At 44.5% G+C, this 286,048-nt stretch overlaps 5 protein-coding genes and 3 long non-coding RNA genes across 15 annotated transcripts; 4 read left to right on the forward strand and 4 right to left on the reverse strand.

The window, feature by feature from the left end:
* Positions 1-5,592: 5,592 nt before the first annotated feature.
* LOC138417325 (uncharacterized) lies at positions 5,593-7,312 on the reverse strand. The gene is made up of 2 exons (XR_011248075.1): positions 6,835-7,312; positions 5,593-6,665 (listed from the first exon to the last, which is right to left on the reverse strand). It is a non-coding gene; the product is annotated as an uncharacterized lncRNA (long non-coding RNA).
* Positions 6,085-39,039, forward strand: ITIH2 (inter-alpha-trypsin inhibitor heavy chain 2). Of its 2 annotated transcripts, none has more exons than XM_069547186.1 (22): positions 6,085-6,455; positions 7,417-7,603; positions 9,906-9,980; positions 11,839-11,871; positions 14,169-14,338; positions 16,113-16,217; positions 17,096-17,258; positions 18,637-18,744; positions 19,382-19,510; positions 19,816-19,932; positions 22,559-22,727; positions 23,693-23,818; positions 24,488-24,669; positions 25,643-25,828; positions 26,187-26,326; positions 28,720-28,889; positions 29,342-29,479; positions 34,267-34,380; positions 34,990-35,188; positions 36,175-36,347; positions 37,778-37,889; positions 38,833-39,039. In XM_069547186.1, exons 1-22 carry the CDS (start codon positions 6,388-6,390, stop codon positions 38,978-38,980), a joined length of 3,012 nt encoding a protein of 1,003 aa, XP_069403287.1. In that variant the 5' UTR covers positions 6,085-6,387; the 3' UTR covers positions 38,981-39,039. The 2 variants fall into 2 exon arrangements, with proteins under 2 accessions (XP_069403287.1, XP_069403288.1); XM_069547187.1 differs by lacking the exon at positions 6,085-6,455 and adding an exon at positions 6,808-6,967.
* Positions 29,596-34,295, reverse strand: LOC138417324 (uncharacterized). Of its 2 annotated transcripts, none has more exons than XR_011248074.1 (3): positions 34,143-34,295; positions 32,005-32,160; positions 29,596-30,476 (listed from the first exon to the last, which is right to left on the reverse strand). It is a non-coding gene; the product is annotated as an uncharacterized lncRNA (long non-coding RNA). The 2 variants fall into 2 exon arrangements; XR_011248073.1 differs by lacking the exon at positions 34,143-34,295 and adding an exon at positions 32,397-33,387 and having other exon boundaries at positions 29,611-30,476.
* Positions 39,040-43,344: 4,305 nt separating the features above from the next.
* On the reverse strand, positions 43,345-68,309 carry KIN (Kin17 DNA and RNA binding protein). Of its 2 annotated transcripts, none has more exons than XM_069547190.1 (13): positions 68,080-68,309; positions 64,438-64,532; positions 62,379-62,422; positions 62,171-62,293; positions 59,233-59,414; positions 57,830-57,878; positions 56,865-56,922; positions 53,750-53,879; positions 51,811-51,861; positions 50,728-50,796; positions 49,868-49,967; positions 48,294-48,394; positions 43,345-45,400 (listed from the first exon to the last, which is right to left on the reverse strand). In XM_069547190.1, the coding sequence occupies exons 1-13, from the start codon at positions 68,191-68,193 to the stop codon at positions 45,338-45,340; spliced, it is 1,179 nt and encodes a 392-aa protein (XP_069403291.1). In that variant the 5' UTR covers positions 68,194-68,309; the 3' UTR covers positions 43,345-45,337. The 2 variants fall into 2 exon arrangements, with proteins under 2 accessions (XP_069403291.1, XP_069403293.1); XM_069547192.1 differs by having other exon boundaries at positions 43,345-44,001; positions 68,080-68,307.
* Positions 67,525-78,722, forward strand: ATP5F1C (ATP synthase F1 subunit gamma). Its single transcript, XM_069547193.1, has 9 exons — positions 67,525-67,580; positions 67,852-68,520; positions 73,237-73,271; positions 73,779-73,910; positions 75,952-76,156; positions 76,746-76,889; positions 77,009-77,073; positions 78,069-78,224; positions 78,622-78,722. The coding sequence occupies exons 2-9, from the start codon at positions 68,465-68,467 to the stop codon at positions 78,720-78,722; spliced, it is 894 nt and encodes a 297-aa protein (XP_069403294.1). The 5' UTR covers positions 67,525-67,580; positions 67,852-68,464.
* On the reverse strand, positions 77,681-88,442 carry LOC138417323 (uncharacterized). The gene is made up of 3 exons (XR_011248072.1): positions 88,363-88,442; positions 87,421-87,532; positions 77,681-78,357 (listed from the first exon to the last, which is right to left on the reverse strand). It is a non-coding gene; the product is annotated as an uncharacterized lncRNA (long non-coding RNA).
* A 45-nt stretch (positions 88,443-88,487) lies between these two features.
* Positions 88,488-208,104, forward strand: TAF3 (TATA-box binding protein associated factor 3). 2 transcript variants are annotated; one of them, XM_069547189.1, is made up of 8 exons: positions 88,502-88,876; positions 93,482-93,724; positions 99,858-99,996; positions 173,455-175,277; positions 182,732-182,814; positions 201,934-202,189; positions 205,154-205,260; positions 206,199-208,104. In XM_069547189.1, the coding sequence occupies exons 4-8, from the start codon at positions 173,505-173,507 to the stop codon at positions 206,311-206,313; spliced, it is 2,334 nt and encodes a 777-aa protein (XP_069403290.1). In that variant the 5' UTR covers positions 88,502-88,876; positions 93,482-93,724; positions 99,858-99,996; positions 173,455-173,504; the 3' UTR covers positions 206,314-208,104. The 2 variants fall into 2 exon arrangements, with proteins under 2 accessions (XP_069403289.1, XP_069403290.1); XM_069547188.1 differs by lacking the exon at positions 99,858-99,996 and having other exon boundaries at positions 88,488-88,876.
* Positions 208,105-236,437: 28,333 nt separating this feature from the next.
* GATA3 (GATA binding protein 3) lies at positions 236,438-266,329 on the forward strand. Of its 4 annotated transcripts, none has more exons than XM_069546399.1 (6): positions 236,438-236,780; positions 246,537-247,152; positions 249,467-250,003; positions 255,000-255,145; positions 259,419-259,544; positions 264,179-266,329. In XM_069546399.1, exons 2-6 carry the CDS (start codon positions 246,912-246,914, stop codon positions 264,461-264,463), a joined length of 1,335 nt encoding a protein of 444 aa, XP_069402500.1. In that variant the 5' UTR covers positions 236,438-236,780; positions 246,537-246,911; the 3' UTR covers positions 264,464-266,329. The 4 variants fall into 4 exon arrangements, with proteins under 4 accessions (XP_069402500.1, XP_069402502.1, XP_069402499.1 ...); XM_069546401.1 differs by having other exon boundaries at positions 236,458-236,780; positions 255,003-255,145; XM_069546398.1 differs by lacking the exon at positions 236,438-236,780 and adding an exon at positions 245,840-246,116.
* Positions 266,330-286,048: the final 19,719 nt, after the last annotated feature.

Consider the following 286,048-nt stretch of genomic DNA (forward strand, 5'->3'; position numbering starts at 1 on the left):
CTGATGCTGAGAAAGATTGAAGGCAGGAGGAGAAGGGGATGATGGAGGATGAGATGGTTGGATGGCATCACTGACTCAATGGACGTGAGTTTAAGCAAACTCCAGGAGATGGTGAAGGATAGGGAAGCAAGGCGTGTTGCAGTCCTTGGGGTTGCAAAGAGCTGGACATGACTGAGCAACTGAACAACACAACATTGTAAATCAACTGCTGCTGCTGCTGCTGCGTCGCTTCAGTCGTGTCTGACTCTGTGCGACCCCATAGACGGCAGCCCACCGGGCTCCCCCGTCCCTGGGCTTCTCCAGGCAAGAACACTGGAGTGGGTTGCCATTTCCTTCTCCAATGCATGAAAGTAAATCAACTATACTCCAATATAAAATTAAAAAAAATTTTTAAAGTATGATGCATCACACACTCTAACTTTGTATTTTTGGCTCATGCAAGCTCTATCCAATTTCTAACATTTTTCTTCTGAAATTTATGTAATTTACAGTAGCCCACACTCTTGCTTGTTGTTGTTCAGTCGCTCAGTCGTGTATGACTATTTGCGACCCCAGGGACTGCAGCAATCTTGATTCCGGCTTGTGCTTCATTCAGCCTGGCATTTCGCACGATGTACTCTTCATATAAGTTAAATAAGCAGGGTGACAGTATTCAGCCTTGACATACTCCTTTCTCAATTTAGAACCAGTCTGTTATTCCAAGCCCAGTTCTAACTGTTGCTTCTTGACCTGGATACAGGTTTCTCAGGAGGCAGGTAAGGAGGTCTGGTATTCCCATCTCTTTAAGAATTTTTCACAGTTGTTGTGATCCACACAGTCCAAGGCTTTAGCATAGTCAATAAAGAAGCAATAGATGTTCTGGAATTCTCTTGCTTTTTTCTATGATCCAGTGGATGTTGGCAATTTGATCTCTGGTTTCTCTGCCTTTTCTAAACCCAGGTTGAACATCCGAAAGTTCTCAGTTCACGTACTGTTGAAGCCTTGCTTGGAGAATTTTGAGCATTATTTTGCTAGTGTGTGAGATGAGTGCAATTGTGTGGTAGTTTGAACATTCCTTGGCATTGCCTTTCCTTTGGGATTGGAATGGAAACTGGCCTTTCCCAGTCCTGTGACCACTGCTGAGTTTTCCAAATTTGCTGGCATATTGAGTGCAGCACTTTCCAAGCATCATCTTTTAGGATTTTAAAAAGCTCAACTGGAATTCCATCACCTCCACTTAGCTTTGTTATGCTTAGTGATGCTTCTTAAGGCCAACCTGACTTCGCACTCCAGGATGTCTGGCTCTAGGTGAGTGTTCACACCATAGTGGTTATCTGGGCCATTAAGATCTTTTTTGTATAGTTCTTCTGTGTATTCTTGCCACCTCTTCTTAATATCTTCTGCTTCTGTCCTTTATTGTGCCCATCTTTGCATAAAATGTTCCCTTGGTATCTCTAATTTTCTTGAAGAGATCTCTAGGCTTTCCCATTCTATTGTTTTCCTCTATTTCTTTGCATTATTCACTTAGGAAGGCTTTCTTATCTCTCCTTGATGTTCTTTGAACTCTGCATTCAGATGGGTGTATATTTTGAGAAGAAAAAAGACATGACAGAATGATAGAGTAGCATCTTGAGAAATTAAAAAAAAATAATCCTTGAAGAACCTAATGCAAAATATCTTAACCTGACTATGATAAAGAAGGCATCTAAGTTCAAATACGTGTAGAAAGCAGGCCTGGTCCATATCACACCCATCTGAACCAGCAGGTAAGGGTCAGATACAGCTATTTGTAAGTTATATCACCTTTTGACTTTAGACTTTTAAAAGTATTCTCTTTCACAACAGTAAAACTAAAACTGGATTTTGTAACTGTGTGATATTATCATGACACCGTTATCTAAGCCGCCAAAACTTACACTCAGAGCCACAAACCCAAGTGTATTGATATTCCTGAGAATTCTCATTGGGCAATAAATGAGTTATTCTTTTATTTAAACATTATGAAATGTACTGAAATTTTTTCCTCTTAGATTTCCTACCGACTCTCACATCTATGGAAGTGAATATTCCTGCAGCGTTTGTGGTAGCGATTTCCATGCTATAAATCCAGACTGTGTAAATACCAACGGAAGGTACCGATGGATACCTTCCATTCACCAGTGACAGCCACCCAGCCTCAAGGCTAGTGGAAGGAGCCCAGGTGCAGGACCCCATGACCTGCGTACACAGCTGCCGTGGTAGGGAACCTGGCACTTCTGGATGGCAAGAGAGATCAGACGTGGTGGGTTTTTTTTAATGACCTTGGAATCTGGAGATAGGTCATCAGCATAAAAAGAGAAGCCTGGCTCAGGCTGCTCTTAGCTTGACTTGTCCTAAGGTTGTTCCAAATACCAGATTACAGTCATCAAGAGGAACTGATCCATGGAAGGGGCCAGAATTTTGGAACTCATACTTATGTTTGCAAAACACGCAGTAAGGCCTGAACAGTCATTATCTCAGCGAAGGATGCAAAGCTGTCATGGCACTTTTCCGTGAGGGCCGGGTTGAGGCACCCACTTGGCTGGGAGCTCCCCCAGCCCAGCCTGCACACAAGGGAGGGAAGGAGTGGGTTTCTCACTTCCAGCGCCCAGAAGATACATCTTCCCAGAAAGTATAGCACCGTGCAATTTCTAAGGCCAAGGGGAAAACCTGGGTAGAAAAACACAGGCAACTCTCAGTAACATGCTCTGTGATTGTATTCTATGTTCCAGGCGGGTTATCTTTTGCTGTTTAGAACAGTAGCAGTGGTGACGCAAGCACAGGACAGCCGCTCGCTCTGTGCCAGCAGCTAACCTCGTCCGCTTGGTGCACTCTCCCTCCCTGCTGCACTATGACATGATGGTATAGCCCCATTTTACCTGCGAAGAAACTGATCCATTTTACCGGTGAAGAAACTGATTTACAGAGAGAGGAAATCTCCTGCTACAGTCACTAATCTAGTAAGAGTCACTAATCTAGTAAGAGATAGACTCTGGATGTTGAAGATGGTGTCATGTCCCACTGGGGCTTCCCACGTGGCTCAGCTTAAGAATCTGATGCAGGACACTTGGATTCGAGACCTGAGTCGGGAAAAATCCCCTCGAAGAGGAAATGGCAACCCACTCCAGTATTCCTGCCTGGGAAATCTCATGGACAGAGGAGCCTGGTGGGCTACAGTCCTTGGTGTCACCAAGAGTCGGACACGACTGAGCACATCATGTTCCATTATTGGAAACTAAATAGCTTGATGCAAGAATATTTTGAAAAGGACAACGTATGAAAGGAAAGAGTTATTACTTTTGGGGCAGATCACCTTCCAAGAGTGGTTCAAGTCAGTGTTGATACTTTAGGGTCAGTTATGTTCAAAGGCACGGTGGTGACTGTTGTATACAGTGCCAGGCACATAGTAGGCTATCTATAAAGACTGGATTTTTTAGTTTAGTTTATTGAAATATAGTTGATTTACCGTGTTGGGTTAGTTTCTGCTGTATAGCAGGGTGATTCAGTTATACATATATATATATTATTTTTCCTATTCTTCTCCATTATGACTTATCACAGGGTATTGGATATAGCTCCCTGTGCTCTACATGGGACCTTGATGTTTATCCATTCCATCGGCAATAGTTTGCATCTGCTGATCCCAAGCTCCCAGCCCATCCCTCCCCCTCCTTTCCCCCTTGGCAACCACAGGTCTGTTTTCTATGTCTCTGAGTCAGTTCCTGTTTCGTAGACGAGTTCATCTGCGTCACAGTTTAGATTCCACATGTGAGGGATATCGCATGGTATCTGTCTTTCTCCGTAAAGAGCAGTGGATGAAGGTGTGTGCTCTGCGCTTGAGGACATGTGGCAGGGCGTGGAGCTGTGTGCCGCAGATATGCCCCAGTGACACGAGTGCTGGGTGTCAGCCAGAGGAATCCTGTTGGAGACAGAGCCGCAGTGGAGACGGCCTTTGAAAGGGGATGTGATGCTGATAGATGGACACTGGAGGAGAAGCTGGGAATGGCAGGCAAGGGAGCTGTGTCGGGGAAGCCCTTGGATGAACGGTTTGGAGCTGAGCAAATCATCTGGCTTTGGTGGCTGTAGGGCTTCCCTGGTAGCTCAGCTGGTAAAGAATCCACCTGCAGTGCAGGAGACCCCAGTTTGATTCCTGGGTCGGGAAGATCTGCTGGAGAAAGGATAGGCTACCCACGCCAGTATTCCTGGGCTTCCGTTGTGGCTCAGCTGGTAAAGAATCCGCCTGCACTGCTGGAGATCTGGGTTCAGTCCCTGGGTTGGGGAAATCCCCTGGAGAAGGGAACAGCTACCCACTCCACTATTCTGGCCCGGAGAATTCCATGGGGTCGACAAGCGTCGAACACGACTGAGTGACTTTCACTTTGTGGTGTGCAGGTCACCTGGAGATCAGGCTGAAGGTAGTGCGTTGACCACTGTGAAATCACTCTTGGCTGGATCTTCTATAGGAAGAGAGTGGAGACTCTGGAGCAGGGAGTAACTGCCTCAGAGCGGCACCTGGGTGCTGCATTCAGCCATGGTGTGAGGGTGATGGATTCAGAAACTGTAGCCAAGACATCCTCTAGAAAACACTGCTAGCATTCCAGAAACTTAATGAATATAATGACAGTGGAAACGGAGAGGAAGTGGAACCCAGACCAACTGGTATGTTCCCAGAAATGCTTACCGCATTCACTCTTAGCTGAGACCAAGCATTTGGGGGGGTGGGGGAGCGGGGTGTGTGTGTAAATTCACTACTGAAGTCATGCAGTACACGCTTAACCAAACCAAATCAGTACTATCCGGGGTCTGACCCCACGTCATCTTCACTCATCGCAAATGCTGCTCTGTCTTCAACTAATAGATTTATCTGGTTAGCTTAGACCTCTATTTTACTTAAACAAAATTAGGCGGTGTGTAAAACAAGTGATTTTCTTTGTTCTGCCAAGGTTACCTATAATCCTTGCTGAAAATATTTTTAACTGATTTGGAATCAGTTTTCTTTGCTCTTTAAATTGTTTTTTAAATGTTTAATTGTGAAATATTACAGAGGAAAATTTAAAACATACTTGTTTAATGGAAGCAAGCAAGTGTTCATGGCAGGATGAATGGATAAAGAAAATGTGATATATTCATACAGTAGATGATTATATTCAGCCTTTTCTTATGTGGACCATTTTTTAAATGTCTTTATTGAATTTGTTACAATATTGCTTCTGTTTGATGTTTTGTCTTTTTTTTGGATCTTAGCTCCCTGACCGGAGATCGAACCAACTTTGGAAGGCAAAGTCTTAACCACTTGGACTGCCAGGGATGTCTGATAAATAAAGAAGGAAATCCTGACGTAAATGACAATATGAATACATCTTGAGGACGTTATGCTAAGTTAAATAAGCCAGTCACGAAAGGACAAATATTGGATGATTCCACTTACACGAGGTATGTAAGGTAATCGTACTCACAGAAAAGACAAGTTGAATGGTGGTTTCCAGGAGCTGGGGGAAGGCGGAATGGAGAATTATTGTTTACTGGGGACAGGGTTTTAGTTTTGCTAGATGAACAATTTCTAGAGAGGCACTTCACAACGATGTGTACAGTTACTAATCTTAGATTTAATTCTCCTCTTTCTTTTATTATTATTTGCTATAATGTCTGTCTTAACCCGATACCATCTTTGTAACCCCCATTTTCAAGTATTTAGAAAAAATAAGATAGATTTTAATGCAATCTCAACTTTCAGTCTGCATTTGTCCCTTGGAAATAAAATGTAAATCTTAGAGACAGCATACAGTTGAACATTAAAAAAAAAAAATCAGTAACCCTTCATAATCTTCCAGATAAATGTAATCCATTTGCATTTATAGTACATTTGAAGCAACACTCCCAGTTATTTTGGGCACGTGCTTGGATTTCACAAATTTGTAGTTTTTTAAAGGTCATCTTGCATTATTTGAATGTCAATTTATCTTCTTTGGTATGGTTATTTTCTCTTTCCACTTGCCTTGTTTTTGAAATAAACTTTAAGCCATGTCCCTTTAAAATAAACCAGAAGACAATCTCAAAAAAGTGATCTGTTTGTCCTGGGTTCACTGCAATCCACAAGGTGAGTGTCAGGTCCATGGAAAGCAGCCGAGTCTGGTCGGTACCGATCTAGTAGAAACAGCCCTATATCGCAGGTCACACGGGTCATCACAGGCTTCCTGTTTTCATGGGGTGCAAGTTCCCTTGTGTTAGTGAACTTTTAGAGAAATTATTTCAGTAGCAGCTCTCTGACCAGGTGCTGGATCAAACAACTTTGGACAGAAAGGCGGTAGTTCCATCCTGGTAAAGGAAACTGCCAGAAAAGACATGGGAGCTGGGCAGACTGACGTCCACAGCCTGGCTGTGTGAAAGCAGATGTCTGGAGTAGAGGCTCAAGAAAAAGTTTCATCAAATAGACTGGTCACCCAGCTTGGGGACCACAGGTAAATTTTAGTCTAAATTCACACCCGGAACCCCGATCCGAGGGAGGGAACCCAGGGTGCCTCTCCTGGGACCTGCTGAACTTTGATTCTCAACCTTGAATCAAGTCCCCACTTGCTGACTGTGAGATGGGGAATCAATTACCGAATCTTCTTTGCCTCCATTGTGAATGGAGATAAATGTAGTACGCACCTGATATGGCTCTTTCATAGCTGAAAAGTAAAGGGCTAAAGTTAATGCAAGTAAAAGAGACCGATACCACAGAGAACTTCATGAACCCTAGTCATCAGTGTTACTAGGATTCCTGACTGTGAGCAGGAAGGGATTCCAGGCTGGGCTGTCCCTGGTTCTGGGACTAGGGGGAGCTGATTTTCCACCGACCTGAGTGAGGCTGACCGGAAGCAGTGGGAACAGACCCTGTTCTCTTCATCAAAGATGTTCCGGAAGCTTCCTCGCAGCAGGGCGTGCCTCCCACACTGCTTCTCGCCCAGTTCTTTCAAGAAATAGGTTCTCGGTAATCAAAGGGAGAGGGAAAAAAGCACTGCTCATGAATGCTTTGCTCAGAAACTCTGGGGTTTCTTCTTCTCCTTTCCCTAAATTCCTCCTGCTTTCACTTAAACCAAAGGATTTTGTTTCCAGAAACTTTTTAACTTTAGGTTTTTCCCATCTGACTCAGTTTCTCGGGAAAGTTCCTCACCTGGTCTTTCAAAGAGGATGGCACTGACCTTTAGATCTCTTTGATTTTAAGATGAACAGAAATCAGCAGAAAGGGAAAAAAAAATACCACACATTCATCTGACCCTGACATACTCTCACAGCCCAGGGACTGCCTCTGGCTTAGCTGTTTGAATAACCTCTGGGTATCTGATCCACCCCTAGAGCTTAAGTTTGAACTCCAGAACAAATATTTGTCCTGTTTGGAGCAAAGTTTGAGAGCTCTCTTCTCTTTTCTTCTTTTTAAAGTCCAACTGTACTGCTCTGCCGTCCCTGTCTGATCGTGGTTCAGGGGACCCTGGGCTCCTCCCCAGAGCCCCCGCCTGAGAGCTGGGCAGAGGCACCCGGCGCGATGAAGGGGCTCACGTGCTTTTTCCTCTGCTTCTTCCTTTCTGAATCGAGAGGCTTTGAAATCCCCACCAATGGACTTTCAGAAGTAAGTACTTCCAGAAGACTCCTTGCTGTAGGCCCCCTGTGTTAGTTTGGTAAATACAGTGTCGCTCAGTCGTGTCTGACTCTTTGTGACCCCATGGACCGTGGCCCACCAGCCTCCTGTGTCCATGGGATTCTCCAGGCAAGAATCCTGGAGTGGGTAGCCATTCCCTTCTCCAGGGGATTTTCCCGACCCAGGGATTGAACCTGGGTCTCCTGCATTGCAGGTGAATTCTTTACCATCTGAGCCACCAGGGAAGCCTGTTACCTGTTGCTGTTCAAGGACTGTTTCCTGAGAGGGTTAGAAATTTATGATAAAGTTCATCTGAGTAGAAGTGTTCGCTGTTGAAATTACTCAAATGTGTATTTACCCTTTAAAGCATTAATGGGCTTTTCATGAGAACTGAGTTCATGGGCTGGCCCCATAGTGTAGCATTTATGGAGTACAGCTGCCCCTCCCTATCTTAGAAACTGGGGATATTAATTGATCCGATCCAAAGGATGGTTATAAGGTTTAAGTGACATTTGTAAACTACCCAGCACAGTGCAAACCTGAGCAAGAACTTGATAATTATTAGCTCTCATAACTATTATTATAAAATACCATTGTTATTCTTTTATGTAAGAGTATAAGAAAAGTCATTTTCAAAGCACTCTGGTTGAGGGACTTCCCCGACTCACTGGAAAAGAGCCTGATTCTGGGAAAGATTGAAGGCAAAAGGAGAGACGGGCAGCAGAGGTTGAGATGGTTGGATGGCACGACTGACTCAATGGCCATAAATCTGAGCAAACTCCAGGAGATAGTAAAAGACAGGGAAGCCTCGTGTGCTGCAGTCCATGCAGTTGCAGAGTCGGACATGACTTAGTGACTGAACAACAAACAGCTGATGACCCAGTGGCTGGGATTCCAAGCTCCCAACGCACGGGCCCTGGGTTCAATCCCTGGTCAGGGAACTAGATCTTGCATGCTGCAACTAAGACCCAGAACAGCCAACTGTTGTTTGTCATACCTAAGTGAACAGTGATTTCCAAGTTAAGGGCATTTAATGTTCCTGTTAAAGGGGAAGATGGATGACGCAGCAGGCAGAGTATAGGAATTATTTCCAAGGAGCTTAAGGTATTCCCTTCAGACACTTGATCATCCTCAGCATGATGAAAGTCTTGGACTGAAAGGCACAGAAGAGCTATTCTGATACTAGAAAAGCTACATGTATTCTGGGAATATCCTGGAAGATGCAGCGGCTTGTGATACTTACAGGGTGGATTATGTACACAAATGCCAAAGAACAAGATGGCATATGTGCAAGAAAAAAAAAATCACTGTCTGCCTAGAAATTATCATATTTTCCAACACTTTAGAAACCACCAGAGTGTGTTGGAAGCCTCAGTGATGGAGCCAGGAATTGGAGGCAAGATTTCCAAAGGTGCTTGTGCTTTTTCAGTCACTTACTGGTATTCCTTTCATATCGACGTTTCTAACATCTTATTAGACACTTCTGGCTATGCAACTCTTCCCCCAGGTATCTCCCTGTCATCTTCAGGCAAAGCAGAAAATGAATTCCTGGATCCACCAAGCTTGGAGATGTTAACTCCTAGTTACTCACCTCCGAGATATAACCAGCAAACAAATAGATTAAAGAAATCATTGTACCAGACAGAGAAAACAACTTTTGGTTACCAAAGGGAAAAGGGGAGAGGGATAAATTAGGGGTTGGGGATTAACAGATACACACTATGTATAAAATACACAACAAGGACGTACTGTATAGCATAAGAACTATATTCAATACATTGTAATATTCAACCTATAATTGGAGAAGGCAATGGCACCCCACTCCAGTACTCTTGCCTAGAAGATCTCATGGATGGAGGAGCCTGGTAGGCTGCAGTCCATGGGATTGCGAAGAGTCGGACACGACTGAGCGACTTCACGTTCACTTTTCACTTTGATGCATTGGAGAAGGAAATGGCAACCCTCTCCAGTGTTCTTGCCTGGAGAATCTCAGGGACGGGGGAGTCTGGTGGGCTGCCGTCTCTGGGGTTGCACAGAGTCGGACATGACTGAACCAACTTAGCAGCAGCAGAAACTTATAATGGAAAAGAATCTGTATATGTGTGGATATATAACTGAATCACTGTTACACACCGGAAACATTGCAAATCAGCTATTAATTTTTTTAAAAAAGACATATTAAAAATGAGATTGCGCAGAAATATAGAAAACAAGAAAAAATAATATATTAAATACTTTTTGCCTGTCACCAGCTGCCTTTTTTCACTGATGGAAATACACATCCTGATTTAAGTTTGCAGGCTATGGAGACCTTGCGGAGTCGGCTCCAGGCAAATTCCAGTTTGTGCCAGAGAATCGGAGGTATCAGGTACAGTAGACCTCAGTTCCGAAAGGGAAAATAAGTGCAAGAGATCATGAATGAAAAAATAGGAAAAGGACTGAGACGCTTTTTGCTACATTTTCTCAGGAGCTTGTTTTTCTTAGCAGCAAAGAGTCCAGTAGTATTATACTCGGGAGAAACACAGTTCAGCTGAAATGAAAGGAAACCTCCACACGACTGTCCATCTCTGAATGCAGTGGTCATGTTGTTCACTTAAACTATACGTGGCTACGTGTTTTCTTCAAAGCTTAAGATTATGGGATGGTTTTACTGTCATATATGGAAGGATTTCCTCCTAGGAGGACATTTTTTGTGGCCTCCTCGTGGGGCCACACATGCTACCCCACTGGTCACGGTCACTACTGTCTTGGGGAGCCGCTCAGAGAGCACAGGGAACCCGTCCACTCTGAAGGCCGTCTCCAGTTGTTAAGATTGCACCTTCCAGCGCAGGGAGCGTGGGCTCAATCCCTGGCCCAGGAGCTAAGACCACACATGGCTTGTGGCCAAAAAACCAAAACACAATACAGAAGAATATTATAACAAATTCAATAAAGACTTTAAAAGTGGTCCACATCAAAAAGATTTAAGAGAATAAAAAAGAAACCCCATAGGTAAATCCTCATGTCAGGGTCTTCATCTAAAAGACAAAACTTAAAGAGCTATTGAGAATTGCATTCAAAGATCTGAAAAAGACCCATGGACATAGAAAACAAACTCATAGTTACCAAAGAGAAAAGGGGGAGAGGGATAAGTTAGGAGGTTGGGATTGACAGATACACACTACTGTATAGAAAATAGATGGCCAGGAATTCCCTGGCTGTCTGCTGGTTAGCACTCTGTTCTTCCACTGCAGAGGGCACGGGTTCAATCCCTTGTTGGGGAACTAAGATCCTGGAAGCCGAGCAGCATGGCCAAAAAAGAAAATAGATAACCAGCAAAGACTTATATAGCACAGAGAAATATACTCAGTGTTTTGTAATAACCTATAAGGGAAAATAATCTGACAAAAAATAGACACGTAGAAATGACTGAATCACTTTGCTGTACATCTGAAACTAACACAACGCTGTAAATCAACCTTGCTTCAGTTAAAAAAATAAAGTCTAGAAAGAAGGCAACCATTGGCCTTACTATGTCATATTACACTCCTGAAAATTTCAGCTCACCCCAAAGCAGGCAAGCTAAGCTCTACTAACCCACACCTGAATTATTACTTTAAATCTATCTGACATTAAATGCTCACCCATCACTCTAAAGCCAGCCCGCTTTCCATGCCACAGGACAGTCATTCATGTGGATAAATCTGTAGCACGGCAGTTAGAATACAGGATTTTCCATCTGCCAATTACCATGTTTAACTCAGGGGCTACACCAAGGAGAAGACGCATGCATTTCAGCTCCCGTGTTGCTGCGTCTAATGGAAGAGACAAACATGCTTTCCCATCTGGGTTTGAAGGAAGGAATTTTGCTGCTATGAAAACACTCAGACAAACAGGTGTTTTTATTTGAATTAATGAGGTGGTTTTTACAGGATAAAGGTGCTCTGTGCTACTCAACATGAGCTCAGTTGAATATTTTCATTTAAAAACATTGGTTTTAACATTGTATCAGAGAATGATGGGCATACCACCAAAAGACAGCCGAGACACTGAGACACTTATGGTAGTACCCCAGGGGGAAACTAGCATTTAAGAATATTTGATAGTTATGTCTCGGTTCCAGTGAATCAATCAGAGTTCAGTATGGAAGGATAAAATATTTCTTGACTGGGAGAAAACAGTTTTTGCCGTCAAGGTAGTAAGCAACACGCTTCTGAAGAATGATTTTATCCAACTTCCTTTCACAGAGAAGTATTTCTGGAGAATCTGGAGAAAGGATGGTAAGTGTACCTTGATTTTGTTAAAAATTGATGTCTGAATGACTTTTCTGTTACCTATTATCGAGAAATCAATACGGCTGCCTTTTTTCTTCTGCACCAAGAGCGTTTACCTGACTTTCGAAATACCTGTTTGCCCAATTCTGTTTGGAAGTGTGTCTAAAATTCAGTATGAGAGGGTGGAGTGCGTAAGCAACCAGGAGAGATGTCCCCAGGAGCTGAAAACGTCCCTTCTCTTTACTTTGGCAAGTTTTGCCCACAGCACAGGTTTTTGTTTTTTTTTAAGAATATAAACTGTATATTGATTCCAATATAATGGCTTTGATTTAAAATAGGACACCTAACAGCTTTAGTGAGTGTGGAAAAGGCACTCTTAAACACGAAATGGCCCGATTCCCTGAGCCGTCTGGTGTATTGTTAAGTCCCCTACATACAAACAAGTCCCATTCCAAGAGTGAGTACGTCCAACAAAGTTAACCTAAGCACACAACCAACACAATCGGCTATATGTGGCTGTACTGTCGTAGGTTTAGAATACCTTTCATACAAAGAATACATAAAAAGACTGACACAAAAACATAAAGACCATTTTTAATCGGACAGTACAGTACCTTGAGAAGTACAGTAGTCCAGCGCAACTGCTGGCATACAGGGACTGGCATGGAGTGAACAGGACCGAGGAGTTACTGATGGAGGAGGGAGAGGGGGTGGCAGACGGTGGGGCTGAAGGGCCGTCAGCAGTAAGAGACAGAGGGCAAGCTGCGGTTTCACTCATGTCTGATGTTGATGGTGCACGTTCCAGTTCCTTGCTGGAACCAGATGCTCTTTCGCATCTTTGAAAATTTGCAGCTGCACCTTGAAGGTCCGTATGTATGTAGGGGCTTACTGTAGCTCCTCCTGTGGCAGGAAGACATCAAAAGGAAAGTTGTTTCCTTGGCTTCATGGTCTGAACGGACAGCAGCTGTGAGAAGCTCTGGGTTAAGGGGGAGGAAGGACAAACAGCTTAGCCTGGGTTTTATCTTTGCTTGAGGTGAGCTGGATGTTAACAAGTTGAAAGATTTAATCTTGGATGACGATGTTTGGGGAAAATGACACCTAGTATGGGCTTCCCTGGTGGTGCAGAGGCTAAAGCATCTGCCTGCAATGTGGGAGACCTGGGTTTGATCCCTGGGTCGGGAAGATCCGCTGGAGAAGGAAATGGCAACCCATTCCAGTATTCTTGCCTGGAGAATCCCATGGACAGAGGAGCTTGGTGGGCTATAGTCCACAGGTCGCAAAGAGTCAGACACAACTGAGTGACTTCAATTCATTGAAATAAGTAAAATGCTTTGAAAAACAAAGCAGAAACCAGTGGGTCCCATCACTGCCACAATCCTGGCAGTTTAGAGGCACCTCTTAAGAGATGCATGTTTTCAGTGCTTTATCTTTGAGCATATGGATACTGGAACTGCCTTAAATCAATAGAGAAGGGTTGGGAACCAGGTCCAGAGTGCTGGACGAGTCACCGCATCAAAATGCTCCTTGCAAGATGTTCTGTTCTTCACTCATACCCATCAGCACTCTCACGCGTGCGTGCTAAGTTGCTTCAGTTGTGTCCAACTCTTTGTGACCCCATGGACTGTAGCCCGTCAGGCTCCCCTGTCCACAGGATTCTCAGGCAAGAATACTGGAGTGGGTAGCCATTCTCTTCTCCAGGAGATTTTCCCGATCCAGATTGAACCCGAGTCTCCCACATTGCAGGCAGGTTCTTTACTGTCTGAGCCACCAGGGAAGCCTAGCTCTCCTGTCAAACTATATCTCATAGTTTGTTTTGATTGGGGAAACAACAGGAGGACTGGGAAAAGGTGAAATTGCAATAGATGAGGTTCAAGAAGGTAGGTAGCAGTGTGGGGCTTTGGGGACCGCCTGTGTGTTCCACCCCACTGTACCCCAGGAAGAGCCTGGGTCCCCTTTCTACACTGCACACCCACATCCTTTCCTGCCCTCTGGCCCTGTATTCAGAGTTATTTCCTGCACTTTCATAATCCAATCTTGCTTCCCCACAACCATTTCCTCCTCATAGTCTAACTTTCAGAATCAGTGTTAATAGACTCACAGCGCTGGAGAGGCATCTCAAGATTTCTTAAAACAAGAGCGAGCTTCTGCCTGCAGGATATCCCAAGAATTTAGGAGAACGCTTAGTAAAAGCTGAGTTATATACTTAATGATGCCTTAGAATTTTTTGCACTATTATCATCAAATATGCACTGAAGTTCTCTCATGTTTGTCCGAGTACAGTTGTCTTTTCTTGCCGATTTCAGGAAGATGTTGATCAAGTGACTCTTTATAGTTATAAAGTCCAGTCTACTATTACTTCTCGAGTGGCCAACACTGTTATCCAGACCAAAGTGGTGAACCACTCTCCACAGCCTCAAAATGTTGTGTTTGATGTGCAGATTCCCAAAGGAGCCTTCATCTCCAACTTCTCCATGTGAGTAACTCCCACTCAGAACCGGAAACTGGATATGCTCTGCTCACAGGATCAAACCCCTCTCAGAGTGGACCTTTAGTGCCTCAACTCTTCATGGCTCTGTACCCAGCATCTTTGTTGTTGTTGTTTAATTGCTAAGTTTTATCTGACTCTCTGCTACCCTATGGACTGTAGCCCACCAGGCTTCTTTGTCCATGGGATTTCCCAGGCAAGAATACTGGAACAGGTCTGCCATCTCCTCCTCCAGGGGATCTTCCTGAACTAAGGACTGAACTCAAGTCTCCTGCATTGGCAGGTGAATTCTTCACCACGTAATTTACCAGGGAAGCCCAGAGTGGACGCTGGTGGTCAGCAATTCCAGGAGTTCTAGCTTTCAGAGTTGTGGACCCACTGGACATTGAGTCATCTTGGGGTGGGACCCAATAATTTGCTTCTGTTCAGAGTAACAGAATTTGCAAAGGATTTGTTTTTGTTTTCTAATGAGTGAAAACATCCTTAAGCCTGTCTCTATGGCAGTAATCTCCCACTTCCTTAGGGAGAGGCCATATGTTCTATTTTGCTTCAAAAACTCTAATCAGACTGTTCTGACTAATCATTGTTAGGACAGATTAGGTGACAGCAAGTGAAAAGGAAGGTAGGTAGAGACAGAGATGACAAGAGAGGACAGAGTTCTCCCCGGGAGATGTTAGAAAGAGAAACACAAACTTGGCAGGGATCGAGCAGCACTTTTCTCCATCTTTCTTTGCTCTTTTCCCCATCTTTCTTTGCTCTTTTCCACCCTTGAAGGGTGGAAGGATCTTGAAGGATCCTTAATACATGGAAGAATGATCCTATAAACCACATGTCAGTCAGAGAGCTAGTTTACCAGTCACAGCCCTAGGCACATTTGTCATTCCAAAGGGATGCACAGGAGAACCACCCTTAATCCAAAGGGTGAACCTGGAAAATGAAGAAACATTTTTTGAAATTTTGCCTTGGAGTATAGTTGACCCACGATGTGTTAGTTTCAGGTGTACAGCAAAGTGACCCAGTTATCCAGCTGTACATGCCCATCCTTTTGCGGATCCTTTCCCCATGTAGGTTATTACAGAATATTGAGTCAAGTTCCCTGTGCTGTGCAGTAGCTCACTGTCACTTATTGTACACATAGTGGTGTGTGTGTGTTAACCCCAGACTCCTAATTTATCACTTCCCCTTCACATTTCCCCTTTGGTAACCATATGTTTGTTTGCAAAGTTTGTTTCTGTTTTGTAAATAAGTTCGTTTGTATCAATTTTGGGGGGCATTCCACATCTAAGTAATATTATGTGATGTTTGTGTTTCTCTGACTAACTTCACTTAGTCTGATGATTTCTGAGTCCATCCATATTACTGCAAATGGCATTATTTCATTCTTTTTTATGGCTGAGCACTATTCCAGTGTGTATCTGTACCGCATCTTTATCCAGTCCTCTGCTGGTGGACACTTAGGTTGCTTCCATGTCTTGGCTGTTGTAAATAGTGCTGCTTTGAATGCTGGGGAAGAAGCATCTTAAACACAAGTAACAACATGGGAGAGAAAGCTTCTAGTACAGGAGGCTACCTCATCTATCTTAAATCACACTACCAGATAAAGAAACTCCTTTTATGAAACCTGCAAATGTCTCTCTACTTGAAGTTTCCTTCCAGGTGCAAAATGATAAATAATTCATTAAGTCCACCCGGTTGGGTTGTTGGCTTGTTTGTTCATTGTGCTTCTGTTCAGACCAACTGTGGGCCTTCTGTCATTTTTTAGGACTGTGGATGGCACAACTTTTACTAGTTCTATTAAGGAGAAAACCGTGGGCCGAGCCCTCTACGCACAGGCGAGAGCGAAAGGCAAGACGGCAGGACTGGTGAGGTAAGGGCAGGGTCCCCATCCATTGCTGCCTGTGCTCAAGCCCATTCCCTGCACAGCAAGCCAGCCCCCAGGAAGGCAGAGAAGCTCGTCCTCTGCTAGGTCGCTTCTTTGTGGTACTTCCTTGATCCCACACGATCTGATTACCCACAATCTCACCTTGCTTGTTTACCATTTAAATTTTTTTTTGAAATTGCTGACTGTTTCTCCTAAGGCTCAAATCAGCCTCATTTGACAACTCTGCTGTTTTCTCTTTAAAACCATAAACACTTCAAGATGAGTGATCACACTGGACTTGGTGCGTACGGGAGTAAGTAAGGCATTAGTGCTGGAAATACATATTCAATTTGAAATAACAGATGTCTTCTTTATGAAGGCTTTTAAAAATGTAAAGAATCCCCCTAGAATGAGTCTCACCAGCAGTAGGGGAAAGGTGTGCTGTCCTTTGGATCATCTAAACTGGGACTGCGTTCCGACCCTACAACTGACTCGCATGTGATCTCAAGAGGGTTACTTACCCTTTATGAACCTCATTTGTCATCACTTGCTAAATGAAGGTCTTGGTGTCCATCTTTTAGAGCGGCTATAATAGCAGTGATATGTGTCAAGTTCCTGGCAGGTAACAGGGGATCAATAACCAGTGGCTCTTTGCAGCTGACACTCAGATCTATAAGAAGCTCTGCAAGAAAAAGATCAGGTAGGAGAAGGGAGGGGAATCCCAGGCTAGTGGAAGGAAATCCATCTAGAAGTTGCCGTTCTCTCTACTGGACCTACCGTTCGTTCTCCTAAGCAATGAGCAGGCGGCTAGCCCAGGGCAGCCTGGACGCCCTCTGTGTAGATTCGACATGTGATGACTTATGGGGGCGGGCTCACATCTTTAGGAGCAGAGCTCTGGATATGGAGGACTTCAAAACCGAAGTGAGCATTGCCCCTGGAGCAAAGGTGCAGTTTGAACTTCATTACCAGGAAGTGAAGTGGAGGAAGCTGGGGTCCTACGAGCACAGAGTCCACCTGAAGCCAGGACGACTGGCCAAGCACCTGGAGGTGAGCCCTCCCTCCTCGAGCTGGGTCCCCATCTGTGCTTTCCATTCATCTTCTCTCCGTGGTGTTCCATGCCACTTGACACTGCAGGACAGGGTGGTGTATGGCAATTGACTCTGGGTTTGGAGGAAGGAAGTGCCACTTCCTAACACATCTCAAGGCTAGCTCATCTCCTTATTTGCTGTGTCAATTTCCTGTGGCTGCTGTAGCAAATGATTGCACACAGGGGGCTTATGACAACAGAGATGTCTTCTTACACAGTTCTGGGGGTGCGGACTGAAGTCAAGGTGTTGGCAGGGCTCTTGGGGAGGGTCTGTCCCTTGCTGCTTCCGTGGTCTGGAAGCAGGTGGCATTCCTTGACTTGTGGCCTCATGGCCCGTCATTCTGACCCATGTCTCCCTACTTATGTCGCCTCCTCCTCTGAGTGTCTCAAATGTCCCTCTGCTCTCGTAAGAATATTTGTCATGGATTTCTGGCCCACCGGGTAGTTCAGGATGATCACATCTCAAGATCCTTTACTGTATCCGCAAAGATCCTTTTTCCAAATCAGGTAGCAGTTTCAGCTTCCAAAGATTTAATGTAGACATGCCTTTGGTGGGGGGTGGGGGTGGGGGGACCATTCAACCCTCTACACTGACCTTCCAACTAATGCTGATCCTCAACTTTCTCATCTGTGAAGAGTACCATCTTAGATTCCTTGGTTCTAAGTGCGATGAACTTCTGGAAATAGGTGGCTAATACCAGGAGGTCAGCGAAGGTTGAGTTTGTTGTCTTTGCTCCACGTTCCCCCCGTTGCACCCCAACTCTCATCACCTAGAGAGCAGTGCCTGTGCAGGGCCACTTGAGCTCACTTCTGCTGTAGTCTTCACCTCTTGCCTTGAGAACTGAGCTGCTCTTTTCTTGGCTCTAAACTTGTTAACATCATGTGAATGTTTGTGTAAGAGGCAGAGGAGGGCTGGCTGGAAGAAACCCAGGGAAGAACACAATGCACCTGGTCTCTGTTTGACACAGATGATGGTGAAGCAGACAGATTGAAAATTGTCCGTAGATGGAGAAGATTCAAAGGGATGAATGGATCACGTAAAATTTTCTTATAAATAAGAATGGGATGGAGAAGAAGGAGAATTAAATTCCAGAGGAATGGAGCAATAGAAAGGGAGCACCGAGTTGCCCAGAGGGTCTTTCAGCCTCCCTGGTGAGATGCATCATATCACACAGGATCTAAAGAACTTGCCGAAGGGATGGTGGAGCCATGCTAGGTCATCTTTGGGAGATCTGGAGAGGAAGGGAGCAGCAGAGGACTTAGAATTGATAATCATACTTCTTGCTCAAAAAGTCTTGAAAGATGTTTTAATGTTTTAAGTAACTTTCCCACTTCTAGGTAGATGTGTGGATTATTGAACCTCAAGGACTAAGATCTCTTCATGTTCTGGACACATTTGATGGGCATTTTGATGGCGTTCCCGTTATATCTAAAGGACACCAGAAGGTACCACAAGCAGTGACGTGACAGAGTCTGAGTGGCCACTGGTTTGCAGGTTTTCCTCTCCCTCTCTGCTCTAGGGGATGGAAGAGTTGTCAGGTGCTGAGCTCAGGGAACTTAGGAACTGTGATCCCTGAGCAAAGTCTTGGGCCTCCCACAGGACATACAGAATGAAACCAATTGTTTCATTGCATTGTGACCAGTGTCTGTCCATTTTGAAGCCCATCCCCCCAAGTCACCCACTGGACTGGTAGCTAAAAGACAGTCTTCACATAATATATAGAGAATTTTCCTTAATCACTGCGAGAGATACTCAGCTTAATTCTCTCTGCCTCAATGGCCAATAGTAACCACCTTTGGAGGGGTCAAAGTCCTCTAAGAGCTTTTTGCCAACTCTTTCTAGAGCTGGTGGCCATTTCTTCCGTGGGGTGGGGGTAAGGGGGAGGGAGGGATTCTTCGAGTCTCTTATAAAGGGCCGAAGCCTGGCCAGCAGCGCCGCAGGCTGCTAGATGCGCCTCTGGTAGGACCACTGGCGCTGCCTGGGTGCAGAGTGGCCCTGGACCTCCCCTGTGTGCATGAAAAGGTATTCCCCCCGGACAGGGAGGGGGAAGAGACCGGGGTCTGACACCATTGCTCTTTCCAGGCACATGTTGCCTTCAAGCCCACGGTGGCACAACAGAGAAAATGCCTCAACTGCTCAGAGACGATGGTGGACGGCGAGCTGGTGGTGATGTATGATGTGAACAGAGAGGAGAAGGTTGGGGAACTTCAGGTGGGTACAAACAATTCTCAGAGGCCAGCACTGCCTGAGCCAAAGATCTGTTTCTTGTTGAATAAAGCCCCAGGGAACTTCCCTGGGAGGTAAACTGCAGAGAGGCTGGGCCCTTTCAGGAAAGGACGGAGCGGGCGCAGGAAGAAGGGAGAGATGGACGTAGCCAAGCCTCTGTTCTCTTCTTTACGACCATCATGCCTCCTGCCCCCCGTGGTCTCCTCTCCCCTCTCAGTCCCCAGACCCTTATCCTCCTCCATGCCAAACACTGGTAATGGTTTGGCTCACAAATATGTCCTGTTTTTCAGGTATTTAATGGATATTTTGTCCACTTCTTTGCTCCTGAGAACATGGATCCAATTCCCAAAAACATCCTGTTTGTCATCGACGTTAGTGGCTCAATGTGGGGAATTAAAATGAAACAGGTGAGTAGCCCTGGGTTGCAGTGGTACCCAGGACTCCATGCCTTCTCTGATCCCCTCGTGACGGTGCAGGGGTTTGAGACCCCTTCCCCCTAGAGCTAGTCTTAGTTCAGGCTGCTCACAAAGGAACAGAGGCTGGGTGACTTCTGAACAGGAGAAATTTATCTCAAAACTCGCCTTTTTGAAAAATTTCGCCTCCATCTAACCTCTTCTCACTCTGCTCAGGCTTCTGCCTCATATCCCTTTTGTTCTCCTGCATGACATTTTAGACGGATATCTTGCCATTGTGCATGAATAACTTTGAAAATGCTTAATGCACAGTTTTTCTAATTATGTTGTAATTCCTTGAGGGTGCTCATTCCGTCTCATGTCTTCCCAGTTTGGAGTTCCACCTGGCCCCTTCAGTGTTAATGGTGTAGGTGCAGTTGCGAACAAGGACATTCCTAGTCCACCCATTCATCTAGTGTGAACCAACCAGTGAATCTCTGTTCATTCAACAACCACTTATGACCACCCGAGTGTTCACTACTGTTCTAGGATCCAAAAGACGGCAAAGACTTGGCCCTGCCTACCTCTATCACCAGGTTCTCAGCAGTGCACTTGGGACATTTGGGGCTGATGAACCCGTGTCGTGGGGACCACACTGTACGCTCTAGGATGTTTAGCAACATCTATTCACTAGATGCCATGGGACTCACCCTCCTGGTCATGACAGTCAAAGATGGCCACAGAGGGCTTCCCTGGTGGTCCAGTGGCTAAGAATGGCTAAGAATCGGCCTTGCAGTGCAGGAGACATGGGTTCGATCCCTGATCTGGGAAGATCCCACGTGCTGCGAGGCAACTAAGCCTGCGAACTGCAACTAGAGAAAGCCTGCGCACAGCAACAAAGGCACAGCATGGCTAAAATAAATAAATAAAATTCAAAGTGAAAAAAAAGGAATGAGAAAGAAGGTGGTCTTCTCCCCCTCCACATTTACAAAAGTGTCTTCAGACATTGTCAAATGTCCCCTGGGGAGAAAATTATCATTTGAGAACCACTGCCCTAATACAACAGTTTATTTCTTCCTTCCTTCCCTCATTTAACAAGTATTTATTAAGCACCTGCCTTGTGTCAGGCACTCAGCTCAGCACTGAAGTTTGAGATAACTGTTACACACCCAGTGGACATGAAACATCAGGCAGGCTATTGGCTCTCCAGGTCTGGAGTTCAGAAGTGAGGTGTTGAGTGAGATATGCACTTAGGAGCCACCAGTGTGTAGAAGATACTCGTAACAATGAGACCAGGTGAGAACACCAAGGAGGAAGTCTAGATAAGAGAAGAAAACAGAGAGTGAACCTTACACTACCCAGTAACTAGAATACTTTGGGGAGACGAGGAGGAATCAGCCAAGAAGACCACGCCAGCAACTCTCCTTGTGGCCCAGGGGCTAAGATTCCGTGCTCCCACTGCAGGTGGCTGGGCTTCAATCTCTGGTTAGGGAACTGTATCCTGCACGCTGCAACTGAAGATCCCACATGCCGCAGTGAAGACCTAAGGTCCCATGCGCTGCAACTAATACTCAGTGCAGCCGCAACAAATACATACAGTTAAAAAGAAAAGAAAAGAAAAAGCAGCCAATGAGAGGAGGAGAAAACCAAGAGCAGCTGAGGCTCTGGAAGAAGATGAGGAAGTTTTATGAGGACAGCGATGTGACCGGTTGGTCCAAATGCTGCTCAGATTGGGTCTGATGAGATGAGAAGAGTCCATTGGATTTAGCAACAGCCTTGATGAGCATAGTTTCAGTGGAGGGATGATGGTGAAAACCTGAACAGAGCAGGCTTCAGAGAGAACAGGAAAAGAAGATTTGGAGACAGTGTGCTTACAATTCTTTTGAGGAATTTTAATGCAAAGGGAAACTGAGAAATGGGGGAAACGGATACGTTCAAGGTTTCTAAAGGCATGAGAAATGACAGTGTTATTATATGGAGATGTACCAATAGAGTGAAATGTATGATGCAGGAGAGGCAGAGGGCAGACACCAGTAGCCGAGACAGAGCCCAACCTAGGTCACCAGTGGATGGATTTGCATTAGGCAGAAATGCTTCTCCTAGCTCTGCATTACCAGGCATCAGGGAAAAGTGTATGGGCACAAATCCTGGCAGGGGGGAGGTTTATGGTGGCAGGGGTTGTAGAAATCTTCTTCTGATGACTTCCATTTCTCAGTGAAGTAGGATTCCAGGTCATCAGCTGAGACAGGAAGAGGGAGGTGTTGGTGGTTTGAGGATGAGAAGCAGGAATTAATGCATGAGAAGGCTGAGTAGAGGGACTTGAGAAATACATTTGATTTTCAGGCACCACAAATGGGACATCTGAGGCTCAGGATTCTCAGTGTAAAGTCAGGTTGGTGAGACTGGTCATGCATGACAAAACAAGACAGTAAAACTTTCAGTATCAAAATGCAGACAATTCTGTCCATTCGGACGGAATAGGAGAGTGTTAGATCCGTGTCGACAGAGGTGGATTTATGAGGTTTGTGGGAGAACTATAGCTTGAGACAGTGCTTAAAGTGATGAATGATTGAGCTTCCTCATTTCTTCTTAGGTTTAGAGAGTATGTAGTAAGACCCTTGTCCATTCTCTCTCGAAATAGACGGTGGAAGCAATGAAGACCATTTTGGATGACCTGAGAACTGAAGATCATTTCTCCGTGGTTGATTTCAACCACAATGTTCGAACCTGGAGAAACGATTTAGTCTCAGCTACTAAAACACAGGTTGCGGATGCCAAGAATTACATTGAGAAAATCCAGCCTAGTGGAGGTGAGTGGGTTTAGCCTAAAGCCCAGTGAGAAACTCCCACAGGATTCAGCGGAGTCCTGAGAAATATGAGAATCACTTGAGAAATATGATTCCTTACCCCAGTGGTCTTTGCCTTAATAATACATTTATTATTAAACAGTGCATACTAAGTTCGTGGTGAAAGCATCATGCATACCCCATCCCACACACATTTTTAACCATTCTGTCCTCAGGAAACGGTGTCAGTAAGTGACACTAGCTTTCTTATGACTCACACAGTAAGAGAAAGACAAATACCCTGTGATGTCACTAAAATACGACGTAAATGAACTTATCTACGAAACGGACTCAGACACAGAGAAGAGACTTGTGATTGCCAAGGGGAAGCAGGGGCGGGGGGCAGGGATGGATTGAGAGTTTGGCATTAACAGATGCAAACTGTTATCTACAGAATGGATAAACAACAAGGCCTGTTGTATAGCACAGGGGACTATATTCAATATCCTGTGATAAGCCGTAATGGAAAAGAACACAAAAAAGAATGTATATTTTATATATATATATAAAACTGAATTACTTTGCTCTACAGCAGAAATTAACACAACATTCTATGTCAACTAAACTTCAATTTGAAAAAGGAGAAAAAACACATAGAATAACACACAATTGTCTGCAGAACAGTATCCAAGTATATCAGCAAGGCTGAATAGGCAACTTCAAGTTGGTGGTTAACAAAATGACTAGTGCTTTGAAAGGGTTACTTCATCTCTAAGGGAACTATTCACTCTTAATACAAAGTGAATATTTTACTCCACTGGGGGATCTGGACCAGCCTGGGTAAAATTTACAAAACAGTCGAATAATTTGGATACTGAATGAACTACATGTCAGTCATCACCAGACAGATGAACCTGGGCTCAAGACGTGGTTGTTTCTATGGAAAATCGGAGTATATAACAGAACAGCATGTTCTCTGGCTTTCCCAGGCACAAATATCAACGAAGCCCTGCTGCGAGCCATCTTTATTTTGAATGAAGCCAATAACTTGGGAATGTTGGACCCCAACTCTGTCTCGCTGATCATCTTGGTATCTGATGGGGATCCAACAGTAGGTAAGCACCCCTTCCATTTTCAGTGATACATATTTTTCCTGTTGTTTCTTGGGAACGTGATTGGCTTAAAATGGGAATTTGAATGGCATTTGCTTGAGTGTCTAAGCCAGCTTGGACTTCCCAAGTGGCACAGTGGTATAGAATCCGCCTGTCAATTCAGTAGATGCAAGAGACACAAGTTCAATCCCTGGGTAGGGAAGATCCCCTGGACCAGGAAATGGCAAACCCACTCTGCTATTCTTGCCTGGGAAATCCCATGGGCAGAGGAGGCTGGCGGGCTACAGTCCGGGGGCTTGCAAGGAGTCAGACGCAACTTAGCAACTGAGCATACAGACAGCACTACACCAGTTTAAATCCATGCTTCCTAAAAGAAGAGTTTGACCCTGAAACACTCACTGCACTTAAAACAGCCTCTAGATGTTTGGGAGGGGGATGCTGAATGCCTCAGCTTCACCTCCACAATTTGCGGAAGCTTGCATTTGAATTTGAGTCTATGCTATGAGGATTGCTGATACATACCAGTGCAGTGTCTTATCTCCTCAATGTAACTACGTTGAAGCATAAGTGCATTTTTAATTGGGACGAATTTTGCCAAAACACCTTCCGGATGTTCCCAAAACTTTGTGCCATTGCCTCCTCATTCCTTTCCTTCCTGGACATCAACTTTAGGTGAACTGAAATTGTCAAAAATCCAGAAGAATGTGAGGCAGAACATACGAGACAACATCTCCTTGTTCAGTTTGGGGATAGGATTTGATGTGGACTATGACTTTTTGAAGAGACTCTCCAATGACAACCGTGGGATTGCACAACGGATTTACGGAAACCAGGACACTTCTGTCCAACTCAAGGTGACTTTGTTTTCTGTGCCTTTTTTGGTCATTGTTCACTTGAAATCATTCAGCTAGCAATATCTGATGCCTAAAAGAAGATGGTTGAATTCCAGTAAAAATTGTCATTGTTTCAGCTCTGTTAGTGTTCAGTCCCTTTCTCATGCACCCCACCCCCACTTGTATATCTGCAGTAACCGTGAGATGAGAGGCAGTAGTTGATGGGTACAAAGGTCCCTAGTCCCTGAACAGGTCTTGGGAAGCACCATCAAAGTTTCTTGAATCTCTCCAGTCCCACTACTTGTCATGGGAACTGTTCTTCCTTGAAAGTACATCGGCATTGGGACTTCCCTGGTAGTCCAGGGCTTAAGATTCTGTGCTTTCAATGAAAGGGGTGCAAGTTCAATCCCTAGTTGGGGAAATAACCTACATGCCAAGAAAAAAAAAATTTTTTTTAAAGGAAAAGCATATTGGCCTTTTGAAAATCAAATTTTTTTAATGTAACACAAAGCAGACTATGGCCTGTTCGTTTCCTTAAATATAAAGGATATGTATGCATCACTTGTTTGACTAAATGGACCAAGAAAAGATTAAGGAGAAGAAGAATATATTTTACCCCACCCTCTGTTGGTACCAAGTACCATGTATCAATAGGAGCTACTGTATATAAACCTGGGGACAGGTAAGAGACAGGTTCTAATTTAGGGATATCCACCCAGATGACTTATTATGAGTGTCCATGAGCTTTTCATGCTCGTCATAACAGAAAGAAAAAGTGCTCTTGAACTTGAGCTCTTGAACTCTTGTAATCTTCTTCACAAGCCCTGGTTGTCTCTATTTCAGTTCATGTAATAACTATGAGAATTTTCCATAGCTTTCCAGAGATCTTGAAAGAATACTAAGCACTGAAGAATCTCAGAGAAAAATGCTTCGGAATGAAATGTGGTGTGAAAGTAATGATTTCTCTGTTTCTTTTTTTTTTAATGAATTGTAGAAATTCTACAACCAGGTCTCAACTCCCTTGCTCCGGAATGTTCAGTTTAACTATCCCCAAACGTCAGTCACAGATGTCACTCAGAACAGTTTCCCTAACTATTTTGGAGGCTCAGAGATCGTGGTGGCTGGAAAAGTGGACCCTGAGAAATTGGGGCAGTTACAGAGCATTATCACTGCAACTTCGGTACTTTTGCTTTAATTCTAAAAATATTAATTGTCTCCTGGGTACATCTTGTATATTAACAGGCTGATAGCAGAATTCCGAGAATCACATAGGTAGAATAAAAGCAAAAAGTGAAAGGGAAGTTCCTGAGAACACCTGTGCCATCTTCCTAACTATGGTGTAAATCCTTACCTCTTTCTTCAGAAACCCAAGCCCAGACCCCAGAGGTTGGCACTTACTTCCTCTTGTGTGTTCTTTTGGATTATTTTGCATCCCCCTGCAAGTTGCCTGCTACCCTGACTCACTCACAGTAGGTTCTTTAGAAAATGTGAACTGCTTAACTACAAGTCCACCCCCCTGATGTCCTTCCATCATCCAGGCCAACGCAGAGTTAGTCTTGGAAACCCTGGCCGAGATGGATGGTTTGGAGGATTTTCTATCCAAGGACAAGCATGCAGACCCTGATTTCACCAAGAAATTGTGGGCCTATTTGACCATCAACCAACTTCTAGCTGAACGGTAAGAAGACCATACGCCACAGGGATTTGCAAAAGGTTTGCTGAGGTTACTTGATGTCACAGACAGAAAGAGACTGGAACCAAGAAAGGCAGCAAATTATTTCAGGGTTTGCAGTATTCACTTCCACTGGTTTCAAGCACTTTTGGGTCTTCCCAGATGGTACTAGTGGTAAAGAACTCACGTGCAAATGCAGGAGACATAAGAGACGTGGGTTCGATCTCTGGGTTGGCAGCCCACTCCAGTATTTTCGCCTGGAGAATCCCATGGACAGAGGAGCCTGGCAGGCTACAGGGTCACAAAGAGTTGGACATGGCTAAAGTAACTTGGCATGCGTGTGTGCGAGCACTTTTAACTAAAGCTAGGTTCACTCTTTTTTTCTTGATGGAAAGCAAGCATACAGTAAAGCGCATGATGTGCATGCATTTAAAATGTACAGTTTAATAAATTTTAACTACGTCACCCATGTCATCAGTACTGCATCCAGCTCCAGAGCACTTCTTTCATCTCTGAAGTCTCCTTCATTCTTCTTCACACTTAACACCTACCTCTTGCCTTGAGTAGAAATCACTCTTCTGGCATGTCACTATTAGTTGTCTATGACAAAATTTCTTACAATGAGACAAACTGTATTCTTTTGTTTCTGGCTTCTTGCACTCCATATGATGTCTGTGAGGTTCATCCATCTCATTGCAGTGGGTATCATGAATTCATTTGCATTCACTCCTGAAAATAGTTAATGTCCAAAGAGAAATTTAAGGTTATACAATTCTGATATCACCTAAGGACTTCCTATAGATACTGTTTCATCTCTGTCTTCTCAGCTGACTGGTGTTTAAATGCCCAATACAAAAACTATGTTTCTAGAGCAATATATGGTTCTTTGACCACCATCAGGATTATGGGGTGGGGGTGGGGCCGGTCTTTGGAGAGGAACGTGACTGCTCCTTAGTCCCCCCCACCTATTTGATCAGATTCTTGGGAAGGGGGAGCAGACTGGTCTGAATGGAGTTGGGAAAAATGAAACATAGTCGTATAACTATACTCAGAAAATCCGTGATGTCAGTAAGATTATAAAACAGACAACAGATTGTAAGCTGTGGCTTTAGACTGAGTGAGCAATGTCTCCTCCCCTTTACAAAGGCAACTGGGTAATTTAAAGATATATAGCAAATTGGTGCTGAAGTTAAATATTGATTTTTTTAAAGAACAATCCCTTAAACAAATCAGTGGTTGTCAGCACGTGGGGAACAGGAAGGTTGCATGGGGGTTGGGAGGGTTAGGACAGTGAAACTACTCTGCTTGACACCGTAATGATGGATACCTGTCGTTATACACTTGTCCAAACCCACAGAATGCACAGCACAAGCATGAACCCTAATGTCCCCAGGGGACTTTGGGTGATGATGACGCGCAGATGTAGACGTATCAATCTGACACATGGACCACTTCTAATGGGAGGTGCTGAGAAGGGGGAGGCTGTCGGGCGGGGGAGGGGCAGGGAGTAAACATAGAATCTCTACATTCCGCTCAATTCCACTGTGACTATAAAACTGCTCTGAAAAAGTCTGTTTGGATGTGTAGTTACCAAGAGGGGTTAGAGGGGATGGGGACGGAGGAGGAGTTTGGGAGGTGGGGGCTAGCAGATGTAACCTGTCCCATATAGAATGGATAAGCAACAAGGTCCTACTGTATGGTACAGAGAACTATACTCAAGATCCTATAATAAGCCATCATGGAAAAGAATATTAAAGAAATATATGTATACATATATATGTATATTTGTATGTATAACTGAATCACGTTGCTGTACAGCAGAAACTAATACAACATTGTAAAGCAATTATGCACCAGTTAAAAACATTAAAAAAGAATAAAAATAAATAATTTCCAGGAAACTTAAAAAAAAATGACTGTCATAAGGACAAGTCTTGTTAATTAAAAAAAACATGTATTTTTGTTGTAATTGCTAATTTAATGAGGAACACTCTTAAAAATAAATTTGAGATCCATCAAACAAAAGAAATAACAATGTAAATCAACTGTACTTCAGTAAAAAATATAATAATCATCATAATCTGTTTAAAAAATTCCAAGAGGCAGGCTCAAAAGGGAAGGGATATATATATTTATATATATAAATATTATTATGACTCATTCTCATTGCTGTACGAAGTAACAAACACAGCATAGTAAAGCAATTTTTCACCAATTAAAAAATAAAAGAAGAATTAAAAAGTAAAATTCCTTTAGGCTACATAACTAGGTAAAATACTAAGCTTCATGAAGCCAGCTTGTTCTGTTTTCCCTCGTGGCCCCCAGAGTCCTGGTTGACCCCAGAAGTGGCAGAGTTCGGTCTTGTGATGCTGTCCAATGTCTCTGTTTCCTGAACACAGGAGCCTGGCTCCTACAGCTGCCGAGAAAAGGAAAATTACAAAGACGATCCTGCAGATGTCTCTGGATCACCACATCGTGACCCCCCTCACGGCGATGGTGATTGAGAATGAGGCTGGGGACGAACGCATGCTGGCCGACTCCCCTCCGCAGGACCATTCCTGCTGTTCAGGTGAGTCTCCCTACCTGGAGAAGAAGTATTCCGGCCGGTTTTCTTATCCTGCAGCAAGGTCCTCCATCCCCTCCTCTCTCCATGGCTAGCCCGTCTCCTCTTCCCAGTCTTGTGTCCCCAGCTGACCTTCCTGCCAGCTGACCTTCGCTGCCATCATCGAACATGTTTGCTCACTTGTCTTCCAAAGGAATTCTGAAAATCTGTGTACTCCCCTCACACATTGTTTAAATCAACATTAAAAAATTCTCACCTTCTTTAAATAGTTACAACAAATTTCACTCATGATGACACATGGGGCTGAAAGAGAGAGAACTCAGGAATAAAGATAATTCTAGAAAAACCTACCTGAGAACCACTGGCGTTGGTCTGCATAAACCCGATTCTTAAAATTATAAGCAGCTTCTATGGAAAAGTAAACCCAGAAACTAACGGATACAGTGTTCTCCACGCAGGCGCCCTGTATCACGGCAGCAAAGTGAGCCCAGGTTCAGTCCCATCCTGGGTCAACCCTTCGCCAACGCCAGTGCCCCCACTGCCTGCTGTTGGTGCTCAGGTGCTTGAGTCAACCCCTCCTCCACATGTGATGAGAGGTAAGAGGATGAGCCCTCTGGGATGGAAGAGATGCACCTCTCGTGTGGGGAGGACCGACGGGTATCTGTGGAAAGGACATTCTCTTTGGAGATTGTTCACAACACTCACGTGAACGTGCATTACTTAACAGTCTGCGTTTCACTTCCTTTATTGTAAAAACAGGCATCATGATTCTGTACATGACTGGGCTGTTGGTGAAATGTGAAACCATCTTTAAAGAGCTAGCATGTAATAGCCACTCAATAAGCAGGTATTATCAAAGACGAGAAGCTATCCATCTTAGGGATCAAAAATACTTGAATGTTATTTCCTGTAGAATTGCACTGTTGTTATTGCTTAGTGGCTAAATCATGTCCCACTGTTTGCAACCCCATGGAGTATAGCCCGCCAGGCCCCTCTGTCTATGGGAATCCCCAGGCAAGAATACTGGAGTGGGTTGCTTTTTCCTTCTCCAGGGGATCTTCTTGCCTGTGAGATGGAACCTGCATCTCCTGCCTCTCCTCCATTGGCAGGCACATTCTTTACCACTGAGCCACCTGTTCAGTTCAGTTCAGTCGCTCAGTCATGTCCGACTCTTTCTGACCCCATGGACCACAGCACGCCAGGCCTCCCTGTCCATCATCAACTCCCGGAGTTTACCCAAACTCATGTCCATCGAGTTGGTGATGCCATCCAACCATCTCATCCTCTGTCGTCCCCTTCTCCTCCTGCCTTCAATCTTTCCCAGCATCAGAGTCTTTTCAAATGAGTCAGCTCTTCGCATCAGGTGGCCAAAGTATTGGAGTTTCAGCTTCACCATTCACATCCTTCCAGTGAATATTCAGGATTGATCTCCTTTAGGATTGACTGGTTTGATCTTGCAGTCCAAGGGACTCGCAAGAGTCTTCTCCAACACCACAGTTCAAAAGCATCAATTCTTCGGTGCTCAGCTTTCTTTATGGTCCAACTCTCACATCCATACATGGCTACTGGAAGCCACCTGAGGAGCCTGTAAAACTACATTATCATCACATTATTTGTAGGACTGTTTGTTAATTTGCTTGCTTGATTTTAGGTGTATTTGAAAATCCTAGTTTTGCTCAGTGTTTAAAAATCTAGAGCTGGGGACCTTGCTTTTGTGTTTTAATGATGCCCTCTTGTGCCCAGCTCCTACACAAAATAAATTAACCAAGTATTTACTGATGACAGCGCAAGGGCTTGATGGTGTGAGGAGTGCAGAGCAGGCCAAGACTCTGTGCTCTGCTTGAGTGGACCCTGCACGTCTTGCTCCCACACACACTTGAAGGAGCACATCAGGACGGCTGGGAGAATCAGTGCGTAATCAGACAGTGCGGCTTTAAGTCATAGCTGTGCCACTTACTAACTCTGTGATGTGACCTTGGGCAAGTCACTTGTCCTCTGCAGGACCACAGTGAGACTTAGTTAATATTTGCAGAGAGCTTTGTGACAGTATCTGGAAAACAGTGGCCTTTCGCTGGATGCTACCCTGCTCTTTCAATTTTATTCTGGAGAACACAAACAATGCTACTGCTGCTGCTGCTGTTGCTGCTGCTGCTAAGTCACTTCAGTCGTGTCCGACTCTGTGCCACCCCATAGACGGCAGCCCACCAGGCTCCCCCGTCCCTGGGATTCTCCAGGCAAGAGTACTGGAGTGGGTTGCCATTGCCTTCTCCGAACACAACCGCTGCAGCTCCTAATTCAGACCTTCCTCTTCAATCCCTTCAGTTCTGAGGCTCAAAGCCTGACAGTGTGAAATTACTCCTCTCCACTTGATCACCAGACACTGTGGCTTCTACCAGATGTCTCTTGAATTTCTTCCCCCACCCCTCCCCAAACCAATTCACCATGTTAGTTCCTGCATTTAACATTTCTTGCTCGAATGACTGCTGTCTTAGCTAGTAAATGACCTTCCTGTGTGTACTTTCTGATACTTAATTCATACTGAGACCAGGAATTGTAATATTGGGTCGGCCAAAAAGTTCGTTTGGGTTTTCCTGTAATATCGTACAAAAAACCTGAATGAATGTTTTGGCCAACCCACTGAAATGGGGTCAAATCATATTACATTTATTCTCCAAAACCTTTAAAAGCTCCCCAGCAGAATAAAGGTCTGTTCTGCAGCATGGCGGTTCATGGTCTCTATGACCTACATTCTTGGTCTTATCAAAAACCCATTCTCCCGGTACCTTGAGTTACTATCCAAACAAATCATCAACTTCTCTCCCTTCATACCTTTCCCCATTCTGTCCACTCAAGGATAAAATCTCTCTCTCTTTTGTGTCTTTTACCTACCTGTCTTCCCGTACCTTCAAGACTTAGCTCAAAAGCCAACTCTTTCAATTGTTTTCTCTTTTTGGCCACACCATGGCCAAAAAGAGGATCTTAGTACCAAATGCCGGATCCTGCCAAATGCAGGATCTTAGTACCCTCCGCCCCCTGCCACCAACCAGGGATCAAACCCATGCCCCCTGCAGTGGAAGCGCAGACTCTCGACCACTCACCCACCAGGGAAGTCTCTGCTCACCCTTTCATAAGGTCCTTCTCCACTTGCCTGAGTGGAATTGATCATCCTTTCATCTTCATTCCCAGAGCGCTGTGCTTGGGTCATTTTTCTATCATTTACTTTATTCCATCTCATATGAGTGCTTGGTTCTGCCTTCATGAAAGGAAAACTGATATTCTGTTAAAGGAAAGATATTATGAATGACATTTTGAAAGCACGGTAAGGAAGATTTTATTCAAGGGGATGTAGGTACCACTACATTGGGGTATTGCAGTGGGGTACGGAGATTTGACTCAACTCTGAACACACTGTGGGAAACTGGGCATTTATAGACAAAAACAGGCTAGGGTCAGAGGATGGAAGATTACTAAGAGGAAGCATCAGTGGGAAAGGGGAGGTCTGGTTAAACTGACCTAACAGGGCTTCCCTGACAGCTCAGCTGGTAAAGAATCCGCTTGCAATGTGGAAGATGCCGGTTCAATTTCCTGGGTCGGGAAGATCCACTGGAGAAGGGATAGGCTATCCACTCCAGTATTCTTGGGCTTCCCTTGTGGCTCAGCTGGTAAAGAATCTGCCTGCAATACAGGAGACCTGGGTTCGATCCCTGGGTTGGGAAGATACCCTGGAGAAGGGAAAGGCTACCCACTCCAGTATTCTGGCCTAGAGAATTCCATGGACTGTATAGTTCATGGGGTTGCAAAGAGTCGGACATGACTGAGCAACTTTCACTTCACTTCAACAGGATTCTTGCTGAAGGTAGGCCGAGTGATCGGACCTCACCTAGGTGGGGGACAGAGGAGGGGAGGAACCTGATTAAGATACAAAGGTGATCAGATTTGGAGGGTGGAGGATTCTAGCTAAACCTCCTTAGTAGGATTTTTGCTAAAATTGGACAATGCAGAGATGAACACAGAGGTCCAGAATCTGAGGTTGAACTTGAAGAGTTCAGGGAAACCTGAGTTTATTCAAAGAGAGAATCTTTGTCACGCCATTAAATTGTCCCTCTCTTGAAGGTAGGGACCACGACTTTTATAGCTACACCAAACATTGCCTAATTCAAAGCTTTGCACATAATTTGTTTTTTTCTCACTAAATATTTGTTGAGTGGTTAAACAAACAAACAAAAAAGATCAGCTAAAATAATGGTGTCTGGTAACAAAGGATTACTTTCTTGGAAACAGCTTGATCCTTGATTGCTCTTGGAATTGATCGACACTAATTTGTATGCCAACAGGTAATATGTCTTTTTTATTTTATGCACTATGTGTTGCTGCTACTGATGCTAAGTCGCTTCAGTCGTGTCCGACTCTGTGCGACCTCATAGACGGCAGCCCACCAGGCTCCCCCGTCCCTGGGATTCTCCAGGCAAGGACACTGGGGTGCGTTGCCATTTCCTTCTCCAATGCATGAAAGTGAAAAGTGAAAGTGAAGTCACTCAGTCGTGTCCTACTCTTAGCGACCCCATGGACTGGAGCCCACCAGGCTCCTCCATCCATGGGATTTTCCAGGCAAGAGTACTGGAGTGGGTGCCATTGCCTTCTCCGTATGCACTGTGTATAACTATTTAAAAATACAGGCACTTTAGCTATATAAACATTCACTCTATACACACATATGTTGCTCTTCAGTTGCTAAGTCATGTCCAACTCTTTGTGGCCCCATGGACTATAGCCTGCCAGGCTCCTCTGTCCTTCACTATCTCCTGGAGTTTGCTCAAATTCATGTCTGTTGAGTCGGTGATGCTATCTAACCATCTCATCCTCTGCCGCCTCCTTCTATGCATATGTATGTAGTATATATATAGTGTATATATGGTATATGTGTGTGTGCTTGTGTTTCTTCTTCCTTATGTCTTTCTTTTTAAAATGTTTTATTTATTATTTATTTGGCTGTAAGGGTCTCAGTTGCAGCAGGTAGAATCTAGTTTCCTTACCAAGGATACAAACCGGGTCCCCTGCATTGGGAGGGCAGAGTCTTAGTCACTGGATCACCAGGAAAGTCCCCCTTATGTCTTTCTTATTCATTTTTCTCTCTAGCCAGAAACATATGGCGTGGCTACAGAATGAGCATCCACTCTGTACATAACCTAAAACTTGATGGCAGCTCCATGAGGAGGGGACAGTGCTTGGACCCTGGGTCCCTGGTGCCTGGAAGAGTACCTGGCATATAATAGGAGCCCAATACACATTTGTTCTTGTGAGATGTTCGGCAATAAAATACTGTCCAAAATAATCTTCTTTTCTATGATTTTGCTTAGTTTCATTTTCTTTGTATATTTTCCAGTTGAAAATGACCCACACTTCATCATCTACCTGCCAAAAAGCCAAAAGAATATTTGTTTCAATATCGACTCAGAACCTGGAAAAATCCTCAACCTTGTTTCTGATCCAGAATTAGGTAAGATGAAAATATACTATATTTGAATTCAACTACTAGGTCATAGTCATTCTTCCCTATTGTTTTTATCTGGATTTCTTTCTTTTCCACCTTAAAAAAAGTGTTTTATATTATATATAGGACTTCCTAGGTGGTGCAGTGGTAAAGAACCCCCTGCTAATGCAGGAGACTTGGGTTTGATCCCTGGGTCAGGGAGATCCCCTGGAGGAGGAAATGGCAACCCACTCCAGTATTCTTGCCTGGAAAATTCCATGGACAGAGGATCCTGGAGTGCTATAATCCATAGGGTTGCAGAGAGTTGGACATGACTGAGAACAGCACAGCATATTTTTCAAGCTCTGATAGTAAGAAATTATATTTTTTGAACTATTACAGAGATAATACTCTGAGTATAAACTAGCAGAACTTGTTGCGATATAATTCAAACCATAAAAAATTATAAAATGAAAATTACAAAGGAAAAAATGGTGTGTAAATCCTGAAGCAAAATAAAACAATAATTTCCCATGTTGTCACGTTTTATAAGTTTGAGTTATCGTGCCCACATGCCAAAAACAAAACAAAAAAATAGCACATGGGACAGAAAAACACTTGTTTCTTTTCCTGCAGGGATTTTGGTCAATGGACAGCTCATTGGTGCCAAGAAGCCCAAGAATAAAAAACTCAGCACCTATTTTGGGAAACTGGGATTTTATTTCCAACATGAAGATGTGAAGGTAGAAATCAGCACAGAGACCATCTCCCTGAGCGGGGGCTCCCGAACATCTGTCTTATCCTGGTCTGACACGGTCCACGTGCTTAGTCAGAGGCAAGTACTTTTACATCTGGACCCAGATGTGACCTCGACCCATGATCCCATCAACAAACCCAGACGTCCGTGATACAGAGAACTCAAAATCATCATTTTAAATGTGAGGAAGTCGAGGTTCAGAAAAAATTGTGTTCCTTCCTGCCCCTGCTCTTGGCAGTAGAGTCTGGGTGTTTTGGTCACGGTATGTCTCAGTACTAGCCTAGCACCTGGCACACAGTAAGGACTCAATAAGGACGTGTTGGACAAGTGAATGAAGCCATCAGCTAAAAGCCAGTGAGCCATGTCAGAGCGTGCTCAGAAACACTGGGACGCTGTCTTAGAGTAATATCTTCCCATGAGTATCTGTTCATTGTTGATACAGAAACGTATGCACTGACAGAATTCCAGGGCTAGGAGATACATCAACATTCTGTGAAGAAAACGTTTTAAGGCTCTTAGAAAACTGTGGTGGGGTTGAGGGGGGTTGTACTGACAGAATAAAGTCATGTTAGGGGTGGGAGAGGGATGATTTGCTAAATGAGTCCGTTCTAGGGACTTCACACTCCCAACGCAGGGGGCGTGAGTTCGACCCCTGGTCTGGGAACTAGAGGCTACGTGCTGCAACTGAGAGATTCCACACACTGCAGTGGAGATCTCAGATCCTGCAAGCTATAACTTAAGACCCAGTGCAGCCAAATAAATATTAAATTAGTGTTTTAAAAAAAAAACAATAAAAAATAAAGCAAGTCAGTTCTAGAAACATTCATTCCTTTTTTAAAATTTTTGAGTGAAGTGAAAGTCGCTCAGTTGTGTCTGACTCTTTGTGACCGCATGGACTGTAGCCCACCAGGGTCCTCTGTCTACGGAATTCCCCAGGCAAGAATACTGGAGTGGGTGGCCATTTCCTTTTCCAGGGGATCATCCGGACCCAGGATGGAACCAGGGATTGGAGGCTAATTGTTTTACAATGTTGTGTCATTAATTCCTTTCTGCCTTCCCACTAGGGTGCTTGTCTCTGTGAAGAAAGAGAAAACTGTGACTATCAGCCTGGATAAAGAGATGTTCTTCTCTGTTTTACTTCATCGCGTTTGGAAGAAGCACCCGATCAATGTCGACTTTTTGGGAATCTACATCCCCCCTACAAACAAGTTTTCTCCTAATGTGCATGGGCTGATAGGTAAAGTGTCCTTGGACCGTCTGGCTGGCGTGGGACCGACCATCCTAGGTCTTAAGCAACTTTGCCTCAGGGTTAGAACGTTTGGGTAGAATGTGGAAAGGTGACAGGTGTGGAGTGGAGGCTTCGGGAGGACCCACACTCTGCACCTGGGTCTTAATTTATGAAGGTGCCTGAGCGACACAGAAAGAGTTCAGTGTCATTGAGAGAGAGATATTTGTCACTGTTCACAGTTTCCATAGAAACACGAAGTGCATCTTGCCATGCAGGGCCGTGGGGAGAAAGCCAGGTTTGGGTCAGGAATCAGAAGCAGAAACAAGGTCTGGGCTAGGACCTTTACTCTGTGGCAGAGATAAGAGAGAGCAGGTGGTGTGGGGTTGGTTGGCTTGGTAATTGCAGCAGGCGTTAAGCTACAGGATGTCTTTCCTTGCATGGTACCTTGCCCAGGAATGATTCCTCCGGGTCTCACAGGCCAGAGAGAAGAGGTCTGGCTCGGTTCATTTGAAGATTCCAGCTGGGCTCCTGGCTGAGTCCTTTGTTATCTTTCATAGTTGGCTTTCCCGGGGGGGGGGGTAGATGGAGTGTTTAAGATATCAAACATCATAAGATACAGAGAATGAAACACATGATTCCTCTAACAAAGCAGTGCAGGGCGACTGCTATGCAGTCATGCTATAGCCAGGACTGTTTGCTGCTCCAGACAAGATTTTACCAGGGCTGGGCTTTCATCACCAACTGGGCAGATAAAGAGAACAGATGAACACACTTTAAATTTTATGCTGAAGATTTTTTTCTCACTAAAGAGAAGTGAACTGGCTTAGGAAGTCTGTGATAATGAACAGGGCGTCCAGGTAAACCTTCCCTACTTTGCAAAGAACTATGGAAATTTAAGCGTATAGTAGCATCGCTGCTTTGGCCACCTGATGCTAGCTGACTCATTGGAAAAGACCCTGATGCTGGGAAGGACTGAAGGCAAGAGGAGGAGAGCGTCAGAGGAGGAGACGGTTGGATGGCATCACCAGCTCCACGGACATGAGCAAACTCCAGGAGATAGTGAGGGACAGGGAGGCCTGGCGTGCTGCAGTCCACGGGGTCGCAGAGACACGACTGAGCAACTGAACAACAAACAGCATCCCTAACCAACTTTGTTTTTTCGGTTTGAGCAGTGCTCTCAGGTGCTGACCTTCAGGGCATTCACATTTACTAGGGTCCGGGTGATCAGCCTCATTGTCTAATGACAGCAAGTTGAGCGGCATGGGCCTGCCCTCAGGAAGGACCCACCCCTTTCCATCCGAATCTTTTTCCTCTCAACACGTCTTTCTATCCCAGAAAGTCTGAGAGGGACCCAAATTCAGCTGGGATCACGTGACCAGCTTGGCCTTTTGTCGCCCCTTGAGTTGCATGTAAATAAACATCTAGACCTTGTCTCACAGGCCAGTTCATGAATGAGCCAAAGATCCATGTCTTCAACGAGCGACCGGGAAAGGACCCTGAGAAGCCAGAAGCAAGCATGGAGGTGAAGGGACAAAAGCTGGTCGTCACCAGGTAGGTCTCAGATGCGTAAGACGGGATCAGAAGGGGCTTCTGTGAGGATTGGACTCACAGGGCAAAGTAGAAGAGGTAAACACATTAGTTGTGTTTATCTGAAGTTCAAATTTAACTGGCATCCTGTTTTTATTTATACCCCTTTTATTTGGCCACGCCCCATGGCAGGTGGGGTCTTAGTTCCCTCACCAGGGATGGAAACTGCGCCCCCTGCATGAGGGCGTGAGGGAAGTCCCTGACATCCTGGGTTCTTATTTGCTAAATCTGGCAGCTTCTTCCTTGCTTTGAGCTACTCTGGAGACTATACCAGCCATAACTGACCTTGAGAACACAGCCACCAGCCAGTTCTCACTGCTTCCTTGCCCTTTGTGTGCCCCATGACCAGAAAGAAGACTGGCCCTGAATCCTTGGGCCTCCCCTCTGCAGAGGTAGAAGGTGAAAAGCAAGGGAAAAAAGTGAATTTGCCCTCCTTACCTTCCTGGGACTATTCTGGTCAATCTCTATACAGGCTATTTGAATTTCTAGGGACACACTGCTTATTCTCTTTCTAAACCAAGTCCCAGACTCTTGTTTTGTGCGACTTGGGGAACGGGGATGGGACGGGTGTTATCAGACACAGTGCTGCAAGTGTATTCAGGTGTGTCCGACGCTCTGCGACCTCACAGACGTAGCGAGCCAGGCTCCTCTGTTCATGGAATTCTCCAGGCATGGATACTGGAGTGGTTGCCATTTCCTTGGGATCTTCCCGACCCAGGGATGGAACTTGAGTCTCCAGTGTCTCCTGCATTGGCAGGTGGGTTCTTTACCACCAAGCCAACTGGGAAGCCCAGAGATGGTGCTAGAAGGGGGCAGAAAACAGAGAGGGAGAGCGTGTCTCTTTTCTGGACGTGCAGGCTGGCCCCACCCTGGTCTGTTTCCTAACCATGCTCACGCTCTCTTGTAGGGGCCTGCAAAAGGATTACCGGACAGACAGAGTGTTTGGAACGGATGTTCCCTGTTGGTTTGTGCACAACAGCGGGAAAGGCTTCATCGACGGGGATTACAAGGATTACTTTGTGCCTCAACTCTATAGCTTCCTCAGACGGCCTTAAAAAGTTTATAGCTGGGGAAATTCTCGGTAAAAAAAATAAAGTTTTTTTTTCCCCTGCCACCTTTGTAGTCATTCTTGAGTTTGAATAATCAAAACCTAACCAGACACCAAGGTGGTTGATAAAACCTATTAACACAGCTGAAGAAAATAAGTAACTTTGCCAAGAAGTTTTAGGATGTTGTTGTCTGCAGATGTTAAGTTGTGTTAATTGAGGCACAGAGGAAAGCTGCTTTGGTGAGTCAAGCCACCATCTGGACAGAGTCCTGGGTTCGGCATTTACTGGGAGGATGTCACGATGGTTGAATGTCAGGTCCTCGGCTTTACAACTGAATGTATTTTTAGGCGGTCAGTTACACAGGAAGTTCAATTATGAGGTTATCTGGGGAATTTTGAACAAGAAGTCACTCACCTTAATTGTTTTGTAGTTATAAATTAAATAAATAAATAAATAAATATATATATATATCTGTCACCCAACCTTGCTAAGATATCTATGATGGTCCATCATGCTTAATCAAAATTCCCTCCTTAGTACTGGCCTCAGAGACCCTTTTTAGTCCAGGAAGACTGTATTAGGGTTCTGCTGAGAAAGAGAACTGGTGGGATGGCTGTATCATATATACATATATATACCACTATACACACACATACATATACAGTTGGCTGCCAAAATCCCAGCCAAAAACCTACAAACTTTTATCTCTGTCTCAAAAACAAAGGAATTGACATCCGATGACTTACCCAAGGGCAGGAGATGGAAACAGTCTGGAATGAACCAGGACTCAAACACTAGTTCTTTTGATTCCATGTAGTGTGATCTCTAATCTGACACAAACTTCTCCCCACACTTAGTTCATTTAAAGATCTGTAAGTTGAAAATGTAAGTACTATATTTGGTTTTTAAAAATCCATGCAGTTCATACCCGTGTTGCTCAAGGCTCAACTTGAAGAGCTCTGTTATTAGGAATTGGCTCATGTGATTATGGAGGCTGGTCCAAGTCTGATCTATTGTCATTCTGTACTTTCCTTTGCTTATAATCTTCCTTTAAATCTATTCTGAAAATGGGTATGTGTTCAAAGGCCACAGTGATAAAACTGCACTTCAGAAAAAAATTTAAATCTACATTTTCATGAAGCTTTCTCTGCATAATTTGACAAAAACCAGTTTTCATTTTAGAAAGCAGACAAAGCTACCTTTTTGGAGATACTCAACCAGTATTTGAGAAAGCAGGTGATTATCTTTGGACATAACTGCAAACTGTGAAACGTATGTGATTGTTTCTGTAACCTAAAGATAACCTCAGTGCTAAAGAGGTAAATAGCACTGCCGTTTAGTTTCACTCATCTATAAAAACTGGACACCTATGCCATCTATGATTTTTTAAAAAAAAATCTACTACCTCTTTTCCATTCCACTTCAAAAATACGAATCTTAAAATGCTAATATTCAACACAAACTTCAAAAGTGGGTTCTTACCATGGCTACTCTGTGAAGAACTTTTGCTCTAAAACCGCTGCTTTGGCTGTGTGAGATTACTTCTAGTCCTAGTATTTTACATGTGCTTAGTAGTTTACAAATAATTCTGAAAATCTTGGGGTGTAAATTTACATGCAGTGTATTTAGCAACACAGTCCTAGCAAAAGAAACTAGATTTAAAATTGAACCCATGTTATTAAAACCTTAAAAGTTTTCAAAACCTCTATTAATAGCTGCTATTTTAAAATTAACTGCCTATAATCTTATTAATACTATTCATGTGACCCTCTTGAGACTAGAAAAATGCCTTCTCTATATAATTAACTTCGAATTATAATAATCAGTTTTGAATTTCAAATGAAGAAACCAAATAAATGAGAATTGTTGGAAAGAAAGGAACTATGCCATTACCTCTTGACTAGTCTCTGAAAGTATACTGTGCTCTCAGTGATGAAGAAAAACAACTTGGTAATGACTATGTTTGTTTATTTGCGGAAGCACCTTGGAACCCATTGGTAACTGGTCAATATTTAATTTTGTATGTGGCTTGGTGGTAAAGAATCTTCCTGCCAATGCAGGTGATCCAGAAGATGCAGGTTTGATCCCTAGGCCAGGAAGATCCCCTGGAAGAGAGCATGGCAGCCTGCTCCACAATTCTTGCCTGGGAAATCCCGTGGACAGAGGAGCCTGGCGGGCTACAGCCCATGGGGTCACAAAAGTCGGACACAACTTAGCAACTAAACAACAACCACAACAGAGCTAGGGTATGACAGGGCTCTGTGTGTGCATGCTAAGTTGCTTGTCATGTCCACCTCTTTGTGACCTCATGAACTGCAGCCCACCAGGCTCCTCTGTCCATGAGATTCTCCAGACAATACTGGAGTGGGTTGTCATGCTCTCCTCCAGGGGATCTTCCCAACCCAGGGATTGAACCTGTGTCTCTTGCATCTCCTGCATCGGCAGGCAGGTTCTTTACCACTAGTGCCACCCAAGAAGCCCAATACAGGGATAGTATTTGTCAGACATATTCATCTTTCAGACAAAGGTTAGCCTGTCTTCAATGCTTTTCCTACATATCAACCTAGTTACCATTAAACCAATTAGATACCTATGTCTTATTGTCAGAACTGAAACCCTTTGAGAAAAAGTGGACACTGGGTTCATATCATACCTGTCATAAATCTGCATTGTTCAATTACTGAAAATTAAACAAGGTTTCTTAAAGAGTTGGAATATGAATAATCCAAAGAAACAACTTTTTAAAAGGGGGGAGGGGAATTAAAGTGTCTCATTGTATAGTAAAAATGAACAATGAATCAAAAGTTATTTTAGTACCTAAGGGTATGAAGTCTTATGCAAATCCTTCTATTTCCTTTAAAGGATCACTTAATGCCATAAGAGGCATCTTCTCTTCAGCCTTATCCCAACTGAAAGACATATAAATGACCCCAAAGACCCCCGTAAGAGCGAAGTAGAAGTTTACCTGGCTGCCTAGATACATAAAAATGCCTATATGCTGTAACAGTATTTTTTATTCTTTCCTTAACACTTTTTCAGGGAATTCCATGGTGGTCCAGTGGTTTAGACTTGGCTCCTGGGGCCTGGGTTTGATTCCTGGTCAGGGAAACAAAAGAACACCAAAAACAAACAAACATTTTTTCACACTGGCAAAGTCTATATGGGTGACTGTTTCTGAAATAACCACTGTAAGAGGAAGGAAAATCAGGGATGCTTCCTTTAATGGCATAATGATTCAATTACTCAGTTAACATTTCAGGGGCACTTCAGTCTACTGAATGGTGACCTTGCTATGAAAGCTGCCCCATATTTGAATCCTGGGACCCCATTTTACCAGAGTAGGAACCGAGGTGTATGCTGGCAGGGGTTATAGGTTTCTCACTGAGGGACAGCAAAGTCAGGGTAGGTTTTTAAGCAGCTATTCCAGATGAGCTCATTCTATCAGCCAATCATTTCATTTGAGTATCAACTCATTGAACGTGGTCAGTTCCTACACCCACCTTGGGCCTATACCTGCTTCTCATCCTTTTATCTCCAGCACTTATGGCAATGGTATACTTCTAGAGACACTTAGTAAATGTTTGTTGAATAAATTTACTCAAAGATATCAGCAAAAACTGATAGGCAGTTAGAAGCACATAAGGGGAGGAAACTTCCTTAGCAGTTAGGACTCAGCTCTTCCAATGCAGGGGCCCTGGTTCCATCTCTGGTTGGGGAACTAAGATCCCACAAGCCACGGGGCACAGCCAAAAAAGCAAAGTAAATAAGTAATAAAATAAAAGAAGTACGTAAGGGGAAAATGAGCAAATAGAGCGATGGGACCCAATGGCATTCCTAATGAAGAAACCTCAAGGAATTAGGTTTCCTAAGATACCAATGCCAATAATTTTATCTGACCTCAAGTAAGATTGTGAAAAAGAATAGCTTTCCAAAAACTGAGAGAAAGTACTTTCAAAAGACATATCTGGTATAAGACTATCATCCAAAATATACAAAGAACTCTTGAAATTCAACAGTAAGGAAGTGAATGACCCAATTTAAAAATGGCAAAAGACTTGACTAGACAACTCACCAAAGGAGACATACAGATGGAAAATAAACACACAGAAAGATGCTCAACATCCTATGTCATTAGGGATTGCAAATTAAAACAATGACATACTACACACCTATTAGAATGGCCAAAATCAAGACAATACCAAATGCGGGTGAGGCTGTGGAGCAACAGGAACTCTCATTCATTGCCTGTAGGAATGCAGACTGGAACAGAGGCTTTGGAATTCACTCTTACCATTCAATCCAGTAACCACGCTCCTTGGTATTTACCCAAATGAGCTGAAACCTTGTGTTTACACAAAAATCTACACGTGGAAGTTTACAGCATCTTTATTCATAGTTGACAAAACTTGGAAGCAACCTAGATGTCCTTCAGACTAAGTAAATGAATGGCTAAGTAAACTGTGGTGCATCCAGATAATGTGATATTATTCAGCACTAAAAAGAAATGAGCCGTCATGTCGTGAGAAGATGCGAAGAGGAAACTTAAACACATGCTACTAAGTAAAAGAAGCCAGCCTGCAAAGCCTTACACACTGTATGAGCCCAACCATGGCATGAACTATGCAGACAGTGAAAAGATCAGTGACTGAAGGAGGGAGGGGAGGGAGGGAAGCGAGGAGGTGGATTTGTAGACAATGAAACCATTTCGTAAGATCCAATAATGGTGGATACATGTCATCACAAACTTGTCCAAGCCGACAGAACGTACACCACCAAGAGGGAACCCTAATGGAAACCACGGACTTTCAGTGTTGATGACTGGTCAGTGGAGGTTCATCAATTCTGCTGCGAACCTGAAACTGCTCTAAAAAATAAAGTCTGTTTTTTAAAAAGGATAATAGCTTACAGTGTTTTAAAAAGAGAAGTCAGGGAATTCCCTGGTGGTCCAGTGGTCAGGACTCTGTACTTCCACTGCAGGGGGGCTGGGGATCGATTTCTGGTCAGGGAACTAAGATTCTGCAAGCTGTCTGGTGCAGCCAAAAAAAAAAAAGAAAGAAAAAAGGTCAATATAAGACTTGATTTTAGGTGTCTGCAGTTACTCTGCTTAGTATAACCATATTGGCCTCTAAAACGTTATAGGGAAAACAATTCTATAGCATAGAATCATATTTTTATGCTTGATTTTTTAAAAATTAAATGTGACCTCAATAACACTACTTTATTTTGCGATAATTTCAGGAAGATGTTGGAGAAAAGAATGTTGAGAGGAAGGGATGAAACTTTTCTGTGAAGAAAACTACTGAGCTGATTCCAAACTTACAGATTTGGGGGAGGCCTGTGGAAAGCATCATGTTTTATTCCTGCACCATAATCAGGGAGAGCCATGCCTTATGGAAATGGCTCTTCAAACGTTAGACAGAGTATAACGTGAGTGAGCTGCAGTGTGACGCAGGGGCTCCAATCCCAGAACCGGAAAAGGCATGGCCACAGAAAGTCTCGGGCATGCATGCGCACTGCAGCACTTATTCATCACAGCCTCAAAGCGGAAGCAATCCAGTTCCAGCAACTCATGAACAGTTTTTTAAAACTGTGTTATATAGCCATACAAAAGATTACCGTTGAACAAAAATGAGGTAGTAACCTATGCTACAACATGGATAACCCTTGAAAACACTACGCTTGGTCTAAGAAGCTGGTCATAAAAGACCATATACCGTATGATTCCACTTCTATGAAATGTTCACAACAGGCAAATTCACAGAGATGGGAAGCAGATTAGCAGTTGCCAATAGTTTGGAGTGACTACAGATCCAGGGTTACTTTTGGGGAGATGAAAATTCTCAAATTAGACAATGGTGATTTTCAAACAACTTTGTAAATATTCTAAAAACCACTGAAATGTCCACTTTAAATGGGTGAAATTGTATGGTGTGTGAATTACATCTCAATAAAGCTATTCTATTTATAGTTTGACTCTTAAAAATGTAATTATATTACATCCAACTTTACTACTTTACTGATGGAAATATAAATTTAGGGTATATGAAGGATTTGCTCTACAATAGTTCTACATTGTCCTATATACAACACTTCACAATAATATTCTTTTAATGTAGATTAAAAAATCAAGGAAGTATTACAAAGGCAACAAAAACAACAAGGACAAAATTACATAATTTTGATACTTCGCGAGACATAATTAGATTTTTCTATAAGTTAGACTAAACAACTACGGTAATATTTAAATAAATCCATTTGTTTTATACAAAAGAAACACCCTAACACAGTAGAGTCTTGTAATGTCTTGGTGAACACCAATTTGATGCTTTAAGATTTTAATGTGATGCTAACAAATTTTCAAACTCAGGCAAGTTTAGAAATGTCTTCATATTGAATTCCTTCAACTCTGCGTCCTTTTAAAGGGCCCTACAAATTAAAATAATTGAAGAAGTGGTTAAAAACACACATGCACTTACAAGACAAGAAAAGGACAGATGCTGCTGGATGCCAGCGTGCCTCCTTCACATCTGTAAGACACCATAAAGGTAGCTGACAGTTCTTCATGACTCTGAATTTTTAAAAAATACCCTATAGCGTCCTTGTCAGGAACTGATCGTGTTTTCTTCATGCTGGGTGGGATGCGTTACCACTAGATGCTGTGCCGGAGACCTGCTGGCTGGTCAGTACCTCCTGTCCCCCTCCCGCTCCCCCTGGTCAGGCGTGGTGTGAGACGGCGCTCCAGCCCACGGAATGGACAGGGGCGGCATGGGGCTCGCCCAGGCCATGCACCCTCCACACGCACCCTCCACACACAGCCCATGGACAGGGGTGGCGTGGGGCTTGCCCAGGCCATGCACCCTCCACAGGCAGCCCTCCACATGCAGCCTACGGATAGGGGTTGCGTGGGGCTTGCCCAGGCCAGGCACCCTCCACACACACCCTCCACACGCACCCTCCACACGCACCCTCCACACGCAGCCCATGGACAGGGGTGGCACAGGGTTCGCCCAGGCCATGCACCCTCCACAGGCAGCCCTCCACACGCAGCCCACGGATAGGGGTGGTGTGGGGCTTGCCCAGGCCATGCACCCTCCACACACACCCTCCACACGCAGCCCATGGACATGGGTGACATGGAGCTCACCCAGGCCATGCACCCTCCACATGCACCCTCTACATGCAGCCCACGGGACAGGAGTGGCTCGAAGCTCGCCCAGGCCACATACCCCCATGACAGGGGTGACACGGGGCTCGCTGAGGCCCAGGCCATGCACCTGCCACACACAGCCCGTCACGCTGCCCGTGATAACGATGACACAGTGCAGCAGTGCGAGGATCTGAACCCCATCTCAGATCCTTCCTTTGAAGACAGGTCAGGTCTCACTCTTGTGAGCAAAACTGTCAGTGGCCAACTCTAAACGAATCAGCAATTTTACTTAAATGTCAGATTCCTGTAAATGAATTACTTTATTGATCTCGCCTGCCTTAAATTCTTTATGAAAGAAGGAAGAACACTGAAAAATTATTGATTTCTGTGGCTTTCCTCCATTAATCATGACTATACATTCCTCACTAGTTACACTCTGGCAGATTAAGTCTATATTAGATATGAGGGGGAAAAAACTGGGATACAAAACTATACATATTATATACAACTGTATAAAATACAAAGATGGGGGAAAACAGACTAAAATATTAATGGAGATTACCATTTGCCTGAAGGCTTATGGGCAATTTTTTTAAAGTATTTATATTAAATTGTAATTTTCAGCTTTTATACAAGAGTATTGCTCCAGACTGAATGTTTGTGTCCTGCCCAAAACTGATTCAATACATTAAAATGTGATGGTGTTAGGAGGTGATGAGGTCACAAGGGCAGAGCCCTTGAGGATGGGATTAGTGCCCCTAAAAAGGGACCCTAGAGAGCTCCCTGCCCCTTCCAGCACGTGAGAGAACACAAACCAGGACACAGACCCTCAGCAGACACCCAGCTCTCTCTGCGCCTTGGTGTTAAACTTCTGGCCTCCAGAATGTGAGCAATAAATTTCTGTTGTTTCTAAAGTCACCCTGGTCTATGGTATTTTGTTATAGGAGCGTGAACACATAAAGAGAAGTATGTATGGTATTTCTTTTGTAATCAGAAGATAAACTGCTTCAGCAATGCCAGTTATTAAAGAAAACAGGCTTATACAGGGACTTCCCTGGTGGCCCAGTGGTTTAGAAACCCTCTTCCAAGGCAGCAGCTGTGGGTTCGATCCCTGGTTCAGGAGCTAAGACCCCACATGAAGTGAAATTCATTCACTTCTGACTCTTTGAGACCCCATAGACTAGTCCATGGAATTCTCCAGACCAGAATACTGGAATGGCTAACCTTTCCCTTCTCCAGGGGATCTTCTCAACTCAGGGATCGAACTCAGGTCTCTGACACTGCAGGCGGATTCTTTACCAGCTGAGCCACAAGGGAAGCCCAAGAATACTGGAGTGAATACTGGAGTGAATACTGGAGTGAATACTGGAGTGGGTAGTGTTGGTTGCTCAGTCATGTCTGACTCTTTGCAATCCCATGGACTGTAGCCCAACAGGCTCCTCTGTCCATGGAATTCTCCAGGAAAGAATACTGGAGTGGATTGCCACTCCCTTCTAAAGAGGATCTTCCCGGCCCAGGGATCAAACCCAGGTCTCCTGCATTGCAGGCAGATTCTTTACCATTTGAGCTGGAGTGGGTAGCCTATCCCTTCTCTAGGGGATCTTCCCAACCCAGGAATTGAACTGGGGTCTCTTGCACTGCCACCAGGACTTCCCTGGTGGCTCAGACGGTACAGTGTCTGCCTACAATGTGGGAGGCCTGGGTTCAATCCCTGGGTCGGGAAGATCTTCTGCAGAAGGAAATGGCGACCCACTCCAATATTCTTGCCTGGAAAATCCCATGGACAAAGGAGCCTGGTAGGCTACTGTCCATGGGGTTGCAAAGAGTCAGACATGACTGAGCGACTTCACTTTCACTCCTGCATTGCAGGTGGATTCTTTACCAACTGAGCTATTGGGGAAGCCCAGATCCCACATGCCTTGTAGCCAAAAAAACCAAAACATAAAACGGAAGCAATAGTGCAACAAGTTAAGTAAACATTTTTAAAAATGTTCCACTTCAAACAAACTCTTAAAAATAAGGGGCGGGGCAGCGGGGGTGGAACCTTACAGATTTCCAAATAGGAGAGAATACAAACAGAACACCCAAACTCATAAAACACCAAATCAATGACAGAAACCATGGCACATTTTAAAAGCATTTTGAAATCTGTCTTTCTGTAAACATACTTACAGTTTCAATGACTATAGTAGCAGAAAAAGTCTTCTCATTGATGGATTCTAGGGTGCCTTCATTTCCTCTGTAGCCTCCATTTAAAACAAGGATTCTTTTTCCTGCAACAGAAAAAGAGTTAACACTTAATACAAAGAAAATGCCACGTTCTTCTACTTTCTTACAGCCAAATATAACTGCTCTGCATCAACACAATGCAAGTTCTTGATCATTTATTATCTGTATGGTTCTAAAGTACAGTTTGTAGATACTTTGATCACCATCACATTATAAGACTCCTCATTTTTCCCACTTATTTGTTAAAGGATGTCTTAATTTAAGACCAAAGAGCATAAGGTTCTTGGAGGGAATGCCCAGAGCCCATAAGTAACCAGAAAAAATTCAGCTTGTTTCTTTTTAAAATCACAAGATGGTTGTTAGTTTCATAAAAATGTAAACATATGCCTATTGAACCATTCTATCTCTAAGAATTTTCTCAGAAAAGAAATCTTAAATTTATATAAAGATCTGTACATAAATGTTCATATAACAGTTTTATTTATAATGGCCAAGAACTTTAAACAACCCCAGTGTCCATCGGTAGGTGACTGGATAGAGGCTGGCATGTCCACATAATGAAATACTCAGCAGTAAAAAGGAATGGAGTACAGATGCACACAACATTTTTCTGGATTCATTACTCCAGAATAATGTGGGTGAATCCAGAATAATGGATGAATGTGCTTAGTAAGAGAAGCCAGACAGAAACACAGGACACATGATATGATTTTATTTACATAAAATTCTAGAAAAATAGGAGCTAATCTATATGATGGAATGCACACTAGTGGCTGCCTGGGGGAGAGGGGAGACAGAGCAGGGAGCAAAGGGTTAGAAAGGAAATAGGGAAACTTTGCGGGGAGGTGATGGTAGCGCTGGTTTTCATGGGAGTAGGTACGTGCTCTAACTTATCAAATTATATACCTTATACACGGATGCAGTTTATGTCAATTACACCTCACTAAAGCTTCTGAAAAGAGTCCACAATTCCTAATCCATAAAATGAATTTTGTTTTAGGGAGGAAAGAATAACAGGATCTGATCTGATGAACCCAAGTTTGAGAGACTAACATTATCACTGTGCCAGCAATGATAATGCCATGCAGGGTTTTGGGTCAGAGGCGGACAACCTCACCACAGCGGCACTGACACCAGAAATGTGTAAGATGGTTAAGGAACAGAAAAAGCAAAATGCTAACTTTTACTATGCTACCTCAGATGGCTGAACGAAGGCATTAATAATCATCCTAACACGACTGATTTTATCCAGATATGTCTATGATTTGCTTCTTGGGGAGGAAAAAAAAACCCAAATAGATTCTAGGAAGGGAAAATTTATTCATGCCACAAAACAGCTTCCTCAAAGGACTGGTAAACATCCACATCAGCAAGTCAAACAGGAGCTGGTTATAATAGGCGATTACATTTTTCTAAAGAGGAAACTCATATCTGGAACTATTGAGTAATGTCCAGTAGGAATGGAATCACTTATTTCCATGGTGTATATGTATTAAAGGGTCTGCAGAGTGATTTACCTGGTGCTGGAATGACTGTCTCTAAATGAGTCTGGTCAAGTTTCAGCTTGTCTCCAGAGTCAATCATCTTTACGACAGCTGTATATTTGTCAATTACTTCCTGTCATGTAAAACCAACACTTTTATAACAGAAAAGAGATGCCAATATGAAGTCCAGGGACAGAAATAAATAAATGAAAACAAGTGAAATTCTAATCAAAGAGTAAGAGCAACTTGTTTTAAGAGTAACTCCTTCTATTAATATCAATGGAGTTTATTTTCTAGAAGCCATATTTGATCAGGCTGTGGTCCTTAAACAGTTCAATTCAAAGTTTAGTTGAGGTTTTCACTTGGAAGGAAAAGGCTGGCCATCTTAGCATGAGTCTTTAAGATATATAGCGAGAGGAACAATTCTGCCTTGTTTAAATACATTAGGAGGGCAATTTATGTAGGCACAAGGGCTGGCTGCTAGCATGAACCTATACTTAGGAAAATCAGAAGAAAGAAAAAGACTAGAGAGCTGATTTTTAAATTTTAAAATTCTAGGGCAATCAAGATAAGCCTCTCAGGTTAAACACAAGAAAGTCCTCCTTAGAACTCTGAGGCATCATTTCATTGCCTGTCAACAACAATGGGAATGCATACGGTGTACTCACTGAAGTTTTTAAAGACATGGACATGGGCATCTATATTATTTGCTCCAGTAAGACAGCAAACCACAGTTTATACTATGGGTGGAAACATTGTGCAGTCAGCCATCAAAAACCTCAGACATACTGCTTCTGCTGCTAGGACTTGGTTTTTGAGGAGTATCAAAATGGCTTTACTCAGCCCCCCAGCAGCTCCTTTCCCAAATTTTATCCCTAACTTCACAGTCCTACCTTTACGATCCCCTTCTTCTTATGATACTTCTCTCCAAGTTTTTTAGTTATAATTTTCACTATGATTTCCTATGAGGAAAAAAAAAAAAGATGGAAGGAACAATATAAATTACCTTTCCTCCTTTGATCCTACATTTTCAACCATTTTCACCAAAAAATCATAGCAAAATGTTAAGTGAAAGTGAAGTGAAGTCACTCAGTCATGTCCGACTCTTTTCGACCCCGTGGACTGTAGCCCACCAGGCTCCTCCGTCCACGGGATTCTCTAGGCAAGAATCCTGGAGTGGGTTGCCATTTCCTTCTCCAGGGGATCTTCCCAACCCAGGGATCGAACCCAGGTCTCCCACATTGCAGGCAGATGCTTTAACCTCTGAGCCACCAGGGAAGTTAAGACCCTTTGGAGTTGGAAGCTTTCCCAGCACAATGGCAAGACATTTTCTTAGTAATCTTTCATTTCTTCTTTCTCTTTTTAACTCAACACAATTGGTTACCAAGAGAAAAAATGCATATATCATGGCTGATTTCCACAGGGAAGGTTCCCTGAAATCTAGCACTTCTACCTACTAATCTCAATTAGTCTAGGTCTTTCAGATAGCAAAAACAGAAAATAATTCTAGGCTTAAATTCAAGGGGTCCTTACAAAAATTTGGCATTAAATTCAAGGCACATTACTGGTAAAAGAACAGGAAGCCACCCTCCAACAAAGGTACAACCAGGACTTTACAGGGCAGATGCACAGACGAGTCATTAAACCTATAAATGTATCTCCAGGAGGGACAGATATTTAAGACATTTAGCCACTTATATCAAAGACCATTTAAATCATTCACGTAACAGCACTAGGCTCAGTGGTAAAGAATCCACCTGCAATTCAGGAGACACGGGTTTGATCCCTGGATCAGGAAGATCCCCTGGAGGAGGGCATGGCAGCCCACTCCAGTATTCTTGCCTAGAGAATCCCACGGGCAGAGGAGCCTGGCAGGCTACCATCCATGGGGTCGCAAAGAGTTGGACACAACTGTATCAACTTAGCACACACGCAAGCGCACACTTAGATGTAAGAAGGCTCAGTGGGAAACGTACAGGCTGCAGCCAGTAATCTGTCCGTGCAGTTCTCTTCTTCTCCTCTTCAATCTGAAGGACACATGAGACATTCAAACAATTACCTCTTTAAAGTATCCAGTTTATTTCTAATAATATTCTATTTAGCAAAAGAATTCCATAAAACACACTTCACAGAAGACTGATATAATGTGCAAACTCTGATAAACATTTTCTGCAATTAATTTTTGATTGAAAAAAAGCAACTCTAAGAAAATAAGGACCAGGCAAATCAACTGACCAAGAAGATAAGCAGCCTCTATCAAGTCAAACTGCGAGGCTGCCGGCCAACATCACACAGTCCCACCCCTCCTTCCTTCCCCAGACTGTCATGAGGCGGAAAACAGGTAATGTGTTCAGGGGTAAAAATGTAGCTCTTATGGACCAGTCTAGCACAGTGTGCTTGGGTATACAGTTTGATGGCAAAAAGGAGCTTCCCTGTTTGACAAGGATAATAAAGCTGTCAAATGAAGGAGAAGGAAAATACATCCGGGAGAGAAGTAAACAAAAGGGTGACCAAAAGGAAACATGCTGACCAGGAGCACAACTGCATCTCACACCTTCTTCTTTCTCAACTGCTTAGTTAACCCTAAGTACCAACTCTCAAAGGGAATGAACAATGCCATCCTTTGGTTGATCTGAAATTTTATTTTAATTCTGCTGACTTCCCAATGTGAACAAAGAATACTCTATAAACTTGGCATGTTATATTCTAAGCAGGTAGATCCAGCTTTCTGTTTCACTTAATTAAATTCAAAATGGGCTCTAAGACTTCTGCGGGGCTGCCCCTTTTCTCTCTAACGTCAGATGCCACCACTCCAGTGCTCACTGGGCTCCAGCCACGTGGATCTTCCCTTCAGAGGCTGAAGTAGTGATCTTCCCAGCCTCAGCTAGGGAACAAACTATTTCCCCACTCCCTGCCTTCACACCTCCTCAGGGCTTCACCTTATGTGATTCCTCGTCCACTGGTTCACTTTGTCTGGGATATCTCCTTTGCTAGAGCAAAAGCTCCATGACACGCAGGGTCCATGTTTTTCTCCCTACTCCACACACGCAGGACCTTGCATGATGCCCAGCACATAAGAGCAACTCTGCATGGGTTGAATGCTAGAATGAACACATCTCACAGTGTACACGAAATATGTTATACTTTAGGCTGTTCTGACTGCCCTGCATTTTCTGTTTTTCCAATAATAGGGAAGACCAGTTTCATCCTATCCCTTCGCAAATGAAGGAAAAAGGTTGAGGAGCCCAGGGGAAATGAGGTTAAGAGGGAAAATAATCAGTCTCTTGTACCCATTTATTCTTTCTCTCCATAAATAACTTGAAAATTTCATAAATTTATTGATCAGGGAAGGTGGTGGGGTGAAAGGGAGAAATGTGTATTTAAGGATATATTAAGAACCTTCTGCAGAATGACTCCAGGATTTCAGGTAAATTTAAAGCAGAAGTATAGCTCTAAGTCAGATAATCACAGGTTTTCAATGATGTCACATAAATTTGGCTATCTGGTTTAATAAAATTAAAAATATGTCTAAATGTTCTCTTCCAGCTAGGAGGTGTTAAGTGGAAGTTAAGAGGCCATGGAAGAGATCCCTGGAGGATGCCAATTTTCTGAGCCACCAAAGGTGAGCAGAGCTTTTATTTCTGGCGTCAGTCACCATGATGGTCCTTCCAAACGAAATCTACTGACCACAATTTCAGGAAGAGTTCTGCAGACAGCAGTTGAGGCAACTATCTAGGGAGGTTCCAGCTCCACTCAGATGGAACTGCATCTGGGCTCTTTGCCCCTAATCTGGCCTGAGCACATTTTCCTCCCTTTGTATTAATCTCATAATTGGTGAAACTGTTTAACTCTCCTCGGTTGGAATCACATCATTCACCGAATAGCTAGAGTGGACAAGCAGTTCATAAAGCTCACCTCCATGATTTCATCGAGGGCAGACTTCTTCTTCTTCTTTTCCTTTGATGGAGCCGAGCTCTGGGAGGACTCCTTCCGCTTTACTGATGCTGCGGTCCCAATCGTTTTCAGGGCACTTGGTCCCAAAGAACTGAGGGGAAGAGGAATGCGCTGTTAAAAACTGTGCAAACGTGCAGGCTTTATAATGGGTGAAAGGAACAACACAGATCCTTCTGCTACAGATTAGTCAAAACAATTATGGGCATGCCCCTCACGAATAGGACTGGGAGCACGGAGCCCTTCCTGTCCCCACCCCAAGTCAGCGCCACTCTACCCGTGTGACCCAACCATGGACAACAGCATCAGCCTCAGGGCTGGGGCCACGAGGGTTTCTTTCCACTTCTGCTAGGACCCTCAGCAATTTCCCCTACGCCCCAGGTCCCCAGCTATAAACGGGGATTGTAATATGGCCCAACTCTAGTTGGACCTCAAGGATCAGCCAGGTGAGAGGTTTGTAAAACAGCCAGTGGAAGTCCAGCACAGTGCTGTTGGTTCCACTTCCGTAAAACAAAGATTTCAACATTCAGTATGAATTTTTTTATTACTCCTAATTGCCTGAGGTCTTCACAGCACACATTCTCAACTTTTGAGGGCTACTATACAACCATCACCACTGGCCCCAGAATACCATTCCGATTTACTATGTATACTTGTCATTCTGAACAATTTGCTATTGATTGAGCCATGCCTGTCCAAGCCTCTGTAATTCTGCACGTGTCTCTTTGTACCTAAAATAGTCTCTCCATTTATTTCCATTTGTCGAAATTCTTTAAGATCCATTCTTCATGAGACTTCATGGATCGTGTCCTTTTTTGAACTGCCAGAGCACTTTGGGGCAGGCACCCCACTCCACCTCATACAAAACCCTTTGTATATATGATTCCTCTCTCACAGGAGGGGAGAGACTACATATATCCATATATATATATATATATTCCCCCCCACCGTAAAGTAGCAGTAACTATCTTGTGACTCAAATACATGCTCCACTAATATTTGCTGACTCACTGAACTCTACCAGTCTAATTAATTATTTTGTCATATTTACAAAATATGAAACTGAGTTGTACTAAAGCTGCTACTTTTTCTTAAGACTAAGCTGAATAGTAAACAAACCCAGTTTAAAAATGGGCAACAAGTGATTCTCCAAAGATTATAGATGGCCAAAAGCACATGAGAAGGCCCTCACCACCACCAGCCATCAGGGAAATGCAGACCAAAACCAAAGTGAGACACACCCATTAGGCTGCCACTGCTGAACACAGAGATGACGAATGTTCGCACGGGTGCGGAGAGACTCGAGCCCCTGGTGCAAATGCTGGCGGGGTGTGAAATGGTGCAGCTGCTGTGGAAACCCTTTTAGAAACTAAACACAGAATGACCATACAATCCAGCAAATCCACTTCTGGATCAACAGCCAAAGGAACTGAAAGCAGGAATGTGAACAGATATTTGTGCACTGATGCTCAGAAGAGCATTAACCACAAGCACCAAAAGGCGAAAACAACTCAAACGCTCACGATGGATGACTGGATAAACAAAATGTGGTCTACATGTACAAGGGGACATTCCCATCGAGACTAAAGAAGAAAGAAGTGCTGATCCAAGCCAAGACATGGATATACCTTGAAGATGTTGTGCTAAGTGAAAGAAGCCAGACACAAATGGACAAATACTGTATGATTCTGCTCAGATTCACAAAGACAGATAAGCAGAACAAAGGTAACCAGGGACTGAGGGGAGGGAGTTACTTTTTAGAGTGCAGAGTTTCAGTTTGGGGTGATGGAAAGTCATGGAGATGGATGGTGGTGATGGCTGTACCACAGTGTGAATCTACTTAATGCCACTGAATTATATACCATTGTGATTAACCAAAAAAACAAACAAACAACAACAACAAAAAACCCTCTTCCCAAACAAAAAATTGAGTTAGGTTAAACAAGCATTGGGCTTCCCTGGTGATTCAGCTGGGAAAGAATCTGCCTGCTATGAGGGAAACCTGGGTTTGATCCCTGGGTTGGGAAGATCTCCTGGAGAAGGAAATGGCAACCCACTGCGTTATTCTTATCTGGAGAATCCCCATGGACAGAGGAGCCTGGGGGCTACAGTCAATGGGGTCGCAAAGAGTCAGACACGATTGAGTGACTAAGCACAGCACAGAAATAAGCATCATGTAGAATATGAGGAAAACAGCAAACATGACCCAGCTCGAAAGATAAATTCCACCAGATACCGGTGTCCTCCTGAATACCTATCCATGTTTAGACCTCCATGACTAAAACTGAGCGCACCGCACACGACAAGCAGCACGTGCGTATCTGATGGAAGAAGACGAGGCCCTCGAGAAAGAGAACACGAAGGGTAGACGCAAGTGCCCGGCACGGGCCAGCCCAGGGCTTGACACCCTGCAGCCTGAGGGCCAGACCCGGTCTAGTGCCCGCCCTCATGAGTGAGCTGGGACTGGAACACAGCCGGGCTCGCTCGCTTACGCGTTGTCTGTGGCTGCTTCCTCAGTCCGACAGCACAAGTAAAGTGGAGTGGTGACCGGCACACGGCCAACAAAGTCTAGAACACTTACTATGTGGCCCTTTGCAGAAAAGGCTGGTCAGCTCCGGCTCAGTACCACACCCTTTAGAAGGGAAGGCAATCGCTACTGAGTGTCTACTAACGCATTTATACTGTACCGGGTGCTAAGGAGATAGCTGGAGAAGTTAAGTCTCTATTCTCAGAAAATCATAATAGAGCAGGTAAAACAAAAAGGGGCTATGAGAGAAAAATAAATACTGCCATAGCATAGAAAGAACCATTGAGTGAAGAAAGAGTCAGGGAGTAGTAAATGTTTACCATGTGAAGCATTTTAATAAAAAATGAGCTTTCCTCAAAAAACAGAATCAGCTCATCACAGACAGATAAGAAAAAAAGTTTCTAAGAAAAAAGTGAATCAACCATTAAACGAAACAAAAAGAGATGAAAATGACAACTAGACAAAATAACTCACAATCCTGCACCTTTTAAGACAGTCATCTACATTCCACCCAAACTCTTTAGTTCTAAGATACCTGTCCACGTGGCTCACCTTGATTTGGAAGATGCTGCTCCTGAACTACAGGCTCCTTTATTCAGATTAAATGTAACTGGAAGAAAAGAACTGGTATTCGATATATATTTGGGGAAATTCTAGCAAAACATCAGGTAAATACCACAAAGAAGCCACACAGAAATTCACGGGCATTTTGGATAAATGAGACTGGAATGCTGCTACCCAGAGATCATAAACTCCTGTAAAATATACTGAAGTGGTGCTTACAGAGCAGGGAGAGACCTTCACTGGATAGAGCATGTGGCCTTGACCCTCCCCACTCCGCCTCCCCTCTCCCTTTGGTAACAGGAATCCCATTTTGTTTGGGTGTCTGTAGGCCTCACACATGGCTTGCAGGATGCTATGGTCTGAAGGGGTGTGTCCCCTCCCAAATCCAAACACCCAAGGGGATGGGACTAGGAGGCGGGACCTGTGGGAGGGGATAAGTATGGTTCTCTGGTCTAAACCAATCAAAATCATTCCATTTCCTTTCCCAGTGACTGTTTATGAGGGGGACATGAGATACAGTCTGACCAATGACATTCAAACGGAAGTCTGCTGTGAGGAAGGTCTTCTAGGAAAAGCTTACTTGCCCACAGGGGACTCCAGAAGAGAAACAGGCTCTCTGTTTTCCTCTGGACAGGCTGGGTCTGCATATGATGGCTGGAGTGCTGGCAGCCACCTCGTGTCCAGCTGCTGACAGTGTGACATCCGGAACCACCCTATCTCTGGGAGTCGGAGTCTTGGTATGGCAAAGTATTTCCTTACCGTTTAGGCTAATTTTACTCAGTCTGGTTATTTGTTGCTGAAGGCATTCCATCTAATTCATTGTTATCACCTTTTCATTTTACTAATGAGAATAAACCAGTCCAGGTAGCTAATATGTCCTGTTCCCAAACATGTTGCTAGTTTTGGGCAAGGCCAATATAAAAGCATCCATTTTCAAACATGAAGAAAAGTACCTTTTTCTTCATCATTTTCTCTGCTTAATTCCGTAAAAACAGGGACTTCCTTAAAAAAAAAAAAAGAGTTTGAAGGTTTGGTTCACAGTGCATTTACTAACAATATTCAAGAGCTCTAAATTATAATTCATTATCTAAAACAGTTAAGGTATTAAATAAGAGATTACATGTATTATAAACATCTTCCAATAAGACATCCTATTGGGGGTGTGGAAGGAGTTGGAAACAAGCCACATGGTTCTCAACAGGAGAATGGATAAACACTGTTATAGTCATAAAATGAAAGGTTATACATCAATCAAAGAGAGAAAGAAGCCCTAGTGGGAATGGACATGGTGAACGACACACACAGAACATTATGTTGAGCTAAGGGAGCCAGACACAAAGAGAACATACCATCAATACAAATAAATGAATGCGTGAACACACACATCAAAAAGACAGCATACTGGATGATTCCATTCTTGCAGAGTTCAAAGACAGGTTAAACTAACCAATAATTAATAATAGCGTGTTGGAACAGTGCTTCCTTCTCTGGGGACAAGGGGTACTGGTTAGGAATGGGCATGAGGGAACCTTCTAGGATACTGGAAATGTTTAATATGTTCATCTGGGTGGGAGCCACATGGACTACCTACTTATCTGTAGTTTGGTCAACCCATCTAAAGACACATACATATGAAAAGTTGATGGAAGTGTAGCTGTAAGACTCGCGCCTGCCATACACTTTACGCATCACAATAAGCAGCTTTTAACAATACTCGCCGGCTAGTAGTTTCACATACACACTAGGCTGTATTTTCCTGCTCTCACACACGTCTAGTATACAAGCTCCTCGAAGGCAGGGATCTTCATCTTCTCTCCACTACTGGATCCCCAGTGCCTATAAGAATGCCTGGCACACAGAGGTGACCAATAACCATCTGCTGAAATAAGTGCCTTGATCTAGTTATTCTGATGGCTGAAACAATTTTATCATGCCTCCCTCCCCATTCACCTGGGTTTGGCCCAGTGACTCCTCAGGACTCCTCAGCCTGGGGGCTGTATCTGCCTTTAAATATTCTTGCGCCACCCCAGGCTGGAGCAGGCGCTGGCCCTCTGTGTTCCCACACCCTGCGGTCTTCCCCAGCACTGCATTAGCTACAGCTAGTTGAACTGACCTGTTCACGTCTTCACCTTTAGGTACTGACTCTACTTTAGGGATGAGGAAACAGGTTTATAAGAGTACACAGTTACATAAGCATGTGAAGTCAGGAAGTGACCCAGCTTTGTCTCCACTCCACAACCTGGGCTTTTATACCAGGCCACGGGCTTTCTCCTACAAAATGCGGTTCAAGAAGTAAACAAATAAGTGATTGTGCTTCTTCAGACCTTTGTCTGTTGCATCTCTGGATGATGCCCACCTGCTCTTTTCCTTCCAGACCTCTTCTCACTTGTTCTTGAATAAATTTGGCTGTTTTTTCTTCATCATCGAGGTCCTGCTTCTTCTTTTTCTCTAGTTCCAGCTGCCTGCGGATTGTTTCAGGGTCTCTATCTATATACTGAATATACCAGCCTTTTGGTGTCTCATCCACTTTGCACAAACCTTTAAGAAAGTAACCGATATTATTAATTTTGTACACAATCAAAGCTGAAAGCAAATATAGATGTGATCTGTCTGCAGTAATTACTCATTCATTCAAGTACACTCATTCAAACATGTTCAAATACGCAAATTCACACAGCTACTGACATTTAGATTTTAATTAGAATACTTTCTCTCTAATATTTTTGACTAGGTTGCGCCAACACATTTAAACAAGGGAAACATTAAAAAATGGATTATCCTGCTTAGTAATTATTCAACTGTCTCTAAGCACTTAACATCCACTGAGTACATGATTATACAGTGGAAGTGAGAAATAGATTTAAGGGACTAGATCTGATAGATGGAGTGCCTGATGAACTATGGACGGAGGTTCGTGACATTGTACAGGAGACAGGGATCTAGACCATCCATGGGAAAGAAATGCAAAAAAAGCAAAATGGCTGTCTGGGGAGGCCTTACAAATAGCTATCAAAAGAAAAGAAGTGAATAGCAAAGGAGAAAAGGAAAGATATAAGTATCTGAATGCAGAGTTCCAAAAAATAGCAAGAAGAGATAAGAAAGGCTTCCTCAGCAATCAATGCAAAGAAATAGAGGAAAACAACAGAATGGGAAAGACTAGAGATCTCTTCAAGAAAATCAGAGATACCAAGGGAACATTTCATGCAAAGATGGGCTCGATAAAGGACAGAAATGGTATGGACCTAACAGAAGCAGAAGATATTAAGAAGAGGTGGCAAGAATACACAGAACGGTACAAAAAAGATCATCATGACTCAGATAATCACAATGGTGTGACCACTCACCTAGAGCCAGAAATCCTGGAATGTGAAGTCAAGCGGGCCTTAGAAAGCATCACTACGAACAAAGCTAGTGGAGGTGATGGAATTCTCAAACTATCGCACAATTGCACTCATCTCAAATGCTAGTAAAGTAAAGCTCAAAATTCTCCAAGCCAGGCTTCAGCAATACGTGAACCGTGAACTTCCAGATGTTTGAGCTCGTTTTAGAAAAGGCAGGGGAATTAAAGATCAAATTGCCAACATCCGCTGGATCATGGAAAAATAAAGGGAGTTCCAGAAAAACATCTATTTCTGCTTTATTGACTACACTAAAGCCTTTGACTGTGTGGATCACAATAAACTGTGGAAAATTCTGAAAGAGACGGGCATACCAGACCACCTGATCTGCCTCTTGAGAAACCTATACGCAGGTCAGGAAGCAACAGTTAGAACTGGACATGGAACAACAGACTGGTTCCAAATAGGAAAAGGAGTATGTCAAGGCTGTATACTCTCACCCTGCTTATTTAACTTCTATGGGGAGTACATCATGAGAAACGCTGGGCTGGATAAAGCACAAGCTGGAATCAAGATTGCTGGGAGAAATATCAATCACCTCAGATATGCCGATGACATCACCCTTATGACAGAAAGTGAAGAGGAACTAAAAAGCCTCTTGTTGAAAGTGAAAGAGGAGAGTGAAAGGTTGGCTTAAAGCTCAACATTCAGAAAACGAAGATCATGGCATTTGATCCCATCACTTCATGGGAAATAGATGGGGAAACAGTGGAAAGTGTCAGACTTTATTTTGGGGGGCTCTAAAATCACTGCAGATGGTGACCGAAGCCATGAAATTAAAAGACGCTTACTCCTTGGGAGGAAAGTTATGACCAACCTAGACAGCATATTGAAAAGCAGAGACATTACTTTGCCAACAAAGATCTATCTAGTCAAGGCTATGGTTTTTCCATTGTTCATTTATGGATGTGAGAGTTGGACTGTGAAGAAAGCTGAGTGCCGAAGAATTGATGCTTTTGAACTGTGGTGTTGGAGAAGACTTTTGAGAGTCCCTTGGACTGCAAGGAGATCCAACCAGTCCATTCTAAAGGAAATCAGCCCTGGGTGTTCTTTGGAAGGAATGATGCTAAAGCTGAAACTCCAGTACTTTGTCCACCTTAAGTGAAGAGTTGACTCATTGGAAAAGACTCTGATGCTGGGAGGGATTGGGGGCAGGAGGAGAAGGGGACGACTGAGGATGAGATGGCTGGATGGCATCACCGACTCGATGGACCTTGGACCTAAGTTTGAGTGAACTCCGGGAGTTGGTGATGGACAGGGAGGCCTGGCGTGCTGTGATTCATGGGGTCGCAACAAGTCGGATATGACTGAGCGACTGAACTGAACTGAACTGAGTACATGACATTCCTGCTGAATTCACTAGCAGAAAACTTCCCCCCAAAATGGAATAAAGAAACACACTGAATAAGTAATACAACAATAAAAAAAATTTCTTCATCTTTTTTTTCCCTGAACTTTTTATCCCATTTGAAATGGGAAAAGAGGCAGCAAATGTAAAAATTGCGTTAACAAGAGTTTGTGAAAGTGAAATGAATGTGGGGGAAAAAAACTGGAAGAGGACAGGTACCTCTTAGTTGATATTCAACCTAACAATTGGATGCCTCAGTGACAAACCTTGGCATCATCAAGAGAATGGCTGCAGACGCCCTTACACACCCTCAGTACGCAAAAGCAACCCTGCAGCAGGCACTCCTCTCTACCAGTTTCTAACTGTCCTACTCAACCTCTTTTCCATAAATTTACACAGAAAGTGGACAGAGGAGTCTGGCGGGCTACCATTCACAGGGTCACAAGAGTCAGACACAACCGAACAACTGGCACGTAGAATACAGGACCGTCTTCTCCCCGCCCACACGCAGCCATGGAGCAGCCGCTCACATCACGTCTTGTTCCCACCTTCTCTGCCCAGCCACTTGGTGAAATCTGTCAGTGTCTCCCACTGTGTGGCGTTCATGTGGATGTGCTCCCGGTGGCTGATGTACTCATTGTAAACAATGTTGTTGTGAACCCTCTTGGTGCCTGAGAACAAAATACAACAAATGCAGACTCTGAGCAGATTATAAGATTACAAAGTCACTGTGTGCACAAGACTTAAGGTGCTTACCAAAGCGTCTCCTGAGAAGTTCTAGGAAGTCATTTCGGAATTCCCTAATAAAGCAAGAAGGGAAAGCATTAAGGTAATTTCTACAAATATACAGCATCATCTGCCTGAAATTTAAGCCATCATACAGTTTGCATGAGCAAATGATACATGAAATATCTACGTGAACATCTGTTGTGAACTTTTAAACATTGAAAAAGGGAAGAATCCTGAGATTATAGCCTTCAACAATTAAAGTTAAAAGTTGGTTTGGAGTTGAAACTTTGTCTTGGTGAAGTAGGCACAAGGTGACCATGGGTCTCTGGAGAGGGTTCTTCATGAAGTTTCACGCTTCATGAAGTCTCAGTAAACGTGGTGTAATAACACCTTTCTATCTATAACAAAACTGCCTTTTCCATGTGAAGCTGGCACTTAATGTGTTCCTCTGAGCTAAGCACAATGTTAAGTGCCAGATAAACATAGGTGAAGGCAATGGTACCCCACTCCAGTACTCTTGCCTGGAGAATCCCATGGGCAGAGGAGCCTGGTAGGCTGCAGTCCATGGGGTCGCTAGGAGTCGGACACGACTTCACTTTCACGCGTTGGAGAAGGAAATGGCAACCCACTCCAGTGTTCTTGCCTGGAGAATCCCAGGGACAGGGGAGCCTGGTGGGCTGCCATCTCTGGGGTCACACAGAGTCAGACACGACTGAAGTGACTTAGCAGCAACAAACAGAGGTGATTAAGATATAAATCCCCACCAAGGTCACAACCTAGCAGAACCATTATAACCATAATAGTAGCTGAACTGTTGCTTGGCTAAGCTAACCTGAAAAAGAGATGTAATAAGATATCATGTGAAGCCTTGGGGGAGATGCCAGGAGGCAGAGGCAACCTTTAATCTGGGTGGTGAAGTACAAATAGAATTTTTACAGATGAAAAGGAAAAGAAGGCTGCTCCCAACCGCAACCAGCACAGAAGCATGGAAGCATCACCTGGTATTTGAAAAATGACAGACACGTAGACAACAGTTATTTCAAATTAAATATTCAGTACATACTCTTCTCAAAAATAAACAAATGAGCCTGTTATATCAAGGAAAACAACTGACAATATTTGTTGCCAATATAAATCTGAGCTTTCATGCGAAAATGGAAATTTTGGTAAACTAGTATCCACCACCATGATTTGAGACACTTCCTAATACTTAAAGGTGTTTCTGAAGCACTGACTGGCATTAATGAGTATGACGTAATGACATTGTATAGTAAAACGTATCACTGTTCAGAATTTCAGAATACCTCTGTACTGAAATAATAATAATAATTAACAGATAATATTAATCAAGTACTGGGCACTCTTCTAAACACTTACAAAATATTAACTCATTTAATCTTCACGTGTGCCAGAGTTGGACCATAAAGAAAGCTGAGCACTGAAGAATTAATGCTTTTGAAAAAGACCCTGATGCTGGAAAGATTGAAGGCAGGAGGAGAAGGGGACGACAGAGGATGAGATGGTTGGATGGTACCACCGACTTGATGGACATGAGTTTGAGCAGGCTTCGGGAGTTGGTGAAGGACAGGGAAGCCTGGCATGCTGCAGTCCATGGGGTCACAAAGAGTTGGACACGGTTGAGCAACTGACCTGAACTGAATCTTCACATAAACCCTATGAAGGAAAGGCAATACTTGAGAAGATATAATATCTATAGATAAACTCTCGAAGTTCAGCCAAAGTCACTCAGCTCCTGAGTGGAGAGCCCAGGTTTGAAGGACTTAAAAGTCAGGCAGTCTGACTCCAGAGCTGTGCTCTCAGCCGCAGCTGTTTTAGAATGAAAGACAGTTTTTCATTATGTTTGATGTGGAAAGAAGGGAAGACTGAATCATGATAAATACTTTTTTAACAATTCCACACAATGATAAGTTGTGAAAAGAAGACAAAAATGGAGCACAAAGTTAATGCAGCTATCACATTAATTTGTAAGGAATAAACAGAGCCTCCAATATATAAAATACTACACATCTCTTAAATGTCCAACTGAATAAAGCTTATGAGATAAAGATGGTGTTGAGTTACTTACTCTGAAAAATAATCCATGAACTGCTGAGGATTTTCTGAAGCCAGCAACAGCTGTCTCTGATGAGATTCAGACATACAATGACACTTAAAGCCATTCTATAAAAATGCAAAGGCAGTAGTTAAATTCTGATTTAGGTCATTAAAAGTATTTAATTAAATTAATAATAAAGAACAATAATAAGTAGAAAACAATAATCTAATAAGTAACATGACACTTATTAACAAATTAATAAGCAATTAAACCATAAATAACTGCTCTTTGATTTGAACCTAACTCTTCACTAGTAAGAGACATGAGAAAGTGCCTCTCCTCTGTCTCCCCATCTTGGGAATGGCGCCGTCCTGACCCTGCACCCAGTCCAGGAGGCAGGACGCTGCGCCCCAGAGGCCTCCACCTCCACAGCACTCTGTCTGCTCAGCCCTCCTAATGACTCACCCAGTCCCTCTGCTGAACCTCCTTCCCACAGTCCTGAGTCCAACCTCAATCTTGCTTAGGGCAGCTTCCTAATCTTTAGTCATCCACAGATGCCTACACAATTTTTGCCAGGACCCAGTTTACAGAAACTACAAGGGTTAGAGAATGAGGACAAAAGACAACCACAAGCAAAAGTAATGGTTTAAGGGAATCCTCCAGGATCACTACTGGCCTAGTCTCTTCAAGCCAATGTCAAGAAAAACAAACAGGGGGAAGGAAAGCTGCTCCATCTCAAATTTAAAACTGAGAGAGAATTAAAAGTCCTAGTATACCACACCACTGGGACTTTTAGGGCAGTGAAACTATTCTGCCACTAGTATGACACTATAATGGTGGATATTAGTCACTATACATTTGTCCAAACCCACAGAATGCTCAACACCAAGAGTGAACTCTAATACAAACTATGCACTTCGGTGCTCATGATGCACAAATCGCCTCACTGATTGTCACAAAAGTACTATCCTGTTGCACCACGCTGATGGTCTGGAAGGCTGTACCTACTGAGGTCAGGGTGGGTAAGACAGATCTTTGTATCTTTCAAAAAATGGACTTCATTTTTGCTGTGAACCTGAAACTGCTCTAAAAAATAGTCTTTTTTAAAAAAGTTCTAATAACTAAATCCAATGTACTACTTTTGACTGGATCTTGGTTTAAAAAATAACTGGGGGTTTTTTTTGCTTGTATTTTTATTTTACTGAGGTATAGCTGATTTACAACGTGTTAACTGCCACTGTGTAGCAAAGTGATTCAATTATACATATACTTACATTCTTTTCCATTATGGTTTGTCACAGGACACTGAATATAGTTCCTTATGCCAAAAAAAAAAAAAAGCTTTATACAGCATTCATGGGAATAATTGAGAAAATGTGACTATGCAGTATATACCAGGTGATAAAAACAAATTATTATTTGACTGCACTGGGTCTTAGAGTTGCAGCACATGGGATATATTTTTCCATGTGGCTCATGGACTCTCTAATCACAGGCATGTGGACTCCAGGGCTTGGGGGCTCAGTGATTGTGGTGCGTGGGTTTAGCTGCTCCGTGGCACGTGGGATGTTAGTCCCCCAACCAGGGACTGAACCTGTGTCCCCTGCATTGAAAGGAGGATTCCCTACCACTGGCCTACCAAAGAAGTCTCTAAGAAATTTTTATTAATTTGGTTGTATGTCATGACATATATTTTGACTATGTAGAAAAATATCCTAATATTTTAGAGGAGCATATTTAAACATTTTTGGAGTTTAAATGGATGAAGCACAAACTGGAATCAAGACTGTCGGGAGAAATATCAATAACCTCAGACATGCAGATGACACCACCCTTATGCAGATGACATCACCCTTCGCACAAAGCGAAGAACTAAAGAGCCCTTTGATGAAAGTGAAAGAGAGTGAAAAAGCTGACTTAAAAACTCAACATTGAAAAAACGAAGATCATGGCATCTGGTCCCTTCACTTCATGGCAAATAGATGGGCAAACAGTGGAAACAGTGGCTGACTTTATTTTGGGGGGCTCCAAAATCACTGCAGATGGTGACTGCAGCCATGAAATTAAAAGATGCTTACTCCTTGGAAGAAAAGTTATGACCAACCTAGACAGCATATTAAAAAGCAGACCTTGCCAACAAAGGTCTGTCTAGTCAAAGCTATTCTTTTTCCAGTAGTCGTGTATGGATGTGAGAGGTGGACTATAAAGAAAGCCAAAGAATTGATGCTTTTGAACTGTGGAGTTGGAGAAGAGTCTTGAGAGTCCCTTGGACTGCAAGGAGATCCAACCAGTCCATCCTAAAGGAAATCAGTTTTGAATATTCATTGGAAGGACTGATGCTGAAACTGAAACGCCAATACTTTGGCCACCTGATGGGAAGATCTGACTCGTTGGTAAAGACCCTGATGCTGGGAAAGATTGAAGGCAGAAGGGGACGAGGACGACACAGGATGTGATGGTTGGATGGCATCACCGACTCAATGGACATGAGTTTGAGTAAAGTTTGGGAGTTGGCGATGGACAAGGAGGCCTGGCGTGCTGCAGCCCATGGGGCCGCAAAGAGTTGGACATGACTAAGTGACTGAACTGAACTGATTTAAACATTTAGAAGTGAAATATCCTGATGTTTGTAATTTACTTTAAAATATTTCAGGGAAAAGGACACAGCAAAATACTTCAAATGTTAAATCTGGGTAAAGGGTATACAGATTTCCCTGTAAAATGACATCAGTGTCATTCAACGTGAGTCCCATCTAAGTATCTCATCCCTCACTCGCAGAAACACTGGATTACATTATTCCAAGTGTCCACTGTTCTTCCTTTACTACCCAATTCAACATCCAGAGAAAAATAGGATCCCGTCACTAGCCTGGTGTCAATTTTTCCAGGTGCCTTTATCATCCACCTAAATAATGGGAAAAAAGTGCTCCACAGCACAGTCTACAAAGCTTTAGTATCTGCCCCTTAGCCACTTTGCACATAATTTACTCACTTAAAACTCAGTCTCACAAGAACGGACAATTACTAGTCTCACTTTTCAGATAAGTAAACAGGTGGAGAGAAAGCAAGTAACTTGTAAGGGAACACAGCTCCGCCTCCTGGTTCTGACTCGAGTCCATATCTCAGCCGCAGAACACATCCCAGACCTGGCACGTCGCAGGCGCTCGACAAAGGTTTGTTAAGTGACTAGCTTGCAAGGGCTTAGTTCTGGTCTGTACCCTGATTATGTCTAAGAGCCAAGCAAAGTCTGAGACGGGTGTTATTCCAGGGCGTCCAGCGCCTCACGGCTCATCCCGCATTTCGTGACAGCTTGACTGACGTCGCTTCTCAAGGGGGCTGCAAAACCTTTTCATTCTTTATTCCTTTTGGGGTCATAACCTTTTCATTCTTTATTCCTTTGAGGGTTATAACCTTTTCATTCTTTATTCCTTTGAGGGTGATCAGACTGGGGAGGAAGGAGGTGTCCAAAGCCGGCTTCTCCGCCAGGACGGGGGCTGAAGGGAAGGACAGCCCTACTGAGTGGAGTCTCGGGCTCGCCCTGCGCAGCCCCCACGCCTCGGGGCGGGAGACCCAGGCGGTCGCCGCGGCGTCTGGCACCTCAGCCTGCATCCCCAGTGGGGTCCCGCCGGAGAGGCGCGGGGGTGCGCGCGGGGCCACCCCGCGCCCGCTTACCTCGTCCCGGCACTGCTTCTGGCACATCTGGCAATACCAGCGCAACTTCTGAAGCCCCTTGGACTTGATCCTGTTGGCGATAGCCTTCGGGGTGAGAAAATCTGACTTTCCCATCGCGACCACCACAACAACCTTCGGGGACCAGCGCCTAGACGACCGGAAGCGGAACAGGGCAAGCGGGAGTGGGAGGGACAAACACCACCAGCCAGTCGGAAGGAGGCGGGGCCTCGGGAAGCTGGGCGCCGGACGCTCGCGAGGCTTCCTTCAGTCCGGCGGGAAGAAGCGAGACTCAGGGAGACGGGGGTGTGGGCGGGGCACATAACGCAGTTTCCGCGCATGCGCAGTGAGGCCTGTCTGACCGACCTTCAGCGGGGCCGGCGCCACCATGTTCTCTCGGGCGGGCGTCGCTGGCCTCTCGGCCTGGACCGTGCAGCCGCAATGGTAATGGCTGGTCGCAGCGGGGACGAGAGGGAGGGGAGAGCTCGGGTAGGGGAAGCGAGTGGGGAGGCGAGTGGGACGGAACCGGGGTCTCAGGGCTGGCCAGGCCCCGGTCCCGCGGAGGCCCGGGCAGCCCGGCTGCAAGAGGCGCTCGGAACAGAGAAGGGCGCGCGAGGGCAGCGGAGACGGCGACGTCGCGCCTCTTCTCCTGAGACGGGCTGGGGCAGGGTGAGGGCCGAGAGGAGTGGTCGTCAGGGACCTCGGTAGTGGACCTTGGGCCCAGTCAATTGTAGAGCGGCCTTGGATCTCCTCAGCGACTGAGACGCTTCGGAAGCCTCTGCTGCTCGCCAGGCGACCGGCTTCGGGGAGGCCTTTTGGAGGGCGGGGGCTGGGAAGGGCCCCAGCGAAGGTCCAGTGGAAGGTTATAAGGTGTGCTTTTGTCCTTGACGCCGTTTGAAACCCTGCGGTGCAGAGGGCATTGACTCCCAGCCCGTGTTGAGCACCGATTCTGCAGCAGGCGCCTTGCTGGGCCCTGGTGAATGAAATAAGTGCCCTCGTGGGCTGCAAAAGGGACCTTAAAAATATTAAGGCGAGGAAGGGAAAGATACCTTAACTATCTCGAAACCGTTGTGCTGAAACAGTAGCCCTGCAAGGTCATGACATCATCATAAGGTTCCGAGGAGGAGGAGATAGACGGACTTAGCGTTATTTGTTCATTGCTATGCAAGTTTTAAGGATTTTAATAAACACTGGTTTCTCCTCCATCCCCAGAAGAAGGCATGTTAGAAGGCCTGGCAATAGGGAGATATATGTTGGTTTGTAGTGGTGCTCTGTAATAGGATGGAATGTTTTGAAGCTAGGCAGTCTGGAAGGATTGCAGATAGGGTGCTAAGGGAATTGTTAGCTGTCGACTGTGTGTTTTAGCAATTACTTGGTTTTACAGTATAGGAGAATTCTAAGAAGCCACAGCACTAGATGTGTGTATCCTAATTTATGAGGAGGGACTCTAATGCATGAATTAAAATAGGTATGTTTTCATTAAGCAAATAACTGATAATTTCAGGGTAATGAAGTAATTAAATTTGATGTGAAAAACCTACACACAGATGTTAGTGGGTTTGCCCTGGAAGTCAAATTTTCTTTCCCCTAATGTTGAAAAGAGTATTGATGGGGATGAAGGAGTCAGCTCAGTTGGAATCTCACTCATAGGTTGCCCCATTTCTTCATCACTTGGCACACATTTGTTGGGTGCTTGCCCGGCACCAAGTTGACACGGGGCAAAGTGCTAAGATGTGAAGAACAGACAGACGTGGTCCTGATGGAATTTGTAGGACAGTGTGTCTGACACGCAGCAGTAGTCTGCAAATGTCAACTCTCCTTCCTTCCTTCCCATCTTGCTGTGCATGAATGTAACCTGTAAATATTTTTAGAACTTTAAGTCAGCCAAGTTGATCTTTTAAAAATGGACAGTTTCTGAAATGAGTACAAAATATTTTACCTTTAACTGTACAAAATCACTTTTAAAAACATGTTAAGATCATTTGAGGATCCTTTAGTAAAGGATCATTTGAGTGTGCTCTCTGAGATGGAGAAGGAAATGGCAACCCACTCCAGTATTCTTGCCTGGAAAATCCCATGGATGGAGGAGGGTGGTAGGTCCATGGGGTCCCAAAGAGTCGGTTGTGACTTCGCTTTCACTTTCTGTCTAAGATAACTACTGTGGGGGGCAGGGAGCTTAAACTGGAACCCCAGTCAGCAAATACATGTGGAAGTCCTGACCTTCATCAAATAGATAGGTTGTGAATATTCATCAGACATCAGTGTTCCACCTTGGAGAGCAGACTCTGTCCTCTTCTTTTTTCTGGATAGACATATTCCAACAGCCTGGTGTCTGTTTTGCTCCTGCCATTTCCTAGTCACTGTAATCGCCTTTTGAATTCAGCAATTAAAGCCTTCCTAATGTTTCGTACTCCACAGAATTAATCTGAAAAGGAAGTACACCTTTGCCTTTATAGAACCAGGAAGAGGCATGTCCTTGGTTCTGTTTTGGTTAATGTGCAGTTTGTCATTGTTCCAGAGACGTTAGCATACTAATATTAACTGAATGGTAAGTTAAAATTATTTTAATTGTTTAGGGTGTCAGTAAAATAACAACTACATTTTTGAAAATTAGACCTTTTTAAAAAAGCTCATTTAAGAAAATGGAAATAAGAAATTTGGTTGGGGAGGGAGTTTCTGATTTTTCTGTGTCTGAGGGAAGATGTTTCTATTTCTCAATGTTCCGCCTTCTCTAAGATGGAGGAACTATTTTATATTAGGAAACCAATGGCCATAAGTGGAAATGTAGATGTTGAAAAGGGAGGGAGAAGGCGTTTCAGGGAAGAGAAGGCAGGTCTTCATCTGAAACTGAGATAGCAGATACTTACTTTTAAATGTAAGAAGGATGAAGCAGCAGTGTGTAGTGTGCCAGATGGAGTGGTGCCAGACTGCCCGGGTTGGGATCTTGACTCCCCTCAGGTCTGAGTCCTGACTGCCTCGCTGGGTGGCCTTGTGCAGGTGACTCGGTGTCTCCCACTCCCTCATCTGTTAGATGGGGGTAATGTAGTGCCCCATTAATTGGGTTGGTGTGAGGATTAAATGAGTATTTGTAAAGAAGTGAGGGTAGGGGGAGAAATGCTTGTGAGGACCCAGATGTATCCACTGAAAAATGAAAATGAATCTGTACATGCGTGTTTTATCTATATAAACTAATGTGAGAAGGTAGAAGCCTAATGACAATGGATCACGGATGGTGGTAAAGTTCTGGAAGTCATTTGGTGGAGAGCCAGGGGTTGGACTTTTTCACCCAGGCATTCAGTATTCAAATCGCAGATACTTCATAATTTTCTTTTCCTTAGGAATTAGTAGATGCTGCTGCTTCCTTAATTTTTAGTTAGTCAGCGTTATACGCTCCTTAAAATTCTTTCAAGCTGTCTGCAGTGAGTCTCGCAGACCCCATCCTGTACTGGCTCCTTCGGTTTTTCTCACACTGCCATCTGATCATAGGAGATCATGGCAGTCCACTCTCTGTGCAGTTTGCCCTCCATTGTACTAGATAAGTTTGCGGTTTCTTGGATAATCTCCTGATGATTTCTCAGGACATGAGACAATTTTCTGGGACACACAGCTGATTCAGAACTTCCTTTATCTTTTCATTTGCAAAAACTATATTCAGTAGAGCAAGCTCTCCCTAAAGAGAGCTCAGATCAGCTCTTTTTTATTTCGTTTTTCTATTAAATTTTTTTTTTTGGCATCAACCATCATGTCTGTTGATAGTTACAAATCTGTCTCTAATCTCAAAATACCTCATATTTTCCACAGACCCGGAGCACATTTCCACCTGGTCCCATAGTATTTTCACAATATCACATTCAAAACTCATTATCACAAGTGAGAATCCCCCCTACCTAGCTTTTCTGTCTTGGTTAAATGACAACACTGTGCACTCTGGTCATTAAGTTAGAAACCTTTAGGTCCGCTTGCTCTCAGATCTAGGCTCCCATTGCTTTGCCAGCCTCTCAGTCCAGGTTCTTGCCTCCTCTTGTCTGGAAACTGCAAGCAGCTGCCCCTATGGCCTCTGTGTCTTCAAGATTCATTATCATTCTGTGCTTTTCCTTGCCATCTGAGGACTTTAGTGAACAATTAAAGTTTCATCAGGTGGGAGGGGGGTTCATGTTTGGGAACGCGTGTAAGAATTAAAGATTTTAAAATTAAAAAAATAAATAAATAAAGTTTCATCATTTCCCCACTACTGATAAAATAATATTTAAACTTAGTAACGCAAGCCGTGTCTCCAGCCTTGAAACTGCATACAGTTCCCAGGAATGCCCCAGGGCCCTCCTTTGTGCAGTGTATAGATCCCTCAGTCCTTTGGCGCTTTCCAGGCCAACAGGTGCTTGGTGGATTGAAGAGCTGAAAGATGGTGTATGTTCGATAACATGTTGTCTTCACCAGCAAGGGGAAGAGCCTCTCATATTTATCTTTAACTCACTATTTTTGACTTTTATGTGTTAGCTCTTTAAAGACTAGAAAAATATTTAGTGTAAAATTTATGTAGATCTTAAGTTTGCATGGATCTTGTCTATGAGATAATAGTGTGCTTCTTGTGGTCAGAGACCAAGTCCTGGAGCAGAGGATCTGCTCCATAAAAGCTCACTGGATTGAGTTGGAACAGTTAAGAACTGGTTTTTAAATTCTACTTTGACACTTGTGGTCATGTTAGAATGTATGATTGATCCTAAAGTGTTATGTTGTTTATTGGTGAAATGAGAAAGTCAGGAGCTTCCTTGGGAACTGAGCAATCATTTTTAGAAGTGGCTGACCTTGAGTTTAAGAATAACTGGATAGCCTGACAAGGGGAAGGACTTGTCTGTCATGGAAACAATATAGGCTAAGACATGGAGTGGGAAATAGAGCCTCTGTGAATGCCATGTGACCTCAGTGGAAGCTTTATGTTAGGGCAGCTCGAATGAGACCTTTGAAACAGGGCTTGATATCCGTATTAGGGGGTTTATGCTGCGGCTTAGTCGCTTCAGTCATATATCCATATATAGTCAGACTCTTATATTTGATAGATTGTTTCTTTATGGGCCACTCTTTAAGTCCATATATTAACTTTGGAAGTTTCTGGAGCTTTTTCCCAAAAAACTAAAAAAAACTTTTTGCCACCTTTATTTTCAGGATCCAAGTTCGAAATATGGCAACTTTGAAAGATAGTAAGTACTTTTATCTCAATATGTGAATTAAGAAAAACTAAATTTTGCCAAATAAAAATACTTTTGAAAGTGTGCTGCTTTAGCCCATTTACGTACTTGTTTAAAACGGACAGTGAATCTATGTCGTGTGTCTCTGGCGTTGAAAAACCGCTGTGGGGGAACACGTGGTGGCTGTGCTGCTGTTGTGTGTAGAATGATGATAATTAGAAAAAACTGCACTCTGTGTGGTGTGTAAGATGGTATGGGACTTGTTCTCGGTTGAAAGCCGTTTTCAGTACCATTTAATGCTTTACATGCATAATTTACTGTTACATTGCTGGTTTTGCTTGCTGTCCAGATAGCGCGAGGTCTGACTTACTGGTGCTACTGTTAACTCTAATATTAAGCCTCGTTTGCCAGATGGTCTAACTGCTAGTTATTCTGCCTTGCAGTTTAGGAAAATATTTCCATAAATTCACAAGTGAAGTCACAATTCCTTTATATTAACACAGCACTTCTGTTTTTCAGTTACCAGGCGACTAAAATCAATCAAAAACATCCAGAAAATTACCAAGTCTATGAAAATGGTAGCAGCAGCGAAATACGCCCGAGCTGAGAGGGAGCTGAAACCCGCCCGAGTGTATGGAGTGGGGTCCTTGGGTAAGAGGGGTGTGCAGTCAGATTACAAAGACCTTTTAAGCTAGAGATCGCGGTCCTGAGCACCTACAAGCACTCACGATCATGGCAGCCCTGTGTGGGCGGGCACTGTTGGAGCCCCAGCTTTGCAGAGGAGAAAACCCAAGTCCAGTACAGTCGTGACTTTACCTGCGTGGCTTGGCCTCCGAGCCTGTCTCTATTCATCACTGTATGTGTTTACCTCCCTTTTAAAGTACTCTGAAATCAGATTGTTCCTAGATTATTAAATATGCCATCAAAAGAACGTGGGGTTTAGTGCATCAGACTCAGATGCTTGATTTTATCCTGTTACAATGTGATGTGATCTTTTAGGACTGCAGGTTGGGGTGGGGGTTTCCTGCAGTGGAATTTGAACAGTCAAGGGTATGACTGAGTATATGGACAGAGTGTTGAAAGATCAGCTGTAAAGGAAGAAAACAGATACATCTGTATTATCTGTATTAATCTGTTAGATAGAAATTACTTTCTGCAGGAGTTTTCTCGTGTTCATATTTCTTCAGCATGCATTCATACTGCTAACGAAAGTTTTGTATGAGAAAATGATAGTGTTCCATGCTTCAGTTGAAATGACTCCTTGCTTTGAAAATGCCATACTGGGACCTCCCTGGCAGTCCAGTGGTTAAGACTTCACCTTCTGTGCAAGGGGTGTATGTTCAGTCCCTGGTCAGAGAGCTTAGATCCCAATGCCTCATGGCCAAGAAACCAAAACATTGGACAGAAACAATATTGTAACAAAATCAGTAAAGACTTTTTAAAAAATAAAGATACTGTGTTTAGTTTCACTTAGCAGTATAGCAGAGACTTGTTCCGTTAGGTTTTAGCCATTTTTAAGGACACCAGCTGTTTGCTCTTATGAGTCTTGTTCTCTGCCGGGCTTAATGAAGAAATTGACTTGAATATCTGATTAGAATATTTGTGGTATAATATTAAACATTCAAGTCAAGGCTGCCAGTCAACTTCTAAGTCCTTCAAACTGAAAAAATACTGTCTGCTGGATATTAAATGGCTAATCTTTAAAATATTTAAGAACTTTAAATAGGAATTTTATTTTTATGCTGTACAATATAAAAGATAAAAAGAGACTTAAAAGGAGTATTCTCTTCACTTCCCTGAACTTTAGGGTTGAGTATGTACCTGTCTCCGCCTTTTATGGAGGGTTCTCAGGTATTGACATTTGAGAGTCCTGCTCTAACTGAAGAAGGGTAGTAGGAATTTGGTTGAAGTGGGGGCATGTGGCACCCATGAGGATGCAGTTTGCAACTAGAGAGAGCGCTGCTGAAACCATCCTGTGTTTGCACCGGAGACATGCTTCCCACGAGCTCCTCCTGACAGGTGGGCTGCTCACGCTGCATGTTCTGTGGAGGCCTGGGGCCCTCTGGCAGCCTTGCTGAGCTTGCCTTCAACTGCTCTGCAGGCCAGGAAGCTGCCGCCTCACCTTTCTTCCCACTAGTCAGACAGGCATCGCGATGTGATGGCTCTTCTGACCTTCCCGTGTCTTCTCTCAGGCGTTTTCCCAGTAAAATCCACGTGTATTGAACCCTATTTGAATCCCTGTTGGCTTCTGCTGCTTTGAAGATCAGGCCAACAAAGTGAGGCTGTTAAAAGTAACACCCAAAATAAAATGGCATCCATTATTTTAATGTCAGTAGTTTTCATAAAAGCTCGCTGTGCAGATTATATGAACAGTTCAGTAAATATTTACTCTTTGCTTTCTTGGTTGTACTCTGAAGATTTTAATTATTTAAAAATTTGGTAAGTCTAGATAAGTTGTCACTTCTCAAAGTCTGGCCTCTTTACAAGCTGTTTGATTGTACTAGTGAATTCTTTTAGTCAGTACTTAAGAAAACTTGCTGTTTAGAGACCTCTTAACAGAGATTTAGACCGTTATGGTTTTCAGCCTCTTTCTAAATAAGTGCAAAGATACTTGATAAGTAAAGGCATCATTTTGTGAATTAGGGGTTATTGCTGTATTTAGTGTAATTACACCTTTTTTTTTTTTTTGAAGCTCTGTATGAAAAGGCTGATATTAAGACTCCTGAAGACAAGAAGAAGCACCTCATCATCGGTGTGTCCTCGGACCGAGGGCTCTGTGGTGCTATTCACTCCTCGGTTGCTAAACAGATGAAAAGCGAGGCGGCCAACCTTGCAGCAGCCGGGAAGGAAGTTAAGATTATTGGAGTTGGTGACAAAATCAGGAGTATACTTCACAGGTGATATTTATACATTGTTTATGTAGAAGGCTGCAGGCACGAGTAAAGGGCAGTTTCTTTGATAGTTTATTGAAGCAAGGTGTCTTTTTGGTTGCCATTTTATAGACATGGAGAAGCTTTGTTTTGTTTCAAGTTTTATTCCAGGATATCTTAGAATGTGTAGATTTCCCTTGTTTTTCACTTGTCATTTGCTTCTCCTTCTTCCAAACCATAAATGGAATACAGTAGGAGTGTCAGAAGCTCAGGGCTTTTTTTTTTTTTTTTAATGAGGACTCTGGGGAGTTGTCATGGTCTGGAAATGCCAGAAATGAATAACAGTTAATTAGAATTGTCAGGAGAGGAGTAAAGGCAGAGAGAGAGATAAGGCGAAAAAGGCTGATTGTGAGTCCTCAGCTTTGGGCAGGCGCTGAAGGACGGGTGACCATAATAAGGTAGGGGGCACCTTAAGTCAGTGAACACCGCTGAAAAAACACTCAAAAATAAATATCTCCACTCAAAAAACACTTGATTCATAGAGTATTTTTGCCTTGTTCCCGTTGCAGAAGTATTCCTCTCAGCTGTTTCATGTGATCTCTTCGTTTTCTCATAGGACTCATTCTGACCAGTTTCTGGTGACATTCAAAGAAGTGGGGAGGAGACCCCCTACCTTTGGGGATGCATCAGTCATTGCCCTTGAGCTGTTAAATTCTGGATATGAATTTGATGAAGGGTCTATCATCTTTAACCGATTCAGGCAAGAAAAATAGTGAAATCCAGGCTTTTTTATGTTCAGATTTTTTTCAGTTGAGTGAATGTCTCCTTAATAGTGTGAAATTATAAGCTTGAATTTACATTAGTTTTTGCCATTTCTAGGTCTGTCATCTCCTACAAGACAGAAGAAAAGCCCATCTTTTCCCTTGACACCATTTCAAGTGCTGGTGAGTTTATTTTGTATGACAAGTATTTTTCCTGTGAACGAGAGATTTGCAGATGGAGGAAAACAGTATTTGTCAGGGTGGGTTTTTTCAGCAGTAACAAAAATGTTGAGCTGTTTCTATCACCATCTATTAGCAGCTTCCATGAAACCGTAAAACATTCATTGTATAAATAAATATCCATTGGGGGCCAACATTATATATGAAAGTCATCATTGCTCAGTGAAGCATTCTAGAAATAATACTCAGGAACCAATTTCATTTTCCTCTCCTATATATTATATTTCTTCTATTCTAAGAGGTACACTCTATAATGTCTCTAAAATTGAGGTGCTTCTACCAGTCAGTAGCACATCATTTTAAATTGGCTGTGTTACTTTATTTCTTCAAGGTATATAAAATAGGAATTACACGATCCTCTGCATCTTAAGTCAACGGAATACAGCCCTGTCTCACTTTACCCTAATGAAGACTTTTTGAATGCGCTGCTAAATTTCTGCTGCCTAATTGCTGAAATGCAGAGCAGACTCTAACTCTTCTACTCATATTCTCAGAAAAACTTTCCCTCTCTCGTTGTCCTGACAGTCAGATTTCTCCGATAACCACATGGTTGAGTTGGGATTTTTATATCACACTATACAAGTCTCATTTTTCTCATTAATTTCTCTATTGAAAAACACGGTCCCGGGCTGTCTGCTGGCTTAGTCCAGGGCACTCTGCTAGATGCTCTACAGAGGCTTTATACCCGTGAAATGTAGGGCTGTTACTTTAAATGTCGGCCTCTTGGGTTTTATGAAGTTAAGCATTTCAAGTAGAATACCAAGTGCTTTGTTTATACATCATGTTTTACTGAAAATCTGCTATAATCTATATTATGAAAATAGATGAAGCTTTTAGAACTGTGTCTTTTAACCAGTCTTACATTGACTTCTCTGTGATTATAAAGGATTTTTGCACCAGGAAGCTTCTTGATTAAATCAGTCTTTGCATTTCAACAGAGAGCATGAGTATCTACGATGACATTGATGCTGATGTGCTGCGGAATTACCAGGAATACAGCCTGGCTAACATCATCTACTACTCCCTGAAGGAGTCCACCACGAGTGAGCAGAGCGCCAGGATGACGGCCATGGACAACGCCAGCAAGAATGCTTGTAAGTGCCCGGCAGGCTGAGCGCATTCCTTTGCTGAGGCTGCGTGGAGGCCCTCGCTCATGTCAAAGGGTGTTAGCAATTCTGGAAGAGGAGCAGGAAAGCTGGGGTCTGGTCCTGGGCTCTGCCACTGGTCCTGTGAGGATAGAAAAATTATATTCTCCTTAAAGGAAGTAACGTCTTACTTGGTAGGAAGGAAGTGTGCAAGTACTTTAATTCTTGGAAGATACAAAAAAAAACCTATCTCTATAACGTTTTTCAAGAGGCCAGTTCTAGTACCTCAAAGGAGACAGAATCTTATTTTTGAATTAAACAACTTAGATCTCATGAATGAGTTAGTAAGCAAGGTATTCTTTTCTGGTTTTAGATCTTGTTGTCTAATCTTCTGTTTTGTTTGTAGCCGAAATGATTGACAAATTGACTCTGACATTCAATCGCACCCGCCAAGCTGTCATCACCAAGGAGCTGATAGAAATCATCTCTGGTGCTGCGGCTCTGTAAGTAACTGAGCGTTGCCTTCAGCATTCTCGTCTCACAGAGCCTGCTCGTTTATCCTTGGCACGTTTATGTCCCCTTCTCCCCTCCCATTTTTGGTCTGTTACAGAAAAAAAATGATCCATTGCTTAATCTTGTTTCCTTGATCTTAGAGTATAAAGATTTGGTGAAAATGAGATCTCTGGAGTATTTTTGATTGTTTCAGCCAAAACATTCAGGCTTAGTTTATCAGTTACTTACTGGTTTTCAGTTTGGTTTTTTATAAATCTATAAATTATTGAATGGTGGTAGGGTCAGGAAGTTTTTAACTAAGTTTTCTGTATCAGTACTGTCCTTTGATAGTTCTTAAAATACTGCTTTTCTTAAGAAAATGTCTTGGTTGTTTAGCTAGATATGTTAATGTTTATAACCAGGGTTATAGTAATGGGAAATCTATTAAAATGATTACATTGAACACCCATTACATGCCTCATATAGTGCTAAAGGGTGGGATCCTTTGTCCCAAGGCGTTTACATCCGAATAGGATAAGAAAACGTAGACAGTTGTGCAGAAAGATAAAATGTGTATTAAGTTATCTTTGACTCATTCTCTCACCTCCTGCTAGTTGGTCACCAAATTCTCTAAATCTTACCTTCTAAATATCCCTTGACTTTCTCCCCTTTATGCCCTCAGAACGCATCTTTGTCATTTCTCTCCCAAATTAGAAAATATATATTTTTTAAGTGGCACATGCTTTTTCCTGAAATGTCATTCTTTTTTTCCCCTGCACCCTTAATCCTCCACCTGACTGACTCTGTTTGTCCTTCATAACGGAGCTGGGGGACTCCTTTCCCCCAGAAAACCCTCCTTTGTGGTGTGAGTGGGGCTATTTCCCGCGTTTCCCTCCATCACAGCACTTACACCATGTTATTAGGAACTGCCCCTAGGTTTGTCTGTGTCCTGTGGCTGGAGAGGGGCCATGTCTCGTTCACTTGTAGCTTCATCACCTGGCATGCACTTCCTTAGTAAATATTTGTGGTCTGAATGAATGATGAGCCATCAGTGTATTAAGAACTGGAATTTTAGAAGAGACAGAAATAACACTTTGCTGAATATATGAATACCTGGGTCCAGGTTTAAGACTCGGGGAAAGGTTCATCGCTAAGGTGACATAGAGATTGGTCCTTTTTGTCTCTGGAGGATGGAAATGGGCAGGATTCTAGAGACACACACAATCTGGTTGAGACCATTCTGTCAGTGTTGGTTGGCTCCATCAGCTCTGCTGTCCTAAACAGCCTTCCTTCTCTTATTTTGCTTTCAAGCCTGCGTATAAGCTATCTGCCCTCCTGGCCACTACTGCTCTGTTAGCATCAGCGTCCAGGCAGTGATGAGTGGTCCTGCCACTTAGCAGCTTGACAGACATGGTTAAGATGCTCTCCCTGCAACACAGTTGTTTTCTATGACATGCGAGCTGGGATGGGGTTGAGCAGGTGTATTATTCGTGTCCTCCTTGCTGTGCATCTGCTGCTTCTCCAGTGGCAAGTGTGCTGAGGCCTGGGGGAAAGAACTGCACTCTGAAGGTCTGGGGGCTGTGAGACGCAGAGAGCCAGGGGAAAGAGCAGTGGATGCTCAGAATAAATGGAGGCTACAGGCTCTGCAGAGTGGAGGACCCGGCTCTTGGTTAGGAATGTGGGGACCTGACTGAAAGTAGCAAATGCAGAGAAATGAGAAGGACATTGGGACACAAAGAATGAGAATTTTAATAATAGTTCAAATAACTGGAAATTGCCTGTTCAGTTTTCACTTTCTAGAAAGGCAGGCTAAATCCTTTATTAAAAGTTAGCTGTGCAAACCTTAATAGTCCTCATGATGGATTATTTATATGAAATGAACTTGCATGCTCTGTAACCTATCAGCTCTTCTGCTTAAAGACTAGTATTTAATACAAACACATTTGGCTATTTGGTAATAAAAGGCATGAGTAAACCATATTTGAGGTGCCAAGTGTTAGTTGCTAGCTTAAATTAAAATATATATATATACTACTTATAGCAAAATTGTGGTTTAAAGTGTGCTTTCATAGTCCTGCCTACTTGCATGAACATGGTTTTATTACTTTAGCCAGATTCAGGTCTGTAATGTTTCGTAACAATTAGTGACTCTGTTTTAAGGAACTCTTTTGGTAAGTATTTATGTGATACAAGGTAGTGAATGAGGAAATGGGCTTTCCTAGTTGGAAACTGTACACGATTAACCCGCATGGATTGCTTCCTGACCTGCTTGTTTTCTGTTTGTGTTTTTCTTCTAACATAATAACCCAGGGAGTAATGGAAATCAAGCTTCATCCTCAGACAAGAGGTAAAGTGGTAATATTCCACACCCTCCCCCCATCCCATTAGAAAAGAAACCCAGTCAGAGAGAATTGAAACTAATTCAGCAACAGGGAAACTGATTTCTTGGGAGATGAGACTGGCTGGCCATTAGGGCAGCAGTCAGATCGTGGGATCACATGGCTGATGCTAGGGGTCTTTTTTTTTTCCTTCTTCAAATATATTAAATAAACTACAAGGATAAAGAATCAGCATTCCTTTGCAGTACTAAAAACAGGCTGGTGAAGAACAGTGGTTCTCAGACTTCCTGGTCTCAGAACCCCTTGATGTCTGACTCCACAGAAGACAGATCAGTCCTCTCCATTTCTCTATTCATTCTGTTCTGACATTGCACATCACGTAGGTTCTGGAAAACTCCACCATGTACTCTTGAGAATGAGAATAAAACAGGCAAGCAGCATTGTTACAGAAATTAGTTTTGCCCTCACAGACCCCGTGAAAAGGTCCCTAGACCAAAATTTGAGAACCACTAGTGCAGAGTAACAGTTTATTATGTAGAGTCAGTTCAAGTCCCACTTAGATACATATTATCTCTTGATATGTTTAATTTCCAAAAAAAAAAATTGTTTGATTTTTATTTGTTGTATACTTTTATTTTTCAGGTAAAGAAGAATTCAGCAAGCTGATTTTGTTGTTAGCTTACTGCTGTCCTTGTCAGAAGAATTTGTTGGTCCATTGTTCAGATTACTAAAGACAGCAAGATATTTGTAAATTATCTTACAATAAATGACTCAACATAAAATCACTGCTTTTTTTATTATTATAGAACAACCATTTTCAAAATGAGATCTTACAACACTTCAAAATATTAACATACTTGTATTAAAATTTCTTAGTAAGAAGCCAGTTGAAGAGGCTCTTGTGATTTTTTGGTTTCCTAACAGACATGGAAAGCCTGGCTTCTGAGGGGTCACAGAGTGGAAGGAAGAGGTGCCAGCCACATCCCCAACCCAGGCCTCCCTGCCTGTCACCCTCAGAGGACCACCAGCGCAAGGCAACATTGCCATGTCTGAGTCATTCACTATTTCTTGTATAGAGAGTGGAGAATTCCAGGGACATACTGACTCTAAATAAATGTTTAAATCTTTTCCAAGGACTGAGAAACATTTCAGTAGGATATTCACTTCACATTCACATTTAGATAGCCATTAACTTTGGGCACCTGAGCTATTCTACAGAACGAGCTGGCCCTGCCAAAATGTTGGGATTTTTTTTTCCTATTTAAGAGGATTTAGGGCTACAGTCCATGGGGTTGCAAAGAGTCAGACATGACTGAGCGACTAACACTTTAACTTTTTTCGGGTTTTTTAATTGCAAAAGTAATACAGGAATTACAAGAGACGACATAACTATAAAAAATATACATAAAGCCCATCGACAACACTTTATATTACTCTTTTAAAACCATTAAGGTTAGAAGGGAAAGATAAACTGAACAGAATCTCAGTGTCATTTTCTAGCTTCCCTGAAATGATATAAGAGCCATTTTGATTTCTGAGTTTTTGTGATACTTGTTTTCCTCTGAAAACTTAGGTCTCTACCTGTGTTGCTTTGAAATGTTGCCACAATGATTGTTAATAAGCATCTTTGGGCAAGTCTCTGCACATTTGGATTAGTACTTAATTGGAAGTGGGATGATCAATGACTCAGACTGTGTATTGGGTTGCCAAAAAAGTTCATTTGGGTTTTTCCATAAGCTTTTCCATGTTAAGCATGGAGCATAAACTTTGGGGCAAATTGGGTTAGAATCTTAGTTCAGCCCTTACCAGCTGTGTGACCTTGGGTGAGTTAATCTTTCAGTTTTATCATCTGTAAAATAATTAAAATAGGACTTACCTTATAGGGTTATGAGGACTACATGAATCAGTATTTGCAAAATACTTAGAATCTGACATGGGATGAGTGCTGTAACTGTTTAAATGTTACCTGATACAGTTAAGTGATCATGTTTACTGATCTGTGTGTTAGCACTCTTAAATTCTGAAGATACGATAATATACTCCTCTATAGGAGCTTACAGTCTGGTGCAAAGACATAATGAAAAAAAAATAAGGCTTTTGGGTATAGTGAAAGTGTTTGTCGCTCAGTCATGTCCAACTCTCTGGCTCCTCTGTCCATGGAATTCTCCAGGCAGGAATACTGGAGTGGGTTGCCATTCCCTTCTCCAGGGGATCTTCCTGACCTAGGGATCGAACCCAGGTCTTCTTCATTGCAGGCAGATTCTTTACCATCTAAGGCACCAGGTAAAAAAATCCCCCGAGGAGGACTTGTCTGGTGATCCAGAAGTTAAGACCTACATGGTTCCACTGCAGGGGACCAGGGTTCCACCACTGGTTGGGGAACTAAGATCCCATATGTCCCGTGGCCAAACAATCGGGCTTTATTAACAATTATAAAAATATTGAGGAAAGACATTTGCAATACAAATTTGAATATAGTATTTTTTTAAACATCCATAAATCAGACAAAACCCATTTTAAGAAAAATGAGTTGAAAAAAGCTCAGTTTACAATAACTTAGATGAATGTCCAGGGAATTATGGTGAGAATTCTGAAAGATTATATGACAAAACTTTAGAAGAGGAGAATAGTTGTTGTCAGAGATTAGAGATGGGAGCAATAGGAAGGCTGGGATGGGTATCAAAGGACAGTGAGGAAGATCCTTGTATTAGACAAAAGACTGGGACATCCTATTAAGACACCTGTCCTGGACTTTGCAAAAAAGTAAATGTCATGAAAGACCAAAAAACCAACAAGCAAAAGACAAAACAACTGGTGGGATTGGCCTTACCAAGAGAGGAAAACAAATTTGCTGGTGGTCCAGTGGTTAGGACTCCAGTGGCGTTCACTGCCTTGGAGCTGGGTTTGATCCCTGGTTGGGACTGACTAACCTGTAAGGCGCTTGGCATGACCGAGAAAAAAAACAACCAAGTGCAATGAATGAGTCTTGAATAGGTCAGAGATTTAAAAAAAGGCTATAAAAGACTTGGGAACAATGGTAAAATTTAAGTATGCTACTTCACATTGGGTCAGGTTACTGTATCAATCTTGTGTTTGTTTTATGTGATAGTTTGGATGGTGGGGTAATGGAAGTTGAGATACACTTCAAGGATCCTCCCTTCAGCTGGGCTGAAGGAAGTATTCCCTTAGCTTCCGAGAATTCTGGCAGCACACAGCCCTCAGCTGTCAAAGCTCATTGGAACTGCCTCAGCTGGAGACCACCTTGCCCACGGTCATGGCCCCACTCCTGGGCAGCCCACACCCATGGCCTGATCACCGTGGGAGTAAAGCCATGCCCCCTTGCCTGAGCTCTGGACAGTTTTAAAACTCTCTGTGGGGTTTGCTGAGGTCTTCCCTGAGGATGGGCTGCAGCTCAGCGTCTCCCTCCCCAGCTGGACTCCTTCCCTTCATCCAGGCAGTGATCTCAAGAGCATCCCTACGCTAGTCTCCATCTCAGACCCTGCTTCTGAGATCTGTCTCAGAACACACTTCGGGAGTGGGAGCGGGTCTGACTTGGGACCGTGCTCACAGGAAGGGTTTGAAGGAGCGGATGCTAGGACAGAACTTGGGAGTTGGCTCAGCCCCTCGGCCACCACAAAGACTGCCTTGGGAGTGGTAGATGGAACACAAAGAGCCCCAGGCACGAGGTGGATCCCGAACGTGCAAGTTGGTACAACCCCCACGCTGGTTCCCTGGCTTCTGGGTAAGAACTATGGCAGTGGGAAGGCGGAGGGCAAATTTTTCAGACTGGTTAAACTGATGTAACAGGGCTTCCCTGATAGCTCAGTTGGTAAAGAATCTGCCTGCATTGCGGGAGACTCCAGTTTGATTCCTGGGTTGAGAAGATCTGCTGGAGAAGGGATAGGCTACCCACTCCAGTATTCTTGGGCTTCCCTTGTGGTTCAGCTGGTAAAAGAATCAGGCTGCAATGCGGGAGACCTGGGTTTGATCCCTGGGTTGGGAAGATCCCCTGGAGAAGGGAAATGCTCCCCTCTCCAGTATTCTGGCTTGGAGAATTCCATGGACTATACAGCCCATGGGGTTGCTAAGAGTCAGACATGACTGAACTTTCCCTTCCATTGGGGGTCGGGGGAGGCAGAAGTCAGTGGTACACTTAAAGACTTGAAGAAGTTGGTGTGTGCACACTCAGTCCCTCAGTAGCTCAGTTGCGTCCAACTCTGCCATCGCTCGGACAGTAAGTAGCCTGCCAGGTTCCTCTGTCCATGGCATTTCCTAGGCAAGAATACAGGAGTGGGTTGCCATTTCCTTCTCCAGGAAGGAAATTCAGTCCCAACCCAGGGATTGAATCTGTGTCTCCTTTATCGGCAGGTGGGTTCTTTATCCCTGAGCCACCCGGGAAGCCCAGGGGTTGGGAGAGGGGCAAAATCAGGGAAAGGGATTCAGGGGGACAAACTGCCAAGTATGAAATAAAACACAAAAATGTAATACAAAGCACAGAGAATGCAGCCAATATTTTACAATAACTGATGCCCAATGTGGTGGTGTTATAAGGTGGGGACTTTGGGAAGGTCAGGAGAGTGTAGCCCTCATTAATGAGATTAATGCTGTAATGAAAGAGATCCAACAGAGCTCCCCGGCTCCTCCCACCTTGTGAGGATACAAGCTGAGAATTCTGTGCCCCAGGAGAGGGCCCTCACCCGACAATGCTGCACCCTGGTCTCAGATTTCCAGCCTCCAGAACTGTGAGAAATAATGTGGATAAATGACCCAGTCTGAGTTATGGCAGCCAGAAGGGACTAATACAGTACAGGCTAGCTTAACGCACTGCCCACTCCCCTGCAGGACTGAAGGCTTCCGTGTTCCCTGGAATTGTCTCATATCATATGCTCTCCTCAGGTAACGACTTGCCAAAATGGGAATATAAAGGTCCAGCCCCTTTGTTCCAACTCAGGACAGAGGTGAAGGGTCAATCCCAAGTTAGAGCTCCCTGTGGGATTGCCTGAGGTCCCTCTGAAAAGTGCATTGGAAACCCCTTTGCTTGTACAGATGTAGACTCTAGGAGCACTGGGTAAACCTGCAGGTCAATCTCCACCTCAGAACTGGAGAACTGAATCCATGATACACGGTTACGGAGGGGAATGTCCTTCTCTGAGGAGATACATGCTGGAGTATTTCTGGGTTAAATGTCAAGATGTTTGCAATTTATTTTCAAACTATTCTGAAAAAAACGAGTCCTGTATGTATGGATGTATATAGTAAGTGTGGCAAGATATTTACAATTGGTGAATCTAGGTGATGTGTGTTCCTGTGTTTGTACTTCTGTTTCAATGTTTCTGTAGGTTTGAAAATCTCCAAAATAAAATATTAAGAGGTTGAAACACACAGAAAGGCGATATAAGAGGTGTAAAAGGAATTTCGAGAAGTATTAACAGAACAGAAGAGAGTAGGGTGTCATGAGGTCCAAGAGTTTCAAAATTAAGATAGTGCCAACATTATCAAATTGCTACAAAATGGTCAAGCAAGGATAGGACTGAAGTGTCCCAGAGATTTAGCATCCAGAAGGTCCTTGATAATCTTTGGGACAGGGCTGTCAGTGGAGAAAAACAAAGGCACACTGCCGCCTACTAAACTGCTCATTGTCTGCAGGTTGTCGTTTAGCTGCAGTATCATATTTTCCATTCTGTTGGTTTCAGTTCAGTTCAGGTTTACTGGGACTTAAAAAAATTGAATATTATGTTCAAAGTTCTGGAATGGTCCCTAAAAGGAGAAGGTAGAGTCATGGAGCAACTCACAATTTATTGAAGAGGCACATTAACTCAAATACTAAATGCACTGTGATAGGTTCAAGAACAGAGGAACACAGCATAGAGGAGGGGAGGAAGGAACACTCCAGAAGCTTTTAGAAGAAAAAAGCAAAAACGGGTAAAGACTGAGTAGGTGAGTCAATACAGCCTGGCTTCCTATAGGCTGAATCTAGCTTAAATGTGGGATTAGTTTGGCTTGCAAATGTATTCCCAGGACTTCCCTGGTGGCATGTACAGTGAATAAGAATTTGCCTGCCAATGCAGGGGACAGGGGTTTGATCCCTGGTTCAGGAAGATTCCAGGTGCCAAAAAGCAACTGAGCCCATGAGCACAACTACTGAGCCCACTCTCTGGAGCCCTAGAGTCACAACTACTGAAGCCTAGAGCCTGTGCTCTGCACCAAGAGGAGCCGCCTCAACGAGAAGCCCACACACCACAATCAAGACCCAGCTCAGCCAAATAAATAGAATAAAAATTTTTTAATGTATCTCAATAGTTAAAAATATTGATCGAGCTACTGATCACAAAACCCCGACTTCCTGCAGCTCCCTAAGATCTGGTAGCCCTTACCTGGAGTGGGGAATCTAGGGCAGGCAACAGTTCTTCATACACCCAGCTGGATTTAAGGACTTTGACCTCCGTAGGCAACTGAGTCCTCTCTTCCTTTGCCAGATCCTAGACGCTGGTGAGAAGGCAAAGGCACCCCACTTCAATACTCTTGCCTGGAAAATCCCATGGACGGAGGAGCCTGGTGGGCTGCAGTCCACGGGGTCGCGAAGAGTCGGACACAACTGAGCGACTTCCCTTTCACTTTTCACTTTCATGCATTGGAGAAGGAAATGGCAACCCACTCCAGTGTTCTTGCCTGGAGAATCCCAGGGATGGGGGAGCCTGGTGGGCTGCCGTCTATGAGGTCGCATAGAATCGGACACGACTGAAGCGACTTAGCAGCAGCAGCAGCAGCAGCAGACGCTGGTGAAGGGAACACTGGCAAACTCTTGCCCACCAGCATGCCACCCGTTTCGGTAAATAAAATTTTATCGGAACCAGGGCTGCGATTTGAAAGAGGTGCCCCGAGACAGGAAAGGGGCAGGGTAGTAGCTCGGATTTTTAAATAATTGTGTTAAAATACTAGTAATTTTCATTGTTTTCTGCTGTCCCCTTAAACTGTGGTGGTCAGCGCCAAACAGGCCACATCTTACACCCTGCCCTACTGTGAAGGGTTTCGAATGACATGATTAACCGCTTGGACCTGATTTAATCTATACAATGGTAAACAGATCTTTTTTTTTTTTTTTTTAGCAGAGGCGTGATTAGATTCGCGACTGTACGTTTCCACGCCCCTAAATCCCACCCTTACATTTACAGCCTCTCGGGTTCTCACTTCTCTCTAACACCCACATCCTGGCTCCTTCTTCGGGCCCTGAACCACTGACGGTGCCCTCCCCAGTCCCCTCCGAGAGAGTACCCCAGGAGGCCCCAGGAACCTGCCTCCTCTGGCGCATCCCTCACCTGCGCCCCGCGCCGCCGTTTCCTGCATCCTTCCAGGCCCGAGAGTCAACACCGGGACCATCGCTCTGCTACAACGGGGCGGAGCTTCCGCATCGGCCCGCTCCTCACTCGGCTAGTGCTGCCTCGCCCCGGCGACCATCCAGCGGGAGGCGGAGCAAGTCCAAAATGGCGGCTCTCAGGCTGGCGCGCTCCGTGCTGCTGAGGCTTTGAGGTGGTCGCCGGGGGTCGGAGGGGGACGATTTCCCCGCCGCGGAGGCCTTGGAGAATGAATCGGGGGCCCTGCTAAGGCTAGGCGGCGGAGGTGGAGAGAAGTGGCGGCACGGACTGCGGTGGAGTCCACGGAGCGGGATGTGCGAGAGTTACTCCAGGTCGTTGTTGAGGGTCTCGGTGGCGCAGATCTGCCAGGCGCTGGGCTGGGACTCGGTGCAACTGAGCGCCTGCCACCTTCTCACGGACGTGCTGCAACGCTACCTGCAGCAGCTGGGACGGGGCTGCCACCGGTACTCGGAGCTGTGTGAGTACGGGGCTGGGGACGGGAGGCTGCCTGGCCGGTCACGAGTGACACCTCCGCGCTCCCGTGTGCTCTCCCGGCGTCCGGGAGGTGTTGGTCCTTCGCCCTCACCCCGCGATCGGGTGTCTTCTCGCCCCCTGACGCTCCTCCGCTCCCACTGCCCGTGGAAACTCGAGTCATCCCTCTGCTGCCTCTTCGCCAGCCGCTAACTTATCCCGCGTGCAGCAGGAGCCGGGTCCCCGCTCCCAGCTCCACACCCTCTGCCCTCCTCTCTGATCTGGACATCGGCCTTAATCATCGTCTCCTTTGGCAGCGTGCAGAACCCCCTCCAGAACGCCTTACAGCCTCTGTTAGTTTGGTCCTTTCCCTCCCCTTGCCCGCAAACTACTACAACTAGTTGTCACAGGCGCTCCGTCTACCGGCCGTTTCTTACAAGCCTGGCCGTTCTTCAGCTCCTGACAACACAGACTCGTTGACAGCTCTGCTCCGTTAGGGACACTGCCTCTTCTTTCTGTTTCTGTTCGTTTCACGGGCAGCATCTCTACCAACTTGGTCAGTTTCACTTATGTTCACTTTCATTTACGTCTCAATTGATTTCCTCCTCGTCTGTATTTTTATGTCAGTGGTTATCAGAGTGTGGTAGAGAGATCATAGGCAGTTTACAAGCTTCCCCAGGTAGTCTGGGCTACAGCAGATGGTTTTTAAGTGAATATCTGGTAGTACCTGTTCTTTAGTGGCTAAGTCATGTCTGACTCTTTTGTGACTCCCTGGGCTGGATCCCGCCAAACTCCCGTGTCCATGGGGTTTCCCAGGCAAGAAGACTGAAGTGGATTGCCTTTTCCTCCTCCAGGGGGTCTTCCCCAGCCCAGTGACCAAACTGGCAGTCTCCTGCCTTAGCTGGTGGATTCTTTACCACGGGACCACCAGGGAAGCCCCAGGAGTATCTATAGCTGGTGGCATTTACAAAATTGGAATCTTTAATAGGTGCAACACATCATCTCATTGATAAGAAGTTTGCGTGTGGAGAGGGAACTGACTGACCCTCACTGAAGTTTCAGGGCATTATTTTTGAGGTGGTAAGCTGGAGAACCTGGTGAAGTGTTTCATGCAACATTTTGTTTTGTTAAGGTGGTTACTCCACTGAAAAATTGACACCCTTAGATACACTTTACTTCTTAGGTCCCAATTTCCATACCAACTTCCATCGTCCTATCAGAATAACCTGTCAGTCACGCCATAACACAAACCTGACTGTGTCATTCTTAAAAATATTCCAGTTAGTTACAGGCTGGGAATCCGAGCTCTCTAGCAGCACGCGCTTGCCTTTGTGAGCTCACATTTTCTTACTTTCTGCTGGCCTATCATCCACGGATAGCATGACTTCTGTTTTGAGATTCACTTATCATTTTGCTTTAGGAAACTCATCATATCTCTTCTCATAATTCTGTGTATATTTCTGCCATGTTAACTGAACATCTTGTTTGTTTTTTAAATGTATTTATTTGGCTGTGCTGAGTCTTGGTGGCGGCACGCGGGATCTTGGGTCTTCATTGAGGCTTTTGGGACCTAGTTCCCTAATCAAGGATGGAACCTGGGCCCCCTGCATTAGGAGCTCGGAGTCTTAGTCACTGAACCACCAGGGAAGTCCCTGAATACCTTATTTTGTAATCATCTGTGTATATCTCTCACCCTCTCCTCTTCCCTCCCCAGGAGACAAATTTATTATATTGGTGTTCAGTAGCCTAGTACAGTGCCATAATAGAATAGGCAGCCAGGAGATACTTGTTGAATAACTGAACTGATAAGCCACTACCATAATAATTATTTAGTCCTTTGACTTTTTGAGTTTTAAAAATGTGTAGTTTTGGACCCCTTGATTTCACAGCTGTGTCAAATCTGAACTTGAAGCTGCCGAGTGGCTCTCACTGACTGTTGTCTTGCTCGCGTACCACCAGCACACTGCTCTTTGCTTTTGCTTCATTTTCCTCCCTCCTCCCTTCCTGGCCCTTGTGTGAGTTTACTGTTATGGTATGCATGGGCCTGGTTATATTTTTTGCTCCCAAATTCCCTAAATGAGGATGGCTGTTCTGTACCTTTAGGTCAAAATATCTGCAGAATACATAGTTACCTTTCCTGACTCACAGAACCAGATGGGTGCTGGCACTGCAAGCAGCCAGGTATTCTAGAGTCATGGGGTGACCCTTGTTTTGCCTGCATGTGAACCTCGTGGATAATTGCCCAGTCTCTGTAATGATTATCTTACTTTTAGTTGAGAATAGGATGATCCGGTTCATTACTCCTCATTGTGATCTGGTGACTTTTCAAAAATGCTACTTCCTGGTATACTTAACCGGTTACAGACTTTTTAAGGTTCTTTTTTCTCCACTATTCTTATTTCAGACTGGAATTAAGTCCCCACTATGCAATCTTGTCTTCTGTTTCTTCATTTCTTTTGTCTTTCTAACACAACGTGTTTTGAGCACCACTTATATATTTGCTACCTGATGGAGACGTAGGATTACTTAGGCAAAATCCCTGCCCATAAGGTGTGTACAAGGGTGTTGAAATGTCAGTAAAAACAGAATGATGGCATTTGTTCCTTTTTAAAAAGATGCTTTTTCAGTAAAGCAGGTATCAGAAGTTACTATTAATTCAACAAATATTACATTTAAAAGTTTCCCAAAGGTAACGATTTACCAAAGCACTCAGGAGCAGAAGTTTCCGTATGCGCTCTATTATACATTATACTGAAAGCAGTGCACGGTATCGATAGTACCTGCAGAGGAAATAGAGAGACGGAGAGACGCGTGCGCACTCTGGGTTCCTGGGCCGGCTTCACAGGGAAGACGAGATTTGAGTTGAAGCGTGACGCACAGTGGTGCGAGGTGGGGAGCACGCCAGGTAGAAGAAAAACATGACCTGAGATGACAAAGTGGGATTCAGTGAGACAGCCAACGTGGAATATGTAACCAGTTCATTTGGAAGGTGCTAGAGAGAAGTGTTGGAGAAGGCAATGGCACCCCACTCCAGTACTCTTGCCTGGAAAATCCCACAGACGGAGGAGCCTGGTAGGCTGCAGTCCATGGGGTCGCTAAGAGTCGGGCACGACTGAAACGACTTAGCAGCAGCAGCAGCAGAGAGAAGTGTTAAATGGAGAAAAATCAGGTGAGGGAGGGACTTCACAGATAGAGGCAGGAAACACTGCACGCTTCTGTGCAGGGGAGAGGGTGCTGAAAGTGATTCTTGAAGACAGTTGCGCTGTCGGTGAAACGCACTAGAGATGCACTGGGGAGGGCCTGAAGCTGTGATGAGACGGGGAGAGGGAATGGAGCAAAAGGAGAAGTGCTGAGAGCCAGGGCCAGCAAGGATGGTGCGGGGGGGGGGGGGGGGGGGGGGGGGGAGGACTGGAAGGTCTTGGGCTGAAACTGCTCAGATGCGGAGGAATTCAAGAGGATCACATTTTTTTAGAGTGAGAAAAGAATAATGCTTTTAATAAGGATCAAAGAGTTGAAAATGCCTGCCTGTAATTAAGGGGAAGAGCAGGTATTCATTTTATGTATTCTTTCTCTTTTATACATTGTAGAAGTAACCTGTACTTGTGCGGAAATTCAGACTACAACGTTCTTGAAGTTAGATGCGAGTCTCATGGTTCAGTTCTTCCCTTCCCTGTCTGCTGCGATCAGCCCTGTAACCTGTTACAGTTGAATGTGTATCTTTCCAGAAGTTTTCTGAATAGGTGTTAGCAAGCAGGTCTAGTTTTTGCAAACTGTGTATTATTATTTTCCATTTTACATCATGATTTAATTTTAGGCAAACTGAATTTGATATGATTATAGGAGATTGCAGTAAAAAAAAAGAAAGAAAGAAGACTATTTTATGGAAATCTGGAACTGGAGTTTTCATAGAAGTTTTAAAAGATGCAGAGACCTTAAGTTCTATTAAGGGCAGGCAGAGAAGGAACCTCCTTTTCTAAAGAGAATCTCACTATATCTAATGCTTTATTGGTTTATCTCTACCCATTTTATATAGTATCTTCTAAATACATTTAAAATGTATATTTAAATTGCCTGTATGATCTAAGTCCTGTCAACACATTTTCTTAGATTTAAAAAAATTTGATTTAGTGGTATAATCATTTAGCAGATGTTTATGGAGTACCAGCTGTATGCCAACCACTGTTGTACTTTCCAGCATTGTATCACTGACAGAAAATGGAATGGACATTTACCTAGCTTGGCATTCTACATATTTGATAAAAAAATAATAACAAACATTTACTTTGTGTCAGCCAATGTCCCAGGTGCCCTTGACCATCCTTGAGTTACTTTTGACATTAGTTCTGTACTGGCTGGTTGTTAGCATGAATTGTCCCTGGTGTTCTGGCTGGTCATCAGGTTGTATTTAAATGGCCTTTCAGAGTCAGCTTTCTAATATTTAAACAATATGATGTTCTGTTGAAACTTTATTCAACTCTTTCCAATAACTGAGTCCTAAGTATATATTTGTTTCTGAGCTGCATATTTACCTAATACTTTTTATCTTAAAGCCTTAAAAGATATTCATGGAATTTTCTTAGAATAATTTGCTCTGCTTTTGACTCTGTTTCAGATGGCCGGACAGACCCAATTTTGGATGATGTTAGTGAAGCTTTCCAACTCATGGGGGTTAGTCTTCACGAACTGGAAGACTATATCCACAATATTGAACCCGTCACCTTCCCACATCAGATCCCTTCATTTCCTGTCAGCAAGAACAACGTTCTTCAGTTTCCTCAACCCGGAAGTAAAGATGCAGAGGAAAGAAAAGAGTACATCCCCGATTACATGCCACCCATTGTGTCTTCTCAAGAAGGTTTGTGGGGGTTTTTGTTTCTTGCTCATGTATTTGTAACTATTTTAATGGCTTTTTAGTCTGCTTAGGTTTTCTAACTGAAATATATAAAATGTTATGCTAACATATAAATTCTGGAAATGCAACAAAAATATTTTAATATTACTTACAAATTGTTCTAACCCTTAAGGCAACAAACTTGCAGCCAGCCTCAGCAGGCAGAGCCCTGGAATCATCAAGGCATTAATTTCCTTTGTAAATTTTAAGTAGGGGAGAACCGAAGGTGACCTCAGAGAGAAGCCTGTCAGGAGACATAGTAAATGAAAATGGGATATTCAGTAAATGAGAAAAGCTTTGAAGCATAAAATTGGGGTGGTTCTCCCCATTTACTGTAGACGTGAGTTAGATGATACTGGAAACAGTGGGTGAACATTCACTAATATTATGTAGATTTATCTGTATGATAAGTAGAAATATTTATGTTTGGTCATACAGAATTTTTATTGCAAAATAATACCTACTCAGGCATAGTCAATCCTTGAAGAGTTCCTTTTTTCCTGCATAATTTTACATATTGATCTTCTAGGTTCACTAAGATTTTAAAGAGATACATATGTAATTTGTGGTCTGTAATGCAGGTACAAAACATTTTTTCTTGTTAAAAAATGGGAAAGTTGCAATTTTTTTTAAAAAATTCTAAAACCATAGATGTGCTTCAGGATAATGCAAATGATGGCAGAAATGGCTTTATCGCTTTGTTTGTTCATGTGCAGTTCAGTGGCTTTACGCACATCGACACTGTCATGCTACCAGCGCCACTGTTCATCTCCAGCACATTTTCGTCTCTAACTCCGTAACCATTGAACAGTAACTCCTCACTGCCCCTTCCCCTCAGCCCCTGGCAGCCATCATTCTGTTTCCTGTCTACAAATTTGACTGCTCTAGGTATTTCATGTAAGTGGAATCTCACATATCTGTTTACCTGCCTTGCTTCACTTGGCATAATGTCTTCAAGATTCATCCATGTTGTAGGAAGTGTCAAAATTTGTCTCCTTTTGAGGGCTGAACTATACCTCATTGTGCATATTAAGCCACATTTTGTTTTCCATCCATTTTTGGATGGCTGCTTGGGTTGTTTCTACCTTTTGGCTGTTGTGAATCTGCTGTGAACATTGCGAATAGCTTTTCAGTTCTTTGGGGTCTATACTCAGAAGAGGAATTGCTGGATCATATGGCAATTCTATATTGTTTGAGGAACAGTTTAAACATGGAAAACTATCATAGCTTTCTGGTTTGAGTCCCTTGGATAAAGACTCTACCTGACAGCTTAGCACTTTTCTAAAGTTCTTAGAGATTTGATCCTGACTGAAGGCAGCAGTCAGTTTTCACCAGTAAATGTAATACAAAGTGTGCCTTCAGTAGGCGTTCTTGCTGCTGAGTCGCTTCCGTCGTGTCCGACTCTGTGCGACCCCATAGACGGCAGCCCACCAGGCTCCGCCGTCCCTGGGATTCTCCAGGCAAGAACACTGGAGTGGGTTGCCATTTCCTTCTCCAACGCATGAAAGTGAAAAGTGAAAGTGAAGTTGCTCAGTCATGTCCGACTCAGCGACCCCATGGACTGCAGCCTACCAGGCTCCTCCGTCCATGGGATTCTCCAGGCAAGAGTACTGGAGTGGGGTGCCATTGCCTTCTCCAAGGTGTTCTTGAACTGAGTTCAATTAAGTGTTGTTTGTAGGGTCTTGCCTGTAAAAGTTCCCTGTTTGTCCTCCTTTCCTGACTAATGGTACATTAACAGCACGGCTTGGAAATCTTCACACTTGCAAATCAGTCATTCCCAGTGTTCCTCAGTAGCTGCTAAGAATCTGTCTCCTCCACACCTTTGAGTTGATTTGTATTTGTAACCTTTATTACCTTGGAGGATGTCTTACTGTTTGTAACCCTCTGTGTAAAGGCGTTCTGTTTAAACCCCTCACTCCCTAATGTCTGTGTTCTTGATCTTAGAAACTTACATTTGTTACAGCTTCTCTAAACACATATTACTTTAATAACAGATGAATTTCAGTATTAACATCATCAAAGGAGGGTTTCTTGGGCCGAGGCCTGGTACTAACGGTTGAAAAGAACTCCTCTTGATGAAAGTAGCATCAAGTTAGTCTGTGATGTGTCCTCTTGTACTTTAAGAATAGCCTTTGTATGGCTCTGAAATATTTTTTAGATGAAATGCCACTTAGAAGTATACAAGTATGCTTAAAATGTTACTTAGAAGTACACAAAATTTGAAATTGTGCTAAGAAAACATGAATGGTCATCAAATGCTGGGAGGAAACAGAAGGCATTACATGGGAGGAAACTGAAGGGAAGACACTGGTGTGAGTACCTGGCACATTAGTGATTCTCAGAGTGATACAAGTATCATTTCAGCGAGTTAGACACTGGTAAAGTGTAACAGAAAGACTATGTGTGTTACCAATTGGCATGTGTTTGAGCTGGAACTACTGTCTTCTCCATATAAACAGTTGTATAGTCCATTTTCTCTGTGTATTTTGGAGCTTTCTAAATCTATTTTCATATCATTTTGCCTCCCGTTCAGCCTCCTATTTAGTAGTTAGATTGTTTAAATTTTTTTCTGTTTTTTTTTTTTTTTAATTTGAATTCAGGTTCAATTAATCTCACTTCCTGGTTCATACACAGGTTCCTCTCTGGTCATTGAATGGCCTGCATTTATTAATTTGGAGAGTTAATTATTTTTAATATTGTAATAAACCCTGATGAGCTCACTACTCAGAACCAAAGCTAGGACTTTGATTATAGTCTATGCTTACCTTCTTGTTATGTTTTTATGGCACACAAATTATATACAATGAAGTTCTCTCAAAGTGATATGGTTATCATGTTTAAATATTGTCAAGGAAATGTAGCTAAGATAGCAGATTTGTACTGGGTAGTGAAGGAGAGTGAAAAATTATTCAGTGATTTTAGCTACTGACTGCTCTCTGAAATTATGATAGTAAATTTTTGAGTTTCTCTTCTGGATTATTTGAAGCAAAAGAAGAATCTTATGTTATTTGAAGTTTCTGCAATAGAAATTATAAACATTCTAGGAGGAAAATAATGTAAGCCTTGACCACTTCTTTTTCCAGCTAACACTTGTGGATTTTCTAAGGAGCAGAAATATTGCTGATTCATATAATGTGCATATTGTTCATAAGGATATAGTAATGATAGGCAGTACAATAAGATATTTTTTAAAACCTTTTATTCAGGGAAAAGAACATAAAATACAGTCCTGTGGTTACCCAGTTTTTAATACAGCCACACAAGTCAACTTAGTAAGTCATTTACAACCTGAAGTCTTGGGTACCTAGCATTCTGGTTAGTGGTGCACAGTGTGGTACAGATGTGAAGAACTTTGATAATAGCATCTGTTCACCAAGTTTTTTGTTTTATTTTCCTAAGAGCCACAGGCATGGTCAGACTTTGGTCATAAAATTGTACTAGCAAAGTTCTGTCATGGGGCTACCCTCTTATCAATCTTTCAACCTGGTTTACGTCAAAAAAAGCGTGTGGGGACTCCCTCTGGCGGTCCAGTGGTTAAGACTTTGCCTTCCAGTGCAGAGGGTGTGGGTTCGGTCCCTGGTTGAGGACCTGTAGAAGCAGCCTGGGCTCCATGGAGCCATTCGGCTGAGACTCAGTTAGTTACTGAGTTCACAGTCTCACAAAGCCAGTGTCATTTCCACTGTCTGTAAGGCACATATACGAGCCTGCCACGAGAGGGATGGTGAGGACTGAGATTCCGTAGACATTTATGTGAAACAGGACCGTGCGCAACGCAAAACAACGCATGTTGGTCCCCTTCCTATCTTGCTGCTTCACTCTTGAGGAACTTCCTTTTCCCTTGAAGGACAATATACATTTGAGGAAGTGACTCAACAATAAGAATAATCTAAAACAGTGTTCATCACATGCTTAGGGGCTAAGGAGACACAGACTTAATACCTGGGTTGGGCGTGTGCTTGATGGAGGAGCTCTCTGACTGCCAGCTGTGTGAAGACGGGGTGGGAGAAGATGAGAGACGAATTCCTACCTGTTATAACTGAGTATGTGTTTACAAGTGAAACCTCTTTGAAAGGATGTTATAAATGCACATCCTGCACAGACTGTCACAGTTCTGATGGCCAGTACCCAGTGTGTTTTACCCAAGAACACTACCCACCTGCCAGCCCACCATATGTATTTTCAGATTCACAACAGTCACATATTTTTCTTTCCTGTTTTGTTTGCCAAGGAATGCATGAAAAATAGCGTTCTCTTCCAGAGTCATTGTTCGGTTCTCAGAAGTATGGTCAGTAGATCACTGGTCTTCTAGGTGATCTGTTGATCGGTCCGTAATATTTGAGAAGGAAAAAAGAAATAGAAACCATTTACTCTGTTTTACTTACTGCAGGAAACTGAACAACCTCAAACTAGGAAACTTGGTCAAGATACTGTGATGTTGCTACTTTTAGGGCTTTAAAATTTTTTTAAGTTAACTTTCTTTGAATAGATTAAGATTTATAGGAAAATCCTGTACCCAGTTTCATGTAATATTACTATATTACTATGGAATGCTTGTTGTGGTTAATGAACCAGCGTCGATATATTACTGTCATGCATTATTAATGTCCACTATCTTTAGTTTTTACCTAATGCCCTTCTTCTGATCCATCCGTATCGTATGCCCTTGACTTTAGTTGTCGTGTCTTCTTGGGCTCTCGTTGACCCTGACAGTTTCCAAACTTTCCGTCTCTGACGACCGTGAGTTTTGAGGAGCGTTGGTCAGAGGCATATAGATGCCCCTCTGTTGGAACTTGTCAGGCTTTTCTCCTGATTGCACTGGAGTGACAGGTTTTGGGGGAGGAAGACCACAGTTGTGAAGTGCCATTTCCATCGTGTCTTATTAAAGGTACATCCTGTCAATGCGATTGATCACTGTTGATGCTGACCTTGGTCATGGGGCAGAGTAGTGTTTCTCGGTATGTCCATTCTGAAGGTACCCTCCTTTCCCTCTTCCCACACTGTCACCTTTGGAAAGAATCCCCTATGCATAGACCACTGTTAAGGAGTGGGGAGTTGTACTGCCCCCCCCCCTTTAAAGGTGGAGTATTTCCACAAATTAGACTCTTCTGCAGAGATTATTTGAAATTCTTCTCCATTTGTCTCTTCTCTCCCAGGGCTTATTTTATGAAGCGCTTTCAAAAATAAACATTTATAGGTTCAAAATAATTTTTAAAAGTAACACAAGCATGTTGGGGGGAAAAAAAAATACTGTCCAAGTATATTCAGTATGAAACGAGAGGCCTTCCTCGTTTTCCTCATACTTTCATTCGCCAAGAGTAACGTGTTTAAGGTGTGAATCCTTCTAGGTCTCTTAATAGGGAATGTTTTGACTCAAGGATGTGTGTCCACTTCAGTTCCTACCATTTGTCTCTCAAGCTGCTGCTGTCTGACTTCCTCCATCCTTCCCTTGAAGTCACTTTCATTGAGATCACCAAGTACCACCTGACTGGTTGACTTAAAGGTAGTGTTTATCCTTATTTACTGATCTATTTTTTTGGAGGAGTCGGTATAGCTTAGTGAATTATTACAAAGGAATTACCTTTATAAAGGGCTTCCCTGGTGGCTCAGTGGTAAAGAATCTGCCTGCCAATTCAGGAGATGCAGGTTCGATTGCTGGGTTGGAAAGATCCCCTGGAGAAGGGAGTGGCTACCCACTCTAGTATTCTTGCCTGGAGAATCCCATGGACAGAGGAGCCTGGTGGGCTACAGTCCTTGAGGTTGCAAAGAGTCGGCTTAGTCAGCTTAGCAACTAAACAACAAGCAAATACCTTTTAACCACCTCCCATTTCAGTACCCAGAACTTTACCAACCACTCCAGAGCCCCGCCGTGTGCCCACCCCTCTCTTTTCCACTCTTCTCGCTTTATTGTAGGGAATACCGCTTTGTTTTTCTTAATAGTTTTATCAGTCAAATGTGCATCCCTAGATACTTTAATTTCTTTTGACATCCACCATGTTGGGTTTTTTTCCCCTACTTCTTGTAACTTTTAAGTTTCTTTTAGTCTACAGGCCCCGCTTCTAATTCCTTGCCCCCGCCTTCTCCCTTCTCCCCCGTACAGTGCACTGTATTTGCTGAGGAGCCTGGAGTGTTGGACTTTCAGGATTGCCCACAGTCTAGACTGGCTATGTACTCTGTACTGTCAGTGGTGCAGGGCAGTGTGCTTCTTTGAAATTGGCAACAAGGATCTATAAGGACTGGTAAGACTTTCTTTCCCTGCCTCTGGCAAGACAGATGTGGGTTTGAACCTATAGTGTAAGTTTTTGAGTTACAGTTTAAAAATATATGGGTGTCCCCAGCTTTGCATTCAGCCCTTAAGTAGAGGTGCATATATTTCCCATTGGAGATAGAGGTTCCAGCACACACAGCTATGATGGACTCCACTTTATAGTGGACCAGGCCAGAATTCTCTTCCTGGTTGAAATGGTTTTCCTTTAATCTTTCTGGAATTATGAAAATAAGAGCACAGTTGCAATGCTGAAATAGTTTGTATGCTTCTAAATAAGCAAAGTATCTAATGCCTTAGAAAAGTTAAGCATGTGGTATTTTACATACCTTAACCACCACATTTGTCTGTTTCTCCCTTCCATGATAGAAAAAATATTTTGTTGGTTTTAATAGAATTTTAGAGATTTCAGAAGCTTCTAGGATCCACGGTGAGAGCTCTTGGGAAATTCCTGCACGTAGCAGAGGAAGAGATTGAGAGGTGCACAGGGCAATAGATGTCACATGGCCGGCTTGGGCTGAGACCCCAGCGTGAGTGCCTTTGTCGTAAATTAGGATTTGGTCTCTCTTGCTTTGTTGAGTTTGAATCTTATCTGGGACAGTGCAGTAATTGCATTTTATTTAGCTAATTAGCTGCTATGGCTGCATGGAGCTTTTCTGTTTCAGATAGAATAATACCAAGTTATTTGCTTCACTTACAGTGGTGGTCAAACGATCTTGTACCGTTGGTGCTAAAGAAAATTCAGAATCGTATTTTCATTTGTTTATCAAATAGCTATGAAGAGCCTACTGTCTGCCAGGCACACTGGTTATTTCGGGAGATACAGGGATGTACCTCCAGAAAGGGCCAACTTTGCCTTCCTAGAGTTTTCTAATCTAAGAGGGGGTGGGAGAAAGACTAGACTAATATTTATGTATGATTTCAAATTACCAAGGAATGAAGGACTTGATGACTGTTTTCAGTGGCCAGGATACGGTGATGGTGAAGGCGGAGGATGTCTTTGAGAGAGAAGAGTCTGGGTGGAACTTGGTCATCCAAGGGGGAGGTGATGGGGCCTGGATTCTGACTGGTGACACCATCAGAGGAAGGACCATTTTATTTTTGGTGGAGACTTTAAACTCTGCAGTCTAAATAAGAATATTGATTTCTTTTTTCCTGTGAAAGGGATTACCGTTCAGTAGGTGGCACTCTTTCCTTTTCTGTAAGTGTTTGATATCCAATTAAATGCCCCCCCCCCCCGAAGGTTTTAAAGTCTTAAGAAAAAGCATATAACTTAAACCATAGGTGGCTTGCTTTAGAAAGAAAGACAATAGCATTGTTAATAATTTATTGTCTCTGGAGCTTTGTTAGAGTAGTTACACATGAATATATTTACTATTTGTTTTCTTTAAGGAAACTTTTGTATTTGGCCAAGATTCCTTTTTATCATTTAGCAAAGACCTATATTATCCTTCCTGAAGCTCCAGCTTTTCTTTTCAAAAATTTTAAATTATCTGTATCTACCTTTCCCTCTGTTTTGATTTTTAAACATCCTCAAAGTCCCATTAGAAGATACTTTTAATGTGGGCATACTTTCCCCATTTTCACTTTCCCCTTATGTGTCCACCCATTTTTCATTTATGAAGAGAAGTTTTGGTTAATTGACACAGTTAATATAATTTGTATCCTACTGGTTTGAAAATTGTATGAATCTTAATTATGTTGAATTGGTTCACAGTGCTTTTCAGGTTTACTGTATCCTTCTACTTCTCTATATATTCATTCTGTTAATTTTTGAAAGTTTGATATTAAAACTCCAACTAAAAATCTTAATTTATCTACTTAAAAATAATAGTAATATAGAGTGGAACTATATGTAACCTTGTTCTGTATGGCATACTATATGCCCACATTAAAACGATGGATTCAGAGGATTTGGTGTGGGTTTGCCATTCTGTCATGTGTTAGTAGATGAGGGTGGGGAGATGCTGCAGGTTTGTTAGAGATTTTGATTTGTGGTGCTTACTTAGTGAATATCTTTGACTATCTGCCCCATAGCAGTTAGCTGTTCAGCTATAGGAGTGATGGTTGAGAGGTCTCGTCTGAGATGAAAGATTAAGAGTATTACTTATTCCATGTTGCTGGCTAGTCTTTATAACCATCATTTTATTTTATTTATAATTTTTTTTGGCTGCACCACAGGCTTGTGGGATTTTTAGTTCCCCAACCAGAGATCGAACCCAGGCCCTGCTCGGTGAGGGCGTGAAGCCCTAATCACTGGACCACCCGAGAATTCCCTTTAACTGTCATTTTAAGTGACTGTGTGATGGGACACCCCTTAGTCTTGAAGATTTAGGCCTCTTCTAAGTTTTAACTTACATCATGAATATCACTGTAATACATGCATTTATCCATACAGTTTTCTCAGGATTTCAGATTATTTCTGATTGGCTTTTGAAAATTTGATTACTGAGTTAAGACTATGAAGTTAAAAGATTTTGATGAAATTCCTCTAAAAATATTGTATTAATTTACAGTACTACTAGTAATATGAAATATCCATTTTATTCCATATTTCATTTAAAACAGTGTTTCTAACTTAATAGGTGATATTATTTACATTTAAATTTTTAAATTCTGGTATTAACATTTAACACAATCTGAGAAAAAGTGTTCTTAACCTTCGGGGTATTGTTAGAATTGATTAGCTCCAGTTTTTGGTTTTGAGTTTTGAGCAGTTCTTTTTATTTGGAAGGATTGGCATTTCATGGTTTTTATTCTTTCTTAGAGGTTGTCAAAAGCACAAAGTTAAAATATATTTAATTTTTTAGTTGAATAAAACTCCTTCTGCCTTGCCATTACCATATGGGTCCATTGCACCCTTATATAAATTTAAGTTACAATATGGGATCTTATGGATCATGTTTTCTGTATCTTGAAACATCTTGCTATTTAATCATCATAGGTATTATTTTATTATGACTCATTGTTACTCATCAGTTGTTCCCAAATATACTTAAAAATGGAAGAATATGAAATGCAAATATGAGAGTAAAATGGAAGAATGATGAAATCATCTAGATAAGGATGATCCAATAGTGAAATAAATTGTCGCCTTTCATTTTTCTAATTTTGGGGCCATTTTCTAATTCTGTATTCTGTTTCAAGAATGTAATTAAGAAGACTGGAAGCATTGTTCTAGCCGACTTTTAGGTTTAATTGAACACAGTTGAAAGTGCAAAATTTTTCATTTTCTACTTGGAAAAGGGAAAAAACTAACATTTCATAATTATTAGACAAATCAGAAATAAACGCAGAGCTAGCAACATTTTTTGCCTTGTTTTCCCTCTCCTTTTACTTATATTCCTGCAAATTATGTATCAAATGGCTTAAAAATATGAAGGTTCCACTGAGCCAAGATGTCAAATGGTAATAGTTATTTTTCCTGCTATCCTGAGGGTGAAAGTAAGAAACATTTGTCGGATTTAATGGCGCTATTACATTTGAACACTTCTCTTTAGTGTGCAGCCCTAATTATGTCTTGACAGACACAATTGGGAATAGTTAGAAGGAAGCAGTAGGTCTGGGCCAATCAGCAGTGGAAAGGAAAGCTCAGGAAGTCCCAGGGCCACTGTAGAGGAGAAAAACTCACTTTTCATTTCCTCTCCTGTACAGCGTGTTCAGATTAACTTTAAAGGGGCCTGAGCTGTAGGTGGGAAGATTCTGTCCGCGGTCAAGTGTTACCTGTGTGTTGGGGCCCCTCTCAGCAGGCATCGAGTCGTCAGTGCACAGACCTTGCCAGGTCCCCTGAGAACTTCTTCATATCCTATTGCCCATTCAGTAGGAAACAGGGATACACTTAGTTTTGCATTTAAAGGGTTTCTGAAAGTTCAGCCTCCAGTGAAGGTTGGCAATGAATTCATTATTATTAAAGCTGCTTTGTTGGGAAGAAAGGGATTGTTTAGAACTGTCCTCTTTGGTGTTACCAAAAATGCTCTGGGAAATTTTTTTTTTTTAATGGCAAAGAATTCTGTGTCTTTACATGTCTATATGGTACACATCGTACGTCTTCTTACAAATATCGTGCAACTGTTGCGCCCGCCAAAGTGGTGTTTAACCCACATGGCCGCGGAACCTATCAGTATACACGTGTTTATAGTTTAACAAGTGTTCAAGGTTTCCAGAGGCGTTCATGGCACGGTTTGTTTTTTCTTGAGACCTTTTTTTTCAACCTTGTCTTTCTCAATTTTAGTAGCAAAAAGGTGACTTAAACAGATGGTGAGTTTATGTCACACTTTGAGGGACAAGGGCCTGAATGCTGGATTTGATGGAACTTGGCGAGAAACAGCAGCACTTAGATGCCCTGAGTGAGGGGCCACACACTCTTCTGAGGGTCTTCCACATACTGCCTTACTTCATCCTCATCATAGCCCTGCCTGAGGGTTAAGAGCTGGTGTTGGTCCTTCTGTAGACGAGCAAACTGAGGTGTAGGGGTGGTAGGGAACTTCAAGATCACACACTAGTAACTGGGGGATCCAAAGTCTGACTCCAAAGGACTAGGTTTTTTGTTTGTTTCTAAGTTACTTGAGCTCATTTTTTTATGCTTAAATTGTGTTACTGTGATGCTCCCATTTATAAGGTTCAAGTATCCATAATGAAGCTTTTGGTTACTTTATGCCACTGATTTAACCCTGTTGATTGTGGACTTCTGGGAAGACTTGAGGTTATTGCCTGAGTTGCCTGAAGCGTCCTATGTAGACTAAGTAAAAGAACTTTTATGAACATATAATGTAACTCTATTTTTAGTGTGTAGAACAGTTGTGGTTAATAACATACAATTTCATTTAGTTCATAGTCTTTTGTTATTGCATATTTCCCTAAGTGGGCTCTCCAGGTGGCTCAGTGGTTTAGAATCTACCTGCAGTGCAGGAGATACAGGAGATGTAAGTTCAAACCCTCAATTGGGAAGATGCCCTGGAATAGGAATGGCAACCCGCTCCAGTATTCCTTCCTGGAGAATCCCATGGACAGAGGAGCCTGGCGGGCTACAATCCACAGGGTCGCAGAGAGGCAGACACGACTGAGCATGAATGCACGCATTTCCCTAATTAGTGTATGCTAACATTCCAGCTATGTTGCTGTGGGCATTCATGATACCTTTTGTTGTTAAAAAGGAGGGCATTATTTAGAAATGATTGGGAACCATCAAGTGATTGCCTTCAGGATCCGCATCTCCTGATGAGTCCTGTCTGGGCCAGGGTGAATTGCTCAGCCGACAGTGAAACCCGGTGTTATTTTCTGTTTGCAGGGATGTACCTGTAGATTAAATCTTTACAATGTTTTAGTTGAGAAGCACACTTGATGGTTACTACTCCTTTCATTGATTTGCTCTCATGAATAAGAGCATTCATTATGTTTGGGAATTGTAGGCCAACTCATGCTGTTAATTTAAGGAAGTCACATTGGAGGCAGTATCCATACCAGACATTAATTTAAAGTTAAAAATGGGTACTATTTAAAATATTGACCTTGTAATACGTATTCACGTATTGAATTCATTCAGCATGTACTTAGTGATTGTGTGTGCCAGTGAACACAGAAGATACATATGAGCAGAACAGACAGTAGTTTTTGTCCTTGTGGATTTTATACTTTCAGTTCAGTTCAGTCGCTCAGTCGTGTCTGACTCTGAGACCCCATGGACTGCAGCACGCCAGGCCTCCCTGTCCATCACCAACTCCCAGAGTTCACCCAAACTCATGTGCATTGAGTCGGTGATGGCCATCCAGCCATCTCATCCTCTGTCATCCCCTTCTCCCACCTTCACTCTTTCCCAGCATCAGGGTATTTTCAAATGAGTCAGTTCTTTGCATCAGGTTTCAGCTTCAACATCAGTCCTTCCAATGAACACCCAGGACTGATTTCCTTTAGGATTGACTGCTTTGATCTTCTTGCATTCCAAGGGACTCTCAAGAGTCTTCTCCAACACCACAGTTCAAAAGCATCAATTCTTCAGCATTCAGCCTTCTTCGTAGTCCAACTCTCACATCCATACATGACTACTGGAAAAACCATAGCCTTGACTAGATGGACCTTTGTTGGCAAAGTAATGTCTCTTCTTTTCAATATGCTATCTAGGTTGGTCATAACTTTCCTTCCAAGGAGTAAGCGTCTTTTAATTTCATGGCTGCAGTCACCATCAGCAGTGATTTTGGAGCCCCAAAAATTAAGTCTGTCACTGTTTCCACTGTTTCCCCATTTATTTGCCATGAAGTGATGGGACCAGATACCATGATCTTAGTTTTCTAAATGTTGAGCTTTAAGCCAACTTTTTCACTCTTCCTCTTTTACTTGCATCAAGAGGCTCTTTAGTTCTTTGCTTTCTGCCATAAGGGTGGTGTCATCTGCACATCTGAGGTTATTGATATTTCTTCCAGCAATCTTGATTCCAGCTTGTGCTTCTTCCAGCCCAGCATTTCTCATGATGTACTCTGTATATAAGTTAAATAAGCATGGTGACCATATACAGCCTTGATGTACTCCTTTGCCGATTTGGAGCCAGTCTGTTGTTCCATGTCTTGTTCTAACTGTTGCTTCCTGACCTGCATACAGATTTCTCAGGAGGCAGGTCAGGTGGTCTGGTATTCCCATCTCTTGAAGAATTTTCCAGTTTGCTGTGATCCACACTGTCAGAGTCTTTGGCGTAGTCAATAAAGCAGAAATAGATGTTTTTCTGGAACCCTCTTGGATTTTCAGTGATCCAGTGGATGCTGGCAATTTGATCCCTAGTTCCTTAGCCTTTTCTAAATCCAGCTTGAACATTGAGAAGTTCACAGTTCACAGATTGTTGAAGCTTGGCTTGGAGAATTTTGAGCTTTACTTTACTAGCATTTGAGATGAGTGCAATTGTGCGGTAGTTTGGGCATTCTTTGGCATTGCCTTTTTTTGGGATTGGAATGAAAACTGACCTTTTCCAGTCCTGTGGCCACTGCTGAGTTTTCCAAATTTGCTGGCATATTGAGTGCAGCACTTTCACAGAATCATCTTTTAGGATTTGAAATAGCTCAACTGGAATTCCATCACCTCCACTAGCTTTGTTCGTAGTGATACTTCCAAAGGCCCACTTGACTTCGCATTCCAGGATGTCTGGCTCTAGGTGAGTGATCACACCATCATGATTATCTGGATCATGAAGGTCTGTTTTGTATAGTTCTTTGGTGTATTCTTGCCATCTCTTCTTGATAGCTTCTGCTTCTGTTAAGTCCATACCATTTCTGTCCTTTATTGAGCCCATTTTTGCATGAAGTATTTCCTTGGTATCTCTAATTTTTTTGAAGAGGTCTCTAGTCTTTCCCATTCTATTGTTTTCCTCTATTTCTTTGTACTGATCACTGAGGAAGGCTTTCTTATCTCTCCTTGCTATTCTTTGGAACCCTGCATTCAAATGGGTATATCTTTCCTTTTCTTCTTTGCCTTTTGCTTGTCTTCTATTCACAGCTATTTATAAGGCCTCCTCAGACAGCCATTTTGCTTTTTTGCATTTCTTTTTCTTGGGGATGGTCTAGATCCCTGTCTCCTGTACAATGTCACGAACCTCAGTCCATAGTTCATCAGGCACTCTATCAGAGCTAATCCCTTGAATCTATTTCTCACTTCCACGGTATAATCATAAGGGATTTGATTTTATACTTTAGTGGGTAGAATATAGAGGAAATAAGAAAAACAAATTATATAGTATTCTTGAAAGGGGATAAGTACTATGAGAAAAAAATAGGGCTTTATAAGGAGTAATGAAAATGCCAGGGCTGGAAAGACAGTTGCAATTAACACTATGGTAGCCAGGTAGACATCACTGAGAAAGGGACATCAGAGCAAAGATGTTAAGGAAGTGAGGGAGGTTGCTGTGTAGGACATCTGGGGAAAGAGCCTTCGCAGAGAAATAGTGCAAAGCCCTCCAAGGGGTGCATATCTGGTGGGTTTGCCCTGGTGGTGAGTATGACTGGTACAGAGTGGTGATGGAGGGGTGGAGGCAGGGAGAGAAGGTTGGGTAGGGAACTCTGGAAAGGAGCATCCTGGGAGTCTTCTGGTAGAGTCTCTGAAAGCCAGGGTGCTTCAGACAAATGGGTATTTCCGAGTCTGGGGCAGTAAGTCTACAGAGCAGCCTGGAACATTATACAGTTGGCAACAAGTTCTCAAAGATGGCTAGAATCAGAAGGGCTCAGAGGCCAGCTTAGAGACGGTCCCACTCACTGGTGTTCTGGTAGATGTTTCATAACCTCTTCCAAAAAAAGACAGGAATGAAGGAAGAGGAAAAGAAGAGAAAAGAATGCATACATATGCATTCACAGATTTATCATACGTTTTCCTAACATGAAAATGTGTAGTACACCATTTGCAAATAATAATAAAAAATAAGACTCTTAGTTGTAAGTTGTATATAGTCATCTAGTTTTACAGAGTGCTCTTGATTTTTGCTTAACTTTCATATCCATAACCAAACTATAGGTGCACATGCCCAGTGGTTATGGTTCCAACATGCATGGTTGATGTTTTCCCTTATATTAACAAGGAAGACAAAAGTGAAGCAAATAATATGTGTTGAAACTTGGCTCATTTGTTAGTAACAAGAAAGACTCCTTTGCTGAGTTGGATACTGGTTTTTAAATGCTGGAAGAATATTTTCCCATTTGTTTGTGCTAATCTGCATTTTCGGCACTTTCTCCATCATCTTCCTAAGTCTAGACAGTTAACAGAAATCCTTCTGTGTTTTATGATGTTTACCCATTTCCATGATGGAGACCTGGGTTTGATCCCTGGTTTAGAAAGATCCCCTGGAGAAGGGAACAGCTACCCACTCCAGTATTCTTGCCAGGAGAGTTCCATGGACAGAGGAGGGTTGCAAAGAGTCAGACACGACTGAGCAACTTTCATTTTCACACCTGATGTAACTACTCCCACCTGGTTGAGTGGGTAGCACTCATTGGTTTCAAGCACTAAAGTGATGTGATGCTGGGGAAGAGAGCTAGTGACTAATGTTATTGATAATGTTTTCGTCATGCAGGCGCAGTAGATGTGAATAACTCAGAACAGTGTGACTTGGAGTGATGAATTTTAAGTCATTTGATCACTTCTGTTTTTATATAATTTATATGATCTGATTTTAATTTAATTAATTTAATTGTCTCCCTTTTTCCAAGAGGTGTATATCTGGAAAATAATGTCGCTCAAATTTTTAAAAATAGAATTTAAAATAAAGCCAGAATGTTCCCTACTTAAAGGATACTTGTCCCTAATCCTTTGTAAAGTGATAAATCCTTCTGAAAACCAAGTGGCCATCTCACTTTCAGACTGAGGGACATTGATCTATATGTATATATATGCTGATGCTGCTACTGCTGCTGCTAAGTCGCTTCAGTCGTGTCTGACTCTGTGTGACCCCATAGACGGCAGCTCACCAGGCTCCCCCGTCCCTGGGATTCTCCAGGCAAGAACACTGGAGTGGGTTGCCATTTCCTTCTCTAATACATGAAAGTGAAAAGTGAGAGAAAAGTTGCTCAGCCGTGTCCGACTCTTCGCGACCCCATGGACTGCAGCCCACCAGGGTCCTCTGTCCATGGGATTTTCCAGGCAAGAGTATTGGAGTGGGGTGCCATCGCCTTCTCTGTATATATGTGTGTGTGTGTGTATACATATATACATATAATTAAGGCCCTAAAACCCCAAAGAACTCTTTTGAACTTTTAGCTCCCTGGAAAGAAGATAGATCCTGCTTTGTATTTAGCATATTATGGTAACGATAGTACAGTTCCATCCCACAAGGACTATGAGAACTAGAAATTCCCCTGTTAATGTTCTAAAATTTCTTTTGAATTTACTTCTTAATGGAATCAGATCCGCTTCTCTTTCTGTTTGAGTAACAATCAGAGCAAGTAGGCACTTTGTTTCTAAGGTGGTATTATTTGAGTGGTCATGCTGGTGTCTAAAATAAGTAAATGTGGAAGAAAGTAAGGAAGATAAAGGAAAAAAATGAAACAAGGATTAATGAAAATGCAGGCTCTTCAGCGCGCCGCCTAAACTCCCTTCTGAAATGGTGTCTCTCCTATCATGGGTACATCGTTTTATCCCATTAGCAGACTTGAGCTGCTTCTCACCACTGCTCTCACAGGCAGTGTATCAGGGAGCAAGTTCTGTGGAATCAGAGGAGAAGCTGGCAGGGTGCCTGCGGGGCAGCGCCGAGTACTCCCAGAGAGTCAGCGCCTTGGTGCCGGCGAGTCTTCGGGACGTCGAAGTGGGCACTGGATAGGGTATCATTTGGGGGACTGTCACAGGACTCCACTCAGACTAGTTCTAGAGTTTTAAAAGGTGTTTTGATTTTATGTTGCTTAAATTCTTCATCCGATTTGTGAGTTATTTCATGAAAGGGGAATTGTATTTTGATTTGAGGAGAATAATGACTTTTTTTTCTTTCACACGGGTATAAATATCATCCAAGGAAAGCTCTGAGCTTTCTCATAGCTCTTTTACACGACTTTTAATCTCAGCACCTTAAGCCATGTTTTGTTAAGGTTAAGAAAGAAAACCTAGGTGAAAATGAGAGAAATTATGAAACTACTATTAGTTTTCTAAATTCATTAGGGGAATACTCTGATTTTAGGCATACTACACCCCCATGGCCTTTTCAGCATTTCTGACATATGTGGGTTTTTTTTCCCTACCAACCTTAGGAATTTTTCAGAAACTTTATCTACTTGTCAGCTGAATTATCTGGGGAGGGAGGCGGGAGTAGGGAAGAGTGGAATTTGAGGATTTATGGGGTTGACATGTTACGAATAGGTTTAAATGGCTTCAGTAGCATATTAACTGTTGAGCTCTATTTTATTACAAATGGGGATGTGAGATTATATAACTGCCTTATATCCTGTCGCCTCATAGAAGAACTCCTCTTTCAATAGTAACTGACCTGGCTGTTAAAAACAGTCTTTCCCTCAAAGAATTTTAATGGTAGAATCACGAACTCTTTATCCTAAAGGTGTTGGTTTACAAATCATCAAAAGAAATGAGCGATATTACTAGAGATTTCCAGTAATTTTGTATAATTTGGACTTGGATTCTAGTTCTTTCACTGAATTTACATTCAGTTTTTCTTCCTGGCACTTGGTACCTTAGAACCTCCCACATGACCTAATCATTTATGTCAGATTTTCTGAGGACTTAAACGCAGAAAACAGCTTCTCAGGTTGCTCTGAGCAACCTTTTCTAAGAGGTAAGGGAGAATCTAAGATATGTAGGTAGTGCGAACATCAAAAGATGTCGATTAAAACCAGACATCTCGAGTTAATGCATTTAGTGCTTTTCTGCGTATGGGAAGATGCGAGAGCCTGGGCTCCTTGAAATCATTCCTTTGAAGGTGCGCCTTGACTATCTAGGGCCAGCATCCTGCTTTTCTCCATCCTGAAGGATCACCTCAAGGTGCACGGTCAGGCCGCCACAGTAGCTGATGCCTTGACAGCTGCAGCGTCTTTGTTTTGCTGATATGGCAGGTGACATTTTTCCTCCCACATCAGCTGGGCTACAGTTAATATCATTAACAACATTGATTTATTCTTGGATTTATACTTAACTAGTTTTTCACAAGCTCTGGTAGTTCCTGACTATTTAGGAAGACTCCAGACTTTCCTTTTCCAGTGTCTTGCAGACTGGAACATGGAACTAGGAGTCGGAAGGTTCTCACATGGGCGCCTGAATTCCTCACTGCGTTATGCTGAAAAGTCTTAGCTAATTAACTGAGTTCTGTCTTTTTGTTTCTTTTGACCCTAGATACATCTTTTGTTAATAGAAGTTACTGTAGGGTTACTGTGAGTTTAATGCACATAACATAATAAGAATAGCGCCTAGAACCTAGTCAAGTACCCAGCTCTTTAGTTGTTTTAATATCAACAGCATCATCCTCCTCCTCCTCCTCAGATGCGCTGATACATTACAGCATTTCTTCTTCATTTCTGTTTGTCTGTTGGCTTGATTAGATCATCCAAGATACAGCTTTGCTTGTAGGACAGAAAGCGGGAAAGCGCATGCAGAGTTACGGCCCTGGCTCTGCTGCTTGTCTGGAAGCAGGTCTCTTCAGGATGGAGAGAGGTGGAAAGCTGGGTGTCCTCAGATAGAAAGAGGTGAGCCCTGAGCAGCCTCTTCTCTGCCTCCGCAAACAACGAAAATAGGCTGCAGTTACTGACTTCACAGAGAAGCAGATTTACGCCCTCCCTTCCTTGTGTCTTCTACTGAAAATACTGTCTGAGCGACAGTGGCCGAAGCCTTCCAGCGTGCTTGTTTCAAGAAGGACGACAGCAGAGCGCCAGCCCCTACGCGGACCTCACGCAGTCGCTTGTGGTTTGCTGTAGTAAGTCTCTTTCCTGCTGGGCCTTCAGGCCCTTGATCGTGAGGTGTGGTCTCTTGGGTTTCCCACCGAGGCAGCATCACCTTATTGCCGCAGCACTTTGTGTGTCTGCTTTGTGAGCGGAGCCGGAAGTCGAGTTTCTGTTGGACAGTTAGGAACCAGCCAGCTTGTTCTGAGCATCCGCCGTGTGTTCAGGGCGCTCATCCCCTCAAATACAGCATCTATTTAATCCTCAGAGCCTCACTCTAAGGTAGGTCTTCAGTCCTCATTTTAGATGCAAAACTGAGGCCCAGGGAAGTTAGATCCTTTCTCAAGTGACAGAGCCAAGTCAGGGCTTATGGGACTCACCATGTATCTGTTTTTAATCATCTCTTAATTAATCTCGTATCAAACAAGTGTGCATGATTAGTCAGGGATGCATAGGGATTCTGAAAGTCTGAAATTTGCCGTGCTTTCGCTCCTGTTTAAGGTCAGTGACCTGAGGCTTGTCGGTGGGGATGATGCCAGAGCCTTTGCTATGTGTGTGTATGTGAGTGTGTGTGACTGTGTGTGTATAAGCGACTGTGTGTGTGTGTCCCACTTGCGTCCTCACCTTCTTCGGGTCTTCATTCACATGTCACCTCCTCTAAACTTTCTAGAACACCTCGTTGAAAGTCAGAGCCCTTTTCCATCCACACACATCCTGTCTTCAGGTCCTGCCGCGTGGTTTCTGGGTTCCGGGAGGGCAGCCGTGACTGTGGGCTTTTCCTGCAGCCCATCCCAGATTGGGCTGTGAGAATAACAGGACCCATGTTCTGACTTCCCCACTTCCTGATCCCACGTCCGTGGTGAGACTGCCTGCTGTTCACCTCGTTCATTCACTCATTCATTCCTCCTGCCATGCCTTTGCCCTTGCGAGAGACAGGAACTTGAGGCCATCCTCAGTTGAGAATGAGGTAAGGAGACAGAAGGAAGTTCATTTGCCACTTGTGTTTCATTCCATTTTAAAAATTTTTCTTGGTTGAAAGTAGAGTAACATTTCAGATGCTTTATAGTACTTGACACTAGATGTTTTTGCTTTCCCATATGAAATTTAGGACCAACCTATAAATTTCTACATGAAACACTGCTGGAATTTGTGTTGGGACTGCATCAGATCTGTAGACCAGTTTGGAGACAATTGAACCCTTAACCCTGTTGAGCTTTCTGATCAGTGGACATGGGTTAGCTTTCCTTTTATGTAGACCTTCTTTAGTTTCTCTCAGTGGTGTTTTGTAGTTTTCAGTGTACAGCTGTTATACATATTTTGTAAACTTGTGTTTATAAAAGTGAATAAGTATTTCACATATTTGATGCTGTTTTACACGGCATTAAAAAATAAAAAGGCTTTGTTTTTTAAAACAGTTTTAGTTTCACAGTGAAATTGAGCAGAAAATAGAGTCCCCAGTTGTTACCTGGGGAAGTCTTGTCTGGCTCATGCTGTTCTGCCATTCCTGGAAGTTGAACTCCAATCAGGAGTTTTTCTCTTTGGAAATGATATTTCAGAACCGCAGTCTGTGCTCTGGAGTGCTCCTTGCTCTTGGGTTAGCCTGTCAATTCTGGTCTTGTATTTTCCTTTTTAAAAATATTTTGTTCTTTTTACCTAGACACTCCAAGGATTTTTTTTTTTTTTTCATTTTTCTAAGAAGTCTCCCCATGTTATCAGAGTATCTTGGCATTGGTTGTTCTGGTTGGTGTTCTCAGGTACATCTTGTCCTCTTTAAATATGTAGTTAAAATCTTCAGGAAATTTTTCTTTCCTTTAGTTGGGGCTTTTTTGCCTTTCACCATTATTTGTTTTTTCTTCTTAATTCTTCCTAACCTTTTAACTACTTGATTTTAGAATTTTCCTTTTCACTTTCTATTTCTCTTCAGACATTAGAGTTTATTTGCTCTTTTTTTTTTTTGGTCTTTATTTCTAAAAATTTTTTTAAATTTTGAAATATCTTGCTTCTATCATCTGTTTCTGAATTTTTCTAATTCTCCTTTATGTTTTTATTTTCATACCTTATATAATTTTCCAAAGATTCCTTAGCTTGTTTTTAAATAGTATGTTTCAGTGCTGACCCGGAGAAGGCAATGGCACCCCACTCCAGTACTCTTGCCTGGAAGATCCCATGAGTGGAGGAGCCTGGTAGGCTGCAGTTCATGGGGTCGCTAAGAGTAGGACACGACTGAGCGACTTCACTTTCACTTTTTACCTTCATGCATTGGAGAAGGAAATGGCAACCCACTCCAGTGTTCTTGCCTGGAGAATCCCAGGGACGGGAAAGCCTGGTGGGCTGCCGTCTATGGGGTTGCACAGATTCGGACACGACTGAAGCGACTTAGCAGCAGCAGCAGTGCTGAACTGTTTGTCTTTTTTCCATATGTTTTCCAGTTTTTCTTTCATTTTCAGTGGAGTGTTAATCTGTTTCTCCCTTTTCTGCCATAGTAGCTTTGCGTGGGTTTTGACCTTGGTACTTCTTGGATGCTCATTTTTGTTGAGGTTCGTTTTCTTAGGAGAGGGCTTGGTTCAGATGGCTTTTCTATCTTCCCCGGGCGCCCTCTTTTGGTCTCTGCGTGTAGTGCTCAGAAATACTGCAGCTGGACTTCTGAGCTCCCCTTGGCTGCTTCTCCTTGTCCACTTTGTCTGACTTCGTCTTTCTTTCATCTCTGTTGTCCCCGTTCTGTTCCAGTTCTGGTACCAGCCCCAGGAGGTTCTCCTGATTTCAGGGCCCTGTGCTGGGAGGGTGCCCTGGCCTTCGCCAGCCCCCGGGGCTTCGCTGCCGGGCTCGGGGACTGGTCTGGTCTGAGTGGCCAGCAGCCCTGCGGTTGTAGCCGCTGTTCTCAGCGTGGCCGCTGCGCTTTCCCCTGAGTGTGTGCTGGTTATCTCTCAGGTCAAGCCCAAGGCTCTGTTGCTTGCTTCTACTTTTTCCATAACATGCTGATGATAAATAGGTCTTATGTTTCTTGTATTCTTGTCCACATCTGCTTGTATTTTGGAATTGTTAGGGATGCCCCTTAGTTTTCTTGTAAATATTACTCATGGGTTTCTGATTTTGCTATCTCATGGTTCTGCTGTTTTCATGTGGAGGTTCAGAGAGATCCCAAAATTATGCTGCCACTGCGTACGACCATTTTCCCAGAATTTTCAAGATAATTTTTTAAAAAAATGCAAATCATCCCAGTAAGTTTCTCGTATCGCTTTGTAATTTCCTCCCTTCCTTCCAGACCCCACCCTGGCATCCCTCCCTACCATCACTGCCCTGTGTTCTAGTCTTGTGATTTTTCCTTTTCTAGAACATGGTATAGTGCACTGTGTAGCCTTTCGGGTCTGTCTTCTTTTACTTGGCATAATGCTGTTGTGATTCATCCCTTTGACATTTACCAGTAGGCATATTTTTATTGCTGAGTTGTATTCCTTATAATGAATATGCTACCATTTATTTATCCATTCACCAATTGACGACCCTTTAGAAAAGGTTTTGGTAAGTATGAATAGAGCTGTTATGAACATCCATGTGTAGGTTTTTGTATAGGGACATGAACATTTTGGAGGGCAAATATTTTCTCTCAGCCTCTGTTTTGTCTTCATTTTATTAACCACGGCTGTCAGGGAGCAGGCATTTCAAATTTTGATGAAGTCCATCTTATCTCTTTTTGAAAAACGATTTGTACTTTTTCTGTCTTGTGAAGTCCTTGCGTATCTCAAGATCTCAAAACACTTTTTCGTGTTTCCTTCTACAGGTTTTATAGATTTAGGTTTTACTTTTAGGTTTATGATCCATTTTGAGTTAATTTTTGTGTGTAGAGTGAAAATAGGTTGAGATAGTTTGGTTTTGTTTCGTGGGGTTTTTTCCCCTGGGGCATATGGATACCCTATTTTATTGCATCAGTTGTTGAAAAGTAACCCATTCTTTATTGAATTGCCTCGAGTGCTTTGTTGAAAATCAGCTGACCATGGGTGTTTGTAGATAAGACCTTTGATAAGACTTCCCTCCCCTGTTACAGGAGGGTCTGGTAGAAATGCAGGGAGATTCCTAGGTTTGGAGAGGGGTTGGGGGGGAGTCCCCAGTCATGAGCTTCCGCATGATGAGCAGAGACTGGAAGGTCGGGCGCGAGAGTCGGAAGGCAGAGCAGGGTGGAGGAGTGTGACCAGTGGCTCAGAGAGGAGAGCGGGCCGGCCAGAAGGCACGGCTGGGCGGCTGAGCTGGTGCCAGGCCTGGTTGGAGACTGGCGGTGGGGCGGGCCTGCCTGCGCTGCCTCGCTTTCGCTGTGCCTCACAGTTCGGTTGCAAGCCTGTGGAAAGTGGCCACGCGGTTCACCTGGACTGGGGGCTTTTCACAGGCAAGAGTGAAAAACGAATAGAAAGGTTAACAAAGGTGTTTGTCTTGACCAGGCGAGCCTTTAGGTTAGCTCAAAAATCAGAGCAACGTAAGACAGCCCACCCTGAGTGGGGCTCTCGCTGGCTTTCTCTCTCCATTTCATTCCCTTCTGCTCGCCGTAGGGCCTCACCTGTATGTCTCTCTTCACAGCGCTCGTTTATGCAGATAAAAGCAACTGTGACACTATTTTACCATCCCCCCCATTTCCTGCACAGGTGCTGCATTCAGCGCCCACCACCCCGCGCCCTGCCTTGACTTTGCCTCTCAGCACAGCCCCTCGCTCCTTCCCAGTTACTAGCTCAGAACTCCCGAGGCCGCCTGGTGAAGGACATGCCGAAATAGCAGTAGCAGCTGTGCTTGGAGCCATTCTTAAAATGTCCCCCCGTGTTGTCTGAGTTCCTGCAGTGTGCATGCTGCTGCTGCTCAGTCACTCAGTCGTGCCCAACTCCGTGCCACCCTGTGGACTGCAGCCTGCCAGGCTCCTCTGTCCACGGGATCCTCAGGCAAGAGAGCTTCCAGGGGATCTTCCCAACCCGGGGACCGAGCCCCAGTCTCCTGCACCGCAGGCAGATTATCACTGAGCCACCAGGGAAGCCCGCAGTGTGTATGACACGTTTATGATTAGTGAACTTGGAAAACTAAACATAGTTTTTCACCAGACATCTCCTCCACGCCATCACCATGCTGAACACTGGGCATGTGGCAGCAAATAGAACAGGCGGAGGGTCCCACGTCCTGGCGCCGGGGTTCCACCTCGTGTGTGCTGACAGCACAGGAAAAAAGAGGTGCAACGCACATGTTCCCTGTGCAGATATTTAAAGGAAGAGGTGTGACCGAGGCGCCCGGGGGTGTCGGGCAGCTTCCTCCGTGGGGTGTGGCTCGGCTGATGGCTCCCTGCTGATGGTTAGGGAAGAGGGTGCAGGTAGGAGCCAGCTGCTGCCAGAGGGCGGAAGTAAGACTGGGGTTGTTTTCCAGACCCAGGAATGAGGCCAATGCCTCTGAGGGAACAGGCTAGAACATGCGGCCAGGGTCAGTCCCGATGTGGTATGCGTGGAGAAGAAACAGGACTTTAAGTGCAGTGGGAACCCATCGAAGAGTTTCAAATTATTAGAAAGAAAGCAGAGCTGTAGAGAAGGCTGGAGTTGACAGATGAGTCGGAGGAGAACCTGGAAAGCCCATTTGGAAGTGATTTTGAAGAAAACCCTGCAGCGTTCAAGGCAGCAGGCTGATGCCGAGGAGGAGGGCCAGAAAGAGTTATTAATTGTGCACTCTAAGATGTAATCTGCGCAAGATGGGAACTCCAGATTTCAGAGATAAATTCAGGTTTAGATCAATATGCAGTCTAAATCCCAAAGACAGGAATGCAGTTTAGAGATATGATTTCAAGTGTGCATTTAAAAGCTATTTTATATTTTAGAGTAAGGAACTAGTTCTTAGTCCCTTCTTCGAGAATTACTCTGCTGATGCTAAGGCTGAAATCCAGTGTTTAAATTTGAGCTTAAAAAAACAAGTATTTCCTGACTCATTTAAAAATCACACCCTTGTTCTGAATCAGCCGAGAAATGGGTTTACCGTTACCAGGTCCATGGTGTTGGAGAATATATAGAGAATTTGAAGGACATGCTCATTCCGCTTGGAGGAGGAGGGGTGGCTACTGAAGTTTAAAGGTCAGGGGAGCGGCCTTGCACAGCCTTGCACAGCCTTGCACAGCGGGGAAGTTTGGTGTGTCAGTCACAACAAAGAGCTGGATTTTTATTATACTGTTTGACAAGTGAAATATTGTGAAATAAAATGATAGAAAAGGTCGGTTCGGCAGAAGGAGTAGAAACGACAGCCGCACAGCCAGCGTGACCGGCGAGGAGTGGCGGCGCGCAGCACGGTGGTTGCGACCACGAGCTCCGTAGGCACAGCCTTGCGCTCAGACTCTAGAGCAGGTCTCCACAGCCATTGCGCTGGGTGAGTTGCTTTAATGCTCCAGGTCTCATTTCCTCATGTGTGAAATACACATCACAAATAGCGGAGAAGATGAAAAGATGTAGTCTGTGTAAAGGTCTTAGTTGCCCCGTCTTCTGGGCCCTAGACTGTACTGAGTAATCAACAATAATGTAGTAAAGAATCATTATAATTTTGTTATCTGTTTACTCATAATCCATAGTGTTAGTTGCTCAGTCGTGTCCAGCTCTATGTGATCCCATGGACTATAGTCCACTAGGCTCCTCTGTCCATGGAATTCTCTAGGCGAGGATACTGGAGCGGGTAGCCATTCCCTTCTCCTGGGGATCTTCCCAACTCAGGGGTCAAACCCAGGTCTCCTGCATCTCAGGCAGATTCTTTACGTTTTGAACTAGCAGGGAAGCTGTAATAATAAAATCCATAAGGCAAGTATTAATATTCTTATTTTTCAGATGAAAAATCAACTTTGAGAACCTTAAGAAATTGTCCTAAGATCACATAGTTAGGAAATGCAGAGGTAGAATTTAAATCGAAGAAGATCTGACTTCAGAATTCATGCGTTTCAATCTTAACCCCGTATCATCTTCTATAAAGATCTTTCCAAGATTAGAATTCAGAGCATTGGTTTTAGAGTTCAGAGTATAAACCAGCACATCGTGGAATGACTGCCCTATTTTGTTTGTTAATCTGAAGATTTCACACACTACTCTAATGTCCTACTTGTATTTTAAAAATAAAAACTGTATTATATAAGAAAGACACCAATTTTAGAAAAAATTTAAAATCCATATAAGAAACAGAGGCATCACTTATAATCACATTTCTTGATGAGACCTGCCTACCTTTTCCCCCTGGGTGTGTGTATATGTGTACAGTCCTTCCTGGTTCCTTTTTTCCCAGAGTAAGATCACACCATGTGTCCTGAGTTCTGATTTGGTTTCCCTCCGACTCTCTCACTTTATTAAGCATGTCTCCGTGTCTGTAGCTGTATTCTGGTGGCAGCTGGCATTATTGCAGTATTGCCCTATATAGGTGTGCCATCAGTCCTTGTGGTAACCCTTAGATTGTTTAGGATTTTTCACCATCTTAACAGTGCTTTCAAGAACATCTTTGGTCACATATCTTATCTGTACTTTCTAATAACTTCCTGAAGAGAAATTTCTAAAGCAGCATCACTGGATCAATTAAAGGACTGCCACACTTTTAAGGATACATGTTCCAAATTGCCCTCCAGCGAGGTAACCCCAGTGTCTTCTCTTAGCATGGGTCCACTTCCTCCCTGTCACTTGGCCTCCGTTGTGGGAGTTTCTTTTGCTCTTTGCCAGAGTGGTGAAAAATGGCTATATCTTACATGCCTTTGATTAACAGTGGCTGTGTTTATGACCTGTTTGTCTTCATCATAAATTGCCTCTTCTTATCCATGCCTGACTTCTGAGTTTTGGTCAGCCCAAATAAATAATTTTCAGGAATTTAAATTCTTGGGTAGATGGTATTTGACTCCACTTTACAAATGTGTAAATTTAGGGATTTCATACGCACATCCTTTTTTCTTTTTTAAAGATCACGGGGGAAAATGGTCGATGGTCTGTAGTATTATACACATAGTGATACAGGTATCAGAAAAGGGCAACTTGCTCTTTTCTCCTGCATGTTAAATGAGGCATAACTTTGAACTCAGGAGTAGGAACTATAAAACTCTGATCCCAAGAATGATCAACTGGGCCCTTTCCTTTTTGTAACCCGTAACTCTTTCTTTAATTGTGAAGGTCTTAATAGTCATCATTGTACTGCTGTGCTTTAAGGACATACCAGTTCTGACTCTTTCAGGAAGTATATCCTTTAAAAAAAGCCTCAGATCCTTCAGGATATACTCCCTCTATTTTCACATCTAATGTAAGTCTCTGCTGCTTTCATAATTATTTCTGTTTCTTCTTTTCCAGTGGTCAGTTTGAATACAATTTCTTTCCTAATTGAACATACTTTCTGGTAGTTGATTATAAAAGCGATGCTTATAAAGTAAGTTGTGTTTTTTCTGTTGATGACCATTATAAAATTCAAAATTCACTGCTGCTGAGACATGCGGGTCTTTTGTTGAAGAAGAGTCAGGATGGTAACTGGTTAAACCACCAACCAAACCCTTTTTGCTTGCGAGTTTTAACCCCTGTCCGGCAGCAGAACTTGACACATTTCTGCCTTTTCCTCCTTTCCTCCAAGTCTGTTTTACGGACTTCTCAACAGCCCTCCCTGCTGCCCCCACCAAAAGCTTTACCCGCCACCTGCCAGTTTCCTGAGTGTAGCTGCCTCATTCTGACCCTTCCTGTGTCCCGTCCCCACTGTTGAGCGACTTTAAGTTGCTGAAAGACTGTATCCTGGCCATCACCTTTCTTGAAGCTCAGAGTTTCATGTTATGTAAAACAAGTCAGTTTCCTATACAGTTAGAAGTTCTTGAACTGCTTTTTAAAGTACAGTTTCCACAACTTAGATTGTATGTGTCTGTGATGGAAATAGCTGTTTAAAAGGAAAGACAACAGGAAAGCTTCTTCAGTTCTAGGCACAAGGGATAGTTTATTTCTGCTAGAGATTAAAGTTGTAATATTAATACACTGAGGCAAGTTGAATGTGCTTGTCCTTAAACTTTATTTTTTAAGGTTTTCTATCTTCCAAATGTAAGATTTGTAAAATCTTACGTCTTGTAAAATCTAAGATTCAAAAATTTTAAAGAACCGTGTAACTTTAAGTCTCATAATGTGGTTTCTTGGGAATCAGATTTCATACATGGCTGAGTTTTCACTTCAAACACAAGAACTGTAATAGCAACGATACTTTGTTACTGAGAGCCATGGGCTGAGTAAGCATAGATTGTTGCTGAGACCAAGGGTGTTCTTACAGAAACAGTAGCTGGTTAAAAGAAATAAGCACAAGAAATAAATATTCTCTGACTATAAGTTTATTACAAATAACTTATAAGTTTATTACAAATAAGTATTACAAATAACTCCTGCTATCTTGATATTTTGACATTTTATGCTTGATGGACAGTTAGGTAAAATTTATGCAGTTAATGAGTGAAAATTTAGTTTCTTTTACTAAATATACAAGTTTTACATTACGAAATATTATTTATGAATGATCCAAATATTTTGTTTTGTTTTTTACTTTTATTTGGCTGGGTCTCACTTCCCCGGCGTATGGAATCTAGTTCCCTGACCAGGGGTTGAACCCAGGCCTCCTACACTGGGAGAGCAGTCTTAACCGCTGGATCAACAGGGAAGGCCCCACATATTTTTAATATTTATTCATCATTTTAAAAAATACCTGTCTTTTACGGTATCGTTGTAAACCATACTTCTTAAATTTAATTATTTTAAAACTCTAAATTTCATTAAGAAGCTTTTAAAATATAAAGTCAAATATTGATGTGGCACAAATAGAACTTATTTATGTTCAAGCAGCAAAATTTTCAGGAATCACGGCTTTAGTTTCTGAGTAAAATGTTTTTTTCTTTGCAAAGTTCAGCAAGTACCAGTAGAGGGCACTGTTGTACTGCAGTAGAGGTGTTCTAGTGATTCACTAACTCCCCCATCTGCTTTTGCAGTTTGGAAAGTGTTTTTAAAAGCAATGTTCTCTGTGTAATTAAAATCAGTTCCCTGTATAATTAGCAATGGAACCTTATTCTTTGTGGCAGAATTTGTGGATGGTGGGTTTTTTTTTTTTTTTTTTTTTAAGTCTGTGCTGTTCTATAAGCCAGTGCCAAAAACTGTCACCTATTAAAACACACAAAGTTGTATTGTGGTTTATCAGCACCAAGCAATATTGTAGATGGAAATATATAAAATCACAGTGTTGTGTTTAGGTGCTCGGAGCAAACTGTTCGATAGGGAACGTTTAAAATTCCTGGTTCTGTCTCGAGAAATAGCAGAGTTAATGTGCCATAGTAATGATGTCTTAGGTTCAGGTGCTCTGAATAATAATAGAGGATAAGGAATTCTTGCAGGGTTTTAAAAAATGTATCAGCGTTCCTGTGTTGCTTTAAGAAACCACTGATCTACTTAGCCAATTCTCTGTGTAATTTCTTTTTCGTTCCTCCTTAAAATTAACCACTATTGATGTAGATATTTAGCTGGTAAAATAGTGACTATTAAAGCACAATTAAAGTTACTCCTGTCTTTCTTAAAGGAACATAAATGTTACATAAAATGACAGTAAGTGTGTACCTGCTGCCTGGCTGCCTATGGGGGCAGAGAGGTTAGAGGAAACCCAAGACTGAATTTGCAATTGTGTCAGGGAGAAGGAAATGGCAACCCACTCCAGTGTTCTTGCCTGGAGAATCCCAGGGACGGGGGAGCCTGGTGGGCTGCTGTCTCTGGGGTCGCACAGAGTCGGACACGACTAAAGTGACTTAGCAGCAGCAGGGCTGTGATTCATAAAATCATAATTTATCCATAAATCCTAAAGTTGCTTAAAACAAACAGGGACCTTATTTGAAATCAAATTGTAGATTACTAGTGGTATATTTTTCAGGAACTTAAAAAAGTAGTAAAAATCTCATGTGCTTGAAATTAATTTCATTCTATACTTTAATGTTTGTAAAAGGAAAGTATTTGAGAATTAGAAATCTTAACGGTTTAGTTTATTTTTAAGTCTCTTAATTGGCAGCCATGTGATATTCTGGAATTAACTAGCATTTTCTTTAAGAAGTTTTTTTGTATTTTTTAGAACTTTATGTAGTACTCTAGTTAAGGGTGTAATCGACTGTTGAAATTGTGTTTAATCTCAAAACAGGCCTCTATTTTAAAAGGCGAAAAAGGACTTGCATTGGCTTACTTTGTGTATCACAGACTTTGAAAATCTGAATAGGTGATTTAGTGTTGACTTAGCCATTCACCCTGACAGTAAAATTGCAAGGGTAAAATTTGAGAGAGGAGGAAGATGGTTGAGGGGAGCTACCATGTAATTAAAGAAAAATTAGAAATATGTTTTATTCATTGGTCACTGCATTAGAATTTTAGAATATTTTGGTGGAATTGGAGTCAAGTGTGAGCTGAAAATTGAAATGCACCTTGAGCAGGCTCTCGGCCATTTCCCCTAAATTTCCCTAAGTTATAGAAGTCGGCAGAGGAGGACTTTGTAGTTTTCCCCCTCCCTCCCATCAGTCCCAAGCTCTGTGCTTCAGGTGCGTCCTGAGGCAGACTGGACCAGGCATTTTGAAAAAGCAGTCACATGACAGAAGAATATGTAGAAACTGTACTAGATTCTTGCTAGGAAACTAAAACATGTCACATCAGGCAAAGAAAGTAACTCAGTGCCCAGTTATTCGTAGATACAGAGCTATTGTTTCCTCATTTCTTATGACTACAGTGAGAGTAAAGCAAGTTTGCATTTTGTGGAAGCGTTTGTATGGCGTGCTCGCGGTTCCTGTATCCTCTCGGTAATGATTATCGCTGTGTTTTCCCCCAGAGAGGCCATCACAGGTTTTAGTTGAGGCTGTTTGTATTCAGCAAGGTCAAGATAAGTTTTATCTCTCCAGATAAGTCAAGTGCATTAGGATCGATATGTAATAGTAAAATGCTCTGAAAATATTATTGCCAAGCTCTTAATGAATTTTTAAAGCTTGTGAGCCTGTCGTATAAAATATACCTCTTACTATTTTTATTTAGTTGTATGGAGCTCAGGAGTGCAATTAATTTTATAGGCATTTTAAAGAAAGGAATCTGAGAACAGGCTAATGTTTTTAGAAATCCTTAATTGCCCTACATTTAAACCTGTACTGATGAAGTTTTAGAAGCTAATTTTAAGAAATGCAAAAGAATAAATATTATAATCCATTTATAAATTATGAGTATTAATTGGGTTTACCTGTTAAGATAATCATTTTTATGAAGTTATGTGTTACCCCTGGGCTTTCCTATATACATCAGATGTCTGGTTGCTTGGTGGTAGGAAAAAAAAAACACCTTACCTTATCAAGAGGTGATGGTATTTCATGATTTTGACACTTCTTTTCCCACCTAGATATGAGCTTATATGTTGAGAAATAAAAACTATTTTTTTGTTTTCTGTGTTACTCAAAGGAATAGTTTTATGACATGTGTTCATGAATATATTAGAAAATGTAGGCTCTAAAAGGATACGTTTTGTCTTGATGCTTTTTTCAAGTAATTGTCTGTGGAAACAGCACCACAGTGTTAGGAGAAATGCTGATTGAGGTAATTTTCTCCCAAGGTGCAGATTTCTCAAAAATTTTCCCCAGATTGCTTGCCTACAAATGCCCGATAACCGCTGAGGCCACGCACGCCGACTAGACCGGAGTCGAGTTCCTCTTCCTCTTCAGTAACTGCTTGGGTTTCATAGGCTGGAATTACGCCATCCCTGCTCGTGTTTACATTTCTTAATTCTCCAAAATGCACTGTTTTTCCTTTAGCCCTCAATTAAAGGTACTGATTTGTAAGTATTCCTTGTTTTAAATGACGCTTGCTTATCTGAGCCGTTAATTGAAATAAGGAGACTGAAAACAGTCTTCCCGCTGGTTTTAGGTATTATTTATCCATTGGTATTTACACGGTAGTAAATAAAACACGCTACTGCTGTCATAATCAGCCCCTCTTACCTTTTCCCCCTTCTCCGTACTTCACACACTGTTTATTTATTTAACCATTTAAATTGAAGGTAATGTAAACATCTGGCACCGTTTCTGGAAACTGTAACCGTTTTCTTTGAAAGTTCCTATAAATGATGGTCTTACAGCTTCACATGTATTAATCTTTCTAATATGGGTCTACATTTCCACCTACTTAGCCATTTCTCTTTCTGGCTGAAGAATGACACGCTTCCATCAACGGTAAATCGATTTATTTTATGGCTGGCTGATGCAGATGGTGTTATAACAGAGAGAAGACCCAGCCGAGTGGAGGAAGCTTTGGCCATCTCCACCGAGGGCAGACGGGCTCGGTTGGAGGCTCAGTGGAACCAGGACACTGCCGGTGTTCGGGGTGGGGGTGGGGGTGGGGGCAGCCGTGTGAAATAGAAGTTGCCGGTCTCTTCAACAGTTACCTTTGTAGGGTGGTCCGAATGCATTATTAACAAAGTCAGAGCCTTAAGAAACAGAACAATGGTCCTTTTAAAATATATCTAATTTAGTGAATTTGCCCACTCTCCCCCCACCTCTGGTGTCTAATTACTCCAAACAGAAGAGAGAAAAGAAGAAATCCTTATCTACCGGCAGAAAAGTGCACTGCAAAAAGCGCAGGTTTTTACTCCTCTTCGTGGAGAACCCTGTGTGAATTCCGCTTTAGTCAGGAGGCAGTAAAAGCAAACTTGGTTTCAAAAGCAAATAAATTCCCCTCCCCCATATTCCTGTTTTATGGACAGAATATAATCAAACTCCAAACAAGCAATAGCAGTCTCGTATTCCTCCTAAACTTTCAAATCTGTATTTACAAAAAGAAAGTGCTCTTTCTTTTCCTTCCTTCTTGTTTATGGTTTGTGTCTTCCGTATCACAAGGGAGACCCCTAATGACTAAAAGGTAAATGTTATACACGTGTATAAGTTAGTTGGTGAAATGACTGATAGTTTTCTTTTCTTTGTTCCCTTATAGTCAAAACATAGAAAATTTCAACAAAAGAAAGAGAAGACTGTTGCTCAGGGTTAATTTTCCAAAATAATGTAAAGTGCTTTATTTCTAATTCAAAAAGATTGTTGCCAAAAAAATGTGCCTCACCTGAAGTGTTCAGGGGTCTGCATATTCCTCACCGTGGACTTTGTCGTTTCTAAATTTAATCATGAACTGTCATCTGGAGATATTTTACTTTTGAATGAAATGGGTATTTTAAAGTGCAGATCACTTTGGGAAAGTTTTCCTGTTGGTTTCGTAAGGATTGTGTTTGAAGGAACAGCTTGCTTATGGTCACGGTAGCTTCTGAAATGCTGTTGGCAGAAGTGCGTTAATTGTGCCCGTGGGGGAGAGAAGCCAGCGAGGTCTCACACATCCCTGGTGTGGGGGCTGAGCACGAGGTCATGGGCATTATTACCTGTTACTTCACGTTCTGTGCAGTTTTAATTAGCTCATTTGTAAATATCAATGTATTGTCTTGAAAGTCATAGAGCCTGTTGGTTACTTTCTTTACATTTGAAATATAGAGCCAAAATCAGTTATTTTATTGAAATCTTTATCTGCGTTTTAAATTTTCTGCCACCTATTAAAACTATTTTTCTCGCCTCCCTCATAGATGCTTAAACTTCAGAGTGTAGGTACCCAGTTCTTCCTCCAGACTTTCTCTGGTGCTAGAAATAGGACAGTGTGGCTCACCTATCACTTCTGCTTTGGCTTGCTTCCTTTATCTTTAGCAAATCTAAATAAAACTGCCACCCTGATTTTCAAATCTCTTTGAACTCCCTTTACCCAAATTGCTCACTTTCCTATCTGCTCACTATGTTTTTGTTTTTTTTTTTAATGGAGACTCCACATCTGATGTTTATTTTCTCCTCTTTTGCTGTTTTTTTTCTTTTTTACAGTTTACTGCTTGTTATTCCCTTTTTGTAACTGCAAACTTTGTTGAGAATCTTGTAGAAAAATGAGAAAATTGTCAATCTTTAAGAGTCTTTAGGAGTAATTAATACTGAATTTATAAATTTTTTAAAGATACCTAAATTTGTAACTTTAGAATTCATCAGTAGAGATTGAGCGGGGAGTAAGGGTATAGATACCTAGGAGGTCTTTTTCTTTTTTTTTCCACCTTGGAATGTTCTTTACATGATTGATTTTTTGGTTTAAAAAACTTTCAGTACAGTCGGTAGACACACTTACTAGCCCAGAATTGTCAGCAAAAGTTTTTAGGTTGGAATTTCTTGCTCCGTTCTTTAGACACATAGAAAAAAATTTAACTACTTGTTTACTTAATTCCTAAATATTCAGAATATGAATGAGAATACAATATTATACCATAATGTGTTATTCAGTTCAGTTCAGTCACTCAGTCGTATTCGACTCTTTGCGACCCCATGAACCGCAGCACGCCAGGCCCCTCCCTGTCCATCACCAACTCCCGGTTGAGTCGGTGATGCCATCCAACCATCTCATCCTCTGTCGTCCCCTTCTCCTCAATCTTTATTAGAATTTTCAAATACAAATATATTTCATTTATTCTTACTATCGTACAGGGAGAGTGTCTAAGAATCATAGAGCTGAAGAGACTCTGAGATTATAGTCCTTCAGTGTAAAAAAAATAAGGTGGTTCAGGCCCATAGTAATGAAGTCTTAAAAGCTAGTGACAAATAGAGATGATAGAATTAGGTTTCTTGGTTCTTATTTCACTTTTTAAAACTATGTGATAAAATCAGTGTCCCTCTCTCCCCTTCAGATGCCTCTTATACACCGGGTATGCTGTTTGAGAAGGGGCTGGCTAGAGAGGTAGTTCCCACAGTGTGAAGACAATTCAGATATGAAATGTATCTGAGCTGGTGTTTCTGTCGTATTGTCACAGTTCCCCTGCAGCGACTTTTACTGTGCTTTCCAGTGTGGCGTTTTCTCAGTGGACATGAGTGCACACTGCGTGCCACTGGACTGCGGAACGGCAGGTCCCAGGTATCGCGCTTCCGACTTTCCCAGGCTATCTGTTATGCTAAGACATTCCTTTTAAAAGGAACGTAAGACATTTCATCATGTGGATGTACCCAGGGGCAGATCTTGGTTTTGTGAAGCATAGGGCTTCTACAACTCTAGGAGTCTTCTATAAGAAAGTGATATAAAATAACGAATAACAGAAAGCAGATTCGAGGTCCTACTGGCAGTGGAATGGACAAATATAGTGTGGAATATTACACAGCAGTGAAACGGTCTCTAACTACACACAGTGTAGAAAGTGCTCTCAAACAGCGAGGCAGTGAAAGAAGCCAGACCAAACACAGCGCTGTTTCAGCTCTTAGAAGAGTGTGTGGTGGTGCCTCGTGGAGGCTGGGAGGAACTGAAGCATAGGACGCTGGTGATGCCCTTCTCTTGATCTGAGTATTGTGAAAATCCATCAAGCCATATGCTATAATATATATTTTGTGTATACTTATTATATTTTAATAAAAAGTTTTAAAAATTAGATATAGAAGCCTTAAAGTGAAAGTGAAGTCTGACTCTTGGTGACCCCATGGACTGTAGCCTGCTGGGGTCCTCTGTCCATGGGATTTTCCAGGCAAGAATACTGGAGTGGGCTGCCATTTCCTTCTCCAGGGGATCTTCCCGACCCAGGGATCGAACCCAGGTCTCCCGCATTGAGGGCAGATCCTTTACCATCTGAGCCACCAGGGAAGCCCATAGAAGCCTTAGAGGAACCCCAAATATTTTTATATACAGATCGATTAGAAAATACTTATTTAGCGATAAAGCATCTTTTATATCAGGTATTTGTTGATACATTTTATAAATAAAAAGAGCAAGACAACAGCCAGTTTCTAGAGAGGTCCTTCAAAGCATTATAGACCGACAACTGGGTGTTTAAATGTAAATGGAAAACTTATCCTCGAGGAAGCATTCCAGGGTCAAGTTGGCAGAGAGATGAGACATGGATGAGATACGGCAGAAGGAACCCTGACGTGGGCGCCTTAGCCTTGAGTTCTAGTTCTGGCTTTAAATTCACTGTGTAACTCCTCTGCCCTCGTTGACTATTTTTTTTTGTTGCTGTTTTTAATTACAGAACAGCATTTTGTGATTCTTAAGCAGAAATACCATCACTAGGGACTGTATATATTAGATGTTGATCCTCTTTTCTATGGGCTGTTCCTGTAACTTAACAGGTGTGCCATAGGTTGAGTAATGGAAAGAAATAGTGAGGTCAGTTGAACAGCCATCGATTGGGTAATTACACTGTGCTCAAAACTGGAAATCAAGCAGGTTGATTAATCCACAAGTTTTCACAGACACAGCTGTTTCCTAAAGCGGTTGTTTTTCAGTGGCTAAGTCGTGTCCAACTGTTGTGACCCCATGGACTGCAGCGCACCAGGCTTTCCCGTCCTTCACCGTCTCCTGGAGTTTGCTCAAACTCATTAAGTCGGTCCACTGAGTTGGTGATGCTGTCCAACCATCTCATCCTTTGTTGCCCCCTTCTCTTGCCCTCAGTTTCTCCCAGCAGATCCTGAAGTGGTGGGTGCATTATATATTTTACTGGGTTTCAGGGAAACAATTAAACATTTAAAGGTGTTTTTGTATTCAGCTTTTGAAAAATTAGGTACAGTTGGCATTGTGCAGAGATTTACTTACTGGAGCTTGTCAACCAACCACTGGTCTCAGCGTGTTGGGTTTGATGGTTTGCCTGGTCCAACACGTATGTCACACTTACCACATGTCAGTGCCAGGCACACTGCACAGCCCTTGCTCTAAGAAGTTCACAGTCTTGTGATAGGATCTGACTGGCCATCTAGTCCATCTGCTTCGTTTTGTAGTAGAAGAAATAATATTATTAAGAGACTGAGGAAAAAATCTTCAGAAGCAAGAAAATGAGAGCAAGAAGTTTGGTCTTTAAAAAAGAACATGGTACCATTAAAGATGGTGCCTGAAGATGGTAGAAAGCCTTTGAAATGATTTAGGGGAAAAAGATTGTAAGCACAGGGAAAGGCACGTAGGTTTGAGGGGTGAAAAATAGCCGGGGCATAGACTGTGCCTCAGTGTAAGGAGGAATTGTCTAACAGGTACAGTTGTCTGAAGAGGCAGTGGTTCATATCCCAGGCTGGTAGGAGGAGCAGGGGGCCACTGGTGGTTCCAGGAACTGCCCAAGAGAGGACCTGAGGTTCTTGCAAAAATATTAAGCAGCAGCTGGTTCAATATGCGAGATGATTTTGTTTTACTTTCTACTTGTAGATCATTTCAGACTTACAGAAACTTGTAAGAACAGCACAAAGAACCCCCTGTGTTCTTCATTCATATTCCTGAAACATTAACATCTTAGCTCATTTACTTTATCATTCTATTTGTTTATACACACACATACACACACACGTTTTCTTTTGTCTTTTCCTGAACTGTTTGAAAGTAAGGTGCCAACAAGATCCCCTTTTACCATTAAATATTTTGGTGTGTATTTCCTAAAAAAAGAGGGGGTTTCTGATATGTAACCACAATACAGTCATCAGAATCAGGAAATTAACATTGATATAATGATATCATCTGATTTATAGGCCATATTCAAATTATATCACTTGTCCCAACAGTATCCTTTGTAGCAAAAGGAAAGGAGAATGTCTGGTCCAGCATCCAGTCAGGAATCACTGTTTCCTTATGAGGCTCCAGTGATGTGTTTTTGTCCGGAATCCCATGGAAGTGGTGCTGTGTTCTTGTGGGCCGTGTGAAGAGCCCAGCAGTGTTGATTCCATTTTGATTTTCCTTGATTTTCCAGGGCTCTCCACTGTCAGGTTATTAATTTTTTTCTCTGTTGTTGCTAACACTCTTGTGGGAGATGCTCTGAGATGATGCAGATATTCTGTCCACCACTTTTAGTGCCCACTGATGATTTTCACCCTGACCAGTTATTGCTGTCAGAGTTGCTAGATGGTAAATCCTCTACATGCCAACGCGTTCTATGCTAAGGGAGATTTTTCCTTCTTTCCCATTTATTTATTCATGTATTTATATCAGTGTACACTTGTGACTTTTTATTGTAGTCAGTGGTTATTTATTTTGGTGCTTAAATCTTCCCTGGTTTGGTCCATGCAAGCCCCTCAAGCTGCCTTGGTGTTCTTTAATATGTTCCCATCATTCTCGGAGGACTTTCCTCATAGCTTAGTTGGTAAAGGATCTGCCTGCAATGCAGGAGACCTGGGTTCAATTCTTGGGTTGGGAAATCCCCTGGAGGAGGAAATGGCAACCCTCTCCAGTATTCTTGCATGGAAAATCCCATGGACAGAGGAGCCTGGCGGGCTAAAGTCCATAGGATCGCAAGAGTCAGACACAACTTAGCGACTAAACCAACACCATCACCATCATTCTCGGAGCACGCACTTACTCTCTGGCCATCTCTGTCCATGATCCATCTCTTCTTGTACGTCCCAGCTCTAGCTCAGGAGCCAGCTGTTTCTCTAGAGTCCTGCACACACATCTGTATCTGGTTCCTATAATTCTCTCTTCATAGCTAGTAGGAGCAAAAGTTTATACTCCCAACTCCAAGTCAGCTCCAAAACCGAGTTTATTCTTATTTGCTTAACTCTGGAGTATGCAATATGGGCCTCCCAGGTGGCTCAGTGGAAGAATCCACCTGCCAATGCAGGAGACAAGACTTCGATCCCTGGCTCAGGAACATCCTCTGGAGGAGGAAGTGGCCACCCATTCCAGTATTCTTGCCTGGAAAATCCCATGGACAGAGGAGCCTGGCAGGCTACAGTCCGTGGGGTGGTGAAGAGTCAGATGCAACTGAGCAACTTAGCACAGCTGTATGGAAAACAGTCCTCCTAACTAGATTTCAGTCTTTATTCACAATTACTTCACTTGTTTAATATTTTGTTTGAAGGTATATAGTCAAGAGTTTGTGTTCAGAAGTTCTTTGGGGGGCTGGAGGGTTGTTGCTTAACAGCCATGGGGAGGCTCTTTGAGCTGAGCACCTTCATGGGCGCTGCCCCTGGTGGTTCTATTTGATGACCTGTCATCGGGGTTTTAGCTTTGAAGAATCCCTTCTAGGCCAGATCTTCTCTGTGTTGGGTGCTTTGGGACAAGTCGGCCACTGTCCATGTGACCAACCATCCTTCCCACCCAACGCTGTCCGCTTCCCTCCCCGGATCCTGGGGTCTCGCGTCACCTGGAGCTCTGTTTCTCAACTGGATTCTTTTCTTTCTCCTGCTTCTTTCCTTTATCACATCCTTCCATAGAATCCTGTTCATTTTTTTTACCTTGAAAATAAATATTTCCTCATCATATGTCATAACCAAAGAAAAGTGTGGGCTTGGCACTTGGAGAGGTCTACGAGAGTCCTGACCTGGCCCCTCAGTAGCTGGATGACTCTCTCAACCCCTGTGAACTCGTTTCCTTATCAGCAAGATGAGGGTCATCGGGTCTCACGGGGTGGTCATAAAAGTGAAGCAAGGCCTCACGTGTCCACCAGAACACACAGCAGACAGCCAGTAAGTGTTCATCCCCATCTCACCCCCGGTATTCTCTACTTCCAACACTCACAGCCTGCGCTCTGCTCTCGGGTAACTTGTGTCGATCTTAATCAGGAAAATAATGTACAGACCGGAGTCATCTCACACTAAAATTATTTTCAATACCTTCTTCAGGAGTATCTTTAAATTTTGCCTGAAACGTTCTCTTTCGTGTCAGGAAGATAAGCTGGTGGAGGAAATGGTTAGGGGAACAGGATCTAAAGCCGTTTCTGGACAGCTCCCGCTGTGAAGGGGGTGCTGGAAAAATGAAGGTCCCCTGGGACGTGCCGTCCTGTGTCAGGCAGTGCCACTCCGAGGCTGGCGTGGAACTGCGCTTACAACTGGCGAGTGTGGAGAGAACTTTTTGTGATCGCGCAGTGTCAAGAAAGGCTTTCTCCTCCCGGTGAAAAGGCTGCGTGTATCGCTCTTCTTCCCCTTCCTGTCTCTCTCTTCTCTTTCTTCTTTCCCCACTCCTGCTGCTCACAGGGAAAGGGAGCAGGAGGATCAGAGGGCAGAGCGGATGGAAATGCAGCCTAAGACTTCTCCCGGCGATGACTGCGAGCTGTTCAGGGAGATGGCTCGACTGCCTGGGACTGGAACAGAGGAGAACCCCGGGGGTATTTTGATGCTGAATCATCTGAGGTCTGAGAACAAACCTCAAGAAAGGCTTTTCAGTCCACGCTAGAATTGGGGGTGATAAACACAGAGTTAAGGATTTGAGAGGAAGATACCTGATTGTACCTTTAGGTTATTAAGATTCTTTATAATTTTAATTGGCCATTTAAAACAGAACGCCAGAGGAAATGATTGAGTTGAAAACAGAGCGTTGAGTCTTTCATGCAAGCTCTCGGCCAGTGGTTCCAGCTCCATTCCACAGAGCGACAGTAGAGTAACTTGGGGAGCTTTTTAAACTAGAGGTTTCTAGGCACCCGAGTCCATGTTGTAGAATGCCCCTGCCGCCGCGGTGAACTGGCCCACCCGGCCAGCGTTGGGTCCACTGCTCTGCGTCTCGTCACCTCGTGTTTCCAGCTCCTTCTCACCCTGCTTCCCCTGCCTGCAGGCACGCTCAGATCTCTCCCATTTTAAGACAGACATTTAAAGCCCTTCTTTAACTTCCTTCAGGCCAAGGAGCAACCCCTTCTTTCTGGGTCTCCCCGCAGGTCCATGCTTCCGGGGCCACCAGCTTCTGTCTCATTCCCCTGGTAGATGCCTGTGGGGTCTCATCACCTCTCTCTCTTGAATTCTTATCAGTTCTGCCTCCTCAACATTAAGTCCACATTCTTCTCTGACCCCAAGGGCCCAGTTCTGATTTTGCAGTTAACCCTTCCTGCTTCCTCTGTCCACCATTCTGGGCCCGAGCAGTATTTCTGTAACAGAGATCTAGTGACTGCTCTTCTCAGAGTTCTTCAAATTATTTTGCCTTCCTGATAAAAATCACAGGCTTGTCCACGGCAGGTAGGACCAGCCTCGCTCTCCGCACCCCTCCTCTGCCCTTTACTTGCCAGCCTGCAATGCTCGGGGGATCTCTCACCTGCCCGCCTTGGTTTCCTCTGCTTCAGAGACCTCCTCCTCTGCCTGTCTGCCTGCTGAACTTCTGTATCCTTTTTAGGATTTAACCCCTTTCAAGTTCTCTTTGACCTCTCCTTGCTGGCTAGGCCTGGCTGGGAGCTGGGAGCGTCCTGTCCCCGTGTCTGTGCTGGTCCCTTATCGCTTGCAAGCGAGCTTCTGCGTCTGCGCTCCTGGTCCCAGCTGAGCCTAGGGAAGCTCTTATCAGACCTCAGTTGGTCAGTTCATCACAGAAAAAAAGTCAAAGCAGAGAATTGTTTAAAAGACAAGATTGACATGTGAGAACCTTAGCACTCGATATTCAGCTGAGACGTATAAATGTCCCTCCACCTGTCTCTCTCAGTGGGGGTCAAGGCTCATCGACTGTTGGTTTTCTGTTTGGAATTTAACATGTCTTTTTGTGCATCAAACCCCCTCTGGTACATCATCTGTGATCTCCACTGTCACTTTCTTTAAACTGAAGTTAGAACTTTTAAAACTTACAAAGTAATCAGTGTAGAATCTGTCTAGATTTTAAACTTCTAATCCTTCTAGTTTATTTTTTAAATCCCTGCCCACACTTAAATCAACAGACATTTCCCCTCCAGTGATGAGTCTATATTGAGTCTTTCTGAACCATTTTGACTTAATTTTCATTACAAACAAGTCACTTTTTTGCATTCATATCTTCTTGGTTAATATTTAATTAAGTAACCTAGCTGCAATAACAAGTATAACTGGCAGGCACTAGTTTGAGAACAGCACAACTGACTTTGATAAACACATAGGTCAGCTAGTGGGGGCTGACGTTTGTAAATACTGTATGTGACTGGTGGAGGGTAGCTCCAGGCTTTACTCGCTGCGTGCCCTCTGCAGACTGGGAGTATCAGCGGATACAGTTCAGAGAAAAAAATGAAGAGCATTAGTTAACTAGTGAGTCACTTAAATGAAGGTTGCAGACTTTTGATATAGATGGAGTGATCTTTCTTTGGTTGGTTGCTGGTCATAATTTGTGTTCCATTAGCTGCTTTTATGGTTTTGCCTATTTTGATACATGGGAGTAATTTTTTGAATTAATTTTAAGCTTTCTTCATTTATTTATTTATAATTTGTACCACAAGTTACTTTCAGCAAAGACTGAAAGATGCTTATTGTAAAAGACAGATACAGAACCAATGAAAAATCAGCAAATTATATCAATTTCAAAAAACTTAGTATAAGTTTACTTATTTCTGATTATCTATGAGCTAACTGCCCCATGCTGTGAACTAACCAGTAAATGTATTGAAAGGCATTGTTGATTCTTATGGTATACTACTTACAGAAGTAGTTAGAAAAAGTTTTTTCCCCTGAAAATAGCAGTAAGCTTAAAAAAATATTTTCTTCCCCTCTTTTTTGTCTCTTCACCCTCTTCTCTGTACTTTTGTTAGAAAGTTTTCTCCTTAAGATATTTGATTATGGTATATAGCAGCTAATTCAAGCATCTGTTTATCACTGCCTGGCTAGACTGAATGTAAAATTTCAATTGAATTACCTCCCAAGAGGGCTTTGAGCTCTTAGGGTAAAACACATCATTTTCTCTTTTCTCCCTGGGGACTGTCAGCAGAAAGAATTCATCTAAATAGTTTACATGCATTTTGAAAACGTTGCATCCACTGGACTTAGCTCTGTTGTTTGTGGAACATTGCCAATATAAATGGAATAGCTACTGTGCTTGTTAACTCAAGCACAGTGGTGTTACGTGGTCTTAGAGTATGCATATGAATTGTAACAGTGAATAACTTTTGCTGACAGTTAACTTATAACCAATTTTCATATTAACAAAGAAGAGATTTTCATCTTTTAACAATTTAGTTTCGAAACCTGGATATTTAATCATTCAGTCATTAAATATTTATTAAGCAATTTCCATGTATACAACTTTATTTATTACAAAATTCAGATATACATTGTAAATGCTTATTTTGTCCCTTTTCTCTGGAAGAGTTTTGGGTTTTCTGTGGACCTTAATCTATTTTGTAAGGGCTTGCTTGGCTAAGAGCTAATTAATTGAGCTGAACTAAATATATCTATAATCAAATTCAGCATATTCTGTCTGTAAGCATCTGTAGTACAGACAGTGTGTATCAGCTCCTGATTTTTCAACTTGGGGGACTTTTCATTTATTTTTCAGATACCACTTTTATAGGAAAACACCATTAATTTTCTTTTCTTTATTCTACTTGATTGCAAAAAATTTATAAATATAAAATCAGATGAAAAAAGCAGAGGAAAACTTAATTGTTTTAGTTTTTCTTCAGCTACAATTAAAAAGTGATGTTTTTTAAAAAGCACAAAATATTTCATAAGTTTTAAAACTGTTACAATATTAAATCTTAACATGGTAAAATAGAATATATTGTGAGATTATTAAACAAAAAATATTTTCACTTGTAATTATCAGTTCTGCTATAAAATTTAGGCTCTTTTGAGAAGAATCCCAACAGCCTATGTGTCAGTTGGGTGACCCTTGAGTTGGTCAGTTACCCATCTTTTCTTTGAAATGTCTAAGAAGCTAAAATGGAAATAATTCTTCATTATATTACTTCAATATATTAAGTTTTATTTTATGAATAGGCTTTAAAATACAGTCTTGGAGCACTTGAGATGTATATTGAGAAAGTTGCTAATTACTTTTAGAGAAAACCATCAAGGCCTAAATTACAGATAGAAAGCTTTGTTGCTTAACACTGAAGGTTTCTCAGATGGTAAAGAATCTGCCTGCAATGCAGGAGACCCGACCCCTGGGCCAGGAAGATTCCCCTGGAGAAGGAAATGACAGCCCACTCCAGTGTTCTTGCCTGGAGGATCCCATGGACAGAGGAGCCTGGTGGACTACAGGCCATAGGGTCGCAAAGAGTCGGACACGACTGAGCGATTAACACTTGACTTCCATGGGGAGAAGTGTTTTATCTATAGCTTTGAATTTATCACTTGAAAGGTCTGTGCTCTTTAAGACCCGATAAACGTGAGAAGTAGGGAGGAGCCACACGGTGTGTGGGTTGCTGCAGGTTGTCCTGTGAGGTGACCCATCAGAGCCCCTACAGAGGCAGGAGCTGGCTTTACTAGACTGACCTTTCACCTCTCGGGTGCCTTCCTCTGCGCTTTGGTATCTCACCTGGCTTCTGTGGCTCAGCTGCTTGTTTCCCTTCATGTCCTCGATTGCATCTGTCACTGCTTTCTCACTCCAGTGGCCACCTCTTTCCTGGTTATCTTCTGTTCCGATTGCTGCCATTTCCTCCTCACCGATGCCCTGACTTCCAGCACCGTCCTAGTCTCTCTGATGTGTGTATACAAGGTTATCTCCACCTCCTCCTCGTCCAGCTTCAGCTTCCTACCTCTCTTGCCCAGGTCAACTTTTTTATCAGATATTGTTACTCCTTAATAGGAGTTTTCTTATATAAATTCATTCTGATAATTAAAATATCACCTATTTTAATATTTCTGTATACACCATATCTCTTTAATCATCCTTCTCAAAGGAACCCTTGAAGAAAAACAGAAGGAAGCAAGGGTTAGTCGTCTTCTATCTGTAACTGAATGCTATTGCCAGCAGAGTAGGTACTAAGCTCAAAATACATATCTTCTCTTCAGCCATAATCTCCTGCCCTGTATTACCAAAGGAATCGCACATTTAATTTTACTAGGCCTAAAATCATGCTTTCCCTTTTCCATTTTCATGTTGTCTTGTAAACTCTCAATTGATGATTAGCTGTTCTAATGAAGGCAGTGGGATGCAGTCCACAGCTGTGATTACTCTCGATTTTTGGCTTGGGAATGTTGCATATTTCACAGACTTCTTCACCTAACCAGTGTACACTGTTCAGTGTTGTAAATACTGTCCCTGCTGTCCTTAGAGGGCCTTAACCCTCACGAATGTATTTGATCATAGGAGCAAAGAAGAAGAAAACGCCCGCAGAGGTAGAAAATGGTAGGAACGTAGAAAATGACAAGGCAGAAAAACAGGAACAACCAGGCCTTGTCGTCATTGCCTGTGTGTTGCATCTCAGGGCTGCCTGGTGTCGGATGTGGGAGAAGAGGTGTCCCGTCTCCCGAGCAACAGCGGTGTGCTGGTCCCTGGATGGCCAGTGAGCACTGGACTGGTGGGCGTGGAGACACGGTTTGCTGTTGGTCAGTGTTTTACATTGGAGTTCATTTCTTGGAAACCTGTTTTCTATTCATTTATTCAGTCAGTTAATGTTTATTGAGCCTAATGAGCGTCCCTTGGACAGCAAGGAGCTCAAACCAATCAATCCTAAAGGAAATCAACCCTGAATATTCACTGGAAGGACTGGTGCTGAAGCTCTAACCCTTTGGCCACCTGATGCAAAGAATCGACTCTCTGGAAAAGACCCTGAAGCTGGGAAAGATTGAGGGCAGGAATAGGAGGGGACAGGGTTGGACAGCATCACCGACTCAATGGACAGGAGTTTGAACAAACTCTGGGAGATAGCGGAGGACAGAGGAGCCTGGTGTACTGCAGTCCATGGGGTTGGAAAGAGTCAGACACAACTCAGCAGCTGAACAGCAGCAACAATTAGTATAAATATGTCAAATTCATCTATGATTTTAATACCTTTGGTGGGGGCAGGAGAATTGGATATGGACAGAAATGAATCCCTCTTTAATTTTTCCATCTTGATTCAGCGATTCTGTCTTTGATTATTCAATCATGAGTGGTGATCTTGCTTCCACTATAAAGCTCAGTTTTTCATCACAGAGGACCAGGTTACAGCGTGGTTCCTTTCTAAGCCAACAAACGTAAATGTCTGTACCATGTGCAGTAGTGTGCTAAAACTGGGGAGCCAGACCGGAGGGGCAGTCTGTGGCCTCAGGACGCTCCCCAGTTCTGTTGATGTTGAACACTGAGAAACAGAGAGAAAAAAATGGAGGGAAAACTAAACCTCCAGCGGTAGGAACATGCTCTGGGCTGTAATGTTAAGTAAAAATAGTGTGCAAAGTCTTTAGTATGATTCCAGTTAAATATGTGTATAAAATAGTAAAATGAAAACCCTAATTATATTAGCATTGACTTCCCCCCATGCCGGCCGATTGTGGAATTTTAGTTATTTTATTTTTAACTTTTTATTTTGTATAGGAGTGTAGCTGTTTAACAATGTTGTGATAGTTTCACGTGAACAGCTAAGGCACCAAGCCATACATATTCGTATATCCATTCTCTCCTAAGCTCCCCTCCCACCCAGGCTGCCACATAACACTGAGCAGAGTTCCATGTGCTGCACAAGAGGTCCTTGTTGGTTATCCATTTTAAAGATAGGAGTGTGTACATGTCCATCCCAAACTCCCTACCTATCCTTTCCCTCCATCCCTTCCCACTCCCCAGCAACCATAAGCTCATTCTCATAAGTCTGATTCTGTTTCTGTTTGTAGGTGAGGTCATTTGTATCATGTCTTTTTAGGTGGAGTTTTGGTAATCTTAGAAGAAAAGTACCTATAATTAGGATTGCCTTTTCCATTCATTTTCTTCAGTTGACATAAAAACTAGCATCTACTTACATCACTGTTTCTTTGTTTGCCTCCCCATTAACTGTCTGTTGGAATATTTTGGAGAGGAGTAGATAGTATTTGCATAACGTTGTTAAGTTTGTTGTTGTTTCGTCACTAAGTTGTGTCCAACTCTTTGCGACCCTGTGGCCTGTAGCCCACCAGGCTCCACTGTCCATGGGGATTCTCTAGGCAAAAATACTGGAGTGGGTTGCCGTTTCCTTCTCAGGGGATCTTCCTGACCCAGGGATCTGACCCACATCTCCTGCTTTGGCAGACAGATTCTTTACTCCTGAGCCACTGGGGATGCCAGAGTGAAAAATCCACTGATGGGGTAACTTGGCTAATCATCTCTGCACTCTTGCCTTTACCTAAGGGTTTTAATTGAGCCACTGCTTCCCGTTCCCCCCATTATTTCTAATGCCTAAAGTAAGCCTTCTAATCTTTAAAAGAAAAATATTTAAAAAGCCCAGAAAACATGAAGAGTCCAATAGCTTCATAAACAGGTGTTGATGGGTTACACTTTTAATAGAGGTTTTTGTCTCACAGTCATGTGAGTGACGAAATACCAAGAATACTGCATCATTTCTAGGGATTTTAATTGATTTGGGGAGCTAGGGTGTTACAGATAAGATGGATGACTGTTTTATATGCAACCACCCGGATGGCTGAACAGCGAGGTGGTCAGCCAGCTGCTCTTGTGTGACTCTTAAGAGGAACCAGGAAACAGGCACAAACATTACAGCGCTGGCACCATGAAAACGTGTGCTGTGTCGGCTGAGATTCCGTCTCAGAAAATAGACAGTTATGAAATGGCTCAGGTTCTTTGAGTTACTATAAGAGAAAAACATTTTTGTAGAAATGGTCACACATAGGATGTATTTAAGAAGCAGTGACCCCAATTTTGGGGGAGATTTCATAGGGAAGGTACACCTACTTGTCGTAGGTCTTGTTTGTTTTTAACTTACTCTGTTTTACAGAAGTTCTTTTTCTCTTCAGAATTAATATTAACAAAATAAAGATTTTGATTGGGAGCATGTGAATTTTATCCTCAGTTAGGAAGAAATCATAATTTTTTAAATCATAGCAAATTCATTACAAAATAATTCACATTTAGGATGCCCTGTTAATCTTTAAAATGATTTCTTAAAGTCATGCTTCATAAAGTAGTAGTGTATATAAATATTTATAATTTCTTTCAGCAGGCTTACAGAAACTTTCCAGATGTTCAGGTTTTTTTTTTTTTTTAAGACCCAGGCCAGTCATCCCCAAATGAATTTTTGGCTTTCACGTTTAAAGTTACTAAGATCGTTACATTTGATTATAATTTACTTAAGAATGCCTCATATTCTAAAACCTGTTTTCTTTATGGGGATTTACTTAGGTGTGTACTGTCAGTGATATTATTAAAGCTATTTGTAATGGAGTCTGAATACTACACTAAATGTATAGCCTTAAGGTAAAGGAGAAAAAATACTAGAAGACGCAAAATTTTGAAACAAAACCGTCCTTGGAGTGTTTCCACACTGAGGCATAGCCCATGCCACACAAGTGAGAAGTCTGTCTGAGTGAAGTTAATTACCCACGGGGGTGCATGTTGGTCACTCTTTAAAATTCTTATAAAAACAAAGAAATTAATTATCCAGCATAAAAAATGAGCCATACTCTTTCTGGCAAACATTCAATTAACTTTTTAGTGCTTGCTACTTAATGTTGTTTTTGACCAGCCAACCATTGAGAACGACTTTCCTTTGAAATCAGGCTTGAGTGGAAAACAGCGTTGCGTGTAGCTGTTCAGATGGCGGGTATCATTGGATCGTCAGCTTCTTTCCCATAATCTGTGCATTCAGGGGCTAAGGTTATATGTTAGACTCACTGTGCCATGTGCCTGGAGCCCAGTTATTTTGAGTGTTTAGTGTTTAACAGAGTTAACCTGTCAGATCTATTGGGAATAATCAGAAAAATTCCTAAATGAGTATTTCATATTAGAACATTCCAAACATGTCATAGCATGAAAAAATTTTCCACCTGATCAACTAAGGCTGGTAACAGTTACATTAATTTTTTTTTTTTTTTTTGAAAGTAAGTACTTGCATTGCCTTTCTTCTTTTGTCTAATTCCTCCTTCCACTCAACTCTCCTTTAACTTTTCCTTCTGAAGTTACTGTCTCACAGTGTCTTGTCTCTAATTTGAATGTTGGGTGGTAACATTGCTCTCTGTCCCGGGCACATAAGCCAGAGGTACAACACACAGAACACCTGATAAAGCCCACTCTTAAAGAGTGCAGGCCTAGTTCAGTCGACGTCCTTTCTGACAGAGCCGTCAGGGACAGGGTTAACCACAGCTACACGATTCCTGGTCAACGGGAGAACTTGACATTTGCCCATTAAGATGACCTCCCTTCTCCTTTCAGAGGTAAACTTTGAAAAGACCAGTAAAGTGTTGTAGGATTTAGGAAGGTGGCTGTTTTGGGAAAACCTAAAGATTTCTGCTGCGTTGCTGTTTCTTTGCCATGTGGAACCAGGGTGGCACTGACAAGGACATCGTATTCTTTTGTTGATCTCTTGTAGCTGTTTGCACCCCTTGCCTGACAGCATGCTTCGTATCTGACACTGCTCATGTGTGGTCCAGCCTCTCTGTGACTCTGGGCTTTTCTCCCACACATCTTGGGCTAGAATTTAGGTGACTGTCTCTGGGCAGAAAAGCGGTCCTTGGGCCAACTGGCTTAGCCTTCTGTAGACTTGAATAGCTTGAATAGCTGTTCACAGTCTTTGCGCTCCGAACCCAGGTTCTGGCACACGCGGGTATCAGTGCACGTGAAAGCTCTGGGGATAAAGCGGAGGGAGGTGCATCCACATCTCTGGCCGTTGTGCTGTCGCCTTAGTGCTCGGGACACCAGGAGGCCCAGGGTCCTTCCGGGGTCTTTTGCTGGGACCCCACTTAGAGGACAGTTACCACGCTCCTGAGATTGTCTGAATCCAGTGCTTCAGCGTGTGTGTATACATCCCTGCTGGCAAGCAAGGTGATGTCAGGTGACAAATGAATGTTTAGGTTTATTTTTTGTATTTTAACGTATACTACAAAAATATAACAACACAGGATTGGGTGATCTCACAGGTGTTATTGTTTATAACAAGGATAAAATGGGTACATAAGTTCGGGCACTACTGGTGAAGAACCTGCCTGCCAACGCAGGAGACGCAAGAGACGCAGATTCCACCCCGGGTCAGGAAGGGAATGACAGCCCACTCACTCCAGTATTCTTGCCTGGAGAACCCTGCGGACGGAAGAGCCTGGTAGGTTACAGTCCGCAGGGTCACAAAGAGTCGGACACAACTGAGCACACACACAAGTCAAAAATTAGCCAGATTTTGAGAGAAATAAAGGGATGGTAAGTCACGTGTCATACCAATACTATAGAAAAATTATAAAGGTAATGTACAAGTACCAGAAGTTTGGGAAATACTGACTCAGCTGAACCACAGGTAAAAAAAAGTGAAATGGTTTTCCCCAAGTTAGGTGGACAGTTTGTAATATAACCCTGTAGTGTCTTATCCGGTGTGTTGGCTTTATGAACTGATTGTGCCTTGCGGGGGAATGCAGTGAGCTCCTGGAGCTGCGCTGTCTTCCAGAGGTTCTGTTTCAGGCGGCCGCCAGGTCTCCCTTTGCCTCTCTTCAGGGAGGGATCCTGCTCTTGTGTTCCCCACACTTGCTCCACGTTGTTGGATTCTGCTTTGCTTTGCATTTTAAATTAGAAAATAAATTGCAGTCAGCCTAACTCCTAGCTGGGAAGGAAACCCTGTGAGTATCTTTCTTTTACCAACTCCTTTTCTTTTTCCAGAATATTCAGCAGGTTAATTATTTTTTTGAGTTTGGGTATACTGATGGGTTGTATTAGTGTTTTCTAACTTTGGGGATCATAGAATATTTTTTTAGAACCTAGGACCTTGAGTTTATCATTGACTTGTTTTCTAAAAGGGTTGAAAGTCTACATTAGAAAAAAAACACATATCAAATTGTGTTCATTAAGGTTAAGCTGCAGTCATAAAAAGGCCAAATAAACAGTGGCTTAAATAAGACAGGAGTTCAGCCCCACCGCTCCCAGCATGGCTGGTCTAGACCCACAGGACAGCAAGTCTTCCCCAAAGTCCTTGGGGAACTTGGGTTCTTGCCACCGTGTCACTGGGCCATCTCCTAGGAGACGTGCCCCAGTCCACAAGGAGGGGGAAGCTGGGTCTCTGCCAGCTGGGTGTCCCCGAGTCCAGCGGGGCTGCTTTGACTCAGCAGTGACCCTGAGGGTCCCACCCTGCCATTCACACCGCTCAGCCCTCCCCTCTACCCGGCTTCCCTGGAGACTGAGAGGTGGCATCTCTGGCTGGACCACTGCAGGTGCCCGGGAAAAAGGTGAGATTGAAGTTGTAAGGGACGATTAGAGCTGTTCCACGTGCATCCTTTTAATACATTTTTCTCCCCAGTACACTTTCTCATTACAGAGACGGTTCCATGTCTTAGCGTGAAAGCGGATGTTATAACAGTGTGGAGCCATGAAGGGTTTTGGGCAAGAAGGCAAAATGTGAGATTGTGTTTTAGAAAGAGTGCTCTGAAGGCAGAGTGGAGGTTGGATTGAAGCTGGAAAAGATTGCAGGGAGGGAGCCGGTGAAGTGAGCTCTATGGTAATCAAAAGTTGGAGGAGGAGCTGCTAGAAGGCGAGGGCTCAGCAGATAGTTGGGGCTTAGCAATGCCAGTGAGCCAGTGGCATCAGGATTTGCCCTGTGCCCGCACGTGTAGGTGAGTCCCTGTCAAAGCCTTTCCCCGCTTCCAGCCTTAATTCCACTTTTCCCTCTGCTTCACCATCCCAATCCCCTCTGCATAGCAATATACTTTTTTTTCCCACAGGTGCCACAGACTCCTGCCTTTCTGGACCAGGAGTTGAGAACTTGGGGAAGGAGCCTGTGGGTGGGGGGCAGGACCTTTGAACCCGAGGGTGCCTTTCCTGTCAAAGGGAGTGGGTGGCCACTGCTCAGCCCAGCTGATTATCCTCAGGCAGGAATGCAAGCCCTACATCACCAAGTTTTTCAGTTTTAAAAACAGAAACCAGAAATGTCCTGGTTTTTAAGTGTTGGTAGCTTTCAGTACTCTAAATTCTCACAATGGCTATTTCATGGGGTGGCTATGAAGATTAAATGGGTTCATAAAGGAAAAGGTCTTTTAGAGTAGTACCTGATAAATGTCATCTGTACACCACCATCGTCTTCATCCCCAAATTCACGTCGATCTTCTTTTCTACTTCTGCTTTGCCAAGAGCTACCAAAGGAAAATAGCCATGAAGCATCCAGGCCTCCCTGTGCTTCCAGAGTCACGGAGCACAGGACGAGATGGAAGTGAATATCAAACATTGTTCAAATCACAGGACCCTTTCTTCAGCAAATGCTGACATGGAAACCTGAAATGTAAGAAGGATGAACTTGGAAGTATTCTGTTGGAAGTGGTTATGGGAAACTGAATAGAGCAGGGGTTCTTCTACTCTAGCTTAGGTCAGAATCACTTAGAAGGCCTATTAAAGCTCAGATTTCTGGGGGCTGACCCCAGAGTTTATGAGTGAGTGGCTCTGGGATGGGCCAAGAAGTTTTATTTCTAACAAGTTCACAAGTGCTACTGGTGTTGGGGTTGGGGAACCACAGCTGAGACCTGTGCTTCGAGGTTACGTTTTTACATCACTTGCCTTGCCTTGAAAAGAATCTGAGCAGATGTGCTACTGTTTAGCCATGGCTGTGGCCTCCCCTGTTCCTCAGATGCCTGTTGTCTGGAATGTCCGGTGGTCTAGACAAAGCCTGGTCCACCTGCCAGCAGTAGCAGCATCACCTGGAGCTTTTTAGAAGTTCAGGTTCAAGGGCCTCCTTCCAGACCTACTGAACCAGAATCTCTTGGGAGCCCAGGATCTGTGCTTTTTAAAAGCGTTCTGGTTACGTGCCGAGGTTTGAGAACTGCTGGTCCTACTCAGGAGTTGAAGGTAGCTTACAAAAAGCCTGTGGGTAGAACTGTGTTCCCCACTTTCAGGACTTGGTTCCCCCCATTACTTCCCACCCCTTGGAGCCACAAATGAACAGCCACAAATGGTAAATGAAGAGCTCTGGTTCCACCAGGAGCTTCCCTGGCCTTCAGTGTTCTGTGTCATTGGGTAAACTGCTGCATTGGCTAACAAATGAATTTTAAAAAGGATTAAAATTATGGGAAACGAGATGGGATGACAGTCCAGTTATATAGAAAGGGTGATGAATTAAATTTTAGAAACATTTGTGGTTGATGACTGCAAATTTAGGGCAAAAGGAAACTAGTATGATTTGATACTCTGACATATGCCAGGTACTTAATGGGGTCACAGTTAATTCTCTTAACAGTGAAGAGAATTACCACTGCAAAGCAGGCGAAGATGTCCTCCTTTGAGAAGAGGAATCAACTGGGAATCGGCAGAGGCAGGATTTGAATCCAGGTCTTTATGACACTGGGCTTTCCTGTTGGCTCTGTGGTAAAGAATCCGCCTACCAATGCAGGAGACCGGGTTTGATCGTTGAATCAGAAAGATCCCCTGGAGAAGGAAATGGCAGCTCACTCCAGTGTTCTTGCCTGGGAAAGCCCATGGACAGATGAGCATGGCGGGCTACAGTCCATGGGGTCACGGGAGTCGAGCACGACTGAGCGGCTAAATCACAGCGCCTTTAGGACACGAGAGCCTATGCCCATTGCACTCTGTGATGGTAATCATTCCATTGAGCCCCCAGGGCCCTCATCTCCTGATGCTGAGCATTTAGTTTGTACCCACTGAATTTTTTCTGCTTTACTTGGCAGAATGTATCTAATAAAAAATATATATTGCATAGTATGAGATGTTGCAAATAGGTAGTAGTAACTACTGCAGCATAAAAATTCCTAAATATCAGGAATTTTGAAATTACTGCCATACTTTGTGAATTTTAAGCATGTTTCTAATAACTCTGAGTATTAAGTTAAAATGACTTTTCAGGAACATTAACCTAACTACTAACCAAGAGCTAGGAATGATTTGGCAGATTCTGACCTGAATTTAAATATCTGTTTGTATGTGGAATCATGAGGCAGGTCACAATTTAAAAAATATACTATCTGTAAGTTCAAACCAGGAATAATGCATACTTTCTTCAGTTCAGTTCAGTTTAGTCGCTCAGTCGTGTCCGACTCTTTGTGACCCCATGAATCACAGCACGCCAGGCCTCCCTGTCCATCATCATCTTCCGGAGTTCACTCAGACTCACGTCCATCGAGTTGGTGATGCCATCCAGCCATCTTATCCTCGGTCGTCCCCTTCTCCTCCTGCCCCCAATCCCTCCCAGCATCAGGGTCTTTTCCAATGAGTCAACTCTTCACATGAGGTGGCCAAAGTACTAGAGCTTCAGCTTTATCACCATTCCTTCCAAAGGAATCCCTAGATTGATCTCCTTCAGAATGGACTGGTTGGATCTCCTTGCAGTCCAAGGGACTCTCAAGAGTCTTCTCCAACACCACAGTTCAAACGCATCAATTCTTCGGCACTCAGCCTTCTTCACAGTCCAACTGTCACATCCATACGTGACCACAGGAAAAACCATAGCCTTGACTAGACGGACCTTAGTCGGCAAAGCAATGTCTCTGCTTCTGAATATACGATCTAGGTTGGTCATAACGTTTCTTCCAAGGAGTAAGCGTCTTTTAATTTCTTGGCTGCAGTCACCATCTACAGTGATTTTGGAGCCAAAAAAAATAAAGTCTGACGGTGTTTCCACTGTTTCCCCATCTATTTCCCGTGAAGTGATGGGACCAGATGCCATGATCTTCGTTTTCTGAATGTTGAGCTTTAAGCCAGCTTTTTTGCTCTCCTCTTTCACTTTCATCAAGAGGCTTTTTAGTTCCTCCTCACTTTCTGCCATAAGGGTGGTGTCATCTGCATATCTGAGGTTATTGATATTTCTCCCGGCAGTCTTGATACCAGCTTGTGTTTCTTCCAGCCCAGCATTTCTCATGATGTACTCTGCATATAAGTTAAATAAGCAGGGTGACAATATACAGCCTTGACGTACTCCTTTTCCTATTTGGAACCAGTCTGTTGTTCCATGTCCAGTTCTAACTGTTGCTTCCTGACCTGCATACAGATTTCTTAAGAGGCAGGTCAGGTGGTCTGGTATTCCCATCTCTTTCAGAATTTTCCACAGTTTATTGTGATCCACACAGTCAAAGCCTTTGGTGGGGCATAATTTTCATTCATCCCACAGATGTGTTTAGGTGGACTTAAACGTATGTTTAAAAAATGTCTAAAAGTTTTTTTCTTTTGTTGCCAACATCTTAAGTTGGATAATTTCTTCCACACCACATAACTTTGTTTTAGCTCTTCCCTTGAAGACTGGAAGGTCAGAGCACATTGAGCTCCCGTCCCAGGAAAGGCCACAGTTGCTCGCACGGTCACCCGTGAATTCCGGTTAGGGTTTAGGATGACGACTTTTTAGGCTCCCAAAGTTCTATGCCACCCTGAGTTTATGAATGCGGCATAGCTTTTGAAGCCCCGGTCTCGTTGAGTGTCTGAGTGGTCCTCTGTGTCTGCTGTGTCAGAGTGAGTGAGTGACTGGTTTGTAAATCGTCCCAATGTAGTCCTTTCACTTAACCCCAAAGTGTTTGGTTTGGACACTCCCCAATAGTTACTTGTTAAAGCATCACACAAAAGAGAAACCTGGCTCTCAGTCACCTAGCTATTAAAGTTTCCTTTATTGATGGATTATTCCGTGATGTCTTTTTCTTCAGGTAATTAAAGTAGATATTCCAGTCTTGTTTTTCAGTTGCATACACACAGAAACTAAGTGTGGAATATTCAAAAACTTTAAAAAGGTTTTCGTTATGGGAAGTTTCAAGTAGAATAGTGTAATTAATTAACTTCATGGAACCATCACTCAGCTTCAGCCCATCAGTTTCGTACGTGTACTGTAGCTATAAAATGTAATAAAAAGAAGACATTAATTAATTTTAAGAATATAAGAACTGGATTTGTTCTGAAAATCTAAGTATATCTGTTGATGTATCTACATGTATCTCAGTTTAGGTAGTTTGTTTTAATAATGAACACCACGTCTGTTACATAATTTTCTATTTAACCTGCAAGCCAGCTGAGCTGGTGAAAGGCATGTCTTTCATATCAGGTGAGATTTTGCAGTATGCTAATTTAATTTGTGAATCTAAGTTTAACTGCAGTTAAAGGAATCTTTTAAAAATTCAGGTTTACTCTTGTGTTTATACATTCGAACTGTCATGTATCTCATAGCTTGAAAGCAACTCCGGAGTGTGTGTAGTTCTCTTTTTTTCAAAACTCCTGCTTTTCTATTTTGTTTACTATTTGAGACATAGCCTGTATCTTAAAATACATAATTTTGAAGTAAGTTGATTGACAAAAAGTAAGTGAATTGGGTTTATACTTATTTGTCTAATTTTCATGAGAAATACAGGCAGTATGTTGTAACCTAGAAAACTCTTATGTTTCCGAATGATAGGAGCTTGGGCTCCCCGGCCCGCCCCGCTGCTGACCACGTGCACCAACTCAGCGGATGCGCACTGTGTGCTCCACTCTCAGAGAAGTGCACCAGCAAACAAAACATACCAGGTTCAGGCGCTGGTTCTGCCGGCATTTTAGTCGGCGAGACGGACTATACTAAAGTAACTAAAGAGACATTTGACAGAACTTCAGATAGTAGTATGGAGAAGGAAAATGGCAACCCGCTCCAGTATTCTTGCCTGGGAAATCTCATGGACGGAGGAGCCTGGCGGGCTACAGTCCACGGGGTTGCAAAGAGTCGGACACGACTGAGGGACTAAATACCAGCAGATAGTAGAAGTACTGTGGAAGGAATGAAGCAAGGAAGGAAAGAGGGTGAGGACGGGGAATCCGGAGAGGCAGCACTTTGAATGGAGCCGTCAGGGTGGCATCAGAGCAGACCTGAGCAGACGATCCCGGTGGATCTCCCCCTCCCACCGCGTGTGCGTTTGAGGTATAACAGTTCAAGCAGAGGGTGCAGCACGGGTGCTTGCTGTGGCCTCGCAGTCGACGGGCTTCACGCCTTCTAGAATAACGCGGTAGCCTGTGGCAGCGCAGGGCCTGCAGCGGGTGGTAGGAGCTGAGCGTGGAGGCAGGAGTGGAGAGGCTGGTAAGCCGCCATCTAGAAGGGTTTACCCACGTGCTGAGTTGCATCTGACTCTTTGCAGCCTCGTGGACTGTGGCCCGCCAGACTCCTCTGTCCATGGGGTTTTCCAACAAGACTACTGGAGTGAGTCGCCATTTCCTCCTCCAAGGGAACTACCTGACGCGGGGATCGAAACCTCTCTCCCGAGTCTAGTGGCGGGGACAGGTGGACTCTTCACCAGTGAGCCACCTGGGAAGCTCACTGAGTAGCATAGTCATATGATTTACATTTGCTATCTTCTAATACAATTTTCCCCACATGAGACAGTATTCTAGTAAAACTCAAAATGTAATTGCATATATTCCAAATACATTGACATGTATTATTATACACAAAGATTGAGAATGGGAACCTTGAAGTCTAGTTCCTTCCTATCCTTTGTGTGTGTGCTCAGTTCTGTCTGACTCTTTGCGACCTCGTGGACTGTAGCCCGCCAGGCTCCTCTGTCCATGGGATTCTCCAGACAAGAACACAGGAGTGGGTTGCCATGCCCTCCTGCAGAGCATCTTCCTGACCTAGGATGGAACCCGAGTCTCCTGCAGTTCCTTCATTGCAGGTGAATTGTCTACCACTGAGCCACTGGGGAAGCCCCGTGGAAGAGTCTGGATCTCTTCTAATCTAGAGGCAGTTTTGGTCAAGGGAGGGGCATCATCTCATTTGTGCTTTGGTGAGATCACTCTGGCTGCTCTTAGGAGACTAGCAGGTGGGGTCAGATTAGGAGGCTGTTAGCAGGCCGCAGGGGAGAAGGCAATGGCGCCCCACTCCAGTACTCTTGCCTGGAAAGTCCCAGGGATGCAGGAGCCTGGTGGGCTGCGGTCCATGGGGTCGCTGAGTCGGACACGGCTGAGTGACTTCCCTTTCACTTTTCACTTTCATGCATTGGAGAAGGAAATGGCAACCCACTCCAGTGTTCTTGCCTGGAGAATCCCAGGGACGGAGGAGCCTGGTGGGCTGCCGTCTATGGGGTTGCACAGAGTCGGACATGACTGAAGCGACTTAGCAGCAGCAGCAGCAGGCTGTGGGAGAAGCAGTTGGAGGTGGTGGAGTGGCCCACTCACGGACTGGGTAAGGGTGTGAGGAGAAGACTCAGACGCCAGTGGGGAAAAAGGCGTTTGGAAAGGAAATACTTCTGAGAAATTACCTAAGATGAAAACTGAAAGTGGATCATTGGATTTGGCAGAACAGAGGCCACTGTTGGCCTTGACTAGAGTGGTTTGGGGGTGGGGGTGGGGGTGAAAGTCTGATTGGAGGAGCTTGAAGAGCAGATGGAAGGTGAGTAGTAGAGACAGCCAGCAGGAGGGGTTCAAAGGGTGTAGACAGGACAGCAGACACATGGGAGGGGTCAGGCCCAAGGAAGGTCCTTCTGCTAGTTTTATTTTGTGTTTCCCATTGGAGATGGCATAGTGTTTGCTCCTAGGAAAGATCTGCTGGAGAGAAGTCAGTTGGTGGTGGCAAGGGAGTGTAAGTGGAGGAGTGGAGTCCTGGAACAAACCAGCTGGCTGGGGAAGAGGAGGTGCGGGTTGCTCCCCTGATGACACAGCAGAGTGAGAGGCAGTGAGAGCCGGGGAGGGAAAAGGGGGATGGGGCAGTGCGAAGAAACAGGCGAAGGCACAGCATGCTCTCCAAGGTGGATGGGAGAGAGGAAGAGCCGGAGGAGTGCAGCAATGCCAGGCAGTGCTGGGGGCCCATTTGCCACAAATGGGTCCATGTCCAGAGAGAGTCCAGATGGAGCCGGCTGGGTAGAGGCTGGGGTGAGTGAGGAGCTGGATGTAAGCAGGGATGGGGGTTGGCCAGGTGAGTGTGATGATGGCAACGGCGAGCGGGGGAGTCAAGAGCCTGCAAGTGCGGTTCAGGTGTGATCAGGCCGGCCTGGGAAGGGGGGATGGAGAATGTTGGTGGGGGTTACTAGTGAATCACTAGTGGGTCAGACTCCACCATCGTCCTCCGGTTACAGACGAGGCTCCATGCAGTCGGGCAACAGCCCACCAGGATGGGGCGCACGGGGTGCCGCTCTTGTCATTCAGCCGTTGAAACCATTACATGGATGTTGCTTGGGTCACTTGAATAGAGGTGGAGATAATAAAGTGGGGATGAGAATCTCCCCCAAATGAGGAGGACTAACTCCTTGGGCCAGAGATGAGCACTCTAGGAAGCAGTCATGATGCTGCCTGATGACGTTGCTCCGTGGGAAGCATAGCAGAGGGGGAGGGTGGTGGGGAAGCAAGATGAGGAGAAGGGACCCAGCTCACCGGGGATAGCTGGCATGCGGTCCAGGGAGAGAAGACGGCACCAGTTGAAATGGCCGCCATGGGCATGGTGTCCCCTGAGATTCCACAGAAAGCTCGGCGAAGCCTTGCCAGAAGACCCTGGTCGCACAGGGGACTCTGCTCGTGCAGGGGTGTGAGCCTTGGAGGCACAGAGTCCGGGCAGATGGGGCCGGAGAGCTGCATGGGAGCGAGCCGCCAGGTGACGATGGACGGACATCGGGGAGGCTCAGCTTCAGGGGTGAGGGGAGGTTGAGGTAATGGGGGTGTCCTGTGAGGCGTCAGCTGTGCTTCCATCTGGTGCTGGGGAGCCGATTGTCTTGCTTTATGATGGGCTCCTTGTGGGGTTTGTCTCTTCTGTGCCCGGCCCCAGCGAGGTGGATGGTATTGAGCGTGGGGGTGGGGGGCGGCCCCACCAGGAACTCCACCAGGAACTCAGTGGTCCTGCTTCCGTCCTGCAGAGTAGGTGGACCTGCTGTTTCTTGGGTTAACTGTACACGTGAGCAAGTCATAGGGCCTTCCCCAGCCTCAGTGTTTTCACCTGTAAAATGGGGATATGTCCAGGCTTGCCTGTACTTAAGATATAGAGAGGATGCGTATATAGAACCCAGCGGGGTTTGAAGTTTGAGCAGTGCTGCATGACATTTCCCCTACATGTACAGAGAAAGGCATTTTAAGCATTGCTAGTGCTTGCTTGTACTTGATGGTTTGTTCAATTATTAACGTTATCCTAAATATATATACATATTTAAATCATGTATATGCTTATATTCATATATATATATACACACATACACACATTATTATCTGTGTAATACTTGGGTCATTTGTTGGATTTGCTCCCCCACCAGATGAATGCTGTGGGAATTGCATGATCCCAATCTCTGTTTACAATGTTGAGGTTTTCATGTTGTCCATTTCGTTCCGAGATATAAATGATAAAATGCATTCCTAGCCATCTTATCCCCAATAAAGTCATATTGATTTTTGTGTAGCATATAATGAAATAGAAAATAATCTCCTGGTGTCTACTCTGTATTATTCACAGAAACAATTTCTAAAGAACAAGTCTGCATTTGTACAATATAAATGCCTTATCTTGTTTACTTGACATAAACTGGCGTTTTTGAAGGCAGAAGGGAGATAAAAATCACAGTTAATTGTTGTCCTTCTTTAGCATAATATGGCTCAACCTGAAAAGCCTTTTGATTTGCAGGTAAAACATTTTTGAAATAAAGCTTATCTTTTCGCCATATATTTTGAGGAAACATGGTGGCACTAAATTAGAGTGCAACTGTTTTTGTCAATTTAGAAATTTAATAATTTTGTTAGCAGTGATTTATACTGTAGCTAAAAAGCTCTTGGTGGTTTCCCAAATCTTAAAGCTAACTGACCTTGCATTTGAACCCAGCTGTAATGTAAACATTTTCTTGAGATGGCAAGGGCTTGGGCCAGACAATCTGGAGGATATTAGTGGTATTCTGTTTGAGGGAAGTTGGAATCCCCAGATAATTCTCAGGAGCTCTTTTTTAGGTCAGACGCTATCTTGGACATTGTGCATTTCTCCATTCTTTCTTGGTCTTGTTAGTAGTGCGCACTGTTCCTCTTGGAAATCTAATAAAAGACATACTTTACTGAAGCAGGACAGTGAGAGTGGTTTTATTTATAAGGTAGTTTTCCTATCCTTTCCACATTATTTAGTTGGTAAAAGTTGAGAGTATTCAGACTACTGCGCTTGAGGTTACTGCCCTACTGCCTTTAAAAATTCCTACTTAGTATTCTGTTACTTATCCAAAATATTCTGTTCAAAGCTAAAACCTACATCAGTTCCCTTAGACACCTCCCCCCTTTTAAAAAACCTTTCTGAGACGAACTGAGCAGTTTTTCCAGCTTCAGGTCATGACTCATTAATGATTATTAAGTCAGTTTAGTGGGTTGAAAACGCATTAAAATTTTTTATAGAATTCTGCACCCAGAGTGAGGGCAAATATTGTCTCACGACACTTTTGCTGTACTTATACATAGATGTGTGTGTATAATTGTGAAGATGTAGAATATTTTTTACTGTGGCTTGCCGTCAAAGCTTGGAAACTTACTACCAAGAAGATTTCAGGTAAAGGTTTCATAGTTCTTTTTTTCTTTTTTTTGTAAGTTTACATTTCAAGATGAAAACATCTTGAGTTTTCAGCTCTATGGCCAACACTATTGTTCATTGAATATTTTAGAAGTTTAAATGACAGAGAAATTTTCTGTTTTTTGAAAGTGATTTTTATTTTCTAATTTGGACATTATCCTATGAATCAAGAACTGAAATGCCAGAGCTAAGCAAAGACCATGCTTCTCTTAATTCCAGAAACATTTAAAGATCTCATACCAGGTGATAGACTTACTGAACTGTATAAGGTATAGTTTTCCATCTCCCAGGAAATAACAGTCAAATTTTCGTCAAGCCTATGTTGAAATATATTTGTGTTCATATATGTTTTATTTTTTCTCTTTAAAAATAGTGATCTGTGTACTTAGTAAGTTCAACTGTTCATTCAAACTCAAAGGAATTTTTACAAGGAATATTTGTCCCTGGAACCTTGTCAGATTTCTCCAGGCTATAATTGAGTATTGATACTTCTTCCTGCTTGAATTTTTGTTCTGCTTATTAAATACACTGTCATTAAACTAAAGTTATTGGTGAATGGTTTTGGCCTAGATTTGAATTGGGCTCCCATTATAGTGGATATATTTACTGCTTTTTCTGGAATCAAGTGAGGACCGATTTGTGAGTTTTAAACTTGTACAGTTTTTCAAGTGTGGTAATTGTACTATTTAATCTCATCCCTTAATTTCTCCATACGTCTCTTCTCTTTAGGAGACAGTAGATGATAATCAAGGAGTATTCCAGATATCAAACAGATGCCTCAGTGTCCAATTTAAAATAATATAATATGCAAATCGCCATTAAAATAACAGTGTAGTAGTTAGTAATAGCCGGCTTGGTGCTTTTATGTCAAGTCCTTTTTGGATAAAAGTACAACATAACTGAGATCATGACTGTGCCAGGCAAGTGAGACTTGTTGATTCAAAGCAATTGTTCTCTATCCTCACTTAAATAATCGCTTTTTAAACCAGATGACTAGCAGTCCCCTGATCGTGGTTTATTACTTAGTTATTCCTGTTTCAGTGTCTATTTTGATTACTTACTGTCCATAGTGAAGGACAGGGAAAGCTGGTGTGCTGCAGTCCATGGGGTCGCAGAGTCGAACCCGGCCTAGTGACCAAACCTGCCAGTTTTATATACTGGTACGTAAGGAAAGCTCTATTTTAAAGCAGTATTCCGGAGTAATACTACTACTCCTTGAAACATTAGGAAACCAGTTCATTTTATCTCACCCATATATCACTTGAGAGAAAACAAAAGGAGATTAAAATTCCTAATTGGAGCAGTGTATTGTTCTGTCATAAATAATAGGTTTATTAGGAAACTTGTATCTCCTAGCATATACATTAAACCACTTAGTAACATTAGGTTCTTTTAATATGTGTAAATCTTCCATATAAGATTTCTGGTCAGCCTATCCAACAGTTATTTCCTCATACTACCTTTATTAAAAGTTTTTTCTTTCTAGGTGAGTAAACCCAAATCATTAAAATGAGCGCCTTTGTCTAAATCCTATTATGATTATGACAGAAATCTCCAACAGCAAGACAGTTCAGGTTGAAGGCTGACATTTTATATCCTTGATTCACGCTGTATGAACCAAAATAAAGAGTCTGCAAGAGCAGAGTATCAGATGTAATTGAAAATTGCGTTGTGTCCCATCTTAAGTAATAATATATGGTTTATGTGTCTGTTTATTAACCTCTTTGTCATGGGTTCTGTGTGTGTATGTCATGAAAATGGACTCCTGTGTACTTTGGAGGAGGGCTTTGTTTATTACTGTAATCTGTAATATTACTTGCATGAAAACTAATTTAATTTTTCTCGTGTTTACCACATCTGTATGTTTAAAGCAGTCTGAATGAGCTTCATTCATTATTTTCTTCTTTCTTCTTATTTTTGGTGTTAGTATTACTGTGTTTTCTGTGCAGTAAAAACAAATCTTGTCTTTTTCCTTCCACCTCTAGTTGTCACATTAGTCCCTTGTTGACTTAATGTTCATCCTGAATTAAATACAGTAGTTGATGCATGATAATATATATTTTTAAGGAATACCTTCCTACTTTAAATATAAATAAAATGTAGACCCTCTTCCTCAGTTTTTTGGATTCACTATCAAATACTACTATAGTTGATAGTTCATTATATTTGAATAATTGGGAGGAGAATTAAATTTTTGCACATGTGATTGGTTCTTTATACAAAAGCCAAGGTTAGATATCTCAAACAAGAAATCTATAAAGTTGACATTTGATGTGATGTGATAACAAACTGTTTATTCTCATTTTAAAAATAAAAGACCACTCCAAGGTATAAAGTATATTTCATACTTGAAGTTTATGAAATTTGATAGAAACATTAAAACTAGGACAGTTAAACCATGCAGTTCACAATATTTAGCTATAATTTTATTTTAAAAATTCCTTTCTCTGTCAGTGTGAGGAAGTTTGAGTAGCTCATGCTTAGCGTTTATTAATTACTGTTTTGTACTTCGTGCAAGGGTGTTTGAGAGGCGAGGAGGGATGGAGAAGCCAAAGCTGGTTTTCTTGTACATGAAGTTGGTTTCATTTTGTGCTGACTTGATGAGAAAATATACTGGTCTAAAAACCCTGAAGAAAGTGGCGCTTTTCTGCCAGCACGTTCTGGTTTTAAAGCGCACCCAAGCAGCCTCACGCACTTTACCCTGTCAGGAAGCTGGTCTGCCCTAGTGTCTGTGTTCGTTTATCATTCGGAATTTGAAATTCCCTTCTAGCCTTGGTCGTTAAGCCCACTGACCTGCCTATCAAACCATAACAAACGTAGAAGTCAGGCGTGTGGGTCATTCACACAGCTTCATGGGACTATGTCTACTTCCTTTCTCGTTAACCTTTTTCAACACCAAAGTCATTTGTTTTGGTACAAGTGAAGAGTGTACTCTCTTGGTGGTGACCCTGTAAGCAATGAAGTATTCTTTAAAAATCTATTCAGGTCATTTTTTTCTTTTTGAAAATGCACAGCATTAAAGAAAGATTGGAAAGTATAGAAGAAAAACACCCATAACCTTGTACCCCAGTGCACTGTCTATTCTTTTGGGGGGCAAAGGGTGGAGAGGAGGGAAATCAGAACTAAAACTTTGAGGAGAAATCCCAGTTTTCTAGTTGTCTCGTTAGTTTCATTCTATCAAAGGACACGAGTATGTCCAAGTCTCACTGAAAAGGAAAGCTTGCTGAAGAGTCTGCTTTTTGAGTAATCCTGTCGATTTAGTTTCCTGCTGCTTATCTTACTACTGTTTCACTCAAACTAGATAAATAATTTTTTCAAAATTAACTTGTTTGAATGTATAGGGTACCCAGTTGTACCCCCGAGGAGACCACTGAGGTGTGAACTAATATTGGCAATGCAGCAAGCTTCCTGTGAGCCTTGGGGTAAAGCACCTCTTATGTTGATTCATTTTTACTTCTTAAATGTATTATTAATTGCCAAGAATTGTAGTTCTTTATTGATCTTTAGAGGAATTGTGCTCTGCCCTCAAAGCTGAACGGAGAAGTTCACGTCGCCTCCTGTGTGTGACCCTGTGGGTCCCTGGCCAGTCAAGACTCCACATGTGTCCTTGACTTCTTCACAGGGTCCCCAACACCTAGAACAGTGCCAGCCCAGGGTACAGGAAGCACTCAGTAGCAGTCAGATGAGCTAATTAAAATAGTGATACACAACAGAATTACCCTTGACCTGAATCTTAGGTATTGGGGGGCAGGGTTCCATAAATGGATTTTCCATGAAATCTTACTTTTGTGTCAGAAATGCCATTAGAATGCATCATGGACATTTCCAAATTGTGTTATGCATTGTATTAATTTCTTAATACTGGAGTACTCCATCCAAACATACTTCACCTGCTGACTCAAGGATGTCATTATGAATAAATAATTGGTGTAATTCCTATGTGGGCAAGCAAAGCTTGTGGGACTGCCTTTGTGTTAATAACTGCGACTTAGAACAGATAAAAATATTCTAATGGCTTTTGTAGACCTGTGTACCCACAGTTATCTGGGTAATAGCCCAAGACTGGCTCCCTTTCTCTTACCAGGAAATGCAAATGATCTTTTTTGGCAGGTAGTTATTATTTAGTAGCTTTTGTTTAAGTTTCGTAGAACTGTTTGAAAAATCTGGAAAATCAGGATTTTTCTTTCTTTCTTTCTTTCTTTTGGATGCTTGACCTCTAGAGAAGTAGGCATAAGATAGGTCACACCATGTAGTTGAAGGCGTGTGCTTATGATAACATTTTCATCTCCAAAGGAGAACTGTTTTCTAGAGTTTCCCATTTGTTTGCACTGTTTGCAATGTTTAGTTATCATAAGCAGTCTTTAGTAACCATAAGCAAAATTCTCATAAACTTGAATTTAATGTAATAAAACTACATTTGTTCAGCAATGCATAGTTAAGGGAGGCTTTTTTTTTTTTTTTTGCCTTTCAGATTTTTCTCTTTCTGCATTTTATTCCACTCAGAAGGAATTAAATTTCTAAACATTAGAATATGTTTTATACCAAGATAGAATCCAAGGGACGGGGAGCCTGGTGAGCTGCTGTCTATGGGGTTACACAGAGTCGGACACGACTGAAGCGACTTAGCAGCAGCAGCAGCAGCAGCAGCAGCAGGTCTTCCTTTAACTAGAACTACAGAAATGTCTTCATTTTCATTAATTGAGAGATGTAAATTTTTTTCTCTGTTTCTGACCGAGTTCTTCTACAATCTCTTATTGATTGGAAAATGTTTTCTATTGAGACAGGTCTTCCTGTAACTAGAACTACAAGAATCTCTTCATTTTCATTAATTGAGAGATGTAAATTTCTTCTCTATTTTTGATCACATTCTTCCACAGTCTCTATTATTGTTATCAATTCAGTCCTTTCCAGTTAAGGATGGCTGTGAATTAAGACGAGCATGAGGAAGTGGTTCCTCTGGGATTTAGGATTATGTGTGGCATTTTGTTTTGCTTTGTTTTGTTTTGATGTTCCACATTGCTTATCTGCGTTTTCTACTTTTCTGAAATAATAAGCCTATATTATTTAAACAATACATTACCAATAAATAAGAGTATAGAATACTGTTTATATTCATTTAAGAGTTGGGCTTAATTTCATAATGGTCTAAAATAATAAGATGCCAAAAAAGACAAGAAAAGGGAGAAATAAACCCAGTGTAAAAATATCACCCAACATGATAAACCCAAGTAAGAAATTAAATTTCTGTGTAAATATAAAGGGTATAGCTTAAGAGAAATCCTAAAAGGCTAACAGTTACATAGGCAAGATTTTTAGGTAGGCGTCAGTAGGTAGAAAAGGAAAAAAATGGACAAATATATACCTACTTGAATTATGTGTAACTGATTCTTGACCATCAATGAATGGGTTGTGAAGGTCATGTATTCCCTAAGAAACAAAGTTTGTCTAGAAAAGTAATTTTGAATAATTAATTTTATAGTTAGTAATACTATAAATGTGCATAATGCCGATATCCATTTTCTTAATACTGTACAATTAACATGGGAAAATATGGGAGTTGTATTTTTGTAGCACATGTAATATGTTAATATCTCTACTGGGGAAAGAGGTCTTTATCTTTAGAAATCCCACAACTTTCCCTTTCCAGAACTGTGTCTACCAAACCCGTGGTAGCACTACAGATATATTAATAACATGGAGAACCTGATGTGTCCATCACCAGCTCATATTGACAGTTGCATCGCCTGGCTCTTCTGTTGTTTTTTTTTTTTTTAATTTAGGTGTTATGCTTGATTAATTCACCTAGTAACTCATGTAAGTTAAAATATATCGAGCATTTATTATGTATCATGCATTGTCTCATTTATTTTGCTTCTCTCAGTAACTCATAGTTGGTTTTATTATCATTCCCACTTCACTGATGATGTGCCAGAGCATGAAGAAGTCAGGTGCTGCTGCTAATCCGTGGCAGACTTGGGCCTTGAACCCCAAGAATTCTGTTCTTAATCACTAGGCTGTTTATGTTTCTGTTGACTGTAAAGTTCATTTACGACAGAGTCCCCTTTCTCACCCTGGGAGAGACCTTCGTGGATACTTGAAACTGTGATACACTGTGGACTTGGGTCCAGGGAATTTCAGCTCCCAAGCTAAGTTCTCATAGACCATCAGAGCATACCCTCAGTTATTTCGAATTTCTAATTACAAGAAGACTTTATAAATAAACAGAACATGGATTATCATGGTGGTTCTAAAACATAAGATGGTAATTATAACTTGAAGTCTTCAAAATGGAACATTAAGAGCCCATGTTTTCAAATCTTAGATGATGACAACATTATACATCCTGCAGTTTAATTTTGCCAACTGATCCTAGACCCTCAGGCAGCAAGTACTGACACTGGATACTTATTTCCTTTGTTAACAAGCCTTCACGGGCAGTTCAAGGTACAAGATACAGAGAGATTACTAGATAGTCCCCACCTTCTCAAAGAGGCTGCCAGGTATAAATTAGTATTTGTTAAACTGAAGTTGAACTGAATATAACAAAAGAGAATTTCAGGAGAAAGGAAGTGTGATCAGCCTTTACTCATCTAGAGGGCGGGCAGGAAGAGGAGTCTTTGTAGTGAGAGGTGAGGAAGTTACAAGGAACCAGCGAAGGGCATTTCAGGCAAGTGGTTGGGGTACTTAGGAAAGAGTTGAAGAGTAAATAAGTGGTGAACTGGAATAATCAGGGGAAAACTCCTCTTTTGGAGCGATTTAACAAAGGACTGAGCACCCTCTTCTGTACTCTGATGGTTCCCTAGCTTCCCTGAGCTCTCATTTTCTTGTGTGTCTTCCCTGCTTGACTGAATTTCTTGGGCCTGGAAAATGCCTGTTGTCTGAGTTTTTGAGATCTTGGGTGTTTCGTGATCGAGAAGGATTGTGAACGTATTTGTAAGGAGTGAAGAAGGAGGACAAGAGAATATGAGGAACGTAGCACTGTGTTCCTGCTTTCTTAAATAACATTTAACTTTAGAACATTTTTTTGTTTTTAATAGGTCCATTTCAATTACATCTTGTCACTTCCCCCAAAAGTGTCACACTGAGTATAACTTCAAGGAGTTGCAAACACTTGTTCTGAGGTCAGTTTCTTCACAAATGGGGTTGTGTCGTATGACTCCTCTTCAGTTATATTTCAAAAGGGGCAGGTTGACATTTTCATTAAGTTCTATTAGTTATGTTCTTATAATTCATAATTCTGTTTTGGAAGAAATCCCTTTGAGAGTCAGAGAAAAGGAGTCAGCCTCAGACATCCATGGTGATACATACATTGCCTTTTATAGTTCTCTGTAAGATTTCCCATATACAGTGAGTCAACAAATATTACTTATCTGAAGAGATACTTTAAGGTAAACATTTTATTATCAAATATATTTTTAATCCATTTGCTTTAATTGGATGTCATTGGCATATTTATAAGACTCATCTCTGGGAGTTCAGGGGTATGTTGTATTTATGTGTTTGTATAACAGGACCGTGTTGATGTGAACAGGATATTCATGTTGATGTGCCTATAAACCCTAAGCTTTGTCTTTCTTTAGTTAAACCAGGTTCTAGAGAAAACTTCAAGGATTCTAACCAAGTCCTAGGTTATGCCAGCAGAGACTATCTTGGGGGCCAGTCTGTTCCAGGCTTCCCAGTGGGGGCTGCAGGTGGAAATCCCGCTCTATCTTGGGGGCCAGTCTGTTCCAGGCTTCCCAGTGGGGGCTGCAGGTGGAGATCCCGCGAGGAGCTGGGGATATGGCGACCGTGAAGTGGCCCCATGGGGATGAGGTTATAGTGGGTTATAGCCTCATGGGGATGAGGCTGTAGGGCTCTAAATCTGATGTTTTTGGAAAGGCAGAACATTGAGATCTTTAGGTTTTTATTTTCTTGGCATTTCTGGATTCTCAAATCCTGGCAGCTAACTGAAAATATTTAGAAACATTAAGCACCCCCTTCCGTTTGCTGCCCCCTCAAAAGACACTTCTAGAATCTTCTTCTCTCAACAGGACTATGACCACCAGTCATGGTCTCCATCACCTGACTCAGGCCCCAGTCATTCCCCGACCCCTGGGCCACCACGATTGCCACCCAGGTTTTCTCTGTGCCCCTGATTCCCCCCGTCCCCACCAAGTCTGTTCTCAACACAGTGGCTCCTGGGGTTCTGCTGAGACCACGTGTCAGTTAGGTTTTGTTCTTTTTGACCCATGAGCCTGCTAAGTACTGTGCCCAGGCTCTGGACTGTGGCTTTTCTAGGCTCCTGGAGCCAAAAACCAAATGTCAGGCTCGCCTCCTGGTTCTTCTTCTGGATCGCAATCTGACAAGTACAGGCTTGCAAGTAACTCTCTGATGGCCTCAGAGAGATGGAGAGAGTAGGAGGTGGCAGAGGTGGGGCTGGCAGGCAGCTCTTCTCTGCTCCGGCTCACCGGCCGCAGCTTCTGGGGCTGCTGCCCGAAGCAGACCTTCCCCCCCTGATTCACTCACATTTACTTTCTGTTGGGCGGTGCTGCTCTTGCTGTTTGTTTCTGAGAGCCTTGGCACGCTGCTTATTTTTTATTGTTACAAGTTGTCCTATTTTAAATGATACGTGTGTTTCTCAACTTGTAACTTTCCCATAGGTGAACATTTGGAAGGTCTTTTGCTTCAGTCCTTAGCGCCTGGTGCCCAGTGTATAGTAGGTGCTCAGCAGACTGGTGAATGGAAGCTCCCTTTTTGCTGCCAAACTTAGACACTTTCCAGTTTTCTCTGAGTTCAAAGCTTGCAGATGGTAGGTGCTTGGTAAATCAGAAGCATGATTTGTGCCTCTTGGGTTTTTTGTTTGTTCGTTTTCCTGGTGCCTACTAGAGTTCTAGAAGAAACGAAAGGTAAGCACACAGCTCTTTGGGTTTTCCGCTTTCTTCAGGATGCATTCCAAAGCAGTTTCTAGTGAATTTGGAATCACTGTCTCTCTCATTCCCATCTGTTGGTAAGGGTAATCAAGAGCTGACATACTGATGGAGGATAAGCAATGAAAAAAGACACATTCCTCCTTTGTAGACTATGTTTGAGTCTGCTGACCATCCTCGGGTTTTTTGTACTTTAAAAATTGGGTGGATTTTCTTGTTCTGTCTGCATTTGATACTAACTAGAGAACATAAGACTGTGAATCCATTCATGAAATAATGCTTTTAAAGTTATCCACTTTTTTTTTTTTAATGTTGGTGTGTGTGAGAGAAAACAGAGGTAAAGAGAGAAACTAACTTATTTAGGCATGATTGTTAATTTTCTTTTTATTTTCTGTCTACTTATTGCTTTGGATAAATATGCTGGACTACTGCCAAAAATTCCGGTGGCTGAATACTAATTTTGCTGAAATTAGATGGAACAGCCATCCCTTGCCAATTTTCTGTCTAAATTGTACAGAAATCTGACTCTTGCAAGACAGAAATCTGGTCAAAAATAGAGTCCTAATTTTCTATTTAGTCAGTAAGACCTTCAGCAGACTAATTGTTGTTGTTTCAGCTTTTCTGTTTCAGGTAGCAAAAGAAATCCAAGAAAAAGGAAATCCAGTCCAAGTTACTAGCCATTTTTCTCCTGTGACCCAAATGTAGATTTGTGGGGTTAAAGAACATGGCATTCACGATTTGTCTGGTGCAGAGCAGCAGTGAGCCTCAGAAAACAATTAGTGCATCTTTCAGACGCATGGTAGTTACTGAATAATTACTCAAATAATGGTCAGTAATGGAATACAAAGGGTTATCTCTTAGCTAATCCTCGAGTAATGGGATTGGTGTATCTCTGATTTTTCTCTTGGCCTTCCAGGGTTCAGAAGAATGAGACAAAAGTGATTATGGGAACTAGAGGGAGCCACTGGAGGCCAGGGACGAAAAGGAGACCTTATCTGAAGCAATTAATCAAGAAACTCATATTGTGGGACAATTATTCAGAGCTAATTCTAAAATAGCTTCAGAGCCCCGGGTCTTGGGATATTTCTTCCAGAATTTTGTCAAGGTCATTTAGAGCACAGGGACAACCCTGCATTAGAATAAAGGTTTGGTTAAAAGCATGTATACTCCCTACCTAGAAGCCTGTGCAGTGTAAAAGCATGGCGTCAGTCATCAACTACTTAAATGTAGCTGTTATTTTTTACTTTATTTTTATGGTAGCAAACTGTGCAAAACAGAATGAGGTATCACCCCAGGGATAAACGTCCTTTCTTGATCCACTTTCTTTAAGTACGTTGGCCTCTGGCACGTGTCTGTTTGCTTCACCATGTAAACTGGGAAAGCAGTGCTGACATGCAAGCTCAGTGACTTTTTACATGTGTGTAATTTCATATAATAAGTGATTTTCTGTTGAGTGTGGTTGTGTTAAATCTGCCTAGTCCTTTAGCATTTTTCCCCCTGAGTGGGCTAGAAAACTGTTATTTTCTCAGGAATCTGGTCTCAGCCAATATGTCACTTCCTCAGTGAATGTTCTGTCTAAAATAGCCCTTTCCCTCCCCGGACATGTGACCCTGTTTTATGAACTTCTGAGCACTTAATCACTATGAAATATTGTTTACACGTATTAGTTGCCTATCCACTCTACTGACATGTAAAGTCTCCGGGGAGGGGAACCTTGTCATTTGTTTACTTGGGTTCGTGTGGCCTGCTGTATATTGATCACAATAAACATTTGCTGGGTGAAGGAAGGAAGGCAGGAAATGGCCTTTGCCTGTGACACTCTCCTTACCTTGGAGGGGTGCTTCCCCCTCCACCACCACTGTTTTCTGGTCATTTGTGGGCAGGTGCATGGCTGGCAGAATATTGGGCTGTCCATGTTTCTAACTGAGTCCCACATGGCAACACCCTGCCTTCTTATTTCAGCTCAGACTGTCGACAGGCGTGCTTTCTCAGTGTATTTGTTGCCGTGCTTCTTGCATTTTTGGCTTGTTGTCGGTGACTCTGCTCTCCAAAGTGGCCCCCAGGCAGGATGCTGGCTGGCGTTCCCAAATGCAAGAGGGCTGTGCTGCGCTACATGGTGAGAACAGAGCAGCTCCATGCAGTCGTGGTTACAGAGCCGTTGGCAGTGAGCTCACTGTGAGTGAATCCACATCTATATTAAATGAGATGCCTTCAGACAGAAACACACATGAAACAAGATTACATATTGATCTGCTGTCAGAAGTGTAACCCGAGCCTCTGAGGAACCTAGCCTTGTATTTCCTCTGGGAAGAGCGGTTCAGTTTTCACTAATTTAGTATTTGCAGCCCCTTTGTAGAACATAACCACCACAGATCACACAGATCTACTGTTCGTGTGAACACATAGTTAACGTGTTGCTAAGTGGCAAGCTACCTCAGAGATTAGTGGCTTGAAATTACAACTGTTTACTCACTCATAATCCTGCGAGTTGGCATTTGGGGTTGGCTCAGCAGTGCGGTTCTTCTGCTGGGCATGGATATACTTTTGCCATCAGCTGGTGATTGATGGCCTCCCTTGTATGTCTGACAGGTGTGACCTGGGCTCTGAGCGATGTGTTTCTCAACTCCCAGAGTCTAACCCAGGCTCATTCGCACTAGGGGTTTGCAGGTCTCCCAGGAGCAGCAGAAGGGCAAGCCCCAGTCTGCAAGTGGTTTTCAGTCCTCCACTCGCGTCACTGTTGCCAACACCGATTCATCAGCCAGAGCAAGTCACGCAGCCATCCAGATCAAGTAGGCTCCACATCCTGGCGAGACCCAGAGTCAGCCATAGAAAGGGCATTGGGGCGGGGAGGAAGGGGTCCCTCTGATACTCAGAAGCCAAAGAGGCAGTGCTGACTGTTGCATGGAGTGGGCAAGAAAGGAAAAGAAATTCAGAAAGACTAAGCAACCACACCAGCAGTGGTGGGCAAAGGCAAGTCACACATGTCTGCATGATGGCAGAGATTCTAGTCTCTGTCTTCCCTTCTGATAGACCACTAGCTGATTTGCCTTGTTTGACTAGCTCTGGGGATGGAGAATCAGCAGTAAGATTAGCCTCATTGCTACAGGAGAGCAACAACTGCTGTCATCTGTCTCAGAAAGGATTCCATACCCTGTGCATAGTCTTACTGTTGTGAGTATAAAAATGTCCTGGTGGGAGTGACTTGTGAATGTGTGGGGCTCGATCTTGGATTTGATCTGCACGAAAGGCTTACATCTTGGGATATGGAATCTTAGTTGTAGTAGAATTTATTCTGAAAGACTTAAAGACAGATGATTAAAATATTAGAGATATTGACGTTGTCTGAAGAGATCTCCTTGTATTTATTTCTTTCAAAAAAAAAATCCGCAATATTGCCATAGCTAGGGCCTATTATGCTGTTGTAATCATAGTTGCACCAAGAAGGGTGATTAACGATAGCAATTTATTGTATCTGAGGAGGAGAGAAAATAGGAGATGTTGTCGTTATCATAAATCATATCATAAATAACCCAGAAGAAGCACTCAGAGCGCCCGTGTGGTGTCAGCAGCCAGCCCTCTTAGGCGCGCTTGCCCAGGGTGTAGCCATAGAAACCCCAAAGTCATACTGTTATCTTGGCCTCACTGCAGTTATGTGATACAACACTATTAACATATAGATTAGGCCATTTATAATACCAGGTGTCATTTCAGGTTGGCCTGCTTATATAGCATTTTAGTTTTTTATTGTGCCAAATGTTAGTGAAAAAAGTGCTTTTCTGCAGGTCAGTGTATATATAGGTATTTGTAATGCATCAGCTTCACTCTGCTATTAATTTATTGTGTTATTGATTGGTTGTACTGTATGAATTGTCATGGCCTAATTGTCTTGTCTTTGCTAGTAATTTCATTTCTTTTTCAGGTAAATAGCTTGGTTTTGAAAACACCTATCCACTCATACATGTTGAGCTGTGTTTTAAAGGGTCTAATTTCAGTCACATTATAGACAGGACAATTTTTAAAGTATCTTATGAAGAGACAGATGGGATGCAAAAAATTTTTTTGGCCTCATTTGGAACTAAGAGAGAAAATGTTGGCTGGCCTGGGTGGTTTTAATGCTGCTGCTCTTCCTGCATTTCCAAGGTGTCCCGTGTCTGCCTGTCATTCTCCAGCTGCCCAAGGTCTTTGTCCTCCCCCCATAGCATCCCACTAGAGCCTGGCCCTCCTCAGAACACCTGGGGTACCAGACCCTCTCCATCCTCAGCATTCCATCAAATTGCTTCACTGAAGTTTCACTTACTCAGAGTCTCCTTACCTCAAAAAGTAGGGTAGACTCAATCATTTGTCAGGTTTACAGTCTTAAAAATATTCTGGCAGCAGCATTTTTAAAAATAAAGCCCTTATCTAAGACGTGAATCAAGTGGTCAGAAGGCCAAGCTCTGAGGCATGTGATCAGAGAGATATTTAGGGCCAGAAAGGGCTCTGCCCTGCCCTGTAGAGCACCCCCCTGCACGTGGAGATGGCCCTAATGTTAGAAATCTTCAGTTCTTCGAAGCAGGAGTCAGATGTCAGTCTCATATTTTGCAGATGGGGAGACTCAGGTCTGAGAAAGTCAGTGGGCTGTGCTAGGTCAAGTTGTGGCTCTGGAAACAGGCCCCAGAGGCAGTTTCCATCGAGCTTCCTCTCTGGTTACCTTGGGGTTTCTGTTCCCACGTCCCTGGATGAGACAGCTTGTGTACCGTATGCCGGTGCCTGCCACGGCACTTGAATCGATGGCCGCACCATGTGGTGGCTTCTTCAGAACGGGAAGTCATGTCCCATTTGACTGTGTGTTCCTAGGACCTAACGTGGTGCTCGCTCTACTGGTGTTTACAAGGCACTTGGAAGGTGAACGAGTGAATGAGTGATGAGTGAGGAGTGGATGACTGGATGTAAGTAGTTTTGAGTCACCCCAACTGGTTGTAATAAACATAATATATAGAAAGATGTTTTCTGAAAAGCGTCCATTTTAAATCTTTTCATATCTATTATGAAAACAGTATGCATAATCTAATTAGACAGTGGGAAAGTTTGTGTCATTGTTGCTAGAAATTAATTTCTGCATGTACGTTTCTGAAAAATTACAAGAAATCTAGTTTTAGGTACATTTAGTTTTTGGTGAGATGTACAGGTAGCATTTTATTGTCCTTATAAAGTTCAGAAGTATAAGTATATTTTCTGATAGTTAATGAGATAAAAACCTTTCATGCCCATGCAAACAATTTCCTAACATCCATCATCTTTTAAGATTATAGTATTTCTTTAAAGGCATTTATTATTCTGATTTAAAAGATCTTTCTTTTTTAAAAAAAGGTATTCTGAATCAATATTTTTAATAACTTAGAAGTGTGTTAGTCATTCAGTTGGGTCAGGCTCTTGTGATCCTGTAGCCTGCCAGCCTCCTCTGTCCATGGAATTTCCCAGGCAAGCATACTGAATGTGGGTAACCATCCGCTACTCCAGGGCACCTTCCCAAACCAGGGACTGAACCTGGTCTCCTGCATCGGCAGGCGGGTTATTTACCACTGAGCCAGTTGGGGAGCGGGTACCTTTGCCCGTGTTAGAGCAGAAAGGAGATGCAGAGGAGTTTGGTGGAGAGGCGTGTTTTGCTCGTCACTCCCCTGGGAAATGTAGGAAGTGTGGGTTATTTGTTTGTGTCGTCAGTGAAGGGAGTGGGAGTGGCGTTTGTAGTGTCTCCCCGACTCCTCTTAATATCTGTGGAATTTTTAAAACAATGGACATCAATATAGATCCATTTGTTTTCTTGCATATCATTAAAAGAATCTGACAATTGTTCTGCATTAGCAAAATATTGATTTGGTAAATATGGGTATAAGCTATTTGTGAGTAATTTGTAGCACTTAGAACTTTTCTATCAGTTTGAAATTATTTCAAGTTGAAAAATTTTCACAATCAAATGTTGACTTGCGATCATTGATTGTTTAAAGAGAGATTATCTCTAACTCCACCTTTTTCTGCATGTTGTAATATTCTGCTACCAATTAAATATATTTTAAATGATATTTCTGACTGTGCAGATAAATTTGTGCTGAATCATTCATATATTGCCTATTGTTCCCTTTTTGACAAATGAAAAAGTATTGTTATATATGGACAACGTTTGACAGAATGAGAAGTTACTTCTTAATATGTCACGTTTTTACTTAGATTGGATTATAGTGTTCACACATTTTAGTGAATTTATATGAAGAGTAAGAGTAGACATGAATCTCTCCCAGTAATTTAACATTAAAGAAAAAAATACAGGTTCCTACCCTGGTTTCCATGTTGTTCTTCATATGTCTTTTTTTTTTAATGGCCTTTTTTCCTCTTAGAAGTGTAGGACTTACATCATAATTTATGGTAGTCTTTGATGAATGACAGTGCTAGTAGTCAATTATAACACATATCAGCATTTTGAGTAAACCCTCTCACAAAGAATAATCAGATCAAAAGTCATCATTGTTACCTTTAGCCAAATCTTAGCATAAGCAGGAAGGGAAACCAGTTTTGTAAATAATTCCTAACCCTACCTTTGGCAGCATGACCATAACACTTCTGCAGAACTAGCCTCCTTGAGTAAAATTTCTGTTATCCTTCCAGAGTCTCCCCAACAGCTCCAGACCGCTCTCACTGCAGGATAGAGTTATCAGGGCAGATGGCTGCAGTGATTGTCCACTTGGCCTGTAGATGCTAGCTCCGGACTTGCCCTGTTATGTGGTCTTAGATTATAGTGAGGAGAGTTGGTTTTTTTTTTTTTTTAATCTTCTCAAAAAGGATTATAAAGTCAATTTTAAAAGGTATATCTCTATTATTGTTCATTGTTATTATTTAGTGGTTTGAATACTTAACCAACGCTCATTAGCAATTACTTTTCACTGTCCTCACAAGATAAGCAATACTAGGGTATCCCTATCTTCTGGATCAAGGACCTGAAGCACTGAGAAGTCAGAAAGAACTTATTTTAAATGTCACAGCAGTTTTCCTTGAACTGTTTTTCCCCCCCCAATATTTGTTTGTCACATGGATATGGAAGAGTCTTTCCCTCTAGTTTAAACATTTTTAAACAGTAGAAAGTGAGTTCTTAGTTCTCTGGAAATAAAAAAATCTTTAAAATACTTCTCATATCAAGTAACATCACCTGTTTGACTTCGGAGCACAGCTTCTGTTCTTGTATCTATATTTGTGTTAAATTAGAAAGATTTGTGACTAAAATTTTTTATACTATTTTTTATACCTTTGTGTAGTAACATGTCAAAAGATCAGGTATCTTGTAATATTAAACTTCTGTTAACTGAATTATCTGCTATTTTATAATAAAGCTGTTTTCATGTATAAGTATAGGAAAATGCTAAAAACCACTTTTAGGGTATTTTCAAGATTTTTTGTGAATTGTGCTCATTATATACGTACACACAATGAGTACTTCATTGCCATTCACCTGTAATCAAGCTGAAATTAACTTGCAAGAGGGGGTTTGGGTGACAGTAGAGAATAAACCGGAAAAGGCACTGGCACCCCACTCCAGTGCTCTTGCCTGGAAAATCCCATGGATGGAGGAGCCTGGTAGGCTGTAGTCCATGGGGTTGCTAAGAGTCGGACACGACTGAGCAACTTCACTTTCACTTTTCACTTTCATGCATTGGAGAAGGAAATGGCAACCCACTCCAGTGTTCTTGCCTGGAGAATCCCAGGGACAGGGGAGTCTGGTGGGCTGCCGTCTATGGGATCGCACAGAGTCGGACACGACTGAAGTGACTTAGCAGCAGCAACAGCAGAGAATAAACCATTCAGTAGCGATTACATATTTATCTTATTCCAAACTCTTAGACCACAGAATTAAACTAACTCATGTAATAGAAAACCAGACACTTATTATGCAGAATCATCAATTAAGTCTGTGTTTGAACAAGCATAAGCTAGATCAGTTATATTCATTTGTTCGCACATTGTAATATTTTAAAAATAAAATATATTTGCTCAAGTGGAGAACTTTCAGTACCTGGAGAATGGATAAATAAGCATGGTACATTTTTACAGCAGTGAAAATGAACTGACTGCAGCTACCTGCATGGACATAGGAGATGCCCAGAAACATAATGTTAGGGGGGAAAAAAGCAGCTACCTGCATGGACACAGGAGATGCCCAGAAACATAATGTTAGGGGGGAAAAAAAAGCAGCTACCTGCATGGACACAGGAGATGCCCAGAAACATAATGTTAGGGGGGAAAAAAGCTGTAAGATATTACAGTATGATACCACTTATATAAAGTTCAAAAACAAGTCACTGCATACAAATGTAGTAAAACTGTACAGGAAACAGGGAAGGATAATAAGAAGAGGAGTTACCTGGAATAGGGTGGAGTGGAGAGGGGAAAGCATCCATCAGGAAGTAACCAAGGGGTGTCTCGGTGGCGCTGCTAGGGGTGACGGTTTTACAGGTATTCATTCATTGATATGCTTTATGCCTTGCATGCAGTCACACTCTCTGTTATGTATCTGTTTCTAATTCAGAACACTGTTATAAATATTTTCACACTTTTCCCTTTCTTATTAAAGCTTACGTCTTTCTCTTCCAGCAAAATGCCCTCTTCCATTTTGATTAATTTTGATGCCACCATTGACGCTTTCTTATAAACTCTTTAAGCATAAAATATTTGTAAGTTAATAAAAAGAAGCATTTGTGTTTTTAAGTATTTTTGTAATTCATTTATATTCCTCTAAACCACATAAAGCTTCTAGATGCATACAAGTTATTGGAGACTTGAAATAAAAAAATGAAAATTAAACATTAAAAATAAAATAACAGAACTGGAATGATCCTCTCTAGCTTGTGGGGACCCACTTTGAATCAAGCATTATGGTAAAATTTTTTTCACTTAAATGTAAGCAGCCACCATAGGTTTTTCTAATACTTTCTGAGGTTCTTATACAATTTCCTTGTGGCCCCCTCCATCTCTGTCATCTGTTCCTTCATCCTGTACTTCTCCATTCCCAGTCTCCAAATACCCAAAACACTACCTCATTCTTCAGGTCTTTCCCAGGTCTTTGACACGGAGGCAGTCTGTTTCTCATTTGAGCTGCTGTGAGGCTTTGTCTTATGGTCCTGATCACTTTCTACATGCGGTCCGCCGACACGGTGTCTCCTGCTGAGCTGTCAGGTCTTTTAGGTCGCGGTTTATTCCTGACCCTCCAGCAGCCCTTTCAGCCTTTATCATCGTGCATGGTAGCTGCTTAGTTAATACGTGCAGAAGGAAAGAATCTGACCCCACAACAACTTGGTCAGGTTGGCAGGGCAGGTAACATTAGCCCCTGTTGAGAGGTCAGAAAACAGCCTCCAGGAGGTTGAGAGACTGCCTCGGGCCCATTGCTCTGCGATGCCTGAACGCCTGTGGAAACACCGCATCTCTAAGGCCAAGCCAAGTGTCTTCCATGTCACCACACTACTTCTCAAAGTGGCTGTCCTCAAGTCAGCAGACGGGAGGAAGAAGTAGCATATGAACTATTAAAAAGTATTCTTTTCTGTCATTTCTGAGGTTAGTAGTTTACATGCTAACCTATCTCTTGGTTTTTAGAAGGGTGTGTGTGTGTGTGTGTACACAAGAGGAAGAGAAAAAGAGAAAGGCAGAATTTAGTCAAGTTAGGAAAAGAATTAAGGAAGCAGAGGGCAAACAAGAAATCTTTAGCAGACTTCAGATCCTGCATTTAGGGCCACGTTGCTCAAGGGGAAAACAGTTTGTATGTCTCCTGTCGCTGGTTGCCATTCCTCAAACAAAGATGGCATACGTGTTTGGAAAGTCCTAGAAAACTTAACTGCTCTACTCTCTAACAACTGTCAATAATTTCCTTTCTTTCCTAGAAATCATGTTTGAAGCATTGTTTTTCTTTTTCCCCTTAGGGTATTTTTTTAATATATATATGCTAATAACGCTTCTTTTTTCTTCCTTCCCCAGAAGAAGAAGAGGAGCAGGTGCCCACAGATGGAGGCACGTCAGCAGAAGCCATGCAGGTTCCCCTGGAAGAAGACGACGAGCTGGAGGAGGAGGAGATTATTAATGATGAGAACTTCTTGGGTAAGAGACCTCTGGACAGTCCGGAAGCTGAAGAAATGCCCGCGATGAAGCGGCCACGCCTGCTGAGCGCCAAGGGGGACGCCCTGGACGTGGTGTTACTGGAGGCTCGAGAGCCGCTCAGCTCGCTGAACCCCCAGAAGATCCCTCCCATGCTGTCCCCCGTCCACACCCAGGACAGCACAGACCCAGCTCCTCCATCACCGGAGCCACCAATGTTAGCTCCAGTGGCAAAATCACAGATGCCAACTGCAAAACCATTGGAAGCAAAGTCATTTACACCCAAAACAAAGACTAAAACCAGTTCTCCAGGACAGAAGACGAAATCACCCAAAATGATTCCGTCACCAGCCATGGTCGGAAGTCCTATTCGGTCTCCAAAAACCATATCCAAAGAAAAGAAATCTCCTGGACGTTCCAAGAGCCCCAAGAGCCCCAAAAGCCCCAAGGTCATGACTCACATTCCCCAAGTACCTGTCAGACCTGACACACCCAACAGGACTCCTTCAGCCACAATAAGTGAGAGAATCAGTAAAGAGACGGTTCAGGTGAGGCAGGTACCGACACTGCCTGACGCTGGGAGACTGAACAGTGAGAGTCAGCTCAGAAAGGCTGTCGTCACCGACAAGACCATCGACGACTCCATTGATGCTGTGATCGCACGGGCGTGTGCGGAACGCGAGCCCGATCCTTTCGAGTTCTCTTCTGGGTCCGAATCAGAAGGAGACATTTTTACCAGCCCTAAGAGAATTTCAGGTTCAGAATCTGCTACCCCCAAAGCCTCCACCTCCTCCAATAATTTCCCCAAGTCCGGGTCCACCCCTCTGCCTCTGTCAGGCGGAACTTCAAGCTCGGACAACTCGTGGACAATGGACGCGTCCATCGACGAGGTGGTTCGGAAGGCCAAGATGGGGGCCCCTCCCAGCGTGCCCCCCAGCTTCCCTTACGTTTCCTCCCCTTCGGTCTCTCCTCCCACCCCCGAGCCCTCGCACAAGGTGTATGAGGAGAAACCCAAACCGCCAGCCTCCTTGGACGTCAAAAAGAAGTTGAAAAAGGAGCTGAAGACGAAGATGAAGAGGAAAGAGAAGCAGCGAGATAAGGAGAGGGACCGGGACAAAAGCAAGGAGAAAAGCAAAGAGAAGGAGAAAGGGAAGGAGAAGGAGAAAGACAGGGAGGCCAACAAGGAAGCCAAGTATCCCTGGAAGGACTTCCTCAAAGACGAAGAGGCCGATCCCTACAAGTTTAAGATAAAAGAGTTCGAAGATGTGGATCCAAAAGCCAGGTTGAAAGATGGGATTGTGAGGAAGGAAAAGGAGAAGCACAAAGACAAGAAAAAAGACCGAGAAAAGGGCAAAAAGGACAAAGAGAAGCGGGACAAAGAGAAAGTGAAAGAGAAGGGCCGCGAGGAGAAGCTGAAGGCCGTCCCGGCCCCGCTGGTCCTGCCCCCCAAGGACGTGGCGCTGCCCCTGTTCAGCCCCTCGGCCACCATGCGCATCACGGCCGTGCTGCCCTCCCTGACGCCCGTGCTCCCCGAGAAGCTCTTTGAGGAGAAGGAGAAGCCCAAGGAGAAAGAGAGGAAGAAGGACAAAAAGGAGAAGAAGAAAAAGAAAGAGAAGGAAAAGGAGAAAGAGAAGAAGGAAAAGGAGAGGGAGAAAGAGAAGCGCGAGCGTGAGAAGAGGGAGAAGGAGAGACACAGGCATGAGAAGGTAAGCGCTCTGCCTCGGGGCCCCGTCCGAACCCTGTCCTGGTGGAAAGTGCAGGTAGGGCCAGCAGCGGTCGGTGCGTTCCGGATGTGAATCACCCACGGCTGACCTGGAAGCTGGTCTGTAATGTGTTTACAAAATTTAATTTTAATTCTTAAACCCATAAACCTGTCATCAGCCTCCCCCCTCCCCTGCCCTGCCCCCACATACACCAGAAAACGTTCAAAATTCATAGCCTGAGAGGAATCCAATCCACAGGGCATCATATCTGTTAGCCACACTAATCTCTGGCTAGTTTAAAAAGATCCGTGATCTTTTCCATTGTAAATAGTATTTTTTTTTTTTAAATTATCAAGTCTGCTGCATACCGATCTGTACCCAACTAATAGATACCTGGAAAAAGCGGGACCTAGTTTTCTCAGAGCAGGCGAAACCATGGCCCTGCCCTCCTAAGAGGACAGCAAGGCCCACGGGCCCTCGCTCCCTGATGCGGCTCCCTGGTTGGTGAGCCGTTTTGCAAGTATTTAAGGTCATGCCTGTCTTCTACTTTCTGTAACATGTCTTATCCTTCTGTTTTCTGCTTTAATAAGATGAGGACATGTCTCTTGAGTATCTGGCTCATCTGACAGCCTGGTTAGTGGGGAGAAACTAATGCTGAATATTTTCCATGTAAGTAGCTCAGGCTTCCATAGAACACAGTCTAAGAAACCGATGTGTCCATACATCCTGCAGTTTGTAGTGGGAAGGACCTCGAGCCCTGTGGCACAGGGTGTGACCTCTGCCTTGATAGCTTTGCTCTCACCCTACTATTCTTTGGATTACAGTGGTTGACTGGTTGATTAGACAATTTCTGTTAAACTTTGTTAAAAAGTGTCCAAGTATTCCTGCTGCCATACATGCAGACCCTCAGAGATCCTCTCCCTACCCTCTGGGAGCATCCCTCTTTGAGGCTGGCTACAAAATTGTACCCAGTAATATTTCCCACATGGTAAAGTATACTGTATTTGACCTACAGCAGCTCCATAAGCCATACTTTTGCACTGATTTTCATTTCAGACCTAACTGGGAAAATTAGTTTAGCTGATGAGCTAACCAGGATAATCTCACATTTTCCTGCCTAGCTTTATTCTTTCTCTGTTCCCCTTGGCTATTATTCTAAAATAGAAAGAAGTAGAGTGAAAATTCTAAAATTAATAACAACATCAGCAGGTTAACAAGACACAGAAATCCAACTCTTCTTTTTGTCCATTTTTGAAATGGACAATAAATCGCTTTATTATTGCATTATTTTCCCGTGGTACCTGGAAGATTTTAAAACACTTCCACGTGCCTTAGTTTCTCCCCTGACACCCATGTGACATGGGTCTGGTGGGTATTGTTATCAATATTTATGGATGAGATATAAACATGTCTCATGTTTATGGATGTTTATGTTTATGGATGAGAAACAGCCTGAGTGACTTGTCCAGGATTGAGGTCACAGCCAGCAAGAACCAGGTCCTTTACACACAAACTTGACTTCCCATTTTGAAATGTTTACAGCAGTTAGCCGCCTGTCCATTAGGTACGTGGTAACTTGGCAGAGGAGCCCTTAGCAAATCAAGAGCACAGTTGCTTTCATCACCATCTCAGGCCTGGAAAGTCTATGGTAGGGGTTTCAGTGGCCACTGTGACTTGAGTAGAGCGCATCAGGTCAGCTGGTAAAACGACCCCTGCCTTTGGGGAGGACCGGTCCCTCAAGCCATCATGGTTGGAGGCTCAGATACAAGCCACACAGATTTCACCTAACAGAGGTAATCAGGTCCTTGTATCAGTTTTGATGGTTATGGAGCCGTTTTTAAAGGTAAAAACTTATCAAAATCAGCCCATCAGGGCTTTAAAATTAATAAACGTTGCTGTCTTTGGAGGTAAGCCCGAGTTCCCACCCTGACCTTTCCAGCCTGTGAGCTCGGGTGCCTGGGCACCTTGGGTGGCAGTCACTCTGCTCACCACATTCGCTTGGGGCAGCCTGCTGTGCCTCGCTTTACTCTGGTCGTCTTACTTGTGCGCACATCCAAGACTAAGTGGGGTTGAAGAGTGGTCTCCCCCGCTCGCGCCTCTTGACAAAAGGTCCCCGGCGTCTTTCCTTTCTGTTGTAAGTATACTGTTGACTCATTTCCATCATGTTCTCATCAGCTTTCATGATGGACTAGTGAAATGAGAGGCTTTCAGTAAATAAAATCTAACCTCAGTAAGAAGGGGGGCATATTCCCTTCCTTTTCTTATAACTGTCTATTCCATGAAGAAACTAGTAACTTCATGTTAAATGAGTTTGTTTGAGTTTATAGACACTTCCTCAAGCCCGTGCCCAAGGCTACAGAGGCACGAACTGAACTCTTACTGAGAGCCCGAATCCTGTTTCACTGTCCCCACTGGATCCCACTTGTTATATACCTGACCACAACCGTAAATCTTCTGACCATCTGTTTAATATTTTAAACAGTTTATCAGTGTTAGCTAGACTATGTTTCTGAATGGAAATAATGTAGAGACCTTCATTGTTAAGAAAGACAGCAGAGTGGTTACCAGTTGACATAGTTGAGCATCTAAAATTTAAGGTTATTAAATTCAGCTTTCCACCAATACTATTTCGGGGTGTTTTTCTGATATATTAGCATAGATAGGTATCTGAACCAGTGCTGGCTGAACTTGCTGCCAGTGGCACACATATATAGGGGTGTGTGTGTGTGTGTGTTTAATGAAAGAAGTTTAACATTAAAAAAATAGAAAGTAAAAACTTGGCCAGATTATATTGACAAAGCTGCCCATTACCTTTGCAGAAAGTCCCTGTCAGAAGATAAACTTTAAAGCTGGAATGCATGAAAGAGTTCCAAGATAGAATTTAAATTTAAACTGATTCTTTATAGATAAGCTTTTTAAAAATCCACCTCTTTGCTTCAAGTCAGGATTTTAAAAATAAATTTCCCCTTTAAATCTCTTGAGCGATTTTCATTTTTTGCAAGGCCGCACTGCTGGTGTCCTGGAAAAATGGAGAGTTAGAGCTTTATCAGTTGGTGCCCTGAGGTATGTGGCAAAGAAGCTAAATCCTTGAAGATTAGCAAAAAAAATGCAGCACATGGCAATAAGGGGCTTATATGACTACTAGTATTAGTTCAGGTGAAAGAAGTATTGCTTATACATAAAACTGGACAAATCCACTGACAATGTATTTTTAGTTAGCTACAAAGGAGTCTTATATTACTGGACTTTGCTTCTTTAGTGAATTGGGAAGCTTAGTAATCCACTGTAAATGCTCTTCCACGCGCCCCAATTCTCAGCATCACTCTAAAGTACTCTTCTTTTATTTTAACCCTTACAAGCTCCTCTTTCCCCTGGATTTTGGCTTCGTGCCATTAAAAGATGGTGTCAGTCTTACTGTTCAAGAAATCGAAGCCATTGTCATCCAGTGTGTTGATTGCCACGGGATGGGCACATGAGAAGTCACTGCATGATTGTAGGAAACGTCCCTGTGTTTTTATCTGGACGGCTGCTCAGATAAAGTCAGTGTGAACAAAAGTCTGGAGAGAAATTTTTATTTAGAAAGTGTACTTTCCCTATCGACATTGTTAGCATCCTTACTAGTCTTTTTCTATGCTTGCTTGAATTTTATCTTTCAGTTAAATCTGCTTTAAAAATGAGATGAAAGTATTTAGCAGTTTTTCAGTAGGGTTGCCATATGTCCTGGCTTGCCTGGGACAATCCAGTTTACACCTGTTACATGGTGTAAATAACAGCTCCTGCTTTCACTGTCAAAGCTCTTTCTGGATGGGGTAGTCACCCTGATTACAGGGAAAACTTTGAGCCGAGGTAACAGGTTCTGAGTCGTTCATTAATTCAGCAATTTTACTAAATATCTCTTGTCCTCAGGGCACATTTATACCATTTTTAATCTGACTCTTAAAATAGCTCTGCATTTTTGTTTCCTTTTGCTTTTACATATTGTATCATTTAATTTTTTAAAATAGTAGGTTGTAAAAAGACCATGCCTTGATTCTTTTTGTCCTGCCAAATCATTGCGGACAACCTCAAAAAGCCAGCAAGTTCAGTTGAATGGAGGTGAGGCCAACATTCCTCTCAGTTTCCACATAAGCTGGTTTGTTTTCCGTAGGAGAAAAAACTGTATTTTGTAGTCTACCCTAGCCATCTCGCAAGTACGTGTTGCTCATCATAAAAGACATTGACAAAGAAACTGAATAGTTCTGTGTAGGATATCAGCATTGCCAGAAAAAAAAGACCCAAACTATGTGGCAAAGAGTCACAAATAGTGTGGTAAGACAGAGGATGAGTTTGGGGGCAAAGAACTGAATTTCAGTCGCTTGCTTACTAACTTTGTAACTCTGGCCAAACCACTTAATCTTTCTGAGCCGTCAGTTACACGTGAATAATAATTCCTTCCACACTTACCTTAGAGAGTTATGGAGATCACGTGGGATTGTGTGTATGGGACACACTTGGTGAAGTGCTGTGCAAGTAAGTTGGAATTATTGTGAGTGTGGTAATAGGAATGGACCCGAGTAAAGTGAGAAGCATAATGATACTACAGAAGGTTTTTTAAAAGACAGGGCAAACAGCTTTATTTTCTTAATAAAGCTTAAGGGGTTTCAATAATAGTATTGTGGGTTGAAGGAATATGGAATATTACTTCTAAGACTAGCATCACTTATGAGTGTATATGTGAGACCCTAAAATATTTTAGAATTGAAGGAATTTAGGAACTTTATATAATTTTTCATTCTCTGAATTAAAAAGACAAGTTTTGCCATTTTTGTGACCTTAAAGCAGAAAAGGAAAAGGAAACAGAAAGAAAGGGAAAGTGGTTGCTTCACGCATGATCATTCTGTCTGTAAAATGGAAACCGTGACACCCACCCCACCTGTTTGTTAAAGAACCTGAATGAGAACATCTGAAAAAGAACCAGATGTAATGCCTCGGAAGCATTAAGTGTTTTAAAACTGTTTGCTTGCTTGGGACATACTTATTTTCCCAGAGGTAACACAGAACGGTGAGAAAAATACAGAAACCTTAGTAGTTTACAAAAGAGGCTAGACCATTGGTTCTCAGGTTTGTGTTAGATATAGACCTCTGTGTTCAAAGAATCAGAGAAAGTGAATTCAGAGGTTTTTCTGTGGGTCTCTCTCTGCCCCAACCCCGGTGACCCTTGGTCCCCGAAGCCTCAAGGAAACTACTGGATTAAGAATCGGGCAAAAGTGAGACCATTTAGAGGAGCAGGTTTTTGTGGGGAAACTGATAAGATTTAGATGTGGTGAAATCTTTATAGAGTATTTAGTTGAAAATGCCCAGCAGACAGCATTATATTCTTGACATATTGAAAACTTCTAAGACTGATCCATGAATGTGAGTGAAGTCCGTGTCAGGTGGCAAGAGGAGAGGACCCAGCGAGCAACGAAGAGGACTTTGTTAGGGTCAGGGAAGAAGCATGATGAAGATCTCAGTGGAGGAATAGACAGGAACAGTAGGGAAGAGTGAGCGTCTAGAAAGAGTGGCTTTAGTTGGGCCAGAAAGTTGGGTGAGGAGTGAGTTTATGGAGATGATGAAAAGTAAAGACTAGAACGTGTGAGAGGTCATCAACTGGAGGGTAAAGGGGAGGTAAGTTTTTTAAATGAGAGTTGAGCACATTAGAAAGCTGGAGGAAAATGATGGAACCGAGAAGGTGGAGATGCCACAAACAAGGAGGAAGTTTCTTTCACAGACTGGAGGAGATGGACTCTAGTGTAATTGTGGGTGCAGACATTTGTAGGGAGTGGAAGGAGCTGTGCCCAGTGGTTTCAGCATTTTTTCCTGTGGGGTTTGATGAACAGAAGGGGAAGGAAATCATGGGATGGGTCTTAAACGCTGTAAATGTTTGAAATCATTGCTTCCAATCGATTCTTAAAATATATCTTAGGCACTTACGTGTCAGACCCTACAACAGGCACTGGGAAATAGCAATGCACAGAGCAGGCATGGTTTCCACTCTTAACCTAGTTTAGCAGAGAGTCCAAATAGGCAGACAGTCTTAAAGGCACAGATGAAATTGGAGTTTTGATGGCAGAAGCTGGAGCAGTTTTAATTTTTTTCTTGGGAATTAGTGCTCTGGGGAATGATTTCAGATTGGTCCTGGACAAATGGTGAAATGACCGAGAGGCAAGGAGTTGAGGATGCTCGCAGGATAAGTGGTTCATTCAACAGATGTTGGTTGAGTACCTCCTGTGTATCATGCACTGCTCAAGAGAGTGAACGAAGTCATAGATCTTGATGGGACCACGGATTTACAGAAAACAAACAAAACTCAAGAAGGGGACAGGTTAAAACATATAAAACATGGTAGATTTGACGAATGTGCAACATATTGTTTCTGTGAGTACTGTTGGGTTGACCCAGAAGTTCCTTTGGGTTTTCCTTTAATACCGTAGGGAAAAAACCATGATGAACTTTTTGGCCAGTGGCAATATATTCCCCTTTAGAACCACTGCACAATTTCTTTTCTTAATTTCTCTTGAGCTTGAAATACATTAATCAGAAGTTTGGGCCAGTTGTCACGGTGACTAGCAGCGTCCTCCTGCCGAGCCAGGGATGTTGACACCTGGCAGTGCCTGGGACATCTGCTCAACAACAAACCACCCCACCAAGAATGCCAGTGAAAACCCTGTTGAACAACTGTGGTGTAGGTGATAATTTGAACTGCAGAGCTTTTTCTCATTTTGTTCATTTAAAATACTGATTTTACTATAGAGGATCTTCAAGTCAGAAATTGTGAAGAAGCCCTTTCAACACCATAGGTAATTTGTATGTTCCCTTTCTGATTATTAGCTCAACCATTTGAGCTGGTGTCTTGAACTTACTCAGCAGTCACTGCCTTCACCATGAATCCTTCCTAAGTAAATATGTTTCGTCTCTTATAGTATTTTAGGTCACTTTTCTACTAGCAGCCAAAAAATGAAGCAGTTCAGTGCTGTGATTACACTGGGTGTGTCAGTTTTCTTATAGGCGTGATAAACGTAAGATGAGTTTAATGTTTTTCAAGACCCATAAATTTTATCTTATAATGAAGTTCTTTCTGCAGTTTTTTCCTATTATATATTAAGTCTGGCAGGCACATAAATGTTCCATTGAATGACCGAAGCAACAATTCTTGTTTAAAAATTCTGACAATAAAATCCGAGAAATTAATCAAAGCTAAGCAAACACAGAAATAGCTCCCATATTTAAAGTGTTTAAAATTGGGGGAATTTCTCATGACCCTCAGTCTTGGAGAAATGGAAACTAAAGAGCCCCAAGTTAGCGTCACCTCTGGCACCTCACCCACGCTTGAAACTCAAAAGCCTATCAAGTTTGTGGGGATGAGGAAGTAGGAGAAAAGCGAGGTGGTACTTCTATTGAGAAATGTGTAATTGACTCTAATGTACTGTTTTCAACAGATCAAAGTGGAGCCCGTGGTCCCAGCCCCAAGCCCCGTTATCCCCAGACTGACTCTCAGAGTTGGAGCCGGCCAAGACAAGATGTAAGTACTGACGTTTCGATGTAGAGGGCAAGAGATTGAACTTAACTTTCATTCCTCTTCCCTAATGGATTAGAACTCTATGGATCTTTCCAATGTGAACATGTACAACCAGGCTTTATTTTGAGAAGTCTTCATTCTCAAATATTTATTGCTTGCTTTCTCAGAGTAAATGCTTATTGCTTTATTTAACATATAGGAGCCTTTCTGCCCACCCCACCCCCAACCCCTTTGCCCCAGTTCTTCTCTTCTTTTAAAGACTAATGCAGGATATTGTTTCTGCTTAGTTTGTGAGGCCCCGATTATCTGAAAAATAAGAAACTACTGAATGGACTGACTCACATTACATCCAGGTGGATGTAGTATTAAGCTTTCTCAAACGTGTGTTCTCTGTCACCAGGATGAAGAATGAAGATTCTCTTCCTGCTCAGATGGCACATGGTTTTATTCTGTGTGTGCATATAAAACAAGGATAATGCCAAAAGCTTGGTCAAGCACTGTATCAGTGACAACTGAAGTCTGAATTATCCACCCCTTTTTTTTAAGAGAGAACTGGAAATGTAGACCTGGTGTTTACTGTTTTCTTCTTAATTTCATGGAATCATCACATCGGTCTATCCTTCTTCAAAGTAAATTTGTTGGCTATGTTTCTTTTATTCATTTTTGTGATATGAATTAAGGCTTACAATGCTCTTATGTGATCCTCATAAGGTGATGAACATTGATCTTTTTTTTTTTTGCAAATCATGTTGAAAATCATTCATCTAAAAATCATACTATGCATCATTTCAGTGAATTTTACAAGCTCAGAGTACAAATTAACAACCGTATTTTTTACCAGTAAAGCCTAAAGATGGATTAGTTTACATCACAAGCAATCAAATGTTATATAGAAAATAGGTTTACAAGGCATTTAACTTTCATTCAATTTTTAACTATAAAGATCAAAGTAGGAGCCATGAACTTATTTATTTGGTAGGTAGAGTAGACAACAGCAAGTTTGCTTTGCATCCTCATCATTTGTTCCATCTTAGAGTTTGTGTGTAGCGTGTATTTTATGCAGCCACTGCTTCTGTTAATTCCAAATGTAAAACTGAGAAAAAGTCCAGCGTCATTCCAGTGAATGATGTTGTGGGGGCAAACATGGCCTTCTAGGAGAGTGTGTATTCTTCTGAAGATTGAAAGAAGAAAATCTGGTCAGTGCTTTTCTTGCCTAAATTATCTACATAATTTCCACATTGCTTGTTCTGGTTGTGTCAGCAGAGACCCAGACAGTAGGGCTGTAGTATTACTGACAAGCTTAGAAAATGGAACAAAAGTACCATAGATTGAACTCTTTTTAAACCAAATACAGTGCTGGTGCCCTTCTATCTCCCCTACAAAAATTTTAATCATGTCCTTATCCCTCAGCCATTAGAGAGCAGAGGGCTAGTTAGCACAGTGACCCAACCAAAGCACCTGTACGTGCCATCTCCCTAGAAATCCTGTCCCTGGGTTCATTTCTCTGAAGGAAAGATACTCTTACCTATCTCTGGACAAATACTTTTCTCCTACCCGTTCATATTTTATTCCAGTTTTGTCCTAAATCACCATTACCTCGCCTTTCCTTACACATCCAAGTTTGGCTTGCTTATTCCTTTAGAGGAATAAGGTTTTAGAAAGGCATTGATAGTAGTGTTCATCACATCTGCCTTTAAGCACCTTTCAGGTATTTGGTTGACTGATTCCTTTTCCTCTCAAATCACTCATATACCTAAGATATTGGAAGTTGTGAGAAATAGATCCTATGACTCTGGAACAGAATGTCCAGTCTTAGGGAAATTACGGTACCCAGTCTAGACAAATTGTCCTTGAAAGTATAACATGTAACGTGAACTTTCTGATATTTAGGGAAATAACTCCCATATCATATGAATAATCAATCATTTGACCAAAGTCAGACCCAAGGAAATATATACTTATAATGAAGAAAGGAATAAATTAAGTGAAATATATTACAGTTTAAACTTGAAAGAAAAAGAGGCCCGAGTCACATGTTGTTGTTCAGTTGCTAAGTCCCCTCTGACTCTTTGCGGCCCCATGGACTGCAGCACACCAGACTCCTCTCTTCTCCATTGTCTCCTGGAGCTTGCTCAAGTTCTTGTCCATTGAGTCAATGGTACAGTCCAACCATCTCATCCTTTGCTAACCCCTTCTCCTTTTGCCTTCAATTTTTCTCAGCATCAGGGTCTTCCAGAGGGTCGATTCTACGCATCAGGTGGCCAAAGTATTGGAGCTTCAGCTTCGGCATCAGTCCTTCCAGTGAATAATCAGGGTTGATCTCCTTGCAGTCCAAGGGACTCTTAACTCTTCTCCAACACTGCAATTCGAAAGCATCAGTTCTTCAGCACTCAGCCTTCTTTATGGTCCAGCTCTCACATCCATACATGACTACAGGAAAAACCATACCTTTGACTCTATGGACCTTTGTCAGCAAAGTGAGGTTTCTGCTTCTAAATGTGCTGTCTAGGTTTGTCACAGCTTTCCTCTCAAGGAGCAAGTGTCTTTTAATTTTGTGGCTGCAGTGACCATCCGCGGTGATTTTGGAGCCCAAGGAAAGAAAATCTGTCACTGCTTCTATTTTTTCCCCTTCTATTTGCCCTGAAGTGATGGGATCAGATGCCGTGATCTTTTTTGAATGTTGAGTTTCAAACCATCTTTTCACTTTCCTCTTTCACCCTCATCAAGAGGCTCTTTAGTTCCTCTTCGCTTTCTGCCATTAGAGTGGTATTATCTGCATATCTGAGGTTATTGATATTTCTGCCGGTAGTCTCAGTTCCAGCTTGTGATTCATCCAGCCCAGCATTTCGTATGATGTACTCAGCATAGAAGTTAAATAAGCAGGGTGACAATATACAGCCTTGATGTACTCCTTTCCCAATTCTGAACTAGTCCGTTGTTCCATGTAAGGTTCTAACTATTGTTTCCTGACCCACATACAAGTTTCCCATGAGACTGGAAAGGTTTTCTGGTATTTTCTTTTATTTAAGAATTTCTACGGGTTTTTTGATCCACACAAAGACTTCAGCAGAGTCAGTGAGGTATAGTCAGTTAAGCTAAAGTAGATGTTTTGCTGGAATCCCCGTGCTTTCTCCATGATCCAAAGAATGTTAACAATTTGCTCTCTGGTTCCTCTGCCTTTCCTTTTTTTTTTTTTTTTCATTTTTGGCATTTAGTTCAGAAGACATTCAAAGAATCGAGTGTCCCTACTATAACAAATCACTTTTCATTTCTGTTTGCTTATTTATGTGAACAAGATTTCTCAGTGTTTCCATTCATCAGTATTAGAAATAGAAATTGATATTGATAACACAACATTGTAAATCAGGAATACCCTAATAAAAAAATTGGGGGAGGTGGATTTTATCTTTTTTAAATTAATTTATTTATTTTAATTGGAGGCTAATTACTTTACAATACTGTAGTGGTTTTTGCCATACATTGACATGAATCAGCCATGGGTGTACATGTGTCCCCCATCCTGAACCCACCTCCCTCCCCATCCCATCCCTCAGGGTCATCCCAGTGCACCGGCCCTGAGCACCCTGTCTCATGCATCGAACCTGGACTGTTGATCTATTTCACATATGATAATAGACACGTTTCAATGCTATTCTCTCAAATCATCCCACCGTCGCCTTCTCCCACAGAGTCCAAAAGTCTGTTCTTTATTTCTGTGTCTCTTTTGCTGTCTGGCATATAGCGTCATCATTACCATCTTTCTAAATTCCGTATATATGTGTTAATATACTGTATTGGTGTTTTTCTTTCTGATTTACTTCCCTCTGTATAATAGGCTCCAGTTTCATCCACCTCATTAGAACTGATTCAAATGCATTCTTTTTAATAGCTGAGTTAATATTCCATTGTGTATATGTACCACAGCTTCCTTATCCATTTGTCTGCCGATGGACATCTAGGTTGCTTCCATGTCCTGCTGCTGCTGCTGCTAAGTCACTTCAGTTGTGTCCGACTCTGTGTGACCCCATAGACGGCAGCCCACCAGGCTCTGCCGTCCCTGGGATTCTCCAGGCAAGAACACTTGATTAGCTATTGTAAACAGTGCTGCGATGAACATTGGGGTACACGTGTCTCTTTCAATTCTGGTTTCCTCAGTGTGTATGCCCAGCAGGGGGATTGCTGGGTCGTATGGCAGTTCTAGTTCCAGTTTTTTAAGGAATCTCCACACTGTTCTCCATAGTAGCTGTACTAGTTTGCATTCCCATCAGCAGTGTAAGAGGGTTCCCTTTTCTCCGCACCCTCTCCAGCATTTATTGTTTGTAGACTTTTTGATAGCAGCCATTCTGACCAGCATGAGATGGTACCTCATTATGGTTTTGATTTGCATTTCTCTGATAATGAGTGATATTGAGCATCTTTTCATGTGTTTGTTAGCCATCTGTATGTCTTCTTTGGAGACATGTCTGTTTAGTTCTTTGGCCCATTTTTTGAATGGGTTGTTTATTTTTCTGGTATTGAGCTGCTTGAGCTGCTTATATATATATATATATATTTTTTTGCATATATATTTTTGAGATTAATTCTTTGTCAGTTGCTTTGTTGCTTCTTCTGCTTTTTCTAAACCCAGCTTGTACATCTGGAGGGTCTCAGTTCACATACTGCTGAAGCATAGGCATAGCTTGAAGGATTTTGAGCATTACCTTGTGAAATGTGAAATTAGCATGTGAAGTGAGTGCAGTCATATGGTAGTTTGTACATTCTTTGGCATTGCCCTTCTTTGGGATTGGAATGAAAACTGACCTTTCCCAGGCTTGTGAGCACTGCTGAGTTTTCCAAATTTGCTCTCATATTGAGGGCAACACCTTAACAACTTCAGCTTTTAGGATTTGAAATAGCTCATCTGGAATTCCAATACCTCCATTAACTTTGTTTGTAGTAATGCTTCCTAAGGCTCACTTGACTTTACATTCCAGGATGTCTGGCTCTAGGTGAGTGACCACACAATCTTAGTTATCCTGGTCATTAAGATATATTTTTTGTATAGTTCTTCTGTGTATTCTTGCCACCTCTTCTTAATCTCTTCTGCTTCTTGAAGAGATCTCTAATCTTTTCCATTTTATTGATTTCCTCTATTTCTTTGCAGTGTTCATTGAAGAAGGCCTCTTACCTCTCCTTGCTATTCTCTGGAACTGTGTATTCAGTGGTTAGCTCTTTCCCTTTCTCCCTTGCTTTTCACTTCTCTTCTTTCCTCAGCTATTTGTGAGACTTCCTCAGTCAATCATTTTGCCTTCTTGCATTTCTTTTTCTTTGGGATGGTTTTGATCACTGCTTCCTGTACAGTGTTACAAATCTCTGTCCATAGTTCTATAGGCATTCTCTTTACCAGATCTAATCTCTTGAATCTATTTGTCACCCCCACTATATAATCATAAGGGATTTGATTCAGGTCATACCTGAATGGCCTAGTGGTTTTCCCTGCATTCTTCAATTTAAGCCTGAATTTTGCAATAAGGAGCTCGTGATCTGAGCCACAGTCAATCCCAGGCCTTACTTTTGCTAACTGTATAGAGCTTCCCCATCTTTGGCTGCAAAGATGCAAAATAATCCAGGAGTTGGTGATGGACGGGGAAGCCTGGTGTGCTGCAGTCCATGGGGTTGCAAAGAGTCGGACACAACTGAGTAAGTGAACTGAACTGACTACTGATGCAGAATGATCAGTCTGCTTTCAGTATTGACCATCTGATGATGTCCATGTGTAAAGTAGTCTCTTGTGTTGTTGGAAGTTATTTGCTGTGACCAGGGTGTTCTCTTGGCAACATTGTTAGCCTTCGCTCTTCTTCATTTTGTACTCCAGTGCCAAACTTGCCTGTTATTCCAGTTATCTCTTAACTTCCTACTCTTGCATTCCAGTCCCTTATGATGAAAAGGACATCTTTTTTTTTGGTGTTAGTTCTAGAAGATCTTGTAGGTCTTCAGAGAACCGGTCTACTTGAGGTTCTTCAGCATCAGAGGTTGGGGCACAGACTTGGATTACTATGTTGAATGGTTTGCCCTGGAAACAAACCAAAATCGTTCTGTCACTATTGAAATTGCACCCAGATACTGTATTTTGGACTCTTTGATTGACTATGAGGGCTACTCCATTTCTTTTAAGGGATTCTTGCCCACAGTAGTAGATATAATGGTCATCTGAATTAAATTCGCCCATTCTCATCCATTTTAGTTCACAGATTCCTAAGATATGGATGTTCACTCTTGCCATCTCTTGCTTGACCATATCCAGCTTACCTTGATTCATGGACCTAACATTCCAGGTTCCTCTGCAATATTGTTCTTTACAGCATCGGACTTTACTTTTACCACCAGGCACATCTACAACTGGGCATCGCTTCTGCTTTGGCCCAGCCTCTGCATTCTTTCTGGAGCTATTAGTAATTGCCCTCCACTCTTCCCCATAGCATATTGAATGCCTTCCCACCTGGTGGGAAGGCGTTCCCGTCTTCCGGTGTCATATTTTTTTGCCTTTTTATGCTGTCCACGGGACCTTCAAGGCAAGAATACTGGAGCAGTTTGCCATTCCCTCCTCCAGCGGACCACGTTTTGTCAGAATTCTCCACTGTAACCTGTTTTGTGTGGCCCTACACGGCGTGGCTCATAGCTTCATTGAGTTATGCAAGCCCCATTGCAATAAGCAATAGGATTTTATATAAAATATAACATAATCAGTAAAGAGGGGTCTTTTTGTTTTTCTGTTCTTTTAAATCTAAATCAGTGGTCAACAAGCTACGGCCATGGGCCAGTCCATCCCACTGTGTGTTTTTTATGACTCGGCTGAAAGAAATTAAAAGGATAACACTTTATGATACTTGAAAATTATATGAAATTAAAAGTAATCTTTTATTGTTGTAGTATAGGGATCATGGCTTATTCCTTGGCAGTAATGATGGAAAAGAGACGGTAGATTCATATAAACATGGCTTTATGTAGTTTGTATTCACCTGGGGCTGTAATGATGCTCTTTTGAAGTGGAATTAATGAGTAGACTAGAACTCAAAGGGGGGTTTGAATAGTCTAGGGGGAGGAGTTGTTTATTTCTGAAGATCAGGCAGAGAATAGAGTCTTTTGAAACCATAGGAAAAAAAAAAAAACTACTTTACAGGGTTTAAATTATACCCTCTTGTTGGAAGATCTCTAGGACAATATTTAGTTTCTAAATCTTATATAAAGAAATGATGCCTCTGACCCGTGATCCAGGAAAGTGCTTTGAGGTTAGATTGTTTCCTCTCTTCTCTGTTATTGTTCCTGGAAGCCAGACAGAGGGCCCTTGTCCCCCTTGATTGAACGCTCCTGCCGAGTGTGGTTTAAAGGGTCTGTGGGGATCCAGTGCCACCTCCTGATTGTGTTAAAGTTCAAGGTGACTCTCCACACACCTCAGATTCCTTTAACAGGTATCCCAGGAATGAGGACCCAGAGTTCCCCTTAGTCTGTATTGAAGAGGAAACTAAAATACTGATCCTGAAGTTACAGACTCAGCATCTGTAGCTTGCAGGGGTGGTGTGAACGGGAAGAAAGAATGCACTCAAGTAAATCGACGAATGACTGAGTCTGGCCTAACGGCCAAGCTTTGCCGTGATGCCGAGAGAGCAGGTAGGTTTAGCTGGCCTGGGAGCAGCGCCTAACATCAGATTGGTCAGGTCAAGATGGATGCTGTTGAGGTCCCCCTGGACTTGGTGCTGGAAGGGACGGTGAGTGTCCCTCGGGATCAGAGGCGCTGTGGGCTGGCCAAGTGGCAGCACAGTCGCCATGTTATTTGCTGTTGCAGTCTTGTCATTACTGAGTCAGGTTATTTTCAGTGAGCCTAGGAAGATTGGGCTGACTTTTGGTGTCCGCGCACTTAGCCATTTCTGTGAAGGGTATGAGCAGAACACAGTGGTGTAAGCGAGGGAGCATCTGAAGGGCGGGACTGCTTAGACAGGATTGTCAGAAGAGACACGTGGAGCGTTAACTGTGAGGTTATGTTAATAAAGCGCAAAGTTCTATTAAAGGAGCATCTCATTTAAAAAGGCAACTTAAAGTATTGGCAGAGTATTAAGAGGAAAGGCCCTCGTATGTAAAGATTTGAGGGTAATGGTCGTTGGGGGTTACGCGGTCTTCCCCTCCTCACGCTTCTCTGTGTCTCTCTAGGCTCTCCTCTCGCTGGCACCGGGGAGGTGGGTCTGTCCTTTCCTCCGTCTGTCCTGTGGCTCTTTTGGGGGCGCGGGCCGAGTGGCTCTCCTGCCAGCAGTATCATTTGGCCTGGTTGGTGGGGCTGCTGTACTGGAGAAGCTTGGAGCTGGTCCTGCTCTCAGGGCACTGCTGCCCTGGCTCAGAGAGCTCACCAGGGACAGGTAATGAGTTGGGCCCCTCCACACATCAGCCAGCTTCCCAAGTGGCGCTGGTGGTAAAGAACCAATGCAGAAGACAGAAGAGACACAGGCTCAGTCCCTGGGTCAGCAGATCCCTTGCAGGAGGAAACGGCAGCCCACTCTAGTAGTCTTGCCTAGAGAATCCCAAGGACAGAAGAGCCCGGTGGGCTGCAGTCCAAAGGGTCGCAAGGCATCGGACACGACTGAGTGGCTTAGCGTACACACGTCCAGGCATGCTCAGTCATTGTTCCAGATAATACCCGAGACTGTTTGGTCAAGTGACCCAGAATCGTTCTGTGTCACTTTCATGAAAACAATATCATTACCATTAATAATTCTAACTTTTCTTTTGACTGAGAGGACACAATAGGTACTCTCTGTTACAAGTTTAATCCTTTTCCCAAAATGCACACAATTTGCCAAAGTATTTTTCATTGACGACTTTACTGCTGGCAACTAGAGTTTTCCTTCTGCTAACACTTTGTCACCATAGCCATGAGTATTATCAAATTTCTTACAATTCAGGAAATTCTTTCATTAATCAGAGCTCTCTTAGCAGAGGTGCTGAAAATTGGATGCTTTCCTTTTCCTGTAAATAATTCGGTTTTTTGTTGCAGTTTATAGGGTTTAGTTTATGCCTGGGAGGAGGCTTCTTTTTTAAAAAATTTATTTATTTTTAATTAAAGGATAATTGCTTTACAATATTGTGTTGGTTTCTGCCATACATTAACATGAATCAGCCAAAGAAACATATGTCCCCTTCCTCTTGAACTGAGGCTGCTTAATAGTTGTAATTTCTAAATTATCTATATATACCATAATAATGGAAGCTAAAACTTTTTGCTCATTAATCCTGAAAAATAAATGGTTAACCTTTAAAAATGTAAAGTTAAGTATAGATATTTGCTGTCTTTTCTGTGATCCAAACTTTTCTGATTAACTCTTTTTGACAGTACAATCAGAAATAGAGGATAACTATGCACAATTACAAAAACAACCATTTAAAATATTTTTAAAGAAGGTAAGCATTTTATGTTCTTATGTAACCAGATTTAACTGGAAGACATTTAATAGGTAAAATGTGTATAGTGGTATTTTAGTGGCAAGTTCTTTAGAAAAATAATAGCAAATTATTTTTATTTCACTTTCTGCATATTTTCCTACACTTAATATGTTGTTTATTCATATGTAGCTTTTTTCTAGTTTAAATAAATTTAAGAGTGACTTAGAGAACATAAAGTAAAGATACTGGAAAATACTAGGAAACCAAGAACAAGATGAGGAAAAAAGAAAATTTATACTTCAGATATGATCACGACTTCCTAGCAATAAGGGCAGAGTGAGATACATTTTTTTTAAAAAGAAGGTACCCCTTAGTTTCTCAGGAGAGATGTTTTTCAAGATGCTAAATTTGAAGTTTTATTTCCATAGGAACCTGATGGCAGAATAGCTGTCTTCCATAGCAGCTTTTACAGCAGATGAAAGGCATTTTTTTCTTTGACTGTTTCTTAGACCAACCCCTAGTCCAAGGGTGTAGCCTTGGAGCACACACAGTGCAGGTGCTTCATAGAGCCCTCCTTTCTCCACTGAAACACCTCTGCTGCTTTCTGTTAGTCAGGGTTCTGGGCTCAAGTAACAGAAACCCTAATCAAACTAGCTCAATCCACGGTTAAAGCGGTTTATTTGACTTTAGGCAAGGTGACTTTAACCAAGGTTCAAAAAGTGTCATTGAGACTCTGCTCACTTTCTTTTTCTCTGTCTGGCCTCTGTGTGGAGGCAGAGATGGTCCCGGTTGCTCTTGGCCGGCGTGCTTCTTTATGTGCTCATAGGCTGAACGCCCCCGCTTGACAGCACCCCTTGTTGGCTCCCATCCTGGAGCCAGCCAGCCCCAGTGGGAGGGCGTGGAGCCCTGTTGGAGAGGGCTGGTAGGTTCCAGAAGCAGAGAAGGGCGCTCCCACTGGGGTAAGGGGGAGGGGCAGGCAGAAACGATTGATATGCTTTTCTTTTATGTAGAGAAAGGCAGTCAAGTTCATGTTTTAATAAAAGCATGTTGAAGAGGCAGAGCAAGGGAGCTTGTTGTTTAAAAAAGAAAAGATGATCCTTTAGAAATAAAGTTCAAGAACATTTCAGACCATCGTCCCGTCAGACTTGGAAAGCCTTTTGTTCTTCTATTTTTAATTTGTTTCCCTTGCAGTAAAACTGTCTGCTTTGATTTAAGAAAAAAAAAAAAAGATTGAAAAGTGTTGATAGTTTTCTTTGCTTTGCCATGGTTAACTTGCCGCTGACACAGAAACATTTCATTCATAGGTATTTTGCCTGTATGAGAAGCTATCTAAAAGAACAGTGACCCCCCAAAAAATTAATACATAAGGATAAAAAACTTAAGAATGACTGTATTTAAAATCTATGGCAAATAACTTATTTTTAATGCTAGTGAAATATGGTACCATGACAAATGAAATTTCCTAGCCGCTGAACAATGAGAACACAAATTGTGGGTGGTAGCCATTATTCTTGCTACTTTTTGTACTTATATTGATAAATTCAACAGACCTAAACCCATATATCTCAGTTATAATTCCAAGAGGAAGGAGGTCGTTAACATTTTTCTTGCTCGGGTCTTCAGCCCTTTTCTGATATTTTCCAGACTGGGAGGATCTTGACCTTCTTAGAGCACTCTCTCTTTTTCACCCAGCTAAAGTTTAGATGAAATCCCCAAGTTTGATTTCTTCCCTTGATGCATGGTAGTTTGTCGACTATCGCCAAAGATACAGTGTATCCAAGAGAAAAAAAAAATAGTATGCTGTCAGAAAAACTGGCTTCAGGTTTTGGGAAATGTTTTTACTACCCAGTAAAACAAGTGGAAAGATTATAATCAAAGCATTTCCATCTTACTTGTAAACAATTACAGCAGTCCTTACACGGATGCCACATTAGAAGACTGGGGAAAATTTACTGGATTCCATTCTAATGCAATTAGAGCTAATTTTGTTCTTTAAATGAATAAAAGGTCAGCTAGTAAATCTAGCTTATCTTGCGTCCAGACTTCAATAAATTGTTTTATTTAATTTGTTGTAAAAGATCTTATCCTTAATGGGTCTAGGTCTTATTTAGTTCACTTAGGTTTTAAAATATTTATGACCACCTTTTTAGATATGATTTGAATGATAGTTGGAAAGTTCCTCTCTGCTGTGTTATCAAGGCCCAGGATCACTAATTGAGTGAATATAGGAAGGTACTTAAGATTTGTTATCTAGAAAAAGCTGATGTGAACTTCCAGAATTTAAATGTTCTTTAACCTGTGACAGGCAGAGGTAATTTAGCTATATCATGGTAACCTTTTGGATACTGTCTTACCTATAATTTCCCCTAAAGATCAAACTACTTGCACTTCTAGTGTTTAAAGAGAGTGTAGACCTCCTAATGAGAACATTCTTTTTATTACTGACAACAACACAGATCATTTAAATCCTTCGCATCCTATCCTTCGTATCATTTTATAGGGCTGGCTCGATGGTAAAAAAATCTGCCTGCTATGCAGAAGAGTTTTGATCTGGGTTTGATCCCTGGGTTGGGAAAATCCCCCTGGAGAAGGGAATGGCAACCCACTCTACAATTCTTGCCTGGAGAATCCCATGGACAGAGGATCCTGGCAGGCTACAGTCGTGGAGTTGCAAAGAGTCGGACACGACTGAGCGGCTAACACTTTCACTTCAATATTAAAATATTTCCGCAGGGACTTTAGAGGCACAGTGTGATGTTTCTTCCTCTCTGTCCCCGGCCCAGCCTCCTTGTGAGATGAACACTCACGTCCCAGCCCGACCTCTGTGACGGAGAACCCACACAGGTTGGGTTCAGGGACTTGTCGCTGCGGGGACTGACTGGCCGTATCACCCCTGTTTGGATTCACTCTTCCGGGTTCCAGAGCTGCATCTGTCCTCACAGCTTGTCCTTCAGCCTGGTCCAGGAAGGGGCCCAGCATCCCTCCTGACCTTCAGGACCCGTCATTCCTTCTCCATCCCCACCTTTCCTGGCCCTGCCTTTCGCCGCCCCCCCCCCACCCCCACCCCACCTCCTTTGTTACCTCCTCCCATCTGTATCTTCTCTTCCCTTCTCCAGTCTTCCCTTGGGTTCTACCATCCTGACCCTCACACACACACGCCCACCAGCCTCCCCTCCAGGTGAGGGAAAGGTCACGTAGATGCCTCTTCTCATTTTCACTTTTCAAAGCGTATTCCTTATATGGACTTTCTTCCAATTCCGCCCCCCACCCCCCATTTTATTCCTCAACTCACCACATCCTGGTTTCTGCTCTGGAAACTTTCCTGAAGCTTCTCATTAAGATGATTAAATGCATCCTGAGACAATGCCGCAGCCCTGAGACTTCATCCTTCCTGTTCTTCCAATACCTTCTTCCCCCCAAGCCTTTTTGAAAACCTCTCATCCTTGTTTCTCTTGACAGGATGCTCTCTTTCTCCATCATTGCTTCTGTTTTTCTTTGATCACTTTCTCTTCTTGCCCTTGATCCACCACTCTGTTCTTTCTCCCTAAATTTTCTTTTTTTGTTCTTTTCAAAGTTAGGCGGTGATGATTCCCAAATCTTTCCTTCTAGCTCAGATTTCTCCCCAAGATGCGGCCTAGTCTGCCCAGGTACCTGCTAGAAAGCCCAGGTACCTGCTAGAAAGCCCAAGTGGGAGGACCAGAGAGGCATTTCAAACATGTGCTTAGAATTTTAATCAGTTATTTCTGCTTCTTTAGCCCACAAAGGTGGAAGTATATATATATATATGTGTGTGTGTGTGTGTGTGTGTGTGTGTGTGTGTGTGTGTGTGTATTTATCTCTCTGGGCTTCCCTGCTGGCTCGGGATAAAGACTCTGCCTGCCAAGCAAGAGATCCAGGTTTGATCCCTGGGTCAAGATGATCCCCTGGAGGAGGAAATGGCAACCCACTCCAGTATTCTTACTGGGATAGTCCCATGGACAGAGGAGCCTGGTGGGCTACAGTCCATGGAGTCACAAAAGAGACATGACTTAGTGACTAAACAGCAACAGCAACAACATACATCTACATGTGTAGCACAGGCTATAAATACTTTTTTTTCATGCTATTTACAGAGGAAGGTAAAAGTTCATGTAAAGCATGATCATTTTGGATAAAGACACAACAGCTATTATCAAATTTTTATATATTTTAAAGTAGTATCGTTGGGCTTTCCAAGCACAACCTCAGTCATAACTGAATATTACAACGCTACAGTGAGACGCAGATCTTAATCCCAACCTTGTTCATTTTTCTAGTTCAGTGAATATCATCTTCCTGCTTTCCGTGTTTTCATATAACTGGAATGTTATTTAACCCTACAGGGAATGAATGAACGGATGAATGATGCTTGCTCATCTTTTATAGTTCACTTGCATACTTTCATGTATAAGCATTTTATCCTCCTCTGTAGACTCCTGGCCCAGAAAGTATTAAAAGTGAGGTTTCATCAGTCCCAACCGTTCAGTTTCATTTGGTTTGGCTTTTTCTTATTGAAGACACCCTTTCTTTGCTGGAGAGAAGCAGAAGCTTTTCTAACATCACAAAATCTTTTACAAGTTCTGACTGTGGGGAATTTTTTTTTTTTTCCCCAAAAGAACCCTGACCTTTGTCCTGGAAACCAGCTTCATGGTCTTTCATGTTTTAAAAATTATTTTGCATTTGAAAAATACTAATTTTGATTATATACATAGTAAAACTGTCAGAAATACACTTGTGCAAGCGGTAAATTTGGATCAGATGTTGTGTCTTCTCTCAGGAACATAGATATAAACAATGATAGCAGAAGGTAGAAAGTGTGAAAGTCTGTAAGAGATACATCTCAGCTGATCCAGATGTTCAAGTTGATTACTTCCAGCCCAGAAGGATCAGAAAAGACTTGGGTGGAGCTGAATTTGAGGAGAGTCTCAAGTGCTGTCCTCCTGAAGTCACCTGAAGTCACTGTGTATGTGTGTGTGTGTCTGTGGCTGGTTGTGTCACCAACAAGATATACATTGAGGTTCATTCTTTTCTGTTTATTTTTTACTTGTAGGCAGTTTTATAACTTAAAATTTCTGGATATGTAAGACATTTCCTTGCCTCCAAAGTCGAGACTGTATAATAAGATGTATTCAGAGAAGTCTTGCTCTCCATCCTATCCCTCTGCTTTTATCCTCATGGCTTTACACTTTACCATTTTTGTTTCTTTTTTAAATTATCTTTTTGTCTATCTTTCTGAAAATGCTGTGAAGAAATATACATTTTTATTTATCTAAGCACTTTTGTCCTTCTAGGCCATTTTACAGATTTTGAACATCTGACAATAGAAGTCTAATCACTTGGGGATCTCCTTTGGAAAGGAACACTCTACAGTGGCTATATTTTCCTCTAATTACTTCATGCAATCTGTTTCATTTTTCAAATAGGTCATGCCTGAATTAAAAGATAAAATGTTTGCCACTTGGTATGTACTTGGGCTATGACAAGATAAGATGATGTAAATATTCAAGAGGCAAGCCATGAGCTTGAGGCATTAACTCCATTTGCAGTTATGTGCTAATTATATGAACACTCAGATTTGAGCTGCAAGGATCAAGAAGAAGAAGGATAATGACTGATTTGAAGAATCAACATAACACCAATTCTCATAATTGTGTTTGGGTATTTGTTCCTTTTGATCACATGTGAAATATGGAAATGACTGTGTTACAGTTCATTGTTTTAAGTCCTGACGCTCTCAAATATAATTTCTCCTAAATTCTAGGTATTTATTTTTGTTTCTAATTGAGATGAATTAAATACTAATTAAATACTTGGTATATTAATTTTCTATTTCCACATAACTAATGACCCCAAAACTTAACAGCTAAAGCCACAAACCTGTATTACTTCCCAGTTTCCCGTGGATCAGGAATTGGGGGTGGTTTTGACTCCAGTCTCCATCAAGCCACTGCCCTGGGCCTCGGTCACTGGAAGGCCTCCCCCGGGCTGGAGAATGGCCTGTGGGCTCACACGTGGCTGTGGGCAGGAGGCCCCACTGACCAGTCATGTGGGCCTCTTCCTAAGGCAGATTCAGCATCGTCATGACTTAGCCTCTGGCTTCCCCAGAGCTCTTGATCCGAAAGAGAGCAAGACAGGCGCCGCAGTGTCTCTCATGACCTAGCTGGACATCACGTGTAGTTACTTCACAATAGCCTGTTAGCAGCCATCCAAGTCAGAGCCCACCCAGGCTGTGAGGAGACTACCCCAGGGCGGGAGGGGCTGCTGGAGGCAGCCTACCACTCTCGGGCCTAGTATCTCTGGGACTTTTAAAAGAAAAGTAAGAATGCGAAACTGTGATGTCTTATGACCACTGATGCAACAATGCTAGTACGACAACCACAGTAATACATAGTGAAAGCTCAGGGGCCTCCTTTTGATAAGGGGGGGTAGTTTACAGTGCACCATGGGAATCTGTTTCATGTGTGTCTCAAAAGATGCACAGAATTGCTGAGATTGATCAGAGGTTTAAATATGAAGAAGAAAAGCAAGTTAGAATGCCAGGGACGGGGGAGCCTGGTGGGCTGCCGTCTATGGGGTCGCACAGAGTCAGACACGACTGAAGCGACTTAGCAGCAGCAGCAGCAGCAGCAGCAGCTTTATTAAACTGAGTTTTCTCCAAAACATCAAACAACTTCCCTGTTGAAAAATTGATGCAAAATTCACGGAGGCACTTACAAGTAGATTTTACCGATGGCGTCATTTTGTTGCCATTTAAAAATGGCTCTTGGCTTCTAAGGGCGAGTAAATGAGCCATTGTGAGGGAACTTGTGAACTTCGAGCGGTGAGTAGCCTGCCATTGGCCTTTGATGATTCTGATGGCCGGCCTCACAGTGTTTGCGCACAGTTGCTGACTGGCGAGGATCTTTAAACTCCCCCTGGTAGAGTTCCGGGGTGGGGAGAGCAGAGAAGGCAGTGTCTGAAAGTAGGAAACAACAAAGATTGATGGTGAAAACCAGTGGGAACCCAAATTATTTCTATGATGATCAGATTAGATTGAGGGAGGATGGCAATTTGTGTTACAACTGAGGAGAAATTATGTGATACCGTTATCTATTTTTTCGATAATGTTCAAAATTAAAGTGATAATAAAAAAGTGTTCTTAAAACTCTGCCTCCAGTTACCTCAAAAGTAACGGAGCAGCTGGAATCAATAATAGCTTTCAAATTCTCATCAGTTTTCTTGTGGATTTCAAAAGAGTTGGGAAAGGCAGGTCCCTTTAGAGCCTGCATAACACCAGTCTGTATGCAGGTCAGGAAGCAACAGTTAGAACTGGACATGAAACAACAGACTGGTTTCAAATAGGGAAAGGAATACATCAAGGCTGTATATTGTCACCCTGCTTATTTAACTTATATGCAGAGTACATCATGAGAAACGCTGGGCTGGGTGAAGTACAAGCTGGAATCAAGGTTGCCGGGAGAAATATCAATAACCTCAGATATGCAGATGACACCACCCTTATGGCAGAAAGTGAAGAGGAACTAAAAAGCTTCTTGATGAAAGTGAAAGAGGAGAGTGAAAAAGTTGGCTTAAAACTCAGCTCAACATTCAGAAAACTAAGATCATAGCATCGGGTCCCAACACTTCATGGCAAATAGATAGATAAACTGTGGAAAAAGTGAGAGACTTAATTTTCTTGGGCTGTAAAATCACTGCAGATGGTGACTGCAACCATGAAATTAAAAGATGCTTGCTCCTTGGAAGAAAGGTTATGACCAACCTAGATAGCATAGTCAAAAGCAGAGACGTTACTTTGCCGACAAAGTATGGTTTTTCCAGTAGTCGTGCATGGATGTGAGAGTTGGACTATAAAGAAAGCTGAGTGGTGAAGAATTGATGCTTTTGAACTGTGGTGTTAGAGAAGACTCTTGAGAGTCCTTTGGACTGCAAGGTGATCCAACCAATCCATCCTAAAGGAAATCAGTCCTGAATATTCATTGGAAGGACTGATGCTGAAGCTGAAATACCAATACTTTGGCCACCTGATGCGAAGAACTGACTCATTTGAAAAGACCCTGATGCTGGGAAAGACAGAAGGGGATGACAGAGGATGAGATGGTTGGATGGCATCACTGACTCAGTGGACATGAGTTTGAGTAAATTCTGGGATTTGGTGATGGATAGGAGGCCTAGCGTGCTGCAGTTCTTGGGGCCGCAAAGAGCTGGACACGACTGAGCACCTGAACTGAACTCCAGTCTGATCTCCTGGAAGCAAAAAATTAGTACATATTTTGTGTCATCAACACTGAGTACCCACTTTAGTGTTTTTACTTTTGCTACTCAGAAAATTTGAATGAGAAATATATATGTAAATATATATGTATATCTCAATATGTACCATATTTAAAGGAGTAATTAATTGAACTAGAGTAATTCAATTGAATTGGAATAGGCATTTGGAAGGATTATCTTTATTAGTTATTTTCATGAAAGTGCCATTTCTCTAAATTGGAAAATAAGCAGATTTGTTCTGGTAGGTATTTTGAGACCTCAGGTATTGCCCCATAAACTGATCAGCAGTCTGTTTACATCCATTGGCTTCACTGCTAATGCTAAACCATTTTCATGGGTACCATTCACAAGCCTTGAAGGTAAGGGAGACACTAGATCCAAACTGTCCTCTTCAGAAAAAAAGAAATGATAATTACATGACATGACGTGTTAAAGGTATTAGCTGAGCCACGGCAGTAATCAGATTGGAATATACGAATGTGTCAAACCGACGCATTGTGCAGTCAGACTTACACGAGGTTACCTGTTGGTTAGATCTCAGTTACAAAAAACTACGTGAGGAAAGCTTGTTACCAACGATAAATAGAATGTGAATTGTTTATATACTCAAAATGCCTAAAACAGCAGTGGGATGCACTGTTTATGGGTATCTGCAGAAAAAATTCAAAGAACAGAAATATGGAAACACCTGCTAGCTGGGGGACAGTGGACCCTTCTGGAGGAGAGAAGGAGAGAGACCAGAAATAAATACATTTTCTCTATACTTGAAATGATATATACTGCCCCCTGCCAAATAAAGGAACTTTGTATAAAAAAAAAAAAGGAAGAAATAGTTTGAGGACCAAATGGGCAGGCCTCAGTTCAAAGCCTGCCACTCATTTACCCAGACTCCTTTCTCTCTCTACTCCTGTTTCCTTGTCTATAAAACAAGGGTCACTGCAGCTTCTTTGAAGTTGCCCTGAGGACTGAATGGGGTAATGTGTGGGAAGTACCTAGGATAACACCTGACTGCTTAGAGGTGCTCAGCGACTAGTGCTTTTAAGTGACTTGCGTAAGGTCACACCCCAGCCTGTGGAAGACGTAGGGTTTGACCTTGGACCTCCTGGTCCTGAGTCTAGTTCTTCCCCGGCATGAGTTTTATGAAGAAGGCAGTGTTGATGCAGAAACCGAGCAGCGGGCAGCTCTGACCATGGAAAGAAGCTGGAGCCCCTGCCTGTTTCCCGCTGCCCAGCCTGTCTTCCCTGCCCTGATTGTGGAGAAGTAGCTTGGGCAAGAGCCTTGCAGCCTGCACTCTGTCTCTCTCTGCACTCTCCGAGAAGCCTTTCGCTGCTAGAAGAACCGAGTGATCGTGCCATTGTGTTTGTAGCTACCTGGCTTGACTCAACTGTGTGTTTTGATTTTTTCTTTTCTCTCTTTTGTTTACAGTGTCATCAGCAAAGTGGTCCCAGCCCCCGAGGCTAAGCCGGCGCCTTCTCTGAACAGACCCAAGACGCCGCCACCTGCCCCAGCCCCTGCCCCGGCCCCCATGCACGTCACCCCTGCCCCGGTGCCTTTGCCCCTCCTGGCCCCAGCCAGCACGCCCCTCGCCGGGATGCCCGACCCAGCGCCTGCTGCTTCGGGAGCCGCCAGCTCCAAAGCCCCCGTCCGTAGTGTGGTCACGGAGACAGTCAGCACTTACGTGGTGAGCTGCTTTCTGTTTTGGGGAGTATTTAAGAGAAAGTCACTTAAGAGCTCACTCTTTGCTCATGAAAATGTTTCCAATTAAAACAGTGTCAGATGTACCATCATTGAATTTCAGAAGCAATTGTTCATGACTGGAAAGGGATGTTCATTGCATTTTCAAGCCTTTGGCTGAAAGTATTGTGTTAGGATGTTTGCATAGTCTCCATAAATAATGTCAGAGCATTGCTTTTGTTATTCGTCATTGTTTTGGAATATAACTATATATATATACACACACACACACATAAACATATATACAGCACAATGTGTGTATAAATACAGAGGTGAATAGTGACAGACAAACTCCTCATTGACTTTCTTGATTAAGCAGTGATTCACTTCAGAGAATAATTAGCATGGCGTGCACACATCTCATGGGCCAGCCGCTCTTTCTGAGCAGGAGCACTGATTATAGTATCTCACTGGCTGAGGTCCAGAACATATCAGGGCCGGCAGAATGAACGGAAATGAACCTGTCAACCGCAGAACTTGCTGAGTCCCAGCCTGTCTTCAGGTGGAAAAACTCACCTTGACAAATGCATTCACACGGTTGTCACGAGACCGTTTTCTCATGTTTCCTCCTACTCGGTACTATCAGGTCTAGCTCAAGCCCTGCATTCAGTTGAGTAATAAATCAGCTCTTTGGGCTACGTGGTGTTTCACACAAGCACATGACAAAAAGATTTCAGGCACGTGGCGGTCCTCAGGGAGCCGACACTGTGAGACCACCAAGCATGTAGCCTGAGGTGTGTCCGCCTGGTGGTGGCACGAATCTTTCAGAATAGATGTGCCTGGGAGGCGACGGGCTCGGACTCCTGCCGTTGTCATTAAAAATCGTGCAAGTATTACGTTTCTATACGTAAATACGGGCATTTTGAAAGGAAATTTCAATGAATCATTAAGTGTTTGAGGCACTATCATGATACAGAGGATAAGAAGAAAGTCTCAGAAGTCTTCAGAGAGGATATAAAGACATGAAATATTAATGAGAAAATATTAAATTGGCAATTCAAGACAACAATGGAAGACATGGTACAAACATCTGTGGTCATTAAATCAGTGCATTCAAGGACCAGTTGCCACAGGTGTTTAATTGAGGCCACGTCACCCCAAGATGGGTAAATCGGGGAGGACTTTATGCTCGATCTCCTCGACCTCCATTTCTTTAGCTGTAACCAGGGATTGTTACGCTAGGTGATCCCTGTGGTGTGTTCTAGCTCTAAAATCTTGATTCTCCCGTGGATTTTTGAGTCAACTCCCTGGAGATAGATCAGACTTGCATAAACAGCGTAGACGAAAAGCCTCTGCCCCCTCAGAGACACTTTGTAGGCAGAGGACAAACTGTGATTCGAAGGAAGGACACAGGCCGATTTCGTTGCTGCCCAATCTATTATGGCACTGGAACTGGCACTGACATTCCTTCAGCTCCAGTCTCCCCGTTTCTGACCTACCCAAGCATTGTTTTAGGAGGATGGAACCAAATCAGGTGTTTTCGAAGAGCCTAGTAAACCTCGAGAGGCTGGGCGCTGTAGCAGATTTCTCAGGTCGCAGGGTCACGGCCTCCTAATTTCAAGAATCAGCAGCAGGACAGGGCATGCATGGCAGCTTCAGGGCACAGGGTACTGGGCTGGCCTTCACCCCAGACAGCTGGCACAGGCCGACTGGTGGTCTCTCTGCTTGAAACTGGAGACTAGGCCCGGGTCAGGGATGTGGCTGCCTACAGAGTTGTTCAGGAAACCTTTACAGCCTTGTCTGCTCTTGCAGAGACTTCCCAGAATGGCAGACCTTAAAATAGTTAGAATTCCGTGGGTTAGAATGAACCGTCTCTGCCCCCCATACACCCATCACACAAACACAAAAAACTGTTTTTCTTCTGCACATCCAGTCAGTGTTGTATCTGAACGTACCAGGAGAGACTACAGCTTTCAAAATCAACTGGATGAAATTATATGCTGTGTGATCAGCAAAACTTTAAAAAATTAACTCTTAGTTATTGCTGGCTTTGAAAGCCTGTCATAGAATTGTCTCTTCCAGATTGGTCCTGTTCATGTGGAATTTGAGGAGGTGGTTCAGTTGGGAATGCTTCTTACTTGGAACTGCTAAGTCAAGTCCAGAGCACAGCGTGTTTGTTGCAAAATAACATGAAAACGTGTGGCTCTTTGGCCTCCTGCGTCCCTTATTTCATTTGCCCTTTAGTTGATTGTACTTTGCTGAAAATGTCATAAAGGGAATGGAAAGTTACTTAGTAACAACTCTTTTATATCCTTGATCTTATCAGCCAGTTCAGGAGGAGGGTTTGGCTAATAAGTAATAAGGCGATATATGCACATAGGTCGCATTTATTAATTCCAGACCTGTGAATGCAATGGAGGGAACAACACAGAGTTGAGCTAGGTAGCTTTCAGAAGTATCAGGCATTAGTAGTCATTCAGAACCTGTGTTTCAGTATTTTTTTAGATAAAGGTGACTGTAGGTCACATGGCTCACAGAAATGATTATCAAATGTTTTGTTTTTATGACTTTCAAAAGACAGTTTAAAATAGCCATTAGAAATGTCTTGGAAGTTCCCTGATGGCCTAGTGATTAGGACTCGGCACTTCCATTGCCAGGGCCCAGGTTCAGTCCCTGGTCAGGGAACTAAGATTTTGCAAGCCATGCAATGTGGCAAAAAAAAAAAAAAAAAGTAGAAGAAAGGTCTTATCATTGAACTGTTAGTAGCATTTTTTTTCCCATATGGTGCCAGGATAGTGAGGACCATGATCACAGCTCTAATGAATTGTTAGCTCCTGGGTTTTTCTGTCTGCTCCTTTAGTCTGTCAGTCTGTTAGCTCCACAGGGTGTAGGCAATCCTTATAATGCCCTTTTTGGGATTTCTTTTTTCTCAATGCCTCTCTGGTTTCCCCCACCCCCACCCCCACCCCAGATCCGAGACGAGTGGGGAAACCAGATCTGGATCTGTCCCGGCTGCAACAAGCCCGATGATGGGAGCCCCATGATCGGCTGTGACGACTGTGACGACTGGTACCACTGGTGAGTCCCCTGCGGGACGGGGGGAGGGAGGAGAGGCTCAGCACACGCGTGGCCCCGGCCCGTGCAGGCTCTTCTCCCAGGGCAGCTGTCTCCCGGGAAGAGCGTCTGGAGCAGAATCCCTGTGCCAAGAGAATGGCGTTCGTATTGTTTGCAAAAATTAGTCTTTAGACTGTGGCTCTTCAGCCTAAATTCAGTGTGTCTCTTAGCACACATATTCTTTAGAAAGGGAAAAGGAGAGTCAAGGGGTTGGTTCCCTTCCCTTTCTTGTCAGTCATTTTCTGTAGCAGCTGCAGAAACACTGAGGGACCCCGTAAACACTGCCGTAAAGTGCAGGAGTACAGGGGCAGCTTGAGTGGCTTCCCCGGCTCCTCAGCGCCCTCCCCAAACTGAAGGCGCAGCATCAGGACGCATGCAGACCGACTCGCTGTGTTATCTTGAAAATATCAGATATGAAAAGATAGGCATCCACTTAGTCACATGCTATACAATGTCTCTGAGATAAAAACAAAGCCGTGGCTCAGAAGAATTAGACTGTTTCTGGCTGAAAGGATGAATGAGCTAATTAATGTCTCCAGCAGGGCCTGGGGAAGGGGCTCGTGTAAGGTGATCTCCCACACGCCCAGCAGGAGTGCAGCAGCGTCTGTCCGCCAGAGCTGGTGACTTGGGTGTCCGGTAAATGCACCTTGAAAGTGAAAGTCACTCAGTTGTGTCCGACTCTTTGTGACCCCATGGACTACACTGTCCATGGAATTCTCCAGGCCAGAATACTGGAGTGGGTAGCCTTTCCCTCTTCCAGGGGATCTTCCCAACCCAGGGATCGAAGCCATAAATCTAACAGGTTATTGAATGATGTGAAATTCCTGAAAAACGTAGGATGAGAAGATGTGTGTCGCTGAAGCCTGTTTGTCTGAAGCGCCTTTTGCTTGGTTCCCGTGTAGGCCCTGCGTGGGGATCATGGCCGCGCCCCCGGAAGAGATGCAGTGGTTCTGCCCCAAGTGCTCCAACAGGAAGAAGGATAAAAAGCACAAGAAGCGGAAGCACCGGGCGCACTGATGCCTGGAGCGGGGGTGCCCACGCCCACCGCATGGCCCCGGACCCTGCGCCCGGCCAGACTGAGGACAGGACACGTGCCCCCCACCCCCGGGGCTCTGCGAGGGCCCCCGGCCGAGGGCCACGTGGTCGCCCCCGGAGAAAGACTCTTATGCACGGGGCGGGGGGGAGGCCTCGCCTCCGTTTCCTATTACCAGTGACAAGTATTATTAATAAAGACTATAATCTTTCCTTTCGATTTTCCTCAATTCTCTCCAGGGCCTTTTCCGTAAGGTGTTAGCTGAGAAGATGGCGTGTGGCCCGCCCTGACCGTGCCCGAGGGTGACGTGGGTCGGCTGTATGTGTCTCCAGCCTCCTCCCCTCTGTAGTCAGATAATCGTAATCACATGAAAGAAAACTCCAGGGGGAGTGTCAGTAAATATTTTTGTGATGAAAAATGTATGAAGCTTCCCCCACCCCACCCCTCGTTTTTAGTACTAACATGTAAAATGTTCAGGCTTTTTGTGAAATACCTTATATTTTTTAAGAAAAAGGTTTCTATCATGTCCTGTTGGCTCTTCTACAATTTGATTTTGTTGACTCTCTCACCTGTCCTCTCTCTCTGTCGTCCCCCAGCTTTGCCCTTTCCTCCAAACTGCTGGTGGTCTTCTCATGGCTTACCCATCTCATCAGCTTGTATGAAAACTCTGCACACCAGGAGATCTCCCCTAATGTAAATAATAAATATTTATGAAGTAGTTATTTTTAAAAAAATTTTTATCGTGTTTAATTCTGGCTTTCTGTGAAACGCGCTGCAGTTTCAGCCACATCTGTAATTACTGCTGTACATAAGCAAAGAAGGCTGGAAAAAAAAGAGCCATACGTAAGTTCAAAGTTACCTACCTTGAGCTGAACCCTCGAAGAACACTGGGGGGAGGACCTGAGCAGTTGGAAGGAAAACAAGGCAATTTAAGTCTATGGCTTGTGATTTGAAATTGTTTTGTTATCTCTTCTATTTCTGTAAATTTCTTTGACTTCCTTTTGTTTCAAAGGACATGTAGATTCCCCGAAAGTAAAAAAAAAAAAAAATACTGTAGCATTTTGTGTTTATATTGTTTTATTTCTGCAAATCTGTTCATTGATATTGTGGTTTAAGGCTGAAATGAAGTATATTATGCAATTTTTTTTAAAGAAAACTCATCAAATTTCAGGGTATCACAAAACTTTATTATATTACTATACTGCCCACTATTTATTATATGTTAATAGATGTCTGAGAGAGAAACCAAATATTTTATTTTTAATGTAAAACATCAAATTTAATTTTATTAGCATATTTTAGCAACTTTGGAATACGGACTTTTACTTGATTTTGAAATAATCCCAACTTGGGCCAGTGTAATGGATATCTTGAATGCTAGAATATGGGCTTTGAACCTAATACAAATATATTAATAGAAATTGTGATTTTTTTAAAATGCCAAGTAAATTGATATTAGTGTATGAATTAATCATATTTTAAAACATACTATGTGGTTAGAGAAATGAGGTTTTCTGCCGTGAATGTTAAATTGCAGATCAGTGTCACCCTCTCAAGTACAGTATTTCATTGCCCTCCTTGTTCTAGAAGCCAACATTTTTCTATGCCTACAAAGAAAGCATCTATGTTGAGATACGTGGTTTTGTTCTATTAATTTGAGATCATCCTAAATACTTTATACAATATTTTCACATGCACAGAATCTACCCCATTAGTGCTTTTTGGAGAGGAATGAGGGTGGGGAAGTGCAAAATAAAGGATTATTGGCTATTTCATAGTTTGCTTTTCCATTTTCTTTACTTGGGATTTAGTTCCTCAAGGCATGGTCAGTGGATCTGACCTTGCCACATCTAAGTGAGCTGGTCACGCCACTGAAATCAGAACGCAGTGCCGATATAGAACTTTCCCCCAGTCCCGCTGTCTGAGAGACCTCAGCCCACAGGACACTGAAGGAATTTCAGTCAGTTCGTTGTCTTTTGCTATTTCATGGTTGCTTTCCTAAATCCAGTTCATGATTTTATAAATGGCCTTTGCAATAATAAAACCAAAGAATCACTTTCAGGGGGCCGAAGAGCTCGGGGGATTAGTAATGGAATACAGAGCCTTTCACCTCTGGGTCAGTGAGCTGAATCCAGTCCAGGCCACCGGAGACTCGGAGTTGTGACCGTCTTCTGACTGTGCAGCGGCCTGTGTGAAATGGGCTGGTGGTCTCCGTCTCTACCAGATGGCTAGCCATACACCGACCAAAAGTGGTCCAAGAAACTGCAAAAGGAGATGTGGATTAGAGAAGAAAACCCCGGTGTTCCGAAGCAGAGTCAGAAAGCTGGGCTGAATCACCCCGCATAAAGTTGCACTGAGGAAAAAGAGTTTTATAGACATCACAAAGAGGATGGGATGAATTCACTCACCCTAATGCAGTCGGGACTAAATAGGAAAATGAAAAGCCTGTGTTGGACGAGAGGAGGAAGGGTTATGTTGGGAAAGATGACGGTTTTAATCAGGAGAAAACCTTGAGGGGACCCATGTAATAGAGAGTGGGTTTTGGGGGGTTTTTTTGACTGGAAAATTCAAGGCATTTTTTGGGTCTTTTAAAAAAAAAAAACTTTTAATTTTGCATTGCGGCATAGCTGATCAACAATGTTGTGGTAGTTTCAGGTGTACAGCAAAGGGACTCAGCCATACATATACATGTATCCATTCTACCCCCAGGCTTCCTCCCATCTGGGCTGCCACATAGCACTGAGCAGAGCCCCCCGTGCTTTACAGGAAGTCCTTGTTGGTTATTCACTTTCAGTACAGCAGTGTGTGCATGTCCATCCCAAACTCGCTGACTGGCCCTTTCCCCCCCCACCCTCTACAACCATAAGCTCATTCTCTAAGTCTATGAGTCTCTGTTTTGTAAGTTCATCTGTATCATTTCTTTTCAGACTCCACATATAGGGGATGTCATATGATATTTCTCCCTCTCTGTTTGACTTACTTGACTCAGTATGACACCCTCTAGGTCCATGCATGTTGCTGCAAATGACATTATTTCATTCTTTTTAATGGCTGAGTAGTATTCCATTTCCATATATACATGAAGTATATGAATATGTACACCATGTCTTCTTTATCCGGTCATCTATTGAGGGACGTTTAGGTTGCTTCCATGTCTTGGCTGTTGTAAACAGTGCTGCACTGAGCATTGGGGTGCATGTTTCGGATCACGTTTTCCTCTGGATGTGTGCCCAGGAGTGGGATTGCAGGGTCATATGGTGGCTCTGTTTTTAGTGTTCTAAGGAACCTCCCTACTGTTCTCCACAGTGGCTGTGCCAGTTTACATTTCTACCCACAGTGGAGGAGGGTTGAAAGAGAGTGGGATTTGACTTTTGAGGGAGAAGAAGGTCACAGAGCAGCAAGCATTGGAAAAGCTGCCAGGGCTGAGCAAATGTGATGCAAAGGCACAGAGGGTGTTTCCTGTGGGAGTGGGACACGTTCCCCTCCCCCACGGGGGCCAAGAAGCTCATTTCTCTGGCTGGCAAGCTGCCTGTCTTCTGAAGCTGTCTGCACCAAAGCGCAGCGAGGAGCCCTACCCTCCAGATGACTTGCGGCTCCAAACATCCTGCAGAAAATCAGAGGGCATCGGAGCACTCTGGCCCCTTCGGGCTTTTCGCAAAGATAAAACATAGTGCCTCACTCCACGGTATCACCTCAACCGCCTTTGTTCTCCCTTGAATAGGACGATTCAACAAAGACCCTGGTAACCAAATTAAAGTATAAAATGAACACTGAGATATGGAAACCCGGCCGGTGAGAATGCTAATGAATGAAGTCCACTAAAGGCACACGGGCTAAGTTTTCAATACAAATAGTTTTATGGCCAGTCTCTCCGGATCATAGCAGTCTTCTTTAAAGTCCAAGTCTAGAAGCAGACAGTCGTCCCAACTGAAGAATGAAACAGATAATGCCCCGAATAACGTCTCTCCGCAATAGTATCTGTCATTCTCTTAGGAAACTCTTTCTTTGAGAATCCTGCATTTGTCGTGGCCCAAAATACCTAAAGAAACTCTTAATCCCCAAGTGCTGGCCAGGAGGTGACACTGGGAATCAGCTGAACCTTTTCTTCTTCCTATCAGGGAAACACGACATTTAGTTTACATGTGAGGTAGTCAAACAACCACTGGTTACCTTTTCTCATTCCAGACCACTCAGCTTGTAGGTTAGTTTCTAGGACAGTTGGAAACACCTGGATTTGTTTGTTCAGCTTTAGCTGGACATACTTCATGGAAACGGCAAACATGCAGAAAGTAGCAAGTGTGTGTTAGACCCAAGGTCAGTTTCCCTCCACCAGCAGGCCTCCACCGTTTTACACTTGTTTCCACATACTCTGTGTATTAACTTGCATTTCACCGACTCCCGAAGCCCCTTCTGTGCTAGTTCTTTCTCCACTTCTCCCCACACCACCTTGCTATCATCTTAGACCGCAGTGGCTTCCATACGGGTATACTTTGAAATGGTTATATTTGGAATTTATACTTTGAAATGTTCATATTTAGAACAAAATTTTGCAAAGCTTAGCAAACAGTTACATTAACTATTCTGGGCACTAGCGGAGTTGACAATGTATGAAAAAATGCATTTCTTTGTAAAGAGATGGATGCCGCAAGACGTAAAGGTGAGGGGTTTTCAGAACTGAATCATTTTAGGTATTTTCCCCTTAGCAATTATCTCCTACTCTATCCTTGGAACCTAGTCAAGATTTTGTTAACCTTTTGAAGTTTTGAGGGAGTTTTGGCTTTTTTTTTTTAGCTTGGTCTTATTTTTGATTAGTGAAACGTTTAGAATGGAACCATCTTAAGCAAAACTACATGGAACTGAAGACTCATTGGCCTTAATTAGTTAACTACTGCCAAATTCAATGGTTTGAAGAAAATGTTTGTGCTGATTCTAGGGCCTCATTTAGATCTAGAATAAAAGTAGTCATCAGTAGTCATTCAGTTACAGATCTAAGGATAATTTGAAAAAAGACACATAAGGAAGATAGAAATTTAATTCATGCAGCTCATCAACCAGCCTGTAAGCACTCCAACGGGGGGCCATGGATATGGCCAATTCTATCAATTTCTAAATTCAATTCCGTTTCTAAACATTGGTAAGAATATGGTAAGTCAAATATATTGTTATCACACTTCCAACAAAATTTGACTTGGGTTGTTCTTCCTGGAAGTGAGCTTGCTTCCTAGGAGTCAGGGAGGTAACCTGCCCATATCACAAGGAAGATCACCGTGTGGTCCACCTAAATGTTTTCAGATTCAGATTTTTACAGCTCTGTGCTATGCTCTGCCCAAAGTGAAAACAAAATACTAATAACCTCGCCCATGGCCTGTTTCCATGTGAGGTGTTTGTGGTGAATGACATCAGAGAGGTTGTTAGCTGAGCTTCAGGAAAGTCGTGTTCTACGCGTTCTGCGGCAGCTTCCTCGGGAAGCTCTGATCGCCTCCCTGTGTTCAAAGTTCAGAAAAAAAAGTTTTTCCTCATACTTTTAAAAAAACTATACAGGTGTTTATAAATGCTTTTTCCTCCCTTATCATACTTCCTTGGTGAGACCACGTCGCTGCTGCTGCTGCTGCTAAGTCGCTTCAGTCGTGTCCAACTCTGTGTGACCCCATAGACGGTAGTCCACCAGGCCCCCCGTCCCTGGGATTCTCCAGGCAAGAACACTGGAGTGGGTGGCCATTTCCTTCTCCAACGCAGGAAAGTGAAAAGTGAAAGTGAAGTTGCTCAGTCGTGTCCGACTCTTCGTGATGCCACGAACTGCAGCCCACCAGGCTCCTCCATCCATGGGATTTTCCAGGCAAGAGGACTGGAGTGGGAGACCACATTAGTACTCCCTTAAGCAAAACTCTCCTCTGGGCATTTAGCATGACAGGATGAACAAAAAGTTGATCTGCACATATTATATCAGGAATATATTTATATTCATTCTAATATATTCATTAGATTGATTTTTCTCGAAAGGTTTCATCGTTTGAGTTTATTCAATTTTAGATTCAATCTTTGTTCCTGCTGCTGCTAAGTCTCGTCAGTTGTGTCCGACTCTGTGTGACCCCATAGACGGCAGCCCACCAGGCTCCCCCGTCCCTGGGACTCTCCAGGCAAGAACACTGGAGTGGGTTGCCATTTCCTTCTCCAATGCATCAAAGTTCCTGGGAAGGTTGTAATTTTGTCAACTTACTGCTTTTTTTTTTTTTTCAATTCAGATATATATATATTTTATTCTAGAGACAGACAAGCACAAAAATAGTTAAAACTTATGTAGAGTTTTAACAAATGACCATAAAGTGGTGTCAGGATGACTGCCTCCCAGATCAGGAATAAGGCTTTTACAGAGATTCAGGAGATGAGGGTTCGATCCCTGGGTTGGGAGGATCCCCTGGAGGAGGAAATGGCAACCCACTCTAGTGTTCTCGCCTGGAGAATCCCATGGACAGAGGAGCCTCCGTGGGGTCACAAAGAGTCGGCCGTGAGTGAGGGACTAAACAACAGCTGCAGTGCTTGGAAGCAGCCTGAGTCTACGCTGCCGCTCCCACATCCACACCACTCTCTCCTGACAGAGGTGCCACCGTCCTTGGGTTTATCCGGGTCTTTCCCGACTATCCCACCTTTGTGTTCATCCCATTTATTCAATGCCATTTTTCCTTTATGAGGATTTTATACACAAGAACTCATGCTATACATAGTCCGACGCCTGTGTTGGTTTACAGCATCTTATGGTATGATGTTCCTTGGTCTCGTGGATCTGAAATTGAAACTCGGTCAAACAGGAGTCAGGGCGGGCCATCTTTCTGTGCACTGTGGCTTGGATCCACTTCTGAGGTGTGGAGCACGTCTCTAATGTGATTCTCTGTCGTCTCTCTCTGCAATGCTGGAGGCATGTCTCAGGGCATCTCTGTATTCTTGCAGCCCAGGGGGATGCCTACTGGTGTTTGGGGGGATGTGTGTGGGCGTGGCTATGTGCAGGACATTCTGGGCCCCTTCTTTGTTTTTGTGAATGTTGACATCTGTTGTTCAGTTGCTAAGTTGTGTTCGACTCTTTGCAACCCCATGGACTGTAGCCGGTCAGGCTCCTCCATCCATGGTATTTCCCAGGCAAGAATACTGGAGTGGGTTGCCATTCCCTTCTCCAGGGGATCTTCCTGACCCAGGGATTGCCTGCACTGGCGGGCAGGTTCTCTACCACTGAGCCACCAGGGAAGCCTGGATGTGGTAAATAGCCATGTCAGAAGTAACAGAATGAAGAAGAGAAGAGGTATCGGTCATTCAGAAACCTCCTTCTAGAGAATTCACTTTCTAAAAGCTAGAAAAAAAAGTTAGTCAACATTCCAAACAGTATATGAAAAGAAATAATCAAAATATACCCTGATGAAATTTTTGGATGGTTTGAACTCCTTCCACATGGTGAACTTCCTTGTGATACAGGCAGGTTACCTCCCTGACTCCTAGGAATCAAGCTCACTTCCAGGAAGAACAATCCAAGTCAAATATTGTTGGAAGTATGATAACAATATTTTTGACTTACCGTATTTTTACCGATGTTTAGAAACGAAATTGAATTTAGAAATTGAATAGAATTGGCCAGACCTGTGGCCCCCCACTGGAGTGCCTATAGGATGGCTCATGAGCTGCATGCATTAAATTCACATTTTCTGCTTTGTGTGTCTTTTTTCAAATTGTGTTTAGACCTTTAACTGAATTTTAAGGAATCTAGGCAACATGATGGTAGCCAAGAGCACACTTTTTTTTTTTTTTGTCAGAACCTGGATTTGAATCCTGGCTGGGTTGCTCAACTGCTAAATGAACTAGAACAAAATATTTAATTTCTCTAAATCTCAGCTTCCTTCTCTGTCAAAGGAGACTGAGAATGTCTTCTTTCGATAACTGCAAAAATTGAAGGAGATCTGATGCAAAGCACTTAACACATAGAAAGAGCTCAACAAATGGGAGCCATAGTATCTATTGTAGGAATTCTTTTTTAATCTGTTAGTAGATATCATCTGGAGAAGGCGATGGCACCCCACTCCAGTGCTCTGCCTGGAAAATCCCATGGACGGAGGAGCCTGGTGGGCTGCAGTCCATGGGGTCGCTACGAGTTGGACACGACTGAGCAACTTCACTTTCACTTTTCACTTTCACGCATTGGAGAAGGAAATGGCAACCCACTCCACTGTTCTTGCCTGGAGAATCCCAGGGACGGGGGAGCCTGGTGGGCTGCCGTCTATGGGGTCGCACAGAGTCGGACACGACTGAATCGACTTAGCAGCAGATATTATCTTGCTCTTCCAATAATTTTTCAGTGCTTTATAAAATCTGGATTTACTATGAGACTCAGATTCTGGATTTTGATATCCCATTAATGCATGGTCTTGGCCAGCAACCGCACTCCTGGGCATGTACCCTGAAAACATGAAGGCTTTAATTCAAAAAGATACACGCACCCCTGTGTTCACAGGAGCACTATTCACCACAGCCCAGACACAGAAGCAACCTAGACACCCATCAAGAGAGGAATGGATAAAGAGACATGGTACACATGTATCAGTTCAGTTCAGTTGCTCAGTCGTGTCCAACTCTTTGGGACCCCACGGACTGCAGTACACCAGGCCTCCCTGTCCTTCACCATCTCCTGGAGCTTGCTCAAAGTTATGTCCATTGAGTCGATAATGCCATCCACCCATCTCATCCTCTGTCATCCCCTTCTCCTCCCGCCTTCAATCTTTCCCAGCTTCAGGGTCTTTTCCAGTAAGTCAGTTCTTCACATCAGGTGGCCAAAGTGTTGGAGCTTCAGTTTCAGCATCAGTCCTTCCAAGGAATATTCAGGACTGTTCTCCTTTAGAATGGACTGGTTGGATCTCCTTGCAGTCCAAGGGACTCTCAAGAGTCTTCTCCAACACCACAGTTCAAAAGCGTCAATTCTTTAGAGCTCAGCTTTCTTTATGGTTCAATTCTCACATCCGTACACGACTACTGGAAAAACCATAGCCTTGACTAGATGGACCTTTGTTAACAAAGGAATGCTTTTGAATATGCTATCTAGGTTGGTCATAGCTTTTCCTCCAAAGAGCAAGCATCTTTTAATTTCATGGCTGCACTCACTATCTGCAGTGATTTTGAGCCCCCAAAATATAGTCTCTCACTGTTTCCATTGTTTCCCCATCTATTTGCCATGAAATGATGGGATCGGATGCCTTGATGTTCGTTTTTTGAATGTTTAGTTTTAAGCCAACTTTTTCACTCTCTTCTTTCACTTTCAGCATGAGGCTCTTCAGGTCTTCTTCACTTTCTGCCATAAGGGTGGTGTCACCTGCATATACAATGCAATATTACTCAGCCATAAAAGAAAGAATGAATAACGCCATTTCCAGCAACATGGTTGGACCCCGAGATGATCATACTAAGTGAAGTAAGTCAGAGAAAGACAAGGATTATATGATATCACTTATATGTGGGACCTAAAAATAGTACAAATGAACTTGTTTGCAAAACAGAATCAGATTCACAGATAGAAAACAAACTTATGGTTACCAAAGGGGAAGGAAGGGGAAGACTGAAATAAGAATTTGGAATTAACATGTACACACAGTACTATATAAAAATAGACAAACAGCAAGAACCTACTGTATATCACAGGGACTTCTACTCAATATCTTCTGATAAACTATATTGGAAAGAATCAAATATATATATGTATGTATAACTGAATCTCTTTACTGTAAGCTAAGTCACTTCAGTCGTGTCTGACTCTGTGCGACCCCATAGATGGCAGCCCACCAGCCTCCCCCGTCCCTGGGATTCTCCAGGCCAGAACACTGGAGTGGGTTGCATCTCCTTCTCCAATGCAGGAAAGTGAAAAGTGAAAGCGAAGTCGCTCAGTCGTGTCCGACCCTCAGCGACCCCATGGACTTCAGCCTTCCAGGCTCCTCCATCCATGGGATTTTCCAGGCAAGAGTGCTGGAGTTGGGGTGCCATTGCCTTCTCCGCTTTACTGTATAACTGAAACTAGCAGTGCTGTAAGCCAACTATACTTCAATTAAATTTTTTTTATTTTAAAAATGCAATCTTGGTTTACAATCAAGGTTTGAAAGTTGGACAAGGCATTATTTGATTTTATTATCCAATGATTTCATTTCTGGATTCAGAAGGTCAGTAGGAGAGAGACTTCATCCCAGAGCCTGTTTTCTCCAGCTCAACTCTATACCCATCTGTACGGTACCCAGATGTGGGTGGTGGAGGGAGAGGTGTGCTGCCATCCGTGGGCCTAGACAACTGATATTAATACACAGCAAGTCAAAGTGCCATGGATTTGGCATTGGCACTTTCTGATTCTAACACTGAACAATCTCAGAAAACTAACTATATGCCCCTGCAATCCCACTCTTGGGCATATATCTGGAAAAAAAACATGATCTGAAAAGATTCATGCATCCCAATGTTCACTGCAGCAATCAATAGCCAAGACCTGGAAGCAACCTAAATGTCCATCACCAGATAAATGGATAAAGAAGCTGTGATACACATGTTCAATGGGATATTACTCAGCCATTAAAAATGAAATAATGCTATTTCCAGCAACATGGATAAACCTCGAGAGAATCACACGGAGTGAAGTAAGTCAGAGAAGGAGAAATATCATACGACAACTGTATCTGTAGACTCTAAAGAGAAATGACCCAGATGAACTTACAAAGCAGAGACTCACAGACTTGGAGAATGAACTTATGGTTGCCTGGGGGAAGGGATAGTTAGGGAGTATAGGAAGGCCCTGTACACACTGCTGTATTCACAATGAATTCCCAACAAAGACTTACTGTGCAACACAGGGAGCTCTGCTCAATGTTACGTGTCAGCCTGGATGGGAGGGTGATTTGGGGGAGAATGGATACAGGTATATGTATGGTTGAGTCCCTTCACTGTTTACCTGAAACTACCACAGCGTTGTTAATGGCTACACCCCAAAACAAAATAAAGAGTTTAAAGTTTGAAAAAAAAAATGAAATAGTAAATCATAGAGGACAAGCACTTGCTAGACTGCACCCTCACTCAGCACGCCCACGGCTTTACCTGCCCATTCCTGAACAGCTTCAGGCCTCAGTGCAGGAAATGGATCAGAACTACCGCACAGGCGCACTCATCTCTCACGCTAGCAAAGTAATGCACAAAATTCTCCAAGCCAGGCTTCAACGTGAACCATGAACTTCCAGATGTTCAAGCTGGATTTAGAAAAGGCAGAGGAACCACAGATCAAATTGCCAACATCTGCTGGATCATCAAAAAAGCAAGAGAGTTCCAGAAAAATATCTACTTTTGCTTTATTGACTATGCCAAAGCCTTTGACTGTGTGGATCACAATAAACTGTGGAAAATTCTGAAAGAGATGGGAATACCAGATCGCCTGACCTGACTCCTGAGAAATCTGTATGCAGATCAGGAAGCAACAGTTAGAACTGGACATGGAACTGGTTCCAAATCGGGAAAGTACGTCAAGGCTGTATACTGTCACCCTGCTTATTTAACTTATATGCAGAGTACATCATAAGAAACACTGGACTGGATGAAGCACAAGCTGGGAATCAAGATTGCCAGGAGAAATATCAATAACTTCAGAGACACAGATGACACAAACCTTATGGTAGAAAGTGAAGAAGAACTAAAGAGCCTCTTGATGAAAGTGAAAGAGGAGAGTGAAAAAGCTGGTTTAAAAGTTCAACATTCAAAAAACGAAGATCATGGCATCTGGTCCCATCACTTCATGGCAAATAGATGGGGAAACAATGAAAACAGTGACAGTCTTTATATTTTGGAGCTCCAAAATCACTGCAGATGGTGACTGCAGCCATGAAATTAAAAGACACTTGCTCCTTGGAAGAGAAGCTATGACCAACCTACACAGCATATTAAAAAGCAGAGACATTACTTTACCAACAAGGGTCCATCTAGTCAAAGCCATGGTTTTTCCAGTGGTCATGTATGGATGTGAGAGTTGAACCATAAAACTGCTCTGAAGAATTGATGCTTTTGAACTGTGGTGTTGGAGAAGACTCTTGAGAGTCCCTTGGACTGCAAGGAGACCCAACCAGTCCATTCTAAAGGAGATCAGTCCTGGGTGTTCACCGGGAGGACCGATGTTAAAGCTGAAGCTCCAACACTTTGGCCACCTGATTCGAGGAACTGACTCATTGGGAAAGACCCTGATGCTGGGAAAGATTGAAGGCGAGAGGAGAAGGAGACAACAGAGGATGAGATGGCTGGATGGCATCACTGATTCAATGAACATGAGTTTGAGTAGGCTCGGGGAGTTGGTGATGGACAGGGTAGCCTGGCTTGCTGCAGTACATAGGGTTGCAAAGAATCGGACAGGACTGAGCAACCAAACTGAACTGAAAGGTTAACTTTCTCTTAACCAAGAGGAGTTTCTCAGCACCCTCTGAATGTGATGCAGCAGGAAGGGTGCGCTGGTGTCTAGAGCACCCTCTAGTGGAGAATCTGCCATTGCACCCTTTCCCCATGTGGTCAGGTATCTCTCAGGCACACAAGCATGTGCGTTCCAAGGTCAGTGCATTACCTCCCGGCTCAGACCTCGAAGATGGATACCTCTTTCTTTTCACTTCTGCTCTGTCCAGTATAGGAGCCACTGCCACATGGGTTGTGGAGCATTTGAGACACAGCTACTGCAGCTAATAAACTGAATGTTTAATTTTGCTTAATTTTAAAATAATATTTATTTAGTAAAAATTTTGTTTATTTGTCTGAGCTGAGTCTTAGTTGCGGTGTGTGGGATTTTTAGTTGAGGCACGGCGCTTGGGATCTAGTTCCCCAACTAGGGATCGAACCCAGGCCCCCTGCTCTGAGAAGACAAAGTCTTAGCCACTGGACCACCAGGGAATCCCTAGTTTTGTTTAATTCTAACTAATTGAAATTAAAAAGATATATTAATTTTAACCAAAAATGTTACATTACTTTTTAAAGTAACATTTAAATTTTAAAGTAATTTTAACCAGCTGAAATGTAGATGAGCACAGGGTGCCAGTCGCTAGCACATCACTTCGGCCTTGGGACACGCATGACTGTGGGCACTCTGCTCCTTCAACAGAGCTCTGACCGTCTACACAGCCAGGAAGCTCTGACATCATAGCCTCGTTTTCCGAGCGTGTGCCCAGCTCTCCCCAGGGCCTCAGCCCCGTCAATTTGAAACTAAGAGGTCCCATGAGATTTCTCACATTGGGCTCGAGACTTGAAATATTCTAAATAAATTAGTTCCATTTCAGAGGTAGCGGCACATCAGATCTACCCACTGCCTGTCACAATGTCAGGTCCATGGGTGAAGTAGTATATGTGTTCTGTGCAAGGAACCCCATCAGAAATGCTGACTTGCCCTCAGCATTGAAAAAAAAAAAAAAAGTATTTATTTATTTATTTGCCTGCACTGGCTCTTAGTTGCTGCATGCGGGATCCAGTACCCTCGGCATTTTAAAGGTGTGGATTTATTTTTAAAAACATGGGCTTACAGTTAAAAAATTGAAATAAAACCAGGATACAAAAAATAAGCACTGTCTTCCAATTAAACATAAATTTTAAAAAAGTAAAGCAATGATCCTCCAGTTAAAACAAATAGGCGCATCGTTTCCAAGCTGTTTATCTCTCACAAGGGCACATTTTTAGGAAGAACAGCAGAAGAGCAGGTCTCTAGCAGGGACAATGGCTGTACAGCAATGTGGTGGCCAATTAGGGCCAATTAGGGTGGGTATATTCCCTAACATTTCCTGCACCGGAGGATATTCTTAAAGGTATAGAGGCATTTATGTAGCTTTACTGTCAATAGACGGAAAAAGGCAAGAAAACATAAAGAGTTTAATATTTTCAACTTAGTAACAATTTCTCATTACGTCCATACCTTATGTATCCAGGAGCCTTCTCCTGTGTACAAAATACCAGTTCTCAGTGGTTTGTGTTAGATTGGAGTGAACTTTTTCTACCACACTTACTCCACCATTAACAGGAACACAGTTGTTCATACGTAGACACTGGGTCCATGGGCGTGTGAGCTGCTTCCACGCTGCCTCTAGCATCTTGAGGATAATACAGACCCTTTCAACAGTCACTTCATTTGTTGGATGGTTAGTTATTTGTTGGAAGGTTTTTACACACAAACCACTGTCACTGAATTTTGTTTCAAATCACTAAAAACAACAGAGAAGTTATGCTTATCAATTACAAAATACTCAGCCCTCTTGGAGGGCTTCAAATTACCCAGACTGCCCAAACCAAGCTAGCCCATGTTTCACTTCGTGGTCACAGACAATACAGCAATTTAATGCAGCAGAAATCCTGACCGAATTCAAAAGACCGTATTTCTTCCATAAGAAGTTTATTCACCTCCTTTCCCAAAGAACTGGCTAATGCTGAGAGCAGCCCACGTTTTCTCTCAGAGGTCTGTGGATACAGACTCATCTGAAGGATGCTTATATAAAGATATATGGTGCGATTACAGCCTACAGCTCACAACACTTCCTACATCAACTTTCACGTGTCATTTTCAAAACTGTGCAATTTGCAGGCAAAAAAGTCACCTCACATGGCCATTGTTTTGAATGCATCATGCAGCTGGAAGTAAAAATCTGGCTTCATTGAGCTGTTACTCATGTTTTGTTGGTGCTCAAACGTCAGAAGGAAAAGCAATAATTTGGGGAAATAGTAAGCGAAGGCCCAGGAGAACTGTCTGGTCCAGTCACTGCTCAGGTGCAATGACGGCTCAGGTCACTAAAACAAACCTCAGCCCAGCCATGTGATGGTCTTGGCTGGCACTGTCTGAATTTTTTTTTTTTCCCAACAAGGAAAGCTGGTCTTTCATATTAAGTAGAGTCGTGTCAGAAACTGTGCAAACAATTGATTCAAAGCTTAAGTAGAGACGGTGCCCCTTAGGTAAAGAAGTGTGCCATGGCCTCAGTAACTTGACTGTTGAAACTCAGGGGAGGGTACCATCACTCTGAGCCAGAAAGAAAGGAAGAAAGATTAATCATGTTGTACCTAAGCCAACCCACTAATCACAAAAACAAAACAGAGTGCTAAGATATGAAGGTGCTATAGACCTGCCACTGAAAGCTGGATGCAACGGTAAACATTCAGAGTTCCCTCCCTCCGTCTCACACCTAATCTGATGGAGCCACCCAATGGCTTTACACCAGGGTAAAGGCAGCCAGCTGCCTCGGAGTCTAGGCAGGCTTTGAAACGGCCTTCTATTAGAAACCCACGAGAAGCATCTCCTGGGATCGCTGGGGTGCTTAGTTGCCTCGGGACGGCTGCTTGCAGCCACCCTTCAGTGAGCCCCAGGGTAATGGAAAGCACCACGTGACCGCTCAGGTCTACCCCGTCTGTTTTCAAGGTCTTTCCTGAAAGTTGGCCACACAGATAACCTGGTTTCCATGCTATTATTGCCCAGGAAGGAGGAAGGGTTGAGCCCAAGCCCTTGGGGATGTGAACTCATGGTTCCAGGGAGTCTAGGGCATCAAATCTGATGCTTTCAGGACCGAGCTGCCCCAGAGAGTGAGCCCAACCCGAGCTTTCTCTTAGAATTACAATAGCTCTTTCTTATTTGTGACACATCAGGGGAAAAAACAGACAGACAGACAGCTTTCCCTAGTGCCTTAGGACATATTTAACCTGTGGCTTTTGCAGTCATTTTTCTACATGAGAACAAATTCCACTTCTATTCTTTTTATTAAAAGAAACATCATTTCATCTGAGATCTCCATTTACTGGTGGCAAATCTGGGTCACTTTAGAGACCCAGAGTCACTTCTTCCATCAAATTTGCTTAGTCTGCAGGTTACTGAAGATGATTCGATCAGCTCAGACGCCTCACTCCTCCTAGCATTTTAGCAAAGATAAAATTCAAATGATGCTTTTAGTAAAAAAAAAAAAAAAAAGATTTCAAGAAAGGTAACAGTGGGATGATCATTTTTTCCAATAGCACCCAAGTTTGGTCTCTTCGGAAGCAGGTTTATGAAATAGCTGCCTTCCACGCACTTGCAGCCTGACTTGGGGACCCATCGATCTCTGGGTCAGGAAGGTCCCCTGGAGGAGGGCATGGCAACCCACTCCAGTATTCTTGCCTGGAGAATCCCCTGGACAGAGGAGCTTGGTGGGCTACAGTCCATAGCGTCGCAAAGTGTCGGACACCAGGTAAAACATGATGGATCAAGACATCGTTTAAGACAGTGAGAAACTTAACCTCTTCAGCTTTGAAAAATAAAATCTTTAGGCAGCCATTAGTTTTGGATAAGACTTTGCAACTTCCAATATGTTGACAGATGGGCCATCTCTGGCCAGCATATTCCTAACAAATACTGAGGAATATTTTTGAAAATATTGAAGCATTTTCACCTGTTTGTAGCTGCTCCAAAAACATTTGTGTTGATTTCCCAAGGTTCTGCCACTTTTTTGGACTAGATTTCATTCTGTAAAATCCAGTTCCTCCCTCAGACCTGCTTCACTTCCATGAAGTTGAAACACAGCAAACCCTGAAAAAGTATCCAAGGTCAACTTGGTTCAGGGGTTCAGCCAATGATTTACATTATTTAGTGAAAGTTCGGCATGGATGTACTATCACATAGGTGTGCTCACACTCAGAAAATGCTTCTTCTTCATTCAAAAGAGCTAAAAATGTAGGTCCCATTTCTGGCACTTTAAATAAAGTTCCCCGTCGCAGGATTATTTATCATGGTTAGCGGTTGCCATCAGTCATGAAAAGTTAACGAAGACCTATTGGGTTTATCTATAGGCAGCTAAACAAACATATCTTGCTCTCCTGTTATCTTCTTGTTAACAAAGCCCTATCAGGGTGTTCTCAACATCAGCATTTACTGCACAGGGGCCCTTTATCTAGGATGATATATAGGGAGCCCATCAATTAGCGTGAGGGTTTGTAGATACCTGCCATATATTCATGAGGGCAGCGGCTTCCCCGTCTCTCGCCATCACAGTCACGGAGCAGCGTGGTGCTCTAGGTGGTGTCACCGCTTGCCTTCCGGGCTTTGGTTGATTTCTGTAGCGGCCGTGAAACTGTCAGAGTGCATTTGGTCCAGGCAGGGATGTGCCTGCATCATAGCCAGCGACCAGAGCTGCTGCTCTGAACACACTCACAAGAGCCCAGGGGACCAGGGTCCCTAGCCGCCATCGTGAGAAAACGCACAGAGACACAGGAGCCTTGGTGTAAGTGTTGCTTTTGCCTAAGTATTTGCCGGGGGTGGTGGGGCGGGGGGGGGGGGCGGGCGGTCGGGGGGGGGCAGGTATTACTCAGTTGCGGTATACAATTTGAAATTATTGAGGCAAACACTTTAGTTCTGGGCATGTGGCTGGGTGGGGGGGGGGGGGCGGGCAGGGGGAGACCTGTCATCAGAATGGCACGTGGAGTCTCTAACTTCATTCATTCTGATGCTGCTGCTTCTCTGCGTGAACCATCACTGGTTCCCCAGTACCCACCAGATAAAGCCACTTAGCTGGACTCCACAGTTCACTGCCCTGAGTTTAGACTCCTCCCACTCCTCCCCTGCTCACGTGTGTTAAGCTGATTCAGTTGTGTCTGGCTCTTTGCAACCCTATGGACTGTAGTGTGCCAGGCCTCTCTGTCCATGGGATTCTCCAGGCAAGAATACTGGAGTGGGTTGCCATGCCCTTCTCCAGGGGATCGTCCTGATCCCGGAATCACACCCGATCTCTTACATCTCCTGCATGGACAGGCAGGTTCTTTACCACAAGTGTCACCTGGGAACCCCCCTCCCAACACTTTTCTCATCCTTTCTCCAGGCCCTTTCCCCTCCCCCCCCCATCCCAGTGCTATTGAACTTGCCTGTTTACTTCCGGAAAATTTCTTCCTTGCCCACCCTGCACTGTGAGCACCCCAAGAGCAAGATCCAGCTTCCCAGTTGGGTGAACATTCGGGGACACGCCCAAGCTTTCTGTCCTCTGATCTCACACAGCAGGCTTTTTACAGAGTGCTTATTGCATCTCAAGTGATCCATTTGCTTGTCCTTCCCCCCCATTCCACCTGGGCACAGGGACAGTTTCCTCTGTCTCAGAGCTTAGCAGGGTGCCCATCAGGCAAACACAAGGTTACAGGAAGGAAGCATGACACAGAAATACTCCAGTAACCCCATGGACATTCCCCAGCATACACTGAGGTCTCCTGGAAGAAATGAAGCCCCAGGAGCAATAATGAGGGCTGGCGTCATGACCAGACAGGCTGGGTCACCTGTGAAAGGGGGATAAACCTATGTTACAGGGGGTTCAGAGTTTAATAAGCATTATCTCATAACCGATGTATTTTACGATGGATGCAGATGCTGTTGTAACATCTCCAGATTGCTGTGGCCTTTGGTGTGAGTGGCCCGGCTTCCTATAACCTGGAGGGCCCTTTCCTTAGAACAGAGTTTTGTCAGTTTGGTTTCCCCGAGATAACTCAGGTGGGTGATGAGTCTGTGTGACGTGCGGTGCCTTCCAACTTGCAGAGATCAGGAGGCCAGACCTAAAGCCAGCCCTCAGCCAAGACCCTCAGGGCCCCCGAGTATGCTAGGACTATCGTCCCCTCCACAACCAGCCTGACTGCGCTGGGGTCTGGCCCCCGAGGCCTGGGTAGCTGCAGTCCTCCTCCTCCCCTTCCTCACGTGCCTCGAACCCGAGCCGACCCTCACCCAGACTCAGGCTTCTGCCACCCTCCCGCCAACACCAGGCGCAGTTCAGGGGGGGACGTGTGACCTGGCTGTGGCCAGGACAGGAACTCTTTCTGCTTCTTCCTGGCTCAGTTCCCAGCCCCGCCGAAATGCACTTTCCATGGCTGGGATCTCCTTGTAAAAAGTGAGACCAGCTGCCTACACACAGCCCACTTCCTGCAGGCTCCCCTGGGCCACTGCCACCCACCCAGCCGTGTCCCAACTCAGTTCCCCAGCCTGGCACCCTCTGCCCGGGGCTCTAGATTCCGGGACTCCCACAACCCCTGGGAAGGCTGTGGCTGGAGGTTCCCCTGTCCAGATGCCTTTACTGGGGAGGTCTGACCCAGGATGAGCCAGCTGACCCCCGGGAAAGGGTCCCTCCTCGCCCCTTCCCCAGCACCCCAGCCCCGCCAGATCACAGGCTCTTCGGGCACCCCTCACTGCAGCCAGGTGCATTCCCCACGGGACAGGTAATGTCACCTCTGAGGCTGAACAAAGCAACCCCTCTCCCTGGGGACAGAACGGGGTTGGAGGGGGGACACCCATGCAGATGGCATCCCCTCCAGCCTTCGGCATCACCTGTGGGACCTTGACAGAAGGTGGACAACGCTGGGCTTCGGGAGGGAGGTTGACCCTTGCAGCCCTCTGGAGGACCTGCTGCATGCTGAGCCGGGAGGGCAGCCGATCCTCCAAGCCTTTGCCTGCCTCCAGGTCTGTGCTCCCTGCTGGCGCCTTCAGTGCAGGGAGCCGTGGCCCAGCTAGCCGGTCCTGGCGGGGGAGAAGGGTAAGGACAGGCTCCAGGGGATAACCCTGGCTGTGGGTGAGGCAGGTGCATCCTCTGGGGACCTCAGGGAGCTGGGATTAGGTAGGGAAGGCAGTGAGGGGGCCTGGGGCTGGTGGAGGCCCGTTTCCTCCCATCAGGTAGAGACGCACTCCCTAGGGCTCCTGTGGGTCTACCCCCATAAAAAACAAAGACAGGGAGGGGCCACAGGGAAGCAAAAGAAAGGGAGGGAGGAAGCGGAAGAAGATGCAAGTAGTGGCGGAGGGTCCAGGGCCCTCTCAGCTGCCCTGTGGCTCTGGGCAGCTCACGCACCAGGAAGACAGATGTTTGCTGTGTTTGCCTTAACCCAGAAGGGTCTGGGGTAATAATGCTCTTGACTGACCGCCCCAGGCAGTCCCGGTCCTCCACCCCCTTCCCGCCAGCCCCAACTCCCGGCCAGAAGTCTGGGGTCCCAACCACTCCGGTTCCCAGCACCCCCGACGTGCGGGGTCAGGCCGGAGCCTGGGCGCCTCGCCTGTCCTTTTCGTGGCAAGAATGGGATCAGACACCCACGATCCGAGCACTCCGGGCAGGTAGCTTTGGCGCCCGGCAAGCCCAGGTCCCCAGGCGGGGAGGAAAAAGGGGATGTCGGCGAGGGGGGGACTCCGAGAAAGGGGGGCGCCTGCCTAGGAAGGTGAAGTCCCGGCCTCCCGGCCGAGGTCGTGCAGCCGGAGAGGCCGGTTCCCGGCTGCACTGAGATGCTGCCACCGCCTCTTCTTATCCCCGAGGTCCCAGAAGTGGCGTCAGAGAAGACTCAAAGGGCAGATGGGGAAGTGGGGGGACCTTTGACCCCCGCGCGGCGGTGGCGGGTGCTGAGTGTCCGCGAGGGGTCCGCGCCCTCAAGAGCAGTTGGCTGCCAACGCGGGGCCGGACAATGATGCCTCACTCCCCCGTACAAGGGCAAACTAGTTTCTGGGTTGGGGGGAAAAAGAGAATAAAAGTTTAATAAACGTGTGTGCTGTATTGTGAATGACTTTGCGACGACCTCTGTTGCAAATGGCCTATGCATGCGGAATAATGGTCTCCTTGCAGAGAGGGAAATAGCTTAGCGCTATCGTGGTTGCCTCGGTAACCATCAGAGTCCCCATCTAGCAAGAGAGAAATGAGTTATGAAAAGGCTTGAGTGAAGAAGGGATTAACACATGATCCCAGGGACAGTGTGTCAATCAAAATCAACTGAGAAATTACACTGCTCTATTGGAGAATTTCTCTCCACAACCCGAACGCTAGTGGAGTTGGGTGCGCATTTCTCTCTCTCTCTCTCTTTTTAATTTGAGAAAGAAGGGGGAAAGTAGCATCGCGATTAGTCTTCATGACTATCGCTGAGAATTACACCCAGGAGAGGGACTCACCAAGAGAAGGGTTATTTAAGTAGACAGCGCCACCCCTCCCCTGCCAGCCTACTCCGCACGTCCGGGCACCTCGCTCGTGGTTAGCCACCCCCCACCCCCACCCCAGCGCACAGACCCCCACCCCTCAGACACCGTACTGGACGGCCATGGTCCAGGCGCTCGACCTCGGACAGACCCCGCACTGCGCCCGCGGGGTGGAAGGTGGGGGTCTGGGGGAGTTGATGGGGGCGGGGGCGAGGCCGAAAGGATAATGGAGACCTGGGTGCCAGTCCTGAAGCCTGAGCAGCCTCCGAAGCAAAGTCTTGCCGCCTGCCTACTGCCCCCACTCGATATTCCACTCAGGGTTCGGGGAAGTAAATCATCAAACCATCAAGTCTGGTGCCCATAACTCCCCACCTCACCCCACCCCACCCCAGCCACGGTCTCCTCCCGGTCCCTCTTCCCAGCCCCGGAGCACAGGCTGCGACGCCCGTGCACGCAGATCGGCGCACGTGCAAATGTCCCCCATCCCCCACTTGCGCACGGAAACTCGGGTTTCAAAACTAAAGGGGAAAAAAAAAAAGACACCGTGAAATCCTAAGGAGCGGGCTTGGGTTAATCGATTACTAACCCGGCGCGCGGTGCAGCTGAAGACTGCGTCCGCTTGGACTTCCGCTCTGGCTCTGGAGTTGGGAACTTTGAAAGAAACCTCAATCCGCAACCACCGCTCCCCCCAACTCCGCCTTTCCTCCCCCAAAGAGGATGCTCTCTTGCAAACAGTTAACAGGCGCAAGACTGCGCAGAGCGCGCCTAAGGAGTCTTGGTGGGCCGAGGAGGGACGAGCCGGACTTCTCTAGACGGAGAGCCGGAGAATAATCGAATAATCGCGAATAAGTGCTGTTGCTCCAGGCGGCCGAGCTCGGGGTGGGAGTGGTGTGGAGGGGCGCGCCCTGCAGTTGCACTGAGCGAGTTTGAAGCTCCCGCTGCTGGAAGTCTGTCTGGTCAGCGCCTGTGGCCCAGACTGGGTGCGTGGGGGGGGGGGGGGCGGGGGGGGGCCAGTGCTGGGGTCTCCAGGGCACACGGGTTGCGGACCTGATCTCCTTTCCCCGTCACCCCCCACCCCCGTCCCCACCATTAACCTCCCTGGGCCCGCGGCCTGCTTTTTCAAAGCAGGAAGAAGGGACCTTGGCCATCCTCTGGTCTTGCCCCGTCAGTTTGGCAGATGGCGACCCTGAGGCCTTGAGGCAATACAATGATAAAAGGTACACGTTGAAGGGCCAGACTAGAGCCCAACGGCTTGACTTCGCTTTAGAAAATTGGCCTCATTACACAAAAAAAAATTAAAGTTTTTTAAAGGAACTTTTCTCCAACCGAGAGCGTTGCATTTTGCCCTGCGGCGGAGAGGAAGTGCGTGGAGGCGCCCTCAGCCCCACGAGTGCCTGCGTGTCCTTTCCACTAAGTCTTCGTTCACTGATGGTCATTCATTCATTCGCCAGCCCTCCCTCCGCCTGTCTTACTCCCTCTGGAGTCCCACACAAGTTTCAAGTCCCGAGCGCCCCGCGCGGTTAACTAAATCGCCTTGACCCCGGCGCTATTTGATATTCGCCTCCTTGACACTCATTTGGGGGCTCGGAGCAGCGACGCAGACATTGGACAAGCCCAGCTTGAAACCGAAGCCTCACGGAAGGGGGGACGGGGAGAACCTGAGAGCTGGAAACTCGTTTTCTCCAAAGGCTTTCGGGACATTTTAGCTCGGCTCCAGGTCCTCGGAGCGCCAGGGCGCCGCCAGTGCGGGTGTAAACGTTAAATGTTAGCTATTTGTTCCGATGATTGGCATGGAAATCGACTCTTTCTTGTCTTCTTTTTTTCCCCCCTCCTTCTGCCTCTTTCCTTTCCTTTCTTCCCTCTCCCCTCCGGATTCCCACAAATACTAATTCAACCAGTGGCTCCTCTAATCCTCCCGCCCTCCCACCCTGCCACCACCCAAGTCAGAAGACTCCTGGTTTGGGGGGAAAGAACACAACAACGACAACCCAGGCCAGGGGGCACTGTTCTGGTTTCGCTCCACTTCTGGAGTCCACGCCATTCAGTGTGACCGACTCCCCCTCTCCTTATACTTGGTCCCTTGTATCTTTTCCCCCCTTTTCTTAACTAATTAATTCATTTATTTTTTGGCTGGACTTTCTTTTAAACAGCGCTGGAGGGAATGAAGTGTTAGTGGTGTATTAGAAATTCAGGAGTGCCCTGGTCTCTATTAACAGAGACAAACAGATGAGCAGATAAAGGTGTCGCCTGGTTTCAAAAGCTCCAGTTTCTGCTTGAAGGGAGCAACCCACCAGAGCGTCCTCCTCGGACCCTGGATGGGCAGTGACTGGTTTCCCAGAAAGGGAGGCCGTACCCTTTGAGGCTGGATGCCAGCCGCAGTCCCCTACCTATCTATGTTCCAGATCTCAGCCCAGCCCCCAAACCACACTCTTGGATTCTCTAAATAAACCTATTCATTCCAGACTCCTCGGTTTCCAGAGGCTCATCCTAACCCTCCCACATAGTTCTCCATTTCTCTCATTTGTTCTGTTACTACCTATACCTTCTACCATCATCACCTTTTCCAACTGTGATTAGTGAGGCTTCATTTGCCCCACTCAGCCTTCTCCCTACACCCTCCCTCTGCACCCCATCCCCACCATCCTTCTTAAAAGATTTTGGAGCCCAGGAGATAAGATATGCAGTCCTCTATCGGGAATCCTATAATATTAAAGATCAAACGTAGCATCAATGGAAGACCAAATGCAGAGAGAAACAAAAGGAGGAGGCTAGGAGATGCTCATCAGCTAATTACAGCTGCAAATATTATGCAAATTTATCTTGGCACAGAAACGGAGAAAGCGAGTTTAAGTGTGGAGATAATGCCGGAAAATTGAATGTTCATCTGGCCATGGGAATCGGCCCAGCAGGCTCCACTGGTCTGTTTCATCTAGGGAAGCACCGTTTTTATACTCCTATCAGATCATCTGCTCTTCACTGGTTGGGGTTGAGAAATTAATATTACTTATAATTGATACTTGAAATTCTTGGAGTGATGTGTCCTAAAGAGAGGGAAAAGAGAGCAAAAGGAAGAGGGGGAAGGGCTGAAGAGGGGATCGGGAAGGAGAGAGAGGGGGGAAGGAGAGGCAATCCCAAAGTATTGGATACAGAATCGGACCTAGATGTCTAGGTCCACTGAACTAAGGCTGAGGTGAAGGGAAAGAGAAAATATCAGAAAGTCAGGTCTCTCTCTGGGACCACCTGCCTAAAACCTGAAATATTATAATCAAGCTTCAAGCTTTTAATGATTTGAGTGTGTGGGGTCACGGCCAGGAATGGAGACTTGACTTCAGAGCTGAGAACCCAGCCTGATGTGACAAGTGACAGAGCGGGACACTTTGCAGATCTGAGCAGAGAAAGAGAAGTGGTTCTGGCTCCACAGACACTCACCCCTGCTTCTGCCCCAACTGTATCCCCATTTCCTCCATCTTTACCAGCCTGTCTTCAACTTTCTTCAATCTACCCAAGAACTGCCTAGGGAATGATATTCCTAAGAAACAACCTCCCCTATCCTCACACTTCATAAGCAAATATTCTTAAGTGTAGGGAAGGAAGGGAGACAGCAGGAACTTCAGAGCACAGAAAAGGATTCTTAAAAAAAAAAAAAAAAAATCAATTCCTCCTCCCTGGCCCCCGACTCCCAGTACAAAATCTAGTACAACCCAGAGCAAACGTGGAGAATGTCAGATGCACATTATTCGGGTGCAAGCCATCCAATTACCAAGAAATTATGATCTGACGTCAGGAGGAACAATTGGAGAGCGAATATGTATGAATTGCCTTTCACTGGTTTGCATATTTGCAACGATTGTTTAATCCAAGCAACCAGAAAGTAATCAACAGGCACAAAAAGCTTAAAGAGCAAATTACTAGTGACTCCTGCCCCTTCTTACTTCCTGAAGCCAGGAGGTGGCTAGTGCATCTGGGATAGGGAGGGGACCCGGGTGTAGCCTTGGATTCTTAAATTGGTCCTAAAAGAAGCACAGAGGAAAGCCTGTTGCGCTCAGATGGCTTTTGTTCCTTGGGCTAGGGCAAAAGACAAAAGTAACAAAAATGCCAATTATTGTAACTAATTAACCATTAAATGAGATGTGTGTCCTCCTCTCTCTAACTCTAAATTGGAAGGAAGATGATGAGGGTACGAGGAAGAGAGACCAGGGATCCACCCAGCCCACTGCTCTGAGGAGGGAAGGAAACCTGTAAAATTCTGCATGTGTTAACAAAGCCAGAGGAGCTGACAATGTGTAAAAATATATACCCTTAAAAGAAAGATCAGTGAATACCAAAGAGGAATCTGGAGCTGATTTTTTTTTTCTTGTTTGCTAGGAATGGGGCTGGAGTGGCCAGCGGTCAGAGTGGGAGCTGAGTGGGGGCAGGAGATGGCAAGGAGTGAAGAAATCTCTGAAAAATTAACATTATTGGTATCTTTCTATATAAAGATGCAAATGGCATTTTATCTCAACTCGGCTCTGTGCTCTCCTCAGTGTTTATGATTAATTATCTCCTTTTTCATAAAAATAAATCATGTTAAAAATTAGGATCTAGGTGCTGGGGAGAAACTAAGCCTGGTTTCAGGTCGATCTTGTTAATTTCAGCCTGAAATTGACACACTAATTAAAGAGCAGCGTGGTAAAGCCGGAGCAGGCAAGATTATACCCAGCTCTTTTTTTTTTTTTTTATCAGATCTACCTTATATTTTCCCAATTAAAAACTGCAAAAAGCAGTTTCATTGCCCCGGGATAAAAAATAAGGGCCCCCTTTCACAACGTCGGCCATCACTTTCTACCATCAGATTCATTGTGATGTATTAGATGCAATAAATTATCCCATGTAACAAAACATTGGGAGCTGAAAGGCAGATAATCTGGAAAGCAGAGATAAGGATTCATTATTCCAAATCATTATGAATCCAACGTTGCCTCTGACTTCTTTCTTAATCAGCTCCTCTGATCCTGGATATGTGAGCAGTACAGATAAGGAAAGAGTCGTTTATAATTCTCCACCTCGTCTAATATTTTAAAATAAAGTCAGAGGCAAGAAAACGCCATAAAACACTGGTGAGCAGGCAAGCGCCGAATGAAAAATCACTTCCATGTTATTATATCCACAGTAAGATTTAATTAAAATTCTCCACGTTCACGTGCTTTATTTTCAGATAGGATTTTTTCCCATCACGTAATAATTGATAGGAATTTGCAAACGGGGCTATTTATTTAGGGCGCCTGGGTGGAATAGTTCTGTTTTTTTTTTTTTTTTTTTAAGATTTCCAGTCATTGCTTTGTGAAACTTTCATTTGAGACATCCATGGTTCTATACCATCCAGGCCCCCATTGCCCACTCAGCCCCCAACCAGGTTGAGTTTTGGTCAAAGAACATAGGCAAAGTACCAGACCAGAAAGCTGGGTTTAATAAAAATGTTCTGTTGAAAAATAAAAATGAGAGAACTGACTGTCCCCACGCTAGACATCTGTTTACTCCCTCCCAACACCCCACCGTACACATTTATAATAAAATAAATCTCAGTGAATGGGCTTGGAGTGGAACTTTTAAACCAAGGCTAATATTGAGTGTGTGTTTTCATCTGGCAGAGAGTGAACTTAGGTGAACTAAGCCAATCTAAGGGTATACACAGGGAGGTAGACTAATGGAGAAGGGGAATGATGCTGTAGGCTGATAGGCAGGAGGAGAAAAGATTTCCTGTGCTTTACGGAAAAGAAATGGGATGTGGGAAACCTGGAAGAATAAATATATGGTTCCCCCAGCCCTGCTTGGAACAACTCTAAGTGGCGGCACGTTCTTAGAAAGACTGGAGATTCCACCAGCGATTATTTCTTCCTACGGGGTCTCCTTTTTCTTCATCCAACAGGTGAAGTTCCTATCTGTGCGGCCATCGCTGAGATCGGGGACACAGTGTTTCCATTATCTGTTAGTCATTTACTGATCCATCTTCCACCGCCACATGCCCAGCGACTTCCCTTTATGTTTAAAATCCAATCAAATGCCTTAGCTTGTGGGGTTGTGGTCCAACCCACCACGGAACTGAAAGCAGCCGATGCTGGTGCCAATTAGAATGGCATGGTTGCCTCCAGGAAGAACCCCAGACCCAGCGCAGTCCCCAGGCCCTGGAGCCACACAGAACACTTCTAGTTCAGCCTCTGAATCCAACTCCAGGAAGGAGGATCACCTGCCCTGGGTTAAGGGGCTAAAAGGCCGGTGGTATGTGCTGGGGGTGGGTTGGGGTGGCGAAGAGACAGAGGTGCAGGCACAGGTGAGCTGCCCCTGAGTGCTCTCTGTATGTGCCAGGGAGCTGGGTTCCTGCCTTCTGGTCCTGGGTACTCACCAAGCAAGGACATGTCAATAAAAAGGCTCACTTTTGAGTTCTGAAGCCTTGGGAGAGAAGTCACCCTCTCCCTTTGGACTTAAGATGGAGCCTCTCCCAAGCACCTGGGGATCCGAGGCCCCTCAGCTTTTAACACTGGCAGGTGCCCCCTGAATAAGGGAGGGTCTTTTTTTTTCTGTCTCTCATGGGCAGAAGTACACACACACACACACACACACACACACACACACACACGCACAAGCACAGAGACCTAAACCACAAATCAGCAACCCAGGGTGGCAGCTTTTAAAATTCAGAAAGTGACTTGTAGCTTCATTGAAGTCACATCTTTACCGTGTGCATGGGCCAGTGTCCTCGAATCCCAAATTAATCTTTAGCCCCTCTGGATAAGTGGCCAGCGTCTTTCCTTCACTTTGTTTACTTCTCAGGATAAATTCTATCCTTTCTTCACCCGGGTGCCCACTCCCCCCGGCATCAAATCTCCCCCAACCATCCTGGAATAATTCTCTCCTGGATTCCTAATTAGCAGTATTTTTCCACTGCTAAGTCCATCAAGATGACAAGAAATGCCCAGCTGGCATTTCTTCTCAGAATCTTGCCCCTTACTGGACATTGAATTCAAAATCGGTTATATTTTAATTAAGTCCCTCCCCCCCCCCTTTTTTTTTAAGCCCCAGTGTCTTTGGCAGTCGAGTGTCCTTAAATTAAACCTTCTTTTGCTAAAGGTAGAATTAGGGCGATGTGCAAGCGATCAGGTTTCTTAGTCCCTTAACCAGAGAGTCACTTTAGACTGGAGACAAGCAAGTGCCCGCGTCAGCAGAAAAGGAACGCGGGCAGGGGCCGTCAGACCGGCCGGAACCGGGCGGAGGGTCACAGGCGCGCCCCGGGGACCGGGCGACGAGGGTGTGGGTGCCAGGGGTGACGGGGAGAGAGCGAGCCTGGGGTCGGGGGGCGGGTGCAGGGCGGGGATCCGGATGCCAAAGGTAAAAGGCTGGCAGGTTGGAGGTGACTCTGTGATGGGGAAGGGAGGAGATGGAGGGAGGAGACCCTCGAAAGGGCGCAGAAGTCAGAGGGGGAATGCAGAAACAGGCGCGTAGCCCCTGGAGGACGGCGAGATGGGGGGCACAGCTGACATCCAAGTTAGGGAGACAGATGCCGCCATCCGGGTGGCCGACGACCCTCCCGGGCCGGGGGCTCTTGTTGCCCACAAGGCAGGAGTGAGGAGGAGCGAGTGGCCGGGGAACCCTGAAGGGCTCCAGCCTCCCTCGGCCGCCCTCCGGGCGCAGCCCGCGGCTCCTTGACTCACGCCGGAGCAACAGGTTGGGGGAAGGAGTGACCTCTCCCTGACGCCCTCGAAAGGCGCAGCCGTGCCGACTCCGCGCCTCGGCGCCAGAGATCGTGGCTCTGCCGCTGGGTGGCGGCAGGCAGGAGGGCCAGGGCCGCCGGCGGGGGAGGGGCTGAGCCGCGACGCGAGGTGGACCTCGGCGCTTCCTCGGGGGCAGGGGGGCTCCCGGCTCGTCTCCTGGCCATCTGGGCCAGCGAGAAGATACCCCGCGCCCGTCCCGCATGTGGCTTAAACCTGGACCCCGGAGGATGCTGAGCGAGGCGCAAAGCGGGGCGTGCTGTGTCCAGGTCCGGGGGCCTTGAGCGGCTGCAGGCAGGCTAGGATCTGGGCACCTGCCCGCCTCGGCGCCGCCCCACCTCTGCCCACTCGTTCTGGCCCCGCTGACCAATGGCCTTGTCCTCGCCGCGGGGGTACAGCCACCCATGAACACTTGGAACCGTCAGATCGTGCCACTCCCTCCTACGGAACTGGTTCCAGCCCAAGAAACTTCTTGACTTCCTGGCCCAGCGGTGGACACATTTTCTTTTTTATTTCTCCCCAAAGATTGATTTATTTTTAAAGTCAGTCTCCATATTCCTATTGTATAAATATTGTGAAGGGAAAACTCTACCTGTCAAAACAAATGGACGCTGACCTTTCTACCCCAATGTTTATGGAGTTTCGTTTTACTCTTGCAGAAACTTTATTCATGGCAGACTCCCTCTGTGGATTATTTTGATCTCCACCCCCCCTCTCCCTGCAGAAGTAGGGATGGTACAGGCGGGCGGGGGGCTTCTGAGGCTGAGGGCGGGAGTTTGTTCCCTCTGGTGGGTAGACGAATAAGATCATTTTCCTTCTAACATTTTATCTTCAGAGTGACCTCTGATTCTTGCTCCTTTCCTAGAAGGTTAATTTCTCCCAGAAGTCTTTTTGGAAAGAGTTGGGACCCCTCGGGAGACTCTCCCCAAACTTCTACTTAGTGTGTACACGAGTGTCGCTACTTCACGTTTTTATGGCCTCCATGAAGAGCTAAGTTGTAGCCAGTGAGCCCAGAGTGAAGTCACTGACCTTCCTGCTTTTCCTAACTTTCACTGGCCAGCTGTGGCTAGAGGTGCTGGACAGTGGATTGTATTCATTTTTGAATCGTCAGCCTATACGGAGCCTGGTGGAACAGCCGGATGGAGGGGTGGCGAGTAGGATCTGGGAGGCTGAGACCATGGCCTAAATGTGGCCATGAGGGTTACCTCTAGATGCTTTCACTGAGTCTCCACTTCCAAAGTGGGAGGGAAACTCTTCGAAAGCTTTTCCATCTATGGTTGCTGGTGACCCACTCAACACTACTAGTGACATTTACAGTGTTAATTCCAGCCCTGCCAGAGACAGTGGACTTTGTAGGCACCAGGGGGCTGGTCACATTTCAAACAGCCTTTCCTCATTCCCCCAACTCTGCCGGTGTCGCTTACTCCTGGTGTGCGGAGTGCCTGTTTGCAGAAGGGGGGTGAAATTCATTCCTCCCTCAGCCTTCCTCTCTCCCTCCCTCCCTCCCTTTCCCTCTTCGCAACCCGGAAGAGCTCTGCTCTCTACAGTGAGCAGGAGGCGGGGGAGGGGGTTCCTAGGAAGGATGCACATCACCCTGGTTTTAGTTCTCGCTGGAAGCCTGCGTGAGATGCCATAAGCAGCTGGGGCGGCGAGGACCGCGGCAGCGACAACAGTGGTCAGGTCTGCCTGTCATTTCTGCCTTCAGATCTCTAGCAAGTCAGGAAAAATAAAAAAATAAAAAACAGCTGGCCGCCGAGAGCAAGCTACCCAGGTTAGTGAATATCATTATCTTCTGTCTCTCGCTCTGCATGGGCTTTCCCTGCTCCACGTGGAGAGAATTAACAGGCGGTCTCGCCTCCAGAAGGACAGCTGCCCCTGGAAGAAAATGAACTAGATCCCAGTCCTTGTTGTTCTTTCTGGTCCCTGGAAATCTTTGACTTTCTGCAATGACCTTGGGAGAGTATGGTGTGTGCATGTGTGCCTGTCCATGTTTGGAGGAAAGAGCCAGTAGAACTAGGCATGTGGAGAAAAAATTAAACAGAAAAATAGGAGAGGATGGTAAGGCTCGGGAAGGGCTAAATAGGTTTTCCTGTTCAGGGAGGGCAGAGGATTGAGGAAAGAACCAGTCTGAATGAGCAGCTCAGCCTTCTCCCCAAGGTGGCTGCGGAGTGTCAACTTTACGCGTATTTCCCTCTGCCCACAAGTGCCTGATTAGGCTCATTGTCTCTGAATACAATTAAAGAAACAGCTGTGGCTGTGGGTTGAAAGTTGGAGCCCAGATGTGTGAGCATCTGACATCGCCTGGGGAGCTAGTGGCTGGCAGGCACCTTTGATTCCAGAAGCGCTCTAAGGTGGGCGAGAAAACGGTTCCCCTGGGTGCTAGGGAACTGGGGAATGGCAGGGGCAGAGGGAACTAGGATTCTACTTTCTCCAGGGACATTGGACCAGCAGACCTCCAAGAAGTCACTCGTTGGGAAGCAGTTCCCAATGAAGACAGATAACGTTAAAATGCAAGAGAAGTTGCATTCTCAGAAAGTGTCTGAACAGGAGAGTATCTGAGCACAAGAGTTGCTTTTATTCACCTCTCCTTCCTCTCAGACACTGTGGGGTGCTTGGGGAGTGGACATGGGTAAGTCTGTCCTGAGCAGGGATGGAAAGCAGTCTAACCTTCAGGATCTCCGCTCCGCTGGGTTCCCAGTTCCCCTGTGCTTTTTGTCTTCTTGCGTCACCCACATTCACTCGAGTGCTGGGGTTCTGGGTGGGGGTTGAGAAACTTTAAAGGGACAAATAATAATAAAGTAACAATTGTAGCCCTTTCATCCCTTAGTGCTTGTGGCAGAAAAGATGTGGGGAGGGCGGCTGTCGTTGCATGACAGGCTTGAGGTAGTGGGGTACCAGCCAGGCTGGTAGAGTCAACACAGGAAGGGTCCTGGTTAGCAGATGTTTGCAGGACCAAATGGCTGGTCGTGGGGAGTAGGCTCACCATTAAACCCTTAAAATGTGTGGTCCTGAGGAAATGAATTGTTTGCTGCCCATCTGAATCTGGGGTGGGATTCAGTGCCCAGGGCAGACAAATCAAGACCCAGGTGGGAGTAGGGTCTTAGGGGACCCCATACCAATTTCCTGGGACCAGGCAGGAGGCCCAGCCCTCAGCGTTGTCCCACCAGGCCTAAGGTTCCTAGCTGGAGAAGTCAGCTGGGGTATGAGAATCTGGCTGAATGGCTCTCTGGACACAAGCCCCGCACCCCACCCTGCCCCTCCATGTGCATCCTCCCATCTACACTAGAATCTCCACCAGTCCTGGGGAATCAGAATTGGGGTTGGTCTTTTCCTGCCAAAAGCCGGAGACTGGGAAGCTGCCTTTTTGCTTTATTTGATGTGGCCATCCTGCCTTTTGCCAACGATATATAAGGTGTGGGTGAGTCCGGGGGTGCAGTGAAGAAAGCGGAGTGGGTGCCTCTAGGGCACATCAGCGGAGCCTCTCTAAGGCGACGCCCAGCAGCGCAGGGCCACCCAGAGAGGTCGGGAATGCGGCAGGTACGCAGGGAGCCGGGTGGCTGAGAGCCGCTTTCTCGGAGGTTAAGGCAGTACATGCCGGAAACCGCAGGAGGTCCTGAGAAGGCCGTGGGGCTGAATCCGAAGGCCCAGCACTGTCCCGCAGCCGGCTATTCTAACCATTTCTGGGCTGCGTTCAGGTGTGATCTCCTAGTCCGAAGCCTTTCGCGCAGAAAAGTGCATTCCTTTTGTGGTACGTCTTTGTGTGCGGACCAAATATTTCTGATCAACTCTTTTTCTTAACGGTGGGAGTAACTAGAGATCGCTTTACCCACCGCAGGGAGCCCCAGATTTGAAGTCCGAGCCTCCCTTTTTGCTTCGGGCAGCTGGGACTAGAGGTGGTGGTGGGGATGCGGCTGTTGGAAGGACCAGAAAGAAACGTGGCCCAAGGCTCTGGAGCGGAGTTCTCCCTGGGTGTCCGTCGCTGCGGGTGTGCTGGTACACGTGTGCAGTTGCTGTTTTGTTTTATATAACAAATTGCTTGGGGTCCGCGAGGTGACAGGCAGCGGAGAGCCGAGCGCGAGCCGGCCGGGAGGGGAGAGGCGGCGGCTGGGCGAAGTGTGAACCCCTGAGAGCCGGGGAGCTCCCGAGATTTCACCCGGCGGTCTCCAGCGTGTCCAAGGAAGACACGGACACTTGGTGCATTTAGAAGCTCGCCTCTGCTGTCTCCTGGTCGGCACAGATTACCTTTCTCCATTTCCCTGTCCGGGTCATGACTTCCCTGGCCCTCAAAGCGCACTGTCATTGTTCAGCAATCGACACCCCAGTTTTCTGGCTACTCTAGAAAAGTAAAAAACACAGTAGCCCCAAGAGAAAGCCCTTCTCTTCCTGAAATGTCAAAATGAAGTGGTCGGAGGAGAGTTGGCCCCCGCTAGCGCTGGGTTCGAGGCTGGCCCGGGGCTTCTAAAGGTGCAGGGCGGTGAGGCAGCCACAACAAAGCAGGGCACTGGGAAGTGAAGGGAGATGGAGCCGGCGCCCCCACAAATGTGAGGGCCTGGAGTTGACGTGAGTGGATCCCTCACCGCTGACTCCTTCCTCGCCTGCGGCGGCTGCTCCCTTCCCTGGGTGTCGCGAAGGCTTCAGCCATGACCTGGGGATGCCACATCGTGAGAGCTTGGGTTTAGGCGGTGCGGACTGCTTTAGGAAGTCGATGGTGTTGCTGGGTGGGACATGTGGCCTGTGCCTGCAGACACACTGCGGGGACCTGCAGGAGCAGCCCCCATCCTTTCCCTTCTCTCTTGGTTCCACCTGTCTTCTAGGCCCCTAAAGCCAGGAGGGAGGGAGAGGTTGGAGGTGCCCCCTTCCTGCAGGGTGACTCGCAGTCCTTTCGATCCACCCCATCAAGGGGAAATCTTTCTCACTCATCCAGCCCCCGGGGGCTCCCCCTGTGGCCAGCCCCTCTGACTTGTGCATTGGTAAACTCGAAAAGAGAAATCCCCTCTTCTCTTCCTCCCCACCCCCCTTTCCTCTACACCCTTACCCACCCAATTTTTATCTAGCTACCATCAGGGTTTTTTCTCGACCGGGGAGAAAAGGGTAGCTGCTCATGGAGGGCCAGGATCCCTCGAAGCTGGAGGGCCCGCCCTGGCGCTGGGGGCGGATTCTGGGGTGGCGAGGGGGTAATCTCCTGGCTTATCTCCTCTCCAACTTCTCTGATTGCCCATCCTGGCCCAGGCGGGTTTCCTTCGAGTTTTAAACGGTGATAGATGAATAAGCGAGAAAAAAAACCAAAATCAAGCCACATACCATCCCCAAAGCTCTGGCTCATTTTCCAGGGCTTCCTGGGCCTGGGCGGGTGGGCGTGGGAGCCTGGAGGAGCAGTGCGCGAGCCGCGAGCGCTTTTCGCCTGCGTTCTCCCGAGTTTCCCCCTTGCTGCTTCTACTTCGAGCGTCTTTCCTTTGCCAGTCTGTTTTGGGATCCCCTTTATCCTGCGTCCCTGCTGACTAGCTGTATTTCATTTGAGCAGCACCGTCAGCACTGCCCACCGCCTGCTTCTCTCCATCATCCTGTGATCCCACTGTCCACTTTCTGCATTTCAATTCATGCGGGAAAGAGAAAGGGGGCTTGAGAGGCGGGGGAGCTGCAGAGATGCCGTGTAATATGTGTTTAGCCTGCGCTGTCTCGGACGCGGCGCCCGAGCGGGCTCCCCTGCCGTTTCGCTCGCGCAGCCGGGCCTGGCGGTGGCGCCTTGAGCCGTGTCCCCCGCGTAACCCTCTCGCCCGGCAGCCGGCGAGCTGTTTATACAGCTTTACCTGTGCTATTCTCGTATCCAGTAGAAATCCTCGCTCGGCCACGGTAACCTAATCCGAGGGCCGAGGCAGGGAAGGGGGTGGCGAGGCGTGCTCGGTGAAGAGCGAGGTGTGTACGCGCGAGAAGGGGGTTCTCTCCTTTGCCGCTCCTCCCCCGAAGGGGAAGGAAACTGGGATGGTTCGGGTGATCGGAGGGGGGTCCGAAGGCTAAGAAGGAAGGAGGCCGTTTTCCACGTCCCTGTCCTGTTTGCTTTTCTTCCCTCTAACAGGCAATCGGGGACCCAAGCCGGACGCGTGCAGCCTGTGGGCGCGGCGGTTCCGGCGGCGCCCCGCGGGGCTAGCGAGACCCGGAACGGGATTCTCCCAGCCCAGGACTAGGGTGAAAGCTCTCACTCCGCTTTCAACTTGCCCCTGGAGAACTCCCACATCTAAGACTAAACTGGCAAGGCAGGGAGCCGGCACTTAACCAGATCTTCCCTCCAGGGCCAGCCACTTCTTCCAAAGCGCCGCAGCCAGCGCACGGAATCGAATTAAACGCCTCTTGGCGCTTATTGTCTCTCGCTAATTGCTCCAACAATGGCCACTATAAAAATGGAGACACCCAATTAAAGGCCTTGCCGGACTGCGCTGGGCTCCCGGCGACGAACTGGCCACCGGCCTGGGGCTTGCAGACCGCCTGGACGCGAACGGGACTGGTGCAGGGCGCTGGCGCCAGCCTCAGCACCTCTGGCCTCCACTTCCTCCCCAGACGCACAACGATCGCGGTCGGTTCACACCATTTTTATTGACCGATCGCAGCCCAGGAAGATTGATCGAGCTGTAAGGGACTTCTCCTCCCCCAGCCCCAGCTCGCCAGGGCCTAGGGGCCGCCCTGCAGTTTTTGGCCTTTGCTGTGGCTCTGCGCCCTCCCTGCCCCCCAGCCCCGCAGGTTCCCGGCTTCATTTCTGTCTTCAACGGCGCGGCCGGGTCCGCCCAAGCCGGCGCCGCGGCTCCGGGGGGAGGGACGAGGCGGCGCGGCCGGGCTCCGCTTCTTTCTCTCGCTTGCAAATATTTGCTGCCTCGCTGGAAATCCGACTATTTCGCGCGCGCTCCGCTTGCAAAGTCCTTAAGTAAACACGCTCAAATGACCGCCCCAGGCGGCCCGAGGCACGCTCACTCCCCCTGCACGGGATTAGTAACTTTATGACTTCGACCCCGAGGCTCGGCTTTTCTGGTTACCCTCGGCGGTCCGCGCGCGGGCACCCGGGGCCGCTCTCCAGACACCTCGGCCCCGCGGAGCTCGCCTGGACGCGCCTGTCGCCAGGCTCGGGTGGGTGACGCTGGCCACGTGGATCTCCGCTCTCTGGGTCCTGCGACCCCAGGGGTGAGCCTGGGGACGGGGGGGCACGCTCCTCCTCTCTACGCCATGGGCTCTGGCTCCTTTGCGGGATTGGGTTCCCCACTTGCATCCGATGAGAGCATCTGAGCTCCCGGGAGGGCGGGTGGGAGGGACCTCAGCTGGGGGGCATGTGTTTGGGAGTGTATGTGTGTGTGTGTGGGGTCCCCGCTTACCCCGATCGAGGAGAGAAAGGAAGGCTCCATTTCTTACCCTTTCCCCAAGAGGGCACACACACCCCGCTCAACTTGACGCCTGAAATAGCCACCTCGAGGCCTGGCGTTTCAGATAGGCCAACCGGCTCCCGCCGCCCCACGCTTAGCCCGGGTACAGGTTCCGGGCGACCGGGGATGGACGGTAGCCGCGCCGTCGCCTTCTCGGCTCCGGGATGCTCGCCCCAGGGGTCCCAGGCATTCAGACCTCGGCCAGCCCCTAGTCCTGGAGAGGGAGGCCTAGCGCTCTGCAGGAGCCCAGGGCCCTGTTGCGGCGGCGGCGGCGGCAGCATCCTTTCAGGTCTCCACCTCGCTTCCCTGACCGGAGCTCCGCCGGCCGCTCCAGGAGAGAAGAGGAGGGACGGGGGCTCTCTAGACCGGTCCGGGCCGGGGTCCTGGATAGGAGCCCGGGAGGGGGAGCAGGGGGCGATTCAGATCTGCAGGAGGGCGCTGAGGCGTTTCCGCAGGAGGCTGCGATTAGCTTTGCGGGCTAGGGCAGAGGGGGGCTCAGTACCACCTTTTCTTTCCTTCACCGGGCCTCGAGCCCCCACGCTCCCCCCGCCCGCCCTCAGAGGAGGAAGCCCGGCCTGCATTTGCCCGCGAGGCAGGTCAGGCAGGCGCCGGGCCTGGCCTAGACTCCCGCAGCCGGCTCTCCGCCTCAGGCCACGCGCCGCAGCCTCTCTCCGGCCTGGCTCCCTTCCCCCTTCCTTCCGCGTGGGTCCCGGGGCCGACCTCGGCCCTCCTTGCTCGGTAGACCCCTCCTCTCCTTTTCCCTCCCCCCGGCTCTGTGCTCCTGGCTCTGGGGTTGGGCCCGTGACGTCAAACCCAGTGTGGCGTCGGCGAGACTGGCCGGCGCGGGCCATCAAAAGAGCAACGTCCTCTTTCCCAATTACCCACTGTCAGTCCGGGAACAGGGGCGGACCGGCTGGGAATTAAATGTTAAATACCCCCTACAGGCTGGCTCCATTACACCGGGCACCCAGCAGCAGGCCCCCACCCCTCTCTGCCAGCTCCAAACCACCCAGACCAAGAAGGGGCCTTCGAGATCTTTTATTTTTCCAAGGGGTTGGGGGTGGCTCTTCAGGTCAGTGCAGCCAGACTTGGTGCACGTGATTTAATTAAAATGAATAATACCTCCCCCCAAAGTTTGAGCATTATCAGAGGCGCCACTACACCGGAAGGCCTCCTTCTCAGGGATATTTTCTCTTTGTCTTTTAAAATCGGCTTTAGCCTCTGAAGTTAACGTTTTTAAGTCCTGGCGTCAGCAGCGTCTCTTTCCGAGGATGGTTCCCTTTTATTTCCTGGACTTTCAGGTCTCGGCGCAGAGGACCAAAGAGCTCCGTTTGGTATTTTCCGCGTCGCTTTGAACTGGGGCCCGGCTAGTGTCGGCGGGTCCTAGATCAACGCGCAAAGATGCGCGTTTCTTTCTTCTTTTTTTCCCGCCTCTGCAGCCATCCTTAAGCTGAATCTCGGGACTTTTAGCAACAATGTGCATGAGTCCGCTGTCCTTGTTTATGGAGCGGTTTCCGGTGAATGTTGGACAGAAACTAAATAATTAAACGGTTTGGAGAGCGCGGTGAGCAGGAGAGGCTGGCAGCTTGACTGGCCCTAGAGAGACGTGGTCAGAATGAAGGAAAATCGATGCTCCTTTACTGGGCCGCCCTAATAAGCAAGGACTAAGTGGGCTCAGGAGAAACATGGGGAGGGGGGTTAATTTAGGGACTTTCTTACCGTTCCGTGTCTAGAAACTCAAGCTGATGTTTCTAACAAACGTCAGCTTTAAGAAAACGGAGACTCAAGAAAACTTCCACATCAGGAAGAGCCACGTTTCCACTATTTCTCCCAAATGAAATTTGTTAGTCTTTCTACGAGGACTGTATATTAAAGCAGGAACCCCCCCCACCCACCCCCCCCCCCCCCCACACACCGAGTTAAGGTTGAATATGGATGGTTTTCTTTCACCGCAAGGAAGGAATCCTCTAGCACTTACTTTCAGGGACGGTCTCTTCTATGTTGACTTTTTTTAGGTGTATTTGTAGGGAATTGTTACGGGGTGGGGTAGAGAAACGAAGAGGGAATAATGCCTTCCAATTGGACCCCAAATCAAACTGTCAATACCGTCCGTGAGAAAGCCTGCGGGAGAACCCACGCTCTCTCCTTGCACACATTGCCCTGAGGAGAGCCGCGGGTGGAACCTTGAGACTTCGCTTCCCGCCCGACTCTAGCACACCCGGGCCGCGTACTGGGGCCGGACGGCTGCAGCAGCCTGAGCGCCGCTAGGGGATGCAGTGGCTCAAAGCACGGAGACCCGCTGGGGAGGTTGCAGCCGCGGGGGCCGGCCAATCGCGGCCGCGCCGCAGCCTCGCGCGCTGATTGGCCCCTCCCCGGCCCCGCCCCGGGAGCCCCGCCCCTTCGCCGGGCTGTCTCTGATCTCTGCTGCCTCCGCCCGAGGCTGCGAGGCCGGACCCAGCGATTCCCGCGAGCTGCGGGGCCCCGGGGAGGTCGCCGCAGTCCTGCCCGGCGGCCCGGGTGGGGGCCGCAGGAGGGGGCTGGGGAAAAACGCCGGGAGCGGGAGTAAATAGGGCTCTGGGCGGGGAAGAGGGAACAAGTTGGGTAACCGGAGCAAAGACCCGGCTGCTTGGGGAGCCAGAGATTCTCGCTTCCCCTCCCCTTTTCATCCATCACTATTGTCACTCTGGTCAAAAGCACGCATTGATTACGAATATTAGGTCTGGAAGGGACAGCTGCAACAGCTGAGACATTCTTGCCAGGGGGTTATGAACGCCAGAGGCTGGGAGAATGTTGACCACGACCACCAAAAAGTTGCTACCGACATTTCAATCAAAGTCACATTCTGCTTCCCCGACCCTCCCTGTCCCCACCTCCCTCGCCCCCCAACTCTCCCCCCCGCCCCAGTCCCTTAATTTCTTAGGCAGTTCTCAAGCGACGCATATCTCCATGTACTCTGACATTACATTTTTTTTTCCTGACCACTTTTACTTGCAGAGACCCCACATCAATAAACGACCCAATACCTTGGAATGAATGCAAAAAAAAAAAAAAAAAGTTTGCTCATTTAAAACGTCTGAAAAAGAAGGGCAGTCTGTAGAAATAAACTTCATGAATGGGGCAGACCGGTGTCCCCGGTACGGAATAATCCATCGAGCCGGAATGAATTGGCAGGAGCCTGAGCCACATTTAAAGGGCCAGAGCGCGTATTCCCTCCTGCCCACCCCCTCCGCCCCGAACCCCCTGGCGCGCCTAGCCCACCCTCTCCGCGGCCCCTCCGCCCTGGCCGCCCTCCGCGGCGCCCCTTTCCGGTCAGTGGAGGGGCGGGAGGAGAGGTGGGGGGTGGGGTGGGGGGGTGAAGTCCTGAGCGGGTTTGGGTTGCAGTTTCCTTGTGCTGGGATCCTGTCCCCTCCTCGCCAGCGCCAGGCTCCTCCCCCGGCGGCGCGGATGACACTAGAACCTCCTTAAGTTCCGTCGCGCCACAGCTGTCTGCGAACACTGAGCTGCCTGGCGCCGTCTTGATACTTTCAGAAAGAATGCATTCCCTGTAAAAAAAAAAAAAAAAAAAGAGAGAGAGAGAGAGAGGAAAAGAGAGAGAGAGGGACGGCGAGCGCGCGAGGCAGAGCGAGCCACGCAATCTGACCGGGCAGTTTCTGCTCTCCCGGTCGCACGCCTCCTTCTCTTCCTCTCTGCTCCTCGCTACCCAGGTTGGTACTGGCGACTTTTTTTTTAAACTTTGATTTGTTTTGTCTCTCCATTTGGGAGGACTTTAAAACACGGAAAACTCAACCCTCCTCTTTCGGAGAGTTTCTGGAGGCTGAAAAGTCGGTCCTGGGACCTGGGTCCCCGGCGGGAGGGAGCTGTCGTTCAAGTGGGAACCGCTCAGTCAGTCCCGGGATCCCCGGAGACCCAGGCAGCTGGGGATGCACTTGGGAGTCGTCGGGTCCTTCGCTGCCTCCCGGTTTCCCGAGCTCCGGAGGGGGCGTGCGCTAGTGCGCGCGAGTTAGCGTGTCCCGGGGGCGCGGGCGCGGGGCAGGACAGCTCGAGGGGGAGGAGATGCCACTTCATCAACTCAGGTGCTAAGTTCTTAGGGATCTCATCCAGGTCTCCCCTTCTCTCCTTTGCAGGTGGCCCAGGAAAGACTCAGTCTTGGAGCCGCCGAGGAGCCCCCGGTGCACAGGAGCCTCACTTGCAGAATTCTAGCCAGTCCTCGCTTCTTTTACAATTTGGCCCTTTTTTGTCTTCCCGTACCTAATTTTGGGAATTTTTTTTTCTTCCTCTTCTTCTCTTTGCTAAACTACCCCGCAAAGATTTATTTAAAAAAAAAAATTTGCTCACCTTTCCTTCCCAGCTTTCTTACTCCCCCACTGAAAACAAATCCTTAAACGACCCCCGCCCCTCCGACGGCAGGAGCACCTGCGGAGCCTCGGAGCCTCCGACCGCCCTCTCTCTCCGCGCGCGGGTTCCGGGCCCGGCGAGAGGGCGCGAGCGCAGCCGGGGCCATGGAGGTGACGGCGGACCAGCCTCGCTGGGTGAGCCATCACCACCCCGCGGTCCTCAACGGGCAGCACCCGGACACTCACCACCCGGGCCTCGGCCACTCCTACATGGACCCGGCGCAGTACCCTCTGCCCGAGGAGGTGGATGTACTTTTTAACATCGACGGTCAAGGCAACCACGTCCCGTCGTACTACGGAAACTCGGTGAGGGCCACCGTGCAGAGGTATCCTCCGACCCACCACGGTGAGTGCTCCCCGGGTGCGAGGACCACCCCTCCCCCGACCGGCGGTCCCGGCTCCCCGGGTCGGGGAGGCAGGGAGGGACCAGGGGGTGGGGAGAGCCGGCCAAAGCCCCCCACAAGTGCCGCTGCTGCTCCATTTAAAAAACTGGGGCCCGGAAATGGGCGAGGAAGGCGTCTCGACCGTCTCTAGAGTCTGTTTTTCAAAACAGTCGCAGCAGGCGCCTTTACGCGGCTGCGGCCCGGGGGCCTGGCGCTCACCTGGCGGGCGCCGCGCGGCAGCCCTCTCTCCCCGCGCGGTCGCGGCTTCGGGGGCCTTGGAGGTCCGGGGCGCCTGGAGAGCCGAACCTCCGCCTCCGCCGGTCACCGCTCCCCAGGCCGGGCATCCGGCGCGGGCCAAACTTGGCTGGGGCTTAGTTCTTTCTAGGGGCTTCGCTCCCACATTTATCCCGTGGTTCTCTCTCGGGGGCTTCTGCCGGCGTGCCTCGGTGTGTTTCTCCAGCACATTTCCAGAAGGGCCCAAGGAATGTATTTATTCCCCTCGCTGTGTTTCGGCCTTTCCCTAAAACTAGTGCATTTGGTTTTTAGGCATATCTCCTAACTCCTAGGCTCCGAGGAAGGGAATTCTGGTGCTTGACCCGGTTTTGATGGAAAGACTACCACTTTAAGTTTGAGACATTTGGGGTTTCCTAGATTCCCGCCTGCACAGAATTTTCCTGCGTCTATGCTTTTTGGTTGCCTCCTTGCCTGCTCCCGGCAACTCTTGCCTTTCTCTCTCCTCCTGCCTGCAGCTGACCCATAGGGTCCCAAAGAAGATTTAGGATCTATCAGGGTTTCCTTCTATGAATGCGATCCCAGTATTTACTTTTTTCTTTCTCTTTTCATCTTGAGAAGTTCGGGGGAATTCTGAAATGGTAAAGAGAAACCCAGCCCTACGTAACTGAGGGGGAAAGCTCTTAAACTTTCCATCTGTAAGTGGGTTCCCAAAGAAAAAGTAGGAGCAACATTTTAAGTGGAGGAACTGTGCATTGCTCTCCTGGAGATCTACCCTGGTTCCCCTGCTTAGGTCGCAGGGCTGGGGCTGATGACAGAGCCCCTGTGGGAGCTGGCGTTCTCACCCTGCTGTCACCAGGCTTTAAACAATTGTTTCTGCAGAGGGGGTGCTCTTTGCCCTCGTTCTGTGCACATCAGCAGTTAAGTGGAAATGAGGTAAATGCAGCCTTAATATTATTTACTATAGGACTTCCTGCATAATGTGAAGCATGACCCTCCGTGCTCAGAGAACTCTCCTTCCCCCTCGTCTCCCCTCCCCTTCCTCTCTCTGAAGATTTTAGTTTCAGTATTGTTCTTAATGGTTAAATAGAATGTCAAACGCTGAGACAGGTACTGGATTAAAAGATCAATAAGTGTGTGGATTTGCACTTGCCGTTTAGACTTACCCCTCTCAGATTGTCTTTTGGTCTGAGTTAGGGCGGCCTTACCACTCTGTATTTTAAAGGAGGACTCAGTTTACTGCGAATAGACACAGAAACTGGAATTTTGTGTCTCTGGGGCTCAGGTGAAAATTCTTATATTACACGGGTGGAATCACAACCTTGGGGTTGAGATGGGCCTGTTTTTTTCTCAGTAGGATTTGGGAGGTGACAGAGGCAGACAAAAGTGCCATACCAGGGTCTAGTCTTGGAAACTTTCTCCATAAGCCTGAGCAATTAATTTTCCTGCAAGTCTCATTGCAGGCCTGGTCATTTATAAGCCAGCAGTGAAGTAAGAGTACATGGAAGTCACCCTAAAATGGTCCTTCCCCTCTCTTCCAAGCCTTATCCTTCCTGCTCTGGGCCTGGGCCGCTGGGTCCGTGTGTTCTTCTGGTTTTGAGCGGTCCTGCAGCCGGGCGCACCCCTTTAGGCCTCATCCTTCACAGCCCACCCTCTTATCAGGCTGCCTGGGATTAGGTCTGGGCTGGGGGCCACTGGGTCATTGAAGGAAACCAATAAATCAAGTCAGGTTCCAGAGAGGGACCTCGGGGCTGTGATTTAGAAAGTGTATCTGGAGAGGCCAAGAAAGCCAGGGCCCCTTCTTGCTCCATCGCAGCAGGTCTCGAGGGTCAGACGAAGGCCCTTGATTCCCTGGATCTGGTGGGACCTTGGTGTGGGAGACAGGGGTGAAGGGGGTGTGCTGGCCCAGGTACTGCTGGGGCCAGTCTGTGTTGAGGTTGTCCTGCTGCAGGAGAGGCAGGGGTGGAGGGCGTGAACGCCCCCGGTGCCTTTGGGGGCTGCTCTCACCTGCCTGTGTCTCTCTCGGCTCCCTTCCCTTCCCTACAGGGAGCCAGGTATGCCGGCCACCTCTGCTGCACGGATCCCTGCCCTGGCTGGATGGTGGCAAGGCCCTGGGCAGCCATCACACTGCTTCGCCCTGGAACCTCAGCCCTTTCTCCAAGACATCCATCCACCACGGCTCCCCGGGGCCCCTGTCGGTCTACCCACCGGCCTCATCCTCCTCCCTGTCGGCGGGGCACTCCAGCCCGCACCTCTTCACTTTCCCGCCCACCCCACCGAAGGATGTCTCCCCAGACCCATCCCTGTCCACCCCGGGCTCGGCCGGCTCGGGCCGCCAGGACGAGAAGGAGTGCATCAAGTACCAGGTGCCGCTGCCCGACAGCATGAAGCTGGAGTCGGCGCACCCCCGCGGCAGCATGGCCACCCTGGGAGGGGCGGCGGCCTCAGCCCACCACCCCATCACCACCTACCCGCCCTACGTCCCCGAGTACAGCTCTGGACTCTTCCCGCCCAGCAGCCTCCTTGGGGGCTCCCCCACCGGCTTCGGATGCAAGTCGAGGCCCAAGGCGAGATCCAGCACAGGTAGGAACCTTCTCTCCCCCAGAGACCCTTCTCCTTTGCCCCCTAACCCCCTCCACAGTCTGAAATCCCAGGCAGGGACGAGAGAGCCCGCCTTCCCAGTTCTTCCATGGGGAGAGAAGGAGGTGTGTCTTGTCTCGGTCCTGTCTTCAGAGCAGAGGGCAAGTGGGATCTGGTTGAAAAGGCCCCCTTAGAGCTGGAGAAGGAAAAAGATAAACAAAAACAAACCCCCATCTCCTGCTTGTCCTGCGGGGGTACTGGTGGGTGCTGGTGGTAACCTTTAGTCAGTTTGCAAGCCCAAATGGAAGGCGAGGGAATAAGTCTTTAGTGTTTAATGCTAAAACGAAACCTCCTGAAACCCAAACAAAACAGGTCCCTCCTCTGACCCCCTTGGCCTCTGTGTCCTGGCTCTCTCCCTCTGCTCAGCTCAGAGGGGGTCAGGCAGTCACCGGAGGACAGCCCTTGACACAGACATGTATAAATAAAGTATGTGTATATTTTTCGTTGGGGGCGGGACCCTGGCAAAATCAGGACACACATTCTCTGCGTGGCAAAGGGGGCTCGAATCCTGACTTCTGGGTAGAGAGGGGAGCTCCGCTCTGGGGAAGCAGTTCAGTGAAGATCAGAAGGGCTTGTTACCTGCAGTATCTTCGGGTACTGGGAGCCCATTACTAGGCAGGGGCAGGAAGGCGTCTGACGACCTACTCCCCGATTGATCTGAAGCCAGAGAGGTTAGGAAGGACGGAAAAAGATTCCCCAGGTGCCTGTCTCTGCTTCTTCTGCTCATCTGCTTACAGAAGAGCACCCTGCCCACCCAACCCCCCCCCCCCCCCAAAATTGAGCTGCATGTGTATTCTGTTGGTGTAGAGGCTGGCATGAATGGAAATGCAGAGCCCACACAAAATATTTTTTTATGGTTTGAAAATAAAATAATCCACTACCCATGTCGAAGTGGCTGAATCAGTCGGGGGTTCTTTGAGATGCCTTTTCACTGTATTCTTTTTTTTTCCAAGATGGTTTTGGGAAGATTGGCATGTCTCCTTGGGAAATATCCATTTCAGGGTGGGTGTCTGTCCTGGTCTGTCCTCACTGGCTACCCCCCCAGCCAATCTCTCTACAGACTCTGTAGACACTGAAGTGGTGGAAATCGCTTGTCTTTTCTGGATGAGACAACCAGTCTTGAAACAGAGCTTGCAAAACCCGGGTTTAGAAAACTTCCGAGAGAGGGCTCTGGGCGCCCCAGTGACCATGAGATCAGTTTCCAGGGTTTTTTTCCAGGGTGACATTCACTCCGACTGCCTGGGCAGGACTGTCTCTATTTAGTTGATATGTTTCAGCTAATCCAATTATTTTCAGACTGCTGCACGCGACAGTTGCATTGTTTATCCCGAGCCAGGAACTTCACTAGAGCCCGGATGCGGTTAGGCTGACAGAAAAACTCAGACCTGCATGTTCAGTACATGAAAGTCGGCCGAGGGAGAGGGAGGAGGCGGGAGGAAGGGAGGACAGGCAGGAAAGCGGGGAGCGGAGGGTCCCCCGAAGCGGGGAGGGGGAGGTTGTTGATCAAGGCTGGCCGGCTGCTGGCAGTAAGAGCCAAACCTGTGCAGTTTTGAGGTCAGAGTGGGCTTTTTTTTTTTAAAGTTCTCTTTTCTGGTAGGGCTGAAAAGTTGGGGGGAAGATCGTGGTCTCTGAGGCTGGGGTGGTGGTTTGTGTGGGGGGAGAGGACAGAGTGACTTTTCCAAATGCCTTTGGTCCTCTGCCCTCATTTCGGAGTTTGCTTCCCCCCCACCCCCACTCTGTGCTGTGCACCTCCTGCCTGTCTTTGTCACTTTCCTGGAGACTCGGGACATTGGGGAGGGGAGGGGGAGAGGGTTGTGGTTTCCCTCCACCAGAACCAGGGGCACCTATATACCTATTTTCTTTTTTTGGGTTGGGGAGAGAGGAGAGGAGCCGATTTAAATTTGGCTTTTGACTTCCTCCTCCCTATTCCTTTCTCACAGTTTGAAGAAAAAAAAAAAAAATCCTGGGCCGCACACCTGGGCAGCGAGGGAGTTGGGACTTTTGGGAGTGTGGAGTGTGCAGAGGAAGTTTCCAGACTCCTAAGGAGGGTGGAAGGGGTGGGAATTCCTGAGAAGGGGACTCTCTTGGTTTTCGTGGTTGCTTTTCTTTTTTTTTTTTTAATTTAACCTCTTCTTCACAATTGCCTGAAGGAGGAGCCCAGAGAAGAGAGGGTTGTCGCATTTTGGAGAGACGGTTGAGCTGTGGTTTAGAGCACCTATTGCTTTTCTAACGCCCAGGCTGTCGGGCTGGGATGTGTCTTTGCAAACAAGAGACTATAAGCGTTTTTCTTCAGCAGGGGAGGGGGGTGCACCAATTCTTAGCTCTCCCCGGCTCCCTTCCATCGTGGGGCGTGCCACTCCCCCCTTTTTCCTCTGCAATTTCCGTACCCCTTTCCATCTAACTCCAGGCTCAGGCTTATAGTCAGAGGCAGAGGGGTGTCTGAAAATGGCTGTTGAATGCTAAGAGGCCTGCGGTTGTCACCTTAGCGCGAGGTGTCTGTCTGAGCAGCTCACACCAGGCAGTGAGCGTGGAGAAAGAGAGCAGGGGACGGTCAGGGCCTCCCTAAGGAAAACTCGTTGTTTGCTGAAGTCACAGATTAGAGGCAACAAGGAGAGAAGGGAAAAAAAAAAAGAATAAGAGAAAACCAACGCGAGGCAATCGCGAACTTGCCGAGTGAATCAAGACAGAAAATTGCTCTAGTGTGCAGAGCCTCGCTGGAGAGGCAACCGTTGCTGGCTTTCAAAGTCCCTCAGAAAAGGAAGCTGTCATCCTCCCCGCCACCTGACAAAGGAAAGGAAATCAGACTGATGGTGTCAGGCGGGGACATCCCCGGCCCAGGTGGCCCAGGTGCCCGGGAGCGGGGCAGTCCAGCCCAAGCTGCTGGTGATGGAGGAGGCTTGGGGTCCAGGAGACACCCGCAAAGGTCTGGGGGGTGAGACAACGGGGAGCCCGAGGCCCCTGTCTCTGAAGGTGGGGGAGTAGGTGTGGGCTGGACAGTGGGCACGGCTGCCCCCAGGAGAGGCTGGGCCTGCCCTGCAGGGGGCAGAAGGGCTTGGGGGCCCCTAGCTGCCTGTGGCCGCTCCTCGCCCACTTGCCCTTCCCTCCTTCCTCTGCGCCTCCGCACCTTCAGTGGCCGCATCCCTCCGGCTTTTGACCCCAGAGCAGAGGCGTCTGCTTGTGACTCAGCCCAGAGTCTGCTGGGTGCCTTGCAAGCCCTCCTGGCCCGCTTAGGGCCACGCTCGTGTGGCTCATTGCGTGGAAGGCTGTCTGTAGACCCCGGGTTAAGGACCTTTTTGGAAGGGGGAACAAGGAAAGTGAAATCTCATAACTCCTTCACATTTTTTTTTGTTTGAGAAAAGCAAAGTGGACGAAACTCCTCAGAGTACCTCCAGCCTGTAAAAGGAGGCCAGAGCCACTTTCATTTCCAAAAGTCCATTTCCTTCCCCAGAGCCCGTTTCTGGAGAAGAGCCCAGGCTCTGGGGGTGTCCATTCCCTGCCACCCTCATGCTGGGTCTGGGGCTTTCCTAAACCTGAGCAGGGCCCAGGCCCTGGGCTGGCCTTCCCTCCCCCACCCCACCCCGTCTTCCTGGTAGTTTGGGGTCAGCTGATTAATCTTTAAAAACAACTGTTAGGGACTCATCTTTCCCACCATCCCCAAGCCTCCCCACGGCACCTGGGAGATCATCCTGTTCTTGAACAGACCGGCTCCGGTGGGCTCCGTCTGGGAGGGCTGTGAAGCTGGTGTGTCTTCCTCAGGGGAATGAGCCCCCCAGGAGTTGGGCAAGTTCTCCCAGAAACCTTCCTCCACTTCCTCCCCCTGCAGAAGTTCAGAAGAGCTGGCAGGCAGTTCCTACAATAGCATCTGGAGGGCTTCCCCCGGGGGCTTCCCCTCCAAAGGTGGGCCCGGTCACTCTCCAGCCCCTAGAGTGAGCCTTGTTCCAACCTGGCCTGGCCGGTTTTTTTGTTGATTTTGTTTGTTTGTTTTTTTGGAAAAAGAGCAACTGCAGGCAGGCCTTGGTTAATGAGCCGACCCGAGGGCCTCCCTTCCCCCTCCCCAAACTGGCCCATCCTCCTGATCCACTCCTCACCTGTTAACACTTCCCTTGGTTCTGTCTCCTTCCCCCTATCTCCAGCTCCCTGGCCTTCAAGAAGCCTCTGCGTGTCTCTCCAACCCTTCAGACTGGAGTCTCAGGGGCTGGGAACCCGCAGAAAACCTGGGCCTTTTCTAGAAAGAGAGATGGCGGGGAAGGAGTGGGCCCTGTGAGGTCTTCATCTTTTCCTTGCTAGCCAGGGACGTTGACAGTTTTATTGGAAGTAAAACCTAAAGTCCTCGCTGCTAAAAATCAGTCAGCCAATCGATCTATCCGTTCATCTGTTTATTATCTGTTTCTCAATCTAGCCATTGATGAATCTCCCCTTTGGCCTCATCCTGATCGTCATTATTTAATCGATCTGTATAGACAGGCGTGGTAATGGGAATGGATCATGTTTGTTTTCCTCTGAGGGAAATGAAAGGGGTGTTTAGCTTTTGCCATTGTCTGGGGCTCAGGATTTTCCCAGGGAACTGTTTCAGGTTGAAATCCGCCTTCCTCCTGGGCTCTGCTTCATCTTCCCCGTCGAGTGGGGCTGGCCCTGGACAGGTGTCTGTTGCTTCTGATTCCTGTGTCACTTCTTGGGCCAGGGAGCTGTGTGTGTGTGTGTACGTGTGTGTACATGTGTGTGCCTGTGCGTACGTACATGCATGTATGTGTACATGGGAATGGTCAGGACATGAGAGGGCTGTACAGTCATTCTTTTTCAAGGGAGCTGGAGGGGAGAAAGTTCCGCAAGAGAGGAAAAAAAAAAAAGTTGTCTATTTAGCTTTCATTCCCTAATTCTGCTGGCAGCTTTTTCGTGTGTCTGCCTTCCATAAGTGACTTATGTGTGATGTTGTTTTCAGAAGGCCGGGAGTGTGTGAACTGCGGGGCGACATCCACCCCTCTCTGGCGACGAGATGGAACCGGGCATTACCTGTGTAATGCCTGCGGGCTCTACCACAAGATGAACGGACAGAACCGGCCCCTCATCAAGCCCAAGCGAAGGCTGGTGAGTTGTCCCTGGGGCAGCCCTGACCTGACACTCTCCATTTTGTGTCTTTAATTTCCCCTCTTCAGGAAGGAGCGCTTTCTGCAGGAAATTGGCAGGACAGCTCAAAATCGTGTCAGCTGGCTTGGGGTAGCTTTCCCCTTGTCTTTGTTTTTTCTTTTTTTCAAATTAGATATACAGGAAAGTGTTCTCTCTCTCTTTCTATCGCCCCCTCCATGGTTCTTAAGTCACTTACCACGTTTTTAAGGATGCTGACTTCTGATTTATCCAATCTTAAATATCTTTGCTGATAGAATGATTGCTTTAACGGGACCGGGGTGACTGATTGGAAGTGTGTTGATAGCCGCAGCTTCACAGAGAAGGTTAGTAGGGGGGTGGAGGCTCGCAGGTGCCACCCAGAACTTGTTTCTGGAGTCGTAGAAGGGGTCTCTCAGGAAGTGATGATGGTCTCAGTGTTGCCTTAGTGCCCCCGATGAGATCTCGTGTGGCCAGGGCGTAAGATGAATGGGGCCTATTAGCTGCATTGCACAGGCAGCAGCCGGTGGGCTTTGTGGAGTTTCCCTTCTCCCATGGTCTGTAGAATTGAGGAATTGCCACAGGTAAACACAGGAGAAAACTGATTTCCGTCCTGCTCCCTGGTCTCTCCTAGCGTCTAGTCTGATTTTCCCTTTGAACTCCCGCCAGCCCGGTGGCCGTTTCCTCTCTCCCCCTCTTTCTTCCCTTTCTTAAACCTCTTGACCCCTAGGAATACTTGAGAAAACCTGGCACAAGCAAGCACGCATAAGGAAAACTAGCTGGAGAGGTTCGTTTGCAAACTTGTCTTTGGAACCTCAGGCCAGATTGAATAGCAAGTGTATGTAACAGACAAATAAAAGCAGGCTTGGCAAATGATAACTCTAACCACAGTCAAGAGATCAAAATGCTTTTTGTGGTGATGACATTCACCAGGTGGAGAGGGGAGGAGGGGAATTTCCCCGTGCCGATGAATGGATGAAGTAGCATCCCTCAGATTGTAAGGTGGACCCCTCCAAATCCTCTGCATTCTTTTTAAAGAATAATTTGTTTTCCTCATCAGATTTTAGTGCAAATCAACACCTTTCGCATCCTTTTCAGAAGAAGGAAAATCTTTCTAGGGATGGCCATGCCCACGTGACTTTAATTTTTGGCCATCCTAGGTCTCCAGGCTTTATTCTTTCTGATCTTTGCCCCTGTCTCCAGCTTTCTCAACCTTCCCCCGACTTGTCCTCATGCTCTTTGGTACTTTTTTTTTTTTTCCTTTCTCTCATGTGCAAAGCTAACTTCCTAGGAAAAAGCTGCCGGATATCTGAGCTCTGGAGATAACTCATAAACAACAACTCAGCTTCCCCAACCTAAACATCAAGATGTTTGAACGTATCAGAACAAGACGTTGTTTGAAAAAAAAAAAAAATGACTGGAGGTGTTAGTGCAGAATTAATATGATCACACCACAAAAGAATGTTCTGAATCACTCCAAACCTGGCCTTAGGAAAAAAGAGAGAAGGGGGGAGAAAAGAAAAGGAAAAAAAAGAAAACTAACAACAAAAACTTTCTTTTTAAAATAAATCATGATATCATGCTAATTGGGCTCTTTTTAAAAGGTAAAGAAGAAATAGAGAGCAGTAAAGTCTCAGACCCCGTGGTTGTTTGGCTGATGAGCAAGAACGCATTGGACGTTCTCTCGAGGTTTCTTCTGTCTGGGGCGGATTGCCTAGGAGGGCTAGACTTGCATTTTATATAGTTTTGTCCGTATTCGTCTTTCGTAAGAAATCTCTAGAACTCTGAGTAATAATCGCTTATAATTGTAGAGTTCCTTTGCTGTCACATGTGAAGCTGTCTTTTCTGTCTTACTCATCTCTTCTGGGTGGTTTTATATTTTTAGTTCCATAGAATTCATATGCTCCAGAGAGACACTGGGGGCCCATTCAGGATATATATGCATATATTTTTAGCACTTAGATGTATTTGACTTCTGAGTATCTAGAACTTCTTTTTTTCTTTCCTGTATTTCCCTGTCTCTCCTTCCGGCTCTGTCTCTCCAATTTGCAGTTTCTGCTTTGCACTGAAGACCACTCCACCCCTTGGTAGATGCATACCTAACACCAAATAAACTCAGGCCATGCGGAAATAGGAGAAAGGAAGACCCATAGAAATTTTTATTCCTAGTGGGTGGAGGATTTTCATAAATCTCTAGCTTGCTTTATTAATGTACTTTGTCTTCTCCTAGTGAATCAAACAGTGTGACCTTCAGAGCTTCTTTATCAGTTCACTGAAAGTCTGAGCTTGCTTAGATTCATGATACCGTCAAGACACTGCAAAGGGCTATACCACGAGCCTCGTTACTCCGAACTCTGATTTTGTTGGCTGGTGTTTTGTGCTTGAACCATCCATTTCCAGTTGTTGGGCTGAGAAATCCAGTGCTTGAGTAGATATTAGTCTGTTATATCCAAGTATTTCTTTTAAAGTGTAGAAAACCAGTCCAGGATGATAATAATCATTGCATGGTAATGTAATTGTCAAAATCCTTAAGCATCAATTTCATAACTTCATTTTCTTCCCAAAAGTGTACAAGAACACCAGTTAAGTCTTAAACGATCATGTTTCATAAAGGCAGGTGGACAGAGGCTTGTGGAATGAGAGACAGCACTCTTGGACTGCGGTGAATTATTTTCCAAATGGACTACTCAAAAGTAGAAACTTCTCAGTTATGAGGGAGAAGGGCTATGTTTCCATTCTAGTTCCACAGAACACAGAAACTAAGAATTACTGGGGGAAAAAAAAAAGAAAAAAAAAGTGCCATAGCTCTGCTTTTTAAACCTGTAGAAAAGGGGAGTGTCTTTGGGACAATTTAGTAGCTTTGAAAGGAAAGGAATCACCCTGGTTCATTTGGAATTGCCTCTGGGTTTTCCATATCTGGCCACTTTGAGTGTTTGGCTCAAGTTCTTGCCGGATAAAATATTGATGGAAAATCTCACCCTGATCCCTGTCATTTTGTTCCATGCTCTCATAACCATGCCAGAATTTTCTTGATCACAGATAAACAGCAGCTAAATTCTTTCTCTTTCTCTTGCCTTTGATAATGCTTTTGAGTCCAGGGACAGAAATAATTTTGCAGTTGAAAATTTCTTTTTATGTTACAGGGGGTAGTGAGGAGATGAGAGAGGTTACCAGGGACCCACCTTCATTTTCCTTCAAAAGTTTTTGAGCTTAAGTTTATTTTTTTTCTGAGTATGGATGCAGGGAATAGTCCCCTGATGCATTTAAGTACGTCAAGAAGTGAAAGAAGTATCTCCCTTTTAAAGGAAATGAAGGCCATGACACAATCAAATAATTAAAATTCAGCCTGGGACTGACACCTGACCTGTGACCATTTGGCTCTGTGGAGAGCGTATAGGAAACTTTCCAGGGAGTCAGATGAATTGAAGGCAGAAGTGGGGCCCGTGTTCCTGGGGGACTGCAGAAGTCCTTGTTCTTCTTAGTTTGTTTCATTAACCGGAAACCCTTAAAGAGGATGAAGATGGCTGTCACCACGAGTTGACCGAATCTGAAAGTCTGGGCTGTGCACATTTAGGATAGCTGCAGATGGGCTGGGTCTGGCTCACTTAGCGTGTTCTGGTGTGGCGCTTTCTCTGTGGCCCACCCCGTGTGTGTCAGTCGTATTTACACAGACATTCTCACACTGCCTGCTCTCCTTATCATCCGGCAGTTCTTTATTTGGGATCTAGAAGGCACTTCTGATGCTTGGGTTTCCTCTTCCATGGCTGATAGTCTGTTGTGATGACCAGTATCCTTATTGAGAGCTGTTTTTCTGGGGAGTAGCTCTTCGAAAGGACCTCCTGGAGGCCTGGTGAAGAAAGCTACAGAGAGCTTGGTACCCAAACATGTCTGGCTAATTCCAAAAATTATTGCAACCCGTAAAAATGAAACATCTGGTGACTTTGTAGGAGGGGGGATAACTTGTGATTTAGAGAGGTAGGGTCAGCTTTCTGATCCTCCCAGATTCTTCACCCTGGGGGACAGCAGGCTACCTACTGACCACCGGACCATGGTCTGATCTACTCCTAGGCCAGTGGATCAGCTGTAATTTTCTTCTTGACACAGCTTTTGGGGATCTTTATTACTTTCATGTGGGCCACTTGCTAGTTTTGATTTCAGTGATAATTTTTTTCTTTTTTTTTTAAGTTGGTCTCCGTGGTTCTGCAAACCCATTTAACATTTGTTTTGATTTTTATCCTCCCGTCTACCCACTCCCCAGTCGGCAGCAAGAAGGGCAGGTACGTCCTGTGCAAACTGTCAAACCACAACTACGACTCTGTGGAGAAGAAATGCCAATGGAGACCCTGTCTGCAATGCCTGCGGGCTCTACTATAAGCTGCACAATGTAAGTGTCCGGGGGTCCCACCCCCCAGACGGTCTCTTTCGGTTGACACACAGTGCAGGGCATTCCCCTCCCCTGGTTCCCTTCTTGATTTTTTTTTTTTTTAATTTTATTGGCATAGAGTTGATGTGCAATGTTGTGTTAGTTTCAGGTATTCTGGAAAGTGATTCAGTTATACGGATACATGCATCTGTTCTTTTTCAGTTTCTTTACCTGTATAGGTTGTTACAGAGTATTGAGTGGAGTTCCCTGCACTCCCCAGTAGGTCCTTATTGATGATCCATCTGAATCACACAGTGAGGAGCCTCAGAAAAATCATGGCAGTAGGATCCAGTGTGGGAAAGGACTAGGCACAGTGAAGCCTTGTCAAGACTGGAGGGTTTAAAATAGATTGATCCCAACCTCTTAGTTTGTATTGGAAACAGAATGTGTGGTGGACCTTGTCTGGGTTTTTAAGGGGAAAAAAAAAATCTTCCCCTTAGCAAACCAAAAAGAAGTTGCCACACATATTTTGATGTTTTCTTGCATTTTAAACTTTTTGCAAAAAAAAGAGAAAGAGTGTGCCAGAGAGTGGAAGAGAAAGGTAAATAGGATTGTGATGCACGAGGCAGGAGCTCAGGGCGATTCAGTTACTGTGGGGTAGAGAGCTTGGCATAACCTGTGCTGTGAATTTTAAACGGATTCTCTGTATAAAAGATGCGAGATGAAACGGCTGAGATATTTCATCTGCTGAGTTTGTCCTCCCCGGGAGAACTCCTGCGAGGCAGCCTGCCGAGGTTATCCTTTCCAGGGAAAAGAATGCCTTTTTCCTTATAGATCATATTAGCAGAATGATAATTGCCAGTCAGTCACGTGGGTTTGGCCGTGTCAGTTTTGATCTTTCAATTTGGGGATCCTCCCATTTTGTAATATCTCTACCTTTAAAACAAATTCAGCTATTTTTTTTTTCCCCCTTGTACAACTCTGGCTGACAGGCTGTGACCCTAATGATGCCTGATGTTTATGTTAATCCCAGAGAAAGAATTTGTTCTCTCTCTGTCTTTGTCTGTCTCTCCCTGTCTCTCTCATCTCATCCCTATGGTTCCGTCTGGTTTTCCTGAGGTCTCTTGGCCAGTCTGACTGGTAGAGTCTGGGAGTGAACTGGGGACAGGCAGAGGGGTTTGCTCAGAGCCATCCTGGCAGTCAGCGAGTCTTACCCAGAGACACTTGTGAATTGTGGAGGAAGATTGGCTGGTTAGAGGTTTTGAATCACAGGAGAACTTCCCAGGGTACTACCTTAGCAATCTAGTCCTCTGGTACCTCTTGGGAATGAGTTGATTCCTGGGGACCCTGTAATACACCTCCCTGCCAGCATGTCATCTCCGCTTGATACTCAAGGCTTGGAGCTGATGGAATGAGGGTCTTATTACAACCCATCATTTCTGTCTCTTGCATCCCTAGATTGTGGTCTGTGTACATTTATCAGTGATGAAACCCCAGGCCTGTTTTCGCTTTGGGGAATTTCCTTGCTCACTGTCATGGAGAGAAGCAGATTCGTGATTAGAATCTGGAAGGTTTGGGCCCGTAGAGTTCTTGTGCTCACCCAGTGGTCGTCAACAAAATGATTTTGGGGGTGTGATGTATGGTTTGCAAAGAACTTTCCTGTTGTTTGACAACATTTGAGCCTCAAAGAGTCCCATGATGTAGACAGGGCAGAAATTATTCTGATTTTGTTTTACTTGAAAAAATGATGACTCAGAGAAACAAGGATGAGGCTGATGAATTAGAAGGGCCTGGATGGATTTCTGAATAGCGACAGACCTTCCAGGGAGATTAGGAGCTCAGGACTATTGGGGACCAGGGAAGAGTGAGCTCCTTCTTATTGTAGAATACACCAGAGATCTGTTCGGAGTAATGGATTATGTGTGTGTATGTATTTCTTTCTGATTTCCACAGAAGTAAGGAATTATGAGAAATGAACCAGCTATAAATTTCTTTGACTGCTCATCCACAGTGAGATGTGATCTCAGTTGTATCCAATTGAAAAGCCGTCTATTTCTGAAAGATATGCTTTTCTCATTAAATCCAAGAGAAGTCAAGGGCCCTTCTTCACTGCTTGCTCCCACTCTCTTCTTTTTCTTTTTAAAATATTTATCCATTTATGTGGCTGTGTTGGGTCTTAGTTGCATCGTGGGAGATCCACCTCTCATTGCGGCTCACAGGTTTAGTTGGTTAGTCCTCCAACCAGGGATCGAACCTGTATCCCCTGCATTGCAAGGTGGATTCTTAGCCCCTGGACGCCCATGGAGGTGCCCTCACCCTGTCCTGGGCCCCAGTGTCTGGGAGATAGATGCGTGCTCATCCTCCAGAGTGGTTTTTCTGCCTTCTCTGGTTTAGTAAGAATTCACAGAAGGAGGCGGATTTGTTGTGTATTTAACAATAAGAGATACTAATCTATGAACATTCTCATCTTGTTGTGTTTTGTTCTGCCCATCGAGATACCAGGCATGCCCTAAGTTAGTTCCTGTCTCCTTATCTAGGTGTGTAGATAACTACCTATCTCAGTATCAGTGCTGGGACTAGTTATCTGGCTTTGTGTGGCTATCTGTGTAACTAGATATTATATTTAGATACCTGGCCCTGTATATCTAGATATCATCATGAAGAGCATGTGTCTAGGTGATATCTCGGGGGAGATTTGATGTGACAGTAGATTCCTATCGCCTCTGTAGGCTGCGCCTTTATCTTGATTATAACTTTGAGGAAGAAACCCTGAGATGTTCTCTGCCGTCACTCACTCGGCCTTCCTGTGTGAGGGGCAGACCTGGGGTCAGCACCCCAACCGACCAGCTCAGCCCCTAGAAGCCGTGCGTTCGCTGCTCCCAGAAGTGTTGTCAGCAGCCTGGCCCTCTTGACTTCTGGGTTCTCACTTCCTTCACTATCTCTTTCTAGGTTTTGGAGCAAACAGGCAGATCTTTGAGTCATGAAATCTTCCCTTCCTCCACCCTTGAGGACCCTGGAGGAGGAAGTGGTTTCTGCTCCAAGGAGTCAGGGATACTAAGACCCTGACCTTCCCGCCTTGAGTCCCTTTGCCCATTTCCCTGGAAATGGGACTGAATGTGTGGTTGGTTTGCTGTGTGGGGCAGGTGGCTGCTGTTGAGGTCAATCTGATTCTGACTCCTCGAGGGGAATGATCTTAGTTTGCTCTGTCAAGTTCCCCCACCCCTACCTTAAGCAAATATGTATTCGAAACAAAACATGTGGGGCTTATCAGGAAGAGAGTGATACCCTGAGGACGAGAGCAGTGCTCATGAGAGTAGGTGCTTGCCTTGGTCTTTTACCTCAACTTCATGCTTGGTCTTTTTTTTTCCTAAATCTTTTGTTTACCCTGGAATTGTATTTGTTTGTTTGTTTGTTTGTTTGTTTTGCCACTCGGAGTATGGGATATTAGCTCCCTGCCCAGGGATCTAACTCTTGCCCCCTGAATTGGAAGCTCAGAATCCTAACCACTGGGCTGCCAGGGAAATCCTTCATGCCTAGGCTTTGCTTTTTAGGAGGAGAGTGCTTTCAGGCTAGCACAGGGCTTTGTACCCCCTAAGTGAATATTAAATTCTTGTGGATTGGTTGTTTTGCTGCTCATCTAGTTAGAAGTGAGTCGTCAGGACCAGGTAGACATTGCAACTTCATCATCACAGTTGCTATGGCAGGGGCAAGAGGTTACATTTTTGCAGAGACGCATTATGTTAAATTCCGACCCCAGAATGTACAAATTTCAGGGGAAGATTTTTTTTTCCCTGTGTTTAAAATGACTTAAAAAATGTTTTCATGTCTAATGGGAGGATAATTGCTTTACAGTGTTGTGTTGGTTTCTGCCATATAACACCCTGAATCAGCCATAAATATATACGTGTGTCCCCTCCCTCTTGAACCACCCTCCCACCTTCCGTCCCAGCCCGGGGTGGCCACAGAGTGCTGGCTTGAGCTCGTTGTGTTATGCAGCAGCTTCCCACTAGCTGTCTATTTAGGGGGAGATTTTACAGCACCTCTTGTTTCAAAAGGCCATTAGAAGAGAGGCAAGCAAAAATTACTTTGAAGCAGTCTGGGCCTCTCAAGGCAGAGAGACAAAACCCTTAAGACCGATTGCCTAGTGGTGCCAAAGTTCTAAGTCAGATTTTGGACCAGTAGACCAGATATATTTCCCCCTTGAAAATCCCTCCCTTGCCTCTCTTCTCCTGAAATCGTGTAAGGTAATTCTAGGAAGAAGACAAGTTATTAGATTTTAGTGAAGCAGAGAAATACAGCCATCTTGGGTGGCTCAAGAGTATGGTCCTTGGGGACAGAAAGTTCCCTGAGACCAACTTTCCCCCCAATGATTGGTGCAAATGGACAAAACGAATAAGTCCTGCTAGGAACATCTTACCTGGGGCCTCTTGGCTTTTGAAATTGATAGAGGCTGAGACCCTCCCATTGCAGAACCCTCACTTGCAGAACTCTGGGGTCTCTGGGAAGGAGTCAGGGGGTATGGGGAGGAAGGAGCCCCCTGAAAGCAGATCCCTGATCTGGGGTGGTCAGAGGAACCTGTGCCTGGGTGTGGAAGTCTGCCCCCTCTCAGAGCCAGCCAAAAAAAAGTAAAAAAAAAAAAATTGATCTCTGTTTAGATTAACAGACCCCTGACTATGAAGAAGGAAGGGATCCAGACCAGAAACCGAAAAATGTCTAGCAAATCCAAAAAGTGCAAAAAGGTGCATGACGCGCTGGAGGACTTCCCCAAGAGCAGCTCGTTCAACCCCGCTGCCCTCTCCAGACACATGTCTTCGCTCAGTCACATCTCGCCCTTCAGCCACTCCAGCCACATGCTGACCACGCCCACGCCGATGCACCCGCCGTCCAGCCTCTCCTTCGGACCTCACCACCCCTCCAGTATGGTCACCGCCATGGGCTAGGGTCCCTGCTCGAGCGACACTCCCAGGGCTCCAGGCGAGAGTCCCTCTGGCCCCCTTCTACGTGCATTTTCGCAGGAGCAGTATCATGAAACCGAAACCCGACGGATCTGTGTGTTTTTGCAGGCATCAAGCAACCTGATGTTGTGGCCACTCGGATGACGCAGCCTACCATGGTGTCTGTTTTCTCACTCCCTGAATCTGGATCCCATTTGTGAATAAGCCATTCAGACTCACATTCCCTATTGAACAGGGTCTCTCTAGTGCTGTGAAAAAAAAAAAAAAAAGTCACCAAACATTGCATATAACTTATGTTGTAAGAAATACTGTACATTGAAAGAAGACTTGATTGCCTCTCAGTCGCTGTCAGGAAGGCACGGAGGACGCCATGCCTTTGAAGGACGATGGGGGAAAATAAAGAGTGGCGATTAAGAAGAAACTAGGTCTGATATCCAGATGGACAAACTGCCAGTTTTGTTTCCTTTTCCTGGTTACAGTCGTTTGATGCATTACAAGAAAAAAAAAAAAAAGGAAAAAAAAAAAAGAAAAAATTTGTAGGCAAATCATTCGTTCAAAGCTGTGGGCCTCTGTGTAGGAAGTTCTGTTACTCCAGGCAACGTGTTCCACTCTCAGGTTGCCCTGGAGGGTTCAACTAGACTTTCCCGGGCCTTCATGCTTTGTGAACATGTCCCTGTAATTGTTGTTTGTATGTATAATTCAAAGCACCAAAATAAGAAAAGTTGTAGATTTATTTCATCATATTATACAGACTGAATTGTTGTATAAATTTATTTCCTGCTAGTGTTAAGTACTGCTTTTTTTTTGTTGTTTTTTTTTGTTTCTGTTTTAATATTTTCTTTCTCTCTCCATTTTTGGTTGAAAAAACTGGGTGACGTTCAGTTGACCTAAGGTGGTTGTGCTCCACAGGGCTGATTTTTTTTTTTTCCGTTTTGTTTCTCAATGATATTTATTAAATAGCTTCTAAGGGTACAAGAGCATATGTCCTTTGTCACTTCTCCCGCAGCCTGTGCTATGAGGGTAGCAGTGTATGAGCTACCTACGTGCATGTCAGCGGCTCAGGCCCGCCAGCCCTGGGTCCTGAGAGCAGCCTGGCTGAATGTTAGCGCCTGTTGTGTTCTGTGTTAGTGATCACTGCCTTTCATGCAGTCTGTTGGAATAATAATATAAAGAAATAATAAAGTTAAAATATTTAAGAAACAACCAAATAACATCGTATTAAGAGTGGTGGCCAAGCTCTTCTAGAATCTGGTAGCTCTAGGTAATCGAAGCAAAAAGAGTTTAAACAAGATAACAGAGCCCACTTGTGTTCAGCTACACACTGGGAGAGAATGCAAACCCTAGACAGGAACATTGATGTGTTTGGGAAACTGGGCATCTTGGGAGCTCGCGATGCAGCCCAGAGGAAGGCATCCCCCGGGCTGGAGGAAGTTCTGTGGTCCGCTCTGAGTTGCTCTTCCCTCCTCCTGGTCTGGCCTCAAGGAGATCTTCTCGCCAGAGAAATGGGAGGATTTCCTTGTTGAGATTCTCAGGCGGGCAGGTTGCAGCTGAGATTCCTCATGATTCTCTGCAAGATGGAAAGGAGCTGGGCTGGGTCTTGAGATTATGTCTGTTTTGCTTTTCTACTGTTGAATCACACCATAGTGAAGGGTGGATTGGAATGTTTGCGAAACATGAAATAACCGTTTTGTAACTTACGCTGTATAGTTTCCTTTGACTCTGTTGACAGAATGTGTAACCCTGGCACACATTTGAAAAATCTCTTGTTAATTGCCTCTCTGCTTTCTTAGCAAATATTTCAAAGCTAAAGCTCAATGTTGAAATAAAGAAGTAGAGAATTACTGACATGCACGTGAAGATCTGCCTGGCTCCTAATTTGGACGTGGTTTCCGGTGACTCCTGAGGCACCCAAGGCCATGGGCCGTGGCTGTCTGTTGCCATCGTAAACTTGGGAGCAGTTGTAGCTGGAGAGTTCCAGTGTCTCAGGGTTTGCCACTTTTTCCCTCCGTACAGATTTGAGCTGATGCCCTTTCACCTTAAGAACAGGGAGTTCAAATTCTTGACATTCTTGGGGGTGGGAGAAGGGCAGGCGGGAGTTGGGGGCACACACAGAAAATTCTCAAACTCAACAATCAAGTTACATTTTGTCTTAGGAGCTGTAGCCATAAAGGCACCTTGGATCCTATTCCTTCTTCAGAGAAACGTCATTATATCATTCAATACCTGGATTTAACATTCTAAGATATTTCTGGAAGATGATGCAGAAGATTTAAAAAAAACTATGTTCTCCAGTTTCTTGATCAGAACATTACGTTTTCATAGTTTTTAATTATCTTGTTCTTTCTTTTCTTCACTTAAAAAAGTCGCACTAGAACAGTGACCCTGAGATGGGGTTTCCTCTAGAAAAACAGAACAAGATTGTAGATCTGAAACGCTGCTCCAGTATTCTTGAGTAAACTGTGCCCCTAATTAATTTTCCATCTCTTTCTCCCTCTCTTTTGAAATAGTTGCACTTAGCTCCTCCATGGGAATATATGGGCACGTTTGGATTATTTCTTGAAAACATTTTCATAGCCAACACAGTACAAAAAAGACAAACTGAGTAGTTGTTGAAAGATTTTGCTATGTGTGAACTCTTCAAACACTGGACGTTCATGATGGAAACATTTTGAATGGAAGTACTTCTTTCACTGATTCAGCAGATACCCATTGAAGATCTAGGTTGAAGTCCATTTAAGAGCTATTAAAAAAAAAAAAAGCAGTGTAGGAAATAGAGAAACCAAGGCTCCAGTGTTTCAGTCTTATGACATTTACAGGTTGCTCCCCTTTGATACTACACTTGATCTTAGCCAACGAATGACGTGAGCTGTGGTGAGGTTCCTGGTTGGGCCTCAATGTTGGTCGCTAGGCACAGTCTGCCTGCTGAGAGCAGTGTCTGTTTTCTAAACCTTTGAAATTGGAATTATTTTTAGTTTAAAAATATTTTTAAAGCTAACTCCTCATCAGGGGACATCATTTTAGGATTTCTGAAGTCTAGAAACAGTTTGAAAGCAGCCAGTTCTCCCCAGGTAGAAATGGACATCAGACCCAAATTCAGGAAAACACCTGTTCCTTAAACTGAAACTCAGGAACACCAGTGCCATTCATCCCCAGCTGTGATATCTTCCTCACAGTGGTGAAGCTGTCCCGTTTACCTTCCAAAGGTTTAGAAGCATCAAGACTCCACATTCTCTTGCAATCCATCCTCCGTCCTCAACCCCGAATCCATCCCCAAATCCTTGAACCATTTTTGTGATCCTTCCCAGACAAGCACACATTACTAATACCCCTTCCATTTCCAAGCTGAGCAGAGATTAAAGTCTTTTTTTTTTAATTAAAAATTTTAAAATTACAGAAAGGTGCAAAGAAAACGTCTGCGCAAGAACATTTTTGTATTAGAGTTTTATCTGGAAAGTAGAAATGTTAACCAGGGTCCAGAATAGCTGAGTAATAATACACCAACCCCTTCCTGCACTTTCAGATGAAATGAGCTTCTGAAAAACGTTTTCATTTTCGCTTATTCCAGCTTACTCAACCGGTGTGAACACACCCTCAGATTGGGACTCGTCTGCTCTTCTTTGCAAAAACCCAGTAAAAGGAAAACCTCAGAATTCAGAGAAATTGATTGTTTGAGACGTGTGACCACCACAGTCTTAGGAGTCTGGGAACTTGGGTTTCATTCCTGGCTGTGCCACTAACGATCAGGGTGACCTGAGGCTATTTGTTTGATTTCTTTGAAGCTGGACTGTTTCTCTGCATCATTAGAAGAGATGCTAAGACTCATATGAGAAGAAAAATGCCACAATTCCATTGGATTTTTAAAATATTTTGGAGAACATCCTTTACTAGGAAAGACATCCTGACACCGCCCCCCCCCCCCCCCACACACACACCCTGTTAAAATCTTGAGCAGACTATCCTAAGAGACTGCAGCAGTACCGGTTCGTAAAAGTCCAGTTGGGTTGGAAGTCATTCCATTCCCATCTGTTCTTACTACTATCTTGTGAAACACAAATTAACTTGTATTTTGTGACTGTCACCCTGGGACAGGAGTTAGCATCCCAGCCTGCAGACTCCGGGCTCTTTCTGAAATGTGTCCTGGCCCCTCTTGAGCGGAATACACAGGACTTGCTTGTCCAGCTGATGTTGGCAGCATGGTTCAGATTTCAGCCAATCCATTGTGTAAAGAAATTCTGCCTGAATAGCTTACAGCCTATTCTAGGGAGATAGCCAGCGCCTAGCCTTTCTTCTTCCTTGTGCTCTCTCTCCATCTCTCTCTCTCTTTTTCTTTGGAGAAGAGGATCAGCAGAGGAGATAGGTCAATATTCCCCTAAAGCTGCTCCTTTGGGGGTGCTCCATCCAGCTTCTGCTTTCTCTGAGCGGTTCCTCTCTCACCCTTGGCCTTCTTTGCAGGGGATCCTGGTACATTAGCCACATTGTTTGGGGTGTGTTTTGACAATCCCCTGTCATGTCTGTGCGCACAGTTTGGCGTGGGGATTTGGAGAGCAGCCCCCTCCCCCCTGGCCTCCCCCAACCCAACCCACCCCACCCCACCCCACCCGCTCGGTCTCAGGCTAAACAAAAGGCATGCAGTACGAAGCATGGCTGTGCTGCTGGGGCCCAGCAACATCCCAGAGGCCTGCACCCACCTGGAGGGAGCCTCAGGTTCTGAACACAGCGGCTCTGTGCCCAGTCTTGTGCAGTTTAGGGATGTGGCGTGAAGACACACAGGGCCGCTGGCTCCTGGCCCCGGCTCCTAATTCGGCGTTGTCCCGAAGGGGCTCCCACTGCAGAAAGATGGTGTCAACTCCATGCCAAACCACCAGGGTGTTGTTCAGTTGCTCAGTCGTGTCTGACTCTTTGTGACCCCCTGGAGCGCAGACCGCCAGGCTCCTCTGTCCATGAGATTCTCCAGGCCAGAATACTGGAGTGGGTTGCCATTTCCTTCTCCTGGCAATCTTCCCGACCCAGGGACTGAAACTGTGTCTTCTGCACTGATAGGTGGGTTCTTTCCCACTGAGTCAACAGGGATGCCTAAACTACCACCCCCTTTAAGAAATCAGCCAATTCGCTTGACTTTTTTTTTTTTTTTGGAGGGGAGAGGCCAGTGTGCATAAGGAAATTCCAGAAAATGGAAGTTGTTTTTTTTTTCCTGACTACAGAATTTACCAAACTTGTAAAATACCCCTCAAATTTTTTGAATTAATTTTTAAAATTTTTTCCCCCATTTTTTTTTTTTTTTTAAAGCAGAAGACACAGGATTTGGGTGTGGTCTGGTCTTTTTAAGTTTTTTTATTTTTTTTGGCATAGACCAATTTGAGATAGCATATTGAAAAGCAGAGACATTACTTTGCCAACAAAGATCCGTCTAGTCAAGGCTATGGTTTTTCCTGTGGTCACGTATGGATGTGAGAGTTGGACTGTGAAGAAAGCTGAGTGCCGAAGAATTGATGCTTTTGAACTGTGGTGTTGGAGAAGAGTCTTTCGAGTCCCTTGGACTGCAAGGAGATCCAACCAGCCCATCCTGAAGGAGATCAGCCCTGGGTTTTCTTTGGAAGGAATGATGCTAAAGCTGAAACTCCAGTACTTTGGCCACCTCATGCGAAGAGTTGACTCATTGGAAAAGACTCTGATGCTGGGAGGGATTAGGGTCAGGAGGAGAAGGGGATGACCGAGGATAAGATGGCTGGATGGCATCACTGACTCGATGGACGTGAGTCTGAGTGAACTCTGGGAGTTGGTGATAGACAGGGAGGCCTGGCGTGCTGCGATTCATGGACACGACTGAGCGACTGAACTGAACTGAACTGAATTTTAAAGTCTTTTTTGAATTTGTTACAATATTGCTTGTGTTTTATGGCCTTGAGGCATGTAGGATCCTAGCTCCCAGATCAGGAATAGAACATGAGCCTCCTGAATTGGAAGGCGAAGTCTTAACCCCTGGATAGTCCAGGAAGTCTGTGATCTGGTCTTTAGAATAGTTGATCAGGAACTGATGTTGGAATCCAATGGACTGGGAGATGGGGCTGAATGGGGAGGGGGCTTGGGTAGAACCTGTGCTTTCTGAGGGTCATTACAGCTCCATTTCATAAATTGGGAGGGATTGTTGACTACAACCCACCTGGTTAATGCAGCCACTCCCTCCTCCCTGGAGGGCCCAGAGTGGACCTGTCTTCTATGAATTTGAGAGCTGAGTGCACGCAGCCGTTTGCCCTTCTCCTGGAACATTTCAGGGCTTCCTGGTGGCCTCAAGCTCAGCCTCCTCCAGAGAATTCCTCATATCCCAGTTGTCAACCCATGATGTTCACGCTTCTAAAGACCCCAGGATCCCTGACAGTGGCCTGGAAACATGAGGGCCTTCTAGAAGGACAGAGGGCAGGTCATTGGTCCCATCTGGCCCTCGTGGCTCATGTAGACTGGATGATAAGAGGACTGAGAGTGAGAGTGTGGCCTGGAGGCTGCTGTACTGTACATGTGGGCTCTCCATCAATGCTTAGGACCCGCCAAACTGCAGAGGAAAGATAGCCCAACTGTGAGTGAAGTCAACCCTCCTCTTAAGAGCTTTGCAGGTTCTTTGGGGAGCTGAGGTGTGCCTGAGAACCATTACACTGGTTCAATGGTGGAGTAGGTTCAAAGGCTCAATCCTCTGCCTGTAACCAGGAGAAGAGAGGACTTCCCGTCTTAATTGGATCAGGGAGCCTGCAGCTGCCTCTCAGGCTCCTGCCCTGTGATGGGTGGTGGCCTGAAGGCTTGGAACTCAGAGCTTAATTCCCTGCATCCCTGATTCCATCTGAGGACTGATTATCCTGATTATTCTGATTATGAATCCAGACTGATTATCCAGTCTGGGGATCAATCAGGCCCTTTCTGCAACATTTCTTTACAGATTGAAGAGCCAGCTTGTTTCTTAGCCCACCCACTGGAAAATGGGGAAGAGAAATGAAAACACCTCTGCCAGCCTGCCTGACTCGTCGTCACCAGCAGCTCTGATGAAGGTACCAGTTTTCAGACTCTAAGGTGAGGGCTGGGGATTAGGTATCTGCTTTGTATTACCACAGATAGAAGAGCTGGCAGGATGTTCACCCTCAGAGCCAGCTGGCTGGACTGAGGTGAAAGGAGAGGAGGAAAGAAAGAGGCATGTATCAATCCACTTTTTCCATCTCTGAGGCCTGCGGAGGTACACGGTTGGCCCTGTTTCCTCGCCGTCATGACCTGGGAAACTGAAGATGGAGGGACATATGTGAGTTACCCAAAGACGCAGAGAAGCCTGTCCCCAAGGGGAGTCCTGGGCTGTGGTGCTGCTGGTGTGTCTGTTGTCAGCCTTGACAGTAAATGACAGAAAAGCCTACACTCTCAAGTCTTAAAGCGTTAGGGAAATGCTGCTTTGATTTGCTTACTGCTGAGAAAACAATGTTTGATATCGAGACAAAAATACCCCTGTTGAAAGATGTCACTTTGATTTCACATCCTTTAAAAAAAAAAAAATCTACTTATTTATTTGGCTGCTCTGGATCTTAGTTGCAGCCCTGGGAATCTTGGCTATGACAGGTAGGGTCTCTTAGTTGCTCCCAGTGGGATCAAGTTCTCTGATCAGGGATCAAACCCAGGCCCCCTGCACTGGGAGCGCGGAGTCTTATCCACTGGACCACCAAGGAAGCCCCTTGATGTCACATCTTAAACAAAAAGTCCCATTCCTGTCCAGGAACGTCTTAGCCTCATGCTCTGCTCCCATCAGCCACTGAATTTAATGTCGATAACATGTGACAAGAGGGAGTCCTGGTTTGATCTTTGGAATCTCCATGGAGTCTCACAGGAGACAGACAGCTGGAGTTCAGTGAGAAAAGATGCTCACTGTGGGCCCAAGTTTGCAAATCAATACAATGTGTTGGCTTGCTCGGAACTTCCCCATTTTGTTAAGGATTACGTTTCTACATGGTTTGCAGACTAGATGTTAATCAGTGGCTGTTGGCCAGAGAGGGCCAACCCCACCAGCAAATAAATGCATTTAAGATGTTGAGAGTGACCGTTGAGGAATATGTGCGTGGAGACCCGGAGAATATGAAACCAGTTAAGAACTCAAAGGTCATTTTGTTCAGGGCAAAATTCTTGTGCATGGTGCTGACAGTTTGCCCTCTGGGTGTTTTCAGAGCTTAAAGGATCAAACTCGTCCACATGAAATATGGAATGTCTAATACAGAAGCCTCGTGCACGCCTTCAGCCCAACCTTTTGGCCCTGTAATTAACATGGCTTCAGCTTCCTGGTGGGTACCAGCCTGCCTACAGCTCTGTGTAGGTATGGCCTTGCGGAACTCACGAGCTGGTGCCTCCAGGGGAGGTTTAAAGAAGGCTCAGTTCCTACAGCAACATGGCAAACTGCACCTTCTACAGCTTCCTTTGGGCTACAGGCAGGGGAGGGCCCCTTTGTCCACGTCTGAGATCAGTTCCCAGAGACCAGGAGTCCCACCCAGGAGGGTCTGAGGACGGCACTGTCAGGTGGACTTGCATGCTAAGAGAGAGATCTCCTTAAAACTTAAACCAAGCACAAGATCCCCATGGGAGTTCCAGGTTCCAGGGATCACAGAATATTTCGGGGCAAAGGGGCTTTTTGATGTCTTTCACCACCTCAGGGCTATCTGTTGAATAATTCTATCAGCTAATGCATAAAGTTGCCCACCTCATCTGGAAAGGTAGCAATCATTTTAGAGCATAAGGAAATCGCCATCAATAAACCAATGATATATTCTTCCACGCTTCTATATTTGGGGGCCACCCTAAGTGTTGAGCACTTACTACATGCTTGATATATGTGCATGTGGGTGTTAAGTTGCTTCAGTCCCGTGTGACTCTTTGTGACCCTGTGGACTATAGCCCGCCAGGCTCCTCTGTCCTTGAGATTCTCCAGGCAAGAAAACTGGAGTAGGTTGTTGTGCCCTCCTCCAGGGGATCTTCCACACTCAGGGATTGAACCTGCGACCCTTTCGTCTACCTGCCCTGGCCGGCGTGATCTTTACCAGCAGTGTCACCTGGGAAGACTGCTTGATATATGCTTCTCACTTAATTATCCCAGTGACCCCAGGCTGTAGGCTTACTCTCTATCATCCCCAGTTTACAGAGGAGGACAGAGCTCAGCTGCTAAATAGGTCAGGAACACTCAGCTTGCCAGACGCTAGAGCTATTGCCACTCTAGAGTCCCTGCTTCTCTGAGAGCCTCTCCTCCTCAACCGAAACCAGGAGCTGAGGAAAGGATGCTGTGCGCCCATGTCCTCAGGCTTAGGGACTGTGGGGGAAGCATTTTCCATTGGTTTGTTTCTCTGGTGGCTCAGCCAGTAAAGAATCTGCCTGCAAAACAGAAGACTCGACCCCTGGGCCAGGAAGATTCCCCTGGAGAAGGGAATGGCAACGCACTTGAGTATTCTTGCCTGGAAAATCATATGGACAGATGAGCCTGGTGGGCTACAGTCCATGGATGGGGTCACAAAGAGGTGGACATGACTGAGTGACTTTCACTTCATTTCCCATTGGTTCTTTAGGCTGAATGATTCATCTTACAGTTTTTCCCTTAAAAGGCAGCCTAAAACCATTTACCTTCTCTGCCTAGAGGTTGTTACTTGCCCAACATCTCACAGTGGACAAAGGTCAAAATCCAGGTGAAAACTCACAGGCGTGCACAGGGCCGGTGTCCCTCAGGGAATGTTCTGAGCAGAGGTAGATTCTGTTTAAATCTGGTTGCTTGTGGTCACTGGGGGCTTTGGCAGGAGCGCAGCATCATCTCAGCATGGAAGGTCTGGTTTTGAAATCGGTTTCAGAAGAGGAAAACTCAAACGGGAAAAGATACGTGCACCGCAGTGTTTGTAGCAGCACTATGACCAATAGTCAAGATACGGAAACAACCCAAGTGTCCATTGACAGATGAATGGATGAAGAAGGTGAGGGATATGTAAATATGCAACAGAAAACTGCTCAGCCATAAAAAATGAAATAAGGCCATTTGGAGCAACAGGGATGGACCTAGAGATGATCACACCAAGTTAAGTCAGACAAAGACAAATATTATACGGTGTCACTTATGTGTGGAATCTAGAACAGTGAGCTTATTTACGAAATAGAAATGGACTTACATAGAAAACAAACTTATGATTACCAAAGGGGCAACAGGAGATGGGGGATAAGTTAGGAGTGTGGGATTAACAGATGAATATTACTATATATAAAACAGATAAGCAAAAAGACTTTCACTGTGTAGTGCAGGGAACTATGGGGCTTCCCCAGTGGCTCAGAGGTAAAGAACCTGTCTGCAATGCAGGAGACCTGGGTTCGATCCTGGGTGGGGAAGATCCCCTGGAGGAGGGCATGGCATCCATTCCAGTATTCTTGCCTGGAGAATCCCATAGACAGAGGAGCCTGGCAGATTGCAGTTCCTGGGGTCACAAAGAGTCCGACAGGACTGAAGCAACTGAGCATGCACGCACACATGCGCAGGGACCTATATTCAATACCTTGTCCTAACATAAAATGGAAAAGAATCTGAAAAAGAACATGCCTATACCTATATCTGAGTCACATTGCTATACACCTGAAACTAATGCAATATTGTCAATCAACTTGACTTCTATTTAAAAAAAGTCCCCTTCCATGACCAAAAAAGGATGTGATTTCCCACTGGACGACATGCAAAGCATGGCCACTGCCTTCAAAATTGCTAGCTTGCCCACAGACTGAATAGTGGGGTTTCAGTCCTCCTTGGAGACCTGCCGCTCTTAATTATGTCTTGGAGGTAAAATGTAACCCAACTAATCACAAAACACTCAGTCCGATAAAAGGATCCACTTTTTATAATGGAGAAATTAACCAGTGTTGAGCAGTAGGGCTTAAGGAAACTGCCATAAAATATAATCATGATAGTAACAATATGAAGAGTGGCACACAGAGCATAACCTCCTGCCTCTCATCCCAGATCTGAGGGCGACTGGCTAATGTTAATTCATATGACTTGCCCAGTCAGAACCATGTGCGGGTCTAAAAAAGAAAGCGGGACTTCTTGTTTGTTTCTTTGCTTTTATAAGCGGCGCACTTTGGCTTGGCCAAAATGGAGATGGAAATGCCACGTGGGAACCTTTGGCTGAGGACCTGAGCACCTTTTAAAGTCTTGTATTGAAGCTTCTAGGACTGGGATTCCATGCTCCCTGAAATTGTCAGGCCTTTGGTCACTGTATTTCTGTGACATTTGGGTCCTGAGGGGGATTGGAAGAGGATGGGTCTAACCTGGTTCCAGCTCCCTTTGGGGTTTTAACAGAATTATTTGAATGATCCCTATCGGGGGATGGCAGAACAAATAGAAGCATCCATGACAGACCCAAACTAGAAAAAGCCCAAATGACTGGCCTTTCAAGAGGTGTCTACGCGCCTTTTCCAAAAGCAGTGATCGAACAATGAAAGAACCTGCTGTCCCAAGGCAATGATAGGCATATAGAGGCTGCCAGTGGCCAGGAACTGGCCAAAAAAGTCGAGTTTCTAAATGCCTGTCTGACACATCCTTTGACATTTTTTATTGATTTCTTGTTTTAAAAAATTTTTTTAAAGCATTTTATTGGAGTTTGGCTTGTCTGAAACACCTTGAAAAAATCCCTAGAATTTTAAGGATTGGTGGAGCCATCGTAAGCACAATTCAGGTTTTCGTTTGTACATTTCTCTGTCAGTGTTATAAAAAGGAGAGAACTACCATCGTCAGGATGAAAAGAAATGAATATCTGCCCAGGGACTGGTTTGGATTCTTCAACTTCTTTTTATACTTCTTGGAACCATTTGGTTTATGACTGAAAGGGATGAAAAATGTCCAGAATTTTTGTTAGCGTCTCAGCCTTGGTTGTAACTTTCACGTGTTACGTGAGCCCAGACAAGGGGCTTGGTTTCCTTGTGCTAGTTTCTTCATTTCAAGACCATGGAATATCATAGTAATTACAGCTTATGAGTCCTTAGGTGAAGGGTGCATCGGTGGGAAAGCACTGGCAGTTCTGTCTTGGCCTATTTTGATTTTCCCAAGGTTGTTAGTTTGGCCAAGGATGAGGTCAAGTATTGTTGAACAATACTGAAAAGTGCTAGAGTGCTGTGTGACGCTATGCTTTAACCCAACGTATAAAATACTCTTGGCATCAGGAGTATTTGATACTGGCAGTGTGGATACTGGCCTGGATGTCAGCCCTGAACGTATTCAGGAGGAGCCTCAGAAAAATAAGTGAATTAAAGTCAACATGATCAAGACATTGGCCTCCAATTATAGGATCAGGTTCAAGTCGTACAAAAGTAGGTAGTCACAAAATTAAGTGTTTGTGCTTGTGCCTCAGAGAGTGTGTGCTGACAAGTTTGTCCATGGGTGGGCAGGTGTTTGCATGTTTGTGTGCTTATCTTGACAGTCCCGAATATATAAACATAAATTTATGGGATTCTCCAGGCAAGAAGACTGGAGTGCGTAGCCATTTCCTTCTCCAAGGGATCTTCCCGATCTAGGGATTGAACTCGGGTCTCCTGAATGCAGGTGGATTCTTTACCATCTGAGCCATCAGGGAAGCCCCAAATATAAGTTAGTTTAGGTTTATTCATGATCTTGAACTGGCCATGTCTTTTTCCTCTTGCATCAAAGAAGCTATCAGAAGCCCAATATTTAGGTAAAAAAGAGAATGAATTTCAGGGTTGCCTTCTCCTTAGGTAGGGCTAAGTTTTCTGGAGCAAAAAGCTGGCTCTGATTCCTTGATTTTTGGATGGGGGCTGATATGTCAAGAGCTCTAAGAGCTGATTCTTTCTTGGGGAGACAGGTTTTGTTCTGGGTGTAGCTGCTGGCCTCGGGCTCCCGTGATGCTTCCTGTGGCCTCTGATGTGGCCTCTCATGGAGTCCTTTAAGGGTTAACCGATGATCTGACCTCTTATCTAAAGAGCTAAGAACTGTGGTCAACCATCACATAGACCCAGGTGTCTGACTCCCAAATCTGAAAGACTCTCAGGGCCCTAGAGTGGACAAGGAGTCACATTCTTTCTCCTCTGCAGGATGGGAAGATGTGTTTCCATTTGAGCAAGGCAAACTTGTCTGATGACACATCACAGCTGGGCATGCATAATGATTCAATTACATCCTAAAGAAAAAAAAAATTCAAAAAGTACTTCAAGGCATGAAGTACTCACTGTCGTAGATATTGGACTATGCCTTTAGCGGTGATCTGATGGTTTGTAAGATGCATAAAACTTCAAAACTGAAAATGAAAGGATTCAGACGCATTAAGACAAACAGGTTTGACTGCTTTTCCTGCCCCTGGTATCGGATTGACTTGTGGCTGGAGCTGATTAATAGCAGTGGCAAGTTCCATATGAGTGGCTCTTCATAAAGAGAATTAGTGGCTGCACAGACTCAGATATTCTGGAAAATAGGCACCGAGGCTGTCTCGGGTCACTCCCAGAGCTTAGGTAGAGCTCACAGGAGCAGAATTGCTGGCTCATACATTTTTTTGATCATAGAAAATTTCTTTTCTCATTTGTAAAATGGGGATATCTATGATGATTAGATGAGATAACACAGGCAGAACATTTAGCTTGAAAAAGTGAAAGTGAAAGAGCCACTCAGTCATGTCCATCGCTTTGCGACCCCATGAACTGTAGCCTGGGGATTTCTATGAAGATTAGATAACACAGGCAGAACATTCCGCTTAGTGCATGGCTCTTCAACAGATGGTGACTGTTCTTAGTGTCTTTAGAAAGGCTCAACCATCCATATGTTTAATACGTTGCAAAATGATGTGAGAGAGAACACGTGTTGCTGAGGATGTGGAGAAAATAGAAACTTCATACATCAAAAAACTAAAAATAGAATGACCGTCTGAGTCACTTCTGGATATTTATCCAAAAGAAAGAAAATCAAGATCTTGGAGAGATATTGCCTCTCCTGTATTCAGAGCATCGCTATTCACAGTGGCTGAGATAAGGGAACAACCTACATGACTATCAACAGGTGAATGGATAAAGAAGATGTGCTCCATGCTTGTAGTAGAATACTATTCAGCCCTGAAAAAGAGGAAAATTCTGCAATCTGTGAGAACAGGGATGAATCTGGAGGATGTTACGCTAAGTGAGCTAGACCATCATAGAAGGACAAATACTGCATGGTTCTACTTATATAGAAAGAATCTAGTCAAATTCACAGAATTGAAAAGTAGAATCACGGTTGCCATGGGCAGGGGAGGGGAGTTGGGGAGTTACTCACCTATGGGAATAAAGTTTCAGTTATTTGAGATGAATAAGCTCTAGAGATTGCATCAAGATTGTACAACATGTACTAGAGTCCATAATCATATGCTCTAAGGTTAAAAATGTGTAAGAGGGTAGATGTCATGTTAAGTGTTCTTATGACAACAAGATAAAAAAATCAGTGAGGATAGCTGCTGCTGCTGCTGCTGCTAAGTTACTTCAGTCGTGTCTGACTCTGTGCGATCCCATAGATGGCAGCCCACCAGGCTCCCCTGTCCCTGGAATTCTCCAGGCAAGAACACTGGAGTGGGTTGTCATTTCCTTCTCCAATGCATGCAAATGAAAAGTCAAAGTGAAGTCGCTCAGTCGTGTCCAACTCTCAGCGACCCCATGGACTGCAGCCCACCAGGTTCCTCCGTCCATGAGGACTGGAGTGGGGTGCCATTGCCTTCTCCGAGTGAAGACAGAGAAGTCAATTAGAAAAATAAAAAGAAAATTATGCTGATGCTGCTATGTAGATGTCTGTCAAAACAAAGATGTCTATTACCGAGATGTTTGGGTCTAGAACTCTGTAGATTCAAGGAATGATCAGAACATTTTTTCCAGCTGTAGAACTGAAAGATGCTTCCTGAGAGATGGCACCAGGCAAGACTCAATGCTCAAGAACTAAGACGTGGTCTTGAACCTTCAGGGGGCTTAGAATCTAGGAGGGAAGATGAATCATGCCATGAGTAACCATGCTTTTTTTTTTTTAAACTCTGATAAGGAAGGTGCAAGGGAACCAAGGAAGATGACAAGGAGTGGACCAAGGAAGCTTGTGGAGAGTAAGTGTCATTTGGACTGAGTTTGCGGGAGAGTAGGATTTTCCTGGGCAGAGTGAGGTGAAGGGCAGAGCGCAGTGTGCAGAGGAAAGCTATGGCGGAGGCAGGTAAGGAGGAGGGTCTTACCTGGAGTTGCCCCGGTTTCTAACTCTGTGGAGGACACGTGGAAGCTAAGAAGAGATGTCAGGGCCAGATTATGAGTGGCAGGTCAGAGAGCAGGGGCTTTCTTTACTCCTCAACATGGAGAGATGAAGGGTCTTTGGACAGAGGTGTGGTCTGATCACAACTGTATGTTTGGTGACAGAAAGTGGATGGGTTGGTGGGGGAAAGCTGGAAGAAGAGACACCAGCTGAGGGGCCTGCTGCTGCTGCTAAGTCACTTCAGTCATGTCCGACTCTGCGCGACCTCACAGGTGGCAGCCCACCAGGCTCCCCCGTCCCTGGGATTCTCCAGGCAAGAACACTGGAGTGGGTTGCCATTTCCTTCTCCAACGCATGAAAGTAAAAAGTGAAAGTGAAGTCACTCAGTCGTGTCCAAGAGGTACTCAAGTAGAAGGTAATAAGTGGCAGCTAACTCAGGACAATAGCTTGAGGAGTTGGGGATGGACAGGAGAGATCTTCTGAAGGAAAAATCTGGAAACTGGTGAGATGGGTGAGGTAGTGAGTGTCTACACAGGTGTTTGTTCTCAGCTCTACTCATCTGTGTGGGACACCTGGCTTCTTTACGCTCTATTATAGGCGACGTGTAATCCATGCAGCCAGGCATGGAAGGGCAGCCTTCAGCAGCCATGGCCTACTGGCCATGTGTAGCCCCCGGGCCATGTGTCCCAGAGTGACATTCGGAGCTGCAATTCTATAAGGACACAGAGCTGGGCTGGCGAGAACATGAACCCAGATGATGGAAGCCTGTTGATAATCTTGCATCAGTTTGGCAGAGTTGAACACTTGATGGAGGAAGACCCTCAGGTTCAGATTTAAAGCCATGTTCAGCACTGGGGGGGTCTTTGGAGTTAATCTCAGGAAGTTCAGCTGAAGCTTTCAAGGACCCTGTAAGAGAGGGAAAAAAGGGAGTCGTGCTGTAGATTGAGAGTATGGAGACTGGACTCTGAAGACCTGGATTCAAATCCACGAGGGTCTGCCAAACAACTCCGCAGCCTCAGGACCTCAGCCTCATCATGGGTAATACGGTCATATCTAGCTTGAAGCTTTACTGAGGAGATAGAAGAGATAGTCTGCGAAAGGATGGTCATAAGACACGCCTTACAAACATTATCATGTGATGTCATAGCTGTTTGTTTTGAACATTTGTCTCCCCTACTGGGTGATGACTTGCTTGAAGGCAGAAGCCTCATGTCCTCACAGGACACCTTATCAATAAATAGTTGTTGAATGAATGTGTCCCTGGACAGAAACAGTGAGCACTCGTGAAGGGCTCACGCACCGGGTTTGGTGCACACGCTATCCTATGAATCTTCAGAGCGGCTTGACTGGGGACATACAACTATTATTTTACAGGTGCTGCGGCCGAGGGAGGGTCCGTGACCAGCAGCTGGCTGGTGGTGGAGTGACCTCTTAGCCCCTGTTCTGAGCTGTCTCAGGAGAGACGCTCAGGGGCGGGATGAGGATTCCACCGAGGGGGGTGGATCTCAGGGCAGGATCAGCCACTGTGAACCCCAGATGGGAAGATACCGCATGGGGAGCGTCCTTCTCATAGTCTTCAAACTGTATCTCCTGGAGAACCACAGAAAGAGAGGAGGCCCCTTGGCCTGCTGTGTATTAGGCCAAAAACCATTTATGAAAAATAGGCCCTAGGAATCCCATCATGAGGGTGGCAAGCGACCCCCCCCTGGGGTGGGGGAATGGAGCACTGTAGTGGGGCCAGGTGAGCCCGGGGCCTTGGAAAGCTGCTGGCTGTTCCCTGCTCCCAGGCTGTGTGATGAATGGGGCAGTGGAAAATTCCTCTCTTGGCTCATTTTTTCCCCCAGAAATGAGCACTCGATTTAGGAGCCGTCAGCGCCCCAGGGTGATCCTTTCCCATTTGTCAGGACTCCACCCTCACCGGGATGGGTGTCTGCAGATGGGCCAGGTGGGGGCTGGACCTGCTGGCGGCTCCCCAGGCTCAGACTCACTTGCCCTGGGGTGGGGGCGGGGGCGGGGTGGGGAAGGGGCCCAGGGAATGAGGCTGCGATCGACCAAGCCCCTCGGCCTTCGGCATCTTGCTCCATGGAATGCAGTCCTACGGGGCAGGAGCCAGAGCTGAGCACCACGGGTTCCTTGGTGTGGGATTACAGTGTCCTGCCCTTTGAGTTGCCCTCCTGTGCCCTGTTTCAGAAAGCAAGATGGTGTCTTCCTTTAAAGAACCCCAGAAATAGCGCCCCCAAATGAACAGCAGTTAACAGTCTGGTGTGGGGGTGAGCGCGCCTACTTCTTCGTACTTAACTTGCCACGGTCCCTGCAGGGATTCCTGAGTTGCGGCAACAACTGAAGAGTACAAGGGAAACTCTGGCAGGATGTTAGCCTTGCTCTGAGCTCTCCCTTACTCCTGACTGTACACTTTTATGGGGAGAAGGAAAAGCTGGCCTCCCCCTTTCTCTGAATGGACCCCATCTGGGCTCACCCTTGACACAATCCTTGGTCCTTTAATTTTATAGCTTCATCTAAAAAGTCTCAACAAGGGGCTTCCTTGGCAGTCCGTCGGTTAAGAATCCACCCTTCCAGTGCAGGGGTGGCACTTTGAGCCCCGGTTGGGAACTAAGGTCCCACATGTCTGGAGGCCGAAAACCAGAAGCATGAAACAGAAGCAATATTGTACCAGATTCAATAAAGACTTTAAAAATGGTCCGCATTAAACAAAATCTTTAAAAAAGCCCCAATAAATCTAAAAATATTAATTAGACTCTGGGGATGGGTTTTGTCTCAGTCGATTTCTGACTTTCCCTTCCTTTTCATCAATCCAAGACACTGCCTCTTGGGCCTTCTCACTAGAATGGTGCTGCTGAGGATTAGTGAATATTTGTCTTTGGAGACCATTTATTCTTCACCGTCGGACAGGCTTCCTTGTCCATCCTGTTAATAACTGCTCTCCTTTCATGAGATTTCTCAGAAAACTTTTATGTGGAGACATGATGGTCAGGGCTTCGCTCTGGTGAAGATGGAAGAAATTAGGAAAAAAGCGAATCATCTGATTCATTTGCCCAGTCCACTCCCCTCCCAATGCTTCCTTCCCATCTCTCCCAAAGTAACATCCTTTGTGGAATTTGAGCTGTGCTTGGAGTAATGTGGGGATTAGCTTTCAGAACAGACAACACACTTCAGTTTACGTAAAACTGATTTAGGAACATCGGGCGGCATTATTATTTGCTTTGCAAAGAGATGCTTTACTAATAGAAAGGATTCACTGTAGGATTACTTACTACTGCCAACTTCCTCATCCATTCAAAGGGCATCACTATAAAAATTCAATATAAATACAACAGTGCAGAATTTGTGGGGAGTAAGGCATAGTTGCACTTTTCTGAATTATGATGAACCCCAATGTCACGTTTCTCTCTTTCTCTTGAGACTCTGTGAACATGTTTTATCCTAAAGACGATATTGCTGACAATAAAATTCATACTGTAGTTAGCAGTGAGGTTAAATGTATAAGCTCCATGCTTACAGCAGTATTCTGTATGCAGGCTAGGAGAGAAGGGCTGACTAATTATAATAATGCTAATATCAATAAAGCTAATGTCTTCTTCTTAAGCTGTAATGCCAGTTTGTCAATTCCTAGTGTGTCTTCTTTAGTTTTGTTTGTTTTGGACACTGTGTTTATCCTTTATTGAAATATTTTGTAAAAATACCAATATTAAAATGATGTTTTCTATGCATAGGTATTTATTTTATTGAATAATAAAGAGGATATTATAGAAAACTTATAATACACAGACATGTCTATACCCTGATTTGTTGTTTTAGTAGTTAAGTTGTGTCCGACTCTTTTGTGACCCCATGGACTATAGCCTGATGGGCTCCTCTGTCCATAGGATTTCCCAGGCAAGAACATTGGAGTGGTTTGCCATGCCCTCCTCCAGGGGATCTTCCCAACCCAAGAATTGAACCCATGTCTCTTATGTCTCCTGCTTCAAAGGCGGGTTCTTTACCACTAACGCCACCTGGGAAGCCCTAATAACCTGATTCAGTTCAGTCCAGTTCAGTCCCTCAGTCATGTCTGACTCTTTGCAACCCCATGGACTGCAGCATTGCCAAGCATCCTTGTCTATCACCAACTCCCGGAGTTTATTCAAACGCATGTTCATTGAGTCGGTGATGCCATCCAACCATCTCATCCTCTGTCGTTCCCTTCTCCTTCCACCTTCAATCTTTCCCAGCATCAGGGCCTTTTCAAATGAGTCAGTTCTTTGCATCAGGTGGCCAAAGTATTGGAGTCTCAGCTTCAGCATCAGTCCTTCCAATGAATATTCAGGTCTGATTTCCTTTAGGAGGGACTGGTTGGACCTCCTTGCAGTCCAAGGGACTCACAAGAGTCTTCTCCAACACCACAGTTCAAAAGCATCACTTCTTTGGCATTCAGCTTTCTTTATAGTCCAACTCTCACATCCATACATGACCACTGGAAAAGCCATAGCCTTGACTAGACGGATCTTTGTCGGCAAAGTAATGTCTGTGCTTTTGAATATGCTATCTAGGTTGGTCATAACTTTCCTTCCAAGGAGTAAGCGTCTTTTAATTTCATGGTGGCGGTCATCATCTGCAGTGATTTTGGAGCCCAAGAAAATAAAGTCTGACACTGTTTCCATTGTTTCCCCATCTATTTGCCATGAATTGATGGGACCAGATGCCATGATCTTAGTTTTCTGAATGTTGAGTTTTAAGCCAACTTTTTCACTCTCCTCTTTCACTTTCATCAAGAGGCTCTTTGGTTCTTCTTCACTTTCTGCCATAAATGTGGTGTCATCTGCGTATCTGAGGTTATTGTTATTTCTCCCAGCGATCTTGATTCCAGCTTGTGCTTCATCCAGTCCAGCATTTCTCATGATGTACCCTGCATATAAGTTAAATACCCTGATCGTGTGAGTACAAATTGATATACACTTGTCAAATGTAATTTGATAGCATGTTTCATAATTTATAATATATCTGCTTTTTCACCCAGTGAATCTGTTACCAGTAATTCATTTTAGAGACATGCTTGTGCATACAGACAAAGCTAGTGTGTGTTCTTGAACAAGTCACATGATCCTCAAAACCTCATCGTTCATCTAATCGGAGTATGGCCTGGGTAGTCCCTGAAAGTCCTTCTGGATTTGATTTCTTTAGTCTTTGACCACATTCAGCTGTGTGAATGGGCAACGAAGGCTCTTTTGGGAGTTACTCAGCGATCTTGGAGCTCCCTTTCCTCTCGTTTTAGTTCTTTTTTTTTTTTTAAGAAATTTCACAGGAGAATAGAAACAACCTTTCTAGAAGATGGTAGTGTTTTATTGTTACATCCTTTAAGGAAGGACTTTAGAAGCTTAGCCTAGATTGACTCAACATTAGACAGTCCCCTTCTCTCGGCAGGAAGGACAGGGACGCATGTTCTCAGCTTGACTTACGGAACCTTGACGGGAAGACTGGTTATCAAGGCTGCTGGGCTGAGAAAGGTGGGTCAGATGGAGAGGAAGACCAAGGATGTCCCACCTCCATAATGTAAGATGTCTCACTGCTTCTCAGGCAGGTTGTGGAAGAAGGGATGCAGGCTGGGGCTTAGTAATGAGGGATCGTCATTGGGAGGGACCCCCAAACCCTGGTTGACTGCTTCTGGAGAGATGTTCCCTTTACCCAAACATCTAGTTACATTTTCAGCAGAAAGAACTGGGGGGCCGTCTGGCATTTCAGCTCAAGTTTAGACTAGTGGAGCAGGATCTGAGCTCGTTCACGTCCAGGATAGACGGGTCACGGGCCCTAACAGGGGCCCGAGGCACAAAGGACAGCATTTTGCCCATGTCTCTCCCTCATTGCTTGTTTCCCCTTCTCTTCTCTGTTGCATTTTCTGCCCAATCCTATCCTGCCGCTGCTTCTTGTTTCCTTTGCTGCTTCTCCGACTTTCCTTCTCTCTAACATTAGAACCATTTTTGGTCTTTCAAAAATTATGATTATTTTTAAGTCTTTGGGTGGATTTTCTAGGCTGGGACACTTTTGTCATCACTACCGACCACGTGTCACCTTCCTTTCCCCCTTCCTCCGCCCATACATCTCTGCCAGCCTCCGAGGGGCCTTCCTCAGGCCATTTTCTCCTCCATGCTTGCCTTTTATCTGGGAGATTCATTCTGGAAGGTTTAGAGCTTCTGGGTTCTCTCTGTTTCCTTAGAACAGGGCTTCCATGAATCGATTGCTTCCTCCCAGGGAAACAGGACTCTTCCTGCGTCACGAAGAAGCGGCCCTTCTCTGGAGTTCCTGGGATGGACTGGGAGGGGGCTGGTGGTCCTGTGGCGGGTTGATCT

Source organism: Ovis canadensis, chromosome 13 (genome assembly GCF_042477335.2).
Source record: "Ovis canadensis isolate MfBH-ARS-UI-01 breed Bighorn chromosome 13, ARS-UI_OviCan_v2, whole genome shotgun sequence".
Taxonomy (NCBI): Eukaryota; Metazoa; Chordata; class Mammalia; order Artiodactyla; family Bovidae; genus Ovis; species Ovis canadensis.

What these genes read in the sequence shown, in the direction of transcription:
- GATA3 (XM_069546399.1), top strand. Translation starts at nt 246,912, where the DNA reads ATGGAGGTGACGGCGGACCAGCCTCGCTGGGTGAGCCATCACCACCCC. An exon ending in GTATCCTCCGACCCACCACG is followed by an intron (nt 247,153 to 249,466) that starts GTGAGTGCTCCC and finishes CCTTCCCTACAG; the next exon opens with GGAGCCAGGTATGCCGGCCA. An exon ending in CAAGGCGAGATCCAGCACAG is followed by an intron (nt 250,004 to 254,999) that starts GTAGGAACCTTC and finishes TGTTGTTTTCAG; the next exon opens with AAGGCCGGGAGTGTGTGAAC.
- KIN (XM_069547190.1), bottom strand. Translation starts at nt 68,193, where the DNA reads ATGGGAAAGTCAGATTTTCTCACCCCGAAGGCTATCGCCAACAGGATC. An exon ending in GTCTGGAAGGAAAAGAGCAG is followed by an intron (nt 57,879 to 59,232) that starts GTGGGCATCATC and finishes TTTTTTTTTAAG; the next exon opens with GAAGTCCCTGTTTTTACGGA. An exon ending in CAGATTACTGGCTGCAGCCT is followed by an intron (nt 50,797 to 51,810) that starts GTACGTTTCCCA and finishes TTTTCCTCATAG; the next exon opens with GAAATCATAGTGAAAATTAT.
- TAF3 (XM_069547188.1), top strand. Translation starts at nt 88,711, where the DNA reads ATGTGCGAGAGTTACTCCAGGTCGTTGTTGAGGGTCTCGGTGGCGCAG. An exon ending in GGAGCCGGCCAAGACAAGAT is followed by an intron (nt 182,815 to 201,933) that starts GTAAGTACTGAC and finishes TTTTGTTTACAG; the next exon opens with TGTCATCAGCAAAGTGGTCC. An exon ending in AGACAGTCAGCACTTACGTG is followed by an intron (nt 202,190 to 205,153) that starts GTGAGCTGCTTT and finishes CCCCCACCCCAG; the next exon opens with ATCCGAGACGAGTGGGGAAA.
- ATP5F1C (XM_069547193.1), top strand. Translation starts at nt 68,465, where the DNA reads ATGTTCTCTCGGGCGGGCGTCGCTGGCCTCTCGGCCTGGACCGTGCAG. An exon ending in TGGACCGTGCAGCCGCAATG is followed by an intron (nt 68,521 to 73,236) that starts GTAATGGCTGGT and finishes CTTTATTTTCAG; the next exon opens with GATCCAAGTTCGAAATATGG. An exon ending in TGACACCATTTCAAGTGCTG is followed by an intron (nt 77,074 to 78,068) that starts GTGAGTTTATTT and finishes GCATTTCAACAG; the next exon opens with AGAGCATGAGTATCTACGAT.
- ITIH2 (XM_069547186.1), top strand. Translation starts at nt 6,388, where the DNA reads ATGTCTGGAGTAGAGGCTCAAGAAAAAGTTTCATCAAATAGACTGGTC. An exon ending in GAGAATCTGGAGAAAGGATG is followed by an intron (nt 11,872 to 14,168) that starts GTAAGTGTACCT and finishes TGCCGATTTCAG; the next exon opens with GAAGATGTTGATCAAGTGAC. An exon ending in AAGACGGCAGGACTGGTGAG is followed by an intron (nt 16,218 to 17,095) that starts GTAAGGGCAGGG and finishes TCACATCTTTAG; the next exon opens with GAGCAGAGCTCTGGATATGG.